Source organism: Garra rufa, chromosome 12, assembly GCF_049309525.1.
Source record: "Garra rufa chromosome 12, GarRuf1.0, whole genome shotgun sequence".
Taxonomy (NCBI): Eukaryota; Metazoa; Chordata; class Actinopteri; order Cypriniformes; family Cyprinidae; genus Garra; species Garra rufa.
The window spans coordinates 10,315,760-10,573,596 of NC_133372.1; the positions used below are offsets into that span (position 1 = coordinate 10,315,760).

General features: G+C 36.3%; 10 protein-coding genes across 29 annotated transcripts in view; 6 read left to right on the plus strand and 4 right to left on the minus strand.

Moving 5' to 3' along the window:
- Nucleotides 1-21,446: 21,446 nt before the first annotated feature.
- Nucleotides 21,447-61,473, minus strand: cdk15 (cyclin-dependent kinase 15). Of its 2 annotated transcripts, XM_073852381.1 has the most exons (14): nucleotides 61,183-61,473; nucleotides 46,760-46,791; nucleotides 42,150-42,287; nucleotides 39,251-39,345; nucleotides 37,718-37,797; nucleotides 35,061-35,155; nucleotides 34,908-34,970; nucleotides 34,701-34,824; nucleotides 34,501-34,621; nucleotides 30,221-30,314; nucleotides 30,072-30,135; nucleotides 25,001-25,049; nucleotides 24,668-24,810; nucleotides 21,447-24,441 (listed from the first exon to the last, which is right to left on the minus strand). In XM_073852381.1, exons 1-14 carry the CDS (start codon nucleotides 61,226-61,228, stop codon nucleotides 24,329-24,331), a joined length of 1,257 nt encoding a protein of 418 aa, XP_073708482.1. In that variant the 5' UTR covers nucleotides 61,229-61,473; the 3' UTR covers nucleotides 21,447-24,328. The 2 variants fall into 2 exon arrangements, with proteins under 2 accessions (XP_073708482.1, XP_073708481.1); XM_073852380.1 differs by lacking the exons at nucleotides 46,760-46,791; nucleotides 61,183-61,473 and adding an exon at nucleotides 44,484-44,696.
- A 16,099-nt stretch (nucleotides 61,474-77,572) lies between these two features.
- Nucleotides 77,573-114,650, plus strand: als2b (alsin Rho guanine nucleotide exchange factor ALS2 b). Of its 4 annotated transcripts, XM_073851511.1 has the most exons (37): nucleotides 77,573-77,752; nucleotides 78,436-78,506; nucleotides 78,620-78,768; nucleotides 81,901-82,946; nucleotides 84,582-84,758; nucleotides 84,918-85,065; nucleotides 85,614-85,664; nucleotides 88,371-88,539; nucleotides 88,727-88,823; nucleotides 88,908-88,985; nucleotides 90,785-90,979; nucleotides 91,145-91,316; nucleotides 93,385-93,574; nucleotides 95,314-95,379; nucleotides 95,566-95,728; nucleotides 97,343-97,474; nucleotides 97,664-97,792; nucleotides 97,978-98,001; nucleotides 100,730-100,800; nucleotides 100,884-100,950; nucleotides 101,028-101,233; nucleotides 101,721-101,786; nucleotides 101,880-101,978; nucleotides 102,775-102,939; nucleotides 103,082-103,193; nucleotides 105,801-105,878; nucleotides 106,369-106,502; nucleotides 106,594-106,758; nucleotides 107,730-107,847; nucleotides 107,992-108,149; nucleotides 108,231-108,338; nucleotides 109,827-110,003; nucleotides 110,101-110,146; nucleotides 110,595-110,656; nucleotides 110,746-110,895; nucleotides 111,399-111,495; nucleotides 113,035-114,650. In XM_073851511.1, exons 2-37 carry the CDS (start codon nucleotides 78,490-78,492, stop codon nucleotides 113,071-113,073), a joined length of 5,121 nt encoding a protein of 1,706 aa, XP_073707612.1. In that variant the 5' UTR covers nucleotides 77,573-77,752; nucleotides 78,436-78,489; the 3' UTR covers nucleotides 113,074-114,650. The 4 variants fall into 4 exon arrangements, with proteins under 4 accessions (XP_073707612.1, XP_073707613.1, XP_073707614.1 ...); XM_073851512.1 differs by lacking the exon at nucleotides 97,978-98,001; XM_073851513.1 differs by lacking the exon at nucleotides 85,614-85,664.
- Nucleotides 114,651-115,908: 1,258 nt separating this feature from the next.
- mpp4b (MAGUK p55 scaffold protein 4b) lies at nucleotides 115,909-140,402 on the plus strand. Its single transcript, XM_073851646.1, has 22 exons — nucleotides 115,909-116,125; nucleotides 119,174-119,299; nucleotides 120,501-120,622; nucleotides 120,698-120,775; nucleotides 122,218-122,301; nucleotides 123,436-123,567; nucleotides 125,812-125,893; nucleotides 126,014-126,099; nucleotides 127,218-127,289; nucleotides 130,307-130,503; nucleotides 130,676-130,734; nucleotides 130,834-130,851; nucleotides 131,378-131,419; nucleotides 131,515-131,535; nucleotides 131,739-131,753; nucleotides 131,898-131,939; nucleotides 137,514-137,693; nucleotides 137,811-137,891; nucleotides 137,978-138,071; nucleotides 138,163-138,271; nucleotides 139,731-139,865; nucleotides 139,974-140,402. Exons 2-22 carry the CDS (start codon nucleotides 119,242-119,244, stop codon nucleotides 140,163-140,165), a joined length of 1,899 nt encoding a protein of 632 aa, XP_073707747.1. The 5' UTR covers nucleotides 115,909-116,125; nucleotides 119,174-119,241; the 3' UTR covers nucleotides 140,166-140,402.
- Nucleotides 140,403-142,517: 2,115 nt separating this feature from the next.
- On the plus strand, nucleotides 142,518-150,932 carry tmem237b (transmembrane protein 237b). Of its 2 annotated transcripts, XM_073851691.1 has the most exons (14): nucleotides 142,518-142,642; nucleotides 142,790-142,840; nucleotides 144,777-144,808; nucleotides 144,917-144,930; nucleotides 145,109-145,180; nucleotides 146,040-146,165; nucleotides 146,251-146,344; nucleotides 146,439-146,599; nucleotides 147,553-147,679; nucleotides 149,796-149,987; nucleotides 150,081-150,154; nucleotides 150,241-150,337; nucleotides 150,417-150,538; nucleotides 150,738-150,932. In XM_073851691.1, the coding sequence occupies exons 1-14, from the start codon at nucleotides 142,625-142,627 to the stop codon at nucleotides 150,800-150,802; spliced, it is 1,245 nt and encodes a 414-aa protein (XP_073707792.1). In that variant the 5' UTR covers nucleotides 142,518-142,624; the 3' UTR covers nucleotides 150,803-150,932. The 2 variants fall into 2 exon arrangements, with proteins under 2 accessions (XP_073707792.1, XP_073707791.1); XM_073851690.1 differs by lacking the exons at nucleotides 142,518-142,642; nucleotides 142,790-142,840 and adding an exon at nucleotides 143,960-144,654.
- A 39-nt stretch (nucleotides 150,933-150,971) lies between these two features.
- On the minus strand, nucleotides 150,972-157,525 carry zp2l2 (zona pellucida glycoprotein 2, like 2). The gene is made up of 9 exons (XM_073851689.1): nucleotides 157,192-157,525; nucleotides 154,964-155,154; nucleotides 154,778-154,875; nucleotides 154,535-154,692; nucleotides 152,933-153,122; nucleotides 152,702-152,846; nucleotides 152,553-152,631; nucleotides 151,214-151,327; nucleotides 150,972-151,122 (listed from the first exon to the last, which is right to left on the minus strand). The coding sequence occupies exons 1-9, from the start codon at nucleotides 157,523-157,525 to the stop codon at nucleotides 150,998-151,000; spliced, it is 1,434 nt and encodes a 477-aa protein (XP_073707790.1). The 3' UTR covers nucleotides 150,972-150,997.
- An 850-nt stretch (nucleotides 157,526-158,375) lies between these two features.
- On the plus strand, nucleotides 158,376-169,604 carry cyp20a1 (cytochrome P450, family 20, subfamily A, polypeptide 1). The gene is made up of 13 exons (XM_073851688.1): nucleotides 158,376-158,554; nucleotides 158,845-158,894; nucleotides 158,982-159,148; nucleotides 160,045-160,190; nucleotides 161,066-161,233; nucleotides 161,326-161,404; nucleotides 161,494-161,606; nucleotides 161,689-161,743; nucleotides 162,412-162,532; nucleotides 166,373-166,484; nucleotides 166,703-166,767; nucleotides 166,853-166,942; nucleotides 169,193-169,604. Exons 1-13 carry the CDS (start codon nucleotides 158,483-158,485, stop codon nucleotides 169,341-169,343), a joined length of 1,389 nt encoding a protein of 462 aa, XP_073707789.1. The 5' UTR covers nucleotides 158,376-158,482; the 3' UTR covers nucleotides 169,344-169,604.
- Nucleotides 169,605-169,722: 118 nt separating this feature from the next.
- Nucleotides 169,723-202,610, plus strand: abi2b (abl-interactor 2b). Of its 13 annotated transcripts, XM_073851675.1 has the most exons (12): nucleotides 169,723-169,984; nucleotides 176,490-176,657; nucleotides 176,862-177,038; nucleotides 178,554-178,571; nucleotides 178,683-178,780; nucleotides 186,075-186,221; nucleotides 189,231-189,352; nucleotides 189,649-189,882; nucleotides 193,532-193,720; nucleotides 193,976-194,062; nucleotides 197,875-198,066; nucleotides 200,958-202,610. In XM_073851675.1, the coding sequence occupies exons 1-12, from the start codon at nucleotides 169,868-169,870 to the stop codon at nucleotides 201,131-201,133; spliced, it is 1,725 nt and encodes a 574-aa protein (XP_073707776.1). In that variant the 5' UTR covers nucleotides 169,723-169,867; the 3' UTR covers nucleotides 201,134-202,610. The 13 variants fall into 13 exon arrangements, with proteins under 13 accessions (XP_073707776.1, XP_073707778.1, XP_073707781.1 ...); XM_073851677.1 differs by lacking the exon at nucleotides 193,976-194,062; XM_073851680.1 differs by lacking the exon at nucleotides 189,649-189,882.
- A 3,620-nt stretch (nucleotides 202,611-206,230) lies between these two features.
- Nucleotides 206,231-225,297, minus strand: itm2ba (integral membrane protein 2Ba). Of its 2 annotated transcripts, XM_073851584.1 has the most exons (7): nucleotides 225,085-225,297; nucleotides 219,238-219,369; nucleotides 211,419-211,511; nucleotides 209,813-210,028; nucleotides 209,570-209,680; nucleotides 209,222-209,372; nucleotides 206,231-207,270 (listed from the first exon to the last, which is right to left on the minus strand). In XM_073851584.1, the coding sequence occupies exons 1-7, from the start codon at nucleotides 225,169-225,171 to the stop codon at nucleotides 207,182-207,184; spliced, it is 879 nt and encodes a 292-aa protein (XP_073707685.1). In that variant the 5' UTR covers nucleotides 225,172-225,297; the 3' UTR covers nucleotides 206,231-207,181. The 2 variants fall into 2 exon arrangements, with proteins under 2 accessions (XP_073707685.1, XP_073707686.1); XM_073851585.1 differs by lacking the exon at nucleotides 211,419-211,511 and having other exon boundaries at nucleotides 225,085-225,296.
- Nucleotides 225,298-230,718: 5,421 nt separating this feature from the next.
- On the minus strand, nucleotides 230,719-237,759 carry nudt15 (nudix (nucleoside diphosphate linked moiety X)-type motif 15). 2 transcript variants are annotated; one of them, XM_073852485.1, is made up of 4 exons: nucleotides 237,638-237,759; nucleotides 235,659-235,835; nucleotides 235,322-235,518; nucleotides 230,719-231,320 (listed from the first exon to the last, which is right to left on the minus strand). In XM_073852485.1, the coding sequence occupies exons 2-4, from the start codon at nucleotides 235,823-235,825 to the stop codon at nucleotides 231,217-231,219; spliced, it is 468 nt and encodes a 155-aa protein (XP_073708586.1). In that variant the 5' UTR covers nucleotides 235,826-235,835; nucleotides 237,638-237,759; the 3' UTR covers nucleotides 230,719-231,216. The 2 variants fall into 2 exon arrangements, with proteins under 2 accessions (XP_073708586.1, XP_073708585.1); XM_073852484.1 differs by having other exon boundaries at nucleotides 237,595-237,759.
- Nucleotides 237,760-237,855: 96 nt separating this feature from the next.
- sucla2 (succinate-CoA ligase ADP-forming subunit beta) overlaps nucleotides 237,856-257,837 on the plus strand; it is a 22,929-nt gene continuing 2,947 nt past the window's right edge. The window contains exons 1-10 of the mRNA XM_073851574.1: nucleotides 237,856-237,971; nucleotides 241,055-241,250; nucleotides 248,796-248,895; nucleotides 248,982-249,144; nucleotides 249,354-249,482; nucleotides 249,588-249,726; nucleotides 253,232-253,393; nucleotides 253,634-253,776; nucleotides 253,869-253,989; nucleotides 254,784-254,872. Of these exons, the coding sequence (XP_073707675.1) occupies nucleotides 237,888-237,971; nucleotides 241,055-241,250; nucleotides 248,796-248,895; nucleotides 248,982-249,144; nucleotides 249,354-249,482; nucleotides 249,588-249,726; nucleotides 253,232-253,393; nucleotides 253,634-253,776; nucleotides 253,869-253,989; nucleotides 254,784-254,872 (1,326 nt within the window). The 5' untranslated portion in view covers nucleotides 237,856-237,887. The remainder of the gene's footprint in view (nucleotides 237,972-241,054; nucleotides 241,251-248,795; nucleotides 248,896-248,981; nucleotides 249,145-249,353; nucleotides 249,483-249,587; nucleotides 249,727-253,231; nucleotides 253,394-253,633; nucleotides 253,777-253,868; nucleotides 253,990-254,783; nucleotides 254,873-257,837) is intronic.

Below are 257,837 nucleotides of genomic sequence, written 5' to 3' on the forward strand. Positions count from 1 at the left end.
TGTATTGGAATCTTGGGGCCCGAACTGAACGAATGTAATAACTCTCCACTCTCCAGTTCAAAGTGAATACTTTGTTGTTTATTTGTGGAGGGATACTCTTTTTTTTAAACAATGTGGGATTCTGGTGCAAGAGCTTTGGAAATAGATGTTTGTGTAGTAAAACTAATGGATTTATAACAGTGACTCCTCAGCTGAATGTGATTTCTGCCACATAGATCATAAAGCCATTTGGTGATGAAGTGGGAGTCGGACTGAGTTATTACTCTCAAACAAATATAAGAGGACATTCAACTTGTGAAAAGTTAAATCTGGTGATTTGTATTCTGGAAATGGGCAGAAAGCCCATGCATGTGCGTTTTTTCGAAAAATGAAATCTGTTTATGAGAAATCGTTGGCCAAGCTAGTGACATATTCCTGCTGTAATGGCCATATTTATGCTCAGAGTTGTGGATAAATCTCAATGGTATGTGAGTCCTGTAGATTTATACAGCTAGAGAAACATCTGATGATGAAACCAGGACAAACGCAAACTCTAAAACTGTCTTAGCCAAATGCAAGGCATATAACAGATACTGTTAAGACAGTATTATTCTAAACATTCTTTTCCAGTCGTGCTTCAAATAGTTAGATTGGTGCACCTTTAATTGAATAGCACACACATGTGCCTGTTCTTAAAAGCAAAATGAATCTGATAGCAATCAGAATGTAAATAAACCTGATCAATGAAATGTTTATCATTTTGTCTGTTCTTTTTGCTTATCCACATATCTGCCAGAAAGATATCTGGATACAATGTCTATTATACAAACATTTATCTCTCCCTTTCACATTCACCAGAATATTTTATCCATCTGTCAGCATTCCTTATCTCTTGCTTTCTCGTGAATTAATTACGCAAATACAAAGTATTTGACCAGACCTTCAATCTCACTTCAAACTGGCTCGTGGATCTTGCTAGCAGCAGTTTGGACTTACATCTAAATGAAAGTCCCTCACAAAGAAGAACAGTCTGAATGCTTCGAGTTTAAATGCTTTTCAGCAGATCATTTAATAAAAGATGATATTTGTAGAATATACTGATGTGAAGCTATCTGTTTTTGATCTTACACCAGACTATAAGAAACATATCAGTATTCTAGTTTGAAAAGACTTGCAGCTAAACCTGACACCTAATTACTGCAACGTTTATCTCCTTTCTTTCTCAATTCTTTCCTCTCACACACACTCTCTGACAACAATTTGTCGTTCCTAACACTGTATTGTGGCTTTCATGGTGCCAAAGAAGCATTTGGTTTTCTTTTGCTGTGTGAGAGAGGTGAGATACATCTGTTTAGCCTAAAATAACAACTAATGAAAATTAATGAACGGTTAAATAATTATCTTTAACAAAAGGCAAGCTTTGAAAAAATGGTTTCTCAAGCTGAGGGTAAAAGTCCTGGTCAATATTGACTAAAATGTCTGAGTTTTGCCTTTATTTTCCTATTGACATGCTCTTTCTTTAGTCCTTACTGTATGTAGGCCTATGTGTAATTGCACTGCTTTGACCGTTCTCTGTAATTCCCACCTTCTTGCACGCCATGATTGGTTGACTATGTATGATGTCTGCATGCTATGAGCCAAACTACTTTTTAGTCATTACCTTTTAGTATGAAAAACTAGGACAACAATTCAAAACCAGTTTTTTTCTGGACTTGCCTGAGAAAAAAGGGTATATGGTCACCCTAGTATCAGCTGCACACTAGAAATGCTGCTAGTGTGAAATCACATTGAGCTCATGTTGCTTACACACCGCTTAAATGCTGTTTATGTGTCCAGTGTGAAATGGGTGTAACATTAATCTAGTCTGACTCCAGATTACATCTTGTGTTCACTGTATTTCCATGGGGGCTACATTAGATAAATGTGAGAACAATGGATATTTACATTTTCTAAAGAAAGAGTTTGCTTGCCCGTGCAAAATTGGATGGGGCGTTTTAAGCTTGTTGCTAAGTGGTTGCTAGGGTGTTTGCATACTAACCCAAATCAAAAGAGATAAACCCAAGTTTCTGTGATATTCTGGTCTCTAGATATGGGGTCTTGGGTCTCATCGTTGTAAATCTGCCCTGAAATAAAATGTTTGTCATTTTTACAGAAGTTAAAAACCAGTAAAAACCTGTTTATTGGTTGACTGTAAATTATCTTACCACATACAGTGAAAAGTGGATTTCTGATGCAGTTCTGAGAAAAAAGTCAGAATTGTGAGATGTAAGCTCAAGTTTATATCTCACAATGTTGACTTTATTTCTCAGATTTGTTAAGTTTATATCTTGCAATTCTGATTCTGAAAGTCAGAATTGCGAGATGTAAACCCGCAATTCTGAGCAAGTCACAATTGTAAGTTTATATCTTGCAATTCTGACTTCATTTCTCAGAATTGCGACTTTATGTTGCGCAATTCTGTCTATAATTTGCAAGTTATATCACCAATTTCTGAGGATGAAGTCACATTCGCAAGTTTATATCAATGTAAATGTATATCTCACAATTGCAACTTTATTTCTCAGAATTGCGAAATTATGTGGTGCAATTCTGACTAAAATGCGCAATTTCCGAGTTTATATCACCAAATTCTCAGGATAAAGTCAGATTTGCGAGTTTATATCTCACAGTTATGAGAAAAAAATCAGAATTGCTAAATTGCATCACACAGTTCTTTGAAAAAAGTAATGTCATGAGATGTAAACTTGCAATTGCGAAAAAGAAAGTAAGAATTGCAAGAAAAAAAAACACAATTCTGAATTGATTTCTCAGAATTGCTAATTTATTTCTCAGAATTGCGAGTTTATGCTCAATTCTGAATATAATTCGCAATTTGTGAGTTCATACCACCAAATTCTGAGCATAAAGTCAGATTTTTGAGTTTATATCTTGCAATTCTGACGTTATAACCCGCAGTGGCGAGTTTATATCTCTCAATTCTGAGTAAAAAAAAAAGAAATTGCTAAATTGCATCATGCAGTTCTGAGAAAAAAGTAAGAATTGCGAGATGTAAATTCATAATTGCGAGAAAGGAAGTAAGAATTGCAAGATGTAAACCCGCAATTCTGAGAAAAAAGTATTCTGTTTCTCAGAATTGTGAGTTTATGCTGCGCAATTTTGACTATAATTCGCAATTTACGAGTTTATGTAACCAAATTCTTAGGCTAAAGTCAGATTTTCGAGTTTATATCTTGCAGTTCTGATATTATACCTTGCAATTGTGAGTTGATATGTCACAATTATGAAGAAAAAAAGTCTTAATTGCTGAATTGCATAACGCAGTTCTGAGAAAGAAAATCTGAATTGCGACATGTAAACTCGCAATTGTGAGAAAGTCAGAATTGCAAAATGTAAACTTGAGTTTATATCTTGGCAATTCTGACTTTATTTCTTACAGTTCTGGGAAAAAAAATCAGAATTGCAAGATGTAAACCAGCAATTGTGAGAAAGAAAGTCAGAATTGTGAGTCGGAATTACTCAGTGGTGGAAACTGGCTTCCATGATTATATTTTGTAAAAATAACTTTTTTTTCTTATTTTTGTCATCATGTGACTTTCTATTTTACCATGTGTGTTAATATCATTATTATTATGGTATTATTATATTTTAAGGTAAAAAAAAAACAACAACAGAGATTGGTAATTTAAGTAGATTGGTTTGTGTACATTTCTTAATGAAATATATGGCCATACGTTGTAAAATACACAGGCTTCCTATAATACTGTCACATTATTTTTTATGATGAATATCTGGCAACCACAGCTTCCAGGTTTTTTTTTTTTGCATCAATTTAACAGTATTTTTTACAGTGTGTGGTATTTTTTGGCTTTTTCATTTGTTAATTGTGTCCAAAAGTCAGACTGCTTGGAAAATAGGTCACAGAAAAGTCTTAAAGTCATTTAAAGATCAAATTATCACACGGTTGCCATAGTAAGACTCATTAACTTATCAACTCACCTGATCCTCAATAATCCCAGCTTTCACTGCTGCACAGCAATCCATTTGCAACCTGTGACTAAACTAACATGGGGGAAAATATTCAACAGAATAATACTTCAGTGTGTGCCTGTCTATCCATGTGACTGTCTCTCTCTCAATCTCTCTCTCTCGGATACTCACGTACTTAACAAAAGAATGTTAATAGGTGTTTCATAATGTGCAGCTGTTTCTGGGGTGCTTTTCAGTCATTGTTAAGACCTTTAATTCATTTCCTAGCTCGAGTCCGAGTGAGAACAGACCAGGAAAGTCAAACACAGCTAGCCAGGCAGCTCCATTTTAGGAAAAACCACCTCATGCAACATTGTGTCTGTGTACAGCACTGCTAATGGGTTGGTATACATTTGACTTGGTCAGCTCTCAAATGGTAATCTTCTCTCAAATGGAGGAAAAGTACATTTACACACTCCTGCTGCTGATACACTTCATCAACGGCAGGCTCTCTGCTGACCGAACGCAGGGAAGGTTCATTCTAAATGGGTGGTTGTGTTAAAAATCTGGCTCAGAGCAAAGCAGGGGCGAGCGCAAGAAGGAATGCAGGAAAGAGTAGCGCTCCAGTTGGCCTGAATCTGACCACAGATTACTTAGTGCTTAGACACAATCTAATGGATTCAGAGCAGTGTGAGATTTTTTTTATTATTATTAAGGGGTAATGTTTTCCCCCTGGATTTTTGACCCTACGCTGACATTTTTTCTTAAACACACTGAGTGTTATTCTTTTATTATGGTAAGATTTAATCAGAATTTATGAAGAATTTATTTGAAAAACTAATTAATAATTAAAATCTAACATTTGAATATAAGAAAATAAAAATAATTCAAAATGGGACAGGTATTTGCCACTATATATTTTTAATTTCAACTGTATTTGTGTGACTCTTAGTGCCATTTTCGCTCTAAATGTATTTTTCCTTTGTGGACTATGTAATACTGCTTTTTTTATATTTAAATTGCATTCCAGAATTTGTGTTGGCATTGTATTGGTACTTCTTGTTGAACTTCTTCCAGTCTTTGCAATCCAGTTACTATATGTGACCCAGGACCACAAAATAAAAATCATACAGGACAATTTGAGATTTATACATCAAGGAAAGCTGAAGGCTGAATCAATACGCTTTCCATTGATGTACAACTATTTGAAAATCTGGAATCTGAGGGTGCAGAAAAATCAAAATATTGAGAAAATCGCCTTTAAAGTTGTCCGAATTAAGTTCTTAGCAATGCATATTACTAATCAAAAAATACATTTTGATATATTTACAGTAGGAAATTTACTAAATATCTTCATGGAACATGATCTTTACTTATATTTTTGGCTGTATTTGTGTGACTTTTAGTGCCGTTTTTGCTCTGAATTATTTTTTTCCTTTGTGGAATAAATAATATGGTGCTGTTTTTTTGTATATTTATACTCAGCATATTAAATTGCATACCAGAATGTGTGTTGGCATTTTATTGGTACTTCTTGTTGAACTTCTTCCAGTCTTTGCAATCCAATTACTACATGTGACCCAGGACCACAAAACCAGTCATAAGGGTCAATTTGAGATTTATACCTCATCTGAAACCTGAATAAATAAGCTTTCCATTGATGTATGGTTTGTTAGGACAATATATGGCCAAGATACAACTATTTGAAAATCTGAGGGTACAGAAAAAAAACGAAATATTGAGAAAATCACCTTTAAAGTTGTCCAAATGAAGTTCTTAGCAATGCATTTTACTAAACAAAAATTAAGTTTTGATATATTTACGGTATATTCACAAAATATCTTCATGGAACGTGATTTTTACTTGATATCCTAATAATTTTTGACCCCATGCTGACATTTTTTCTAAAACACACTGTTTGTTATTCTTTTATTATGTTAGATTTAATCAGAATTTAGAGAGAATTTATTTAAAAAACTAATTAATAAATAAAATCTAACCATTTGAATATGAGAAAATACAAATAATTCATAATAGGACAGGAATTTGCCTCTTTATTTTTTATTTTGACTGTATTTATGTGACTCTTAGTGCCATTTTGGCTCTGAATTATTTTTTTCTTTGTGGAATAAATAATATGGTGCTGTTTTTTTTAATATTTATACTCAGCATATTAAATTGCTTACCAGAATGTGTTGGCATTGTATTGGTACTTCTTGCTGAACTTCTTCAAGTCTTTGCAATCCAATTACTACATGTGACCCAGGATGACAAAACCAGTCATATGGGACAATTTGAGATTTATACATAATCTGAAACCTGAATAAATAAGCTTTCCATTGATGTATGGTTTGTTAGGACAATATATGGCCAAGATACAACTATTTGAAAATCTGGAATCTGAGGGTGCAGAAAAATCTAAATATTAAGAAAATCACATTTAAAGTTGTCCAAATGAAGTTCTTAGCAATGCATTTTACTCGACCAAAATTACGTTTTGATATATTTAAGGTATATTCACATAAATCTTCATGGAACGTGATCTTTACTTAATATCCTAATGATTTTTGACCCCATGCTGACATTTTTTCTAAAACACACTGTTTGTTATTCTTTTATTATGGTTAGATTTTATCAGAATTTAGAGAGAATTTAGAAAACTAATTAATAAATAAAATCTAAGCATTTGAATATAAGAAAGGTATAGGTATTTGACTCTATATTTTATAGAGTATTTGTGTGACTTTTAATGCCATGTTTGCTCGGAATTTATTTTTCCTTTGTGGATTAAATAATATGGTTTTCTTTTTTAAAATATTTATACTCGCCATATTAAATTACATACCAGAATGTGTTGGCATTGTATTGGTACTTCTTGTTGAACTTCTTCCATTCTTTGCAATCCAATTACTATATGTGACCCAGGACCACAAAACCAATCAAATAAGCTTTCCATTGATGTATGGTTTGTTAGGACAATATATGGCCAAGATACAACAATTTGAAAACTTGGAATCTGAGGGTGCAGAAAAAATCTAAATATTAACAACAACAAAAAAAAATCGCCTCCAAATGAAGTTCTTAGCAATGCATATTACTAATCAAAAATTACATTTTGATATATTTCCGGTAGGAAATTTACAAAATATCTTCATGAAACATGGTCTTTACTTAATATCCTAATGATTTCTGGCATAAAAGAAAAATTGATCATTTTGACCCATACAATGTATTTTTGGCTTTTGCTACAAATGTACCCGTGCTACTAAAGACTGGTTTTGTGGTCCAGAGTCACAAATTATCTGTTACAGACGTAGAGCATATTTCAAATGTATTACCTCCTTCCTGCTATCTTTCTTTCTTTTTCTAAAATACATATTTTGACAGTCCACCTGGGACAAAACGTGCAGCTAACAAAAACCAGGCAACAGTCTTTTCCATGGGCATTTATACCTCTCCATGTCAGATTAATCTGTCCAAATCTCTCACACCAAGACCGAGACACCAAAAGTGATGTTCTGGCCTCTTGTGTCGTTCCTCTGAGCCCCGTGTCTGTGTTCTTAATATAGCAGGAAATCCTGCCTAATACCTCCAGTGCATTTGATGGCGGCAGTGGCTGGCCTGGTCCCCCATGTGCTGCCCTACTTCCATGTAATGTAAACGATAGTATATCAAACTTCACAGCCAGATGCTTGATGGGTCAGAGTCAAGGAGAACTGGAAGATGGGGCAACCCTGATGTAACACTCTGAAAGACAGAAAACATCATATGCTGATTGGTGTGTTGGGCCACTATACATATAGCTATAGTTATAGTATAAAATGTGACCCTGGACCACTACAAAAGGGTCATTTTTTAAATCTGCAAGCTAAATAAATAAGCTTTCCACTGGTGTATGGTTTGTTAGGATAGGACAATATTTTGAAAATCGGGATTCTGAGGGTGCAAAAAAATCAAAATATTGAGAAAATCGCCTTTAAAGTTGTCCAAATGAAGTTCTTAGCAATGCGTAATACTAATCAAAAATTAAGTTTTAATATATTTACAGTAGGATATTTACTAAATATTTAAATGGAACATGATCGTTATTTAATATCCTAATGATTTTTGGCATTTAGAAAAATCAATGTATTTTGGCTTTTGCTATAAATATACCCATGCTTAAGACTGGTTTTGTGGTCCAGGGTCTCAAATGTTGTCAGAGGTTTTGCAGAGTGAATAATTACTAGAAAGTAACATGTGCTCAAAACATTCTGGAAACAAAAGTTGAGACAGTTTAACAGGTATATCTTATCAACAAAACCAAAAAACCTAAGGGTTTCAATGAGCTGCCAAAAGACAATAAGCCCCTTCCCCCAGTTAAAATCCCATTATGTTAAAGGAAACCCACACTCCTCCAGCAGACCCCCCGCTGGGCCTCACTCTTTCTCTCTCTTTCTCCAAATAACTAGATAATTTGCATGCTAAGTATGGGTGGCTATTTTGTTGATAATGGTCAATGGAAGAGTGATATGCAGATTAAATGAGCAGGCAGGGGGATCTATTGTTTGAAGACTCAATCTCACATGGAGCAGGGAGGAGAGGAAGACAGGAAAGAAAGAGCAGAGAGGGATCGGGAGGAGGGTAAGAGGAAAATATTCTCAATGGGAAAAAAGCCAGTGTTTCATGAGATTCCAGATTGTTGCATAAGGTAATAAAATAGAGACTGTGTCTCTAAAAGTTCCTGCTGCTTTTGAATTGATTCAAGGCCATTTTAATGAAAGAAGAAAAAAAATCAAGACTGTTTTAATGGAAGATTCCAAACATACTTGTACTGTTTTAAGTCACTCAGTGCTCCAAAAACACAGATACGGCTATCTATCACCTTTCATGCGGCGATTAACAGCAAAAAGTTTCGTTGTGACAGCTCACACCTCCCTTGACCCACAAATCCTCACACTCCACCCCAGAATCAGTGACACCTACCTGGCTGGTGTGTGTAAATCCAGCCCCAGGCTTGTGAGGCCTGCATGGAGGTTGGGCGTAACAGCTGTCTCTTGCATGTGTTTGAGAAGCCATGAATAAACAGAGAGAGCCACAAAAGCTGTGAGAGCCTGAGACCACACACGCACAGAACCCAGAACACTCTCTCACACTTCACAGTCGCCTTCCTCAGCTACACATGCTGCCAAACAAATGCTACTGCAACCTTGAAACGTTACCCAACAGGCCACATGCCTTCCTCATGTTTATCCTCCAAGTGAAAGGCTAATGCAAAATCCTGACACATCGCATTCATGATTTAGTGCCTGTGTCATTTCATACAGTGTCATATGCCATTTGTTTTTTCCTTTCTTTATGAACAGTCACCACAGTAACATAAATCTGATAACAGTGAATTACATTCAAGCTATAATTTTTCTCTCTTTTTTGACTTTTTTACTTAAAGTAGTTCACTTTCAGAACAGGAATTTACAGATAATGTTCTCACCCCTTGTCATCCAAGATGTTCATGTCTTTCTTTCTTCAGTCGTAAAGAAATGGTGTTTTTTAAGGAAAACATTTTATGATTTCTCTTCATCTAATGGACTTCTATGGTGCCCCTGAGTTTGAACTTCCAAAATGCAGTTTAAATGCAGCTTCAAAGGGCTCTAAATCAGTGTTTCCCAAACTTTTTTTCTGGGGACCCACATTTTAAAGTCGATAAATCCTTGTGACCCATAAACATTAGGCCCATATAGTTCATATATCACGAAGAGAATTTATGCATTAACAAAATATGTATGACCATTTTTAAGGTCATGCTTCCACTTAACTATTTAAGAGATACAGATATTTGACAAAGCACATTTTTTTTATTTAAGTAAACTGCAGATTTGCAGAAAATGTTGTTTACCACAAACACAATATTTATCCGTTATTTTGATATCAAATCAAAAAGTGATTTTTCAGCATTGTGATCCTCTTTTATCACAGTACACTAATACAATAACAGACATATTCACGTTTAAACTCAATAAAAAACAACGTATTATTCAATGCACTTGACTTCTAGATTTGTATATTAAGTTGCTCAAGCAAGTTGCAACACATTTAAACACAACATAGGGAGGCTATAGCTTCCTTTTTTTAATTAAAAATTGGGCTATCAAAAAATATTTTAATTAAAACTTACCACAGACAGAAACAGTCGGCTCTCATGCTTTTCTTTCGCATTAAATCTTTATTAAAAACAATCCTTTTAAATAACTTTTCTACCTGGACAAGTGCACGTATTATGTTCCCTTTTTCTTTAAAACTGCATTTTTGCTTATTTTAAACCTAGCCAAAAAGCCACGTGTTGACTGTGAAAAAGTGGATTTCATTTATATGCATTTATGGGACATTTTCGTGTCAATCCATGTTCATTTTTACAGCGAACAATGCGCTGTCACTTTAATTCAGCGCTTGCAGCACAGCAAAAAAATAGACTGCCGAAATGATCGCAGCTCAAACGCACTGCTTCTGGGACGTACTGCAGGACAGCAACCGCGTGCAGTGTGAACGCTCCAATAACATGGGTGCGAAAAAAAATACGCAACGCATACGCAATGCAGACGGAGTATGTGTGAAACAGGCGATGCAGAGCGCGGCTAAAGAACAACAACAACAAAAAAAAGAAAGCAGAAGAAGAAGAAAACGACGAGCTCCCTCGTGCGGCTAATAGGTGAACTACACATATAAATTTTAATCAAGAGTATATAGCGCACTGAAAAAGAGTGCTCGACTTGGCGACCCATACAAAATCTCCCGCGACCCACTTGTGGGTCGGGACCCCGCCTTTGGGAATGACTGCTCTAAATGATCCCAGCCGAGGAAGAAGAGTCTTATCTAGCGAAATTATCGGTTATTTTCAAAAAACATTTACAACTTATATACTTTTTAATCTCAAATGCTTATCTTGCCGAGCTAGACAAGATGAGAATTTGAGTTTAAAAAGTATATAAATTGTTTTTATTTTTTTTTAGAAAATAACCCATCATTTTGCTAGATAAAACCCTTTTTTCCTCGGCCATCTTACAAAAGCGAAAACTTTTGTAAGATGGCCTGGTGTCAAGAAGGGAAGCAAAGAAGCCACTTCTCTCCAAAAAAAACCATCAGGGACAGATTGATCTTCTGCAAAAAGTATGGCGAATGGACTGCTGAGGAGTTTGATTGCAACACATAATCATTAATATTAGTGTTCATCATCTGGTTTTGATTACACCATTATTATTTTTTTGTACAGCTGCTTTGCAACGATTTGTATTGTGAAAAGCGCTATACAAATAAACTTGAATTGAATTGAATTGAATTGAATTGACTGGGGCAAAGTCATATTCTCCGATGAAGCCTCTTTCCGATTGTTTGGGGCATCTGGAAAAAGGCTTGTCCGGAGAAGAAAAGGTGAGCGCTACCATCAGTCCTGTGTCATGCCAACAGTAAAGCATCCTGAGACCATTCATGTGTGGGGTTGCTTCTCATCCAAGGGAGTGGGCTCACTCACAATTTTGCCCAAAAACACAGCCATGAATAAAGAATGGTACCAAAACACCCTCCAACAGCAACTTCTTCCAACAATCCAACAACAGTTTGGTGAAGAACAATGCATTTTCCAGCACGATGGAGCACCGTGCCATAAGGCAAAAGTGATAACTAAGTGGCTCGGGGAGCAAAACGTTGAAATTTTGGGTCCATGGCCTGGAAACTCCCCAGATCTTAATCCCATTGAGAACTTGTGGTCAATCCTCATGAGGTGGGTGGACAAACAAAAACCCACTAATTCTGACAAACTCCAAGAAGTGGTTATGAAAGAATGGGTTGCTATCAGTCAGGATTTGGCCCAGAAGTTGATTGAGAGCATGCCCAGTCGAATTGCAGAGGTCCTGAAAAAGAAGGGCCAACACTGCAAATACTGACTCTTTGCATAAATGTCATGTAATTGTCGATAAAAGCCTTTGAAACGTATGAAGTGCTTGTAATTATATTTCAGTACATCACAGAAACAACTGAAACAAAGATCTAAAAGCAGTTGAGCAGCAAACTTTGTGAAAACTAATATTTGTGTCATTCTCAAAACTTTTGACCACGACTGTACATTATCTGTAAATTTTTGTTCTGAAAGTGAACTACTCTTTTAATCAGAATACAAAGCTTGGTAAAAGTTGTGGCACTTACTTTGTGAACACACACATACTGAAAAAAAATCATGGAAATTATTCAAAAAGTTTAAATGAAAAAAAAAAAAGACAGTCATACTTGTGCTCCTCATGGTCAAAAATGACCACCACATTTGAAACTAATGGGAAACAAATTTCATAAAGTGGAAACGTTTGGAACTGCACCAAAAAATCTTACTGAAAGCTAATTTTTTTAAATATCAACCTCAAATTTGGAACAAAACTTGCTGAAAAACTGTTAATAGCAACTCTTTGAGCAATGTTGCAGGGCAATGTTGCGGTCAACGGGCAACCAGGTGAGACAAATCTAAAGTATCTAAAGACCGATCTAAAGAATTCAGATTAAAATGTGTTGCTGATTCTCAATGGGAAAGTGACCAAACAACATTGCTCTGCAACACTGTCAGGACTCTACAGTGTGACCATTTCAGTCGCATTTGCTTTTAATGATTATTGAGGGAGTTTGTAAATGAGATAATGATTTAATACAACAGTTAAATAAACAAGGTAATATTAAGTGACTTACATTGTCTGACTATAACACCATTGCCTGATTTTGCTCTATTTCGCCAAAAATGGTCTGAAACAAGTCACAACTGAGCCGCTGCGCATCTCCATTCAAACACAGCGTTGTTTCGTTTATGAATAAACATGCACTTTTAAATGAATCTAGTGAGTCAATGATTTAATTTCCCATTCATAAAGACAGTCACTTGCTTTATTCCTGAATGAATCAGTTGTTCGAATGAATCAAATGAATGATATGATTCAGTAAATAAATCAGTGACTTGCCGCCACCTACTGGCAGATTTAGTTTCATTTTAAAGTGTCTTTTCAGTAATTGAAATCATTTAATATTTCTGTATTTAAAATGTTATATTTAAAACATTAACCTCAACACGAATTTATGAATTTTAATGCACTCATGCCACCTCTGAGCCTCATTAAACATATGAAAATACACCTACAAGCCACTTTTGTGTTCTTCTGTGCCACATCTGTAGTACAAATAGATTTTTTAAATACTGATTTAATTTGATTGGTAAATTATTCTACTTGTTCTTATTCTGTTGTTTTAATTAGACATTTTAAAAAGTTGAAAAATATATAATTTTTTCAAAAAACTGAAAAAAAGTTGCCAAAAATGCCATTACAAAGGAAAAAATAAAATTCCCATGTAAATCACTTTAAGGAATCAAATATCACTTATCGTAATGGGAAGGCAATTGTTTGATCAGATTTTTTCAATAATTGATTAGAAGGTGCTCCCGAAATTTTGGCTGTGCTCCTAAATTTTTTAACTTGGGAGCACAAGTGCTTCAAAAAAGAACAGGAAGTGAAGAGCCCTGATTGTCCATTAATATCCATATAATATCCATAATCTGTAGTCTCCTCCCCCTTAGTGGGTGGTGTCATATAACAAAATATATTACAGTCTTTTAGAATCAAAACTTTTTATAATCTTGACAAAATACATATTGTTGGAAAGGTCTAAATTCTCAAGATTCCATATTTTGTGATATTGTAATATTGAGAAAGAAATATATACATTTATGACAGGAAAACCGATCAAAAAGGCAAATTTAAATGACACCCAGTGGCTGTTTGTGGTGAACTGACCCATGAACTGACTGTTGCTGCTCCCTCTGCTGCCTCGTTGGTAACTTCCTGTTTGGTGGCCATATAAGCAGGGCCTAAACCAAACAGGCCTTGCGAAGTATTGTTTTGCTGTGTGGACTCTACTAAGCGTTTCTCTTGTTTCATTGCCTTGTTTTTGCCACGGTTTTGTTTTCATTGTCATAGTCATAGTTATTTTGTCATTGCCATAGCTTTTGCCTTGCTTCATTGTTTTGTTTGATTTACTACTTTGGACTGCCCTTTTGGATTTTGACCCTCGCCTGTATTATTGCATTACGCTTTTGTCTTGCCCTGGATGCTCCTGTTTGCTGGTGTTTTGACCCTGCCTGTCTTGACTATGATCTGTTAAATAAAGCTAGCGTTTGAATCTTACACGCCTGAGTCCTGCGTTACGAATGCAAAAACAAAACTGCATAGGAACCAATTTTTTTTTATATTAACTTCAAATTTGGAACACATTCTATTTACACATATGGCTTTGATTTTATAGCAGTTCTGAATTAAAAACTATTTTGTAAAATATTAATTTTATATAAAATAAAATAAAAATAGTGCAGTACATTTTCTTTAAAGTAAATTGAAACTTCTAGAACACTTTTATACTTTCATTTTTTTTACTTCAATTCCGCAATAATCTGCTGATTGTCTTTAAAAAGAGACCAACCTTAGGTGTGTATTTAAAAGTGTTCATGACGTCTATGTTCAAAAAGGGGGCGAGGTTACATTGCTCAAAAAGTTGCCTCATGTATCATCAGCCTTAAAATTGATAGGGTGTTCGAAGTACACTTCGGTTTTTTCTTATGTGTACACAAGGGTCTGCGTACAGTGCATGACATGTGACACAAAAAAGAAATGTCAGTGTTTCAAACTGAAATGGGGTCTGCAGCGTTTCCAAAAATCTCTGTTTTCCAGGTTCAAAAATGAGCATTTTTATCTCGCAATTTTGACTTTATAACCTGCAACTGCAAGTTTATATCTCGCAAATGTGACTTTGCGAGTTGTTGAGTCAGAATTGTGAGATAATAAACTCACAATTCTGAGAACATATAACTCTTTTTATCCCTCAGAATTGCGAGAAAAAAAGTCAGAATTGCGAGATACAAACTAGCATTTTTATCTTACAATTTTGACTTTATAACCTGCAACTGCAAGTTTATATCATGCAAAAAAAGTTAGAATTGCAAGTTTATTTCTCCTAATTGATACAAACTCGCAATTGCGAGAAAAAAAGTCAGATTTGCGAAAAACAAACTAGCATTTTTATCTCACAATTCTGACTTTATAACCTGCAACTGCAAGTTTATATCATGCAATTTTGAGAAAAAAAGTAAGAATTGCGAGTTTATATCTCCTAACTGTGACTTTTTTCCTCAGAATTGCAAGTATATATCTCGCAAATTTGATTGCAAGTTAAGTCAGAATTGTGATAACAAACTCACAATTCTGAGAACATATCAGTCTTTTTTCCCTCAGAATTGGACTTTATAGCTCCCAATTGCGAGTTTATATCTTCTGAGAAAAGTCAGAATTGTGAGAAAAGTCAGAATTGTGATACAATCTTGACTGCGAGAAAAAAGTCAGAATTGCGAGAAACAAACTAGCATTTTTATCTCACAATTCTGATGTTATATCCCGCAACTGCAAGTTTATATCATGCAATTATGAGAAAATTGTTCGAATTTTGACTTTTTTCCCTCAGAATTGCAAGTTTATATCTTGCATATGTGACTTTGTGAGATAAGTGAGAATTGTAAGATAATAAACTCACAATTCTGAGAACATATTAGTTTTTTTCCCTCAGAATGTGACTTTATAGCCCCCAATTGCAAGTTTATATCCCACAATTCTGAGAAAAAAAGTCCAAATTGTGAGAAAAGTCAGAATTGTGATACAAACTCGAAATTGTGAGAAAAAAGTCAGAATTGCAAGATACAAACTAGCATTTTTATCTTACAATTTTGACTTTATAACCTGCGGCTGCAAGTTAATATCATGCAATTGCGAGAAAAAAGTAAGAATTGCGAGTTTATATCTCCTAATTGTGACTTTTTTTCCTCAGAATTGCAAGTTTATATCTCGCAAATGTGACTGTGAGTTGTTATGTCAGAATTGTGAGATAAAAAACTCACAATTTTGAGAACATATCAGTCTTTTTTTTTCCCTCAGATTTGGACTTTATAGCTCCCAAATGTGAGTTTATATCCCACAATTCTGAGAAAAAAAGTCCAAATTGTGAGAAAAGTCAGAATTGTGATACAAACTCGCAATTGCGAGAAAAAAAGTCAGATTTGCGAAAAACAAACTAGCATTTTTATCTCACAATTCTGACTTTATAACCTGCAACTGCAAGTTTATATCATGCAATTTTGAGAAAAAAAGTAAGAATTGCGAGTTTATATCTCCTAATTGTAACTTTTTTTCCTCAGAATTGCAAGTTTATATCTCGCAAATGTGACTGTGAGTTGTTATGTCAGAATTGTGAGATAAAAAACTCACAATTCTGAGAACATATCAGTCTTTTTTCCCTCAGAATTGGACTTTATAGCTCCCAACTGCGAGTTTATATATCATTATTCTGAGAAAAAAAGTCCAAATTGTGAGAAAAGACTAAATTTGGGCTACAAATTTGCAATTGCGAGAAAAAAGTCAGAATTGCGAGATACGAGCTAGCATTTTTATCTTACAATTTTGACTTTATAACCTGCAACTGCAAGTTTATATCATGCAATTAGGAGAAAATAAAAATCAGAATTTTGGGTTTATATCTCGTAACTGTGACTTTTTTCCTCAGAATTGCAAGTATATATCTCGCAAATTTGATTGCGAGTTAAGTCAGAATTGTGAGATAACAAACTCACAATTCTGAGAACATATCAGTCTTTTTTCCCTCAGAATTGGACTTTATAGCTCCCAATTGCGAGTTTATATCTTCTGAGAAAAGTCAGAATTGTGAAAAAAGTCAGAATTGTGATACAATCTTGACTGCGAGAAAAAAGTCAGAATTGCGAGAAACAAACTAGCATTTTTATCTCACAATTCTGATGTTATATCCCGCAACTGCAAGTTTATATCATGCAATTATGAGAAAATTGTTCGAATTTTGACTTTTTTTTCCTCAGAATTGCAAGTTTATATCTTGCATATGTGACTTTGTGAGTTAAGTGAGAATTGTGAGATAATAAACTCACAATTCTGAGAACATATCAGTTTTTTTTACCGTCAAAATTGTAATTTATTGCTCCCAATGGCGAGTTTATATCCCACAATTCTGAAAGTCCAAATTGTGAGAAAAGTCAGAATTGTGATACAAACTCGCAATTTCGAGAAAAAGTCAGAATTGCGAGATACAAACTAGCATTTTCATCTCGCAATTTTAACTTTATAACTCACAATTGTGAGTTTCTAATTCTAAGAAAGAAGTGAGAATTGCACATTTGTGTTATGCAGTTCTGAGAAAAAAAGTAAGAATTGTAAGATAAAAACTCACAAGTACCTTTTTAAAAAACTTATTCAGTGGTGGAAACTAGCTTACATACATTACTGTCCTGGTGCGTTGTTTCATAGTAGAAAATTAAACTAAAGAGACAAAACAGCAACAAAATAGCAGAGACAACAACAACAGACACTCGCATTGACAAGTGCTTATGAGACAGAGGTTATGAGATATCAACTTTAGTTTAGAAGAGTACAAAGACATTTCTATCGTTCATAACTCTTGGAGAAAAATAGAACAGACACTGGACAAAATAAAGCTTTCTAGAGCTTGTGTCGATCGCCCACGCTATTAAATGGACAAAGCTTACAAAACAAAATATACTTTGGGCTTAAGCATGCTCTGATTGGTTACTAGTGTATTACAAGTTGGTTGCTAAGGTGTTGTAAGAGGTTGTCAGACAGATCAAGAGAATAGTTAAAGGAAAAATATTTCAAGTTTCTAATTGCTCTGGAATAGTTGCATAGATGTTACTAGTGTTTTGACCACTTGGTTGTCAGTAGTCAGTTACTAAAACGTTGCTAGACTGCTCTAGATGGTTACTAGGGCATGGCTAAAGTGTTTTGAGTGGTTGAAAGATATTTGTTAGAGCATTCTGGGAATAATTAGCCTTGGAATAATTATAACTAATCACTCTGATGTTATAGGATTTCCAGTAAGGAGTGGACTGTGCACATCTACTGAGAAGTATGACTCAAGTGTTCTTTTCACTTCTTACAAATTATATTTAAGTGGAGAGGGTGTTAGAAGAAGCTAAGAGGAGATCTTAGGGTGTTAGACTGGAGATACTGTAGTTATTCCGGCTAAAAGTATCCTATAGTGGGTGGAGTGAGTGATGACAGATGAATGGTTTAATGGAATGTCCTCATGCATTCTCAGATCATCAGGATATCGGATGAGATGCCTGAACACTGCCTGAGACAGACAGATTTTCTTCTTTTGAATTTTGTTCTTTGTGCTCAGCTCTCAGGATCCTGACCTGTTTCTGTAGAAATACACTGGAACTGACTGCCCTCAAATTGCACACTCTTAAACACACTCAAACGTAAAAAGAAACAAGCATGTGCCCCATCACAGATTGCTTTAATTCTAAAGTGAGTAATGGATCGCCATCGCTATATTGTGTGCACTTTATGACTGAGTACTGGCTTGTGTGACGTTTTTGGCTTGTACGTCTGTTTATACAGGCCTTTACCATTTTATATCTGTCAGAGCTTTACCGACATCAGTGAGCACTTAATAGTTTCTACTTTACCTAACGGCAGTCTTATGACCTTGTGCTTTGACATTAATTAATATCATAAACCCATATAAAACCTTGCTGGCGCTGCAGTAACGTTAACAAGACCACATCTGAGGGACTTAAGCCTTGGAAAATACATACTGAGAGAGACCATCTGAGCTTTCAGCTTTTCATTTCATGGCCTTGAGTCACTCCGTCAAAACTCTCTCCACCCACTGACTCCCGTGACGGAAACCAACACACACATTTCACAGACTTGCTGAAATCAGCTTTAGGGAGAAGGTGTAGGACGCTAAAATGTCTGCAGAGAAGTCTGAGGCTGGCTCCTACTGTTTTTACCTAGGTGAATATTCTCATGATGGGTTATTTACCTAATAATCCTAGCAAAAAAGCGACTGAATATTTCTGTTTATATTCTAAAACATACAGTTAACTGAAAATATTAACATATTGACCTTTTCCCTGCTGAAAAAAAACAGCATATGCTGGTTAGGTTTTGGTGCTGGGATGCTGGTTTTAGCTGGTTTATGCTGGTCCTTTGCTGCATGGTTAATGCTGGTCCTTAGCTGGTCCTAGCTGCTTAGGACCAGCATAAACCAGCTAAAACCAGCATCCCAGCACCAAAACATACCTAACCAGCATATGCTGTTTTTTTCAGCAGGGTTGTGACAACATACAGTGCTAAAGGCATATTTTCACACTAAACAGAGTTTAACAATATCATTTAAAGGCTACTCAAAGCAATTTAAACATGAAAGAAATGTAGAATAGTACTGAATAAACAAAACAAATACAAAAATTATATTATATGGTGGTTATGTGCCTGAATTTATCGAGTGTGGTGTTTGGGTTCGTTTATTTACCTTTTGGAGTAGCCAATTCATTATACTTGCCGTGCTGTTATTTCTATGAGATGTTTGCAACCAACATACAAAATTAGCGTGTACAAATTTAACATTTTTAAGTCAAAACCTTAAAGTTATTAAAACTCCTGTGACAACTAGCCCCGGTCTTCTCTGTTCGAGAGTCTTGCTCTTGTCGAGTGCATTTGTGCGAAGGAGCTCGCCCTCTCATGGCTGGTACAGGAACTGCAGGAGCGAAAAATGGAAAAAGACTGGAGGAAGGAAAGAAAGACAGAGGTTTGATCTTTCCTCTTGTGTGTGTGTGTGTGTGTGTGTGTGTGTGTGTGTGTGTGTGTGTGTGTGTGTGTGTGTGTGTGTGTGTGTGTGTGTGTGTGTGTAAACCCCTTCAGGTTGAAATGAAATTCGATCTCTGAGAGCTTGTTGGTACATTGTTTCCCATTCATAGTTTCATAACATGACAGGAAGTTGTTACCCTCTGTACCGTCTTCTTATAAAACTCTAACGTTAGAAGTTATACAACTCACCTGATCCAACCCAATGAAAAGTACTCCTTATTTGTCCCAAACGTTTTTTTTCTGTATTATCTGGTCACGTGTTTTCCATCAATTTTTTTTTTTTTTTTTTTGAAGTCCCTCCATCTGGATTGTGTTTAATGGATGGTTAGCATAGTGGCTGAGGAACCGGAACATTCATTATTTGTTGTATAATCGATTTCAGATTCAGCCATAAAAACAAAAACTGTGGTTGGTCGGGCGGTATCTTGCTGTCTAAATGGGCGGTAATTGGCCAAAATAAGTGGAGCATGCTAAGTCAAAAATTTGGCTGAGACTCTAGATTGAGTGAGACGGAAATGTCCATGTAATAAGTGTGGATTTATGAGCTACATGTCAATAGAATCAGACCCAGTTACACTGTAAAAATATAAAAATATAACAAAAGAGTCAAATATATGAACATTTTTACCCTCCATTGAGTGTTCTATGAACAGTTTAAGTCAAAATGCATGTTATTTTTGATTTATTACTGACTTGAATAAGATATTTTACATAAAAGATGTGTAAATATAGTCCACAAGAGAAATATTAGTTGAATTTATAAAAATGACCTTGTTCAAGTTTGCATACACTTGATTCTTAACTACTGTGTTGTACCTGAATGATCCACAGAGTTTTTTATTGAGTGATAGTTGTTCATGAGTCACTTGTTTGTCACTGAACAGCTGTTCTTCAGAAAAATCCTTCAGATCCCACAAATTCTTTGGTTTTTCAGCATTTTGTGTATTTGAACCCTTTCCAACAATGACTATGATTTTGAGACCCATCTTTTCACACTGAGGACAACTGAGGGACTCATATGCAACTATTACAGAAGGTTCAAACGCTCACTGATGCTTCAAAAGATAAAACGATGCATTAAGAGCCGGGGAGTGAAAACTTTTTGAATTTGAATCAGGGAAAATGTAACTTATTTTGTCTTCTGGGAAACATGGAAGTATCTTCTGTAGCTTCTGAGAGGCAGTACTAAATGAAAATAATATGATACTCAGGCAAAATTTTAAAAAATGCACAAAAATCATTCCGTTCAAAAGTTCACACCCCCCGCTCTTAATGCGTTGTGTTTTCTTCTGGAGCATAAGTGAGCGTTTGAACCTTCTGTAATAGTTGCATATGAGTCCCACAGCTGTTCTCAATGTGAAAAGATGGATCTCAAAATCATACAGTCATTGTTGGAAGGAGTTCAAATACACAAACATGCAGAAAAACTAAAGAATTTGTGGGACCTGGAGGATTTTTCTGAAGAACAGCAACTGTTCAGGACAAACAAGGGACTCATGAACAACTATCACTGAAAAAAAAAAAAAATCCACAGCTGTGGATCATTCAGGTAACAATATAGTATTAAAAAAATAACATGCGTTTTGTATGATCCCTCTTATTTTGGTCAAATAATTAGCATTTTGCAGATTCTGCAAAGTGTATATAAACTTTTGACATCAACTGTACTATGAACAGAATAAAAAGTGTAGGAGTCTTTAGAAAACATTTCTATTACCACACATAATCTAAAGACACATGGTTATTTACTGGTGTTATTTTTGCAATATTTATTCAGAAGTCAAGACAGTGGGATTGTATACAATTGTATGACCACATACACAGTTATCACAGTATTGCATTGTGTTGAAGTGTGTGGATGCACTCAAGCACATCCATTTTTGACATCAGCATTGAGTGACTGGCAATGTGATTGTTTCTATTATTTGAAACTTTTTTAAATGTTTGTGACTAATATTGCTGTACATCTCTCCTTTAGTACACTGACTGAGAAGCAGCACATGTTTGAATCTCAGCATCACATACAGACATAAGCTAATATGTAAAAAATGTAAAGATACTAAAACTATTAATTATGAACTTGATACAAACACAGCTAAAAACAGTTCTGAACATGTTTCGACACAGTGGCCATCAGTGTACAGAAGAAATATGAGTATGTACTGTACAAAAACAGGTAATTTCAGGTGAGACTCTCTCCAGGTGTGTTTTATGAATGCATACAAGTCATTTTTTCACCTGCACACTACACAATAGAGCTTTGAAATATTAGTAGGTATATTCTTCCACATATTTTCATATCATATTCCCAAATCATCTCTCTCAAACATTCTATCTCTTTTCTGCAATATATACAAAAACTAAATTACATATAAAATTAATAAGTGCATTTGATTTAAACTTATTCACAATGAAAGTGTGCTGTAAACAGTCTCTGGACATCAGTTTGCAGAGAGGCAGGAAAGCAGACATATGTGATCCTCTCTTATTTTTTGTGAATATGCGAGACTTCTGATTCATTAGCTGCTCCAGGTAAATTACTAAAAGAATAAGCAGTAAATGGTAAAACTGTGCTACAAGCTGGTATGTTTATGATTATGATATAAATCAATATCAAGCAGCATAAAGAACTATCTTTGTATACAGCTAAAATGACAATAGAAGCCTCACACATTCAAGGTACAATTGGCCGCATGCGCTCTTATGTTAAAAAAATCAGGTAGATATGGATCTCAAAATTTAAAATGTACTGTTGGGTTCAAAAATTTACATACACCTTGCAGAATCTGCAAAACGTTAATTATTTTACTAACATAAGAGGGATCATACAAAATGCATGTTATTTTTTATTTAGTCCTGACCTGAATAAGATATTTCACATAAAAGATGTTTACATAAAGTCCACAAGAGAAAATAATAGTTGAGTTTATAAAAGTCACCCCATTTAAAAGTTAACATACACTTGATTCTTAATACTATGCTGTTACCTGAATGATCCACAGCTGTGTTTTTTTTACTGATAGTTGTTCATGCGTCCCTTGTTTGTCCTGAGTTAAACTGCCCACTGTTCTTCAGAAAAATTCTTTTAGGTCTCACAAATTTTTTGTTTTTCAGCATTTTTGTGTATTTAAACCCTTTTTTAACGTTCAAATGCTCACTGATGCTCCATAAGAAAACACGATGCATTAAGAGCTGAAAACTGAAGGGTGAAAACTTTTGAATTTGAAAATCAAGGTAAATTTGACTTATTTTGTTTTCTGGAAAACATGTAAGCATCTTCTGTAGCTTCTGAAGGGCAGTACAAAAAAGAAGAAAAAAATAGGATATTTAGGCAAAATTAGAAAAATCTACACATCTTCATTTTGTTCAAAAGTTTTCATCCTCTGGCTCTTAATGCATTGTTTTTTTTTTCTTCTGGAGCATCAGTGAGCATTTGAACCTTCTGTAATAGTTGCATATGAGTCCCACAGTTGTCCTCAGTGTGAAAAGATGGGTCTCAAAATCATATAGTCATGGTTGGAAAGGGTTCAAATACACAAATATGCTGAAAATCAAAGAATTTGTGGGACCTGAAAGATTTTTCTGAAGAACAGCAGTTTAACTGTTCAGGACAAACAAGGGACTCATGAATCACTATAACTAAACAAAAACAGCTGTGGATCATTCAGGTAACAACACAGTATTAAAGGAACACTCCACTTCCGCTCATTCTCCAACTCCCCCCGAGTTAATAAGTTGAGTTTTACCATTTTGAAATCCATTCAGCCGTTCTCCTGTTCTGGCGATATCACTTTTAGCATAGCTTAGCATAGATCATTGAATCCTATTAGACCAATAGCATCACGTTCAAAAATGAAACGAGTTTCGATATTTGTCCCATTTAAAACTTGACTCTTCTGTAGTGATATTGTGTACTAATACCGGCAGAAAATGTAAAGCTGCGATTTTCTAGGCCGATAAGATTAGGAACTACACTTCCATTCCGGCGTAATAGTCAAGGAAGTTTGGTCAAAAAACTCGTTGGTCATTTTTGAACTCGATGCTATTGGTCTAATAGGATTCAATGATCTATGCTAAGCTATGCTAAAAGTGATATCGCCAGAACAGGAGAACGGCTGAATGGATTTCAAAACGGTAAAACTCAACTTATTAACTCAGGGGGAGTTGGAGAATGAGCCTATTTCCAAAAAAAGTGGATTGATCCTTTAAAAATCAAGTGTATGTAAACTTTTGAACAGGGTAATTTTTATAAATTCAACTTTTTTTTTTGTGGACTGTATGTAAACATCTTTTATGTGAAATATCTTAATCAGGTCAGTATTAAATAAAAAGTAACATGCATCTCTTTTATTTTGATCAAATAATTTACATTTTGCAGATCCTGCAAGGTGTATTTAAACTTTTGACCTCAACTGTATGTATTAACTGTAAAACATTTTTAGGTAATACCGTTCCAAAATGTAAAAACATGAATCTTACGAAAGAGAATCTGATTATCTTTGATAAATATTTTTGATTCCGATCTGAATAGACAACATACAAACTGACCGTCATGCTGCAACAGTGTCACATTTACTCATGCTGGTGTATTTTTGGTTTTATAAGCACACCAACTATTTACAAAGGTGGGTCTTTCACCAGCACTTGGCCAGCGGAGCAAGAGGCGATTTTATTCGTCTGCTGGGGCTGAAGATATCCCTTGCTTCAGTCTCTAACCTGACGCCCGGCACCTTAAAGATGGACACAGCTGACAGAGAAAGAGAAGGTTAGAGAATGAGAAATGAGACAGGAGGAAAAAGACGTTTCTAAGATTGCATAATCTCTTTTCATCGAGTCGGCGTTGAAAGGGTTGCCAGTTTTGACAGTAACTAAGAGGGATTTAACTTTGATCTTTTCAGAAATGGGACCGGATTAACCTTTGAAGCTGGAATTGCGTGCATTCCGCTCGTATAGTGAAAATCTCCAGCACTTACTGTCCCTTAGATGCATTAACGGAGGTGGAAGAGTGTTGAAATATGGGTGTAGCAATGCATCCTGGGCTGAAATCCTGTCCTTTGGATTCATCATCAGCATCTGCTGGGCCAGATCCTCCGTCTTATAAGGTAACTGAGCGAGTCTGAGCCAGTGTACACACACACACACACACACACACACACACACACACACATAGAGAGAGCTATGGGTCAGACATCCATTAGAGGTGGGGGTGGTGGAAGGGAGATGAGGACCGCTATACAAAAACCCTTCTGTTCCCAAAACACACACACACATATGCACACGAGCATGCACGCATGAACTGGTCTTACCTTTTCCAGACATCTCGAAATTGCTTGGGCTTGCAGGGCAGGAACCACTCTACACAAACACAAAGAGACCTCTTTTAGTTAACAGACCACCAGAACATCCCGCTCTGATCAGGTATCTTCACTCAGAGCACGTCAAGACAACGAGCCACAAGACTATCAATGACAGCCTTCATTATCTACTATTTGTGTTGTTCCAAACTTGTATCTTCTGTGGAGCAGGAAAAGAGAAGTTTAGTAGAATGTTCACGTTGCTCTTTTGCATAACTAGGGGTTCCAAGCTTAAAAAGGAGCATTATTAAAGAATTAGTTCACTCCAGAATTAAAATTTCCTAATGATTTACGTCATTTCATCCAAGATGGCCATGTCTTTCTTTCTTCAGTCAAAAAGAAAAGAAGATTTTTGAGGAAAATATTCCAGAATTTTTTTCCATATAGTGGATTTCAATGGGGATCAACGGATTGAAGGTCCAAATTGCAGCTTCAAAGGGCTCTACATGATTCCAGCCCAGGAATAAGAGTTAACTAATCACAATACATCAGAAAGGACCTGTTTTTATTTCAATTTTAAGGGCTTTGAATGCCACTTTTATGGGGATTTTGTAATTTTTTTTCGGAGATGACAGTCCATGATCAATGTATGCTTTTGTTACATGGAAAATAGCAGCATGACCATTCTGATGAATTACGTCTTTTGTACAGTGTTGTTAATTTGAACTAAAACCTAAAAAATAGTATTATAACTTAGTTAATTGAAATAAAAATAATAATAAAATGTTGTCTTGTCAACTAACTGAAATAAAGTAAGATGAAGTACTAAAATTACTAAAACTAAAATAAAAAATTAAAGCTTAATTCATACACATATATAGTAAAGATCAAAATTAGAGAAAAATCTATAAAATGTTTAACAAAATATCCAAGGCATTTAAACAAATAACCTTTATTTTGCGTGAAACGCAGTTATCAAAATTACAAAGAGCAACCACTGTAGCATGAAAGAATTTTACAACTAAAATTTTGGAGAATTACAGCTGTCTGAAATTAGTAGGAAGTGTTGAGGCCCTTGCTTTGAATGACTTCAGCACATCTGCAGCTGCAGGACATCACTGCTTTCTCCAACTGCGTTGGTGTGATCTTGGTCCACTCTTATCCATAGTTTGGTAACTGTAGTGGGTCTCTTAGTCATAACTTCATTGCCAAAGATTTTCAGTTGGGCTTAGATCAGGACTCTGGCCCAGCCATTTCATTATTTCATTGTTCTCGGCTTCAAGGAACTGGTTTACTCGTTTTGCAGTGTGACTGGAGCATTGTCTTGGATGAAAATTGCAGGCTGATTGGAAGATGCTTGCAGGGAAGGAGGTTCTGATAAACATTTGCATTCACCCTGCCATGTAGTTGTATAAGAGGCCCGATTCCTCCTGCAGAAAACATCCCTCAAACCATAACACATCCTCCTCCACCTTTAAATGACTTCTTTACACACTTGGGCTTCAGTCTTTCCTCAGTTTGACGCCGAACAAAACTTGCTCTCAACACTAAAGTGAACTTTGGACCAGTTTTCTTCTCCATGCTCCTCAGCAAAAGTGAGCTTAGCCTTTTGATTCTTTCTGCCGATGAGAGGTTTGCTCACTGCAGAGAGTGCTTTCAGTCTGACTTCTCTAACGTCCCGAGACAAATCTTTTCAGCTTTCAAAATCCTGTTCAGCAAGCAATTCCAGCTGCAGTGTTGAACCGATTCCCCATTGAGAGTCTCTGCATTATCCTGTCTTCTTGTGCTTTTGCCTTTTGTGGATGACCAGTCTTTTTGGGGGACTTGAATGAATTGGTGTCATTGTAAACCTACACTATTTGAGAAATCACAGATTTGGAATGACCAACTTCTCTTGCAATAGCTGAAAGGGTCATCCCTTTGGCCTTCATCTGGACAACCTCCTGTTGCAGGGTCTCAGTCACCTTAGAGCGGCCCGCCATCTTGCAGTCTCAGTGAAAATGGGAGGAATGCTGCCGGTTTAATAGAGTTTGTCATATGATTAAGGAAATTAGCACCAGGTGCCAGATTAACACCAATAACTTGAAGGTATCTGTAAGCGTTCTCTAATTTTGATCACATCTCTTTTTATACTGTGCTTCAGAATACAATTAATTTATGAAAAACAGCCCTTCTACTCCTGTTAGAATAACTACTATACCGTATGTGACCCAGGACCACAAAACCAGTCATAAGGGTCCATTTAAAAACTTTTAGGACAGAACTATATTTGGGTGAGATACAGCTATTTGAAAATCTGGAATCTGAGGGTGCAAAACAATCAAAATATTGAGAAAATCACCTTTAAAGCTGTTTAAATTAAGTTTTTAGCAATGCATATTACTAATAAGAAATTAAGTTTTAATATATTTATGGTAGGAAACATACAAAATATCTTCATGGCGCATTATCTTTACTTAATATCCTAATGAATTTTGGCATAAAAGAAAAATAATAATTTTGACCAATACAATGTATTGTTGGCTATTGCTACAAATATAACCGTGCTACTTAAGACTAGTTTTGTGATCCAGGGTCACATATATGCATTTAGTTTGAGACAGTGAGGTAAGCTACCAATTTAAGAACTTTGATTAACATCCAAAGAAAAATTCTAACCACTATAAAGAACCCTATAAAAGTAAAAATGGTTCTTGCTATAAAGATCGTTTGAAAAAACTTTATTATGAGTGTCCTTCTGTCAGCGTCTGTGGTCACGGGCCACCCGGTCATTCTTGGCTGAAACCTGAGGCCACACTTACGCTTCAGCACACCTGGATATACCTGAGAGACCACAGCGTGTTCAGGTAGCTTCTTTCCAACACACAGTACACACACATACAGAGCAGCCTGGGGCTTGGGTAAACCTAAATTCATGGAGAAACACAGCAGGCAAGGCCTGCCAGCAGTTTACCTAGCACACACACCATCTCCATCAGTACCCACACACTCTAAATGAGGCATACTTCCCAAAGCCACCTCACATTGCTCATTTGTGCACCTGTGTAATGAGTCTGCACTGTATTTCCAGGACTGCAATGGAAAGACATCAACCCCCTTCCTGCAAGAGTGTGTGAAGGTGTGTGTTTGTGTCTGACTCAAAGGTGTCAAGTCAACTCATGGCCAACACAACCGCTAACAGAACACCTATACACACAAAATGATTTATACTGGAAACACAGCTTCAGCACAACGTTGTGAATTTGCTCTAGCCATTTTCTGTTTGTATGACTGCATGTTATTAAAACGACAGGCCCTTGGCAACAAGTTTACACCCACACATTGCCAAGCACACACACAGTGCATACAGATGACGGTGTCTATGTGCTGTTCTAATTTTTATTTTATGGGTACATGTGTATTTACTGGATGTTTAAAAATAACTAGATGAGCATTTGTGGTTAAAAAGTAAGTTTAAAAAAAAAATCTTTATTCTTTTCAAAAGTTTTCACCCCTTGGCTCTAAGTGCATGGTTTTTCCTTCTGGAGCTTCAGCGAGCGTTTGAACCTTCTGTAATAGTTGCATATGAGTCCCTCAGTTGTCCTCAGTGTGAAAAGATGCATCTCAAAATCATACAGTCATTGTTGGAAAGGGTTCAAATACACAAAATGCTGAAAAACCAACGAATTTGTGGGACCTGAAGGATTTTTTCTGAAAAACAGCAGGCAGTTTAACTGTTCAGGACAAACAAGGGACTCATGAACAACTATCTCTAAACAAAAAACACAGCTGTGGATCATTCAGGTAACAACACAGTATTAAGAATCAAGGGGATGTAAACTTTTGAAACTGACTATATGTAAACATTTTTTATGTGAAATATTGAACTCAGGTCAGTACTAAATAAACAATAACATGCATTACGTATGATCCCTCTTGTTTTAGTAAAATAATTGTAATTTTCAATGATTCTGAAAGGGGGATGTAAACTTTTGACCTCAACTGTACCTTTCCGGGCCTTGAACGTGGTAGTTACATTGCTGTCTGTGCAGGGTCAGAAAGCTCTCAGATTTGATCAAAAATAGTTTAATTTGTTTTCTGAAGATAAACAAATAATGTCTTACGGGTTTGTAGCAACATGAGAGTGAGTAATTAATGATTTATCAGTATTAAATATTTAATATATAAATATTTTCTAGAAAATGGCAACATTGAAGTCCACTATATGGAGAAAAATCCTGGAATGCTTTCCCTTAAAAAAAACTTAATTTCTTTTTGACTGAAGAAAGAAAGACATGAACATCTTGAAGTGAGTAAACTATTAGGAAACTGAGTGTAATTTCTAAACCTGGAAATTAAAAAACTCCATTGGCATTCATATAATTAATTTACTTTTTTTCTAGATTCAAGCTCAAATCTAAATCAAAATCCTTATCTTGTAATCATGCACAAGTGGAAAAGTCATGTGGCCTTTGAATGTTGTTGCTGTCAATGAGAGGTCTTGGATTGAGAATGTTTGAGAACCACTGCCCTAAAAAGGAACTATAATAATTCCCTGTATGATTTGTGGCTATATTTTAGAGACCATATGAGATGAGACACGCAAGAATGAATTGCTTTGATGATTTGCAAGATGCATCTGCATTTGGCAAGTCTAAATATGTGCGTGTGTGAATAAGATTTGAGAGCTATGATTTAGGGGAAGATTATCAATGAATAACAACATAATTCAAAACATATTTTGTGTTCCACACAAGGAAGTAAGTCATACAGGTTTGGAACAACATGAGAGTAAGTAAATAATGACAGAATTTAATTTCTGGGTGAACTAACCCCTTTAAGGACATATTTCTTCTTGATCCAAGCCCTAAAATTACTTTAATTGCTGTAACATAATTTAGTCAAGTTTATTCAATCATTTTAAAACATTTCTTTTCTTTGATTCAGATGTTAACACATTAAGTACATTTTTATGTAACCAACACAGACACATGCATTTAATGACTGAGAAAAATCTCTGCCGAGGCAGGAAATCACCTCTCATAGCGGACACATCTGTGAGATTATAGTACAGAGACAGATGAAAGAAGGATTTTGCACACACCTGGTTTATAGTTTGGCAGATCACTGACACCTGGCCAGCTCTCCTCAGTTGGGACCCCGAGGACCTCAGAAGGAAAGAAGAGGAGAATAAATAAATGGATAGAAGGGAAATTTCACACAAATCTAGTACATTCTCACAAACAGACTCACTGCCCAAATCTTCAGCAGCTGCTCAAAGACATCAGCTACTCCAGGAAACGCTGGTGACCCCTGTAGCATCTCGATAAAAATGCAGCCGGCTCCCCTAAACACAAGCATATATTCATATTCAATGTCCTTACTACGTCTGAAGTCAAAAGTTTACATCCCCTTTCAGAATAAATAAGACAGATCATACAAAATGCATGTTACTGTTTATTTAGTACTGACCTGAGTAAGATATTTCACATAAAATATGTTTACATATAGTCCAGAAGAGAAAATAACAGTTGAATTTATACAAATGAACCGGTTCAAAAGTTTACATACTGACAAAATAAGTTAAATTTACCCTGATCTTCAAATTCAAAAGTTTTCACCTCTGGCTCTTAATGCATCATGTTTCCTTCTGGAGCATTAATGACTGTTTGAACCTTCTGTAATAGTTGCATATGAGTCCCTCAGTTGTCCTCAGTGTGAATATATGGATCTCAAAATCAGTCATTGTTGGAAAGGGTTCAAATACACAAAAATGCTGGAAAACCAAAGAGTTTGTGGGACCTGAAGGATTTTTCTGAAGAACAGCAGGCAGTTTAACTGTTCAGGACAAACAAGGGACTCATGAACAACTATCACTAAACAAAAAAACACAGCTGTGGATCATTCAGGTAACAACACAGTATTAAGAATCAAGGGCCTGTAAACTTTAGAACGGGGTCATTTTTATAAATTCAACTATTATTTTCTCTTGTGGACTATATGTAAACATATTTTATGTGAAATATCTAATTCAGGTCAGTACTAAATAAACAATAACATGCATTTTGTATGATCCCGTGATAAAATAATTAACATTTTTAATGATTCTGAAAGGGGGGTGTAAACTTTTGACCTCAACTGTAACTTTTTGGGCCTTGAACGTGGTAGTTACATTGCTGTATATGCAGGGTCAGAAAGCTCTCAGATTTGATCAAAAATAGCTTAATTTGTGTTCTGAAGATGAACAAAGGTCTTACAGGTTTGGAACAACATGAGGGTGAGTAATTAAAGGGATAGTTCAGCCAAAAATGAAAATTTTATGTTTATCTGCTTACCCCCAGGGCATCCAAGATGTAGGTGACTTTGTTTCTTCAGTAAAACACAAACAAAGATTTTTGCAGTCTGTTAGTCATATAATGGCAGCGAATGGGCACCAAACCTTTAAAAGTAAAAAAAACAAAACATGCACAGACAAATCCAAATTACACCCTGCAGCTCGTGACGATACATTGATGTCCTAAGACACGAAACTGAACAGTATTTATATCATTTTTACCTCTGATATACAGCAATATCCAACTGTCCAGAGTGCGTGCTCAGCATCCGGTGCGTTATATGTGTACGCGCTCTGGCGTAGTATACGCAAACGCAGGAAGCCATCTGTCGCATGTATACAACACTCATTGTTTACACAGTGCACAAAGATTGTGGGTATAGCGGGTATTCAAAATGGTAATTACTTGCGTTTATCCTGATTGTTCAAACCGATTTAAAGCTAAAAAGATTACGTTTGCTTGCGCAAACTCATCCAGAACTGTTGACTGTTCACCAATTCCCAACTTCTGAGCCTGATCGCTTGAATTTATGGTTGCTTGCTCTACGGCTGGAAATTAACACACCCATACACTTAGTAAGAGTGTGCAGGGTCTGCAGCAATCATTTTTCCTGAGCACGTGCCCCGGACAGTTAGATATTGCTGTATATATGTAAATAATGATATAAATACTGTTCAGTTTCTCGCCAAAACTGATCGTTTCGTGTCTTAGGACATCAATGTATTGTCATGAGCCACAGGGTGTAATTTACTTTTATAGGTTTGGTGCCCATTCACTGCCATTATATGACTAACAGACTGCAACGGTTTGAGTTAAAAAAAAAAATCTTTGTGTTCTACTGAAAAAAACAAAGTCACCTACATCTTGGATGCCCAGGGGGTAAGCAGATAAACATCAAATTTTCATTTTTGATTGAACTATCCCTTTAATGACAAAATTTTAATTTTGGGTAAACTAACCCAGTGGTTTTCAATCCTGGTCCTGGGGACCCACTGCTCTGCACATTTTGTGTGTCTCTCTTATTTAACACACCTGATACAGACCATCAGTTCATTAGGAGAGAGATCCATGTACTTGATGTCACGGTCCGTTTGGAGAGATGAGGTGAGGACTCAAATGCAGTAAGTATAGGCTCTTTATTTAGAAAAAGAAAACAAAACAACAAAAATCACCTCAAGGGGGAATACGAACAGGCTGGCCAGGATGGGGCACAGCAAGAACAAGCTAACAGTAACAAACAAATCTACATCTACTAGCGTCAAACGTATAACAAACCAGCACAGAACAGCAAACACAGGGAGACTAAATAGGACAGGTAATGAGGGAGACACAGGTGGAAACACTGAAACAATAACAAGGTAACAAGATGGGCGGGGTCCGACAACAGACAGGAGCACATGGCAACAAACAAACACACTACAAGCCATGTGCTCAAACATAAACACAATGTCCTCTGGTGGCCATCCCTGGTACACCAGCGGAAGACTGTGACAGAACCCCCTCCCTAAGGAGCGGATTCCAGACGCGCCAGAGTCCGAGGCACAAAACAAGAGTCCAGGAGGGAGGTGGAGAGGAGGCGGAACAGGGGGAGGGATGGTGGGTCAGAGTCGAAACCAGGAAAACAGGCCAGGGTGGGTTAAGCCAGGGGGGATCGGGAGGCTCCGGAACCCTGGCAGATGACCAGGGAGGGACAGGGCAGAGTTCAGGAGCAGGCGCTGCCCCGGGGAGATCATGAGCGGGACCCGACACCTCGGGAACATGTACGAGGTACATGGACACCGGTACGAGGACATCGTGACCAGTTACTGCGGCTTCAGGAGGATTGTGAGCGGGCACCGCCACCTCGGGAACTTCGTGAGCTGTCACCGCCGCCCCGGAAACATCGTAAGCGGATGCCGCCGCCTCGGGAACATCGTGAGCGGATACCTCCACATCGGGAACATCGTGAGCTGTCACCGCCGCCCCGGAAACATCGTAAGCGGATGCCGCCGCCCCGGAAACATCGTGAGCGGATGCCGCCGCCTCGGGAACATCGTGAGCGGATGCCGCCGCCTCGGGAACATCGTGAGCGGACGCTGCAGCTCTTACCGACAAAAGTGGAGAATCCTCCACACTGCGTCTCAGCCTGGGGTGCCCAGAAAATGATCCCGAGAAACTGGCAGCGGCTGGCACAACCCGAGGAAGTTCCAGAACGGCAGCCATCCCATCGAGGGGAACAGTAGAGTCTGTCTCGTGAAGGGGCTCCCCATGAGAAAGCCCCTCTCCCTTCAGTGCTGAGTACCTCCCACTGCTGACGAGGTACTCCACAAACCTCTCAAACGACAGGTGTTCTGAGCCTAACATCCTCCAATGGCTAATGGGCTCATCAAGGGCATAATTTAACAAGTCTTTCAGAGCAGAGTCATTGTAGCCCAGCCCCTCTGCAGCACTCCTGAATTCCAGGGCAAATTCCCTTAGATCCCTTCCCCATTGATGGAGGGATCTCAAGGTTTCGAGCTGGAGCATGCGTTCGTAGAGAGGACTGTGAACATTGGAGGTGGGTGAACGATGCAAACCTTTTCTCTGCTGAGTCCTCATCTTGGCTGGTTTGTTCTGTCACGGTGCGTTTGGAGAGATGAGGTGAGGACTCAAATGCAGTAAGTATAGGCTCTTTATTTAGAAAAATAAAACAAAACAACAACAAAAATCACCTCAAAGGGGAATACGAACAGGCTGGCCAGGATGGGGCACAGCAAGAACAAGCTAACAGTAACAAACAAATCTACATCTACTAGCGTCAAACGTATAACAAACCAGCACAGAACAGCAAACACAGGGAGACTAAATAGGACAGGTAATGAGGGAGACACAGGTGGAAACACTGAAACAATAACAAGGTAACAAGATGGGCGGGGTCCGACAACAGACAGGAGCACATGGCAACAAACAAACACACTACAAGCCATGTGCTCAAACATAAACACAATGTCCTCTGGTGGCCATCCCTGGTACACCAGCGGAAGACTGTGACACTTAACTGAGTGTGTCAGATAAGGGATACATACAAAATGTGCAGAGCAGTGGGTCCCCAGGACCAGGATTGAAAACCACTGAGCTAACCCAAGTTGAAAGGGGACATTTTTAACTTGTTGCTGCGCTTTTTGCTCTTACTATTATGCATTTTTCAGTGTATGTGTTTGTGTGTGTACAAGGACTCACCAGATGTCCAGGGCTGTGGAGTAATCAGTGGAGCCCATGAGAACATCTGGCGGGCGGTACCATAAAGTCACGACCTCGGCAGAGTACGTTTGGCACGGTATAGACTTAGATCGGGCCAGACCTGAAAGAAATAACAGGCCCACCATAGTTAGACAGAGCATATTAGTAAGCATGTCAGTGTTTGCATAAGTGAAACCTACCAAAATCGGCTAATTTGAGCTCCCCCAAATAACTGATGAGCAAATTCTGAGGTTTGAGGTCTCGATGCAGAATTCTTCTGCTGTGAATGTAAGACAATCCTCGCAGCAACTGAAACATGAAGAGCTGAAGGAACAGACTGAGCGTGAGAAAGCCAGCTTATTATTTCTGACCTTGTGTATTTTTTATGCATTCACGTCTTTGTTTACCCTGATGTTGTACGAGTGAAGTCCGCCAGGATGCTGAATCATGTATTGAGCCAAATCTGTTTGCTGAGAATTAAAAAGTTGTAAAAATGATTGACAGATAGACAAAATAAACAAAGTAATTTTAGAAGGCGACTGGCAGCAACTTAAACTCACCACATACTCAAAGACAAAGGTTAGGGACTCTCGTGTGTGGATGATGTCGTGAAGCAAGACTATGTTGGCATGTTTAAGGCCCTTTAACAAGGAGGCTGGAAATAAACCGAAATAAAATGATTACATATCTAGCTTTGCCCACTGAGGCTGCATTTTCTTCATCAGAATACATTAAAAACAGTAATATTGTGAAAAACTATTTTACAAAATGTTTACATTTTACAACTGCTTTCTATTTTAATATATTTTAAAATATAATTATTTTTTAGCAGTCATTACTGCAGTTGTCAGCGTCACGTGATTCTTCAGAAATCATATGCTGATCTGATAGATTTCTTGTTATTAATAATGAGTAAAGTGATGCATGTTTTTTCAAGGTTCAAAATAACAGCATTTATTTAAAATAGAAATCTTTGTAAAATTATAAATGTTTTTTTTCTGTAATTTTTGAAAGAGTCCTTGCTAAATAAAAGTATTAATATTTAAAAAAAAAAATCAAATTACAGCAAAACAGTAAAATGTTGAAACATTTTACTATTTAAAACAAATGTTTTCTATTTGAATATATTTTAAAATGTAATTTATTTTAGTTCAAAACTGATTTTTTAGCATCATTACTCCAGTCACATGATCCTTCAGAAATCAATCTAATATTCTAATTTGCTGCTCAAAAAACATTATTATTATTATTATTATTATTATTATTATGTTGAAAACAGCTGAGAATAATCTTTTCAGGTTTTTCTGATGAATAAAAAATATATATATATCTTTTGTAACATTATAAATGTCTTTATCATCACTTTTGATCAATTTAAAGCATCCTTGCTAAATAAAAGTATTCATTTCTATAATTTCTTTCCCCAAAAAATAAAAAACTGACTCTAAGCTTTGAATGGTATAGTGTATAATGTTACAAAAGCTTTTTATTTCAGATAAATTGTGATCTTTGGATCAGCATCTTTGGATCAGCATTTATCAGTAAGATCTTTGGATCTTTCTATTTATCAAAGAATCCAAAGAATCCTGAAAAAATTTACTCAATAACAAATGTTTCTTAAACAGCAAATCAGCATATCAGAATGATTTCTGAAGGATCATGTGATACTGAAGACTGCAGTAATGATGCTAAAATTTTAGCTTTAATCACAGGAATAAATTACATTTTAAAGTATATTTAAATAGAAAACTGTTATTTTAATAGTCAAAAATATTTCACAATATTACTGCTTCTGCTGTGTTTTGGATCAAATAAATGCAAGCTCGGTGAGCAGAAGAGACTTCTTCAAAAAAAAATCTTACTGTACAAAAACTTTTGACTGGTAGTGTATATATGATGCACATATATATACTTTATTTAATATATACTGAATATATACTTGATTGAGAAAATAGGTAATCTACAGTCGTAGTTTTCACAAAGTTTGCTGCTAAACTGCTTTTAGATTTTTGTTTCAGTTGTTTCTGTGATGTACTGAAATATAATTACAAGCACTTCATACGTTTCAAAGGCTTTTATCGACAATTACATGACATTTATGCAAAGTCAGTATTTGCATTGTTGGCCCTTCTTTTTCAGGACCTCTGCAATTCGACTGGGCAAGCTCTCAATCAACTTCTGGGCCAAATCCTGACTGATAGCAACCCATTCTTTCATAATCACTTCTTGGAGTTTGTCAGAATTAGTGGGTTTTTGTTTGTCCACCCGCCTCTTGAGGATTAACCACAAGTTTGAAGATCTGGGGAGTTTCCAGGCCATGGACCCAAAATGTCACTTTTGCCTTATGGCACGGTGCTCCATCGTGCTGGAAAATGCATGGTTCTTCACCAAACTGTTGTTGGATTGTTGGAAGAAGTTGCTGTTGGAGGGTGTTTTGGTACCATTCTTTATTCATGGCTGTGTTTTTGGGCAAAATTGTGAGTGAGCCCACTCCCTTGGAACAGAAGCAACCCCACACATGAATGGTCTCAGGATGCTTTACTGTTGGCATGACACAGGACTGATGGTAGCGCTCACCTTTTCTTCTCCGGACAAGCCTTTTTCCAGATGCCCCAAACAATCGGAAAGAGGCTTCATCGGAGAATATGACTTTGCCCCAGTCCTCAGCAGTCCATTCGCCATACTTTTTGCAGAAGATCAATCTGTCCCTGATGTTTTTTTTTGGGGAGAAGTGGCTTCTTTGCTTCCCTTCTTGACACCAGGCCATCTTCCAAAAGTCTTGGCCTCACTGTGCTGCAGATGCGCTCACACCTGCCTGCTGCCATTCCTGAGCGAGCTCTGCACTGGTAGCACTCCGATCCCGCAGCTGAATCCTCTTTAGGAGACGATCCTGTCGCTTGCTGGACTTTCTTGGACGCCCTGAAGCCTTCTTAACAATGCAGTGGAAAGTTTTTTTCGGGATTAAGTTAATTTTCATGGCAAAGAAGGACTATGCAGTTCATCTGATCACTCTTCATAACATTCTGGATTATATGCAAATTGCTATTATAAAAACTTAAGCAGCAACTTTTCCAATTTCCAATATTTATGTAATTCTCAAAACTTTTGGCCACGACTGTAGATTGTGTACAATTTACACACACACTAGCACATATTTCCTTTGTGTGTGTAAACACTTTTGTTTCTTCGCTCTGTGTGTGTTGCGCAGTTGCAATACCTTCTCTAATAGCTGTGAATGGAATTCCTTCCTCAGTTTTCATGTGAATCACCTTTAAAGCCACAAGATGACCGTTTATCCTGTCAGAAACACAGAAAAACTCAGCATAATCATGCAAACAGTTTACTTGACCTCTGCTTTCTGAAAAATAACTGTAGGGCTTTTTTCTATTAGCTATAAGGTTATTTATATGTTAGTTTATTCTTAAAGGTGGTTGGTATGATTTATTAGGGTCTTCATAAAATGTCTGTAACATACTTTGGTTAAAATTCCTCAATGGTCATGCAAAACAACACCCTTTTTACCTTGTCAAAAACAGCTCTGTTCACAGCGACCCGTTTCAGTGCGTGCCTCTTTAAATGATAATGAGCTACTACTTACCCCGCCCCCTCTGTTCCATTTTTTGTGTATTACCATCAAAAACAAAACTAATCCACTGTGTCCTCAGCGGCTCTGATGTCAGGAGAAAATTACTCTTCTGTTCACTTTTACATCCAACTACAAAACACCATTATGACGTTGTGGGTGGAGCCTGAGCAATATGACATCATACTGCTTAGAAAGTCAAAACGGTTTGATAATTAAGACTGTTTTTGACTGTTTTTTTGGAGATTTAAAAAAAGAGGAGTGAATGGACTTTTATAATTGTAGGGTGGTTGTGTCCACACACTGCTAAGACACATTTTTATGCAAACACCATGTAAAAGTAAACTTTGCATCCAACGTCGCCTTTAAGATGTGTCAAATTTAACTTTTAAATACTCATTTAAAGTCTTTCTCTTCTATTTTTTTTCCCAATTAAATGTAAAGAGAATGTGTCCTAGATCTAAAAATACCCATCTATGACTAGCAAAAGCATATAGCAAATCATAGTTCCCAGCTGTAAATTAAAGCCTACTGGTTATTTAAAAATAAGGGGCGAGCCCTTTGATGTGTCCCACCTCAACTTCCTGTTTCAATAGGAAATGCTAAAACACAAAAACGAAATCTGCAATTTTATGATGTCTTGTCTGTCATTTGAATCATCTGGTGGTGTTAAGTAATGGTTCATGGTGCCATTTATGGAAACAAAATCCATATGCACAACACTGTTCCTTTAACCACATAAATAAGCAAAAATGTTGCTAAATGTAAAGCTTTCTATCCTAAAACAGCTGTGCGGAGATGTATGGGAGCTGTTTCTTATTACAAAACATTGGTTGTTGCACAACAACATCAAACTGCCTATCAGTGTAAGCTTCAGGCAGGTATCCATATGTTGCAGGATGACCTTATTAAAATGAATCCATGTAAAACAAGCTGCCATAGAAGAACTCAAGGAATGCCTACAGGGAGGCATTGAAAAGAATCATTTGCTGCCTATTATACAGAAGAACAAAGCCGCAGGGTGGTGTATCTGAATAATGTGTTTGCTAACTGAATACTGCCATAAAAGTAAAACATTCATCTTGCCCGAGTGAATAAATTTCCCCCTATTGGCAACATCTAGAGTTTTGAGTGTGTCTGTGAGAGTCTGCACATATGACTACTAACCTGCTAATTCCTTTGTACACTGTGGCATATGTGCCCTCTCCAAGTTTTTCAAGATTCAAATAAGAAGTTGCATTCCCAAACTGCAGGCCAGTTTTCTGTGAATGAAACGCACACACTGTTATTTTGCCAGCCAAGCGACTGCCATTTCGATAAATGATAGGTAGCTATTATAAACATCCTTGGTGTAGCTGCCATACTTTTAAATTAAAAACAACTAAACCAAGAAATGAGTAAATCAATGGTTCATGTGTAAATCCACTATTGCTACATTATAAATCTGGGAAAGTCACAGTCTCAGTAAAAAAATAGCAAATAATAACTCTTCCAATGTGAAGAAAAAAAGAAGTCTGCAAGCCAAACATGGTGCACAAACATAAAAACACTATTAGAATATAAAATAATGGTTTCTATTTGAATATACTTTAAAATTAGGGCTGTCAATGTTAAGGGGAGACACTGCAGGCAAAAATGCTGTTTTTTCATGCACCTGTCAAATTTGAGATTTTGGGCTTTTTGGTTTTTCATAAAGTGTTTTTTTAGACTAGTGGAAGGAAAACATCCAAAAGACACTGTTAAGTGTTTCTTTTATAGCACTTTATCTATTTGTGTCAATAGATGTCAATTACAATACATATTTTAAAGGCCATTTTCTCAAAATGAGTTTTTTCTCCTATACTGAGCCAGAAATCTCCACTTCAGTAACACTTACACCACAAAACTTTACATTTTTTTCCTATCTATATCCTGAAGGTTTTTACAGAGGGATTTGTTCAAATATAATTTTTGCTTGATTTTACACAACATTTTATTCCTCAAAAAATGGTAAAAAAATATAGTGTTTCCTCTGTTCTAAATGTAAAAATCTTTGACTCTAATATGTCAAAAAAATGTAACAAGAATTTTGAAACTGACTTCATCCAGTGTTTAGATTTTTGTTCTAGAAATGTATGCAAATAGGTGCATATTTAATTAAATAATGCCTCATTTGCATATTTAAACCTAACATTTTAGAAAACTTGTAATACAATTTTTTTTTGCAATTATCAATGTAATCAATCAACTGAAGGTAAGAAAGGTCATAACTATTAATTATTTTTTTTACCCTATTCACCTGCAGTGTCTCGCCTTAATCTGAATTTGGTGTCTAGGCAAAATTTGCGATATTAAATGTCTTCTAAAGACTTTTGAAATTGAATTAAGATTGTCTTTGCTGAAAATAACAATTTTGTGAAATTATGACAAAAATTAACATGTTGTATGCCTTAGCAGCTGGTAAATGCTGACTAGATTTAGTTTGTTAGTTTTAGTCTGTTTTAGTTTGGCAAGCAGGAAACTGAAACTGGATATAGCAATTTTGTGAAATGATGACAAAAATAAACATGTTAAAAAATAAATAGTGTATGTTTAATTTCACTATAAGTGTGTGATTAATCGCAGTTAATCACACAAAAAGGGTGCGATTAATTGTGATAAAAAATCTATTCTATTAATCTATAATCTATTGACAGCCCTATTTAAAATATAATTTATTTCTGTGACGCAAAGTTGAATTTTCATCAGCCATTACTCCAGTGTGACACAATCCTTCAGAAATCATTCTAATATGCTGATTTATTATTTTAATTATCTATGTTGGCGACATTTCAGAATTTTTTGGAACTTGTGATACTTTTTTCAGGATTCTTGGATCAATAAAAAGTTAAAAAGAACAGCATTTATTCAAAATATAAATATTTATTAACAATTTGCTATCACTTTTTATGAATTTAACACATCCTTGCTGAATAAAAGTATTAATTTCTTTAAAAAAAGGAAGAATAAAAATGTAGTGTATTGGAGGTAGTGTATATTGTTAGAAAAGATTTATATTTTTAATAAATGCTGTTCTTTTTAACTTATTATTCATCAAAGAATCATAGGTTCAAAAAAAATATTAAGCAGCATAACTGTTTCGAGCACTGATAATTATCAGCATATTAAAATGCTTTTTTAAGGATCATGTGACACTGAATACTAGAGTAATGATGCTGAAAATTCAGCTTTGATCACAGGAATAAATTTGATTTTTATGTATATGAAAATAGAAAAACTATATTTTACATTATAAAAATATTTTACAATATTACTCTTGTTTCTGTAATTTTCATCAAATAAACGCAGCCTTGATGAACATAAGAATCTTCTTTTAAAACATTAGAAATCTTACTGATCCCAAACATGTAAAAGTTTACATATGTGTTTTATATTCAAAAGTTTTATGGTTTGAGCTATAAAAGGTACAATAGTTTGATTGTGACATTTTTATGAGACAATAATGTTACAAACTGTTCTTCTGAATTTTCTAGTCATCAAAGAAACCTGAAAAAATTCTACTTTCAACAAAAAAATAAATGTTTTTGAGCAGCAAATCAGAATATTAGAATGATTTCTGAAGGATCGTGAATGGGGTAATGATGCTAAAAATTCAGCTTTACAATCACAGGAATAAATTACATTTTAAAATATATTTAAATAAAAAACAGTTATTTTGAATAGTACAAACATTTAAAAAATTGACTGTTTTTGCTGTACTTTGGATCAAATAAAGGCAGGCTTGGTGAACAGAAAAGACTAAAAAAAAAACATTAAAAATCTTACTGTTCAAAAACTTTCGACTGTTTGTGTTTACTACCACTAAAAGTTCTAGCTCAATATTTTCTTAGAAGTGACACAATTTCATATTTGATACATCAGGTTTCATCAGCTCATATGTGAGGTGGAAAAGAGTTTTATTCTGAAGCCCAAAACCTTACTTAACATTACTTTATGTACAAACAATGTGACACAATTATAGTTTATAACAAGTCATGTATTGTAACATTGTGTATTGTTGTGTGGGTTGTATTTGTGTGTTCCTCACCCACTGGAACTCTTGCTGGAAGCTCTTTCCTCCCATAGGATCGCTGTTACTGCGGCCCCTCTGAACTCTGAGCCGTCGCACCTGCAGCGTGTGAAACCAGTGCGGCTGTGGTTTCTCCACCCCGTCCAGCTCACCCAGCTGAAAGCACAGACAAAGAGAGAGAAACACACAGGGATGGTTTGATCTATATCAGATACAGCATGAGATGTTATTACACCTTGTTTCACTAATACAGCCATCCTATTTGTATCCTTCACACCTGTTTGTGTGCGGACATGTGTCCTCATTTTCATGCCTATGTAGCTTCAGGGCTTTTATTTATACCAGCTCTAAATCTTGAAGAGCAGTACATGCAGATTAAAATGATGAGCAAAATGATTTCTAAAGGATCATGTGACACTGAAGCCTGGAGTAATGATGCTGAAAATTCATGAAATCCGAGAGCTTTCTGACCCTGCATAGGTAGCAATGGAACTGACACGTTCAAGGCCCAGAAAGGAAGTAAGGACATCCATAAAATAGTATATGTGGTTCAACTGTGATGTTATGAAGCTATGAGAAAAATTCACAAGAGTACCACAACGCAAGCCAGAAAATTGTTGAATTAAGTCATTATTTTTGTTTTCTTTTCACACAAAAATATTTTCGTAGCTTCGTAACATTAAGGTTGAACCACTGATGCCACAAGGACTATTTTAATGATGTCCTTACTAGCTTTCTGGGCCTTAAAAGTGTCAGTTGTGTTGCTGTCTATGCAGGGTCAGAAAGCTCTCGGATTTCAGGATTTCATCAAAAATATCATAATTTGTGTTCTGAAGATGAACGAAGGTTTTACAAATTTGGAACAACATGAGGGTGAGTAATTAATGACAGTTTTCATTTTTGGGTGAACTATCCCTTTAAGTATAACAACAGCAAATGAAGATGAAGTTGTACAGCCAATAATGTCAGAAATGTCCTGACACAGAAGTCTCTTTTAGCTCTAATGTTCCCTATTTCTGTCTCTTTGCCTAAATTCTGTTCATTTGAGAAATTTCATCGCACACAGGGACAACTAGCACTTTCAGAATGAACTTTGGGGTTAACTGTACAGAATGTACTATAACCAGACAATTATATCTTCAGATCATTTGGAACTACTGTAAAATGGCTTCCTTTCAAGCAAATACATTACTTTCGACTCTCAGTATTTTCTTAGAAGTGACACAAGAACACTAAAATAGTTGGAAACACTACAATAATTAGATTGTGACATTTTTATGAGACAATAATGTTACAAAAGATTACCATTTCAGATAAACAATGTCCTTCTGAACTTTATATTAATCAACGAAACCTGAAAACATTCTAGAATTAAAATAATTTCTAAAGGATCTTGACTGGAGTAATGATGCTAAAAATTCAGCTTTAAAATCACAGGAAGAAATTACATTTAAAATAATATAATAATATAAAAATATTCAAATAGAAAACAGTTATTTTAAATAGTAAAAATATTTCAATTTTTTACTGTTTTTGCTGTACTTTGGATGGATTAAAAATCTTACTGTTCAAAAACGTTTGACTGGTTGTGTATACTACCATTCAAAAGTGTTTTAGCTCAATATTTTCTTAGAACTGACACAAGAACACTAAAATAGTCGGAAACACTACAATAGTTTGATTCTGACATTTTTATGCGACAATAATGTTACAAAAGATTTCTATTTGAGATAAATGCTGTTCTTCTGAACTTTCTCATTAAGGAAACCTAAAAAAATATACTCAGCTGTTTTCAACATAATAATAAATGTTTTTTTGAGGAGCAAATCAGAATATTAGATTGATTTCTGAAGGATCATGTGAAAGAAGTAATGATGCTAAACATTCAGTTTTGAAATCACAGGAATAAATTACATTTTAAAATATATTCAAATAGAAAAGAGTTATTTTAATTAGTAAAAATGTTTTTGCTGTACTTTGGATCAATAAAGGCAGGCTTGGTGAGCAGACTTTAAAAAAAAACATTAAAAATCTTACTGTTCAAAAACTTCTGACTGGTTGTGTAAACTACCATTCAAAAGTGTTTTAGCTCACTATTTTCTTAAAAGTGACACAAGAACACTACAATAGCTGGAAACGCTACAATAGTACAGTAAATCAGAATCCCACAGTATTCAAAATCAGACTCATTCTCAATGACATTACAAAGATTGTGACATTTTTACGAGACATTCTTCTATAATGTTACAAATATCGATGTTACAGTAACTCAAAAAGACATCACAATCATCATATAGCCCTGTTTGATGTTGAACATTCTCTCTAACACACACACAAACAAACCCATCTGACCTCAGCGACTGGGAGGGAGGACACACTCCAAGTTTTTGATGGTTTTTCTTCCATTTTCATTGCTTCTTTTATCTCTTCCACTCTCATCTCAAACATTTCCTCTTTTCCTTCCCTTCTGACTTCGTTTGTTTTATCTCCACAACACCAACAACATCTCCTCAAGCTCAAAGACGCCCAGACCCGCATTCTCCACAGGAAATCCTCCATCTCCAAATCTTCTCCTCTCTCACTCACTCTCACTATCTCTGATTAAGCTGTATAACTCATATGACTTGCATGGGAAAGTGTGTGTGTGTGTGTGTGTGTGTGTGTGTGTGTGTGTGTGTGTGTGTGTGTGTGTGTGTGTGTGTGTGTGTGTGTGTCTGCTGGCCTGGTCTTATGACTCCATCTCCCATCCATGAGAGCCAAACACAAACAGCCATGTTATATTTGCTAAGGGGAACAAATGCATCTATTCAACACAGGAGAGAAAAGCATGATGGGACGGACAAGGAGAAATGGTGATTGTGAGAGAGAAATAAGAGAGAATAAAGAATGTAAGTGTGAGAGAGATGCAGTTTTCAGGCTTTATAAAGAGGTTTCTTATCAGACTTGGTGAATTATTCTGTTCATCTCTGTCTAAGATGGGTTTTTCTTGACTGGCTAAAATCTTATTTTGTACCCACATTCTTATTATATGATATTACATACACTACCAGTCAAAAGTTCTTCTGCTCACCAAGCCTGTATTTATTTTATCCAAAAGCAGTAATATTGTGAAATATTTTTACTATTTAAAATAACAGCTTTCTCTTTAATTATATTTTAAAATGTAATATATTTTTGGGGCCAAAGCTAAATTTAGGAGGGTGGGAGAAAAATGATAGAAGAGAAATTATAGAAATGAATACTTTTATTTAGCAAGGATGCTTTAAATTTATTAAAAGTGATGATAAAGATATTTATAATGTTACAAAAGATTTCTATTTCAGATGAATGCTGTTCTTCTGAACCTTCTATTCATCAAAGAAACCAATTATACTAAAATTTAACATAATAATAATAATAATATTGATAGTAAATGTCTTTTGAGGAGCAAATCAGAATATTAAATGGATTTCTGAAGGATCATGACCGGAGTAATGATGCTAAATATTCAGCTTTGAAATCACAGGAATAAATGAAATTTTAAAATATATTCAAATAGAAAAAGGTTATTTTAAATAGTAGAAATATTTCAAAATTTTACTGTTTTTGCAGTACTCAAATAAATGCAGACTTAGTGAGCAGTAGCGACTTTAAAAAACATTACAAATCTTACTGTTCAAAAACTTTTGACTGGTTGTTTATACTACCATTCAAAAGTTTTAGGTTAGTAAGTAAGAGAACATAAGCACTATGTTTAACAACATTTATTTTATCAAAAAAAAATACAGTAAAATCAAAAATATTATTAAAATAAAAAAAAGTATATTTTGTAATATAAATTAAAATGTAATTTATTCCTGTGATGCAAAGCTGAATTTCTAGCAGCCATTACTCCAGTTTTAAGTGTCACGTGATCCTTCAGAAATCATTCTAATATGCTGATATAGTGCTAAGGAAAATGTTCTTCTAATGATCAATGTAGAAAACGTTATTTAAGTGTGGCTTACCTTAAATTTCTATACATTTTGTGGCCCCTGTATATGTGTGTGTTTGTGTATTCACATGCTCTGGTGAGTCTGGTCATTACTTTACAGTGTAATTGTAGAATGAGAAAGAGCATGATGGATGTTTTCTCTGTTCTTTATTGTCTTTGGCTATCTGGACTCTGTGCCTAGAAGAGACATGCTCGATTGAGCCAGGAATAAGACACCAGTTACAGACAGGAGGGCAGAATGTTTTGAGCTGCTACTGAATTCTATGCAACATATATTTTATACTGTATTGTATTAAAAAACACTATGAAAAATGTATGTGCATTGTTGTCACATGTTCATCAAAATACAAATAGTTATTGTGCACCAGTTGGGACAGCAAAGATTACATAGGTATCCTGTGTAAAGAAAATATTCTTACATTCATCCATTCCAAGAACAGTCTCTTTCTCCCAGTAGAGGGCAGTGCTGCATTTTTTCCTCAACTTGTTCTCATGTCTTTCCTATTTCTCTCTCTGTGTGTTTTTCTCCCCCATACGGGGTAGTGCTGTATTTCTCTCTAACGCCTCCAGCTGTCATCTGTCCTGTCTCTGTGGGTGGAGGGATGTTTGTTTGTTCTCATAATATGTTGTGTACTGTCATGTCAAATGTTCTTACCTCCTCGTAGCCCAGATGTCTTTGTTTTAACCCTGTAAAACATAAAAGAGCAGTTTAGATTGACCACAAACACTTTAAATGTCCAGATACACATTGTTCGCTGCAGTACACTTCACATGTGAGAAATTAGTTGACTAATTGGAAGAGGCCTGGATACAGCACACACACACACACACACACACACACACACACACACACACACACGCGCGCGCACACACACGCGCGCACACACGCGCACACACACACATATGTATGTGACTGTGGACCACAACATAGTCATAAGGGTTGGGTTTTTTTTTATTTAGATTTATACATTATCTGAAAGCTTTTTCCATTGATGAATGGTTTGTTAGGATAGGACAATATTTGAACATTTGGAATCTGAGGGTGCAAAAAAATAAAAATATTGAGAAAATCGCCTTTAAAGATGTCCAAATGAAGTTCTTAGCAATGCATATTATTAATCAAAATTTAAGTTTTGATATATTTACGGTAGGAAATTAACAAAATATCTTCATGACACATGATCTTTACTATTCTTATCAGAATGATTTTTGGCATTAAAAATAGATAATTTTGACCCATACACATATACATTTCACACACACACACACACACACACACACACACACACACACACACACACACACACATACACACATATATATATATATATATATATATATATATATATATATATATATATATATAGTCAAGCCCGAAATTATTCATACCCCGTGCAAATTCTGACTTAAAGTTACTTTTATTCAACCATTAAATGATACAGGCTTCTCCCAAAAGATAAGACGATGTACAAGAGGCATCATTGTGGAAAATCATTGTGGACCCATCACAGGGTCATTTTGTAAAAAGTTTATATAAATAAAATGAAATGTTACTTGATTTAATGTTGTATATGATTTTCTTATGGTGTGGACTAATTAAATAAATGCCACTTTATTTGTGTTTTTTGAGTGAATTTGTTTTTCACTACAAACAGTGAGGCCATTGAAATGTCAAATTCATTTTTTTAAGATAAAAAATTTTAGAATTAAATTTTTTTATTAAATTACAGACTCTCTATTGATGGTTTGCAAAAAGAGACAATTCATTATTAGGAAAACATAACATTTTTAAAATATATTTCATGTTTTACTACTCTAATGGCATACATATCGTCCGTAATGGGGTGGTACAAGAATGGTGCACTTGCCTGAAGAAAAAGGATAATATTAATAAGGAGTTTGTGCCTGAGGTGGGAAAATATGTTTTTTGGAGGGTTAACTTGTCTCTTAAGTGGTAGTCTTTTTTATAGAAAGTTTGTTCTTGATGAATTTTTTGAAAATTGCAAAGTGGAAATGGCACCCGTTTCGTAGACTCTATCTTTTAGTAGAAGCCTGTGTCATTTACTGGTTGAATAAAAGTAACTTTAAGTCAGAATTTGCCAGGAGTATGAATAATTTCGGGCTTGACTGTATATATATGCAAGTGTATTAAATAATGATTATATATGATAAATATATAATATTGAAATATAATACTTATTACCATTTTATATATAATTTGATATTTAAATATATAAATTATCCTTACATTTAATATAAATATATACATTACAAACTAATTAAATATAATCTATAATGTAAATACATTAATCAAACACAAATTTAGGTATTAAATACATTCATTATATACAAATCAAATAAAATGTATAATAATATTCTAAAATTACATAATTATACTGAATACATTAACATTCATTGCAGTACGCTTCATGTATAATAAATGCATTTTGGTGTGTTCGTAATATTAATATTTCAATCACTTTCTATAGGAGCAGCACCTGGATACAGTAAAAAAAAGCAGTCCCACTACTATTATGTCAGATGAGTGCGTGTGCTCATTAAGTCATATAATAATAAGTCAAAAGTGTAGTCATATATGTAATTGTAAAAATTAAATACAGATGTAATTACAAGCAATTTTGTATAAAATATAAATAAGTACAAATGTAAATATTGAATAACATGCTTTATTAAATGATAACCCTAGTGAAAAATAAATATACTAAAATGTATTTAAAATATATTTATTTTATGCTAAGTATACTACAAATACGTTTACATATTATGCACTTAATAAAATACCTTAATGCACTTTAATTGTTCAGAAGTAGTACTGAAGTCCAACTAAAGATATATAAATATATTTGATTGTGCTAAAGTGGAACTATTGCAAGTATACTTCAGTACACTTTAAATATTTCGCATTTAAAGACCGATTTTATTTAAAGATTATACAATATTCATCAACAGTGACATTGAATCATATTTGAGGCTTAATATTAAGAAATATGCATTGTGCACAAGTAGTACTCCAAATAAAGTTTAATTACAATTTTTATATCAGTTAGTTTCGAGCTGTCACAGAGGCGGTCTCTGTGGCCCCCTCTGACCGCCGCCAGCGGGAACCCTCACCGGACTTTTAACACTACATTTCCCATCAGCCCCGTACCTGCCGCGCTCACTTCCGGTTCCGGGTCCCCCCGGGTCACTTCCCCCGGCGGCCATTTTAAGGACTGTCGCGTCGGTGTGTTCTCCGCAAAGTTTTGTTTAGTCATGCTGACAATCCTGAGCGTTTTCTCATCGGACTGCCTTTCTGTTACCAATCGGACTGTATATCGACTTTGTGAACGGACTCTGCCTGCCATTTGTCGACCTCTGCCTGTCTCTCGGATTATTCCCTTTGATCGCCGCCTGCCTCGACCTATTGCCTGGACTCTGAACAAACTCTCTGTCTTGTCTCCGATATATCAGTCTGCTCCTGTTGACCCCTGCTTGTTTACACTGTCTGATTTAAATAAAACGTTGCAAATGGATCCCACGTCTCCGGATCAATCCATGACTGCATCACAGAAAACTTCGCCGCCAACGGATCCAGCAACGGTACATCAGATCACCACTGAACTGTCTGCTCAAGCGTCCCTTCTGTCAGCTCACCACGCCCAACTGGATAAATTAACCAAGGTAACCGAACAACTTACCCAGATGTTGCAGAACCTCCAGTTTCCCGCTCCTTCCGCTGCACCTCCAGCCGCCGCACCAGCTCCGCCTCCTCCCGCGGCCCAGTCAATCACCACCAGCCCACGCCTGCCTTCCCAGACAAGTTCGACGGTACTCCCAGTAAGTGCAAAGGTTTTCTCTTGCAATGTTCCCTCTTCGTCTCACAACAACCCCACTTGTATCCCAACGATGAGGGAAAGATCGCCTTTGTTTGTTCGCTCCTCACTGGCAGAGCGCTAGACTGGGCTACTGCGGTCTGGAGACCGGAACAGCCTTCCTTCCCTACATTTGCCGCGTTTATGCAACGTTTTAAGGAGGTGTTCCAGCCCAGCTCAGAAACTAGCGAGGCGGGGGAACAAATTGTGGCTCTACGACAGGGCAGGAGGACTGCGGCGGATTATGCCCTCACATTTAGGACCCTCGCGGCTCAGAGTGACTGGAACGATGAGCCTCTCAAGTTGCACTACCGGAAGGGACTCAATCATGATCTGCAGGTAGAGCTCGCCTGCCGGGATGAGGGTTTGTCACTGGATCGCTACATCGATCTCTCCATCCGGGTCGACAACCTCATGAGGACCCGCAAGTCTACTCGATCCCTCACCCCTGTCACCTTTCCTCCGGGCCCTACTGAACCAGCCCCAGAACCCATGCAGGTGGGAACCACCAAGATCTCTGTCGAGGAGCGGGAAAGACGGCTTAGGAGCAATCTCTGCCTCTACTGCGGCCAGGCGGGACACATTCAAGCTAACTGCCCGACAAGACCACCTCGTCCTCCCACCTCGGTGAGTAAGAGTCGTCTCCTTCTCAACAAATGTGAAATCCCTGTCAGACTTATTTATGGCAACACTAATATCACGACCACAGCTCTCGTTGACTCCGGTGCCGCCGGAAACTTCATTGACTCAGAGTTTGTGAATTCTAACCACATCCCTCTCCTCTCTTGTGTCTCCCCTGTGGCAGTGGCCGCCCTCGACGGGCGCCCACTAGGATCTGGAAGAATTGATTACACTACCGCTGACATCACCCTCTGCCTAGACCCCCCTCACCAGGAAACAATCCGGTTCTTTATCATCACATCACCTCAGTCACCCATCATTCTCGGTTACCCATGGCTTAATCGACACGAACCGGCCATTTCCTGGACAAGAGGCACCATCACTCACTGGTCACCCTACTGTCAAGAGCACTGTACACCGCCACCCTCGAGCCCACCTGACTCACCCTCGTCACCCATCTCTCAGGAGACTATTCCAGCTGAGTATCGAGATCTGCTTGAGGCCTTCAGCCGCTCCAAGGCTACCAAACTACCTCCCCATCGCTCTGGAGACTGCGCCATCGACCTCGTTCCTGGCTCTGCACCACCTCGAGGTCGTATTTTCCCACTCTCCCAACCCGAAACTGAGGCTATGAATGCTTATATCAGTGAAGAGCTGGCTAAGGGCTTCATCCGTCCGTCTACATCACCCGCCTCAGCTGGGTTCTTCTTCGTTAAAAAGAAGGATGGAGGTCTTCGACCCTGTATTGACTATAGATCCCTCAATGACATCACCATTAAGTATCGATATCCATTACCACTAGTCCCCTCAGCCCTCGAACAACTACGGACGGCCAAGCTGTTTACCAAGTTAGATCTACGCTCGGCATACAACCTCGTCCGCATCAGGGAGGGTGACGAGTGGAAGACCGCTTTCTCCACCACATCTGGCCACTACGAATATCGGGTCTTGCCCTTCGGCCTGGCTAATAGTCCCTCGTACTTCCAGGCTTTCATCAACGAGGTGTTCCGTGACATGCTTAACCGCTGGGTGATCGTTTATATTGACGACATCTTAATCTACTCCAACTCATACACCGAACATGTCCAGCACGTCCGAGCAGTCCTGCAACGGCTGATCAAGCACCAACTCTACGCTAAACAGGAGAAATGCGAATTCCATCTTCAAAAGATCGCTTTCCTAGGCTACATCATTAGCCCCGAGGGAGTGGCTATGGATGAGGGAAAGGTGAGCGCCGTCCGGAACTGGCCTAGACCAAGAACCCTCAAGGAGCTCCAGCGATTTCTAGGATTTTCAAATTTCTATCGACGATTCATCCGCAACTTCAGTTCCTTGGCGGCCCCCCTTACATCTATGGTCAAGAAGGGAGACACTCGGCTCGTCTGGTCCCAGCTCGCTATCCAGGCCTTCAATGATCTGCGCATGAGATTCACCACAGCACCCATCCTCCACCACCCAGATCCCACGAAGCCTTTCCTGGTAGAGGTCGACGCTTCTAGCACCGGCGTAGGGGCAGTACTTTCACAGCGGCAAGGGGAACCTCCTAAGACCTATCCCTGTGCATATTTCTCCCACAAGCTTTCTTCAGCAGAAAGGAACTATGATGTTGGCAACCGTGAACTTCTAGCAATCAAACTGGCCCTCGAAGAATGGCGTCACTGGCTCGAGGGGTCCCAACACCCATTCACAGTTCTTACTGACCACAGAAATTTAGAGTACCTCCGCTCCGCTAAAGTGCTCAACCATCTCCAGGCCAGGTGGGCCCTATTCTTCACACGCTTTCAATTTCAAGTCACGTACCGGCCTGGATCTCAGAACACTAAGGCAGACGCCCTCTCCCGAGTTCACGATCCCGACCTTCCTCCTACTCAGTCCGAAACCATTCTGCCGACGTCCCTCATTGTAGCCCCTGTCACTTGGGACATCCTAACTGAAATCACAGAAGCCCAGTCACAAGATCCTACACCTAGTGAATGCCCCGCCTCGCTCACGTATGTGCCTCAGTCCCTTCGTTCACGAGTCCTATCAGAGGTCCACTCTCAGCCCAGTTCCGGCCACCCGGGCATTGAGGCTACATTACAGATCCTCCAAAATCGCTTCTGGTGGCCCTCTCAACGCTCCGACACCATCACCTACATTAAGAACTGCCGTGTGTGCAACACCTCTAAGGTTCCACGTCAGCTCCCGGCCGGCCTTCTGCATCCTCTACCCGTGCCTCAACGTCCCTGGTCTCACATAGCCGTTGACTTCATCACTGATCTTCCCATCTCTATGGGCCACACCACCATCTTAACCATAATTGATCGTTTCTCAAAGGGCTGCAGACTCATTCCTCTACCCAAACTTCCCACAGCCATGGAGACAGCCGAAATCCTGTGCAACTTTGTATTCAGGTTCTACGGTCTACCAGAGGACATTGTGTCCGACCGAGGGCCCCAATTCACTTCTCGCCTGTGGACCAGCTTCTTCCAACTCCTCGGGATCAACATCAGCCTCAGCTCAGGATATCACCCGGAGTCCAACGGTCAGGCAGAGAGGCTGAACCAGGAGTTGATCCGCTTTCTACGTTCATACTGTCAAAACAACCAAGAGGACTGGAGCCGCTTCCTTTTCTGGGCCGAATACGCCCAGAACTCTCTACTCAAACCATCCACTAACCTCACTCCATTCCAATGTATCCTAGGTTTTCAGCCACCTCTGTTTCCCTGGTCTGGAGAACCCTCTAATCTCCCCTCGGTCAACTCCTGGTTCCAGCGCAGTGAGGAGGTCTGGGACCAAGCCCATGTCCATCTGCAGAGGGCAGTGCGCCGTACTGAAGCTCAGGCCAACCGCCGACGCCGGCAAAACCCCCCTTACCAACCTGGCCAATGGGTGTGGCTCTCGACCCGGGACCTCCGTCTACGTCTACCTTGCCGGAAGTTAAGCCCCAGGTACGTGGGTCCTTTCAAAATTATCAAACAAATTACTCCTGTTTCATTTCGTCTTGAACTTCCCCCCGAATACCGTATCTCACCCACCTTTCATGTCTCTCTGTTTAAGCCCGCTGGTAACCCGGAAGGAGGGGAGAACCTAGAGGAGACCGCTGCACGGGGACCCCCCCCATGATCATCGAGGGCGAGGAGGTCTATCGGGTGAATTCGCTCCTGAACTCCCGGCGCCGGAACGGTCGCCTCCAATACCTGGTCGACTGGGAGGGGTTCGGTCCTGAGGAGAGGTCTTGGATACCTGCCGAGGACATTCTCGACCCTTCCCTAACCGCCGACTTCCACGCCACCTACCCAGATCGGCCAGCTCCCCGTGGAAGAGGAAGACCTCGGCGCCGGGTCCCTCCTCGCGCCAGGAGTCGCTCGCAGGGGGGGGCTCTGTCACAGAGGCGGTCTCTGTGGCCCCCTCTGACCGCCGCCAGCGGGAACCCTCACCGGACTTTTAACACTACATTTCCCATCAGCCCCGTACCTGCCGCGCTCACTTCCGGTTCCGGGTCCCCCCGGGTCACTTCCCCCGGCGGCCATTTTAAGGACTGTCGCGTCGGTGTGTTCTCCGCGAAGTTTTGTTTAGTCATGCTGACAATCCTGAGCGTTTTCTCATCGGACTGCCTTTCTGTTACCAATCGGACTGTATATCGACTTTGTGTACGGACTCTGCCTGCCATTTGTCGACCTCTGCCTGTCTCTCGGATTATTCCCTTTGATCGCCGCCTGCCTCGACCTATTGCCTGGACTCTGAACAAACTCTCTGTCTTGTCTCCGATATATCAGTCTGCTCCTGTTGACCCCTGCTTGTTTACACTGTCTGATTTAAATAAAACGTTGCAAATGGATCCCACGTCTCCGGATCAATCCATGACTGCATCACACGAGCGATATGTCAGTAAACATGTTAATAGACTTGAACTAAATGCATTTTAAATCTATTTGTTTTTTTACTAGGGAAAGCTTTGATTTTATAGACCATAGTGGAAAAATCCATAATACTCCAGAATTTTCAGTATGTAACTGTGTGTGTGTGGTTTGATAAAGCAGGTACAAGGTGAGTCACGCACGCTGTTTAAGCTCCTGACGTGAGAGGCGAACAGGAGCAGGTGGATGTGTACAGGAGGTCTGAGATTTACCCTTCACCTTAATTTCAAATTTAGCAGCAAATACAACACAATGTGATCAGAGAGAGAGGAACAGACCAAGAGAGGAAGAGAAAGACCCTATGATCACAGTTCACAGTGCTCTGTAAAACAGCTCTCAGCTATTAAAAACATCCATTTCAGTGATGCATATTTGAAAATGGTCTCTAGTAGAGTGCATCTGCTATGTAATGCATGATTAGATATGTTCTGACAGTCAGTCACAATGAAATGAACTCTGTTTAGGCAAAAAGATACAGGGAATATAAAAATAAGCCAGTCTTGGTAGGTTTTAACTCTCAATGTGACTGCAGGAAGACAGATCTGCCCTAAAACTGTCCAGTGCCTTTTACCATGTCAAATACTATATAGAACTTCTCTGTTAAGAGGAAAGTTTTTACAAAGAACTTAGAATGACTTAAATCCCACTGGTTTTCTGAGAGACTAACACTAAAGCGGTTATTGCGATATAGAAATTATTTCAGGCTCCTGTTATAGTTGATATAACTACATCCCATTAGATTGAATCACGAAGCCCTGCAAGTTGACCCAGAAGACTGCATGTCTCTGTTGGATCGTTCCAGATCTAATTTACTAAAATCTCTTTTTGGCATTGCTGCAGGTGTCACTCTGAGGAGCTCTGCTAGTGTCGTCCTTGACAGGGAAGAAAGGTCATCATCCAGCGATGACCAGTCTTCATTAACCATAACATGCCATGAAACCCATTCTAGGAGGTTGTAGGAAGTGCATTTCACATCAGGCATCTAATCAAAAATGTATTTATTAGAAATACACTATCAATGTCAAAAGTTTTTGAACAGTAAGATTTTTAATGTTTTTTAAAGAAGTCTCTTCTCCTCACCAAGCCTGCATTTATTTCATCCAAAGTACAGCAAATCAGTGCAATTTTGAAATATTTTTACTATTTAAAATAACTGTTTTCTATTTGAATATATTTTAAATGTAATTTATTCCTGTGATTTCAAAGCTGAATCTTTAGCATCATTACTCCAGTCACATGATCCTTCAGAAATCATTTTAATATTCTGATTTGCCTCCCCAAAACATTTTTTTATTATTTTTGAAAACAGCTGAGTAGATTTTTTCAGGTTTCTTTGATGAATAGAAAGCATTTATCTAAACTAAAAATATTTTGTATCATTATAAATGTCTTTACCATCACTTTTGATCAATTTAAAGCACCACTGCTAAATAAAAGTATTAATTTCTATAATTTCTTTCCTAAAAAAATCATACTGATTCCAAGCTTTTAAATGGTATAGTGTATACTGTTATAAAAATTTAGATCTTTCTATTCATTAAATAATCCTGAAAAATGTACTCAACTGTTTAAAATATTGATAATAATAATAATAATAAATGTTCCTTGAACAGCAAATTAGCATATTAGAATGATTTCTGAATGATCATGTGACATTGAAGAGTGTGATGCTAAAAATTTAGCTTTGATCGCAGGATTAAATTCAATTTTTGCAGTTATTTCAAATAGTATTACAGCTTTTGCTGTATTTTGGATCAAATAAATGCAGGCTTGGAGAGCAGAAGAGAATTCTTTAAAAACATTAAAAATTATACTGTTCAAAAACTTTTGACTGGTAGTGTACATGCCAAGGGAAGTAATATTTCTAACACTTAAAGGAATAGTACACTCATGTACTCACCCTCGGGCCATTCAAAATGTAAATGAGTTTGTTTTTCATCAGAAAAGAGAAATAGAGCATTACATCACTTGCTCACCAGTGGATCCTCTGCAGTGAATGGGTGCCGTCAGAATGAGAGTCCAAACAGCTGATAAAAAAACTAAACAATAATCCACAAGTAATCGACACGACTCCAGTCCATCAATTAACTTCTTGTAAAGCAAAAAGTTGTGTGTTTGTGAGAAACAAATCCATCACTAAGGTATTTAAACTTAAATATGAGTTCATTATTCATAATAAAGCTTCCTCCAGTGAAAAAGTCCATACATGGTTGTCATCTCAGTTCAAAATCCTCTAACATATTGAACTATTTTGTATATTTCTCTCCTGATTCAGATGAGATTACTTTTTCACTGAAGAAAGCAATATTATGGATAGAGGACTTGTTTTTTTAGCTGGAATCAATAGTTTAATGTGAGCTTTTCACTTTATTAGAGTCATGTTGGTTACTTGTGGATTATTGTGACGTTTTTATCAGCTGTTTGGACTCTCATTCTGATGGCACCCATTCACTGCAGAGGATCCATTGGTGAGCATGTGATGTATTTGTGACAAAAACACTTATTTACATCTTGAATGGCCTGGTGGTGAGTAAATTTACAGCAAATTAAAATCTTTTGGGTGATATACATTTCTTAAGCGCAAATGTTATTGAGAAGTATGCTACAGTACAGCCAAACCAGAATTTATTCAGACACCTTCAACATTTCTCACATTATCACAGTTTATTGGCTATAGTTTAGAAAATGGTAATAAAATATGACAAGAACTCAGACTTAAACTGTGTCAGAACAAATTCATCTTGATAATGTCAGATAACTTTGATAGAACAGTATGTAATGGATTACAATCAACCAAAAATTCTGACAACTGTTAGTACGACAATATTTACACAACTATCAATACCAAGCAATGCTTCATTTTGTTCAGTCTGTGGTGTAAAAGGTCACATTAGCAATTAAAGAAAAGACACTTAAGCAAAACATGGTCAGGTCAAAGTGTCCCAAATTTGTGGTCCCAAATTTGTATTAATTACACTGGTAGTCCACTGTATGAAGAATTTTTGGGTATAATATGTCGCAACAATAGTGTTCTGCACCCACTAGTAAAAAAAAATATAAAAAATATATCTGGTGTCTGAATAATTTTTGGTTTGACTGTATATATTATAAACTGTCAATCACACAGGTTACCCAGTGAAGAGTATATTTTTGTTTGTCCTTGTGTGTCGACCAATGATCTCTGCCATCTCTGTGTGTTTTTGCTTCCCCCCCGGAGCATATTTTCCCTTCTCTCTGTCTGTCTGCACAGATATTTATGAGTCAGGGTAAGGGAGGGCTAAGAGAGCTCATAACTCATGCTCAGATGCATCACGGCTTCCCGTTCTCTGTTTTCATCCTCTCATCCATCTCTACACTCCACTCTTTCTGTCTCGGCACGAGTATCTTTTCCTATTCCATCAAGATCCTTCTCTCCTTCATCAACACTATACACCCTTTCCTTAGGGTTCTGCATTCAGTTGCCAACTCTCCATGTTCTCCCTCCTTCTCTCTCTCTCTCTTTCTCTTGTTGCTGATCTGTATTCTGTAAAGAGTGTGTACAGCAGTAAGTGCTGTTTAGTATGTTGCCAGCCACCCATCACTCATAAAACAGACAAGTGCAGTGATTGGTTGGATGAAGGCCAAGTAAAGACCTTAAAGACCCCAATAAATGTCTGTCAGCTTTGAGACCATCCATAAGCTAGTGTAATACTGTAAATTCAGAAATGTAGATTTAAATACAAAGACTTTTTTTTCAGGGATAACAGTCCAAAAACAGAGATGTAATTCACCCAGAAATGTGAAAAAGAACAATCCAGTACATTTTTTTGGTAAGCCATTCTCTGCAAGCTTGTGAAAAAATGTGACGCTCAGATTTTGTTCCTCCATGAAAGCGGATCTTACTATAAAATTACCGCCCCTTAATCTGCACATTTCCACCCACAGTGCCGCCATTTTGTTTTCGCAAGCCACAACTGTGTACCAGTTCTAACACCATGACAAAAATTTGGAGCAAAGCATGCTAACTGTTCTGTTGTTGGCTGCACAGACGAGCACAGAAATATATTTAGAGCCCCAGCCTCAGAGAGGACAAGAGAGCAGTGGATTTGTTGATTTATTTACTGTACATTATACCACTGCCACACTGATCTAATATAAAGATGTGATTTCTTTCCCAGCTGTTCACCTTCACAGACATAACCAACTGCTTTTGTTTTTAACATAAACTTGTGTGTATTTGACCGTTTAGGCGCAATAAAACATGAAAGAGAACTTAGTTTAGTACTCACATGCTGTGACAGCCGCTTTCTGTGCGCGTGCTTCGGATGTGTGCGCTCAGAAAACTGTATATCAGAAGTGTAAACTAAAATTGTTTAAAACGCATGATTTCAGCGGTGTATACATGATAATCAAAACCAAACAGATGTTTTTTAGCAGAGTATCTGAGCTACAAGTTGTAAAGGCACAGCCCTATTCTGGAAAAGGAGGCAGAGAGCAGCAGCTCATTTGCATTTAGAGAAACCCACATGAAAACAGCCTGTTTCTTCAGGGTTTCTCTCCATATAGTGGACTTCTACGGTGCCTGCGAGTTTAAACTTCCAAAATGCAGTTTAAATACAGCTTCAAAGGGCTCTAAACTATCCCAGCCAAGGAAGAATTGTCTTATCTAGCGAAACGATTGGTTATTTTACAAAAAATGTACAATTTATATACTTTTTAACCTTAAATGCTGGTCTTGTCTAGCTCTGTGTGTACACTGTGTATTCCGGTTCAAGACAGTTAGGGTATGTCGAAAAACTCCCATATCATTTTCTCCTCCAACTTCAAAATCTTCAAAACCAACTTCTTAAATTGTTTGCTAGATAAGACCCTTTTTCCTCGGCTGGGATCGTTTAGAGCCCTTTGAAGCTGCATTTAAACTGCACTTTGGAAGTTCAAACTTGGGGGCACCATGCATATCCATTTTATGGAGAGAAATCCTGAAATGTTTTCCTCAAAAAACATAATTTCTTCACGACTGAAGAAAGAAAGACTTGGACATCTTGGATGACAAGGGGCTGAGTAAATTATCTGTACATTTTTGTTCTGGAAGTGAACATCTACTTTAAAAAAGGGACAAACCTTTTGATATAACCCACCCCAACTTCCTGTTTCAACAGGAAATGCATCAACACAGGAATCCGTAAAGCCATTTCATGGAGTCTTTAACCTAGACCAAGAATATGAGTTGAATATGAAAACCATTAAAAAAAACCCACGCAGATAAACTGGTCTACAGAATTAAAGAAAAAAGAAACTGATGTCAGGTTGGTCAGCCTAAGAAATGCATATAAACAGGCAGTTCTGAGAAATATGCACACTTGCTAACTGCTCACAAGACAGTAATGGGCTCCTTTCATAGATGTATAGAAAATGTGCTTAAACACATGTCCAGAAATAGCCAGCGACAGATTTACCACTAGTGCGATATACTTAAAGTCAATGACTTTCACTAGTGCATGCTTTTTTTCCACACATAACACATGCAGTTTTCTTCGCTCCCAGGCCTCCTGCCTCTCAAGAGATGGACACAGATGCTGTTACAAGCTGTTTTCCTCTCACCTACAGGAACCTGCCCTTCCTTCCTCCATCACATCAAAATCTCACTTCTGCCATGCAGCAAACCAGGGATAAAATCTCTGCTGTGTATGTCATTCAGTTTTGTATCCACAGGTCAAGAAGGATCCTCTCTTCTGCTACAAGGATACACAGGCTATTTGTCTTCCAAAGCACATCGACAATGACATGTGCTTAGCCACAACAATCTGTTGGCTTCCTCTGCTATGGTATACATACCCTGCTGAAAAAACATCTCAAGCAGCCTTAGGAAGATAAGATGGTATATTTTTTTGTGGTTTTATCAGTGTTATGTTCTATTATAGTTTTTAAAAACTTTTTTATATAATTTGAATGAGCTTTTATTTTCATATTTTATTTTATTTTTGGCAATTTTGTTACATGCCGTCAACCTTTTATTCTTCTTATTATTTAAATATTACTGTTTAGATTTAATTCATTTTATTTCAGTTATTTAGTTACCAAGTTTGTTTTTCATCTAATATTTATATTGTATTTTATTTAAGCTTTATTTCAAATACTAAAAATGTTTTTTTATAGTTTTAGATTTAGTTAATAAATACTCTTGACATTTGTTAACTGGCCAGCCTTGGAGGCCAGATAACCCAGCTTAAACCAGCTAAGACCACCTTAGACTGGTTTAAACTGTTTTTTAAGAGAGTATTGTCTCTTTGAAAACACAATTAGATATGAGGAGCTGTTTCAGAAATTATCAAACCAACAAATATGAGACGGGTAGGTTTTTGATCTATAGGAGCTAGCATCTTCTCACATTAAATTTGCTATTAGCAACAAGGTATTATTTCTTCTACAAATTCAAATGAGCACAAATACAAATAATACAATCTGAAATAAATCAACTAATTATGCTATTTTAGACACAAACAAGAATGCAAATGAAGCCATTATATGCAGCTCAGAGTACATGAGTCAAGTTGTTTACAGTTTTAATGTGCACTTGAGATGCTGGGAATGAATGTTTTATCTGTAATTATGTACTATTTCTCTTTCCTACATGTGATGGGACATTGAATTGAAGACAGATTTTAATACTGATTGTATATTCTTAGATACAGCTGAAATGCACTTACCGAGACGCTGGAAAGCCTCAGAAGCTGCATGCCGGAGGTTCTGCATGCTGTCTGCTTCTCCTGATGGATCTTGATGTAACTAGTGTTGTTATGACAGGAGGCTCTCACTGTGACCTGGACATTTTGAATATGGTACTGGACATCATCGCTGCCCCTTATTCCAGCATGTCATTCCCTTGCTTCAGGCAGCCTGTGGCAGACAGCACCCACGCTGACACAAGTTCCCTTTTCTGTCCTCCTACGATAACTATGAGCTCTCCTCCTGTCTCTCTGTACCTCTCTCTCTCTCGTTCTGTTGCTCTCCTGCCTCCTGCAGCTGCCACTGCCGCTTGTGTGGTCACAGGCCAATCAGAATTCTTCGGCAAACCACCATCCAATTGGCTGAAAAATAAAGAGAGGCAAGGGATTGCTGGTTTGTTTTGAAAGGCTGGTGCATCTAAAAAACCCAGAGGGTGTAAGTGTGTGCGTGTCTCAGTATGAGTATGAGAGAGAGAGCTGAGAAGGACGAGTAGAGATAAAAATATTTTTGAAACAAATGTTAACCTAAAATTCCACTTATCTCTGAAAAAATAAATAAATAAAGCCACTGGTTTAAGATATAGGCTATATATATATATATACAGTCAAGCCCGAGATTATTCATACCCCTGGCAAATTCTGACTTAAAGTTACTTTTATTCAACCAGCAAGTTTTTTTTGACCCAGGCTTCTTCCAAAAGATAATAAGACGATGTACAAGAGGCGTCATTGTGGAAAAAAATATTTCTCAGCTTTTATTTACATTTGAACAAACAGTGACATGTCCAAAATTATTCATATCCTTTGCAAACTGTCACAGTCTGTGGGAAAATCCAAAGTTCTATACCATTCCAAATAGTCCAAGCTGTTCTAAAGCATCCTAATTACCCTGATTCATTGGGAACAGCTGTTTTAATCAACTCAGCAGGTGAAAAACAGAAGCTCTCTGCTGTTGGTTTGTGGACAGTCATGCACTGTAACCGATTTTTGTAATTTGAACAGTATTTTACTGTAATATCTACAGTAAGATACTGTAAAATGTATATACAGTATTTTACTGTAAACTGCAAAGGATTATGGGAAAATATATGATCACTACTGTAATTCTCCACTACTGTAAATCCGTTTACAGTAGTGAACTTGCCCGCGAAAAATTGACCAATGACAAGGGAGATTTTTTTTTCTCCTGTTGAGAGGAAGTGGCGGTAAAAAGGACAAAAGAGAAATGTTGCATCAATAACTCGACAAAAAGGTTAGTATATTATTTCTGTTTTATGAAAAACTGAACAATTTTAATTTGTTTTCACTTGTTAACAGCAAACTAACAATATTCATCGTGTTTTTCATGTCGGTAGCCTTTTTTTTCTGACTGGCGGCCGGGGCGCCGCCATAACGGTGAAAACATGGACTGGTGAGTAAATTAAGGTGACCTATATTAGTCGAAATAAACTTTATTTAAACTGAGAAACACGTTTGTATATTCGGCTGCCCTTTAATGCAAGTTAGTTCGTCTGACGAGCCCTTACTCAAGCTTAACAGCAAACTGAGGTGAAATACTGAGGTAAAGTGCGTTAAGCAACACCACTGTTTCTGTGGAGATTTTAAACTGTATTTTCAAGCCCTTCTTTTGTTTGTCATTTTCAAGTTTCTGGTCTGGATGTCGTCTGTAACGTCGGAGCGCGGAGGTGTATTTTGGATCTTCTTCTGTGAATGACTGCCATAGTATCGACGATAACATGAACTGGTAAGCTAATAATGTCAGTAAGCCGAAGTTGACAAACTTAACGTTAGTCACAGAGCAACATAATGTCTTTTAAACGCTGCCTCTTTATAGCTGGCAAGGTAATTCTCTTCAAATGATGTTTAAGTAAGAAATGTGTGTATGAATGTCGTATGTAACTTTATAGACGGTCCCTTCAGTGACAGACGTGACATAAACAGCGCGCTAACATGAAACACTGAGGTAAAACTGAACACCGCGGTTAACTGCATCTTTTGTGTTTTATTTTCAAGTTTGTGGTCTCGTGGTCATGTCGTCTGCATCGGAGGTGTATTAGAGTCTTTTCTGGTGATTGCCGTCGTCGCGGTGCAAACAACAGGTGAGCTTCCCCTTTCATCAATTTAACTAAGTTAATGTTAACGTTACTAAATTAGCCAAATTAGCCACAGGCTGCTGTTCTCCACTGACTTGCAGAACAGGTTAACTTTTTAAAGAGAGTAACGGGCTAGCAATATATTAATATAACAAGTTTTGCTAATAAATATTATAAATGTTTATTTTATTAAAAATGTAGATTTTATTACTGTACAGTAGTTGTCTTTTCTGATCTCAAACTATAGTAACACTAAAAGGGTGTTGTGACACTGTCTGTTACAGGAGATTTCTCCAAGCACTAACTGGATGCTGACCATCAGATGCAGAATCATCATACAGCCAGCTGTCCATTTTACAGACATGCAGAATCAGGTAACCCAAAACATTTTTGTTTTACATTGCATTTACATTCATGCATTTTTCAGATGCTTTTATCCTAAGCAAGTTATATTGTATTTAAAGTACACATTTGAAAGGTATTTATTTCCGGGGAATGTTTTTTATTACCATGTCTTGTCACATCAAGATTGAGTTTGCATGCACATTAAAATTATTTCTATTAAACCAGCATTTAAACAGCAAAATGCAGCTGCTTCAGGTATCTTTAACTTACTGTAACCTTTAAATTCATAATAGCAATCTTACCGTCTGTCAATTTAGATTATTGTTACTGTAAAGCAACAATTAGAGATTTTTAATCATAGTAGGCTTATTATATGCACAGACTTTCTAGGAAACACACGTTTAGAATGTTTATATGAACAGATTGGTTAGCTTTTAGCATGGTCTGTGGCAGACTTTTGAGTGTCAGGGCAACAAAATTCAATAAACAAGAATGTAATATTAAGTGATTTAAATCATGAAGAAAGTATTGTCTTTTTGCTCCATTTAGTAAAAACGGTTCTTAACAAAGCCATGTTGTGCATCTCTGCACACAGCAGTGTTTCATTACTGAATGAATTTACCTTTTTTAAACACCTAGAATCAGTGACTTACTGACCCATTCATAAAATTCTTTATAAAAAATTTCAAGAAAAAGTTTCTTCAGTTTTTTTCTTACTACTGCGTTCGTATGTAGTATATCATTTTTTTTTTAAATGCATACAGCACCAAGTTTGACAGTTGAGGCAAATTCTTTAAACACTGTTTTTCTTGCAGGTTTGTTCAGACAGTCAACCTTTGTGGCAGCAAATGCATTGACAGTCACAGATCAGATGGACTTCTGGAAAGAGGGTGCAAACAACAAGCATCAGCCTGAATCCCATTCTGCCGTTTCTCATCAGAGAGCTTGTCAACTTTGACTCAAAACTACTAAAATTTAACACAATACAAACACATTTTTACTGTACTGTATTTATTTACACTACCAGACAAAGCTTTTGAACAGTAAGATTTTAAATGTTTTTAAAGAAGGTCTTTTCTGCTCACTAAGCCTGCATTCATTTGATCCAAAGTACAGCAAACACAGTACACTTTTGAACCATTTTTATTATTTAAAATAACTGTTTTCTTTTTGAATATATTTTAAAATGTAATTTATTGCTGTGATCAAACCTTAATTTTTAGCATCATTACTGCAGTCACATGATCCTTCAGAAATCATTCTAATAATTTGATTTTCTGCTCAAAAACTATTATTATGATGTTGCTGAAATTATTATAATGCTAAAATACATTTTTTTTTTTCAGGTTTCTTTGATGAATAGAAAGTTCAGATAAACAGCATTTATCTGAAACAGAAATAGTTTGTAACATTATGAATGTCTTTATTATCACTTTTGATCAATTTAAATCATCCTTGCTAAATAATATCTTTCTATTCATCAAAGAATCCTGAAAAATCTAAAAATTAAATAATGTTTATCAGCATACTAGAATGATTTCTGAAGGATCATGTGATACTGAAGACGAGTAATGATGCTGAAAATTCAGCTTTGATCAAAGGAATAAATTAAATTTGGATCAAATTAATGCAGGCTTGGTAAGCAGAAGAGAATTCTTTAAAAAAATCTTAGTGTTCAAAAACTTATGACTGGTAGTGTACTTACTTATTTTTGCTTTTCAGTATGTGTATGTTTGCCATGATACAAAGTCTCTGTACTTTTAAAAAGAAAATGTTCAACAATTAAAAAGAATATTATCAGAACTAATGCTTATGAGTTATTGTGATTTTTATGGGGTTGGGGTGGTAAAAATCTTGAATTACAGTGCTGTAGGTTAATTGGATTGTTTTTACAGGTAAAAAATGTTTAAAATAAATGAAAATAAACTCTATAGTACTGATACTGTAATTGAAAATACAGTAAAAATACTGTAATTGAAGATACAGTAAAAACACTGTAAATTAAATTACAGTAAAAATAATGTAAATGAAATTACAGTAAAAATACTGTAAATGAAATTACAGTAAAGACCTTTTAGTACTGTAAATGCACTTACAGTATTAATACTGTAAACATTTTTACAGTAACTTACTGGCATCCAGCTGCCAGTAAGTTACTGTAAAATTTACAGCAAACTTTTTACAGTGTGGCTAAGACAAAGGAGCTCACTGAGGACCTGCGGCTGCGCATTGTGGCTGCTCACAAGTCAGGAAAGGGCTATAAGACCATATCTAAATGTTTTGAAGTTCCAGTGGCTACAGTGCAAAGTATTAATAAAAAATACAAGACACACTGTAAAAATTCTCAGAGGACGTGGTCGGAAGCCAAAAGTGACACCTGTGCTGGCCAGGAGGATATGAGAGAGGCAAAAAAGAATCCAAGTATCACCACCAAGGCCATCCTAATGAATCTGGGCTCTGCTGGTGGCAACATCTCAAGGCAGACAGTCCACTGGACACTGCACACTGCTGGGTTCCACGGATGCAGACCAAGAAGGACACCACTTCTCCAGCTAAGGCACACAAAAGCCTGCTTGGCCAAATTTGCAAATGCTCATCTGGACAAAGAAGAAGACATCTGGTTTTCTGTTTTATGGTCATCTGAAACAAAAATTTAATTGCTTGGCCACAATGATGTAGCCTTCATTTGGTGTAAAAAAGGAGAAGCCTTCAACCCTAAGAACACCATCCCCACTGTCAAACAACATCAGGCAGTCTGCAGAGAAACTTGGCCTTGGGAACCAGTGGACATTTCAGCACGACAACGACCCAAAACACACAGCAAAAGTGGTGAAGAAATGGTTAGCAGACAAAAACATTAAAAACATTTTGTAGTGGCCCAGCCAGAGTCCTGACTTAAATCCAATTGAGAATCTGTGGAGGGAGCTAAAGATCAGGGTGATGGCAAGGAGACCCTTCAACCTGAAAGAGTTGGAGCTCATCGCTAAAGATGAATGGGAAAAAATACCAGTGGAGACGTGCAAAAAGCTGGTCAGCATTTCAGAATTTGCCATGGGTATGAATAATTTCGGGCTTGACTGTATATTGTTGCACAGTGGTATTGGCGGCACTGAATGTAAACAATGCCACTGAACCAAATGAAACTTGCATATTTTGCTGATTATTGCTGCTGAAAATGGTCAATTATTGTCACGTTTAAGCTGTACTAATCGGTCAGACCTAGAAAAACATTTGGAGTATAGACTGCCAAAAGTTACATAACATAACAAATCAAGGATACAAGTGCAAAAAACTGTCTGAGGAACAAAAGGCATTTGTGGTTGGCCAAACCGAACCAGGATTTCCAGGGCAAGAATCTTGACAACATGTGTTTGTTCTTATCATTTCCGGTCAGGTAGGTAAATATTAGGTACTATTTTAATTAACTTTAGTTTGTCAAAATATTGCGCCCTTTCCTACTTACTTAGTCCTTCTCTATATGATTTAGCAGCTTTCACACGTTTTCCAAGGTTTAGACAGCATCAATAGGTTGTTTTCACATGACGTCACTGCTGTGGCGCGAAATGCAGATGGAGGGCAGGAAGTAATTTTACTCTAGGAATCAATAGCAGAAACTTAAAATGCCTATGTTTTGCGTTGTTTATAGGCGCTCAAAATCGGTCAAACCGAGAAACCACACGGAGCTTTTCTCACTACATGAAAATCTGCTGTTGGTAACGGAGAAAGGCAAGAAATTGACTGAAAATCGCAGAAAAAAAGTGGCTTGTAAACTTCCGTCTACAGTCAGGAGGAGAGCCGGATAATACTCGTGTGTGCAAATGGTTAAGAAAATGTATAATAATATGTTAAGATATTAATGAAGAAATTTATAAATAGATACAGTGTGAGACTGTGAGAATTTACTCAATGCTAAACGACCATATGTATATAGTTTGGAGAGCTTAACGGATATTGCAATAAATTTAAGTGAGTGACTGCTTTTTAGTGACTATATGAAAGCGATTCTACGCTATAATCAGTTCAGAATTTGAATAAAAGTTCCGCTTTACATGCGTGACTCAAAAAGCAGAACGGATGAGATGGATGAATGCCTGTACTGTACTGGTTTGGACGCTATCACAAGAGAAAGGTACAGAAAATCATGTTGGATGTGATCGTTATGTTATGAAGATGATTTTTTTTCAACTAAATTGAAATAGTTTATTGAATAGCCTGCCATCGATGCTGTAAATATAAGCGAAGTAAGCCTGTCAAATCTGTCACTCACTCGTGTCTACGTGTGGTATTTAGCGAATTCTCACTGTCTCACCCCGTAACTATTTATATATATCTTAATATTATTATATATTTTATTAACCATTTGCACACACAAGCATTATCCGACTCTCCTCCTGACCGCAGACGCAGGTTTACAAGACACTTTTTTAAGTCAATTTCTTGTGCTTTCCTTCTTATGAACAGCAAATTGTCATACACAATACGAAATGAAATTTCTAGGTTTGACCAGTTTCCACAAACAACTCAAAACATAGGCATTTCGAGTTCTACTAGTGATTCCTATGGAGAAAAATAACTTCCTGCCCTCCAGCTGCATTTCGCGCGTCATCAGAACCACGTGATTGCAAACAACCTATTATCAGATCGATGTATTCAGTTAGGGCTGCAACAACGAATCGATAAAATCGATAAAAATCGATTACTAAAAGCGTTGGCAACGAATTTCATAATCGATTCGTTGTGTCGCGCGACGCAGAGACATTTGGTTGTTATTATATATATTAAAAAAAATAATTGAGCGCACAGCGGAGTGGACACATTCGGTCTCTCTCCCGCTCTGATGCCAGCAGAGTTCGGCACCTCATAAGCTGTGTTTCCATCCAAAAATGCGAATTTAACTTATGCGCAAAACTGGAACATTTGAGCATAAAGCACCGTTTCTACATTATATATATAGGCCTATGCTGCCCCGATTTATATCAAACATGTTTGATAAGCCTACTTTGGCTAGCGTACTTTCACAGCAGCCAATGCTCGATCGCAAAACAGCTGGTGTACGGGTCGTTGGATAGTGGAGATGGAGAAAACTACTTCTATAGTTTTTGTAACACTGTCTGTCTGTATAATGTGTCGAAAACATACCACAACCGTAAGGAGAAAGAGGAGCTCTGCTGAGGTGAAATCGTCTCAGTTTTGAATAGGGCTGTGACGGTGGCACGTTGTTTTTTTATATATAGCCTACACTTCAGTCAGCAAACAAGCAGCCTAAAAACGCTAAAATAAATCAAAGAAATAATATATTTAATTAAGAAAGTAGCCTAAGAGTATTAAATAGGCTATTAAACAAACATTCCTTGTAAAAATGTCCGACAGCTCATCAATTTTTGGCCGACTGAATTTCCAGTCAGACTGTCTTTTTTTCTCTTTCTCTTCCTCATTACACAGCTGCTGTTTTTAATAGCAAAGTGATTACATTTATTTTCGTTCCTTTAGTTTATAAAGTTAATTTAGAGATATATTTGGAACACTTTTTGTTTGTTAAATTCAAGTTTTTGTTTTTTAAAGTTATACCTAGCAAACAGCGGCAGACAGATCTAAAGCCTGCTTAATTCATCGCGATTTAAATTAAAATCCATTGATATAAAAAACTTAAAACATATCACAATATTAGTTTAATCATTCAATCAAGATAATTCCAAAGTTTGTGCGGAGAGAAGCGCGCTTTGCAGGACATGGAGACGCCAGTGTGGAATTTCTTTTTTTGCTCATAAAGGTAAGAGTAATTTACCACCCGGGCCGGAACTGTAAAGGGTCTAGTTTGTGTGTACTAACAGTATCAACAAAATGTGCTCTTAAAGAAAACAAACAGAATACGCTTGATATCTTTGGTTTAAACAGGAGCGCTTCACAATAATTAACCGAAACCCAGGTAATTGCCTCACAAACACAATATCTATAGAAAGCTTTAAATTATTATTTTACTATAAAACGAAATAATTAAAATCGAAAACAAAACTCTTTCATTAGCTAATCCATAAAGATGCATTAGGCATTAATGAGCAGATGGCAGGATCGTCAATTTCATCTTCGCAACACTGAATCAGAAAATACTAGTTTATTAATAAGTAATTCGAATATTTTCTTAATTTTTGCCTTGACTCATTCATGGTAATTATGTTGGCTTGGAGAAGCCAACATATTGTTATGCTATTTAAACTTATTATTATGTTGGCTTGGAGAGCCAACATACTGTTATGCTATTTAAACTTATTATTATTATTATTATTCTTATGACCTACAGAAATTTCTGACAGCTACTCCTCCGAGGCCTTTGAAGCCACAAGGCCCAAACTTGGCAGAGACCTGGGCCCTTGTCCCGAAAGAGTTGCTATATCTATTTGGACTGATCAGATGTACAGTTGATTTATTATTAATTTTTGAATATGACAAATTTCCCAATGAATTACATGGGCTGAGAAAAAATGCGCCCTCTAACAGTAATACCTCTCGACTGAAGAGGCGGGACTCAACCTCTTACTTACAGTCACTCTGAAATCCGTGGAAATACAAATAAATATCGCCTTAAAAATGTCATTATTACAGCGATTTAACTCTAAATACCCATTAGAACATATCAACAGCTAAATTCAGTGGTTTGTGAGTAGTTCTTGTAAAAGAAAAGCTCGCACCCTTCAGCGCTTATAGACCATTTCAAGGATGTAAACAATAACAAGCGCGTTGGAACGTTACTGCGCATGTCCGGTCCTGAAACATTTCCGGTAGCGCTATTTCTCCGATCTGTCAATACGAACACATTCTTTTAAAATCTAGCGAAAAAGCTAGTTAAGGTAAAAAAAAAAAAGCTGCTCATTAACTAATCGATGCTGCGTGCGTATACACGGGAGATTGCTAAAAGCATATCACATGAACGGAAATATTGTGAACATTTATTCGTACAATGGATGTCATCAGTCTGAAGCAAGCAGTGCAACTTACTTCATGTTTTGTTCCCAAGATATCCGGAGGTTGTTCGTGATTAATTTACTTGCATTGCGTGGTCAGTCTGTATTTCTGTTTAAATATTTGTTTTCATTAGTACATTACTTTTCACAATACATATCGTTCCAAACAACGCTAAATGTATGCTATTAAACTAAGCGCTCGATGCTATTATTACGTGTTGAATTCATTTCAACATGTGTTCAACGTTAGTTTGGTCAAGTTTGTTGCTGTGGAACAGTGCAAGTGGAGGGTATGAATGCTCCGAATCATCATGTGATCACAAATAAACAAGATCGTCGCAATTCAATGCTGGCTAATGTGTTTTACATAAACCTGTATATCTGCAGATTAATAAATGCACACACAAACACACATAAAGCATTCATATATGTTTTTATGCACGTATTTACTGTTCACACCCACACAAATTTTATATATATATATATATATATATATATATATATATATATATATCAGTGGCGATTTCTTTAAGACTGCAAGGGAAGCTCAGCTTCCCCTATAATGTCACAAAATTAATGGTAAAATTACGTACTATTGTATTAACATTTTATTGACTAAAAATGCGTTAGAAAACGTTCATCTCAAAGACGAATTCGTTCAGAATCAGTTAGATATAGCAGGTCGGCTGACTTGATTTTCTTCTCATACATTCCCGTAGCGTCACAGTGCATTTCCCCATTGAAGCCCAGCGTCCATTGACTTCAATGGGGCTGCTTTGAACGTTTTTTTTCAGTGCTTTGAAACTAGACGGTCATTGGATAAACGCTGCGATTATGTCCCGCCCACGGACGCTCAGCGTCTCTGGGGGTGAATGAGGAGTGGGCTGGCCTGGACGCTGAGCTTCTGCGTGATGATTGGAGGGTCTGTCGAAAGATTGCATCTCCTTTTGACTGACAGCGATTTTGTCCTATAAGGAATCGCTGAAGCTATTCGTTCGCGCTCTCTGCGGCAGCTCAGTCCCATCGTGGATTTCTCAAGTTCAGTCGAAATAAAAACTGCTGCAACCTATTTCTTTATATTTGCTTGGCGAAATTGCTTGATTTTCATCATACATTTCACACAATTATACACCACATTCCTTGTTTCACTTTTACAGAGTTTAATATTTTTTTTAGATCATTCATTCATATGAAACTGCACACGAAAAGTCACTGGAAAAGACGCCTAGTTGGTACGACAGGGTCACAGACCATTTTCTTGAAAAGGAACGTAGGGCAGAATTTACTTTTAAATAAATAGACAATTTTATGATGTAGACCGAAAATGAGCTTCCCCTATTTGACAGACCAGTAGCCGCCACTGATATATATATATATATATATATATATTCATGTGAAAATGAATACTGGTGTAATGTAAAGGCTGATGCTAATTCAGCTTTGCACAACATATTTTTTTATAATAGAAATCATTTAAATAATTAATCATGTTAATAAACATAAAATACTTATTTCAAAAACATAAAAAAACTACTTTGTCCAAACTTTTGACCAGTACTGTATATAAACAAAAAGCATTCTCTCACTTTCAACTGTTTTTATTTCCAGCACATGTATTGATATGTAAATATTTGTATGAACATAAAATGCTTCAACAAATGAAACAACAACAACTGAAACAACATTTGAACTGAAATGGAGTACAAAGGGGAACAAATATCAAAAGCAGCAGTCTGTATCTGGTCTGGTCATCAGTCGCTTTAAGTACTACACTAAATTACTGAATACTACACTCAAGTTCTCAATCACATCTGGGTGTTGATATGGTCAGATGTGGTTTGTCACTGCAGGATGATCAGCTGTCCTTGGGTGTCTACAGATGATGGCTCTCCTTACACTGCCTTCTCAGATTTGGTGACCCTTCTGTATTTCTGCAACTGTTTACATCAGTTTAGAATACTTTCTAGAAAACAAAACAAAGGATATTAGCCATCATTATGAAAATGTATATAACATTTAACCAATTCTATGGGAATTACAGGGAGCTAACAAATTTCAGTATTACACTGTATTGTCAGATTTAGTGACCCTGCTGCATATTTACAACTGCTTACATCAAAATGCTTCCTAGACTAAGAAACAAATGATATTAGAAATCACCTCTATAAATTTTGTTTACATTATATAAGGATAAAAGTAGAAAAACAATTATTTAATATAATGCACAATATAAAAAAATAATGCTATTATTGCTTAATACGTCAGTACATCTTGGAATTAACATTACCAAAGCTTATGTGATGGAAAATAATATTTACCATAAACATTACGTTTTGTAAACTACTGCTCTTAACTGTTACACAATACAACATTCACGTACTTTCATGTTACTCACTGCATTTGTCAACTGACAAAATAACTAGACGACTAATATGAATTTAACCCACATAACACTTAGCAATAAAACAGAAATAAAACAGAAATAAAAAACTTGCCTTTTTTCATTAACGTTACACACGAAAGCTAGATGCATATGTAAACATTAAAACAATGACAAAATGCTACTTTAAATTATGCAGCATCATACTTGAAGAGTTAACGTAAAGATATACAAATAAACCGATTAATTAAAAACGATATTTACTTGCCTGAATCGAAATGTGCGCTGTTTATCCTAGAGTTGCTTGTTGTTATCCAGCCTTCTCCTTCACTGCCGCAACACGGGTACGTTTCGCGGAAATCTACCGTTAAACACGTCTCAGAATGTTAGTACCGCCCCAGAGGGAGCACACAACCACCGAACGACAAGGATCTAATTTTAATTTAGACATTTAAGCAGGAAGTTTGTATATATATGACCGCAATCCCACTGTTCATAAAGCGCTTCTCGCCATTGTTTTGAATGCGCTGGATCACTAACCGGAAACGTCCTGGGACCAACGACGTCACTTCCTTAAGCCGCCGAATAGCGCTTGAAATGGTCTATACAAGCCGTCAGCACTAGGCTACTCTCTCTCTACATGTGCTCACAAACAACATAAATTGCACGAATTAGAACGCCTTTAAAATAAATATATTTCAGCGATTTATTTGTAAATACCCATTAGAACACATCAACAAATCAGCCTTTTGTGATCTGTTTTATTTCAAAGTTAAAGCACTGTCTTCAGCAAATGTGTTATACAGACGAGCTTTCACGGGCCGGAGCTAACTTACCCGACTGAGAATTATGACTGCACGTCTTTTAAAAGCATTTACATAAAAACACTCCAGCGATCCAACACAATAAATATACAAGAATATTTTAAAGAACAACATTAGCTGCAAATGAGCTTTTCAATACGTTTCACTAACGACCATGTTACCGAGCTGTGACTTACTTTCACTTTGAACTCGGTGGAAAATGCATATAAATAATGCCTTTAAAATTACAATATTCCAGCCATTTAATTGTAAATACCCATTAGAACACATCAAGACCTGAATTCAGCTGTTTGAGCGAATTTATTGAAAACCCTAAGCAATTCCTTCACCATGTACAGATTGCTTTCAACGAGTATACATGGAGACGAACGACATAATTTGCACGAATTAGAACTCCTTTAAAATTACAATATTGCAGCGATTTAATTCAGTCCACCCATTAGAAAATATCAACAGCTAAATGCAGTTGTTTGTGAGCATTTTGTTTTTTCATACAGAGAGCGCTGCATTCAGCAGTGTGTTAGACATGAGCTCCGAGATGTCCGACTGAGAATTATACATGACTGCACGTCTTTTAAAGGCATTTAAATAAAAACACTCCAGCGATTCAACACAATAAATATAGAAGAATATTTTAAAGACCTGCATTGGGTGCAAATGACGTTTTTCATAGGCTTAACTAACTAACATGAGATGCACGGCTGCATTTATGTGTCTGTTAACAAAGACATCATTTGCACGTCTTTTAAAGGTATTTTAATACAAACACTCCAGCGATCCAACGCAATAATAGTTCAGTCATATAATAAAAAGTTTAAATGCTTGCTTATTTCTGCTTTTCGGCTCAACCGCACGGCAACGCGACGCGGCTTTGAAGCAGGCGCTCATCACTTATTCCAGTATGGCAAGCCGTTTTAACCTAAAATACAATTATTAATCCACTATGGTGTTCTGGGCTGGCCCTTTTGCCCGAAGGCTGCCCAATTTGGCTCTCCAAGCCAACATTTAAAGTTTGTCATCGAACTTTAGCTTCTAGTTATTATTATTATTATTAAAATTCTTCTGAGACTAAAATTCTATACGCTACTCCTCCTAGAGCTTTAAGGCTACAAGCCCCAAACTCGGCGGAGCCCTGGGCCCTGGTCACCAAAGTGTTGCTATATCTTTTTGGAATGATCAGACTTACAGTTGATTTAATATTAATTTTTTTACATGAAAAATTTCTATGGGATTTCAATGGGCTGAGAAAAAATGCGCCATCTAAAGGCGCAATACCTCTCGACTGAAGAGGCGGGATTCAAACCTCTTACTTACAGTCACTCTGAAATCGGTGGAAATACAAATAAATACCGCCTTAAAAATTCAAATATTACAGCGATTTAACTCTAAATGCCCATTAGAACATATCAACAGCTAAATTCAGTGGTTTGTGAGTAGTTCTTGTAAAAGAAAAGCTCGCACCCTTCAGCGCTTATACAAGCCGTCAGCACTAGGCTTCTCTCTCTCTCGACATGTGCTCACAAACAACATAAATTGCACGAATTAGAACGCCTTTAAAATAAATATATTTCAGCGATTTGTTTGTAAATACCCATTAGAACACATCAACAAATCAGCCTTTTGAGATCTGTTTTATTTCAAAGTTAAAGCACTGTCTTCAGCAAATGTGTTATACAGACGAGCTTTCACGGGTCGGAGCTAACCTGAATGAGAATTATACATGACTGCACGTCTTTTAAAAGCATTTAAATAAAAACACTCCAGCGATCCAACACAATAAATATACAAGAATATTTTAAAGAACTACATTAGCTGCAAATGAGCTATTCAATAGGTTTCACTAACGAACATGTTACCGAGCTGAGACTTACTTTCACTTTGATTTCGTTGGAAAATGCATATAAATAACGCCTTTAAAATTACAATATTCAGCCATTTAATAGTAAATACCCATTAGAAACCCATCAAGACCTGAATTCAGCTGTTTGAGCGAATTTATTGAAACCCCTAAGCATTTCTATCACCGCGTACAGATTGCTTTCAACGAGTTTACATGGATACGAACGACATAATTTGCACAAATTTGACCGCCTTTAAAATTACAATATTGCAGCGATCTAATTCAGTCCACCCATTAGAAAATATCAACAGCTAAATGCAGTTGTTTGTGACTATTTTTTTTTCATACAGAAAGCTCTGCATTCAGCAGTGTGTTAGACATGAGCTCCGAGATGTCCGACTGAGAATTATACATGACTGCACGTCTTTTAAAGGCATTTAAATAAAAACACTCCAGCGATTCAACACAATAAATATAGAAGAATATTTTAAAGACCTGCATTGGGTGCAAATGACGTTTTTCATAGGCTTAACTAACATGAGATGCACGGCTGCATTTATGTGTCTGTTAACAAAGAAATCATTTGCACGTCTTTTAAAGGTATTTTAATACAAACACTCCGGCGATTCAACACAATAATAGTTCAGTCATATAATAAAAAGTTTAAATGCTTGCTTATTTCTGCTTTTCGGCTCAACCGCACGGCAACGCAACGCGGCTTTGAAGCAGGCGCTCATCACTTCTTCCAGTATGGCAAGCCGTTTTAACCTAAAATACACATATTAATCCACTATGGTGTTCTGGGCTGGCCCTTTTGCCCGAAGGCTGCCCGGTTTGCTTCTCCAAGCCAACATTTAAAGTTTGTCATCGAACTTTAGCTTCTAGTTACTTTTGCTGGGGCTTTGAGGCCAGTTTTGCGTGCATTTGAATGCGGAACTCTTCCAGCTGGTCGCTGCTGATGGCAGGACACTAAACACCGCCATGGCAGAATGAATGTAGCAGAAAGTTAGTCAAGTTATCCCGTTCCAGCGTGCAAAGTCACATGACTTTTTTAATGCGCACTGAGGAATTTAATTTGAGAGGCTTCTTGATGGGAAATGCCAACCATGCAGCATGTACACCACAGCAAGCCGCTGTCTTGACGGATAGTAATTTTAGTTTATTTAGTCTATATATTTGGCAGATGTAAAGCATACATGTGTATGTTTTTTGTGTTAGTCCATTTTTATTTTATTATTATTATTATAACAGTTCAAGGAGCAACATGTTCGTGCACTTTCTAAAGATTTTAGTTCTGTTTTTGAATAAAGGGTTGTAAATCCCTTGTTTTTTTTTTATCCGATTCATCGATTAATCGAAAAAATAATCGACAGATTAATCGATTATTAAAATAATCGTTAGTTGCAGCCCTATATTCAGTAGTACATTAATCGTGCAATCAATGCTGTTGTTTACATCTGAGTATTGCCAATATGGCCGCACATGTGGGTAACTGACCAATTTTTGAGTGACTTGATTGTTTACATAAAAACTATTTGTACTAATTTATATATACATTAAATATAAAATTGTATTATACATACAGGCCTAACTACTAGAATATTCAAGAGAATAAATCCTGATAGGATTTTTAATTATCATTCTACTTGTAATTTAGCCTACAGCGCTTGCTAAGAAAAATAGTCTACATACACAATAATAGCTCCATCGACACAACAAGAGAAGTATTAGTCTATTTATTATTATTAATCTGCAACCACTTTACAGTTTCTGTCGACGAACGTTAGAAAGCTAATAAACCAGCTCAACATTTCAAGCAACCAACTCATTTCTCATCTTCTACCTGCCCGAGTAGAAAAAGCGAAAGCGTAAATACGCTATCTTGTTTGTCCCTCTTGATTCTCCGTCCGTTAAAGCGCTCACAACAGCACCATAACAACACACCCGATTATCATCATCATAATCATCATGAGCTTCGCTCTGCTGTATGTTTACTCTTGTCACCGGCTTATTTTACTTCTCTGATCAAGTGTTTTAAAAGCTGACAAGATATTTTAAGCTGGAACTCATTCGCTTCTGTCTATCTGAGATCTTTAATCTGACACATCGGGGTAAGAATGAACGAAGCGCCGTATTTATTAGCTTGAGTGATATTAGAGCAGCGAATAGAATTGCGATTAGAACTGTTTAGGTCTACTAGGTACTGTATTGTATTTTATGGCTTTACAGTGGTGTTTTTCCTTCATCAGTTATTTACCATGATCCCCACCTGTCGACGTGGATGTTTCTCTAAATTTGTTGTGCTTTGATCTCATCAGACATGTATAGTTTCACATTAGACATTATGAGATAAATAATAGTATTAATTAGAATGCTGTATATGATCCTTAGATGCATGTCATATATTTATGACCAACTAAACCGGCTTGACAGCTTGTATTTAAATGACCAAGAAAAGGTGTTCATAATATTTATTTTGGAAATGTATTTGTATCCCAGTCTGTTGTTGTATGTTTATCAGTTCAGCTGATGATTTCATAACAGCTCTGAGTCACCTTTGGCCCTGAACAGTGTGTGTACATGTGTGTTTACACTGTTAGTCTTTGCTTGACACAAATTCTGAACTCAAAAGCATTTCACTTTTTTATATTATAATTAAAAAGACATGTAGCCTCTGTGACTTTGTACCTTTTGTGACTAGTTTTATAAAACATTAGCTTAAACATACAAGTCATTGCCGAAGCCTTTGTTGTCATTCAGCATCTGAAATTATACATCATGTGTTCTCACACAGGAAGATCATCCACAGTAACAAATCTAACAGCTGTGATATGGGGAACGTTTAGAGATGGAGAAGCAGATAAGGTGAGCGTGTTCAAAGACAGACTGCCAGCAATGTTGAACAATGCAGCATTTGTACGCTTCTTATTTTTTTGTCTTATGACTTACTAAGAGTGTATTCATCTCTGTGTTTCTAGTTGTGGTGAGGAGGACGGTTCTGGGGAGAAAGGACTTCTCCACACGTGGAGGGGATATTCCTACAGCACCACACCAGAGAGGTTGCTGCTCTCCCGGCCGGTTCTCCAGGCTGCCCTTGGAGCTAGACATGGTGTTCTGCTTGTAGAGGGTAATACATTTTTTATTACCCTAACGATACACATGCAAATTTATCTGGGCAACTCTCTAGTGACCCTAGACCACTAAACAAGCCTTACGCAGTCAAAAATACATTGCATGGGTCAAAATGATCAATTTTAGATAATTTGTAAATTTCCTACCATAAATATATCAAAACTTATTTTTTGATCAGTAATATGGTTAATTTGGACAACTTTAAAAGGTGATTTTCTCAGATTACAGATTCACAAATAGTTGTATCATAACAAACCAAACATCAACGGAAAGCTTATTTATTCAGCTTTCAGATGATGAAATCTCAATTTTAAAAAATGTACCCTTATGGTTTTGTGGTCCAGGGTCACATATAAGATGAGCAAAATTGACCGTATTTACATTGTTTGCTTATTGCTTATTGGATGCAAAAAAAAAGTTTTTCTTTGTGATCTTTCATTAAAATTTAATAACACGATCTGCCTTTGAAACAAATTGCCAAGCTGACGTCATCAGCTGTGACAAGTCTTGGAAAGTAGTTCATTGTAGTTTAACAGGATTGGTCACCCCATAAATAAATATTAATCAATTACTCACTCACATGTCATTCCAAAACCTGTTTAACTTTAAATTATGTTTTGAAAAATGTCAATGCAGTTCAATTTATTGGTGTCCAGTGTTGTTTTAGACCTCATTGACTTTGTATGGGTTCTACAGAAGAAAGTCATATAACTATATACTGAGATTAAAAAATGAATAAATTGAATAAATAAGGATAAATTAAATAAATAATAAATTAAATGGAATCTTTATTGATTGGGTACATCGAGGTGTTCTCAAGGGTTAATGTGACCCGCTGCCTCCACAACATGATTAAAAAAACATTTCCTTTTATGTTGTTGAATATTTGTTTCATAAGAAAACTGCTAAAAATGTTTCTTGTTCACAGTGATTTTCACACTTTTTGCCTCTTAAGACTGCCTTCATATTGACTAAAGGCCGTTCACACCAAAAATGATAACTATATAACTAAAGTTTTAATAATTGTTCTAATTCTCTGAGATATGTAAGTCAACACACAACTACACAGAGGAATGATATTGTTGCATTGTTTCAGAAAGAATAATTTCAGTTTCAGTTCAGACAGCCAATCAGAACCCACCTGACTTTAAAACTCTCAAGCATTTAAGATGGTAGATGACAAAACTGCAGCGTATGCTCGCAATAAACAAATCCATGTGACCAACTTAAACCCAGTGACTGATTACTTTTGAAATTACTGGATTTTATCTGCAAAAATTTGCTAAATACCGTGTTTGCACCTTTAGATATTTGTGATGGTGGACCACAAAACCAGTCATAAGAGTCAATTTTTTGAAATTGAGATTTATACATCATCATCATCATCATCAACATTTGGCCGAGATACAGTTATTTGAAAATCTGGAATCTGAGGATACAAAAAAATCTAAATGTTGTGAAAATTGCCTTAAAAAGTTCTTAGCAATGCATGTTACTAATCAAAAATTAAGTTTTGATATATTTATGGTAAGAAATGTACAAAATATCTTCATGGAACATGATCTTTACCTAATATCATAATGATTTTTGGCATAAATATACCCATGCTAATGACTGGTTTTGTGGTCCAGGGTCACATTTCTACTGGAATTGTGATAAAGCAGCTTGTTTTTAAACTTTTTTTTAATAAACAGAAACCGGAAGTTTAGAAATTTTTAATTATTTTGCGATTTTAGAAGTGCAAGAATTACAATTTTAAAATTAAATGTTATATTAAATATTATAAATATTATTTCAGTATACATCTTGATTTTGTGCGTTTTTAACCTTTTAATTAAAGGGTTAGTTCACCCAAAAATACTCATCATTATGTAGTTTTAAAGCCGTAAGACATTTGTTCATCTTTCGAACCCAAATTAAGATATTTTTGATGAAATTCAAGAGCTTTCCAACCATGCATAGACAGCAACACAAGTAACGCGTTCAAGGCCCAGAAAGTGAGTAAGGACATTGTAAAATCAGTATTTCCACCATAATTTATTGAAGAATACTTTCTATGCAGGGTCAGAAAACTCTTGAAATTAATCAAAAATATCTTAATTTGTGCTCCGAAGATGAACAAAGGTCTTACGGTTTTGATATAACATGATGGTTAGTAATTAATGATGGAATTTTCATTTTTGGGTGAACTATGCCTTTAAGGCGAGACACTGCAGGTGAATAGGGTAAAAATTTTAACTAATAGTTATGACTTTACTTACCCAGTTGATTGATTACATTGATAACTGCAAACATTTTTTGTATTACAATTTTTCTAAAATGTTAGGTTTAAATATGCAAATGAGGCATTATTTAATGAAATATGCGCTAATTTGCATACATTTCTAGCACAAAAATCTAAACACTGGATGAAGTCAGTTTCAAAATTCTTGTTTAATTTTTTTTGATATATTAGAGTCAAAAGTTTTTGCAGAGGGGATTTTGGGTATCTCATTTCGTCACGACAGACAAACAGACAGGAAACACTATATTTTTTAAAAAATTTTTGAGGAATAAAATGTATAAAATCGAGCAAATTATATATGAACAAATCCCTCTGTAAAAACCTTCAGGATATAGACAGGAATATAAAAGTAAAGTTTGGTGTGTGTAAGTGCTACTGAAGTGGATTTATGGCTCAGTGTAGGAGAAAAAACTCATTTTGGGAAAACGGCCTTAAGAAATGTGTATTGTAATTGAAACCTATTGACACAAATAGATAAACTGCTATAAAAGAAACACTTAACAGTGTCTTTTGGATGTTTTCTTTCCACTAGTCTAAAAAAACACTTTATGAAAAACCAAAAAGCCCAAAATCTCAAATTTGACAAGTGCATGAAAGAGCTGTGTTTTGCCTGCAGTGTCTCCCCTTAAGTTATATTATTTTAATATAATTAATAAAAAATTTTTTAAGCCATCCCATGGCCCATTTGGAAGTTTACTAAAGTCCCCTAGCTGGCACCGGCCTCCTGGTGGAAATCCACTGCTTAAAACAGAAGGTTATGAAAAGACTATTGACTGTTGCTTCTCATACATTTTTCATTAATACTTCAATCCAGAAATGTAATAATTTATGTACTCTATTTAGGGGGTCAAGTCTACAGCTTTGGCGAGCTGCCATGGAAACAAAACCAGCCATCATCAGTAGTGACCGAACCCATTTTGGAAGCGGTTCTTAGCGAACAACGTGTTGTTTTTGTGGCTGCTGGCTTCGCCCACAGTGGAGTCGTGACAGAAGATGGAGGTGTGCACATGTGGGGAGAAAACGCTCATGGCCAGTGTGGCCTATCAGGACTCTCTTTTATCCCTAACCCCACCCCTGTTGGTGTTCTCGACCCTGAGGCCACACCCCCTCAGACGGTGAAGATCCTGGAGGTGGCGTGTGGGGATCAGCACACTTTGGCTCTTTCAGCTAAACATGAAGTCTGGGCTTGGGGAAGTGGGTGCCAGCTGGGCTTGAACACTTCAACGTTTCCTGTCTGGAAGCCCCAGAAGGTAGAACACCTGGCGGGAAGGCACGTGTTGCAGGTGGCCTGTGGAGCTGCTCACAGCCTGGCTCTGGTGCGCTGTCTCCTCCCTCCGCAGGAGCCTCGGAAACCTCAAGACAAATGTGGTCAGTGTCATCAGTTGCTGTACACTATGACAGACAAAGAAGACCACGTTATTATCTCTGATGGCCATCATTGTCCACTAGGTGTTGAGCTGGACTGCAGTGAGACCAGGTCTGCATCAGAGGGCAGCCCAGATCAGAGCTCAAGGGGGAAGCAAGGCAAGAGCTCTCCTACAGAACCAGTTACATCCATGCCTAGCCAGATCCCAAAATCACCCTCTACACCTCCTCCTGAGAGCACACCAGCCTCTGAACCCCAAAATCAGGTTCCTGCATCTAGCCAAGAACCTGTAGAACCAGCCATAGAAGACTCAGCGGAGCTTGATGGTCCGACCACAAATGGAGAGGTTTGTGTTGAAGCCGCAGAGACCAGCACCCCTGAGCTGGACAGCTGTAGAGCCACTGGAGGGAAGTCCTCCCCTTATCCCGATGAACAGGCAGTGAAAGCCTACCTTAAGAGACTTTCTGATCATGCACTGGCAGAGCACACCACTAAGACTCCCAGCACACTTCATTCTGCTCAGGTTAGTCTTAAACACAAAGTCCACCAAGCATTAAGTTGATATATGAACGCCAGTTTTGTTAGATTTATTTACATGAATTTTAACTTTCAGTATATTTAATTGAACTTTTTTCTTTATAAAATAGTGTGATCTAGTTGAAAAAAATGTGTTGGGTAGTAAACTTGTACCACTATTACATTTCTGGCTGATAATGCGTCTTTACAAAATAAAAGTAAAAAAAACTTCCCTAAATTTTGAACATTAGTATATTTACAGTTGAAGTCAAAAGTTTACATGCACTTTGCAGAATCTCCAAAATGTTAATTATTTTATCAAAATAGGAGGGGTCATACAAAATGTGTGTTATTTTTTATTTAGTACTGACCTGAATAAGATATTTCACATAAAAGACGTTTACATATAGTCCACAAGAGAAAATAATAGTAAAATTGATAAAAATCACCACGTAAAAAAAGTACATTCACTTGATTCTTTATACTGCGTTGTTACCTGAATGATCCACAGCTGTTTTTTGTTTGTTTGTTTGTTTAGTGATAGCTGTTCACGAGTCTCTTGTTTGTCCTGAACAGTTATACTGCCCGCTGCTCTTCAGAAAAATAATTTAGGTCCCACAAAGTCTTTGGTTTTTCAGGATTCAGCATTTGGTTTTCAGTTTTTCATTTGTGTATTTGAACCCCTTCCAACAATGACTCTATGAATTTGAGATCATCTTGTCACACTGAGGACAACTGAGGGACACATATGCAACTATTACTGAAGGTTCAAATGTTTATTGATGCTTCAGAAGGAAAAACAATGTATTAGGAGCAAGGGGTGTAAACTTTTGAACAGAATGAAGATGTGTACATTTTTCTTATATTGCCTAAATATTATATTTTTTCCATTTAGTACTGCCCTTCAGAAGCTACAAAAGATACTTACATGTCTCCCAGAAGAATTTCCTCTGATCAAATTCAAAAAGTTTTAAGTCTCTTAATACATTGTGTTTCCTTCTGAAGCATCAGTAAGCGTTTGAATCTTCTATCATAGTTGCATATGAGTCCCTCAGTTGTCCTCAGTGTAAGTAGATGGATCTCAAAATCATAGTCATTGTTGGTCACTTACTCATGAAAAACGATCACTAAACAAACAAACTAAAAAATCCCAACTGTGGATCATTCAGGTAACAGCACAGTATTAAGAATCAAGTGTATGTCAACTTTTGAAAGGGGTCATTTTTATAAATTCAACTATTATTTTCTGTTGTGCACTATATTTAAACGTCTTTTATGTGAAATATCTTATTAAGGTCAGTACTAAATAAAAAATAACATGCAATGTGTATGATTACTCTTATTTTGGTAAAATAATTAACATTTTGCAGATTCTACAAGGTGTACAGTATGTAAACTTTTGACATCAACTGTATTTGAATATCTGCATCCAAATTTGATATAAACAGCTAACTCTTATCAAGTTGACTTGACAGCTTTACTTTTAACAAATAGTATAGTTAAAAATATCGACAATTTTATTTTTTTAAATCACTATCCAGCTAGTTGACTATTCCAAGCCATTATGAATCATAGTGTTTAATTGCTACTAAATGCACAATTGAAGGTCTCTAATGTCCAGCTCATATCTGTCCTATGACAGCTCTCCAGTGACCATGCTGATCATTTCACCTCTGACCCCTTGATCCCGGTCGCCCAGTCTGTGACTCCAATGGGCTCCGCATTGAACAATTTGGTGGTGTCCTGTGCCTCTGCAGTGGGGGAACGTGTAGTGTCCACATATGAAGCTCTCTCTCTGAGAAAAGTGATTGGTTACTGGGTAAGTGTATTTTCCAAATTTTATACAGTATGTTTACATCTCCTTAAACATCAAACCAGTACATTTTCTATATACTTGTACAGTTTTTACCCTTAGTACTTTTATTGGAAAAGAAACTGAAAATAATAATCCAGCTATGATGTGTTTTTTGTGCTCCAGGTTCCAGGAGAAGGCCGTGAGCGAGTAGAGGAGAGGCTCCGTCTGGAGGAGCCCATGCAGGGGAAGAAAAGCTCCAGCCTGGGAGACATCCGAGAGGAGGAGGCGGAGCTCAGTCGTCGCCTGTCCCTGCCTGGTCTGCTGTCTCAGGGTACACACGCTCTCCTTCTCTTACACCCAGTGTACCGTCTCCGTAAGTCTGCATGGGCATGTGTGACTATGCTTGAGTTTTCACTAGCATGGACTAGTTGATGAGTGCCTTGCGAAGTTTTGCCTCTCTCATCCATCAGCTCATAGCTCGCTTGGTGTTTCTGCTGCAGAGGCTATGAATAACTAACAACTCCATTTCTTTTTGTGACAAATGTCATAAATATTTAACGAAAATGGTCTGCTTTTTTAATCATCTGAGTGTAGAGAGTCTGTACTGCCGTTTAGATGCATAAGAACCAGAGGAATGATTGCTATGAATGTATTCTTTGATTAGCTGAATATGTGAAATGTAATCATAATCCTGTGCAGTGTGTTAAGACTTAGTTTAGTCAGTTCAAAGTTAAAACCCTGCAAATCGCTGCCTGGCCAATTTTTGCTTACTGTAATGTGTTTGTTAATGGCATTGGTTGTATTGCCACGGCTCTTCAAATTTCTGCCAGAGGCACTTGTGGATAAGTTTCCCATATATTGCTGTTGCCATGGTTACAGACTTTGCAGAGTTTGAGGTGAAGGAGTCGGCATCCAACGCAACAATTGAAGGTATTTTTGTGTAGTTGCAGTTGTAAATAGTTTTAGATTTAGAGGTAGATTTATGGATGAATCTCACAGACACTTGTCTATATTTCAGCTCAAAAATTTTGTACCAAGCATTTTTTTTGCATTGTGATTGTTTTCATGACATTTAAGCACATTTTACACCCTAATTCTTACTGTAATGCATTCGGACGTTACTTTAGGTTTTTTATTTTACAGTTGTTTTTGTAATTCTCATTGGCAGTGGTGATTATCTATATTAAAAACATAGTAATACTTTAATACAAAAAAAAAATAAGCAGTGTTGCATTTTTCTATAATGTTATTACAGTTGAGGTCAAAAGTTTACATACACCTTGCAGAATCTGCAAAATGTTAATTATTTTACCAAAATAATAAAGATCATACAAAATGCAAGTTATTTTTTTATTTAGTACTGACCTGAATAAGATATTTCACATAAAAGATGTTCACATAAAGTCCACAAGAGAAATCATAGTTGAATTTATAAAAATGACCCTGTTCAAAAGTTTACATACACTTGATTGCATAGTGTATGTCCCTCAGTTGTCCTCTATGGGAAAATTTGGATTTAAAAAAATACAGTCATTGTTGGAAAGGGTTCTAATATACCAAAATGCTGAAAAACTAAAGAATTTGTGTGACATGAAGATTTTTTCTGAGGAGCGGTGGGCAGTTTAACTGTTCAGGACAAACAAGGGACTCATGAACAACTATCACTAAACAAAAAAAAAAAACACACAACTGTGGATCATTCAGGTGACAACACAGTATTTAGAATCAATGTAAACTTTTGAATGGGGCAGTTTTTATAAAATCAACTATTATCATTTATTATATTCTCTTGAGGACTATATGTAAACGTCTTTTATGTGAAATATCTTATTCAGGTTAGTACTAAATAAAAAAAAATAAAATGTATTTCGTATGACCCCTCTTAATTTAGTAAAATAATTCACATTTTGCAGATTCTGCAAGGTGTATGCAAACTTTTGACCTTAACTGTAAATATCTCACAATTTACACTACTAAAAGTCTTTTTTTGGTAACATCTTTACGGTATCCTTGATAGATGTAATTATTATAGTAATAACAGTAAATTATGGCCAATTACATGCAACTAAACCTAAACCAAACCCTATAGAAAATACATGTTGCTGATTAATATTACTCAGTGTTGAATTGTATAATTACACTGTAACAACAAGGGCACCTTAAATTAAAGTGTAGCCAATTTTTTTTTAAATTTAATTATTCCTGTTCTTTTTAACTTTCTGTTTATCAAAAATCCTAAAAAAAAAGTGTAGGATTCCACAAACATTTTTAAATATTGATAATATTAAGATGTATCTTGAGCACTGAAAAAAATACTAAGCAGTACAACACTGATAATAAATCAGCATTTTAGAAATATTTCTGAAGGATCATGTGACACTGAAGAGACCGGAGCAATGGCTTTGCCATCACAGTAACAAATTACATTTTAAAAATACAAATAGAAAATTTATTGTACAAAAGTTATTGTGATTTATAATAATATTTCACAATATTACTGTTGTACTGTATTTCTGAACAAATAAATTGTATGCAATGCAAGACTTTCGAAACTTTGAATGGTAGTGTAAATGTGTAAAACTAATTATTAAAATTGAAATCATTTATATATGAATTTTATTTTTTCACATGACGGTAATCATTGAATTTGGATGAACAAATAAATTGTGAGTATGCAAGACTTTTACAACTTTGAATAGTTTAAATGTTTAAAGACAACTATTTGAAAACGTATTAATAAAATTGAAATATTATATATTCATTGAATTTGGGTGAAAATGTACACAATTATCGAGTTAATTTAAAATTTCCAAAACATCTTCATTTTACTCATTCAAAATACAATTTCTTGTTTTGGGGAGAAATATGAATTCAAGTCATGTGTGGACATTTTGTGCAATTCAACTTTTGTAAAAAGTAGTCTTTCTTGTTTTAGTTGACAAACAGGTTGTAGATACATGAATATATTTCCCCCTTATGATATACGTAATCAAAACAAGTTCTAGTCTCCAGAGGTGTAAGAAACTTTCTGCTCTCTTTCTGCTTTAAATGTGCTTGAAGTAATTTACATTTAGTTTGCCTAGTTAGACACTTGTGATGTGAGGACTTTTTGAGGTCTTTCTGCTCATGAGACTCCAGGATACCACAACCTGGTGTGTTTGTCTGAGTTCATGAATCTGCTGAAGCCTGATACACAGGCTAGAGAAGACAATGGTGTCCAGCTACCTGCAACACACACACCTTTTTCATCTCCTCACCCCCACTTGTGTGACAGATGGACCCCAGTGGGGCTGGAACATAACTCAGCACGGCAGCAGTCTGTGTGTGTTTATTTGTGTGTGCATGTGTGTGTGTGTGTTTTGTAGAGAGTTGAATTGGAGTTGGCCAAGTCTGTGGGTCTGCGTCTGTGCTGTTAAATGATTCATATGAATTTTCCCTATGCTGTTTGTTTGTGTTTATATGGCAGAACTGAACTAATACATATTCAATGAGGAACAAACTGCCATGAGTTGCAGTTTCTTATGATCTGTCATTTGAGTTCTTATTTTGGACTGTGGTTTGCCTCTAGTTAGTGATGTTCTGAAATTTCTTTGAATTTTGTGTTGTTTATTCTCTTTCTCGTTGCTGCTCTTGTAGTGTCTCCACGTCTTTTGCGCCGAACGAGTCGCCCCCGTGCACGGGCCATCCCGCTCGCCGCCGGAGGCATACCTGAAGCCGATGCCCACCTGCCTTCTTTGCAGACAGAGGTGTGGAGCTGGGGATGTGGCCAGGAAGGGCAACTTGGACATGGAGACCTCCTTTCTAGGTCAGAATCCTCCCAAGGAGACTTGGAGACACTCTTCCCTAACAACTTAAGAGTTACATAAGATTCCAAGGCTTTAAAATGGAATGTGCTAAAAAGTGCTTTAAAATGTGCTCTGCTAAAATGAGGACTCATTAGATGCATCACAGAAGAATATAATGTGGTAATTTTTCTTTTTCTTTCTTTTCAGACCGCAGCCTGTCTGTGTAAAGAGTTTGAATGGTAAAGAGGTGTTGAGAGTGGCTGCAGGTGCTCATCACTCACTTGCCCTGACTGCCCAATCACAGGTGACACACTTCTCTTGCTCTTGAGCGGTGAGTCTGTATTAGTGTAAGCCTTCTAATGAGTGTCTTTGTGTATGTGTATGGCAGGTGTTCTCCTGGGGCTGCAACGCTTCTGGACAGCTGGGACACATGGAAACACCCATCACTCTTCCTCACTTAACCAAGGTATATGCATACATGGGCATAAAGCAGAAAAAAACGAAAAAATTACAATTTCAAATGGATTATTTTTAATAGTGATTTTAAAGGGATAGGTCGAAAATGTCCAAAATTAAAATTCTGTCATTAATTACTCACACTCATGTCATTCCAAACCCGTAAGACCTTTGTTTGTTTTCAGAACACAAATTAAGATGTTTTTGATGACATTCAAGGCCTAGGAAGGTAACAATGACATAGATAAAATAGTCCATGTGAAACAAGTGGCTTAAACTTAAAAGGATAGTTCACCCAAAAATGAAAATGTTATGTTTATCTGCTTACTCCCAGGGCATCCACGATGTAGGTGACTTTGTTTCTTCAGTAGAACACAAACAAAGATTTTTAACTCAAACCATTGCAGTCTGTCAGTCATATAATGGCAGTCAATGGGAAAAACATACACAGACAAAACCAATTTAAACTGTGCGGCTCGTGATGGTTAAGGTCTAAACACACGAAGCAATCTGTCTGTGCAAGAAACTGAACAGTATTTATGTAATTTTCTTTTACCTCTGATTCACCACAATGTCCAACTGTCCTGAGCATGTTCACAACAGCCGGTGCGTGATGAAGAGCAAGCAACCGTAACTTCAGTCGATCAGGCTCAAAAGTTGGGAGTCGGTGAAAAGTCAACAGTCCCAGATGAGTTCACGCAAGCAAACGTGATCTTTTAGTTTTTAATCGGTTACAACAATCAGGATAATCTTCATTTGTGTTTTACTGAAGAATCAATGTCATTTACATCTTGGATGCCCTGGGGGTAAGCAGACAAAAATCTAATTTTCATTTTTGGGTGAACTATCCCTTTAATTTATGAAGCTACAAGAATCCTTTTTGTGCGCAAAGAAAACAAAAATACTTTTATTCAACAATTTCAATTGGTACTCTCATGAAAGCACATCGAAGATTGACACGGAAGGGAAGAAATTGTGAATAAAGTCGCAATTCAATAAAGATACAGATTGTTTGCACAACGCTTCATCAATGGATATTGATATTGGCGGAATTAAATGTAAACAATGTCACTGAATCGACAAAACTCTCAAATTTTCCAGATTATTGCTGTAAAAACGGTCAATTATTGTCATGTTTTGGGCTGTACTAATCAGTTGGACTGGGAAAAACATTTGGAGTACTATAGACTGCCAAAAGTTATAACAAATCAAGGAGAAGAGTGCAAAAAACTGCATTTGTGGTCGGCCAAACCAGGGTTCAGTTCGGCCAACCACAAATGCAGTTTTTTGAACATGATAAAATTCATGTTTGTTCTTATCATTTCCAGTCAGGTAGGTGAAATATTAGGCTAATATCTTAAGTAATACTCATTGTACTTATCTTTACCACCTATTAACTTTAGTTTGTCAAAATATTGCGCTCTTTCCTGCTTACTAAGCCCTTCTCTATATGACTCAGCAGCTTCCATGTGGTTTTTTCATGGTTTAGACAGCATAAATTAGCAGAAGTAGCACACTAACCGTGCAGTTAAGTGCCAACCCTCTATTTACAATGTTACAAAAAGATTATTTCAGATCAGTTTTGTACTTTTTAACATTTTATTCATCATATAAGAATACTGTCCTTGATGTTGTTGACATATCAATGACGTTTTAATGCGCAGTCACGTAACCCTGTAACAGTAAACTGAGTCATCAGTGCTCCACTGTTTAGTGGATTAAGGCCCTTGCTAGTGGCCAAATTTGTGTTGTTGACAACATACTGATTCATGATCGGTTTGCTTTGTTTGCCCTCTTTTGTCTTTGCAGCTGTCAGATGGGATTCGTGTGTGGGATATTGGGGCGGGGCAGCAACACACTCTCTTATTGGCTGATGGAGATTGTATCCAGCCAATCCTGTACTACAGTGGGCAGCAGGTGAAAGAAGTGATGGAGCAAACTGAGGAAGAGGAGCAGACAGCAGAGTACACACAGCAACCAGTGCTGCTGCCCTTTTGTATGAATGTAAGCAAGACTTTGTCATCATCATCCTCATCATAATTTCAAGTTGCTATAGTATATAATAAACATTATTCTCAGATAATTTTGAATACTACTGTGCACTGAATCATGTACATTGCTGTATTGACATGACTCGTTATGACTCTTTTCACTGTGTGTTTGTGGTAGTTGGGCTATGTAAGCAGTGTGTGCGCAGGAGGACGGACATGTGCGGCGTTGACGGATCGTAATGTAATGGGTTTTATTGCTAGTCTGCATGAGCTGGCGGCCGCAGAGAGGAAATATTACTGCAAACTCAGCAGTATCAATGGTCTTCTGCTGCAGCCACTTCTCAAACTGGGTATGACAGTGTGTGCATGATTGTTTTGTATGATTTAGGCTTTTAATAAGCATATCTCCATTATAGCCCTGCATGAGTTGTATAAGTATGGTGTAGTTCAGTGGCAAGACTAGTGGAAGTAAAATAAGTCTTTTACACCCCCTTAATGAATGCAACAGGGTTATTATTGTTAACTGAAACTAAAACTAAAATCATAAAAAATAAAATAAAATTGAAATAAAGTAAATGTTATGTTAATTTAAATAAGATATAAAAAAACTTGCATTTCAACCAGTTGCAACATTTCTCATTTTTGTATAATTTAAAGGAGTAGTTCACTTTCAGAACAAAAATTTCCAGATAATGTACTCACCCCTTTGTCATCCAAGATGTTCATGTCTTTGTTTCTTCAGTCATAAGGAAATTATGTTTTTTGAGGAAAACATTTGAGGATTTCTCTCCATATAATGGACTTCTATGGTGCCCCCGAGTTTGAACTTTCAAAATGCAGCTTCAAAGGGCTCTAAACGATCACAGCCGAGAAAAGCAAAACGATCAGTTATTTTCTAAAAAAAAAAAATTACAATTTATATACTCTTTAACCTCAAATGCTCGTCTTGTCTAGCCTAGTGTGTACTCTGTGTATTCCGGTTTATGACAGTTAGGGTATGTCGAAAAACTCCCATCTCATTTTCTCTTCCAACTTCAAAATCATCCTACATCACTGTTTTTTTGTAAAGGGTGTTTGATCTTATTTGCACGTTCACTTTGTAAACACTGGGATGGTACTTCTGCTGTGATGTTGGATGATTTTGAAGTTGGAGGAGAAAATGAGATGGGAGTTTTTTGACATACCTGGAAAACAGTTCACACAGAGCTAGGCAAGATGAGTATTTGAGATTAAAAATATATAAATTGTAAATGTTTTTAGAAAATAACCCATCGTTTCGCTAGATAAGACACTTCTTCCTTGGCTGGGATCATTTAGAGCCCTTTGCATCTAAACTGCATTTTGGAAGTTCAAACTTGGGGGCAGTGTTGTTTTTGACAACCATCTTAGATTTAGTCTTAGTCTTAGTCTTTTGGACTAAAATGCTTCTTAGTTTTAGTCAAATTTTAGTCACTTCTACATGTGATAGTTTTAGTCCAATTTTAGTCGACGGAAAGTCAAAAAGGTTTTAGTCTAGTTTTAGTCGACGAAAAGTCAAAAAGGTTTTAGTCTAGTTTTAGTCAAAAAAAGGGAAAAAAGTATTCTTTTAACAAATTAATGTAGGTCAGTAAGTATTTTGCTGTTGGGTAGTGTCACTTATAAGTTCTGAAAATAGCAGATCTATAGTTCAACACAATGTGAGCTTCCGGATCGACTATTTTCACCAATAATTACAATAATGAAGGAATGTTTTAGAACATGAAAGACAAACAAGGATGGAATGCTAAAACGGCTTGCCATACTAGTATAGCAAAGAGTATTTAATGCTAAAACGGCTTGCCATAGCGTCAGATACTTTTTAAGTTTTAATTGGCATGCACAATAAGCGGAAATGTCATGCATTTTAAACGTCTGATGGACCACCCACTAACATTTTCGTCTATTCTCGTCTCGTCAACGAAAACTCACACACGTCTCGTCATGTTTTAGTCATCAACGAGCCATTTTTATCCTCGTTATCGTCATGAAAAAAAGTGGCGTCAACGAAATGATTTCGTCATCGTCATCGTTGACGAAAACAACACTGCTTGGGGGGACCATAGAAGTCCATTATGTGGAGAGAAATCCTGAAATGTTTTCCTCAAAAAACAATTTCTTTATGACTGAAGAAAGAAAGACATGAACATCTTGAATGACAAGGGGGTGAGTACATTATCTGTAAATTTTTGTTCTGAAAATGAACTACTCCTTTAAGATACGAAAATAACTAAAACTAAATAAAATAATATAAATAAATAAATAAAATTATAAATACTGTATAGTAAATTAAAACAAAATTATTACATTTTGAACTAAAATTAAAGAGAAAGTATAAAAATAGAATATAATTCAAAATGTGAACAACAACAATAATATATCTATTTTTTTTTTTACTTTTAGACTCCCTAAGCTCTGCACTTGGTCAGTCCTCTGCAGGGCTTTTGCAGAATCTGATTGGACGATTGGGCCGGCTGTCTCAGCTCACGGGTCAAAACTCGGCCTCTCTGACCTCCTTCCTGCAGCGTTCACGTGATATCCGAGGTCTTGTTATTCTAGATGATGCACATCTGTTCCTGGACACATATACAGAGTAAGTATTCAGCACACACAATTAAAGAATCTGAAGGCATAAAGTGGTTACTTTGGTGATGACCACAGCAGATGGAATAGCAAACGTTGGTTGTTTCTTTACTCCATGCTAATGACAGAAAACATATCATGCAAAACAGGATTTAAACTCTCATCTAAGTTTACAGTGGAGACATTCTCTAAAATTCACAATGCAAAACATTCCCTACCAGACCATCTGGGCCATTTATTGGAGCATAGCTGCAAAAATGAGTCATTTCAAAATTGTCATGGTTGTGATGTCAAAGACATCAAAGGATTAGTTAACTTTCAGAATAAAATTGTCCTATTATGTCTAATTTACTCACTCCTATGTCATCCAAGATGTTCATGTCTTTCCAAACTGTAGTTTCAATGCAGCTTCAAAGGGCTCTACACAATCCCAGTCGAGGAGTAAGGGTTTTATCTATCGAAGTGATCTGTCGTTTTCTTAAAAAAATAAAAAAAGTATAAACTTTTTAACCACAAATGCTCATCTTTAGACCAAATAGATGAACATAGTTAATCTTAAAATCAGATTATTGTAATTTATGTTCCTGAATTTCGCGCTTTTTTCAGCAAGTTATATTCTCTATAGAGCTGAACTGAATTAACTTTGAATTTAAAAGTAATATATTCTGGTATCAAATAGATTTTATACTTCTAATATGATGTATAATTGAAAATCCTCAAATGTGTTTAATCAGACGGAACCTCAGTTGGTTCTTTAAGCTCAAAATAAACGTAAGTTCAAACGCAGCCTCGAGATTTCTTTTAAGGTGTTGGCCTCATTTTTAGGAGGCAGAGACTTTGATTCAGAATCTGATATTTTTTAGGCAGTTTTCTTCTTCTTCTTCTTCTTCAGTTCTGAGTGTGTGACATACTTGGAAACCTGGAATTAGCAAGCAGATTTTATTAATTATTTTATTTTATTGAAGTAATTTAAATCAGAGCCTTAATGAGGTAGTTCACCCAAAAGTGAAATTGTGTCTTTAATTACTCATCCTCATGTTGTTTCAAACCTGTAAGACCTTCTTTTATCTTTCGAACACAAATTTAGATATTTTTGATGAAATTCGGGAGCTTTCTGACACTACTAATGCGTTCAAGGCCAAGAAAGGTAGTAGGGACATCATTAAAATAGTCCCTATGACATCAGTGGTTCAACCGTAATGTTATGAAACAACGAGAATAGTTTTTGTGCGCAAAAGAAAACTTTATTCAACAATTTCTTCTCTCCCATATCAATTACATTTGAACCACTGATGTCACATGGATTATTGTAATGATGTCCCTACTACCTTTAAACATGTCAGTTGCGTTGCTGTTTATGCAGGGTCTCTCAGATTTCATCAGAAATATCTTAATTTGTGTCCTGAAGATGAACGAAGGTCTTACGGGTTTGGAACGACATGAGGGTGAGTAATTAATGACAGAATTTTCATTTTTGGGTGAACTATCCCTTTAAAAAGTCATGAAAATCTGTGCTGTCAATGCATTAATTAATTAACAAGAAAGTTATCTTTGTGGCTGCAATCTCTATACATTCATTTATAAGATATATATATATATATATATATATATGTATGTATGTATTTGGTAATAAAGAATTATTGTAAAAGTGATGGTAATTTAATGCTCAATAATCTTGTATCATCTATCTCAAGTCAGCTCATTTTTCTAGTTGTAATAATGTCTTATTCTTCTAATTGTGTCATAAAGGTACTGTTCTGCAGTTGGTGATCTCTTAGTTATGGGAGGATTTCAAGCTCTTGTCAAACCTTGCCAGTAAGTAGTATATGTGTGTGTGTTTGACCCTGTCCCAAATACTTTTCCTAAGCCTTTGCTATCCTAGAATTCCACATGTAACACAAGGGAATTATTTGCTATTGCTCATGCATTCATCCTTACATGATTACAGATTGAATTCTATTAACATGCATATTAAGACTCTCTTTCGGACTCTGTTTGAAGTGATGTGTTTGGCAAAGGAGCCGAGGTTATTCAGAAGTTGTCTGAATGTTCTGAAGAGGGTTTGCCCTTAGCGGATGTTCTGGCACATCTCTTTTACCTGCCCATAAAACACCTGCATGAATATGGACGACTGCTGCTCAAACTGGCTACCTGCTATGAGGTGGTGAGTACTCACTTGTAACACAGTAACACCTCATGTTTTTCGGAAAACAGAAAGTACCTTTTTAAGATCAGACTACCTTTATTTTTTTAGTTATTTGTGTGTGTGTATGTATTTTTTGCTCATTTATTTATACATTTGCTAATTGCTTATGTATTTATTGCTTATTTATTAATTTCTATATCAATTAAAGTTTCTACGTAAAACTGATCACACAGACCAAACCGTAAGTCGCAGAGACTTGAAACTTGGAGGGATGGTAGCACTCACACTGCCAACAGTGTCATCAAGGCTCACCCCAGTTGGCCTGATGGGGGCGCTACAGCGATCAAAAGTATGAAATCGCTCATAACTCCTCAACCATTCGTCACAGGCTTAAGTGTCTTATGTCGTTGGAATTTTTGGCTCACCCATTTGGCAGAATGCATTTTTTGGGTAGTTTGCATTTTTTTTTTTTTGAAAAAGCTACTTTTGCCCAATTGGAACCAAACCAGTGCAGGAAGATTGTCTGGAGAGTGAATTTAAATAACTATCCGAAAAAATGTGTACTTTCGACTGACCTTCACTAAAGGGACACCTTCACTAAAATGACTATAATTTTTAAACGGAATGGGATATCTTCAAGCTGAATCTGAGGTCACGTGAAAAAAGTCATGGAGCTTGGCCACTTGGTGGGACTGTAATATTGGAAAAAACATGCCCATAACTAATAACTGTTTGTCCTATTGACGTGATAATTGGTACACACGGTCTTGGTCCAAAGTGCTTAAGGACATGTGTGTATCTCAAAAAACATGGCCACCGTATTTTTTAAGTGCGTAAATGATTGTATATTGTGTGGTTTTTCACAGATACAAATGATATTAGTATCATATATTAGACCTCCTTGTTCCGAATGACTTTGCCTCTAAGCCCACTGCTGTCAATCAAACCATTTGTTAAATCATTGAGAAGATATGAGAAATGTACTATTGCAAACTAGTCCTAGTTCTTGTGCTCAATCTGGAAAATAACACTGCAGTACAATTCTCTGGACTTTCCAGGTAAATAATTATCCAAAAAACGATGAAATTTACTCTTTGGGAAGCTATGATGGAGTCGTTTAGAAAAGGGGCCTGTCTAAATATGCCCAAAAGCCTATAAAGCCTAAATGGAAACTCAAAACTTCACAAAACTTGGTGAACACATGTGACAGGTGATTCTAAACAAGCATGCAAAGTTTTAGGGAGTTCACAGATCACAACTGCCACTATAACAGTCATAAAAGTTGAAAAACATCATATTTCTGTAGCAAATTATCTATATTTACCAAAAATGCTTTTTGAAATCATTGATTGTAGTTGGTTACAAGCTGGCTAAATAATATGTAATGTCTTTTTTTTTATATACGTGCGTAAATGCCTTAAAGAGCTTGAACCCTGGTAATCACTACTTGCAGCTATATTTCTAGATTTTTTTTTTTTTTGCTTAATTGTTTATATAGTTTGTTTTTGCTTATTCAAGTCTGTTGGGTTATTCTCTATTTGTGTATATGTGTGTGTAATAAAAAGTGTCATTGTAGTCTATCACTCAACACACCATCACTGCATAAATCTCATTTTGCTGTCTTTGTGACAGAGTTCTGTGGATTATCAGAAGCTGCAAGATGCCTGTGCAAAATATGAATCCATGGCTCTTCACCTGAAACGGAGGAGGAAGGAAGCCGAGTACACGCTCCATTTCTGGAAGAGCTTCCCCGGAAAGATGACCGTGAGTCACCCTGCTGCTGTCAGGCCCTTAGCAGCACTTTACCTGTCAAATGCCAATCAGTTTAATGCACACCAGACAGCCAGGTGCTCTTCCTGCTGAGCAAATGGTTTTATTTCAGTGCACTTGTGGAGAAGAGCTAGAACGTGGATGAAGTTGGACTGTCAGTTAAGAGTTCTCCTTTTCTTTCAGGACTCTCTTCGTAAACCGTCCCGTCGTCTGATCTGCGAGAGCAGCAACAAGGCTTTGACTCTTCAAAACGCAGGCCGTTTTTCAGTCAACTGGTTCATTCTTTTCAACGATGCGCTGGTTCACGCACAGGTTTGCTCTTCTTTTTATACTTTAATTTTAATCTCCATTTTCAGTATCATTTCTGCTTCTGTTGTTCTCATCCTTCTTTCCTTACATAGTGCTTTCACTTCAGTTTTTTATTCGTTTACAGGGCCAAACTAACAATCTGTTTCCAATGACTGATGTTTTAGTGATGTTTATCTTTGTTTTGGTAGGGCATGGTCCCCTATAAGAGTCTTGTAAGTATGGGCTGTATGAATGATGAGTTTCCTCCATAAAATACTGTCTCCTAGTGCCCAAGGATGCACCCTACAGCTGTAGTGTTTGGCAAGTGTTGTTGTAAAAGGAATATTCTGGGGTTAAATAAAACGTTTATCTAATGCTTAGGGTGTCCGATTAATCCAGAAAATAATTTTGACACATCTTACAATAAAAGATGATGAACCAAGATGAAATGTCTATGCTAAGCAGTGTATTTTAGTATAATTGAGATACTATTATAGTTTTTATGAATATTTCAATCAGTTTTTTTTAGTTTTTGGTTTTAATTTTAATTTTAGATAAAGTCTTTGTAACTTTATTTTTTGAGTTTTTGTCATTTTTAGTCATTATTATTAATACTATTATTTAGTTTTATAGTGCAATTTTAGTACAAGAAGTTAAGCTAAACTAAATTAAATCGAGAAATATTTTTGAATTTATCAAATTTTCAAATAACGTTTTTAAACGTAAGAACCCTGACTCAAGATTTGCTCCACTAAAAAGTGTTTTACTCTGAGTTACATCATGTTATTATACTGTTGCATCAGTGTGATTGTTTCATATTTTCATCTTTTAGTTGTGGTGTGCAATCTCTCCATAGACTTGCATTTAAAATGCATTACTGGACAAACTGATGGATGTGTCAAAATGATTTTCTGTGGCCACAGATGCTGCCAAGAGAATATAAGTTGTATTTAACTCTGAATATTCCTTTAAAGAATCAATTAAAATCACATAGTATTTGTAATAGCTCAGTCTGAACCTCTAGTTTTTGCCAGAAATTCTTCTAATGCTTAATTTAGACTCTACTTGTCCAAAATGTCTTGCTCCTGTGTTGTATAAAACCATAGAAAGATGACAGTACATCTGGTTGGGTACATTCCAAGGCTTCCTGCTTGCAAACCCTTTGTAAAAGATATTATGCATAATTGTACCTGATTGTAGTAAGGGGCATGTTGTGCTGAATGGTTTTTATGTTGAACAGTAGTGGTTCTGTTTAATGCTGAGTCTCGTCTTAGTGAATGTACCAGTGAGTTTTTGAGATGATAATCCATTTTTTTCCCTTTTCTTTTTCTTTGATATCTTTTACAGTGCGTGTATGTGTCTGTTTTTCCTTTCATCAGCATTATCCCTTTCCATCCTAAAAGAGCAAAAATGTGCTCTTAGGAACAAGAACCATATGTTCAGCATTTTAAGTTTTAAAATACTAGTTGACAATCTGCAACAACTATAAACCAACTGACTGTTGGTTTATGCTTGAGATGCGCTTGTGTTAAGTTTGACAATTATTTTATGGCAACAAAAATGTCACCATCATAATTAATAATTCTATGTTATTTAGTCTAAATAAATTAAAAAATAAAACATTATAAAACTAAACTCAGTCCTTTAAATGCAAAGAGTGATTCATCATAGCATACTCTGCTGTTCAGTGCTGTTCAGGTTTAAGATTTTATTTGATGAAAAATAAGTTAAATTAATGCCAGTAAAGACTATAACATTGTTTCCAAAAATATTTCTAATGCTGTAATTTTAAAACTTTCTAAAAAAAATCTATTTCACAAAAATAAGTAGCAGTAGTAGTACATTTTTATTTTATTAATATTTAGAATTTCTGAGGGATCAAGACTAGAGTAATGATGCTGAAAATTCAGCTTTATATCATATGCATATATTACATTTTTGAAGATATTAAAATAAAAAAAACTGATAGAGATATACAATGCCATTCAAAAGTTTGGGATCAGTAAGATTTTTTAATGTTTTTTAAAGAAGTCTTGTCTGCTTATCAAGGCTGTGTTTATTTGATTAAAAAAACAGAAAAAAACTGTAATATTGTGAAAAATTATTGCATTTTAAAATAGTGGTTTTCTATTTTAATATACTTTAAAATAGAATTTATTCCTGTGAATATTTCTGCAGTCTTCAGTGTTACATGATTCTTCCAAAATCATTATCATTGTTGAAACCGTTGTGTTGCTTAATATAAATATAAATATTATTTATTTATTTATTTATTTATTTTTTGGAACCTGTGATGCTGTTTTCAGGATTCATTGATGATTAAAATGTAAAAAAAAAAAACATTTATTCAAAATATAATTATTTTCTAACAATAAAAGTCTTTACTGTCACTTTTTATCCATTTAACACATCCTTGCTGAATAAAAGTATTCATTTCTTAAAGAAAGAAAGAAAGAAAAAAAATTACTGACCCCAAACTTTTGGAGTAATGATGCTGAAAATTCAGCTTTGCATCACAGAAATAAAGTATATTTTAAAGTATATTAAAATAGAAACAGTTTTTAAATTGCAATATTTCACAATATTTTATTTTTGTATTTTTGATCCAATAAATGCAGTCTTGGCGAGCATTAAAGATTTATTTTTAAAGTATTAAACATTAGTTACAATCCTAAACTTGTGATAGATTATATTTTAGCAGTGTTATAGGGCTATTTGTGTTTTTAAAGATGTGTTTTAAAGATCTGAGTGAGGTAAAGGTGATCTAAATTACATGATACAGGAGTAATGCACGCAAAATTAAATATGTATAGATCTCCTAATATCTGCTATTAACTGATATGTCACTGATATATTGTGTATCGCTTATCAGGAGTGAGCAGAACTGTGTACACTCTTAGTGCATTTATTTTCTGTATGCTCTTCTTGCATTAGTAGCATTTCTTTTTCAACCCCTCCTAGTTTTCCACTCATCACGTCTTCCCATTGGCTACATTGTGGGTGGAGCCTATTTCTGAGGAGAACACAGGCATGTGAGTGACCCAGTCATGATTATTAGCTTTATGTTATTATGAAAAGTTATAAAGAGTTATGAAGTTTGTGTGGTTCTCTGCAGATATGGTTTAAAAGTGACTTCACCTGAAGAGAGCTTCACTCTGCTGGCTTCATCCCCAGCTGAAAAGGTAGACCTGACTTGACTCAAAATGATTATTTACAGAAACTTGTATAGTTGGTTAAACACTGATGTCGTGATTCCTAGGCGAAGTGGCTGAGATCTATAAACCAAGCAGTGGAGCAGGCGCTTAGTGGATTACTGGGGCATGATGGGATACCTCCTTCTACAGGAGTGACGCAGAGAGCAGATCCGCCCATTTCACGGACGGCATCATACACGTTCTACAAAGACAGTCGACTCAAGGAGGCCACGTACGAGGGCAGATGGGTTTCAGGGAAACCCCATGGGCGGTAGGTCATTCGAGAGGGAATTGTGGGTGTGTAAGTCTTTTTAAAGAGATCGTTCACCCGAAAATGAAAATGATTAATTACTCACCCTCATGTCGTTCCAAACCCAGTAGACCTTTCGTTCATCTTCGTAACACAAATTAAGATATTTTTGATGAAATCCGAGAGCTTTGAGGAGCTTTTGAGGACATTGTTAGGAGCTCGTAGCTTCATAAAATTAAGGTTCAACCACTGATGTCACATGGACTATCTTAACAATGTCCTTACTACCTTTCTTGATCTTGAAGGTGGTAGTTGCGTTGTTGTCATTTCAGGGTCAAAAAGCTCTCGGATTTCATCAAAAATGTCTTCATTTGTGTTTTGAAGTTGAACAAAGGTCTTACAGGTTTGGAATGGCATGAGGGTGAGTAATTAATGACAGAATTAAAATTTTGGGTGTACTATCCTTTTAAAACATGGAAGATGATGATTGGCTTTTTCTGTGTTCTAGGGGTGTGGTCAAATGGCCTGATGGTCGAATGTACACAGGGACATTTAAGAACGGCTTTGAAGATGGGTTAGTTGCACCATTTAAAAAAATATATATTTTAATGCTGACATCTCCTATTTTCTATTTCTGGGAATATTTTAACTAATGTTTTCTTTGCAGTTTTGGAGATTATGTTGTGCCGAACAAAACCCTGAACAGCTGTGATCATTACCAAGGGCAATGGAAGGATGGCAAGATGCACGGCTTTGGAACATTCAGGTTTGTGGTTGTGTTTTTATTTTTCTGTAAAGTGTATGTGTATTTCTGTATTTACACCAAGGTTGCAATTATTTGCTCAAAAAGACAGTAAAAACTGTAATATGTGACCCTGGACCACAAAATTAGTCATAAGTAGCACAGGTATATTTGTAGCAATAGCCAACAATACATTGTATAGGTCAAAATTATAGATTTTTCTTTTATGCCTAAAATCATTAGGATATTAAGTATAGATCACGTCCCATTAAGATATTTTGTAAATTTCCTGCTATAAAGATATCAAAACTTAATTTTTAATTAGTAATATGCATTGCTAAGATCTTAATTTGGACAACTTTAAAGGAGATTTACCTCAATATTAAACATTTTTTGCACCCTCAAATTCCTGATTTTCAAATAGTCCAAATACTGTCATATCATTACAGATCATGCGTCAATGGAAAGCTTATGTATTCAGCTGTCAGATTATGTATTATTCTTAATTTGGACCCTTTTGACTGGTTTTGTGGTCCTGGTTCACATATTACAATTTAAAATAACTTTTTAAATTTTTTCTGTTTTAATATTTTTTTTAACCATAATACATTTGTATTAGGATTCTGTGATGAATAGAAAGTTCAAAAGGTCAGCATTTATTTAAAATAATAATGTTTTACTGTCAATTTTGATGCATCATTGCTCAATAAAAGTTTTCGTTTATTAAAAAAATCAAACTGATCCAAAACGTTTGAACGTAGTGTTTGTTGATGTGATTTGATGTCGTTAATTGACAGAGTTTGTATGTGTTTGTGTTCAGATATGCCTCTGGTGAAATATACGAGGGCTCGTTTCAAGATAACATGCGCCATGGTCATGGGATGTTGCGTAGTGGGAAGCTGAATTCCACCTCGCCCAGCGTCTTCATCGGGCAGTGGCAGTATGACAAAAAAACTGGCTATGGAGTTTTTGATGACATCACCAGGTATGCAAATAGAAAAGACAGAGTAAATTCACAAAATCGTTTGGAGAAATGTTGAAATGTTGTGAAATGTTGAAATGTGTTGAATACATTAAATGCAAGTAAGTATGCAACTGTGTACTATACTAATTGTGTTTCGTGTCAGAGGGGAGAAGTACATGGGGATGTGGCTGGATGATCTGCGTCAGGGAAACGGAGTTGTTGTTACACAGTTCGGCCTGTACTATGAAGGAGCTTTCAGCAGCAACAAAATGATGGTGAGACTGACATACACACATTTGTTTTTATTTAAAAAGTTGGTTAAACCAAAAATGAAAATTAGGCCATTATTTACTCACCCTCCAGGCATCCTAGGTGTATATGACTTCCTTCTTTCATACAAATCCAATCTGAGTTATATTAAAAATTATCCTGGTACTTCCAAGCCTTATAATGGGATGGCCTTGTGTTTCTCTTCAACAGTCCAAAACCATGGATCCATCAATTAGGGGTGGGCGATATGACCTAAAATTAATATCACGGTATTTTTCATCTTTTGAACGGTGACGGAATAATATCACGGTATTGCGCTTTTTTTGGTACATTTTGGGAGGAGTAGCCTGTCCTGTCCCTTTAGTATGTGAATAAAGTTACTATTTTTATAATATAATAAGTAAATGGTAGTTATCCTTATCAAAAGGAGACATGGAAGAGTATTATGCATTCTCAACATATTTATTTTGTAAAAAACCTAAAGATCTTACTTAACAGTGTACAACAAAACAAAAAATTTTTATTGAAATTTAATTTCTGCAATATTTAAAACCTTTAAATAACTGGGGGAAATCAACCCATAGCAACAGTTTAATAGTAGACCAATTCTGTGGGGAAAAACGCGGACTTGGCAACCCTGCATCCAAAACGAGCTGCTGGAGTTAATGTCATTGCACACATGAGTACGAAATTTTCGTCCGAGGTTTTTGCACGTTAAAAAAAAAACAGGTTATGTTAATCGAGTTTACACACTGCCTCTGAAACTTTTGTCCGTCATAAAAAAATTCGGATCGTGTTTGATTTTCTGCATTTTCGCATCCATAATAAGCATTTTGATAAGGATGGCGAATATGAGAAAACTATAAAAAAAAACGCATTCGAAAATCGGACTCACTGTACAATGACCTTTAGATTTGAATGATCACGGGTCGAAAGTAAGAGATGACAAAAATAGACTGGAGGATTTGCTGCAGTCTTGTACTGACAAATATCTATTATAAGATGTGCTGCTCCCTTTACAGAGTGTGCGTTATCGCAAAATCGAAAGTAAAAGTAAACAGCGCAAGCACTCATTTAAAAGCGATTTCTATACCCTGCATATTGAAAGTGCGAAAATTATATACAATATTAGTTCGCCTCGCGCCCGCTCAATTTGTGATCCGCTGTTTAAAGTCCCGGACGTCCCGATTGCCACTCCGCCCCTGGTACAGGCTACAGGCTCGACCTTTCTTCACGATGTTTCACCAGTCGTTTAATGGCCACTCCCCTTTTACCTACCACCTGCAAAGCTGATACGAATATGTTTTACTTTTTTATTTACAACAAGATATATAGTATAAGGACAGGTGTTCAGACCACAACTGAACGTTTGAAGAAAATGTAATGCCTTATTATTTAGAATTAGCTATTATTGATGTAAATGCAACCGTTCGAGTATTATTACGGTATTGACGGTATTAGAAAATCCATGTCGTGGCGCAATGTCACACCGGTGCTGACTATGACACCGGTGTACCGCCCACCCCTACCATCAATAATAAAAAGTGCCACACACGGCCCTGGGGGGTGAATAAAGGCCTCCTGTAGTGAATTGATGCGTTTGTGTAAAAAAAATATCCATATTTAAAACATAATAATCACTTTAATCTAGCTTGCGCCAACTGGTCGTACACAGTCCGGGTGGATGACGTAGTACGTATGCTTTGCGCATGCGCCGGTGAGTCTCGCAAAAACTGTTTGTTTACAGGAGCAAAGGAAGGAAAGTTTCCTTACTTTAGCAAAGGAAAACCAGTCTCCTCTTGGCTAATATTAAAATCCTCCAACATTTTTCTTTACAAATCCTCGTTTTGTACTTCTAATTCATGATCGTTGTTTTGTTTTGCTCTCTCCACTGTGTGTCCACGTTCGTCACTTCTGAGCGGCGCATTCGCAACGCCAACATCCTACGTCATCCGCTTGGAGCGGCTTCCGTGTATGACAGTTAGCGCAAGCTAGATCAAAGTGATTATTAAACTTTAAATATGGATATTTTTCTTACACAAACACATTGATTCGCTACAGGCAGCCTTTATTCACCCCCTGGAGCCGTGTGAGGCTCTTTTTAATATGGATGGTTGCACTTTACTGGACTTGTTTTGGACTGATGAAGAGAAACACCCACCATTCTAAAGCTTGGAAGTTCCAGGATAATTTTTAATATAACTGTGATTGCATCTGAAAGAAAAAAATCATATACATCTAGCATGTCTGGAGAGTGAGTAAATAATGGGCTAATTTTCATTTTTAAGTGAACTAACCCTTTAAGCAGTGTTAATACATGATACCATGCTATATTATAGCTATATTCACAATATATCATGGCCTGTTGTGCCTTATTGCTTTTATAAAACAGTTACTACACAATAAAAATAATTCAAATTATATTTTTTAACTTTTAACAAATGTATATTTTTTTGGTCCCTACACATTAGGTTTTACTGTATTTGAGGTGTATTTTATTCTATAAAAATGATAAAACCTGACACACATACTCAGTCTTTATTGCTTTAAAGGTATGAAGAAAGAAAATCTTCAGATTGGTTATTTTATCTTGTTATTTGTTTCTCTCCAAGGGCACCGGGGTGTTACTCTCTGAAGATGACACTACATTTGAAGGAGACTTTTCAGAAGACTGGACTCTGAATGGAAAGGTGCTACTGCTCACAAACAAACACTTTAGCGTGCACACACATCTACAATCGTGTTCAAAACTTAGTAGTCAGTAAGTTGTTTGTTTTTGGAAAAAAGTTAATACTGTTTTTTTTCAGAAAGGGCACATTAAATTCATCAGTAGTGACATTAAATACATTTAAAACCTTGCATATGATTTCTATGTCAAATAATGCTTTTTTAAACATTCTATTCGTCAAAGAGTTTTGAAAATAAGTATCAGGGTTTTCTAATATTAAAAATATTATGCAGCACAACTGTTGCCAACTTTGACAGTAAAAAATGATTTCTGAATCATGTGACTCTGAATACTGAAGTAATAAGGCTGAAAATTTAGCTTTACCATCAATTAAATAACAATGCAAGTCTTTAATATTAGAAATAACATTAAAACCAAAACTTTGCAACACCAAACTTTCAAACGGTAGTGTATGTTCACACAAACAAGCCTGTTATCTTCTCTTTCTGCAGGGTGTGTTGACCATGCCGAATGGAGACTACATTGAAGGCTCTTTTAGTGGGGTTTGGGGAACTGGACTAAAGATGTCAGGTTCCTACTACAAACCCAGCCTCTATGACTCAGACAAGGAGAAGGCTCATGCACTGTAAGAGTTTGTGTTGATCCCTGTAGCACAATTCCATTTGAAGTGACGTGATCAATGTTGATGGGGAACCAATGTGTTTGTGCGATTACAGTAAACTGGGGAGGTTGGCAGTTCACTCTGAAGAAAAGTGGAAGGCTGTGTTTTTGGAGTGCTGGAACAGGCTAGGTTGTGATTCTCCCGGACAGGGACAAACCACTACAGCATGGGACAACATTGCTGTAGCGCTCACTGCTAATAGGAGACAGCAGAGAGACAGGTACACTTAAACACACACTGTGCACAATAGTTCTGTAGTGTATGAGAAACTCCTCTGAAACTCACAGGTGATTCTAGCAGATTCTGACATTAGCATGGTGCTAAGCTAAAAAAGCAGTACTCTAATAAGCATAAAAATAATGCATTTCATACTAGGGGAGGGTGGTTTGACCAAATTTTGAAAAATTACAGTATGAGTAATGTTGTCCAACTGCTGGTACAACTGATGGTTCATATCACAAAACAAAAAAGCATTTAAATAATTAATCACAATAAGGTTTTCGATTTACTAGTGAATTGATAAATGAAGAGTACTGATTTTGATTTAGATTTTTTTTAGGTAAAAACCTATGGAAGCCTATTTCTGCCACTTTAGAGAACTGTTGAAATTTATTATGATATTGTCGCAATTTTGAGATACTAAATTATAATTATAAGAGAAGTCAAAATTGTCAACAAAAAGTCTTAATTATGATTTAAAAATGTTTCACTTTTTTGTTACAATTTAAAGATAAAATAAAAGGTCATAAGTTTGGCTCAAAAAATCAATGTGTGGTAAAATGCTTTTTTCGAATCTCTGCTTAAGAATACATATTAATATAAAAATAACAGAAATAAAATATTTCTGATGTTTGGTCTTATTATTATCACTTTTACTGTCATAATTATGATTTGCCAAGGCATTTTTTTCTTATTTGAAGGAAATGATTCCACACTAACTGAATAATTTGCAATTTCTCATCTTTTCCATCTTGGAAGAAAACCTTATTGCAGTGGATTGCCTTAGCTGTAAAGAATCTGTAACTCTACTTTTGATCTACATATTTGGATGTGCATAAAATTTTTATCTAGGAATGTATCTCACAAATTCTGGAACATTAAGTGTGTATTGTAAATGTTTAGCTGAATGTAAAGCTGAATATGTGTGTGTGTGTGTGTGTGTGTGTGTGTGTGTGTGTGTGTGTGTTTCAGTCCAGAGTTACTGAGTCGCTCTCATCACAAAACGCTGGAGAGTCTAGAGTTCATTCCTCAGCAAGTGGGCCCTGTGACGTTAGAGGTGTATCACACAATCCGTCGTTACCTTGTCAAGGTATGCATTTCCCGATGCCATCAATGAACTAACGCTGACAACCTCATTTACAAACTTTTTTTTTTTCAGTGTTTTGTCGCTTTTGCCCCTTCCAGTAGTTGAGCTTTCTGATGTTTTTGTACTATAATTTGAAACTGACCCCAGGCATGTGACACCCCGCTGCACCCTTTGGGTCGGCTGGTGGAGACATTGGTTTCGGTGTACCGTATGACGTATGTTGGTGTTGGAGCCAACCGCAGATTACTGCCTCAGGCTGTCAATGAGATCAAGTCCTATCTCTGTCGCATCTTCCAGCTTGTCAGGTAAGTGTGGTTCTTGGACTGACGACAAAGTCTGTTTTAAATGTCCTTTCTGTTAATATTTATGTATGTGTTTGTGTTTAGATTCCTCTTTCCTGATCTGCCAGAGGAAGGAGGTTCACTGGCCGACCCTCCAAAAGAGAAGGGCGGTTCAGACCCTGCTGGGAAGCAGCTGGAGTCTCCTAAACCTGGGTATGTAAGATATCTCACTTATGAGAAAAATAATACATAGCACACTAGGGGCGGGTGGTTTGACCAAACTCTGATATTACAGTATGAGTAATTTTATTTCATACAACTGTAATGGTTTATATCACAGTTTACAGGTTTTTTTTTAACTGGAATTAAACAAAAAAATTATTTATATATTAAATTACCACACAATAATGCCTATTTTTGATAATTTAGTAAATTTATAAATTACAGGAACTTACTGAATGGTGCTAAAAGACTCTTTTTAACTGAAACGTGATGGGTGCAAACTCAATGAAGCCCATTTCAACCACATAATTCTGACATAAAAATAAAATTTTGAGAATTATGATATATGCAAGTCATAATTATGAGATAAATTTAAATAATGACATATTGAGTCATAATTATGAGATAATAATAATAATAAGGTAAGTTAATATTATGAAATAATAAATCATAATTATGAGATAAAAAGTTAAAACGGACAATCAAAGTTATGAAATAAAGTCATAATTCTGAGATAGATTGAAACTGTCATACTAAGTTATAATTATGAGATAAAAAGTTTAAACTGACAAAAGATTGAGATAAAGTCAAAATAATGACGTAGTATATCATAATTTGAATTTCTCTTGTAATTGAGATAAAAAGTTTAAACTGACAAACAGTATTATAAGATAAAGTCATAATTATGGGATAAATTCAAATTATGACATACTAAGTCATAATTATGAGATAAAAAAAGTTTAAGATGACAATCAAAATGATGAGATTAAGTCATAATTATAAGATAAATTGATTCATTCTAAAATATAATTTTAAAATAAAAAGTTTAAACTGACAAAAAATTGAGATGAAGTCATGAATTCATAAATTAATTTGAAATAATCTAATTATTAATTAATAAAAGTCATAATTATGGGATAAATTGAAACTGTGACATATTAAATCATAATTATGAGAAGTTAACCTGACAAACAAAATTACGAGAAGTCATAATTGAGATGAAAGCATATAACATACTAAGTCATTATGAGATCAGGTTTAATTTTACAAAATAATGAGATACTAAACAATAATAATGAGATAAGTTGACATTATGACATACTAAATGATAATTATGACATAAAAGGTTTAAACTGATAAAATTATGAGATAAGGTCATAATTATTAAATTGAAACTAGGACGTACTAAATCAAAATTATGAGATAAAAAGTAAAAACTGACAAATAAAATTATGAAATGAAGTCAATTATGAGACAAATTAAAATTATGACATACTAAATCATAATTATGAGATGTCAGAATTATGACAAAATATAGCTAGTTAATAATAGTAATTTAATATTTTTGTCATTATGGCGTTTTATCTCATAATTTGATTTCTCATCAATTTAAACTGGTTTTGGTGTTTTTGTCAGCTGTTGTCCTTAATTTCTAATTTTTAGCAATTGTGTGATGTATTGTGTTTGTGTGTGTGGCAGGTGTGTAGTCAGCAGCTCTGCTCTCCTCCTGCCGGTGCTGTTGCCCCGTCTCTATCCTCCTCTCTTCACTCTCTATGCTCTAGAGAAAGAGAAGGAGGATGATGTGTACTGGGAGTGTGTGCTGCGACTCAACAAACAACCAGATCTGGCGCTGCTCGCTTTCCTCGGGGTGCAACAGTGAGTCCAACACACAGCTACACTGAGAAATACATAACATAGATTTGCTTATCCTCTTAATGATCCATCCTACTGCCACTAATACCTGTTTTCATAGGAAATTCTGGCCTGTGACTGTTACAGTACATGGAGAAAAACAACAGGTAGTTATATGTGACCTTTTATAAGAGAAACTTCAAGGGGCTGTTCACACAGAATGCACCTTTGTGTCTAAAAACACAGTACAGAATGTCTCTTCTGCCATGTTGCCATCAAATAAAACAGTAGCCATGACAACTTGCTACTGTAAACAAAAGCTCATAATGCTTTCCCCGCCTCCAGGGTCTTCTGATTGGTCCAGTGTTTTGGAAAAACGCAGCAATCGTACGTGAGGCAGTCGTCATACGTGTCCGTCTAGCTCATTTACATAGAAAAATGGAAAAGTAGTGCAGTGGAATAGAAAACCCGAGTTTTGTGTGAACAGCCCCTACGTTTCTTTTAAAAAGTCTCATTAATCTCTCATTGAAGGCAATATGCAGTATGATTATGTTACTTGAAATAAGACTCGAGAACATGAAGCAATATTCATGAAAGTATTTTGCGGATTTGTAGGTTCTCTCAAGCACTAAGGATTCCTGTTTTGCCTCAGCAGTTGAGACTTTACAGCAAATAAGGTTGGATATTTACAACATTTCTGGCTAATAACGTTTGTCATTTTTCTCTGGTAACTTGTTTTTAAGGTTCTTTCTCTTTATTTCGACAGCACAACTTTCACTCCCTCAGACAAGCTTCAGGTCATCCAGCTGACCTTCGAGGAGATAACCCAGGAAGTACTCGCACTTCTGAAACAGGATTTCTTGTGGTCTATGGATGACCTGTTTCCTGTCTTCCTCTTTGTTGTTCTGCGTGCACGGTAAGGATGAGATCACAAAGTTTCTAAGGCCCTGTTTTTTTTTGCAGTACATATGTACACTACCATTCAAAAGTCTGGGATTGTGAAGTTTTTTTAATGTTATTAATAGAAGTCTTTTATGCTCACCAAGGCTGCATTTATTTGATCAGTTTTCAAATTAATTTATTCCTGTGATGACAAAGCTGAATTTTCAGCAGCCATTAATCCAGTCTTCAGTGTCACATGATCCTTCAGAAATCATTCTAATATGTTGTTATGGACTCAAGTCTTAATATTATCAATATTGCAAACCATTGTGCTATTTGTTGTGGAAACCGACTAATCGTAATCAGGTCACCATTGACACTACTAGCCATAAATGTGGTCTTTCTTAGTAAGAGAGAGGATATGTTCATTTTAGACATCCCAGGGTTTTTTCTGCATATGCTTTAGCACAGAATATAACACATTGTTGTTTATTATTATAGGCATATTTTAGTTGACATAGCTGTTGTTCTCTACAGGATAAGGAATCTGGGGTCAGAGGTCAGTCTCATTGAGGACCTAATGGATCCATGTGTACAACATGGAGAGCATGGCATCATGTTCACCACACTCAAGGTACAGTGCATTAGGGTTTTTCACAAGGTTTTTTTAAACCTGCTGCAGGAACATTACATGCTGTGAAACAATGCAGTGTTAAAGAAGTTCACTTCCAGAACAAAAATTTACAGATAATTTACGCATCCCTTGTCATCCAAAATGTTCATGTCTTTGTTTCTTCAGTCATAAAGAAATAGTTTTTTGAGGAAACCATTTCAGGGTTTCTCTCGTTATAGTGGACTTCTAAGGTGTCTGTGAGATTGAACTTCAAAAATGCAGTTTAAATGCAGCTACAAAGGGCTCTAAACGATCTCAGCCGAGAAAGAGGATCTGTTATCGTCTAAGAAGAAATATAATTTATATCCTTTTTAACTTCAAATGCTGGTCTTGTCTAGCTCTGCCTGAACTCTGTGTATTCCAGTTCAAGACGGTTAAGGTTATCATTTTCTTCTCCAAATTCAAAATTGTCCTACATCACTATTTTACCTTTTTGTATAAAGGGTATCTTCTTTGCAAGTTCACTTTGTAAACACTGGGTTGCTACTTCTGCAACGATGTAGGGCGATTTTGAACTTTATGGGGAAAATGAGATGAGAGTTTTTCGACCTCCCCTAACTGTGTTGAACCAGAATACACAGAGCTAGACAAGATGAGCGTTTGAGGTTGAAAAGTTTATAAATTGTCAATTTTCTTGAGAAAATAACTGATAATTTCACTAGAAAAGACCCTTCCTCCTGGGATAGTGTAGAGCCCTTTGAAGCTGCATTTAAACTGCATTTTGGAAGTTTAAACTCAGGGGCACCATAAAAGTCCACTATATGGAGAGAAACCCTGAAAAGTTTTCCTCAAAAAACACAACTTCTTTATGACTGAAGAAAGAAAGACTTGAACATCTCAGATGACAAGGGAGTGAGCAGATTATCTGTAAATATTTGTTCTGGAAGTGAACTTCTCCTTTAAAGTACAGTCATATTAGCAAAACATCTGAGAAAGGTTGATTGTCTATTGTGAATAGTGTAGCGATACATGAAGCACAGCTCACACAGAAGACGTTTTCAAAGTAAGAAGCTTTTAGTAAATGTTTGTGACCAATTTTATGAAACCTGTGTGGGGAATTTTGTAATTTGTGAAAATTACAGATTGCATGGATCCCTATTAAAATACATGGATTTCATATACAAAAATTAGTTAAACCTTGGCAAATGTGACCACACGTTGGAATATAAAAGTTTCGTAACAGACAGCCAATCATAAAATGCCTCACTGCTGATCTTATTAAATATTAAATGCATTATTTATCAGTATTACACTTTTTCATGTACAATCTCATCAGTATCACATCAGTATTCATGTACTTTGTACAGTCGCAGCAACTATTATGTAATCTGTTTACCATTGAGAGAAATGCATTAATTGAAACAATGAAGATTTAACATTTTAACAGATGGACAAACATATTGTGTCAAACATTCAAAGTAATTAACCACATAAATATGCAAATAAGCACAGTGTGACATTACCGATTGCCGTTCTGAACTCTTCCTCCTCTTTCCTCAGGCATGCTACTATCAAATCCAGCATGAGAAGATCACGTAATAAACACATCTCCCCCAACCCATCTGGTAAGGCAGTGGAATGACTGACAAACAGACCAGCCAATCAAAGTGTTCAAGACACAGTGTGGGAGGAGCCAGTCATGCTCCGTGCCTGGATCACATGGCCGAGGAGGGGGATTCCATTGGAATCCGAGCTCTGTGCAATTCCGTTTGGTTTTGCATTTTGCTTTATTAACATTTATTCTTTACATTTTTGTGTCTTCCTCGAAAAGCCATCATCGAGGCTTTTTAACTGCTGCCATTCCATCATGTCAGAGATATTTATGTGCTCCAACTCAGTGTTCTTTTATCAAGAGCCCACGCTTTGTTGGCTCAGAATGAATGACATTTAAGAACAGTGTGTCACGATCACCTCTGATCGATTTGAAGTTTAAGAGTGTACTGTAAGCTGTTCAAAATTATGGTCATCTACCTCTGTCTTTGAAGTAAACTACGTTAATTTTCCTGATCGTATTACATCATTCAGTGCAAACAGCAAGCTGCCTTGGACCTAAATCATGAATCTGTTCACATAAATAAGCAAAATATGGACTTTAACTTTTATTGCTGACTTCTGATCCATTTGGAGCTTTCACAACCGACTGCACAAGGATGGTGGCCTGCTTCTTTATGTACAAATCTTTATACATTCAAATGTTCAGCCAAATTGAACTTAGTATTGAAACGGTTGACACTAAGCTGAGGTCAACACATATTTTAGTTTGTTCTTTCTCTATGCACTCGCACAGCAGTTTTATTTTTCTGGGAAGTGAAGTATTTTTGTGGTCAGTTTTCTGTAAATTTCAGAAAACGCTTGGGGTGGTGCCAACTTTGCTCTCTGAGTATCTGTTTGCAGTGTTTGAGTTTTTTAGTTAATGTCACTGGCACACTGGGACAAGATCTCGCTTGGCTTGGCATATGTAAGCACTGTAGCATTCAATGTTGAAAGCAGTTCTTTTTTGTGAAGTATTCTGAAAAGTGCCTCTGACAGTGTTATGGACTTGTGTCGTTACATCTCTAAACCCAGCAATAGCTTTGAGTTGAGTCTCATGTTTTAAAGCTCAACCGCCTAATACATTATTTTCTTTTATTGACATTGTTTTATTTATTTGATGGTTAGATCTGGCTACAGCACTGATAATCTGAGCGATGTAGATAATCTGCAGGGTATTTCACGTACAGAGCACCAGAAGGACGGTGAGTTAGAATAAATGTCCGAAAACCCATTTCCAAGGATCAGAGATCAGGATTTTGATGCTTGCGTTGCGTATGTTACTAAATGTAATCGTGAAGCTGTAATGACGAAAGACTGTTGATGTTTACAACCATTGACACTTGAGATGTTGCATGAATATCATGGTTCATGTTGTAATTTGCATTCAGGAAGGTACGGTTTGTACTTCCACATCAGTTTTCTTCTATGCGGAGCCAAGGTGTGCATATTAACCTGTGTTTGAATGTATGTGTGTGCAAGTATGTCTGAAGTTTCTGTGTCATTTTTGAAGAATACTGTTTGTTTCAACTGTTTACTGACTCATAATTCAGATGGATGGCAATAAAACAATGATCGGGAATTGAGATTGTCATCTTTAATATTTCACTAGGCCTTTATTACAGCAAACAAAACTCTGTTTTCCAAATCTTTAATGACTGAACAAGTCAAAAAGTTTGCATTTATAGACACATTTATATTGGTCTGTTTCCAGTTTGTTTTTAGCAACTGTTGAACCCTTTCATTGATATTTGTCTTGGCAAAAATAATTGCAACCATGCTGCTTCTATGTAATCTGTAAGTAGCTTCTAGTTACAAACTAGGACAGTGTGGCGTTCCAGAGGATGACATAGGCGTAGTGTTAGGTCCGATGAGAAGATGCTAGTCTTGTGAAAACCATCTGTTGGAACACCACTCTCTTATGAATGCGCGTACAACAGTTAGTGAAAGCTAGCGATTACGGTTTATAAAGTTTTAAATATAAATATTTTTCTTACTCAAATGCATCGATTCGCTTAAGGAGGCCTTTATTAACCCCCTGGAGCTGTGTGAAGTACTTTTTATGATGGATGGATGCACTTTATTGGACTTCAGAATCTCAACAGACATTCACTGCCATTATAAAAATTGGACGAGTCAGGGCATTTTTTTTTATATAACTGATTGTATTCATCTGAAAGAAGAAATATACACCTAGGATGGCTTTAGGGTGAGTAAATCATGCGGAAAAGTTCATTTTTGGGTGAACTATCCCTTTATTAAATTGGAGGAATAAATTATCGCTGTTCAAATCGCTTTTCAAATCAAGACTTTTAAAATAAAATACCAACTTTAATTTACTAAAACAAGCATTTATGAAATAAAAACTTTGGCACACTTTTAAAAAGTTATATTGTGAAAACAGTGTAGTGCGATGAAAATCAAAAAGTGTGAGTGTGTCATTCGCTCCACTGTTTTAATCAAGAGGATTACATCCCACGTACGTGTATGTGATGCAGAAAGTGTTCAGTGTGGGATCATCAGATGTTAAATGTGTGTGAGTGGGTCAGAGAGAGAGAGAGAGAGGTGAGAGTGTAACAGTGATTGCATGTCTTGTGTGTGAATATGTGTTATAATGAATCAATATCTAAAGCCCAAAGGAATTTTGTGACAGAATGATGAAAGTACAGGTATGTAAAAGTAGACACATTCACTCACAGACGCATCTCGACTCACTCTCCAATCCCTCCCTTCCTAATTTCCTCTCTCACGTTCCTACACTCTCTCTCTCTCTCTCTCTCTCTCTCTCTCTCTCTCTCTCTCTTTCTCTCTCTCCCCAGCTGACTCATTTGCTTGTGAGGGATTAAGCAGGATAGAGAAGGATTACACTTCTTTTTTTCCAAGAGGACTTTTCCGTGCTCTGCTATGGAATACTATTCACGTTATTCCTCTGTTTATACCAACATATCTGAGTGAGTTAAAACTGACCTTCATCATGCAAACCCTCTTCAGAAGCTCTTTAGTGTGTTAAAATCTAACCTGGGATCTAAACAGAGAAGACAAACTGAGAGGGAAGAGAGAGGTGAGTGATCAGGATTTGCTACTTAAGTCTCTGTGCCTGGATGTGGGTTTGTGGTTCTTGCTTCCCAGGCTTATCTACGAGGAAGCTCTGTGTGGGACTAATGTAGTAGGCTGTTTATTCACTGTAATTGTTAAACCCTTCCTTGTGTTTGTTCCTAATATGCTTCAGTTGGATTCAGCATTGTTATGTGTAAACTCTAGACATGTTCTGCAGTGAAAAATCTGATTTGGTTATGCAAATAGAGTCAAATGCAGAAACGCCGAGGTAAAGCTACTTTTAAAAGGACTGTAACTCTCAGAAAGAAGAACATTTCAAAATATAATATGAAGAGATTTATATCACATCCATTTTACGTCATGTTTTGTTCAAAAGATCTGCAAACTAATATCCAGTGTCACCTGCAATTATCATAAATCATGTTAAAAAATGTAATCACGCTCTTCAATCTGATTGTTATTGGTAATGTAGCATTTTTATTCAAAGCCACTTAGGGTGCAATTATTATCAGGGCAGGCCCCTTGGAGTAACCTGTACTTAAGTGTTTTGCTCAAGGTCAAAACTATGACAAGGGCATTCGTGAACCACCTCTGTTCTGGGATTTCTGGATTTAACCTAAGACCTCTGAGTTATTAGTCCTTATTCTTTAACTAATAAATTGTCTTTAAATTGAAAATGTGTCATATCATTGTTGCTTTTATCCAAAATAACATATTGGGCATTATAACAAGGACAGTGCCTATGATCCTTTTGAGTTTGGACCTACAAACTATTGGTAGTGCAGTCATCATGTCTCAGATATTTGTGACCATGGACCACAAAACCAGTCTTAAGGGTGCATTTTTAAATTAAGTTTTATGATCTGAAAGCTGATAAATAAGCTTTCCATTAATGTATGGTTTGTTAGAATAGGACTAATTGAAAATTTGGAATCTGAAGGTGCAAAAAATTTAAATATTGAGAAAATCACCTATAAGTTGTCCAAATTAAGTTCTTAGCAATGCAAGTTTTGATATTTACGGTAGATAATTTACAAAATATCTTCATGGAACATGATCTTTATTTAATATCTTAATGATTTTTGTCATGAAAGAAAAATCGATAATTTTGACCCATACAATGAGGTTTTGGCTATTGCTACAAATATAAACATACTACTTATGACTGGTTTTGTGGTCCAGGGTCACATTTGCTTAAAGGTCCCATATCGTCAAAATCAAAATTTCCTGGCTTTTTTCATGATAACTAAGGTCTAGGGGCTATCTAACTACCATATGAGTTTCAAAACAGTCAATCCACAGTAAACTGCACACAGCCTGCTTAAAGTAGCTGTTCATTTTCACGAGCCGCTGTGACTTCCGTAACGATGTGACGTCCGATCGACTCAAGTCACCGCCTTCAGTCACAAACCAACGTCCCACCCTCCTTTTGTCAAACCCCCAGACAACAACGCATCCATTCCATTGAGCAACAACAACAGGAAAACAAGTGGAGAAAACCCTGTTCAGTCGATAGATGTCAAGCTACGATCATTACACAGGCTTCAGAACAACGTTAATATAAGAGACCAGCGGCACGTCAACTTCAGCCTCTTTCACACAGCGATTCCGGTAAATACACGGATAATGTGTCCCACGATTTGTTCCGGAATTGTTTAATTTGGTTCATTCACAGTTGTTTTCCGGAATCTGCATGCTTTGCACACAAACCATAAAGACATGTGACATTTGGATGTGAGATGTAATGCGACGCGTACGTTTCACTAAACTGAAACTAACCTGAACAAACTGTGCTTCAGCGCTGATAGTGAGGAGCTGGCTCTGCCCGATGATCGCTGCTTCATTCCACTTTGCACTTAACGTTATTTTTCGTTGTGAAGAGTCGCTTGATAACGTGCATCATTACTACAACACTGCCTTTAGGTTCTGGCTTTGGTTCACACAGTTCCCGTAATTTTCCAGAATCAGCGCGCATTGTGAAAGGGGCTTTACTAAAGCAACAGTTATGTAGCCTACTGCATTCGGTGTTTGTAAAAGAAAAAACATTAATGATCATTCTAAAATTAAGGTATTTTTGATGTAATACGAGAGCTTTCTAATCTAGCATAGACAGCAACGCAATGACATCTTCAAGGCCCAGAAAGGCAGTAAGGACATTGATAAATTAGTCCATGTGACATCAGTGTTTCAACTGTATTGTTATGAAGCTACGGAAATACTTTTTGTGCTCAAAGAAAACAAGAATAATGATTTTATTCAACAATTTATTTTCAAGCATTCTCGTCAAGCAAGCACTTTCATCAAAAATATCTTTTTTTTTTTGTTCTTAAGGAGAACAAAGGTCTTACGGGTTTGCATCAACATGAGGAATTTTCATTTTTTAATGAACTATCCCTTTAATTTTTCTTTTGCTCTCAGAGGTGCTCTAAAGCAACAGTTATGTAGCCTACTGCATTCAGTGTTTGTAAAAGAAAAAACATTAATGATCATTCTAAAATATCCTGTTGAGTATCAGCTCTCTCTATTGCTCTGAGCTCGCTTACGCTTACAGCATACATGACCGTAGTTACCTGTGATTGGCCTGGTTGTGCGTCACTCAGAAAACAACAGGCCAATCAGAAGAGAGGCTCATGAATATTAATTAGATGGGCCAAAATCGACCTGTTTTTGACAGAGCTCCTAAAAAAGGAGCTGTAAAAATATATTGAGATGGATTTTGGCACTTATACCGCAAATATATATTCTTAAGGACATCAACAAATAAAATAAACCTCCAGAAATGTGTACGATATGGGACCTTTAAGTAAGACAAGCCTGGAAACATGAATTGTATTTACAACTACAAAAAGTTCAGTAATGCATTTCCTAAAGGCATCGTAAGGCTAAGTAGATCATAGAGAGCATCAGTGCCAATGGTTCAACGGTACTTAGGCTTATGGTGCTTTTGTGAAACGCAGCTCTAGTTAGAATGTCTTATTCACACCAATGAAAAGGACATAACAGCATAAACATTACATTTCTGTTAAATTGACAAAAAATCTTTTTCCTGCAGCTGTATATGAGGAAGATCAGTGCATCATTTTTTTGTTCCCTGAACCCCAAAACACTCCAGGATTGACAATGAGACCAGACTTGAAGACCGATACTGGGTCAGTTCCAATGGAGATGGGAGACAAAGGTATGATGCTGCAAGTAGCTATTCAATTTGGAAGCTGTTAGTTTAAAGGGGTGGTTTATCCAAAAATGAAAAATTCTGTCATTAATTAATCACTCTCATGTCGTTCCAAACCCGTAGGACCTTTGTTCATCCTCAGAACTCAAATTAAGGTATTTTTGATGTAATACGAGAGCTTTCTAATCTAGCATAGACAGCAACGCAATGACATCTTCAAGGCCCAGAAAGGCAGTAAGGACATTGATAAATTAGTCCATGTGACATCAGTGTTTCAACTGTATTGTTATGAAGCTACGGAAATACTTTTTGTGCTCAAAGAAAACAAGAATAATGATTTTATTCAACAATTTATTTTCAAGCATTCTCGTCAAGCAAGCACTTTCATCAAAAATATCTTTTTTTTTTGTTCTTAAGGAGAACAAAGGTCTTACGGGTTTGCATCAACATGAGGAATTTTCATTTTTTAATGAACTATCCCTTTAATTTTTCTTTTGCTCTGATAATTAACATGCTAATATTAGCACTGTTATAGCTGCTAAAGAAGTCTACAAGCATCAAATATCACTGACGTGTAACGGAGGCCAGCTAGTAGGTGCTGTGCAGGTAAACATCACTCCCCTGATCCTAAGAAATGTACTAGCAACTGACGCTAGAGGTTGCAGCCTTTAGGGTGCTCGCTGCAGAGCCATATGGGAGTAGCTGGAGCTCCAGCTCCCCCTTGCTGGAGGTAATGGGTGGAGATAGACACCTAACCACACCCTAACCCTACCCCTTACCCTATCCCTAAACAAAACTCCACCCATTTGTTTACACAGAGGTGGAGCTGGACATCCAGAGAGGGGGAGCTGGAGGCCATTTGGCTCTGCAGTGAGCAGTACTTGGCCTTTAGCCTCCTTGTTAGTGCGTCCGCCTCCCATTGTCCGAGACCCGCTCATTGCGGGTGCGAGCAGGACCCAGGTGGAGGGGTTACATTGGTGCCGTGACCTGGATGGGAGTGAGGTTTAGTGGGGTGAGTGTAACGGAGGCCAGCTAGTCGTGCAGGTAAACCTTACTCCCCTGATCTCAAGAGATGCACTAGCCACTGACGCTAAAGGTTGCAGCCTTTAGCCTCCTTGTTAGTGCGTCGCCTCCAATGCCGGGTGGAGGGGTTACACATATACCAACAAGATTTTAGTTCTGAAGGTGTTTGCGTTACATGTTCCAGGCCTGACACAGATCTTGGCACATGTGATTGCCGAAGTGAGGGGCTCTATCAATAAAGATATAAATGGAGCTGATCTATTGTACAGTCTTCTCAACGCCCCCTGGTTGCAGTCCCTACTAAAGGTAGAGTTCATCTTACATACACTTATTAACAGTGAGTTGAAGGTCAGAGTTCATCTTCTTCTTTTTTCTCTGCAGGTGTATGAATGTCTACAGAGGCACCTAAAGTGTCCAGCTAGGCCGTATCTTTCCTATTCATCTGGACTATCTCTACAGGTCAGCTTCACTCTCACTATCCTTAATTTTCAGCATAGTTTGTGCCACTCATACTTTGTAGTTTTGATTAATACTACCTTGATGGAGTACAACATATGACCTCTAAAGGATGATCTCTTAGTGCGCCTGAGGACTTGCAAACATGGAAGATTGTGCCAATAAGAGTCTTGGTCTTAAAGGATTACTCCACTTCCAGAATAAAAATGTCCTGATAATTTACTCACCCCCATGTCATCCAAGATATTCATGTCTTTTTTCTTCAGTCGCAAAGAAATGAGGTTTTTGAGGAAAACATTCCAGGATACTTCTCCATATAATGGACTTCAATGGTGCTCAATGGATTGACGGTTAAAAATGCAGTTTCAGTGCAGCTATAAAGGGCTCTCAACCATCCCAGCCGAGGAATAAGGGTCTTATCTACCATTTTATCTAATATTTATACACTTTTTTTAACCACAAATGCTCCTCTTGTCTAGCTCTGCGATGCGCATGCATAATCTGTGTATTCCGGTTCAATACAGTTAGGGTATGTCGAAAAACTTCCATCTCATTTTTACCTCCAACTTCAAAATCGTTCTACATTGCGCTTTTACCTTTTTTGTAAAGGGTGTTTGGTCTTCTTTGAACATTGTCCTTGTATTGTAAACACTGGGTCAGTACTCCTACAGCGACGTAAGACACTTTTGAAGTTGAAGGAGGAAATGAGAATTTTTAGACATACCCTAACTGTATTGAACTGGAGTGCACAGAGTACGTATATGCATCGCAGAGCTAGGCAGGATGAGCATTTGAAGTTAAAAAGTATATAAATTGTATTTTTTAAAAGAAAGAAACCAATTGTTTCACTAGATAAGACACTTCTTCCTTGGCTGGGTTTAGAACCCTTTGAAGCTGCGCTAAAACTACATTTTTAACCTTCAGTCCACTGAGCACCATTAAAGTCCACTATTTGGAGACAAATCCTGCAATGTTTTCCTCAAAAAAATTAGTTTCTTTGGACTCAAGAAAAAAAAAGACAACAACTTGGATGACATGGGGTGAGTAAATTATCAGAAAATTTTTATTTGGGAAGTGGAGAAATCCTTTAAGACCTCTTGGTACCACATGAACATGTGACATTTTTGCTCTGTGATTTGGGGTTTTGGCCTGAATGTGGGGCTAATAAGGTCTATATTTGGCCTTTGTCAGAGCCTTAGGGGGTTTGGTTTACAACAAGGTCTTAGAGCAGGGATGGGCAACTCTGGCCTTCAAAATCCACTATCTATCCAATCTAACCAAAGTCTTCAGGATTACTTGAAAATTGGAGGCAGGTGTGTTTGATTAGAGTTGGAGCTAAACTGCCTGCCCCTGTCTTAGAGGGTCTGTTAGAGCTCTTGGTCTTGACTCCAACTTTTGTACCAATACAATTTCAGTTTCTAATAAGTCATGTTTTGGTACTTTAGATTCTGTCTGACCTGCTGGCAGTCTCAAACCCCTCAAATGAAGCTCGAGAACTGTATGCCCTTCTCAGTCATCCCCACCTACAGGTGAGCATTCTTTCAATAAATACATTTTTGTTTGTTTTTTTGAGGGGCAAAGTCATTTTCTTGGCCATCACCCTCTTAAAAAAAGAACCTTTCTAAAGTCTCAGGCCAGACATTTTTGTAGTGTTTTATGGCAGACTTTATGTACAAATAGATGCTAATAAACATTGTTGTTGTGCCGTTTAAAGGATTAGTTCACTTCCAGAATAAAAATTTCCTCATAATTTCCTCACCCCCATGTCATCCAAGATCTTCATGTATTTCTTTCTTCAGTTGAAAAGAAATTAAGGGTTTTGAGGAAAACATTACCGATTTTTTCTCTATATAGTGGACTTCAATGGGGATCAACAGGTTGAAGGTCCAAATTGCAGCTTCAAAGAAGAATTAAGGGTGTTATCTAGCAAAAATTTTTAACTACAAATGCTTGTCTTGCACTAGCTCTGCGATGCACGTCTACGACTTCACGCATTATGTAATCACGATGGAAAAGTCACACCTGGTTAGTTCTTCATCTGCGTACTTTGGTTAAAAAAGGTAGGATAGGGTGAAAAACTCTCATCTCATTTTCTCCTCCAACTTCAAAATAGTCCTACATCATTGTTTTACCATTTTTGTAAAGGGTGTTTGACTTTCTTTGCACATTCCCTTTGTAAACACTTCTGTATACGTCATGTGTGACATTTCCATTGTGACTGTTGTACGTAATGTGTGAAGTCAAGCTAGTGCAAGACAAGCATTTGTGGGTAAAAAGTATATACATTTTTATATTTTTAGTAAATGGCTGTTTCACTAGATGAGACCCTTATTCCTTGGCTGGGATAGTGTTGAGCCCTTTGAAGCTGCATTGAAACTGCAATTTGGACCTTCAACCCATTGGTTCCCATTGAAGTCCACTATATGGAGAAAAATCCTGGAATGTTCTTTCTGTAAAAACCTTTCTTTTTGACTGAAGAAAGAAAGACATAAACATCTTGAATGACATGGGGTAAGTAAATAACCAGGAATTTTTATTCCGGGAAGTGAACTAATCCTTTAATTAGAATGTTTTAAAGATGGCTACTTCCTTCCAGTATTCCATTAGTTGTGTGGAATGTGTTGTCAACCATAGAAATAACCGAAACCACATGTATTTTTCAGGCTCTCCTCTCAGCCCATGACACAGTGAGTTTGAGGGACTATGAGCCAGATCTACCACCACTGCCTATAGACCTGCCTGAGGATGAGGAGGCCATGAGGATTGTTTGCTTGGTCAAAAACAATCAGCCTCTGGTGAGCATGACCAGAAAAAGGAGTGGCAGGCAAATCTATAGCTTGCTTTTACTGACCTGTGATTTATTTTGACTCTTTCAATGCACGTTATTGGAGCCTGTCCTTCAGATCAGCATAGAAACAAGATTGATAAAGAAAAGTTAAAAATCTTGCTGCTTATGAAGAGTTTCAGCCATATGAAGTTCTTTCCTCTTATATTTCTTATACAGTATATTAGATTGTTTGTAAAGGGATAGTTTACCCAATAATGAAAATTCTGTAATTAATTACTCACCCGTCAGACTTTCTTTTGTGTTTGGAATGCAAATTAAGATATTTTTGATGAAATCTGAGAGCTTTCTGACCCTGCATAGACAGCGACGCAACTGACTAGTCTTGGATATCATCATTCTAATTCATGTTCCAAAGATGAACAAAGGTATTACGGGTTTAGAACAACATGAAGGACAGTAATTAATGGCAGAATTTTTATTTTTGGTACACCATCCCTTTAATTAATTCATCTTTTTAAGCTCACTAATAGCTGACATTGTCAAGTGTTTTGGTAAAAGTGTTCCTGTTAACAATGAGCTGTGTGTTGTCATGGATAGACCGGAGCTCGTAGAGAGTTTCAAAGCCACTGGGACACTTTAAGGCAAGCAACCCACTGTGGACTCTTCTCAGCTGGGGGACGCCTGGCTGGAGGCTTAGATGCCATGTTGAATGCCTCCCAGGTGGGTGGTTCAACATCCACCAAAGCTCCAGCATCCCCAATCATTGTTGCTTCCACCGCTGCACACCATTGCAACACTTTAAGAAGTTGCAACCGGAACAGTACATTATGGAAACAGAGCCTCAGTTCCTCCACCCCTTGTGTCTGTAGCTCTGTTGTGATTGGTAAGGACCAAAACTATAGATTTGGAGGTTCTCATTATTACATTCATCAAGTTATATGCCTCTGCTGAAAGCATCTAATTAGTGTTCTTTATCTTCTTGTCTTCATTCCATTTCACCAATCATTTCTCATTCTGTTTCTGAAGACAATTTGATTGAAAATGTAGACATTGGGGATGACAATGATGGCAGATCTCTGCTCCATACATTCTCCCAACCGTCCCCATGGATTTCCTCATCATCTTGCTGCTTTCATGCTTCGACTTCTCTTCCAAAACCTTCTAGACTCTCCCCTCATGCCCAAACCGCTCCCCCAAGCCCAATGCACTGTCATCGGGTAAGGGAGACCATCACATGCTCACATACAAGGCCAGCAAAGGAGGAAGATCCAAATAAACTGCGGAATACATTGCAGCAGGCCGCCAGCAGCATGGAGCGCAGCTCTGAAACCGTCCACCTGCTTGGTGAGAGGATGGCCGCAGCTACCGAACGCATATCTGAGAGCGTGCAGGAGAATTCCCAGGCTCTGGCGATGCTAACGCATGTAGTGGAGAAGCTCCAGGAGCTAGTTTCCACAAACAACACTACTTCAAAATCCCCACATGGAACTGAAGCTGCAAGAAAAGTGGTTAACAGGATGGGTAGCAGATCGCTCAGTGTTCCCACCAGTCCAGCTATTGCCTCATCCTCTCGCTTCTCTCACTGTCCTTCCTGCTCTTCCTCATCATCATCTTCATCCTCATCTGCCATCACTTTGCTGGAGCAGTCAGTGCTAGCAAAGAGTAAGTCCTTTGATCCCAAAACAAAGTCATCTCAATCTTCTCAAAGGAGACACGTTGATGTACATCACCAGATGACCAATGGCTCCTTGACGTCCAGCCCTGCACAAAACCACAAAGAGAACACCAGCGCATTTAGATGTTTCTTTAGCCAGAAGAAAAAGAAAACCAAGAATAAGGAATGAGGCTACTTCCATGTTTCCATGGCTATGAACATCCTTTCATATTCTTGCTGTCCCAAGCATGCAGGTCTTTCGAATCTTTAATATGTGTGTTCATCCAATACGTCACCATTGGTCCTCGATGTTACCATTGTCACATGTGCTTGTCCAAACTTTTTGAGTGTTTTGTTTTAACATAATTGTTTTAACATCTCCATGATTGTCTGTTCTCATCAAATTATTTGCCTTGATTATTTTTTTAAAGGTTTTCTTTCTTTTCATGTAACATTGCAGTTCAGTTTGTCATTGAACATTGTTTCTGGCATCCCACTTCCATCAGATGAATAACGAACACATGTTTTGTACTTGATTCATGTCAAATGAAGCCTTGTAGATATTTGGATTGACATCTGTTTTCTTCTAACATATAGGGAGCAACAATCAGGAGAGATGACGTGACAGGGGAAATATACATTGCTCGGGTTATACATGGAGGACTGGCTGACCGCAGTGGTGAGGATTGCCTTTCAGTTTGTGCCTTTGATATGCCATGCTCGCATATTTTATACTCTCAATGTAACTATTACATCTCTCATGGAGTCCTGTTTCTTGTCTATGTACTTATTGTTGAAGGTCTCTTGCATGCTGGAGACAGGCTGGTGGAGGTAAACGGTCATCCCGTGTTTGGACTGGAACCAGAACAGATTATACAAATTCTGGTTAGTACACATATACTTTGCTGTTATATGTTGGTCCACAGCATGATATTCTGTTACACTTGTGTGCCTCATTCCCATCCGGGTCACGGCACCAATGTCAAGTCAAGTCTTGACACTGAAGTTGAAATTAGTTCAATTCAGCAATGTTGTTATTCAGTTTGAGTTCATTTAGTAGATTCAGTTCAGTTCAATACCAATGTTGCAATATGGGATTCAGCTCTAAAGTAGCTCTACAGAAAACACAACTGCCATCATTCATTTAAAAGAAAAGGGTCACAGACCGAGGATCTACTGTACCAAACAACAACTATTCCCATTTCATTTAAAGAAATAGTTCACTTCCAGAATAAAAATGTCCTGAAAATTTACTCAACCCCATGTCATCCAAGATGTTCATGTCTTTCTTTCTTTAGTTGAAAAAAAAATTAAGGTTTTTGAAGAAAATATTCCATATTTCTCAAAATAGTGGTTTTTAACCAAAAATGCTTGTCTTGCACTAGTTCTGCAATGTGCATCCATGACTTCATGTATTATGCAATCATGTTGGAAAGGTCAGGCATGGTTAGTTCTTCATCTGTTTACTTTAAAAAGGTAGGGTAGGGTGAAAAAACATCCAGCATGGTTGTTTAAAGGGCGATTGACTTTCTTTGCACATTCGCTTTGTAAACACTAGGTCGGTACTTCTGTCTGTGTCATGCGTGACCTTTCCAAACATGACTACGTAATGTGTGAGGTTGTGCTTGTGCAAGATGAGCATTTGTGGTCAAAAATTATGTATGTTTTTTTTTTTTCTTTTTTTTTTTTTTTTAGAAAATAACCTATTGTTTTGCTACATAAGACTTTATTCCTCAGATGGGATGGTTTAGAGCCCTTTGAAGCTGCATTGAAACTGCAATTTGGACTTTCAACCCATTTGCCACCACTGAAGTCCATTATATGCAGAAAAATCCTGGAATGTTTTCCTCAAAAACCTTAATTTCTTTGCGACTGAAGACAGACATGGACATCTTGGATGAAGGAAAATTATCAGGAAAAGTGAACTAAACCTTTAATGGGAAATTTGTGATCAACAAGAAAATTGATAAAGCAACATTTTGTGTCTTTGATTTCTACCACAGGCCCACTCCCATGGAACCATAATGTTTAAGGTGGTTCCCATCACTGACAGGCCAATCAACCACCAAACCATGGTGAGTTATCAAACGTCAACACTAGATCTATACAAATCTATATTCTATAGTCTACATCTATCACTATATCACAACTAGTCTACAGCAGGAATAGCATGGAATATCCAAATGAGCTACATGTTCTGTATTAAAATATAAAAAGGCATACTGAATAAAAAGGCTTCAGTCGTCCACATGAGGAATGTTCTGTAACTAAAAGTAGCTTAAAGGTACAATATGTAATTTTTTTTAATTAAAATATCCAAAAACCACTAGAACAGTGATATATATTTTGCTGACTTGTGTACTCAAATTATCTTAAATGTTTTGAAGAATGTTTAAATCCAGAGAAAGAACCAATTTTAAGTAGTGTAACAGACCGTGTCATTGCGTCGCCTTGCATACACCCTTGATTTTTTGACTTACATATTATGCCTTTAACATCTTCATTACTTATTTGATCAAACTAACAAAAATTTAAAACATTTTATATAAACTTAAAAACACAGAATAGCTGTTTTATTTCCAAAAGATTACACTCAGGGAATTCTTATGCATGTAATGAGGTCATGTGACATCATACTACGGTTTGACATGTTTATTAAAAGGGTCATCGGATGCCCGTTTTCCACAAGTTAATGTGATTCTTTAGGGTCTTAATGAAAAGTCTATAACATACTTTGGTCAAAATTTCTCAATGGTAGTATAAAACAACACCCTTTTTACCTTGTCAAAAACAGCTCTGTTCACAGTGACTTTTTGGTCCATGTCCCTTTAAATGCTAATGAGCCCTGGTTACCCCACCCCTCTCTTATCGAGCAGTTTTTTGAAAGACTGTAAACATTTAGCTGCTGAACTCGCTAACTAGCACATTATTAGGAAAGGTGATTTGCAAAGATTCATGAAAAAAACTTCTTTAGGTGATCTTGGATCACAAATGATTTACGCAAATCTAGACACATGTAGGTAGAACGGGGGAGCATTCCCCTCAAAAACAAAAGTAATCCTCTGCGCCTTCAGCAGCTCAGATGGTGGAAGTAAATGACGACTGCTACAGGTATGTGCCAAAAAATTGGAATATCGAGGGAAAGTCCATTTATTTCAAAAATTAGTTTCAAATAGTGAAACTTGTATGTTATATTAGTTCACTATACACAAAGTGAAATATTTCAAGCCTTTATTTGTTTCAATTTTGATTATTATGGATCAAAGACAAAACAAAAAAATCAGTATTTCATGTGACCAATAAAAAAGGATCTTAAACACATGTTGGCCTTCTGAAAAGTGTGTTAATGTACTGTATTATGTCCTCAGTACTTTGTTGGGCCTCCTTTTGCACTAATTACAGCATCAAGGCGGCATGGAGACGATCAGCCTTTGACACAGTTGAGGTGTTATGGTAGCCCAAGTTGCTTTGATATTGGCCTTCAGCTCATCTGCATTTCGGGGTCTCTGTTCTCTCATCTTCCTTTTGACAATACCCCATAGATTTTCAATGGGGTTTAAGTCAGGCGAATTTTGCCAGCCAATCAAGTACAGTTATTCCATGGCTATTAAACCAGGTACTGGTAGTTTTGGCTTTGTGGCCAGGTGCCAAATCCTGCTGGAAAATAAAATCATCATCTCCGAAAAGCTTGTCGGCAACAGGAAGCATGAACTGCTCTAAAATTTCCTGGTAGACAACTGCGTTGACAGTGGACTTGATAAAAGACAATGGACCCACACCAGCAGATGACATGGCTCCCCAAACCATCACTGACTGTGAAAACTTCACTCTGGACTTTAAGCAGCTTGATTTTTGTGCCTCTCCGGTCTTCCTCCAGACTCTGGGACCTTGATTTCCAAATGAAATGCAAAATTTGCTTTAATCTGAAAACAGGACTTGGGACCACCAGGCAACAGTACTTTTTCTCCTTAGCCCAGCACAGACGCTTCTGATGTTGTTTTCGGTTCAGGAGTGGCTTGACGCATGGAATTCTCCAGCTGTAGCCCATATCATGCAGACTTCTGTATGTGGTGGTTCTTGATGCACTGACACCAGCCTCAGTCCACTCCTTATGAAGCTCCTCCAGATTTCTGAACTGCCCTTGCTTGACAGTCCTCTCAAGGCTACAGTCATCCCTGTCACCTTTTCCGGCCACATTTTTCCCTTCCTCTTAACACTCTGTTAATATACTTCGATACTGCGCTCTGTGAGCATCCAGCTTCTTTTGCAATTGCCTTTTGAGACTTTTCCTCCTTATGGAGGGTGTCAATGATGGTCTTCTGCACAACCGTCAAGTCAGCAGTCTTTCCCATGATTCTGAAGCGTACTAAGCCAGACTGAGACAATTTAAAGGCTGAGGAAACCTTTGCAGGTGTTTTGCGTTAATTAGCTGACTAGATTGGGACACAGGGAGCCTACAATGTTGAACGTTGTCATGATATTCTAATTTAGTGAAATACTAGACTTGGGTTTTTTATCTTTAATCCCTAATCATTAAAATTGAAACAAATAAAGGCTTGACATATGTTATATTAGTTCAATGTAGTGAAACAAATTATTGAAATAAATGGACTTTCCCTCGATATTCAAATTTTTTGGCACATACCTGGATGTTCTTTATTACATCCAAAAACAGAACAACTTAATCGAGACATTCTTGTCTACTCCTGCTCTGGCACCGAAAAAATGGCAGACAGTTTACAGCTTACTCAGGGCGGGTCTGTGCTAAAACGGCTGTGTCAGTCAACAATTGTGGGAGGGGCCTATGCAGAATTGCTTCACACTGCCAAGACTCTCAGAACAGCTTTCTTCTAAGAAAGTGATAATGATTTATGGGGATTTAAAAAAAAACACTAAGTGGATTTTTATCATTATAGGGTGGATGTGTACACACTGCCAACATACATTTCAATTCAACCAACATGTAAAAGTGAATTTTGTATTCGATGACCCTTTTAATGTTGCTGACTGTTTCATTTCTTATTGCATAGATGTGTGTCTATCAACTGTGAATGTGCATGATGTTTCTAATGGCTTTGCTCTCTTCAAAAAGCTGTATGTGCGTGCCATGGTGGACTACAATCCCCACGTGGACCCTTCCATTCCCTGCGCAGATGCCGGCATGGCGTTCAGAAAGGGGGATATCCTAGAGATTGTGGATCAGTCAGACTCTCTCTGGTGGCAGGCTGTAAAACTACCCAGTACCTCTGCCTGCGCTGGCCTCATTCCTTCCACCAGCTTGCTGAAAAGGTCAGTTCTAAGTAGTCCAGGGTTAAAGGTCGGTGACACAATTACACATCTGCAGAGGCTGTGTGGTGATGTGATGAGATTTGACAGCTGACTTGAATGTGATGTGAGATTATGCTGATAATCACTGCTGGCCCCAATTTTAAAACCCAAATGTGATTGTGTGTGTTTGTAGGAAGCAGAAAGAGTTCTGGTGGTCTCAGCCTTATCATCCTCACACTTGTGTCAAAACCTGTGAGTGAACAGTATATACTGTTATTAATTGATATACCCATTTACTCAGTATGTGTTTAACTCAGCTGTTATTGGTTATCTTTCCACGCCAACCTGCAGTGAGCACAGTGGATGAAGGTGAGAATTTATTCTAGAAATATCCATGATTGTAGGTTACAGTATTCAAACTGCCCACCCAAACAGACAAGGAGTTTAGCAGAAGAATAGGTTCAGAAAATATGCTGAAAATGATTACAAACATTTTTATCATAATTGGTATGATATCGGTAAGATTTGTTTTTGGAAGAAGTAATGTTTTGTCTGTTATGCTCACCAAGACTGCATTTATTTAGAGTAAAAACAGTAATATTGTGAAATATTGTTGAAGTTGAAAATAAATGCTATATTATTAACTTACTATATTTTATTTGTGATTTATTCCCGGGATGACAAAGCTGAAATTTTAGCATCATTACTCCAGTCTTACGTGTCACATGATTCTTCAGAAGTCATCTAATATGCTGATATGCTGCTCAATAAACATTTATTATTAGTGTTGAAAAAAATAGAGCTGCTTAATATTTTTGTGCAAGTATTGCTTGTGTGTAGTGTGAAACAGACCTTAGACTTGTTAGAAATCTTTTTTCTTCTTTTTTTTCAACAGAAGATGACATGATTGCAATAGATGACAAATTTGTAGAAGCAGGTACATTTTCTTGTCTGATTTGAATGAGTATTAAAACCATATCTATATAATGCTTGTTTTACTTATACATGTGTGTTTTGTTTCTTCATGCACAGATGAGGAGGCGTTTGAATCTGGTAGGTAAGTCCTGAACATATCAGGAGAAAAATGTTTAACAGATCTTTAACAGAACTGACCGCTTAACCTTGAAACTATAGATTTATGAAGAAATTATGATATAATGGTATTAAGGATGAATGCCACGGAATTTTGAGTGAAGCGTTAAATATTTTGAAATGGATTGCCTCTAACTTTTGTTTCCTTCATGATGATTCATCAGAAGAGCTAAAGGATGGTGAGTGTATAACTTAATAATATAGAAATCATAAAGTTTAATATTAATTGCTGTTGCTGCTTTGAATTTTATTTGATTGAGTCACTGCTAATTATTCTGTGCTTGTTAATTGATGCATTAACTGTGTCTTGTGTTGTGTTTCAGAGGAGAGTGAATTCAGCACTAATGTTGAAGGGATTTACCTGAGTGAGTGTCTCTTTGATATTACACAATTTACTGGTATATATTTACTACAGCAGATTTATGCAACCCTATTTCTGCCACACAATAAAAATAAATGGAAAATGATTATGACTTTTTATCTCACAATTCAGACTTTTTTTTTTTAAAGTAAAATATAAATTCAGAATTCACTTTTCTTGCAATTCTAAGTTTATGTCTCACAATTCTGCATTAGTTTCTCACAATTCAGACTTTTTTCCTTTCTTGCAATTCCATCTTTTCCTTTATAATTGCATGTTTATATTTCACTAATGGACTTTTCCATTCAGAATTGCCAGTTTATATCTCAAAATATCCAAGTTAGAATTATAAGATAAAAGTTGCAGTTATTATGAATATAAAAAAGGGACTTTTTATCTCACAATTTTGACTTGTTTTCTCAGAATTGCGTGACACAAACTCGCAATTCTGACTTTTTTCCAGAATTGTGAGATATAAACTTAAAATTGTGAGTTATAAAGTCAGAATTGTGAGATATAAAGTTTCATTTCTCAGAACTTCAAGTTTTTATCTCGCAATTCTGACTTTTTTCTCACACTTGTACATTTATATCTCGCAATTCTGTCTTTTTTTCTCTCAATTTTTGACTTTTTTTCTCAGAATTGTGAGATAGAAACTTGCTAAAAAGTTATTATAATTGCAAGGCATAAACTCACACGTGCGAGAAATAAAGTCAGAATTGCAAGATAAAAACTCACAATTCTGACTTTTTTCCTTTTTTCTCTGAATTGCTTGTTATAAACTCAATGATGACGTTTTTTCTCGAAATTGCGAGTTTATATCACACAATTCTGACTTTATAACTCGCAATTTTAAGTTTATATCAATAAATTCTGAGAAAAAAGTCAGATTTACAAGGAAAAAGTCAGAATTGCGAGATATAAACTTGCAATTCAGAGAAAAGGTCAGAATTGTAAGTTTTTACCTTGCAATTCTGACTTTATTTCTCGCAATTGTGACTTTATAACTCACAATTGCAAGTTTATATCAAGCAATTCTGAGAAAAAAGGTCAGATTTACAAGGGAAAAGTCAAAATGGCAAGATATAAACGTGCAATTCAGAGAAAAGGTCAGAATTGTGAGTTTTTACCTTGCAATTGTGACTTTATTTCTCGCAATTGTGACTTTATAACTCGCAATTGCAAGTTTATATCAAGCATTTCTGAGAAAAATGTCAGATTTACAAGAAAAAAGTCAGAATTGCAAGTTTTATCTTTATCTTGGGATGCAAATTGTTTTCGAGAAAAAAACAGACAAGGCATTATTTGGGTACTGGGTGTATTTTATTGTGTTTCACGTTTCATGTAGATATTCTATATTCAACAGATATTCTAAACTGGTGGGCCTCCAGGATGCCGCGAAATAGCTTAAATTTCATTTAAATATTATCCTAAAATTGTTTAATTTCTTTATTAATGTTTTAAATGAAAATGATCAAAGCACGGTCTCTCTCCTGTTCTGTGATTGATTGCTTTGGACTGACACAGCAAGTTTCATCGCACTGTTAAATACAGACTGAACGGCAGCTCAAAACTTTCAACCGCTGCACAAAACTTCATTTTAGAGACCTGCAAGGGACATATTTTTTAGTCCTGCTCCCGCAAGTTTCTGTCCTGCAGAAAAATCGTCCCGCTCCCGCAGAAATATATGTTATTTTGTCCTGCTCCCGCCCGCGACATTCATGTTTTATCCCACTTCCACCCGTAAAAGTAACCTATACCCCCCGGGAGTGCAGGTCATTACTTCATCTCTTGGCTGCATGAAAGAAACCGTCGCGCTAATGTAGAGGTAAAGACGATCAGAGTTATAGTAACGAACTTGCGCGTACCTAATGTATGACATTCTTGTATAGGGTAGAGTGAGGGAAAACGCCCCTCTGGGGTAAAACGCCCCCCTACCTGTTTTTCCCAAAATAACCACTAGAGAAAATCAAGATACCCTTTCATTGTTGCTATGCACTACGTTGACAACGGGGATAAACAAATCTCCTTGAAAAAGCTGACACCAGCGACGTGTTTGAAGAGAAGAGGATTTCATGGAAAATGCTATAATTTTCAGATATTAGTAAACAAGTGTTTAAGAGAATATTGTTCTGTAGGATACCACAGTGATGTATGATAGATGAATAGTGAAGTCTGTAGTTTGAGAGGATATGTTATTTATAAGGAATATAATTGTATTTTAAAAAAAAAAAAGAAAAAAAAAAAGACTTGTAGGGTAAAACGCCCCCTACGCTGAGGGGTAAAACGCCCCCCAGAGGGCATAGTTTCTCTCTATTATAATTACTATAATAACATATTTCTGTCTATCAAATCCTTTGTTTTACACTTAAAGGAGAATTCCGGTGTGATATTGACCTAAAGTGTATTGAATCATGATACCGAGTGTGAACGTACCTTGCATATCTCATCTCGTCTTGTCCACTGCTGTCCGAAATCTGGGGTCAGTTAGCCGATGCTCACAACAGCTTGTCAATGAGAGTCAATAGGGCATCGGAATAGCCATGTAAATAAATCACTGTTTTACGCCATTTACGAGGCACAAAGTAGCTCCACACTTCATTGGTAGACTTCCAAGGGCCCTGACATTTAAAACGAGACATTGAGAACTCAGAAAAAGCACCGGTAGTTTATTTACAAGAAGCTTTATACAGACAGTAACTGCAAGACAAAATCCGGTCGCCGCCATTTTGAATTTAGGCACGATAAGTCGAGTGTCGAGCACGAAGGAAACTACAACCTGATAAGTTGATAACCTGATAAGTCCCCCCCCCCCCCCCCCCCGTCTATGCATCCCTGCCGCTGCTTAATTAACGTCCCGCAAAGCCGCTCCTATACGTCCCTATCTAAATCAAATTATTCGCGATACGCGCTTTAAAGTCGTCTGAATCAAATGATTCGCCATTCGCGCTTTGAAGTTGAACGTTCTGAATCAAATGATTCACGATCCAATTAGAGCGCTTCGAAACAGTGTGACGCAGTGGTTTACTGATTCGGAGTTTCCAAAAAGCTGGGTTGATACCTTGCTCACCTTCTCTATAAAATTTATTCGTTGTTTGAAAATAAATCATTACTATTATAGACCTAACTTACAATGTTTTTATTAAATTGTGATCACATAATACAGCTTCCGTCGTATTAAAAACATTTCATGACCTGACACTCATCTGGTTCTTGCCTAAAAAGACAGGTATATAATGCGCGTTATTAACAGATTACACTAGTTTGGTCAACCTCTGCCTATGGAGAGAGAAAAAAAAAGTTTTCTAAATCATCCCCCCATCTGGTTATTTCACAAATCGCACCCTGTGTATATATATACAGTTGCAATCAAAGTTATTCAACCCCCCAGAGACTGCAGTACTTTACAAATAAAAGCTTGTCTGAAGTTTCAGGACTTTATAAAAACTGCATCTACAACAGTGTACTGGCATATTAAAAGCGACAATGTCAATATATAATGTAATGTGTTTGAGTTCTAGGATTTTTTTAAATAACACAGCTGTCATAATAATTCAACCCCTATTCAACATTGCCGTTTTAAGTCATTTATTTTTATGGTAGGGAACAAAATTGTCCTAAAACACAATTAAGCCTTTAGAAACTATTAAAAAAACTGAATCAGCTTGAGATGTTACACATCTATACATGTATCCCATGCATGTGCTGAAGTTGAGTAGCAAATATGGTAAAGTCAACAGAGATTTCACAAAAGCCATAGAGAAGAAATTGTTTTATTGTATTAGAAAGTCTAAGGCTACGTGAAGATTTCTAAGACATTAAAAGCCTTATTCCTTAGTTTAAAGTTTGTTGTACCTGAAAACCTTTGAGGGTGTTGAACCAAAAATGCATTTCATAAAATGTTTGATCAGACCAACTGAGAAAAACCTGCAATGTACAACCAAAGACTTGTAAGATGACCCAACGAAAGGAGGAAAAACATTTCAATGGAGTGTATAAGAAGAACACTAGACAATTATGGCCTTCATGTTGGGGCATCTTGGCGAATACCATTCTTGATCAATAAGAACAAAAAGGTCAGCTTGAATATGCTAAAATTTATTTGGATAGACCTGTGGAGTGCTGGAAGAATGTTTTATGGAGTGATGTGACCAAACTAGAACTTTCTGGACGTATAGATCAGCGGTATGTCTGGTGCAAAAAAGGGAAAACTAATGAGCAGAAGAACACTATCTCCATGGTCAAACATGGAGGTGAGCTGATCCAGTTATGGGGTTGTTTTACTGTAGCATCAAGTGGAAAACATGAAGGAAACTATGGATTAATTGAAGTATCAGGCCAATTTGCCAAGAATTGTGATGCCTTTGGTGCAAAGACCGAAGATGATGATCAATGGACTTTCCTGCAGGACAATCATCCCAAAGTAAACATCCAAATCTACTTATGCTTGGTTCAGGGATCAGTCACAGAATGTTTTTAAGTGGCCTGTTCAGTCTCCAGATTTAATTCTCATTGAAAATATTTGGTCAAATATGAAGAAACCAGTGGCAAAGTGAAAACCAAAGATTATCCGTGATCTAAAAGCTTTTTCAGCCGAGGAATGGTCCAAGATTGCAGTAGAGAGGTGATCAACGCTTCTAAACTCTTTCAAACAGCGTTTATTGGTGGTTTTAAATAATAAAAGATTCTGCAATTTTAATTTTGGGGTTTGAATAATTTTGAACATGAATGTTTAGAGCCAATTCGATTTTTTTTTCATTATTTATCAATTTATATTCTCAGAATTACACAAATGTGTATTAAAATACTTTATCTAATAGTGTACTAATGCGTTTGTAGATTTGTTTTTAGAAAAACAAATTATCTGGAACAAAATGTCTTGCATGTCAAGGGGGTTGAATAATTTCGATTGCAACTATATATATATATATATATGTGTGTGTATATATATATATATTTATAAAACGGTTAGTTCCATTCCTCAATTCTGATTGGTCAGCAGCTGTGTCGTATTCATGATACGGCACTGCTATGACCGCTTCACTCAACGGTTTTGTGTATCATTGAACCTCCTTAGCAACCACCCTTAGCAACGTAAACAAAGCTTTAGCAGTTAGGGACTACTTTTCACAGCGGAAGGCAGTTAATGATTTTACTTTATGAAAACGTACAACCTAATATATATATATATATATATGTCGTGCCTAACAACGCCCTTCAGCCGTGATTTATTCACGATACAGCACGGCCTCTCGTACCTTATTGCTTAAATATATACCGGGGGGGCCTTGCAAAATTGACCGAAGCAGGAGGGGGGGCCCGGCCCCTGATTTAAATGAATAAAGGCCACAGTTTTTCATACTGACCGGCCAGGTAGAAGACAATTACAATTTTTTTTTTTTTCCGGTTTTAGTTTGGTTGTAAAATCATGATTAGATATTACATACATTGATTATACTTTATATAAAAAAATAAAAAATACAACACATCCTTCTTATTACATTTCTGTTTCTGTAGCATCATGTGATTTGTAAAACTGTGCTTTTATTCGGTATACATCATATTGTGTATATGCCAGCTGGTTTTCGACGAAGTCTGCGTCTCTGTCGCCGACGGAGAGGTCAGGCTTTTGGAACGTCCCAGTTTTGCACCCTACGCTGTCCCACGAGCTGTTACGGTTCACTGGCCAACCCATATGAGGAGGTGGTACGGTACCAGCACCATCCAGAGCACCCACACCGTCTCATAGCACTGCTGGGTGAGTGTGTCTTATGTGGCTCAAATCAGCCAGCAAAATACAACTTACTGCTGCTGCGTGCCTGCGTCTCTGCTTGCACAGTATCATGTATGTTCTGAAACAGTATTCTGCCATCAGGTCCGTCCGGTATCGGGGTAAATGAGTTACGCAGGAGGCTAATTGAGATCAATCCAAAGGTCTACCAAGGAGCCGTTCCCCGTGAGTTTCATACTACAAACATGACTTTGTGTGACTGTAAAACTGTACATATGTGTACACATGCTGATTTTGAAATTTCCACTTAGATACCACACGGCCACCCAAATGCCATGAGGAATCTGGCCGAGAATATCACTTTATCAGCCGAGAGCAGTTCGACACCATGGTCTGCAATCACAGGTGCTCTTAATATGCACAGATAATGTATACTCTTACAATTGATTTGTAACCTTAAATAAGTCAGTGACCCTTTTCTCTTGTTCTTCCTCAGGTTTATTGAGTTTGGGGAGTTGAGAGGTCATCTCTATGGCACTAGCGTGGATGCGGTTAAAGATATTCTGGCAAGTGGGAAGATCTGTGTGATTGACATCGAGCCATATGTGAGTTTAATTCTTGGGAATATATTCATCTGTTGTTATTAGTGGTGTTTGCTAAGGTTTATTGCTAATATTTCGGGTTAGAAACAAACCCTAAACTCTACATAATAAACTTAGGCAAGTAACTTGTGTTCAGATCTGTTAAAGAGAGCAGTGCTATTTTAGTATTACTGGGTTAATTAAACAATAAACAATATTTTTATTACAGTATGTTTGTTCATGTTAGTTAATAAAAATACAGTTGTATATTGTTAGTTCATGTTAGTTCGCAGTCCATTAACTAATGTTAACAAACACAACTTGTGATTTGAATAATGTGTTAGTAAATGCTGAAATTAACAATAACTACGATTAATAAATGCTGTAGACGTATTGTTCATTTTTAGTTCATGTTAACTAATGTTATTAAGTAATGATAACTAATGAACCTCATTGTGTTATCCATATTATTATGGGTCTACTGTGAGGGTTATATTTGTTAACTAAGCACTAAACTATATATTTAAAAAAGTGTTACTTGAAATAAAACTAAAATAAAAAAATATTATATGAAAAATGTAAACTAAACAAGTGAGAAGATCTGACATTGTAACTTACTGAAATAAGTTGAAACACTAAAATTACTAGAATAATAATAAAATAAATAATTAAAAACTAAAACGGGAAGAAAAAAAATGTATATATTTTTTATAAATATTTATATAAATATTAAACCTAAATAGTAATAGTATAGTAAAATATACTAGTATTATAGTTAATTATTAATAATAGTTTATTAATATAATTCATATTTTGATTTAGTTTGTTTTTATATTTTCATCATTCAGCAATTTTTGTGTGCTTTTGCCATTTTCATCATTTTTCTAATAATTACATTACATTAAATACATTAACATTAAATACATAAAAAGAAAACATCAAATATGGTTTAATTCATTTTTATTTTAGTTTTAGATTTTATTTCCAGTTAGTAATTTTGCTCATTTCAGTTAGTTGCCCAGTTCATGTCTAATTAAATTTTTTTCATCTAATATATATACTTTATTTCATTTCAGATTTATTACAATTAACAAACACTTTACAATCATTTTAGTAAATGATAACAACACTGGAAGAGAACTGTGCTATTATTATGCTTTTATAAAGCATTTATAAACAATAAATGCTGTCTCTTCTAGATTACTTGTTCTGCTGCTTTAAATTCTCAAGCTTGTTACAGCAGGATTGATTCTAATTGGCTGTTAATGTTTTTTATCATTCATTAGCTGGAAGAAAATTGTTTTGAAATTGATTCCAACAATATTGTTTCTTTGTGCCTTTATCGTGATAGCTGTAGTGTGGACTCTGTTATTCTTTTATATTGAGAAAGATTTTTAGAACGATATCTTTATCGTTATCTTTACAGTCATTGTTCTTGGTGTGAATGGGCCTTAACTTTGCTTTCTATGTTCTTGATCTCCAGGCATTAGAGTCAGTGAGGACTGCGGAGCTGAGGGCGTATGTCATCTTTATTAAGCCTCCAACTGTTGAGCAGATGAAACGTACACGAATGAACTCGCATATCATCACAAATTACTACACCAGCCGACCTTTCAAGGTGAGCTAGCATTTTTCCCTATGTCCACTCGGTTTATTTTTCACTTTTCAGTTTTTTTAAACATGCCATAATTCCATTAATCTCTATATGTTCTTTCTTTTGAGTCAGGATGAAGATTTTCAGGAAATAGAGGATGCGGGACGCAATATGGAACAGCATTACTGTCAGTTCTTCGATCATGTGATCGTAAACGATGGCCTGCAGGCTGCATGTGTGCAGCTGCTGACTGCTGTGAGGAGAGCTCAGGATGAACCGCAGTGGGTACCGACCAGATGGATCAGACCAACTGACCAGTCTTAGTATAAAGAAATGAAAGAGACAAGATGAGAAGAGCTCAGGGAATACTATATGAAAGCGGATGAGCATCATAAACTTTTTTTTTCACATTTTTTGGTGCAAGTAATGTGTTTTGTCTGTAAAAATGTCACATGTTAAGAGTCTGAATACAAATTATGTTCACATTTTTTCAGGTGTCAATCTTTTGTTTGAACATTTTGTTCGCTCTTGGGAAAAAAATAAACAAAACCTAAACATTTATTAAGCTCTCCAAATAAGATTTGGTATTTTGAGCACTCTTAATCCATTTTAAACTGTATTTGATTGTGAGGATTTTCAGGTCTGGAGTGACGAGGAGTTAATCAGAAAAACAGAACTAACGTCACTTGAGTTGACATGCTTTTATGGTACAGTGTCACATGTCCATATTCATAAAAACAGATGTTTCTATATTAAGGTAACACACCTGACATTAATTTTAGACTATTTTTTAAGTGCATTTTATATATTATGTTAATAATTTGATATTTTACTCATTTAGCTTCTATAAATTCTGCATTTTACAAAAATTCTTTATGAATTTTTCAAACCTGGAATAATGTATACATCTGCTTAAAGAAGAAATGACATGCATATTTTCATGCTCTTGAGACTTCCTTTAAAAATAATTGTAAATAAAAAGAACAAGATATAATGGGATCATATGTGACCCTGGACCACAAAACCAGTCATAAAGGTCAATTTTTAATTTGATACATCATCTAAAATCTGAATAAATAAGCTTTCCATTGATGTATGTTTGTTAGGATAGGACAACATTTGGCTGAGATACAACTATTTGAAAATCTGGAATCTGAGGGTGCAAAAAATCAAAATACTAAGAAAATTTTCTTTTAAGTTGTCCAAATAAAGTTCTTAGCAATTCATATTACTAATCAAAAATTAAGTTTTTATATATGTACGGTCTTAAATTTACAAAATATCTGCATGATTTTTGGCATAAAAGCAAAACTATCATTTTGACCCATACAATATATTGTTGGCTATTGCTACAAATATACCTGTGTATGGCAAGCCATTTTAGCCTAAAATATAATAAGCGTTACTCATCATAATTACATTCTTACTAGTAACAATTATAATTAGAGAGCTCTCTAATTAATTTTTTTTATTAGTAAGAAATACATTTAGAGGGCTCTCTAATTCAATTGTTACTAGTAAGAACTGAATTAGAGAGCTCTTTGATTCAATTACAGAGCTCTGCAATTAAACATATCTTTAATGTGTTTTTTACTAGTAAAAATTGAATTGTAGAGCTCTGTAAATGCATTTTACTAGTATTAATTAAATTACAGAGTTCTCTAATTGAAATTGTTACTAGTAAAAACTGAATTAGAGAGCTCTGTAATTGGAATTACTACTTGTAATAATAGATTTAGAGAGCGCTCTAATTTTAATTCTTACTAGTAATAATTCAATTGTAGAGCTCTGTAATTAAAAAAAGAATGGAAGTCAATGGAGATATATGACTAGTAAAAATTAATTTGTAGAGCTCCGTAATTGTGGTCCCACTTTACATTAGGTGGCCTTAACTACTGTGTACTTACATTTAAATTAATCATTTGTTACAATGTACTTATTGTGTACATACATGTTTTTACATTGTACTTATCCTTTCTTAAAAGCATATGTAATTACATTTGTAATTAATTTCTGTAATTACCACTGTTGACCCATCCCTTACACCCTAACCCACCCTTAAACCTACCCAAACCACCAAACCTGTCCCTAACCTTACCCATATCCCACCTTAATAGAAGCAAAAGTGTTTTGCAATGCAATATGACCACATTAAGTACTTTATGTAAGTACATAATAGTTAAGGCCACCTAATATAAAGTGTGACCGTAATTGTTACTAGTAATAATTGAATTAGAGAGCTCTCTAATTATAATTGTTTCTATTAGGAATTTAATAGAGCTCTCTAATGGGCATTGTTACTAGTACAAATTGTATTATAAAGCTCTCTAATTGAATTGTTACTAGTAAAAATGCAATTGCATCGAGTAACACTTAGAATATTTTAGGCTAAAACGGCTTGCCATACCCGCGCTACTTAAGACTGGTTTTGTGGTCCAGGATCACATTAGTCTGTTTCTAGAAAACAAGTATATAGTACAACATAGTCTACAAAATAAGTGAAACAGTATCTTAAAACGTAAATGTTATCTATTTTTCGTGTACATTGTAGCAAAGTCTTTGATTGTACTGTGATTTTCAGCCGTCCTTATATACGTATACTTACGTTCTCAATTTCTACGCGCCTCTTGTACGTACAGTACGTCAGAGAAGTTAGACACGCCCACTCGTCGCCAACATCAACAATAGACAACGTGCAAAACAAAATCTCAGATCACAAACGACATGAAAATACAAAGATAGTTTCCCTCAGTCGACAAAGCTCTTATATTCAACTCCAAAGAATGGATACGGAAGCAAAGGTTTGTTACGTGCTTGAATAAGAAGCTTCCTGTTCTGTACAGTTAACTTGTCTGCAAGCAGTTACTAACAGGCGTGAATTAAGCTAATGTTACTTCATCTTATAATCTATATATTATTTATATTATATTATTTGATATTATACGTAGGTTCCCAGCACAAGGAGAAGAGATCTCCCTCCAATTCCTCAAGGACAGAGAGTAAGTTTGGGATCATCATGACATTTTCTGTGTGTATGCTATTCCCTTGAGTTACTCTGTTGTTCTTAAGCATTTCCGTGCTGTTTAATTTCTCCTAATAAAAGCTTCACGTTAACAAGCACAACGGTTGTAATAAAGGTAAACTGTCTGAGAGTCATAGACTTTTGCTCCCCCTGTAGGTTTGTAAATGTGGAGGACTAGGCTTTCTGGGTTTATCCATTGCAATCTGTTTAACCCTCTTACATTACGTCTGGATTGAAGCAATACCATATTAATGCAAATAAATGCAATAATAAATCTAGTCAGTACTGAGCTGAGTACAGTTGAGGTCAAAAGTTTACATACACATTGCAGAATCTGCAATATGTTAATTATTTTACCAAAATAAGAGCGATCGTATAAAATGCATGTTATTGTTTATTTAGTACTGACCTGAATAAGATACTTTCATGTAAAATATGTTTACATACAGTCCACAAGAGAAAATAATAGAGTTGAAAATACTTACAAAGTTTACATACACTTGTTTCTTCATACTGTGTGTTTTTTTTTTTTTTGTGATAGTTGTTCATGAGTCCCTTGTTTGTCCTTAACAGTTAAACTGCTTGCTGTTCTTCAGAAAAAAATCCTTCAGGTCCCACAAATTCTGTGTTTTTCAGCATTTGTGTGCATTTAAACCCTTTCTAACAATGACTGTATGGTTTAGAGATACATCTTTTTCACATTGAGGACAACTTAGGGACTCATGTATGTACAACTATTACAGAAGGTTCAAACGCTCACTGATACTTCAGAAGAAAAAAAAAATGCTTTAAGAGACAGGGGTGTAAACTTTTGAACAGAATGAAGATGTGTACATTTTTCTTATTTTGCCTAAATATCATATTTTTTCATTTAGTACTGTCCTTCAGAAGCTACTGAAGATGTTTCTCAGAAGACAAAATAAGTTCACCCCTGGCTTTTAATGCATCGTTTTTCCTTCTGAAGCATCAGTGAGCATACACAAATATGCTGAAAAACCAAAGAATTTGTGAGACCTAAAGGATTTTTCTGAAGAACAGTGGGCAGTTTAACTGTTCAGGACAAACAAAACACCTATCACTAAACAGAAAACACAGCTGTGGATCATTCAGATAACAACACAGTATTAAGAATTAAGTGTATGTAAACTTTTGAACGGGGTCATTTTTTATAAATTCAACTATTGAATTTATTAGTATTATTTTCTCTTGTGGGCTGTATGTAAACATCTTTTATGTGAAATATCTTATTCAGGTCAGTACTAAATAAAAAATAACATGCATTTTGTATGATCCCTCTTATTTTGGTAAAACAATTAACGTTTTTCAGATTCTGAAAAGTGTATGCAAATGTTTGACCTCAACTGTACATTTAGATACACATAAAATAAATCTGAGAAGATAAATCTACTTTATTGATTGGTATGGTTGAGAAATGCCTAAATCGTAAGGAAATTAAGCCACATTTTGGGGCTATTAAGGGTTTCTTGTTGTATTCTGACATTGACACCCTAATACTCATCAAAGCTGCATTTATTTGATCAAAAATACAAGAAAAAATATAAATGGTGTGTGCTTATGTCAGAAGGTTGAGTAACAGTATTCGATGGTGATTTCTGAGTAGCTCCTCCCTTACATAATCCTGCTGCTTGGCAGATGCCCGTCTCAGATTTAGACTCAGATTAATCCTTGCTTTAAGTGCTCAGAGATGTTTGTTTGTACATGCGCAAATGTCCACATTTCTTCTCTTGTGTTCTTCCTGTACTCTTGAGTGGAATGGCGAAAAAGCCAGTGGTAAGCTTTATTAGGTACAATATATGAATGTAGAACCCTCAATATGTTCAGGTTCAGTGTCTGATGCTTGAATTTCATTGGAACTGATTATTGCTAATCTAATATTACTTTTAATATTTTAGCGGGGACCGCGAGCGCTGCCATCTATGCCAAGGTAAGATCACCTAGCAGATTAAATGTTGGTTAAATTGTACTTTCATACAGAAAAGTAATAAGCACTTATTTGCCTTCCTCTTTCTTCATTTTACCTTTAAACACACAGTCAGGACATAGCAGGTCAGTGTTTCTCTTCGAAATGTTTTTCACATTTGAGATTTCTCAGTCTAGACTTATGTATTTAAGTAAGTAATAATGTTTAATGTTTTATGATGTGTCTGTTTGATTGATTTCCCTTTATGTTTTTGGTCAGTTGATGTTAATTATATAATAAAGCTTTTTCTGTTGTCCTAAAAAGAGGAGATTCCTGCTCCAAAGAGTAGGAAAAAGAAGGCCAAGAGGGATGTGGAGAGTGTGGATGAACATGACGGTGAGTTTAGGTGATATAAGCAGAACATAGGAGATAGGAGAGAATGGGGCTAGTTGTCACAAGGGCTAAATCTCCGAAACTGTAAGGTTTTTAATCAAAAGTCCTATTACAGAAATGTAGCTTTGTATATTGGTTCAAACCAGTGTTATTTTAGTATCACTGATATATCATTGTAGTTTTTGTTTGAAATAATAATTTTACTTATAATTTGTAATTTTATTGGGGGCATTTTTATTTGCTTTTGTCATTTTAATTTATTTTAAAGTATAATGTGTTATTTTTAAATTGTAGTTCATTTAGATTTATTATTTTAGCACTTCAAATTAAACTATTTTCTGGTTTTAGTTAACTGCATTTTTTAAATTCAGTTTTCATAAATTATGATGCTTTGGTCCTACAAACCATATTTTTGTAATTTTTGCTCTAACTTTTGGGAAACAATTGAAGTAAAAAAATGTGTTTGAACAATTATTGTAATAATTTTATTTTTATCTTTTAGATTTTTGATGTTTCATTAATTGATTTGTGTTTTTGTCTTTAAACTGCTGTGTATTGGCAGGTTCCCATTTTGACATGTTTAAGTGGTTTAAAGATCAGCAAATTAGACTTGTTTTGCCATACTTTTCCAAACTGTGTTAGAATCATGTACACATTTTACAAACTACAACACAGGGCTACTTTTGAATGGCTGTGAAAAGAGAGAGAAATATGCATTTTTGGGACCAGATGTTACACTGTCAACATCTTCCACCAGAGTCTGGATACTAGACCTTACAACCAACCAAACTTGACTGGTTGGTATCACCTTTGGAAGCATTGTGTGCATGTGATGAGTTTGTTTCACCCTTGACTTTTGTAGATGGTGGAATGGAAATGGGAGGACTTGCCAGTCGCAGACAATCTGAATGTCAGGAACCTTTGACCCCAGAACCTTTGGAAAATCCTCCACAAAGGAGGAAAAAGAAGAAGAAAGCACAAGCCATTGGTAGAAACACTTTTCAATAGCATGTCTTGTTCATTTCAGCTCATTTTGTTAACATAAATTGTGCTGATTTGCTCTGATTGGTCAGATGTGGAGGGAGATCAGACAGACCTGGTGTCAAATGGAGATATGGTGGATCAGAACACCGACGAAGAGGTGACACGCAAACCAAAAAAGAGGAAGTAAGTCCTTTTTCTTATCTTAAACTGGTAAATAAAAGGTTGCAGATGTTTTATATACATGTCGCTAAAACTTTATATTTCTTTCTTTTTCCAGAGTGAAACCTAAAGTGACAGAAACACAGTCCAACAACGAGCTGGACGTAGAGGATGATGATATCATCACAGACCCCCAGGCGCCCGTCCCCCAGCATTCCTTGTTCGCTGCTCCCCAAGGGCAGAGCCAACCTGTGGGGAAGGTTTTTGTGGAGAGGAGCCGTAAGTTTTTAAGCAGAATATTGTGTATATGGTGTGTAGGTGTTTAAGACTGTTTGTTAATTCATACGCTCCCAGCCAAAAGATTTTGGACAGTGAGATTTGTAATGTTTTTTAAAGAAATTACTTCTGCTCTCCAAGCCTGCACTTATTTGACCCAAAGTGCATATATTTTTACTATTTAAAAATAACTGCTATCTATTTGAATGTATATTAAAATGTAATTTATTCCTGTGATTTCAAAGCTGAATTTTTAGCATCATTACTCCAGTCACATTATCCTTTAGAAGTCATTCAAATTTTTGGATTTGCTGCTCAAAAACAAAAACAAAACATGTATTATTTTTGTTGAAAACAGCTGATTAGAATTTTTTCAGGTTTCTTTGATGAATAGAAAGTTCAGAAGAACAGCATTTATCTGAAATAGAAATCTTTTGTACATTATACATTATAAATGTCTTTTGATCAGTTTAAAGCATCCTTGCTAAATAAAAGCGTTCATTTTTTATAGTTTCTTCCCTCCTCCAAAAAAGAGAAAATTATGTTGACTCCAAACTTTTGAATGGTATAGTGTATAATGTTACAAAAGCTTTTTATTTCAGGTAAATGCAAATCTTTGGATCTTTCTATTCGTCAAAGAATCCTAATAAAAATAAAAATACTCCTTGAACAGCAAATCAGCATATTAGAATGATTTCTGAAGGATCATGTGACACTAAAGACTGGAGTAATGATACTGAAAATTAGGCTTTGAAATCAGGAATAAATTACATTTTAAAATATATTCAAATAGAAAAGAAAGCTGTTATTTTAAAATAAAAAAAAACTTTTGACTGGTAGTGTACATTGCAATTTTGACATCAAAACATTAAAGTATTTGTAAGTTGAAGTTTGTATGTAGTTTATTCCTCACATTATGAAATAAAGGTTGAGTGACCATGTTTCTTTGGTGGCAGGACGTTTTCAAGCAGCTGAGCGAGTGGAACAGTGGAAGGCTAGTGGCCCGATGGAGCAGAGCTTTATGGACAGCCGCTCAATGTGGACCACTAGAGATGTCTCCTTGAGAGTCCACAGTGGTTTCAGGTGTGCTTTCAACTATAGTTTTAAATGACATTATTTTTCAATAAATCTGCAAAACTACTTTTGACTTTTTAACTTAAAGGGATAGTTCACTAAAAAATGTAAATTCTATCATTAATTACTCACCCTCAAGTCGTTCTAAACCTGTAAGACCTTTGTTCATCTTCAGAACACAAATGAAGATATTGTTGATAAAATCCAAGAGCTTTCTAACCCTGCATAGACAGCAATGCAACTGACACGTTTAAGGCCTAGAAAGGTAGTAAGGACATTGCAAAGACTTTATTTATAATGACTTTATTTAACAATTTCTTCTCTTCCGTGTCAGTCTTTGATGCACATTCACAACTGTTCCCCTTATGGCATGGCATGACATGAGGGCGAGTAATTAATGACAGAATTTTCATTTTTGGGTGAACTATCCGTTTTATGCATAAGGTGCCTTTAAGACTGGGAAAAGATCTGATTTTTTACATCAATATGAATGAGAATAATGGTATCGGAATGTGGCAGAACAGGGTGGGAACAATATCAAGGTTTCTTAAAAAATTTAATTACTTTATTTCCTTAATATACATCTTTTCCAGGTTGGAAAAAATAACTATACATAATAGGGTTCAAATTCACAAAAATGTTGAGAAACCGGAGAATTAGATTGTGGATCATTGAGGTAACAACACAGTATTAAGAATCATGTGTATGTAAACTTTTGAACAGGGCCATTTTTATAAATTCTACTATAATTTTCTTTTGTGGACTAATATGTAAACATATAGTTATGTAAAATTATCTTATTCAGGTCAGTACTAAATAAAAAACAACATGCATTTTGTCTGATCCCTTTTATCAGGGATGTGATTTTTTACCGGATTAATCCGGAATTCCGGATTTTTCGACCTGAAAATGTGACCTCTATGTCACGTATTTGCGACCGTTCGCAAATGGCAGATGGCGAAGTATGATTCCGGACCGCAAGATGCGTCCATGCGGACCGTGAAAGCTTTTGACATAATAAAAAAAAAAAAATGCCAAACGCTATTTCTAATAAATACATTTATATCAAGCACACTAGGGTCAGCGTTTGGGTGCAATCTTCCGTGCTGTGAGGAGAGCAGAGATCGGCAGACAGATGTAGCTTTCAGTGAGTGAAAAACGTTGATGGGAAATGCATTATTTTGGGGTTACGTCGCAAAATATTGTAAATATATCTTTTTATACTGTATTTTTATACATATTTATATTTTAAACCACGACGGTGTGCTGCAGATACCCTGGTCTCGCAAAAAACAAACAAAAAAAAAACAAGTTTTTTATATATAATTGTCCGGAGCTCGGGTGGTGCGCAGGGTTCATTACCGGACCTCAAGCCGTTTTAGTTGAAGACCCCGGGATTAGATGATCGATTTTGAGTGATTTTCCACTATGGCAGGATGTTTAAGCTGCATTAACATTAACTTACTTGTATTTGCTAGCTATTAGGGATGCTCATTTCGGTTAATTTTCCCAACCGACAACCGCAAATCATTATATGGGGGGGGGGGGGGATGGGGGGGTTGTCTTAGTATATTTTCCTGCTTTTTTGTCCTTTGTTTTATTTTGGTAAAAAAGAAAAAATTACATTTTGCAGATTCTGCAAGGCGTATGTAAACTTTTGACCCCAACTGTATATACCAATTAACACAAGAGATTATGTGTTGGTGTAAATATATCACCGTTCAAAAGTCTTTTATGCTCACCAAGGCTGCATTTATTTCATGTGCTGCATAAAAGTACAGCACAAGTACATTCTTACAATTTAAAAGAACAGTTTTATATTATATCTTTTTATAATGGCAAAGCCGAATATGTAGCAGCCATTACTCTAGCCAGTGTCACATGATCCCTCAGAAATCATTCTAATATGCTGATTTGGTGCTTAGGTAATATTATCAATATTGATAAGTTTTTAATGGAAACTGTGTTCCTTTTTTTCAACATTCTAAATGTCTTCACCTTTGATCAATTTCACACATCCTTGCTTTATTTATTCATTTAATTTATTTTCTCACTGACCCCCAAAAGCTAGTGTACATTTGTGCAAAGAGTTTTTTTTTAAACCTTGTCTGTTGTTACTGCACAGGGTGATTGGCCTATTTTCTCATGGCTTCCTGGCTGGTTACACAGTGTGGAATATCATTGTGGTGTATGTTTTGGCTGGGGAACAGATGAGCACTCTTTCCAACCTACTCCAGCAATATCATACTCTGGCCTACCCTGCACAGTCCCTGCTCTACCTGTTGCTGGCCCTCAGCACGGTCTCTGCCTTCGACAGGTGAAGCCCCAAAATCACAAACACTCCAGTAAACAGTATTTATAAATGTCTGAGCCCTTGAGATTAAACAGATGTTTATTCTCTCTCTAACAGGTTAAATCTTGCCAAAGCCACTACAGCCATGAAGAGTTTACGGACTCTCAGTCCTGTGGCGCTTGCCTCCTTCTGTGAGTTTATCACATAAAAAAAAAAAAAAAAATGGATTTATGTACTCATGCAAAAGCAATATGTAATGTACACCTTTACTTTTCAGTGTACTTTTGTGCCCTCGTTTTATCATTAAGCCAGCAGATGACGAGCGATCGCGTCAATCTCTATAATCAGTACTCCAGCTATAATGTCACACTCTGGTAAGAGCCTCTCATTAGAGCATGCTGGGTAAATGCTGTACAGTAATAAGAGACGAGCGGTTGTTGTGTCTCCTCTCAGGCAACCAGGCTCAGAGCGCAGCTTTCTTTACCCCTGGATCATAGTAAACCTGGTGGTCACTTTGCTGGTTGGGCTGGCCTGGGTTCTGATGTCAATGCGTCCAGATATCGACCACACAGAAGGTAAATGCTACAGGATTTTAAAATTCACTGCTCACTTGTAAACATGTTACCCAATGGTTTAAACGGTGGTGTACTGTATATATTGCACCTTAGTAGGTACATAACAAACCAGTATTCTTTCTGAACATTTATTGGTGTTCAAAACTGAATAATTAAATCTGCATGAATATTACATGCATGTTGTGTTCTTCCCCTGTAGAGTTTTTAATGTCGATGGAAATGGAATATCCAAAAGCAGAAGAGAAGGGAAATGTCACTGCATAACGCACTGGAAGGCATTTTTGTATAGACTATGTTTTGATATATTGGTTGTAGATTTGTTCTTGTATATATTAGAAATGTCAAACACTGGTCTATTGTTAAGTCTCAGCAATAAATGTTCTTAAATAAACCATTCTTAGTCTGATCGATACAAGTGTTGCACAGGAGGTCACTTTTTTTATGGTAGTTTTATTAATGTTACACTGGAGCGGGCTGAGGCCGAGGTTTGGCCTGATGAATTACAACAGCCACCAGAAGCCCACAGACACCGAGCATCGTGAGAGCTCCTGCTGCCCATAAACCGTAATCCAAAATCTGCGGGACTAGAAGAGGCAAAAGTTTCCAGGTCGAAGCTAGTTTGCATGGTTTGTTCACTGAAATGTTAAATAAAATGTTAATAAGTCGCTTTCATACCTTCCTCATCCGCTAAATTTTCAGAAATTGGCAAATGGGATAGAAGTATGACCTCCCCACTCGAAACGATGACCTTTCCCTCAGAATTGTTCAAGTTGTCTGAAACGGACCTTTCTAAAGGACAGGAAAATTAAAAAAAGTAAATAAATAAATAAATAAATTAGTTTAAGCGGCATTAATAATACAAATTATTAGTATTATTATACTTCTATTAAATGTTACATTATGGTTTCAAATAGTAATTTAACAGTTAATATTTTTGTTGTTGATCATTTTTAATATTTATTAAATGTTAATTTTTTGTAATTAAATCATGCCCGGTGTTAATACATAATATTATATTGATAATGAATAACAAGACAAAAATAAAAACAAAATATTACTACTACAAATTTATATTTGTTCTTCATAATAAATAATAATAATAATAAATTATTATTATTATTGTAGTAATTTAATGGGTTTATTAAATGATTTAATAATAATAATATAATAAAGCATCTGCTTAATAAACGTAAATAATAATAATATTAATTATTGAAAATGTTAATGTAATAATATTTATTGTAATTATAATTTAGAAGCTAAATGACTAAATATAAATGTAAATATGAATAATTATTATTCTTGTAAAATGTATTACTTGTATTATTACTCTTTAAATTATTGTAAATATTTAAAGTGTTTAAATATTAATAATGATAAAATTATAATCATATAAAAGCTAAACTACTAAATGTAAATATTTTAAGGAATATAATAATATAATAATGCCATCAATTATTAAATTAACTTTATTTTTAAAAATTTATAATAATTATTAATAATTCTTGTTTCCTTAAGGGCAACAATAATAATAATAATAATAATAATAATAATAATAAAGCTAAATGACTAAATGTTAATAATAAAAGCTAAATGACAATGTAAATAATAATAAATAGATTATACAATTAATGTAATATTATTCATAAATATTAAGAAATCAAAATTTAACAACAATAACAATAAATATTATTATTATATTCCTTTAATAATAAATATATTATACAACTAATGTATTATATTATTTATAAATATTAAAAATATTTTATAAATAAATAAAAAATAATTATCATAATAATAACAACAATTATTATTTCATTTAAATAATAATAATACATTATACAACTATGTATTATCATAAATAATAATAATAGTAATAAGTTGATATAATTGTTATTAATAGCAATATGAATTATTATTATTCATATTATTATTATTATTATTATTATTATTATGGTCATCATCATCATAAATCATTCACCACAACATCTAGAATATTCTATAATGCACTCACCTGTCCTGCTGCCACAGCTGGGCTCACATGACTCAGTGATGGAGGGATGGCAAACAGACGCAGTGCAGTGAATAAAAATCTGGTAAAGATGTGGCAGAATTAAAAAAGTGACAGCTAAGAAGAAATGTGGTGGCCAAGACAATACATACCTTTTCCTGCAGAGGCACAAGTGAGGACTGATCTACAAAGGTGAACATCTTCATAACGAAGCGTTTGTAATGAGACGGGTACTGCAGTCCTGAGTGTCCAACAGGAAGCACTGTGGTCAGGTAATGGTCATCCTTATATGGACAGCTATAAAGAGTAATAAGAAACCAGTGATTTGCATAATTAGAGGCATTTTCATTCCCTTAAACTTATTTAGATAAGTTTCGGTTTACCCATTTATCACAAGGTCCCACTGAGGCAGGCTCAGGGGTTCAGCATTGGAAGTGGACCAGCAGTGGTTCAGGACAAGGACCAGGTTTGGATCAGTCCTCTCCAGAATCCGCACCTCCACATACACAGGTTCTCTCAACACTTTAGTAACAGGGTAGTCCGCCTCAGAGTAGTACGAGGTGTACATATCCTCTTAAATACATGAGGAGAATATTCAATGAATTAACTGCATCACATTGTACAATATTAGTCTTTGACCTGGTAATGAATGAATTCCATTTTAGTGGTATTCAAGGTAGTTTTACAGTACACTTATTTCAACATTAGTAATAATAAGAAATGCATCTTGAGCAACAAATAAGCATATTAGAATGACTTCTGAAGGATCATGTGACACTGAATACTGGAGTAAGGATGCTAAAATTTCAGCTTTGCATCATAGGAATAAATTACACTGCCATTCAAAAGTCTGGGATCAGTAAAACTTAATTTTTTTCCCCTCTTATGCTCATCAAAGTTCCATTTATTTGATCAAAAAAAAAAAAAAAAAAACCAGAAAAAAAATACATAATATTTTAATGTCACATGATCTTTCAGAAATCATTCTAATATGCTTATTCGTTATAAATGTTGGAAACAGTTGTGCTGCTTAATATTTTTTTAAACCTGTGATGCTTTTTTCAGGATTCTTGAATAAATGAAAAGGTTTTTAAAAAGAACACTTTATTCAAAATACAAATCTTTTACAATAAGTCTTTACTATCATTTTTTATCCATTTAACACACCCTTGCTGAAAAAAAAAAAAAGAAAAGATTACTGATCCCAAACTTTGAACGATAGTGTATATGGTTACAAAAGTGTATTTTATATAAATGCTGTTCTTTTTAATGATTTTATTCAAAGAATCCAGAAAAATTGTCACAAGAAAAAAAAAAAAAAAAAAAAAGGAATTACTAAGCAGATCAACCGTAATCAGCATATTAGAATGATTTCTGAAGGATTATTAATGATGCTGAAAATTCATCCTTGTGTCATAAATTGTCAAAATAAATTCTGTTTGGAAGTATATTAAAATAGAAAACCACTATTTTAAATTGCAATAACATTTCACAATATTGTGTTTTTCTGCATTTTAATCAATTAAACACAACCTTGATGAGCAGATTAGTCTTTTTAAAAACATTACAAATCTTACTGATTACAGAGGGGTATATTTAATAAATTAAAACAAGAAAAGTTATTTTAAAGTGTTTTGGTATTTTACAATATTACGGTTTTACTGTATTTTTTATTTAAATGAATGCAGCCTTGGTGTGCATTACAAACTTATTTAAAAAAAAAAAAATCTTACCAACCTCATTTGTTTGAATGACAGTGTAGAAATTACTGTTACTTTTGTACTGTGTCTTTAAATTGACTAATCTCTGAAACATTTCTGGTCCTGGAGAACTTCTATTCGGGACCTTGTACTTGTTTGACCAGGAACATTTCAGGATGATTTGGCTAAATAAGTGCTTAAATGATAAAACTCATACAGTTTACTGGGTAAGCCACATTTTAACAAAATGACTTGAATTGGTTATGCTGTCAAATTTAAATCTACCATCAGAGCATCCTTTAGTGGCGCACTGTCCATTGGCGAGCCTGAGCTCCACTCTGAGCGGGCCTTGCTGAGAGACAGGGGGAGGCGGAGGAACCGTATTCACCTCTACCACCAGAGCCTCAACTGCGGATCCCGAATACCTGCACTGGAACTTCAGCCTTTAAGACACAGATGGGAAATATTGGGCTCCTTCCACTGATTGTTACCAAAAACTTTAACATAAAAACAGACAGGCCTCCTCACTCATAAGAACTGTCTCTCATAATTGATCCACGAGATCCAAGGCCCACTTCATACGCAGATGACACAATGTTCTCATAAATAACGAATCCGCTTTCTTCCTGAATTATATAATGGAGAACAAATAATAGTGACCAAAATGATGCAACAATTTTCATGTTAAAAGGCTGTCCCACCATTCATACCCACCTTTATTCTGGTGCCACAGGAGCTGACAGTAAACTGATAGATGGCAAAGCTGGCAGTGCTGCCGACAGGAGCGCAGTGGTCACTCGGGTCATTCTCCAGCATGTGGATGGAATCTAAACTGATGCGTGGCATGGTGGCATCTCGTGCAACCACCAAAACAAACTGTCCATCTGTCGTGCACTGCAGAGTAACTAGAACAAACAGGAAGAAAAAGAACTTCAATGTAATGTTTTGCATACAGTAACGGAGGCATTTCACAGTTACACTGCCTTATATATATACACACACACACACACACACACACACACACACACACACATATATATACAGTCAAGCCTGAAATTATTCATACCCCTGGCAAATTCTGACAAAGTTACTTTTATTCAATCAGGAAATGACACAGGCTTCTCCCAAAAGATAATAAGACAATGTACAAGAGGCATCATTGTGGGAAAAAAAATAGCCAGCGAACCTAATCACATTTAACGGCACCATGAAAAAGGAGCAATACATCAATTCTCAACAACATCAGGCAGTCTGCAGAGAAACTTGGCCTTGGGCACAAGTGGACATTTCAGCACGACAACGACCCAAAACACACAGCAAAAGTGGTGAAGAAATGGTTAGCAGACAAAAACATTAACGTTTTGCAGTGGCCCAGCCAGAGTCCTGACTTAAATCCAACTGAGAATCTGTGGAGGGAGCTAAAGATCAGGGTGATGGCAACCTCCAACCTGAAAGAGTTGGAGCTCATCGCTAAAGATGAATGGGCAAAAATACCAGTGGAGACATGCAAAAAGCTGTTTTTAGGAATTTCTAGGAATTTTAGGAAGCGTTTGATTGCTCTAATAGCCAATAAAGGTTTTTCTATTGATTATTGAGAAGGGTATGAATAATTTTGGACATGCCACTTTTTGTTCAAATGTAAATAAAAGAGGAGTAATCATTTTTTCCACAATGATGCCTCTTGTACATCATCTTATTATCTTCTGGGAGACATCTGTGTCATTTCTAATAAAAAAAAAAAATAAAAATAAAAACTTGCTGGTTGAATAAAAGTAACTTTAAGTCAGAATTTGCCAGGGGTATGAATAATTTCGGGCTTGACTGTATATAAGCAGTGTAACTGTACAATTAATTATATATATTTTTTATTTACTAGTAATCAAAGTTTTACTGTGATATTTTGGGTAAACCTGTAGTATCACTCCACTGATGACAACTCATAACAGTGATTTATTCAATGTAGATGGTTTCTATAAAATAAAATTATATTTTAAATTATATTTTTGTTTCCACACAACACAGCACAGAACCAAATCAGAATAATAGAATGATTTCTGAATGATCATGCCGTACTGAAGACAAAATACAGCAAAATATTTGTGATTTTTTTTTTACCAATTTAAAATGATCACTTTCTATTTGAATACATTTTAAAATGTTAATGTTCCTGTGATCAAAGATAATTTTTAGCATCATTACTCCAATCTGTCACATGATCCTTTAGAAATCATTCTAATTTGCTGATTTTCTGTTCAAGAACATTATTATTATTAGTATTATTATTATTATTATTATTATCATCATCATCATTATAATCATCAATATTTATAACAGCTGACGTTTTTTCAGGATCCTTTGATAAATAGAAAAATCCAAAGATCAGCATTTATCTGAAATAAAAAGCTTTTGTAACATTATACATTATACTATACCATTTAAAAGAGAGTCAGTACAATTATAGGAAGTAATACTTTTATTTAGCAAGATTACTTTAAATTGATCAAAAGTGATAAAGACATTTAAAATGTTACAAAAGACTTCTATTTCAGATAAACGCTGTTCTTCTGAACTTTCTATTCATCAAAGAAACCTGAAAAAAAAAATACTCAGCTGTTTTCAACATTATTATCATAATAATAATGTTTTTTGAGCAGCAAATCAGAATCATTTCTGAGGGATCATGTGACTGGAGTAATGATGCTAAAAAGTCAGTTTTGAATTCACAGAAATGAATTACATTTTTAAATATGTTCAAATAGAAAACAGTTGTAAAATAGTAAAACTATTTCAAAATTGTACAGTTTTGCTGTACATTGGATCAAATAAATGCAGGCTTGGTGAGCAGAAGAGACTTATTAAAAACATTCAATAAGGGAGAAATAAAAGTACAAAAAAATGACACTAAAAAGCATAATCAATTATTTTCACGCTGACATACTCACCTGCTTTGGCATAGTAACAGCCCTGCACATCATAACAGCAGCTGATATCCTCACATTCAGCTGAAGTAATGTCAGGTTCTCCACACTCAATGCGTTCATACTGCTCCACCACACATCGCTGAGAGTTAGAGAAAGAGGAGCTCATCTCACTCAGCTCCGGTGAAAAGCCCTGCTGGAGCTGAAATATCTCTTGCTGGGGAAATTCTTTCAGAACCGGCGAGTATGATAAACCACCGGCCTGATATTGGGGCATCTGCCAGGGAAACTGTGGATCCTGAGCATTGCTCAAAAATACACTAAGCGTAAACGCAATTAACGCTGCAATTACCAACATTTTTGCGGCTTACTTTCGCTAAGTAGCTACTTTTTCCTGTGTGTCACATTTAAAGATTTCAAGACGAGCCTAATTATCATTAGCCCCGCCCCTTTAATTATAAACAAACTCATATTGTAAAAAAAAAAAAAAAAAAGTTAATACTATAGCTTAGTCATACATTTACAAAACGACTATTTAGAATTAAAATAAACAAATTATTACAAAAAAAGATTTTATAAAGAAAGTTTATGATATGATTTATTTATTTATATTAACCTGCTTAGGTATATGTGGGTAATAAATAAATAAATAAATAAATCATCAATTTTGATGTGTTGGTTTAAAAAAAATCCAGGCTGTGCTACGGACTTCTAAACCAGTGGTTCTCAACTGGTTTGGTGATGGGACCCACGTTTTTCCATGGTCATCAAGCCGCGACCCAAATTTTAGGAACTATAATATAATTTTTGGAATTATAATTAATTAGTATTTATTTGTTAACATACACACGTAGTGACAGATAAATCATAAGAAAATCACCAAGACTTACAAATAAACAATATTTTATTGCTGTCATTTAACATAAGATTTGCTTGCGCTTCGACTTTCTCATGTCAAACGTTACGGTTGTCGCGGGCGCATTTCAAAATAAAAGTCCGGTATTGTCGCGCGCATTTCAAAATAAAAGTCCGGTATAAGCAAAATAAGTTAAAATTTAAACTGGGTCCGCGACCCACTGAAAATGTTCCCGCGACCCACTTTTGGGTCGCGACCCACCAGTTGAGAAACACTGTTCTAAACAACAACTATCTGCGATTGATTTGTTTAGCCTTGTTGACAGGACGTGTAGTTGAGTACCGATCTACAGGGGCGCAGGTTTCTGATGGTCACTGTAGACGTGGATTGTTAGCGACTAGTTCAGTGAACAGTTGAATGAAATTTATGACAGTCCTTAGACATTTCTGAAAAGCAAATATGCTGGATTTTGCTATATTTGCAGTGACATTTGTCATTATCCTGATCGGTGCCGTCCTGTATTTGTATCCGGTGAAAAATATAAATATTATCTGATCTGTTTTGCAAACTGTTTTGTAATTGTTGTGATCGTGTTTTATATGAAGTATATGCTTGAATCGCTATTAAATATGTTTGGTGTAATTCTGACCTGCTGCAGTTGCTACTCTTGAGTTTCTTATTTTTGAGAGAATATGCATTTTCTGTTTCGATGAAAAGTTGGATATGTGCAAGAAAAACAGTTATTAAAACTGCTATAATTTGCTGTCAAGAGACTTCAAATATGTGTATAATAACTAGACGTTTTCTTATTTTAATGTCAGTCATCTAGAAGTGCCTCTGGTGTGCCTGGACTAAACCCTACAGAGGAGAAGTAAGAATTTAAGATACTGCCCTCTCTGTCCTTTTCCTTTCGATCTTTAGTCAATTTGTCCAACAAACCTCTTTATTACATTTCCAGAGATGGGAATCTGCAAGATATAGCGAACAAAGGAAGCCTGCATGAGTTCCTGGTGGGTCTTCATGATGAGTTTGGGTCTGTGGCATCTTTCTGGTTCGGTGGGAGACCAGTGGTCAGCCTGGGCGCTGTGGACCAACTACGACAACACATCAACCCCAACTGGACCAGTGAGTATCCTGCAGCGAAGGAGAGAATAATTGTTTTTAAAAAAGCTCCTTTAAATACATTTTTTGTATTTGTGACCCTGAACCACAAATCCAGCCATAAGGGTCGTTTTTTTAGAATTGGGATCTGAAAGATTAATGAATATGCTTTCTATTGGTGCATGATTTGTTAGGATAGGAAAATATTGGGTCTGAGGGTGCAAAAAAAAAAAAAAAAATCGAAATATTGAGAAAATCGCCTTTAAAGTTGTCCAAATAAAGTTCTTAGCAATGCATATTATTAATCAAAAAATAAGTTTTGATATATTTACAGTAGGAAATGTACAAAATATCTTTATGGAACATTAATCTTAATTTACTAGTGATTTTTAGCATAAAAGAAAAATCGATAATTTTGACACATACAATGAATTATTGGCTACTGGTTTTGGGGTCCAGGGTCATGTTTTATCCAAAATGTATTTAACATATGATTTATGTTATTTAATTGATTCATCATATATGTCTTTCTCACCCAAGCTGCATTTATTTGCTCAACAATACAGTAAAAAAGTAATATTGTGAAATATTATTTCAATTTTAAATAACTGTTTTCTGTTTCAATATATTTTAAAATGTAATTTATTCCTGTGGTGGCAAAGCTAAATTTTCAGCAGCCATTTACTTCAGTCTTCAGTTTCACATGATCTTCAGAAATCATTCTAATATGTTTATTTTGTGCTCAGGAACATTTCATTTTAATCTGCTTAAAACACTACATAATATTTTTGTGGAAACAGAAGTCTTTAATTAGTCATTATAGAAACAATAATTAGAAACAAGAAAGATACAAATCCCTTTTTACGCATACTGTTATGCATGCTATTTTTTTAACACATATGTTTGTGCCTTTTCCTCAGCTGATTCCTTTGAGACAATGCTCAAGTCGTTGCTAGGTTACCAGTCCGGTTCAGGAGTGGGAGTGACGGAGCCGATGATACGAAAAAAGGTGTATGAGGGAGCTATCAATAAAACCCTGGAGAACAACTTCCCTATATTGCTTCAGGTCTGTTCACAATTGTTTATACAGTTGAAGTCAAAAGATTATATACACCTTGCAGAATGTTCAAAATGTTAATTGTTTGACCAAAACAACAGGGATGCATACAAAATGCATGTTATTTTTTTATTTAGTATTGATCTGAATAAGATATTTCACATTGAAGATGTATACATATAGTCCACAAGAAAATAATAGTTGAATTTATGAAAATGACCCCGTTCAAAAGATTACATACACTTGATTCTTAATACTGTGTTTTTACCTGAATGTCTCACAGCTTAGTTTTTTTTTTGTTTAGCGATAGTTCATAGTTTATGAGTCCCTTATTTGTCCTGAACAGTTAAACTGCCTTCTGTTCTTCAAAAATAATCTTTCAGGTCCCACAGTTTCTTTGGTTTTTCAGCATTTTTGTGTATTTGAACTCTTTCCAACAGTGACTATGATTTTGAGATCCATCTTTTCACACTGAGGACAACTGAAGGACTCATATGCAACTATTACAGAAGGTTCAAATGCTCACTGATGCTTCTGAAGGGAAAATTATGCATTAAGAGCTGGGGGTGAAAACTTTTGAAGATTACAAGAGTACATTTTTCTTATTTTGCCTAAATATCATATATTTTTTATTTAGTTCTGCCCTTCAGAAGCTATAAAATATACTTACATGTTTCCCAGAAGACAAAATAAGTTAAATTTACCCTGATCTTCAAGTTGCATTGTGAAATCCTCAGTGTGAAAAGATGGATCTCAAAATCATACAGTCATTGTTGCAAGAGTTCAAATACACACAAAAGCTAACAAAACAAAGAATTTGCAGGACCTGAAGGATTTTTCTGAAGAACAGTGACCTGTTTTTAAACATATTATCCCTCTCTTAGCTGGTGGAGGAGCTGGTTGATAAGTGGGCATCTTATCCTAAATCACAGCACACACCTCTGTGTGCTCATCTGCTTGGATTGTCTATGAAGGCTGTCACTCAGCTTGCCATGGGGAGTCGCTTTCAGGATGATGCTGAGGTTATCCGGTTCCGCAAGAACCATGAAGCGGTGAGCATTACTCACCAGTCATATTTAGTGTCATGCTTATCAAATAGTTATTTCGTATAGATATAAATGTATATATTTCTGAATTTGAATAGATCTGGTCGGAGATCGGTAAAGGTTATCTGGATGGATCCCTAGAGAAGAGTTCTAGCAGAAAGGCACATTACGAGAGTGGTAAGAGAGCAGCTGTGCAACGTTGGAAAGTGTTGAAGTTATTTTTGATTATTGAATGTCAATTGATCATGTGGTTTTGTTATTTTCAGCTCTGGCTGAGATGGAGTCTGTGTTGAAGTCTGTGGCAAAGCAGAGGAGTGGACAAGGATCCAGTCATTCTTTTGTTAACTACTTACTACAGGCCAATCTGACAGAGCGACAGGTAACATCATCTTAACACAGAATGATTCATTTTCAATTTGAGATACTAATATTTAAATATGTATTGTTTATTTTGTCCACAGGTGATGGAAGATGGAATGGTTTTTACTCTAGCTGGCTGTGTCATCACTGCTAACTGTAAGTTTCAGTTTCTCCTTACTAGTTGATTAGTGTAGATTTATACATCATCTGAAAGCTGAATAAATAAGATTTCCATTGATGCATGGTTTGTTACAACTATTTGAAAATCTGGAATCTAATGGTGCAAAAAATCCAAATATTGAGAAAATCGCTTTTAAAGTTGTCCAAATGAAGTTCTTAGCAATGCATTTTACTAATCAAAAATTAAGTTTTGATATATTTACAGTAGGAAATGTACAAAATATCTTTATGGAACATGATCTTTACTTAATATTCTAATGATTTTGGCATGAAAAAGAAAAATTGATCATTTTAACCCATACAATGTATTTTTGGCTATTGCTACAAATATACCTGTGCTACTTAAGACAGGGTAACATAGTATTATAGTTTTTAATTAACATTTTAACAAAGTTTTCTTTTCTTTTTGTAATATTTAGTATTTTTAGTATGTGGTTTTTGTTAGCTTTGGTTAATCTTTTCTAAATTTAGTTTAGTTTACATTTTTCATCTAACATTTTATTTCAATTAACAAAAAGATTGTTAATAGTTTTAGTTTTAGTTCATGTAAATAACTGTGTCGCTTTTCTTTTTTACCTTCATGTCTGTATTTCTGTTAATCATATGCATAATGTATGCCTGTTCTCATCTGTATTGTTTCCCAGTGTGCATCTGGGCAGTTCACTTCCTATCAGTCTCAGAAGAAGTGCAGGAACGGCTCTATCATGAGCTTGTTGAAGTCCTCGGAGAGGAGCCTGTTACCTTGGAGAAGATTCCACAACTTAGGTGAGCCCCAGTCATAGCTTCTGATATTATTCTGGTAATATTATTCACATGGTATTTACAGTCAAACCAAAAAATAATTAGACACCAGCTAAACTTTTTGATATTTTTTTACACAGAGATAATGTGACATAATTTGACATAAATTGTGTAAATATTGTCATACTAACAGCTGTCAGAATTTTTGGCTGATTGTAATTCATTACCAGACATTTTCAATATGAATTTGTTCTGACAGTTTAACTCTGAGTTCTTGTCATATTTTATTACCATTTTCTAAACCATAGCGAATAAACTGTGATAATGTGAAAAATGTTGAAGGTGTCTGAATTAGAGGTCGACCGATGTATCGGTTTTGCCGATTAATCGGCACCGATAGTTGATTGGCTGAACTATCGGTTATCGGCAAAAATCCATGCCGATAGTTTTTCCAGATTGCGTTCTTTGCTGAAGCGCCTCACGCTCCGCTCCGCTGTCATAGAGTATGAGAGGTTAAGTCAGACACCAATGTTAAATGTCAGGATTGTTACCATATATTTGCATTGATTTATATCCAGTTGGTCATATTCGTAGCCAGCAAAATTGCAGATTTAAAGACTTGATGTGAGAAAGCAAACCGTGTTCATTCAGCCTACAGAATCCTGCTGCGACAAAGCGCGCCATTCACAGTTTTACATTACATATCTGTCCCAAATTGTTGTTAATGTTTATAAAGGCTTGACCCTGCTGGAAGATTGTGCATTTAAGTGATAAATTCGTATTTCTGCAGCTCTAATAAAGTCTGTATGCTTCATATAGAGCTATAATTTATGTTTTAGACTTTTCTTCAGGCCGCGGAAGCATGGTAGGTTTGCATACGCACTTTATTTCACAATGCAATTTTCCTTGTTCTTACTTGATTTTAATAACTGATCAACAAAAATATGTATTCAAAATGAAGATAAAAATTATACAAAACGAAATTCGTTTAAAAAGGGATTTTCCACAAATAAAAAGGTGGAAGTGGTCAACAATTGTGTCTGACCCTCTCCAATTCTCCCGGCGTATTGCCGTCCAATTCATACCACGTCCTTTATGACATTTACAAATTACACACACTTCTTTCGTAATTAACAGATTAAACTGAAACAAAACACAAACAAATAATATTTAAACATAAATGTAAAACAGATAACACATTTTCTTAAATGGCTACAACAATATAGATTGTACTTTCTCTTTCCGTTTGATCTGTTGTTTAAACTAATCTTTGCCGCTTTTTTGATCATTCTTGAAGTAAACATTTGCCCATTTGGTGATTAAATAAACTGTTTTAGATTTCTGCTTGAACTACACGACGCATCCTGTGTGTGTTAGATACCTGCGAGTTGTCCGCGCAACGCAGCGCTGCATCCAATGCATCGCAACCCTCTCTTCATTGAGCTTGTGTTTTTCCTCGCATATGGCACGCGTGAGCGCCTGAAACGCGGCTGGCTTCATTGCACAGAATTTGCACTGTGAGACTCGTGTGCATTGCTTGACAGTGCGTGCTTCCACCCGCAATTTTTTACTTTACATGTGCCTTCATTTCTGCCGTTTGTAATGCAGTATATTAGATGCACAAAACTCGCGCACTGACAAGACTTTCACTTGCAATTTGTGTTTGTTCGTCCTAAAAAGCTGGATTGCAGATGCGGTTAAATGCACTTGCCATTTCGAATACTTTTATACGAAACTGATGTACACACAGTCAGTTATGTTTTCAGAGCAGGGCATCTGATATATCGAAATAGATCTGTGCATTCGTTTGAATGCAGCCTGTTAAAGCAGCCACTGTCAATGATCTCATCAGTAATAATCAAACGAAAGGAAAAAATAACTATTGTCTGTTAACTTTTGGATACTTAAAGAACACTTATTTTAAATAAGTAATTGGTTTAAAAGTAGCCTGCTTATATAATAAAAAAATAAAGTAAATTTTGCTCAAAATAAATTATATAAAATGTATGAAAATGTAGCCATGTGCAGTAATATTGAAAACTGAGAATGTGATGCATGGTTATATTTAGTTGTTATTGAAAATCGTAATTAAATTGATTCTTAATTTTAATAAGGCAGTACTAACATACAGAGATTCCAAATATAAACAAAAAGCATAGAAACTGCAATTTTACATATTGTTAAAATGTAAAGATTCCCACCCCTACTGTTAATATGAAATAACACTTTACAATGAGCCCATTTGTAACATCAACTAAGATTGATAAAAGCTGTAGAATAGAAGTGTCGTTCCTTGTTAGGGTGTTATTTTGTTAACGAACTATGAAATAACTTTAATGATCAATATATAATTAAAATTCATATTTTTATTAATTTACAAAGTATGGTTTATTACTTTTTTAAAACTAGCAGAGCAGTATTTTAGTTGCCGTTCAGTATCTATTTTCAAAAACTATCGGTTAATTAATCGGTATCGGCCAGTGTGGTCCAACCTAGCTATCGGTATCGGTAAAAACCAATATCGGTCGACCTCTAGTCTGAATAAATTTTGGTTTGACTGTACATTTATTGATTTAGCAGATGCTAAACAAAAAGAGTTGTTTTTATTTTTCAAGAGAGATGGGTTTTCAGCATGTATATGCCTAAGGATTTCCAATATGCTCAAGTTTCTAACATGTATATTAGTGATGCGCGGGTCGTCTCATAACCCGCGGGCCCCGCGGGTAACCCGCGGGTCGGGTTGGGGCGGGTAAAGAAACTGTCACTTTATTTGCGGGGCGGGTTGGGGCGGGTCATTAAATACAAAATAAAATAAAAAAAACAATGTATGTTGCGTGCAATTCCCTATAGCCTATATTACATATTTGGGAATATCTATTTTCATATTTTATTAAGTTCTTTAATAAGGTTATCAACACGTCACGTCACGAAAGCGCCAAGCAGCTCCCGCTGCCAGCCACAAGCGCATCAAGCGAACGCTCATTCGGCTCTGCAGGCCTGGTGCTATGCGTATTTAAATCTCCTCTGATGCGCATTATCCTGCATTAGCCAAAATCATGACAGTCAACCACATCCAGTCATATGTGAATGAATGTAAATATTCGCTAAAAACACACAATAAAGACAGCAATGATGTAGTCAGGACTGTGGCGCCGGCTTGCTTTGAAATGTATTTGGTGATTGCGCCCGCTGCGTTTCCTGCACCCTAGTCATTTTAAACAGTACATAATAACGAAAACAATATCTTACAAATAAAAAGAAGCAGATTTTCATGATCAGAACTTCCTTAAACCAGTGAACCTTTAAACCTTTCAGTCTAGGGATCCAGTAAACGAATGCGTTCAAACAGAAAGTTCAAAACGATATTCATAAATGAAGCATATATACCCACATTTCTTCCGGCACCACTAACGTTACACCACTGATTATCTTGTTATTAATATGATTTGATTTATGGTTCATATTCATAATCGTACAGTATTGTTGCCAGTTTAAAGGGCGAAAAGCACTTTCGGTTTTCATTTGCATTACAGTGCATAGTATGTCTATTTAATTGTCGCGGGTGCGGGGCGGGGCGGGTTGTAAAAATAGACACAGCACTGCGGGGCGGGCTGGGGCGGGCCAAATAATTTCATAATTGCGGGACCCGCGGGTTGAAAAAAACCCCGACCCGCGCATCACTAATGTATATGCTCCTGGGTTTTCATGTGTAGTGCTTTTTCTTTTCTTTCCACATTTTGGCCACCAGGGGGCATGTGTGTGGCAATTCTGTGATTTCAATAAATACCTTTTGAGTTAAACTTTATTCCACATGGCCATCACTTTATCTGGAAATCATGATTTCTTATTCTCGTTTCCCCCCAGATACTGCCAGCAGGTACTGAATGAAACCGTCCGCACAGCTAAACTGACGCCCATGGCTGCCAGATTACAGGAGGTGGAGGGAAAAGTGGACCAACACGTCATTCCTAAAGAAGTAAGAATCAGTCTTTTTCATTACTAGGCCCACACAAACGCTTTAGAAGCTCTGCAGGTTTCATTTAGTCATTTACAAACTTCTACAATCCCCTACATGTTTGTTTATTGTTTTTGCAAATTATGCTTTCAGATACTGCTAATCAAATCTAGTTAAGTCAATATAGAGTGTGTTGTGACTTGTCTATAATGTTAAAAATAATACTGGTTTGTTTGCAGACATTGGTTATCTATGCCCTTGGCGTTGTCCTTCAAGATGCAGATACCTGGTCACTTCCATACAGGTGTGTTTGTGTATGTTCATTTTATATAAGGTTGTGTAAGGTTCATAGTTTGCTGATATTCTCACTGGTTTGTCTTCTTTGACAGGTTTAATCCTGACAGATTTGCTGATGAGTCAGTAATGAAGAGCTTCTCGCTGCTTGGGTTTTCAGGGAGCCAGGCCTGCCCTGAACTAAGGTACATGGAGAGAAATTCAGATATTAAATAAATGTGACCCTGGACCACAAAATCTTAAGTAGCATGGGTAAATTTCCTATGATAAATATATCGAAATGTAATTTTTGATTGGTAATATGCATTGCTAAAAACTTAATTTGTGAAAAGCTTAATTATTCAGCTTTGTGATGTATAAATCTTAGTTTTAGGAAATTGACCCTTATGACTGGTTTTGTGGTCTAGGTTTCACAAATAACCATGACACAAATCGCAGAAAATGTACAGTTTTAAAGCACCCTTGTGTCTTTCCAAACCTGTATGAATTTCTTTTTCTAGAATACAAAAGGAGAGGTTTAGCAGAATATTCAGGCTGCTCTACTTCATATAGCAAATGTGAATAGGAAAAGGGTCAAAAAGCAGTCCATATGAGTCCGATCAGAGATCTTCAGCCCTTTTAATTTCAAGACCATCATGGTCTCATACTAAGGTGGTTCATTCATATTACAATGAATGAGAGAAAATGTAATGTGCATTACGGTGAAATAAGTCTTGCTTTGTAAATAACGCTTGAAACAACTTGCGTTAGAAAGATGCATCATTTATGGGACAGTTCATGTCAGATTTTTCCCCATTCAAGTACAGTAGAAAAGAGTTGGTCTTGGATGCCCAAAATAACTGGCCGGAGGTGTTGCAAATATGTCTTTGACAATATTTATAGGCCCCTATATAAGTAAAGATATTTCTGGTACTTCTGCTGTAATGACAAAGCTACTTGTTTTCAAAGTATTTATTTGCATAAACTGGGATTATCTGTATATTAAAATAGTGAAATAATTCTAAATAAATACAATTAAAATAATTACATTTCCATAATTCTAGTAGCTCAAGAACGGAATGCTATTGAAGGATCACACTCTTAATGAGCAATTAATTTAAATGCTTTTTCAGTCATTCATGATTAAGAAATAGTTTTTTTTTACCCAAAAATTGCATTTTTTTTTATCAATTTCTATGTGATCAAATATTTTAGACCTCGACACAACTAGAAAAACGTATAATCAGCATAAAAATTTCAATAACTTAAAAAAATCTTAACTTAGAAAAATCACACTTTTATTCCCTCATATATCCAGGTTATATAATATATTAGCTTGATTATCTCTGTTTTGGCTTATTTTAAACCTGGTTTTGCCTTAATTTAAAGGAACACTCCACTTTTTTTGGAAATAGGCTCATTCTCCAACTCCCCCCGAGTTAATAAGTTGATTTTTACCGTTTTGAAATCCATTCAGCCGTTATCCTGTTCTGGCGATATCACTTTTAGCATAGCTTAGCATAGACCATTGAATCCTATTAGACCAATAGCATCGCGTTCAAAAATGACCAACGAGTTTCCATATTTGTTGTATTTAAAACTTGACTCTTCTGTAGTTATATCGTGTACTAAGACCGGTGGAAATGCAAAGCTGCGAGTTTCTAGGCTGATAAGATTAGGAACTACACTTCCATTCCGGCGTAATAATCAAGGAAGTTTGCTGCCGTAATATGGCCGAAGCAGGTGGAGTATTATCAGAAATGAGTTCATGTTTGCACATGTGCTGCGTGGTATTACTGCTCCTGCTTCAGCCTTATTACGGCAGCAAACTTCCTTGACTATTACGCCGGAATGGGAGTGTAGTTCCTAATCTTATCGGCCTAGAAACTCGCAACTTTGCATTTCCACCGGTCTTAGTACACGATATAACTACAGAAGAGTCAAGTTTTAAATAGAACAAATATCGAAACTCGTTGGTCATTTTTGAACGCGATGCTATTGGTCTAATAGGATTCAATGATCTATGCTAAGCTATGCTAAAAGTGATATCGCCAGAACAGGAGAACGGCTGAATGGATTTCAAAACGGTAAAAATCAACTTATTAACTCGGGGGGAGTTGGAAAATGAGCCTATTTCCAAAAAAAAGTGGAGTGTTCCTTAATTTAAACCATTTTAAGCCATCTTGCTGCCCCCCTTTGAAGTGTGCTGAGGCCCCCTAGTGGACTCTGGCCCCTGGTTGAGAACCACTGCTATAAACACATAGAAATACCATTTATTTATTATTGATTTATCACCATCAGGGGGAGTAAATAATGATTAGATTTTTCATCACTGGGTAAACTATTTACTTTTTATTGACTTTTATTGACTATTTATTGACTATTTATTTTATGACACATTCCATGTCTCATAGTTTACAAATGTCCTCACCCCATGCTTCTCGTCCTCTCTTTAGATTTGCATATACCGTGGCCGCAGTGCTGCTCAGCACGCTGGTGCGCAGGTTGAGACTGCACAAAGTGGAAGGGCAGGTGGTTGAGGCCAGGTATGAGCTGGTGACTACACCCAAAGATGACACCTGGATCACAGTCAGCAAGAGGAACTGAAGGACTCATAGCTCACATCTCTGAAATAGCCTCTTGGGAAATGTGAATTATGCATAGCCAGTGTGCTCTATATTGTGTAGTGCAGCATTTGAAAGGATCAACGCAATGTCCAGTCCAGGTTATTAAAAACTATATGGCACACCTTTTAGATCTTCATTCCCTCCGAATGGCGAAGAAGACATTCCATAAACAATGATCAATGTTTAATAGCAATCCTTTAACTGCAATCTTTCTATACTAATAAAAAAGTGTGATAAATAATTGTGCATCAATCTATGCATCCATCCATTTTGGCCAAATAATGAAACCACTCTGTTGTATGCAGCATTATAGGGATACAGCAAAACAGAAAAGGAGACAGAAAGAGTGACAAATAGAAACAGGGGAGGAGGAAGGAGAATTGTGAATGTGAGAAAGAGAGAGAGGGGGTAATGTGATGGTGTTTTCCTCCTGTGTGCATCAGTGAGGGAGAGGGGAGTGTGATGGTGGTGTTTTCCTCCTGCATGCATCAGTAAGATGTGAAGATGGCGGAGCTGCAGATGCTGTTGGAAGAGGAGATTCCTGCTGGTCGAGGAGCTCTGCTGGACAGCTACGCCAACCTAGAAAGAGTCGCGGAGTATTGCGAGAGCAACTACATACAGGTGACATTACAAAACCTTTGAAACATCCGAGGCACGTCCAGATACGTGATAAGAAATGACACGAAAGATAAATGATCTGACTGCCTGTGTTGTCGAGTGACAATGCAGTCGAACGGGCTGAATTCACCGCATATTATCATTGTTTGTAATCCGTATTGATATATAATACACTAATTAAACACTTGACACACTTTACAGGCATTTTGTTGTTTATTTTAGGTGTTTTTGCACAGAAATGGGCCTCAAACGCTGAGCTAGTATGCTAACGCGCTAGCCGGAGCGATACCAATGTGTAACGTAAACCTCAATTGTATCACAGCGAAAGAGTTTATGTTTTCCTTTTTACATCTAGTATGCATTTATTAGTTTTTACATGCTTTATTAAAACAGAGTGATATGATTCACAGTGGTGTAATAGTGAGTGATAGCGTTTGTGAAGATCTTTTAATCAAAGCAGCGCAGTGTTTTTGAAGTTAGCAAGCTGCTAAATGTTGGAGGCTTGTGGACTTTTTATTTGATCAATTTCCTTTTTTGTGTATTTATCAATTAATGTTAATGTTTTTACTAGTTTGTTATTATTAGGGTGTCGTTTGTGTTAGTTTATGGTCTAGAAGAGAGAATGTGCAAGAGTGCTAGTTTTCTCTTTTAGTATTTTGGCACTATCGCGATTAATCATTTGCGTTTTCGAAAACGAAAATGGTTTAAATGATTAACTGTAGTATCTGCTTAAGTTTTATGACAAAATATGGTCGTTATAGTTTTTCTAGTCTGCTTTTTGCCAACAAACACCGTTTGTTAGTTTGTTGGACTAGCCATGGTAATGCAGTGCTTGCTTACTATAATACACAAATACCATAGTTAAACTGAAGCAACTATGCTATAACTATAAGTGCATTTTTTCACCCTGCTAGCATGGGTTTGATGATTCACTCTGGAATCTGTGAAGTGCTTCTGGAACGAAAAAATGAATGACTAAATTCATGTTATTTTCAGCATTCCTGGGGGATCCACAGAAGTGGGTGTGTGAGGATCTGCACTTCTCAGTTTAGTGTTTGTCATCCCTCAGAAATAGAGAATCAGAAATCAAACTCTTGACATTTATTGCGCCAAAAATACAGAGCGTGTCACATGCACCCTGGCAGATCAGTGACTGGATGTCACTGGATATGAGTTTGTTCTCTGTGGATGCTGATTCCAGTACTTTTGAGTCGTGATGTGTTCCTGATAAATATTGCATACTTGACTAGCGTTTGCCGGTCTGTTAATGCGCAAAACCGTAGGGTTAGAGTTTAAGAGTGAGGGCTCACAGATGTTAAACAGGTTTTGCTTTGTGATTGGACTTAGGGGGGTCTCTGTTCATGTTGTACCTGATTCAGGCCCTCAGGAATCATGCAGAGCGCACGGTGAATGTGTTATCTGTAAAGAAAGTCTGTTGGTTTTAAGCGATTATTGTATTTTTCTCATTTCATAGCTTTGTCACAGCAGGTTCAGAAATACCATAAATAGCTTCATGTGACCGAGCTTAGATTTCTTTCCATGGCAGCATGTAGCTCGGGTTGATATGAGTCTTGCTTGCATGTGGTCTGTGGTCTGGTTTTAGTTTAGTATGTAACCCAAGATTTCCCACTTCCTCAATTCGTGCATATTGCATACAGATACGTTAGTAAATTCAAAGAGGTTTTCATTCCTGTCATGGTTTCATGATGTTTTGCACAAATGTGAGCCTGGAACACAAAACCAGTCACAAGCTGCGCAGTATATTTGTAGCAGTAGCCAACAATACATTGTATGGGTCAAAATGATCGATTTTGCTTTTTGGTAAAAGATCATGTTTCATGAAGATATTTTGTAAATTTTCTACTGTAAATATATCAAAATGTAATTTTTGATTAGTAAGATGCATTGCTAAGAACTTAATTTGGGCAACTTTAAAGGTGATTTCTTCAATATTTTTGCACCCTCAGATTCTAATTTTCAGAAAAATTGATCGTTGTGTGGTTTTATGGTTCAGAGTCACAAATAAGCGTGATTACATTTTTTGTGTTGGGAATGCCATATTATAGATAATTGTTGAATTATTTTTCATGTGTCATGGTATAAAAAAAGCTGCATTTGATAAAACATCAGTGCATTTTGAATCTCGTGTTTTATTGAATGAAACAGGTTTTCCTCTAGTGGTTTCCTCAAAGCATTAAGGTTTTTTTCTCGAGCAGTGCAATGACTGTTCTCCCTTAGTATATTAAAGAAAATTAAGGTATCATGAAAGTAGTACCAGGACTTGTGAGCAATTCCAAAATTGAAAGCCATACAACAGATTTGCATGAAGAACAAACCAAAATTTAAACAGTTATTCCCTGAAAATCTGAGCTGGAGCTCACAAATCTTATTTGCTCTTGTTAGATTAAAGTTAATGTACCTTTCATGACAAATATGACATTATTCTTGACTTCAAAGCACCGTTTGTTCTTGCATGTGTTGTGTTGTAGTCACATGACTAATAAAACCATGGCTGTAGATTAGATTTAAGAGGTACTGCATATTCGTTATCAGTATGTAAGCAATTGAGGCCATTCCTTACATAATGCTGTTGTTGAAGACTTGAAATTTAGTGCACAAACCAAATGTAATACAATTATGATGCTTTTTTAAAGCTTGGCACTGGCAGAATAAATCACCATCCACTGTTGAATGAAAAAAAGCTGCTTGGACATTCTGCTTAATGGTCTTTTTGTATTTTACCGGACAAAAAACAGAATAATATGCATTGGCGCAACATGGGGTGACCTAGTGGTGACCTAATGGTCAGTTCAGGTACTGTATGTTGACTCAGACTGCTGATATTTTGGGAAATTGCTTTTTTAGTTGGTTTTGGTATGAATTAGCTTTGGCTTTCCATTTGTTTTGAATGCTATCAGGCGTGTTTCTCTCACACTTTCAGTTCCACACACTATTCTCCTCCCCCACTATACTCACTCACCGTACCGTTCATCACTGGGCCTTCCCATATATTTGACAGCATCGCTATGGATACGCCAGGAGGGAATGAATGATGTTGTAGGCAGCCAATGAGGCGGTGACTCAAGGCGGCCTTTTTCCGTTTCAGTGCTTGTTCATATATGGGAAATTAATCATGCATAGTAGTATGGTTGTGCGATTTTGGCAAAGGAATTATTATTTTGTTTTGTCTATTTTTTTTGTATTTTGTGTTGGTGCTTTGGCTGTTTTTTTAGTGAGTTTAGAATTTTTTTTATTTCATAATTTTTTTAAATGAAAGAGTTTTAAATATAAAATAAAATATAAAAAATCATATTTTAACCCCTCACTTTAAATATAAAACCAGAAGTAGGTGATGGAAAGTCACTGTCTTAACTCATGACTCAATGACTCGCTTATTTAACAGATTTGTTCAAATGACTGGTTCATTTATTCTGGAACAAAGTCAGGTGACAGGATTTATGAATTGGTTATTGAATCATTGAGTCACTCGATTCATTTAAAAATAGTTTCGTTTAAAGCAATTTTTTATTGATGAAATAAAGCAAAAACAGACAATATGGGCTATCACCACCTAATAGGGGGAAAAAAAAAAAACAATTACAAAACAACAATTTAAAAATATTTACTTAACACTGAACATGTTTAACATTCTAGTAGACATTGTAGCCTACCAACAAAGCACAGTTTAACTTAAAATTTATAAGTTAGTGAAATAATATTCTTTGGCCATTTTTAAGACCCCCTTCATGAATCAGTCATGTGTTTTTTGATGTACAAATAAATGCAGCCTTGCTGAACAATGGAGAATGTTATAATTAGTGGTGGGCATAGATTAATTTTTTTAATCTAGATTAAATCTTGAAATTAATCTAGATTAATCTAGATTAAAATGGCTAATTTGAATTCTTCTGAAAGCATTCAGAATATGTGTGCGACCCAAATAATGACTAAAAGTAAGTCTTTGAGAACGGGTTTCTCAAGCCAGGTGGCGCATTAGACCAGGCGCTCATCTCCTGTTTCCAAAATGCATTACAAACTGCTTGACAATTGCATTTAAAACACAATTAACTATACAAACTTGTGTAACCAAGTACTTCTGCGCAAAAGGCTGTACGACGTGCGCGTTCCAGTAAAATATACAGGCGCGCGGGTATGGATAGCCTATCTGCGTGCATCTTACAATAAACTGCGTTGCTTTTAGAAGCGTCAATTCAGTTGTTGCATATAGTATAATGTCTTTATTTCGGGATTATCAAAGTAAATTATAACTCAAACTTGAGATTTTACTGGGGCACAGCAGATTTTCACTGAGGCACGTGCCCCAGTAAAAAGGGTCTAGCAACGCACACACCTGCCCTGAAGCGGCTTCATAACTGCATCCATGTCTGCGCGTCTCATTTGATGTGGTAATTTCACAGAAGTTGAAGACTCGTTCTCGCCCCCTACATTGCAATTCAACTAGATATACGTCATCTGCGCTAAAATATCAAGGTTAAAGTCATCATATCTTGCGTAGTTTAGACCCAGCTCCCAACCCAACTTTGAGAATAGATTAACGGCGATATTTTTTTTATCGCGCGATATGAGTCTCACGTTAACGCAGCACGTTAACGCCGATAACGGCCCACCACTAGTTATAATAAATGTATTAATAGAGCTGTTGTAATTTTATTACTATCATGATTTGTCTTTTTTTATTTTATTTTACAGAACAACACTATAATTACAATGCTAACCTTTATTAATGTTGACTTTGGCGGAAACCCACAAGAAGACCTAAGTACTACTTTTTGCTGACAGCAGCGGATTTATGAATGATTTCCTCATGCTTTTGACTTTGAACCCTCATGCAGCGCTGTCAGAATACATACAATTCGTGCATGTTAGAAAACATAACATTCTGTAGTTTATTTACTAATGGTTTAAGGCCATTTTGAGATTTCAGTCATCATACAGTAACCAGCTACAACCACAACAACGATTTTTGCGTCTTTCTCAGACAGTTTTAAATATTTCCACATTACCGACATGTTTGCTGCATTAGTGCGCACCTCTATTTGATCGCGTCATTGTTCAGAATAATTTATTCTGCCTTTTCGCTTATTTCGATAATTTTGGTTGCCAAACATTCAGTGCATTCCTATAACCTAATATCAACTTATTTAGAGCTGTCAATAACAATTATTTTGGTAATCAGGCGATTATTCTGATGATTAATCGAGTAATCAGATCATTATTTTTTGTGGTAATAAAAAGGCGAAACAGCTTTTAAATGACTTAAAATACATATATAATAGCAATAGTTGATATATGAGGCAGTAATAATTAGTTCAAATAAAGTATCAAAAGCAAGTAAGTAGTTAGTAGTTATTGAACAAAACTTTTAAAATACATAATGTATTATAAAAACATTATGTACATTATGCATTACAGCAAATGACTGCAGAGGATGCCAATGGCCGGGCGATTGTTTTTACACTTAACAGTGTGATCCAATTCTTGTTTTATGTGGCTAAACAACATTTTTTTTACAAACAAACACAAATTTAATATTGGGCTATTTCTTTAAGACAGAAATGCTGCAGCCACTGTATTATCTTAAATATGTGAAGATTGAATATTGTCAAAACATGTGAGGGTTTGAGCTTTGATTTTGAAATTTTGATGAACAGTAAGCATATTGAAAAAGATATTGATGTATTCTCCTATGTTTGCATAGGGTTCATAGGTTCCCAGATGAACGTTCCCGTAAACCAAACTCACAACAAAATGCAGAGATGGAGTTTGAGATGCTCCACACATATAAATGATTGTGTGGAGGAGCATTTACTGTTAATGGAGCATCTTTGACACACATGTACATAATTAAAGCACATGTACTAAACCTGCATCACATATATCTATTTAATTGAATCATAGCATTTATGAAGTAACAATAGCATTATGCTTATGAGTTTTAAATGGGTTTATTATATCATGCAGCCTTGGAAAATGGTTTAATAATGCATTTCATGGATTCTTTTCCGTAGAATCTGCCACTTTTTTGCTGGTTACTCGACACAGGCTTAGTACTCAAATTGAATCGAGGAATCGTGACAGCCCTAAAGTTTTTTTTATTCAGCTGTTGGATTAAATTGGTCACATTTGCACTGATGCTGATATTGAGGAAAACAGCAGTCTTGCATGTGATATTGCTTAACTATATCATATAATGTTAAAAGACAAAAACTCACACTCGTACATCACACTCAAACTCGAAGGCATTCTAATAGGTTACATAACAAAATGAAAGCATGCACTCTCAAGACACACTCAATAATGTCAGCTCGCACATTGTTAAAACAAGTGTAATATTATAGTAGATGATTCATATCGCACACTCCTAAAGGGGAGTTTAAAAGAGGGAGCAGAAATTAGGCCACGAGTCAATATCATGTTCTCTTTCACCTCTATTCATCCTTCTGTGCTGAGATTAACACTCTCTCCTCTTCTTTTTCTCTCCATCTAGTCTCCAGATAAGCACAGAGCTCTAGAAGAAACCAAAAGCTACACTACACAGTCTTTGGCCAGCGTAGCGTATTTGATCAACACTCTCGCCAACAATGTGCTCCAGATGCTGGATATACAGGCGTCTCAGCTACGCCGCATGGAGTCGTCCATCAACCACATCTCACAGGTGCTTTTCACTGCTATATAACATCTAGGTGATACGTTGTACATTGCAAGCATCACTATTAATATTGCTCTTACCTAAAGTAAAAGGTTTAATCAAATGTTTTACTTTTAGGCTGTTGTTGATTTTAAAATGGTTTTGATTTCATACTCAGATTCTGTGTACATTTCTGCATACATCGAATCACATTTCATCTTTCCTCCACAGACGGTGGACATCCATAAAGAGAAGGTGGCCAGGCGAGAAATTGGCATCCTCACTACCAATAAGAACACTTCCCGCACACACAAGATCATTGCACCAGCCAATCCTGAGAGGCCTGTACGCTACATCCGCAAGCCCGTTGACTACAGTTTGCTGGATGACGTAGGCCATGGCGTAAAGGTAGGGATGAAGCCAGTCTATATGTGTGTGTGACCAACTTAAACCTGCATGGAAAAGTCGTTTGCCCTCTGTTGAAATTGAGTCATTTCAATAGAAATTTGGAAATTTTGTCTGAAAATTTGCCAGAAAAAAAGTACCTTCAGAGGCTTGTGTATTTTACACACAACAATTACAATTGTTGATTTAATAAAATATGTTTGTAAAATGTAAACTAAAGTAAATTTATATGAGATCTTCCTTTACATAAAGGGTTACAGCATTGCATTTTAAGATTACATGATAATTACAGTTGAATACTACTCACTTTATTTCTTTCATTTCTATGTTATTAGACATTTTGCCTTGTTAAATAAAGTAATTGTGGCTGACTGTGGATAGCTTTAGCGCATTCTACTTTCACACCGCTAGTAATCTGCTATATCACCTTGCAAATCATAAATAAAAAAATTATTGTGCATGTGTTTTTCAAGGCTGCATGATATATTAAACCCATTCAAAAATCATAATAAAGCATAAGGTGAATTCACAAACGATACGATTCAATTAAATAAATATATGCGATGCAGGTTTAATATATGCACTTTAATTATTTACATGCGTCTCAGAGTAGTAAATGCTGCTCCACACAAACTGCTATCATTTAAATGTGTGGAGCGTTTCAGACTGCATCTCTGCATATTATAATGTTCATCTGGGAATGCAGTGTTCACCATTTCATCGCATTTTTAAGGTAAATATTTATAAACCTATACTAACAGGAGAATACCTCAATAGCTTTCTCAATATGCTAAGTGTTCATCACAATTTCAAAATACAAGCTCAACAATACAAACCCTCATTATGAGTTTACATTTTTGATGTCCACATATTCAAGAAATTACAATGGTTGTAACATTTTGAATGGACAAGATTAAGTGGACATTTTAATTAAATTAAATTAATTAATGAAATAATTAGATCGCGCAGTAATGTGTAAAAACAATCGTCAGGCCGTTGGCATCCTCTACAGGCATTTGATATAATAATGTGCATTAGTTTTGTTGTTTATAGCTAATATATAATGTATTTTCACGCTTTTGTTCAATAAAACTATACGGTTACTTGCTTTGATACTATATTTTAACCTATTATTGTCTCATTGCTATTATATATGTATTTTAAGTAATTTTTAGGTCTTTAGGTCTGCGTAGGTCTGTTTTTATTACATTTAAAAAAAATTATAAGTATCCGATTACTCGATTAATCGTCAGAATAATCGACCGATTACTTGATTACCAAAATAATCGTTAGTGACAGCCCTACTTTTAATAATAGTACTATTGCCAAATAGCAATTTACTGTGCATCACTAGTTAATATGAAAGCTTTTTGCTTTATATCATATGGACTGCGCTGCCTAACTATCTGCTGTGTGTGTGTTTGCATGCATGTGTGTAAGTTTCTCTTTACTCTTCACACTAACAGTTTGCATCTTTTCTCTCCTCACCTCTCTTATTGCCTACATTTCTGAGTGTAGTGGTTACTAAGGTTTAAGGTAAGGATTCAGTCGGGCTTCGGTTGATGTATGTTTGTGTATGTGGTCGAATGTCAGTGTTTTTACATTCCTTCTGACTCGGAAAATTGATATTTAACACTTGGCCCACAGGTCAATGCCCAGAATATGAAAGCGGGTACAACTCCACGCACAGCTGCCCCGACCCAGAAACCACCCAGCCCTCCCGGACCAGGCAAAGGAACACTGGGGTAAGTTAGTGCGTGTTTGCACAGGCTGTTTTTTTTATTTCATCTTGATGGCATTTATAAAATGAAAGTAATAGTTTGTTAGGAAATGCCAGTAATATATTTTTGAGATATTTCCTGAGACTTTAACTTGAATAAGTAGATTTAGTTTAATTGAATGGAAATAGAAATATTGTCAGATTGCCATCTGGACTGGAGGTGAAACAAGATGTGGTACATTAATATAAAAAAAAAATCTTATATATTTGTCAAACTGTTTTTCTGTACAAGATGTTTGTTTGGTCTTGATTTTTATAAAAAGAACACAGGCAGTCCTTAAAAGGGGTCATATCATGATGAATAAAACTTTCCTTGATCTTTCCTCAATTAAAAGAGCGCATTGTGCTATGAAAACATGGTTCTCAGAACTCAAAACTTAGGGCACATTCCACAAAGATCATTTTTTGAAACGAACACAGTGTTCTAACCAGGCATGGTACATTATGATTTCAGTGACAATAGACATTATTGTTTCTAAACACCTGTAAAACTATGAGTGAATACCTTGTGCTGTTCGGTTTTATTAAATGTGCCACTCAGTCATTTTTTTCCCTTATTAAAAAGAAATCGGTAACACTTTACAATAAGGTTCATTAGTTAAACATTAGTTAATGTATTAACTAACATGAATTAACCATGAGCAATACATTTGTTACTGTATTTACTAATCTTTATTAACATTAGTTAACGGAAATACAGTTGTTCATTGTTTGTTCATGTTAGTTCACACTGCATTAACTAATGTTAACAAAATTTTAATAATGTATTAGTAAATGTTGAAATTAACATTAACACAGATTAATAAATGCTGTATAAGTGCAGTTCATTATTAGTTCATGTTAACTAATGTGGTTAACTAATGTTAACTAATGAACCTTATTGTAAAGTGTTACCAAGAAATCATATAAAATAAATGGTACTATCAGTGACCTAATAAAAACATTGTGTTTTTAAACAAGAAGTGGGTTTCCTAATTGGACCAGTTGAAATGCTACTCAGTTTATCTTGGTAACTTTCACGGTAGAAGTGAATCGTGACTAACTATAAATATCACATCACACAAAAAAACGCATTTCAGCCTTCAGGTCTCAGAGCATTTCAGCCCTGTTTTTGCATCATATTTCAGTGCAAAAATCTTATAAATGGACAAAATAGTGTCCCAAATGCATGATATGACCTCTTTAAATTTAGAGATTCTGTTGTGCACTTGTGTTGATATAGTGTTTAAGAAAGGAAATTCTCTCTCAGTTGCTTCTCTCCATCTTTTATTCCTGACAGCCACACTTGCACACATCTACAACTGTGTGTGTTGTAGTTAACAGTTTTGGCTTGTTCTCTGTTCAGGGACTGACACACTAAAGCGTGGATCTGTGTGTTTCAGTCTTTGTGCCTTTTTCTGCCACTGCAGGTCACTGTGGAGAGCAAACTGTTATGTTGTGTTTGTGATGTGTTGTTATTATTTTATGTCATTGAGTTTTTACAGCTGATGTTTGTTACTGTTAAACCTCAACTGTGTTCCTCCCGCTCATACCCATGTCCACGGCCCCAACCCCTCACTGTCACCATGGCAACACAATGGCCGACCATAAGCAATTCAAACAACCTTCTGTAATAGAACACAACAGGCTCCTTTAAATATCTACCCGACACATGACAGATTGCTGCTAGGGAAAGGCGGTATGGCAATATAAACAGTAAGACCGTTTCGCTGGTAGTGTGTTCCTGTACTGTATTGCATTAACTTGCATTATTTATCCATGAGACTGAGAGCAATGAAGAAACATAATGTAGAAGTGGGATGTGTCTCAAACAAAAGGATTTTTGCTAAGTACAATTGATAGTTGTTTACAGTACATGTGCTGAGCTGCATCGCAGCGTTATTATACAGTTGTGTGCTTACACAGGTGTGTTTATATCGGCTATTTAACAACAGTGTGAATGTGACAACTCACAAGAGTTTAGAATCCATTTAAAAATCTATCTAATTCTTTTAATATTTTCTTTTTTTAGTTAAAAAAAACCTCACTTTAGATCAAACTGACATTTGTTATGAGTAATCATATCTTTCAGTATGCATCCATTTAAATAATAAAGAGAAAATCAAATTAGATGAAGATGAAGATGAAAATGAAAATTCTGTCATTAATTACTCACCCTCATGTCGTTCCAAACCTGTAAGATTCATCTTTGGAACACAAATTAAGATATTTTTAATGAAATCCGAGAGATTTCTGATCCTGAAAGGTAGTAAGGGCATTGTCAAAATTAGGGTTGTCACTAATATATATATTTTTTTGAGTTAGTCAAGTAATCTGTCGATTATTCTGATGATTAATCGAGTAATCGGATGAGTATAATACATTTTTTGTAATAAAAATAGACCTAAGTGACCTTTTTAGACATATTGCTGGTTACTCGACGTGGCTAAAATGTAATTGAAGATTTTTTTTTAATCGAGTTGAATCTAGGAATCATGATAGCCCTAGTTAAAATGGTCAAAAGTATTCTTGTAGCTTCATAAAATATGGTTGAATGACTGATGTCACATGGACTATTTTATCGATGTCCTTACTACCATTCTGGGGCTTGAACGTGTCAGATGCATTGCTGTCTATGTAGGGTCAGATTTCATCAAAGCTCTTGGATTTCATCAAAAATATCTTAATTTATGTTCTTAAGATGAGCGAAGGTCTTACTGGTTTGGAAAGACATGAGGGTGCATAATTAATGACATTAAAAGAGTAGTTCACTTCCAAAACAAAAATGTACAGATAATGTACTCACCCCGTTGTCATCCAAGATGTTCATATCTTTCTTTCTTCAGTCTTAAAGAAATTATGTTTTTGAGGAAAACATTATTAGGAATTATCTCCATATAGTGGGCTTCAGTGGTGCCAGCGAGTTTGAATGTTGAAATGCAGCCTCAAAGGGCTCTAAACAATCCCAGTCAAGGAATAGGGTTCTTATCTAGCAAAACGAACATCATTTTCTAAAAAAATAAAAATGTATATACTTTTTAACCTCAGATGCTCGTCTTTTATAGCTCTGTGTGAAATCTGTGCATTCCAGGTAAATAGGGTGTAACGATATTACAAACCGAACCGAAATATCGCGATACAACAACCACGATACGTATTGCGAAACTCTCATGGCGTACCGCGGTACTCTCACGCCCCCTGCTGCCTATTGTTGGGGTTGACCTCACTTAATTGTCTCTAACTAATTTAACCAATTTAAACACATCTTTATTTTATCACATTTGATTAAATTGTATTAGTAATGATGAGCTTTTGTTCTAAATATTATATTCTAAAGTTAGTATTTTCCAAGTGCATGTCATGTCATGTGACTTGAGTGAGCGATCACACTCGGTTACTACTCAGGGCTCGACATTAACGCTTGTCCGGGACAAGTGGATTTTGTGAAAGTGGATTTTACTTGCCCGACCGGACAAGTAACCTGATTAAAACATCAATTACAAACAATAACTAGCGCAGCAACGAAACTTTGGTGAGGATAATTCTGATTTTATTACTTAAGATGACTGAAAACGGACAGTATCAAGTATCAAGCTCGTGCAGGCTATCTGACTCACGGAAAATCAACACTAATAGGCTCAACAGCATGAACAAACATACTGCGGTAGGAAAGCACCATTACGATTGCAAACATGAGTGACATTGATTTTATACAACAGTAGTTCAATAAACTAGTAGTTAATATTAACTGACTTACATTTTAGACACATCATTAACCATTTTTGCAAACGAAAATAGTTCTAAGCAACAGCAGAACCTCCGTGAATCTCCGAGCAGCACAGCGGTGTTTCAGTAATGAATGATTTAGCATTTTTTTAAATGAATCGAGTCAGTGAACGAACTGGTTGAATCCATCTATGGTTGAATCCGTGACTCGCTCATTAAGACAGTGAGTACGTTTACATGGACAACAATACTCCGATTTTAACGCGATTAAGACAATACTCTGATTAAGAAGCAACCATGTAAACTGATATTTTTGATTAATTTAATCCGACTAAAGTCATAATCGGAGTAAACACAAATCGAATTAAGACAGGTGGAGTATTCCTATTTTAGTCGCATTATGGAAGACATGTACACACCTTAATCACACTATTCCCCTTGCGTAGGACTTTTCACCAGAGGATACACACTAATGCTGCGTTCCAGATAGGTTTTTGAGCTCGTAAATCACGTCTTCAAACCACGACTCAGGACTTTGTAGCACTTTCACGGGTAGAAGTTTGGAAAAACACGGGTTTCCTGGAACGCGGCATAACGCTCTCAGTTGGTCGCACGTGCATATGCTTTGGTTTCATTTTTATTTATTAATTTTTTTGCTACAACATGGGATTAATCAATGCTCATTGCTGATAAATAGTTTGTCTGTTATCATAATTTATAGTTTTATGGAAACGTATTTAACATTCAACCCGTTCTTTTTCATTAGTAGGCTATTATTTGTGATTTTAATTTTGTGAACGGGATTTCCGCTATTGGAACGTCTTAGGATGCTTTTCACTTTTACTTTTACGAATTCATGATCTTTTGCTTACATATAGGCTACACCTATCAATTTTAAGATTAAAACAAATTCTTAAAAGATGGATTTGTTATTTTTAATTAAACAGCATAACAACAATCAAATAAAACTAGCTTATATAGCATTTATTAACAAAAACTAATAAGACGAGGCATGGACTCCATCACATGCTGTGTTATATGCCGACTAAACCATTTATTACAGGGCGCGCAATCAAATTAATTAATAAAAAATAAATAAATAAAAGAAAGCCTCCAAGGCGTAATGTGACGTAAACGGCAAAGATAACAGGGTTTTCAAAATGAAAACAAACAAAAAAAGTCAAACTAAACTGGCTTTCGGTGACTGTGCTTGCGTGTGATTTTTTTCCTAAAAACTGTCTGGCTCTGAAACGCTCGCTGTATGGAGCAGACGCTTTGAAACAGCACAGCATGCACAAAAATGTGTTGCATATGTCCAGAGCCACTTCAAGCTTTTGTCAAATTAAAACCGAAACATCCAAAAGTCTATAACGAAGATGAACTGATAGCGTCGCGTGTTAATGATGCGTGTCATTAACCGATCTATGTACTATAACATGTAAAACGGCAACATGAAAGGAATATTCTAAAAGCAACTTATGTAAACAGCTTAATCATATTATTGTCTTATTCAGAATAAGGTCATTTATTAGATTACTGGTGTCCATGTAAACGTAGTCAGTGACTACTGCCACCTATTGGTGGTTCGATTTTATATTTAAAGGTATTGCATTTTCCCAATATTTTTGTATAACATTAATCTTACTACATTATTTATGTATTTGCAATTTTACTGTGTAAATGCTTTTTTTGGAACCTCTTATCTTCATTAAACAGTCTAAGTAAATACAGTTAAATGTCAATTTCATTGCAGGCCCGGTTTTTCCTGTGCAATGGAAATATGGAGTTTGTTGATACTGATTTAATTTGTGCAACCATACAGAGTCTAATTATTCTAATTTGATGTATTGATAAAATTTAACAATTTGGTGTGAATGATGACACATACAGTTAGTAAGGTTAGGAAAATAAAATTAAAAAGTGTCCTAGAAATCAATTTAAGGCAAATATCACAAATATTCAGATTAAAGTAAGACCTTATAGAGTAGTGATGAGACTATTGCTTCAGAATGGATTAATTTACAGCAAAAAAGGAATTGTTTTGCCCCGGACAAGTAAATTTTTAACTCGGACAAGTGAATGTCTAATTTTCACTAACTTACTCAAGTATCCTGACTGTACTAAAATGGGTTGGCAAAGTTAATAAAGAAAAAGTTTAGTTGTTCTTGTTATTAAGTGAATATATTGTTCCTTAGCATTGCTGTTAAGATGACATCAACCCTAACCCCACAGCAAGCAGAAACCGAACCGAACCGAACCGTGGCCCCAAAACCGTGAACCGAACCGAACCGAATCGAATCGTGCCTTTGGTGTATCGTTACACCCCTAAATGCAGTTAGGGAATGTTGAAAAAATCCCATCTTATTTTCTCCTCCAACTTCAAAATCGTCCTACATCACTGCAGAAGTATCGACCCAGTGTTTACAAATTGAACATGCAAAGGTGGTCAAACGCCCTTTACAAAAAAGAGGTAAATCAGCAGTGTAGGACAATTTTAAATGTTGGAGGAGAAAATCAGATGGGAGTTTTTTGACCTACACTCTTAAAAATAAAGGTGCTTCACGATGCCATAGAAGAACCTTTTTTATTTAAATTGTTCCATAAAGAACCTTTAACATCTGAAGAACATTTCTGTTTTACAAAAGGTTCTGTGTGGTGAAAGGAGGTTCTTCAGATTATAAAAAAGAAAGAGATGGTTCTTCAAAGAACCTTTGACTGAATGGCTCTTTGTGGAACCAAAAATGGTTCTTCTGTGGCATCGCTGTGAAGAACCTTTTAAAGCACCTTTATTTTTAAGAGTACCCTAACTGTATTGACCCGAATTACACAGAGTTAGACAAGATGAGCATTTGAGGTTATAAAAAGTATGTACTTTTTTTTTTTTTTGACCGATTGTTTCGCTAGATAAGACCCTTATTCCTCAGCTGGAATCGTTTAGAGCCCTTTAAAGCTGCATTGAAACTGCAATTTGGATGTTCAAACTTGCGGGCACCACTGAAGTCCACTATATGGAGATAATTCCTGAAATCTTTTCCTCAAAAAGCATAATTTCTTTACGACTAAAGAAAGAAAGGCATGATCATCTTGGATGACATTTGGGTGAGTACACTGTAAATGTTTGTTCTGGAAGTGAGCTACTCCTTTAATGATTTTTCATAAATGATTTTTGTATGAACTAGCCCTTTATGGAATTGTCAGGTGACTATAATTAAACCTTTTACTTTTTTTTTTTTTTTTGCTGATTTTAAAGCAAAAATAACTGTATTGTCACACATTCTGTACAAATATTCATATAATTTGTCACATAAAATTACTTATACCTTGATCTGTTTTGGTCATACCACCCACCCTAATTGTTTCAAAGATCTACAAATAACTATAAATTAGACATGACTCGTGAAGGTTTGCTTTACAGTACTGTTGTGATGGTCTAAATGGATTTTTACTCTACAAGATGTGGCATAAGATCTCCCAATTATTGGGGTCTGTCATCAATGATGTTTGACTCCACCCCTTAGTGGATATTAAATATTTTAACCCCGCCCCCTCGGCAGGCGCCACTCCCCTTACCGGACGCTTGAGCCTGTGCGTCCACCTGTCGTCCCTAACGACTATGTGCCGAGTCCAACACGAAACACCGCACCACCCCTGCAGAGCCCGGCTAGAACTGCATCTGTAAATCAGAGGACCCGCACCTACAGGTACTCACACACACTCACACATGCTTACTCCACAAACGCAGCATTATCCCCTGGACAGGCTTAAAAAAATAAACTTTGAAAAAAAAAAAAAATCCCTCACATTTTCTCACCCTGTTTTTCCGTATCCTCTTTCCTTTCCCGTCTGTCCTTCCTGTCGCTGTTGTTCTGTTTTTAAGCTGTCTTTGTTTGGTGTCTGTTGCAGTGTGACTCTCGGCCAAAGTAACAGTCACTCACTAACTTTCTCTTTTCTTCTCCTTTGCTTTCTCTCTCTCTTGCTTGGATCTTTTTGGGTTCAAACAGCCATAGCCTACTTACAGAAGAGCTCTTTCCTGCTCTTTCACTCACGTCTTTTTCTATTTCAGTCTTTCTTACCCGTATCTCTTCATCTCTTTGCCGTTTGCATTCTCAGCGCTCTGATTTTGAGAGTCTCAGGGGACAGAGAGCACATAATCACATTCTTCCTCTTCTCAGATTCTTACCCACAATTCCTCAGTTCATGACCATGCGAGATGTGTATGAAGAGATCTTTCTTTGTAGATTCTATACATTAATACAATACTGTTACTTTTTTTTCCGTTTGAAAGAAATTAAGACTTGTATTTAGCAAGGATGCGTTACATTGATCAAAAGTGACTGTAAAGACATTTAAAAGATAAACTTTTGAACTTTGTTTATCAAAGAATCCTGGCTAAAGTTTCCACAGAAATATTGAGCAGCTCAACTTTTGAACAGTAGTGTATATTTAATCAGGAATCAGACTTTGATCATCATGGGAGAGTGATTGGGACATTTTGAAAACTATATTTAGTTTAGATTTTGACCACTGGTTATGGAAGGCCGTTTCTGCCACTGAATTAAAAAAAAAAGTTATTGCGACTTATCTCACAATTCTGACTTTTTTTCTCAGAATTGCGTGATACAAACTCACAATTCTAACTTTTTTTCAACTGTGAGTTATAAACTCCTGATATAAACTCCCAATTGTGAGTTACAAAGTCAGAATTGCATGATGTAAACTTGCAATTGCGAGTTATAAAGTTAGAATTCTGAGATATAAACTCACAATTTTGAGAAATGAAGTCAGAATTGTGAGATTTAAACTCGCAATTCTGTTAACATAGTCTTTTTTCTCCTCAGAACTGGACTTTATAACTTGCAATTGTACGTTTATATCTTACAGTTCTGAGAAAAAAAGTCAGAATTGCGAGTTTATATGATGCGAGTATATAAAAAGTCAGAATTGTGAGATAAAAAGTCTTAATTACCTTTTTTTTTATTCAGTGGCAGAAACTGGCTTCTATAAATGGCAAGCACATTTATTGAAATTAAATCAGCACTTGATTTATGCAATATTTAGTCGAAAGTCAAAATGTTTAAATACAGAATTTCTATTGACAAGTTTGTTGGTAGATTGAAAACTAACTAAAGAAAGAAATAGTTATGTTATTTGGTTAAGTGACATGATTGGTGGCTGATGCTGATAATCTGGTCATTAAATAAGTCTGCTTCTTGCTATTAATTAATAATCTGGTAATTGCCAAATATTGTCAAAATATTGGCCAGGCTTTTGAATCAGTCTGCTACTAGTATCATCAACCGATAATCAGAAAATGGTCAAATATGTTTGTCTTTTTCTTTCAGGCCATTTTATCCCTCTACCACTAGTTATCAACCAATAAACTCAGAAAATAACCAAATATTGACCAGGCTGATTAAATCATTTCACCCCAAATACCATCTTAAAGGGACAGTTCACCCAAAAATATAAATTACCCTGTGATTTACTCACCCTTAAAGGTGCCATGGAAAGGGAAAACTGTATTTACTTTGACATAGTTGAATAATAACAGTTCTGTACATGGACATGACTTACAGTGAGTCTTAAACACCATCGTTTCCATTCAATTTTTTTGGGGGGAAAGAAATTATAGAAATTAATACTTTTATTTAGCAAGGATGCTTTAAATCAACATTGATTATAAAGACATTTATAATATCACAAAAGATTTCTATTTCAGATAAATGTTTTCTGAACTTTCTATTCATCAAAGAAACATGAATAAAATCTACTTGGTTTTGCATAATAACATAATAATAATAATAATAATAATTTTTTTTTTATCACAGGAATAAATTACATTTTAAAATATTTTCAAATAGAATACAGTTATTTTTAATAGTTAAAATATTTCGATTTTACTGTTTTTGCTGTACTTTGGATCAAATAAATGCAGGCTTGGTGAGCAGGAGAGACTTAAAAACATTACAAATCTTACAGTTCAAAAACTTTTGACTGCTAGTGTCTTTCAGAGAAATACAATAGGAGTTATATTAAAAAAATATAAAATTTCAACAGCCATTCACTGCCATTATAAAGCTTGGAAGAGCCAGGATATTTTTTAATATAACTCTGATTGTCTTCACCTGAAAGAAGAAAATCACATACACCTAGGAGGGCTTGAGGGTGAGTATATCATAAGGTAATTTTCATTTTTGGGTGAACTATCCCTTTAAAATATGCCAGGCTGATTGAATTATTTAACCTGTAGTTATCAGCCAACAATCTGAAAATAGCCAAATATTGACTGATTAATGAAATTTTGCCAGTTCTGTGAAATATGATGAAATTATATTTCACTTTTTGGTAAGGAACATTGAGCAGGATTGAGTGTTTTACAGCTAATTACTTACTTAATGCATTCTTTACTGTGAATGTTTGTCTTTGCAATTTTTAAACAGAATGTAATAATGTGCTCTTCTTTTAAAATGACTGTTCTGCTCTGGCTACCTGGTCTGTTGAATAATATTAACCAAACAGTTACATTTAGTCTGACTTCTTATCTGGTATTTTGAGGATCTAATCAATTTTCAAAAGACAAACATTAAGTCCCACTCTACATTTTTTTTCCTAGTTCCTTATGCTGTTTCTCTTGGAAATACATCAAGTTATGGATCAACCAGCACATGCTAATTAACCTTAACTTGCATGATGTGTCTTGTGTGTTTCAGTAGTGGCAGCAGCGGTGGCAGTCATCCCAGCAGTCGCAGTAGCAGCAGAGAAAACAGTGGGAGTGGAAGCGTGGGCGTGCCCATCGCCGTGCCAACCCCTGCCCCACCCACTGCCTTTCCTGGTGAGATTCCCGTTCTTTGTGTAATTAAGTATTAGTAAATGAATCTGAGAACTGTCCAAGGTTCTGAAGGAAGTATCATTGTTACTGTATTAAAATCTATCTCCTGTCCCACTATTAGCAATGATAACTTTTCTTTCTTTTCACTGCCTCTTTATTTCCTCTTTTTGGACTCACTGTACCTATTCTTCCTCCCTGTGGTCCTGTTTCTCCTTTCGACCATTCTTCCCTCTGTTCTGTCACTCTTGTGTCCCTTCTCCCCTGGGCTTCCTCTCTCTGTATGGTGCACGGGGTTACAGGTACAGCACCTGCCCCTCCTAACCCTCCCAAACCCCCTCCAAGCCTTACTATCCCAGCCCCTCCCGTACCTCCACCACCCCCCACCCCAGAGCCAGTGCCCCCCGCCCCTGCCCCGACCCCTGCTCTGCCAGCAGAGGGCCCTCCCGAGATACCTCCACCCCCACAGCTGCCCCCCAACCCCCCTGTTAGCACCAACACCAACCCTGCTGCTGCAACTAGCACCCCCGCTCAAGGTGAGTTCCCTCTCCCCCTCCTCAAATCCATCTCCACACTCGTCCATCTTTGAGTGACAACCTGCACTTGATCATACGTGATTTATTCAACATTACCCAGGATTCATCCCTCCTCCACCTCACCTCAGGCTTCACCTGCATGGGCTTGGTTTGTCTTGGCTCACTATGCATCCGTGCTCCAGTTCTTGGTTGGATTACATTCCCAGTGGCGTTCGTCCTCCATCACATCATTTGATCCATGTCTATTTTCTATTCGTGCTTCTTAGGAACTATTTTGAGGTCTTTTGTGAGGAATTTATCACAGGCCAATATTTTTACATGGACAGATTGATTTGAAGGTCATGTTCCAAAACTAGTGAGCTGCCGACCTAGACAGTATTTAAAGACTGGGTATATGTTGCCTTTTAGGATGCATCTTTTAGACAGCAATGCATGCATTCTTCATGGTGAAGGTAATCCCATAATGCACTCTGACATAATGCACACAATATTTAATGGTATTGGCCAACATTGAAGGGTTTTTTTATATTAAAGGGATAGTTCACCCCAAAATGAAAATGATGTCATTAATTATTCACCCCCATAGGGTTTGTACAAGGTGCTCAAAGTAAAAAGCGAAATTCCTGAAGAGGTACTTAAAAAGTGCTTGAAGTACTGAAAGACAATGTGTCTATGAAGTAAGTGTTTAATGTTTTTAGTAAGCAAACATCTTCTCATGCAAAATATCTTTTTATACCTTTTTCACTTATTTCTGTAAATGTCAGAAAACTAGCAAGCTAAGCCAGTGGTTGTACTGACAGTGACAATGATGTGTTAACATGGCTGAAGACGCTAAAATCAGAATAGATAAACCGAATCAGTTGAGAGAGTCATTAAACTCATGATTGATTTAAACTTATTTCAAGCAATTCACTAGCACAGGTCAAATTAAAAGAGCCATTTATTATCGATTTTCAACATAGCTTGTAATGATTTTAAAATGGGTGATGGGTGAAACAGAGCTTTTTGAATCTCAGAATCAGTTAAACCATTGCGTTGCCAAACGGTTCACTGTTTTGAAGCTTGCTCGGATTGTGTTGTGAATCATTTGATTTAGATCGGGACTTCTGATGTAAAGCAAATGATTCACAATACGCAATCCGAGTGTGCTTCGAAGTGAATCATTTTGCAATGCAATGGTTTCACCCATCAATGCATGCTTTTTAAAATCATTACAAGCCATGTTGAAATTCAAAAATAAATGGCTTGCAGATTGCGTATTTAGTTGAGAACTTCAGAGTGGGTTTGCAAATCATTTGACTTGGATCGGGACTTCAAATCGCATATCACGAATCAGTTGATTTAGATTGGAACTATGCGTATCGTGAATTATTTGATTGAAGTGTTCAAATCAAATGATTCACGATTTGCGATTTGTAATCCCAATCTAAGCCAAAAGATTTGTGAACTTGCTCTGAAGTTTCGATCTAAATCAAATTATTTGCGATACGCAATTTGAAGTCCCGCTATGAAACAAATGATTTGCGTTACGGAGCGAACTTTGGAGTGTGTATGGTGAATCATTTGTTTCACATCAGGATTTCGGAGTGATTTCATGAATCTTTTTCCTGATTTCTTTTTTCTTAAACAGTAGAAAACATCAAACCATTAAGGCAGTACAGTTATAAAAACAAAACAGAAAAAAGTTTTCACAAATACAAATCCTTTAAGAAAAGTAACAGTGGCTTTACTATAGTAAAAGTGTAGTGTACTTTGTATTAATTTAGTAGTAATACTTTGCATGTGCTTCACTTTAGTTTTGCAATTTTCTATTAGTATATTTTTATTTATCCATTTATCTTTTTTCTTTGGAGTTTGAAAGATAACTGTTTAACACTGTTTGATAAGTGAGAAGTGATACTGAACTTGAAAATAAAAAAACAGGGCTTTATCTGTATGAACCTTGTATATGAACCTCATTCGTAAGCCTTTGTTCATCTTCGGAACACAAATTGAGATATTTTCATTGAATTCCAAGAGCTTTTTGACCCTGCATAGACAGCAGTGCAATTGTGACGTTCAAGCGGCCCAGAAATGTAGTTAGGACATTGATAAAACACATGCACGTGTCGTGGTACTGTAGTGAGTGTTTGTCATTACACACAAGTCATTATTTTTGTTTTCTTTGTGCACAAAAAGTATTCTCATAGTTTTATAAAATTAAGGTTGAACCACTGATGTCACATGGACTATTTTAACAATGTCCTTACTATGTTTCTGGGTCTTGGTAGTAGAAAGCTCTCAGATTTCATCAAAAATATCTTAATTTGTGTTTCGAAGATGAACAACGCCCTTACAGGTTTGGAACAACATAAGGGTGAGTAAATAATTACAGAATTTTAATTTTTGGGTAACTCTGAGCTAGGGATGGCTCGATACCACAATTTTGACTTTGGTACGATACTAGGATCTAATACCTTGGTATCGATACCATAGGTATAAAAAAAAAAAAAAGGAAACAGGCAAATGTAGGTGTATTGAAAACCAAATGAACATCTGTGCAAAGAAATTGTTACAAAAAAAAAAAAAAAAAACCTACAATTTTGATTTTAGAAGAAACAAAACTGAAGAGATCTGATTAAAATAAAGTAATCTCTTAATATATGTGACCCTGGACCACAAAACCAGTCTTAAGTCGCTGGGGTATATTTGTAGCAATAGCCAAAAATACATTGTATGGTTCAAAATTATTGATATTTTTTTAATGCCAAAAATCGTTAGGAAATTAAAGATCATGTTCCATGAAGTTTTTTTGTAAAATTCCTAATATAAATATATTAAAAATGTATATTTTATTAGTAATATGCATTGTTAAGAACTTAATTTGGAGAACTTTAAAGGTGATTTTCTCAGCATTTAGATTTTTTTGCACCCTCAGATTCCAGTTTTTCAAATAGTTATATCTCGGCCAAATATTGTCCTAAAAATTAACCTTATGGCTGGTTTTGTGGTCCAGGGTCACATATTTTCAGTCTTTATCACAAAGAAAATGTGAATGCAACCAGAATGCAACAACAACAAAAAACCCAACAGAGTAGAGGATACAGGTTGGATTGTGATTTGGGACTGAATAAAATGGGTTCACATAAACATATCTTTTCAGTCTTTATTTTTTGCTAGCTCCTTTGACCACTGCAGATCGCGTCTCATCTGTGTGATCCATTGGCGTTTGTCTGTTATCACGCTTGCCGGTTTTACGCCAGTTTGCGGAACACTGCCGCATAGTGGTGAAAATCGGAACAGCGGATGAAATACCGAACTGAGCAAACTTTTGATATTGTACCGTTTAAAAATAAATAAATACCGGTATTTTCATAGTACCGTTATACCGCACATCCCTACTCTGAGCACTAGCTGTGTCTCTTGTCTATTTATCATAAGTGCTACTTTTGCAGATCTGCTGTCTATGTGGTGTGATCCACCTGGCAAGATGCCTGGAAAGGTAGCTGTGTTAGCAGAGAGTGAGGCAGCTCACTAGAGTTTGGTCAGAGCTTGTGTCTTCAGTTCATTCCATATATCATTCAATGTGGTCAGCCTATTGTGTGTCCCGTACTGTGACCCAAAAAAAACTGAATTAGTTTTATTTAACAATTTTCTTTTTGCCTCCCAGGCAACGGTCCTCACTTTTACAGTATGAACCGACCAATGACGCGGCACACCACGCCCTCAGTGGGAGGTTCCCTGCCCTACCGCCGGCCGTCATCAGTTACTGGACAGCCCAACAACATGCCTCAGAACACAAATCCAAACATGATCCAAAACCAGCTCAATGGAGGGCCACACTACAACCAAAACCAAGGTAGACACACTAGACATGCTCAAGTGTCCATATAATGGTTGAATGTAAATACAGTAACTATAAAAGGAGGTTGTTTGTCATTTAAATCAATGGGTTCAGTCTTACTGGCTTTATCTGATTGCTCTTTCTTCTTGAACTTAAAATCTCTGTTTTCTTATCAACTTCCTCTCTTTTCTTTCCTTTTGTTTCACCCACACTTTTTGTTTTCTCACTTCCCTTTTTTTCCTTTCTGAACTAAATTGTTGGGGTGGGTAGCCCCTATGGCCCCTCCACCCCCCTCTATTCTCCAGATCACCCCCCAGCTACCGCTCATGGGCTTTGTGGCTCGGGTTCAGGAGACCAGTAAGTTATCGGGTTGGGAAAATACTCCTAAATGTATGGAAGCCTGTTTCCATTGCAGAATAAAAAGATCAAAAAGGTTTGTTTCACAATTTTGGCTTTGGTCTTTTTTTATCAGCTCAAAATTCCAAGGAAGCTTGTAGTTGACGAGAAGAGGCTTGGTTAACCAAAATTGTGTTAGTTGCAGAATTTAAAGAAAAAAATCCACAGGAAGTGGCAAAGTCATGCAGTCCGTGATGGACAGACTGTTATCAGCTGCTCTATGTGGTAATATAGTACATCGGGCAGGACATCTAAATGCTCGTCTGTCATTCATCAACTTCAAATGTGCTAATTATTTATTTTATAATTATTTATTGTGCTAATTATAAAATGCTCTGTTATTGCCTTATTTGGAAGGTCCGTGAATATTAAATGAGGAGCTCTGCTCTGATTGGCTGTCTCACAGTGCAGCTTGCTCTCACACAGCTGTAAGGAAACACATGGAGAAAATATATATTTAATTACGGAGCTCGAGCCGCTATTAATATGGGGGGCATTGAAACTGCTGCTTTGAATCGCTGATAACTTTTTAGTTTCACTTTTGAGATTGGTGATTGCATGTGCTCTGTGTAACGTTATACTACAGGCTATGTACAGAACTGTTATTATTCAACTATGCCAAGGTAAATACAGATTTCCATTCTATGGCACCTTTAAAATACTCATTCATGATCATACAGATAAGAGTAATACATCTTTGGAATCTGTAAAGACTCTGTATATTTATGTGCACTCACAATTGCAGCAAAACATTGCACTTTTGTAAAATAACGAAAGCAAACAAGATGCACTTTCTGCTGTCTCCGTTTCTGTAAACTTGAGCGTGTCAAAAATAACTGCGTACTTGCCTTACAGACTTATAAATATATCTATAGAGAGCGAAATGTCTACTTTCAAATGAACCAATTTAAATGGAAAACAATTATTCTCAGATTATGTAATTTGTATGAAACATACATACATACAGGCACATCACAGCAAATTCATCTCCTAAACCGAAAACAAAGAAAGCACTAGATTATCAGTAAATAATCAAAAAAGTGAAAATTTAATTATAATATTAGAAGTCACAATTACCTTTTTTATTCTCTATTTAATGGTGGAAACAAATAAAACAGAATTGTGAGAATTCAGAGTTAAGAGACAGAATTGCAGGATGTAAACTTGAAATTACAAGAAAAAATCCTGAATTGTAAGAGTCCAAATTACCTTTTTTATTTTTTTATTTTATGATGGAAACGGGCATCCATGTGCATGTGTCTGTGGTAGAGTAATGAATGTTTTTAGTTTTTAACAGGTTTTGCATGCTCTTTAAACATGCATGTTTGTTTATACATTAAAATATATCTCAATTTGTCTCTCAGATCTGTTGCATGTTTTTTTCAAATCTGATTTTATCCATCAATAATCTGCTAGAGCATAGTGTAATAGGAGTTTCTTATTATAATGACTCATAACCAACTCATAACCAGAAGCAATGTGATAAGATACCAGCCACAAGTCATTTGTCTGTCCAATCCAGATGTGACATTGATCACAAATCACAGCTAATCAGAAGAACGTGTGGGCAGCCTCACATTGAAACATGTTTATGATCAAATGTACAAAAATAAAAATCTATATTAACATTATTCAGTATACATACTTGGTGACTGTCTTGGAATACATTTGTTTGTTCAGAGGTTATAGTGAGAATGTTCTTGATTTGAGCTAAATTATCCATTGTTGCTTTCATTGTAGTTATTGAAGTCACACGCATTGATATTCAAAATAAAATTAAACCCTTTTTAGATTATACAAAGCACATAAGTAGCACATAAGAGATTGTCATTGGAGGTATAGTTTGTATGTTCTTGTTCCTAGGCGTCGCAGAAATGGCTGGTTAAGACAAACACAAACACTCTGATTAATATGGAAAAGATACCTTTTTTTGTTTGTGTGTTGAGGTGTCATTGGAGGAGAGTTAGGCAACGTACACTGATTTATTTTTTTTTCTGAAAAAGTGAAACTGGAATTTATTTTAAGCTTTTTAACAACCTACATTCCGTATATGAACCACTTCTTGGTTCATTTCAAGTCAGATATGACTCAAGTTTAAGTTACTGTTGTTATTTTTTTTTTATAATTCCATAGAACTAGCACATAAGTGTCAGACTAATTATTTGTTTTTCATCTCGAAACAATTCAGAATAGGGCTGTCACGATTCCTTGATTCAATTTGAGTACTCGATTTAAAAAAACAACAACAAGTAACCGTCAAAATACCGGAAGTTTCACGGATGACAATTCATGAAACGCATTATTACACTGATTTCCAAGGCTTCATGATATATTAAACCTAAAAAATCTAAAAATTAGGGGTGGGCATAGATTAATCTTTTTAATCTAGATTAATCTAGATTAAATCTTGGAATTAATCTAGATTAATCTAGATTAAAATTGCTAATTTGAATTCTGCTGAAGGCATTCAGAATATGTGTGCTACCCAAATAATGACTAAAAGTAAGTCTTCGAGAACGGGCCAGGTAGCGCATTAGATCAGGCGCTCATCTCCTGTTTCCAAAATGCATCACAAACTGCTTGACAATTGCATTTACAACATAATTACCTATACAAACTTGTGTAACCAAGTACTTCTGCGCAAAAGGCTGCACGACGTGCACGTTGCCGTTAAATACACAGAGACGCACGGGAAAGAATAGCCTATCTGCGTGCATAGTCTTCGATTAAACTGCGTTGCTTTTAGAAGCGTCAATTCAGTTGTTGCATATAGTTTAATGTCTTTATTTCGGGATTATCAAAGTAAATTATAACTCAAACTTGAGATTTTACTGGGGCACAGCAGATTTTCACTGGGGCGCGTGCCCCAGTAAAAAGGGTCTAAGAACGCACCTGCCCTGAAGCGGCTTCATAACTGCATCCATGTTTGCAGACTTTGCACGTCTCATTTGATGTGGTAATTTCACAGAAGTTGAAGACTTGTTCTCGCCCCCTACAGTGCAATTCGACTAGGTATACGTCATCCGCGCTAAAATATCAAGGTTAAAGTCATCCTATCTTGCGTATTTTAGACCCAGCTCCCAACCCAACTTTGAGAATAGATTAACGGCGATATTTTTTTTATCGCCCGATAAGAGTCTCACGTTAACGCAGCAATTTTTTTATTTAAACCTAAAAAAATAATCATAATAGTAAATGCTGCTCCACACAAACAGTAAACATTGTTTACATGTGTGGAGCATCTCAAACTTCATATCTGCATATTGCTATAAGTTTGGGTTTATAATGTTCATCTGGGAACGCGCTGATCAGATTTGGGAGGTTAATCAATTATAAACCTATGCAAAAGCACAGGACAATACATCAATATCTCTCTCAATATGCTAACTGTTCTTTACGATTCCAAAATAAAAGCTCAAACCCTCATTCTGAGTTTACACGTTTTGATGTCCAAGACATGACAGTGGCTGTAGCATTTCTGTAATAAAGAAATGCAGTGGTGGAGAAAACACTACTTTCAACCTTGTTTATCTGCAGTGTGTGCATGGCCTTAGTGAAGTTCCCTTTTCAAAGAAATTGCTTATTACTGCTGTTTCGTGGTTAGTGGTTATTCTAACCTCTCTAAATATAATACTCCCAAATTTCTGTATTAACACATTTTCCTCCTTAACTTCCCCGTCCAGCATGAGTCGTTTGTCTCACATCAGCAAACAGAAGTTACCAAATTCCCCCACAAATAGCTTGTGTCTGAGATTATTTGTTTATTCCTTTAGTCTCAGATGCTCCTCCACCGCCGCCTCCTGCAGAAGAGGTGGAGTTTGAGGAAGCAACCCCGCCCCCGCCTCCTCCAGAGGACTATGAGGATGAGGAGGGTGATGATGAGGAAGAGTCAGCGGTGGTGGAGTACAGCGACCCCTACGCTGAAGAAGACCCACCATGGGCCCCTCGCAGTTACCTAGAGAAAGGTACATTACTGTTTCTATTAGCTGTTTCTCAGTGAACAATTGTTTGGCCATTGTTTGCTCCATCTTTTTGGGTCAGTGGTTAGAGATTTGGACTTATAACCCAAAGGTCACGGGTTTAAGTCTCAGTACCGGGCAGGAGTTGTAGGTAAGGGGGAATGAATGACCAGCACTCTCTTTCACCCTCAATACTGAAACCCCAATTGCTGCCCACTGGTGTGTGTTCACGGTATGTGTGAGTATGCACTTGGTTGGGTTAAATACAGAACACAAATTCCGAGTACTGGGCCATACCATACTTGGCAAATGTCATGACTTTCACTTTCACGTTTTTAGGAAAGCACAGCTCCACCGATTTTAAATGAAGAAGAACCAAAATCTGCAATACTGTTCAACGAGCAGTGATATGTGACATTATCATAAATGTTGCTTGTTTTGCTCTAATTACAATAAAAACTACATAATCTTGCTCTTATTTTTGACAGTTTATACATTTTTATGAAAATCTATGGTAGCCCATTTTTGCTACACAAGAAAAAGAAAATAAATCATAATCATGAGAAAAAAGTTGAAATTGACAAGATTGACAAATCATGATTTGTGAGATTTGTGAGACTCTACATTTTCGGTACGTTTTCGGTTATTGTGATCTGATGACTTATGTCATAATTGTGATTTTATTTACCAATTTATTTTATTTGTATTTTATTTTTATTTTTGTGGAAAACTGTAGGGTTTTACAGTTTAATTCAATTTGTAGGGTATTAAAAATCTGTCCTATGTAGAATAGTTTTATATTATGGCTAATGATTTACAAACCAGTCACTTAAATTACACGTAACTAATAAATATATAATTAAAATAAACTATGTAAAAATATGCCAGTGTAGATTATTTTTATATTAGGGTGACCCATACATATTTAATAAAAACTATATATATATATATATATATATATATATTTATATATATTTTTTTTTTTTTTTTTTATCCCACTAAGAACTCAAATCAGTCATATATTACTCATATTACATTGAATAATGATTAAATATATAACTGAAATAAAGACTACATAAAAAAAACTAAGCCAAAAATTGTTTTAAATAATAAAAGTGAATTTAGGCATCACTGTATTGAACAGTGTGAAAAATGGATACAGTAAACATTATTTATAATGAACGTGAAATAAAATAAATATTGATGTAAATAATTTTATTTCTTTATTTTATTTTAATTCAATTTCTAGGGTATTAAAAATCTGGCCAGTGTAGATTATTTTTATATTAGAGTCAATGACCCATAAATAATAAATAAATACAATTTTTAAAAAAAATGAAATAATATAATAAAAACTATTTATTTATATATTTTTAAAAGTCCCACTAAGAACTCAAATCAGTCACATATTACTCTTGAATAATGAATAAATATGTAATTGAAAAAAAAATTACATAATAAAAATTGTTTTTAATATTAGAAGTGAATTTAGGCATCACTGTAATGAGCAGTATGAAAAATGAAAACAGTAAACATTATTTATAATAAACTTGAAATAAAATAAATATTGACTGAAATAATTGTATTAATTTATTTTATTTTAATTCAGTTTGTAGGATATTAAAAATCTTTTTTTTAAATAAAAGCCAATGAACCAAAAATAATAAATGAACACAAAAATATACAAGTAAAATAATATAATAAAAACTATTTGTTTAGACATTTTTAAAAACCCACTCAATACTTTTGAATAATAAATATATATATAATTAAAATAAAAACACAAAATCAAAAAATCATTTTAAATATTAGAAGTGAATTTAGGCATCACAGTAATGTGCAGTATGAAAAATGGATACAGTAAACATGATTTGAAATAAACTTGAAATAAAATAAATATTGACTGAAATGATTTTATTTATTTTATTTTAATTCAGTTTGTAGGGTATTCAAAATCTGGCTAATGTAGATAATGTTTACATTAGGGCCAACGACCCATAAATAATAAATAAATGAAATAATATAATAAAAACTACATATATAAAAAACACTAAGAACTAAAATCTGTCACATATTGCTTTAAATAATAAATAAAAATATAATCAAAATAAAAACTACATATAAAAAATTGTTTTAAATATAAAACGTGAATTTAGACATCAGAGTAATGTACAGTGTAAAAATGATATAGTAAACTTAATATAAAATAAATATTGACTGACATAATTCTATTTTTTATTTCAAATCAGTAATTTGTCAAGGCAACATGTTTAATTTTAATTTAGTTTAACTGAAATTAAAAATGAATAAAAACAGCAAAATTACTAGAACTTACTGAAAAACTAACAAATAAAACTGATTCAAAATTTAATAGTGGCATTAGTGCTGTTACAATATCAGATATTATGACCATATTCACAATAACAATAAATTGTAATATATACAAAAATCTGGAATAAAAAATATTAAACCTTTGTCTTTATTTTTTTTATTTTTTGACCAATGAATTGCACCATTTTATGCAAAAAGAAGTCACACTAAACCAAAGAGACTAAAATTCTAGCACTTTATAGTTTACTACAGCATCAAAAAACAACATATTTTTACTCCAAACGAGTGTTTTAAATAACTTCCTTCTGTTAACTGATTCTCATCACGAATGAGGTAGAAATTATATTATTTTATAGCATTTCTAATGTATTAACCATTTTTTAAATAGCAGTAAGATATGAAACTTGTTCTATTGAGTATAGTCACAGTTAAGCAATTGTTTCTAACAACAGGCTCTCAATATACAATACTTACAGTGTAGCACAATCTGTTGTGCTGCTAATTATTACAATAAAAACATAACCAGACACCGTTTTTCTTTCTTTCTATCACACTATTTCCCTCAGTGGTGGCGATTTACGACTACACGCGGGACAAAGAAGACGAGCTGTCCTTCCAAGAGGGGGCGATCATTTACGTCATCAAGAAGAACGACGACGGCTGGTACGAGGGCGTGATGAGCGGCACCACGGGCCTCTTCCCCGGGAACTACGTGGAGTCCATCATGCACTACGCTGACTGAGCCACCGGGTGACGCCACTGCTCCTCTGTCCGTCATCTTCCTCATTCTCATTCTTTTGAGTGCGCACATACATACACACACAAACAAACACACACAATGAATTCAGCTACACTACGTCATGCATAGGCTTGATGCAGACAAACAGACTGAGAACGTGGTCGGAGAGCTGCGGCGGCCAAGATTTTAAAGGGGGAAAAAACTGTTCAAATGTGTAAGATAAATACATTAGGAACATTTATTCATCTCTTAATTTCAATAGAAACATGTATCAGAAAAAGTGTTGGTTTGCTTGACTTGTGTTGATAGTGATCGCTTTGCTTTCGCTCCTATCCGTCTCTACTCTGGAGGAATGGGTCGGACTAGTTGGAAGACGGCCATCCTTTTACGTCACCTCTTAACCGTGTGCTGTCCGCTGACCAGCAAACTGACAGAAAAGCAGAAAAGCCAAGAATGACAGGACAGGGATTTGATGCATAATCGCTGCGCCAGGTAACAGAGAGACGGTGGGCTGCTTTTCTTGTTTTTCATTGCGTTGGGAGTTGAATTTCGTTTAAAGCATTACCTTTTGAGTGCAGTTTGATTATCTTTAGCAAGGAGGATATACCAAAGGATTTCAGTGGCGTTTGGGATCACGAACGGGACCGACTACAACCTTAAAATACTTCTTCTTCACCATTCCTTTCCATTCATTTCTTTCCAACGAGATTTTATTGCTTGAAATATTTGCAAGTATGTGTATTCTTTGTATGTATGATAAAAAGAAAAAAAAAAAAACACTATTAAATTGTTCAGGAAGTTCGTGCCATAAAGAAATGTTCGTAGGCGGTCATGTTGAGAGGTTGGATGTGGTGTTCTTCAGGAAGAACATGTGTATTGTGATCTTTAACCTCCGACTCATCCCTTTGACCAACTGTGGACTTAAAGATACATTACAAAGACTATTCTATATGTATGTTATATATTGATTTATATTATAGAAATACTATTGTGTTGGTGTATGACTGGTGTAGAGACAAGAGAACCCCATTTATCTGCAATAACAAAGGCACAGTTAGAAAGCCCTCCGTCGACGAGTTCTAGAGATTTTTAAAGCACAAGAGATAAACCTGATCTTATGAAATGTGAAGAACTGATTTTTGGATGAAGAGATATTAAAAAAAAAAAACAGAAACCAGCCCGTTTTCAAACATCCTCGTACCCACATGCAGATAATGTGGAACCAACTGTACTAATGCACAAAGACTTTTTCTATCGAGTACTTTGATGTCTATATGTAAGTGTGTGTGTGTGAGTGCGTATGTGAGCGTGAAACTGATCGATTTCACTGTTTCTGGATCATTGGTGACTGACTTGCTTGTCTGTGTGCAAATCTTTATTTTCAATGAACGGTCTGTGGCGAGGGTGTGTGAATTGAGAATTGCATGTTGATCATTTCTGTGATTTTCCTGCTGATGGAGAATAAACTGGATATATCTGGTCTGCTTGTTCACGCTTCATCTACAGCAGTTCTTACACTGCTGCCGTCCTCTAAGGTCCCTCTAACCCTCATGTCATTTAAGATGTTCGTGTCTTTCTTTCTGCAGTCGAAAAGAAGGTTTTGGAAGAAAACATTCCAGGATTTTTCTCCATATAGTTGACTTCAATATAGGGGTGGGTAACACGGCAAATATCATATCACGATTTTATCACAATTCTTTGTCCTGTTGCTTTGACTATTTTACAAGTTGTCTGAGCACTGTGAGCAGTACAACCAAACTAATTTCCCTACTTTAAAACCAAAACTTCAAGGTAACAAAATCTAAAATAATAAGTATGGCAGATATTTAGGCCAAAGTGGGTGAACATAAAAATATTTGCCATTATTTGATCTTAGTTATCAAGAAATAAGAACAAAGATAGGCTACATGTTACAAATACACAAAATGTACAAACAGTGCTTTAATTTTCAGGTACAGCAGGTGTATTTATCAGTAGCGTTCAAGAAATTGAATTGGCAAACATAAAAATAAAACACTCTATACATAAATTATACATTGACTATTATTAAAGCAACTGTATTAAAGTTATTCAGTCATGAGCAGTGAGTGATTTTTCTTTGTGTTTTGTTTGTGTACCATCACCAAAATGACGATTCTGTCATTTACTCACTCTCAAGGTTTTTATTAAAGCATAAAACATGAACATAAAACTTTATTTTGAATAATGTGGGTGACCAAACTGTTGCTGGTCCTCAGTTACTTTCATAGTATTTTACTTTTCCCACTATCAAAGGGCTTCTGCTATCCACATTCTTCAAAATATTTTTTTTGTGTTCAGCACAAGAAAAAAATCGATAAGAGATTTGGGAACAACATGTGAGTGACTAAATTTTTGGGTGAATAACGATTGGTTATTTTCTAAAAACATTTACAATTTATATACGTTTTAATCTCTACACAGAATACACACAGAGCTAGACAAGACGAGCATTTGAGGTTAAAAAGTATATAAATTGTAATTACTTTTAGAAAATAGCCAATCGTTTCGCTAGATAAGACCCTTCTTTCCTCGGCTGTGATCGTTTAGAGCCATTTAAAGCTGCATTTTGGAAGTTCAAACTCGGGGCCCCATAGAAGTCCATTATATGGAGAGAAATCCTGAAATGTTTTCCTCAAAAAACATCATTTCTTTACAACTGAAGAAAGAAAGACAGGGACATCCTGTTTTTTACATTAAATTTTTGTTCTGATAGTGAACTACTCTTTTAAGAGCTGCACACATCTAACGTCTACGGGCGCGCATCAGTTTTTCTCTCAACTGTTTACTTTCACTTTAGACATAACCAACTGTGTTTATATGTAATCCTTGCGTGTTTTTGACAGTATTAGCAAATCAGACGCGAAAGATAGCTTAGTCCGGTAATCAGGCACTGTTTGACTTTTACCGCACACGCTTCAAGTTTACGCGCTCTTGAAGCGCATGCCAGAACAGCGCGCAGACGAAATAACGTTATTTTACTGGCAAGGCTTTGAAGCACATGCGAATACGAATAAGTGCAGTGTCTCGTGAGTGAATGTATGAGTATGTCGTGTTGTACAGTATTGAGAAGAAGGCACACTGTGGTACGATACTATGATATTTATTCAAAAGAAGATCGTGGAGACATTTTAATCGTCCACGATCAAAAATCGTCATATCGCACACCCCTAACGTTACTTAAATGGGGATCAATGGGTTGAAGGTCCACGCTGCAGTTTCAATGCAGCTTCAAAGGGCTCTACACGATCTCAACCGAGGAATAAGGGTCTTGTCTAGTAAAACGATCTGTCATTTTCTAAAAAAATATATATATTTTCTATACTTTTTTTTTTTTTACCACAAATGCTCATCTTGCAACAGCCCAACCTCACGCATTACATAATCATGTTGGAAAGCTTTACAAAGTGAATGTGCAAAGAAAGTCAAACACCCTTTACAAAAAAAAGGTAAAACAACGTAGTCTGACATTTTGAAGTTGGAGGAGAAAATGAGATAGGGCTTTTCACCCTACTATAGGGTGACCAGATGAGATTGGTTGAAATTCGGGACGGGGAGGGGGGGGGGGGGGGGGGGGGCATATCTTAATGCGCGCCTACGGTATATCTATAAAAAAAAAAAACAATAAAAAAAAAACAAAACAAGATTGCCAGGCTGCAGGATGACTCAACCTCGCTCCACAGACAGTTTTTTACATTTCATCAGACAATAACTATTTAAGATTTTGCTTCAGTATAATTTTCGGGACAGCAGCTTAGATTTCGGGACTGTCCCGAATTTTTCGGGACGTCTGGTCACCCTACCCTACTAACTTTGAACTGAAGTACACAGATCAAGAGCTAACCGTGCATGATGATGTTTCCAACGTGATTATGTAATGTGTCAGAGCTAGTCAAAGATGAGCGTTTGTAGTTAAAAAGTATAGAAATTTGTTTTATTTTTTTAAATGGCCAAAAAAAGGTAAATGCATATCAGATCAAAAACCCAAGCCCTGAGGTAAAAAAAAAAAACTGCCTGTAGAGCTTAGAAACAGAATTGGATCAAGCCACACATCTGGGGATGAGTTCAGAAAAAAATTCTGCTGCATTGAAGGTTCACAGAAGCATGTAGTCTCCATTACCCTTAATGGAAGTAGTTCAAAACAACCAGGACTCTTTCTAGAGCTGGCCTCTTGGCCAAACTGAGCAATTCATGGTGAAGAGCTTAGGTTAGAGTGGTGACCAAGATCCTGATGCTCACTCTAGTTGAGCTCCATGATCATATGTGGAGATTGGACCTACAGAAGGACAAACATCACTGCAACACTCCACCGATCTGGGCTCTATGGTGGTGTAGCCAAACTCAATCCTCTCCTCAGTGAAGACATGAAAACACACTTGGAATTTGCAATAAAGGACCCTCAGACTGTGAGAAACAAGATTCTGTGGTTTGATGAGTCTCAATTCCAAGCATCATGTTTGAAGGAAACTAGACCTTAGTGTGCTGTGAGTCTGTTTTTCAGTGGCAGGGATTGAGGGACTCGTCAGAGTAGAAGAAAAGTTCAATTCAACAAAATATTGAGACGGCCTTAATGAAAACCCAGTCCAGAGCATTCAGAAACTCATACTGGGCAGAGCCTAGGCCTGAACCCAATCAAATATTTCTGGAGAAACCTGAAAATGTGCATCTACCCCCCTCCAACCTGACAGAGCTTGTGAGGTAAGGAGAAGAATGGCAGATAATTGCCAAATGCTGATGAGCAAATCTTGTTGCATCATACTCAAAAAGACTTGAGGCTGTAAAGGTGCTTCAGCTAAGTTATTACTTATGCAGTGTGCTTATTTCAGTTCTTTTATTTTGAATACATTTACAAAGTTGTGACAATTCTGTGTTTGTGTTGTCATTATGGTGTATGGAGCGTAGATTGATGTGTGAAAAGTAATTTAAAGCAATGTAACAAGACCGCAACATAAGCCGTGAAAAAGAACCCCGAAGGGGTATGAATACTTTTGCAAGGCACTGTGGGGCAAGTAAATTATAAGTTATACAAGCATATAAAGATTTTCTTCCTAACAATAAGCAAAAATGAAGACAAGCAAACTGTTTGAGTGGTCAAATTTTTATTAGTATTAATATGTTTAACATTAAAACCTTTTGGGTTATGTGCAAAGTATAAATCATTCCAACTCAGACATTTTAGTAAATTGAAACAATCTTTACATAATTCATCCATCAGTTTACTCCCAATACCTCTGCAGTCCCTAAATGACATACAAGTTACATGTTATTAGTCTGCACTTTGACATTTGATTTGAATTCTTTTGGATATTTTTTTAAGATTTAAAAAAAATGTTTTGCATCCTCTAGATGTAATCCTAGATTTTATTATCTCTACTATAGGATGTTTTAGCAGTGTATTAACTTACAGCAGAGCAAAATCTGTCTAAAATAAAAATCTAGACTAAAGTGTAACTAGTACAAAAATCAATTCTATGTGTACTTCTTACATGTAATAATTGGCCATATATCACAAATCTCTAGTCAAATATATTTCCCAGTATATAATCTGGTATCTGTGACATTTCACAGTTTTAAACGAACACTAAACATTTAGTGCATCTTTTATAGATTTCATTGTACAATTATCCTCTGCGAGTCCTTCCCTCTCCCACGGTCAGCTTGCTACTAGTTATTTTTATACATTATATCCCACACACCCTGTTGGAGACTTTGAGCTCCCCGCTTAACAGAAACCCAGACACAGAAAAATGTTTACTAAGAGAGAGAAACTGGTCCAAATGTTTGCCTACACACAAATGTTTCTACACATTATATTGCTCTTGGCGTTCAGTCTCATTCTCTCTCTGTAATATTGATTGTTGCTATACAGAGAAACAAATCTGAGAGCAGCACACACTCCCGCACACACACACACACACACACGCACACACAAACGGGGGAAACAGGAAGAGGTTTAATGGAAGGAGAGGAAGGGTCAGAGTGGAATTTGTCAAAAGTGGTTTTATCTTGTTACCCAGCTGTCTTCACCCCCTCTTACGGCTCACAGATAAGCGTCTCCACCACAAACTTGCTCTCAAAGTGGAGGATCTTGTGGCAGTTGAGTGCCTCGCGCTTCTGGATACCTGTGAAAAGAGACCAATGGTATGGTGAATGTATGTGACTTGCTTCCAAGCTCAACAACTCTGACTTTTTTCTCAGAATTATAAAATGTAAACTGGCAGTTCCTCGCAAATTCTGACTTCATTCCTCGCAAATTCTGATTTTATTCCTCGCAATTCTGACTTTATTATTTACAATTGCGAGTTTATATCCCACAATTCTAACTATATATCATGCAATTATGAGATAAAAAGTCAGAATTTTGATATGTACACTCGCAGTTGCGAAAAAAGTAATATTACGATTTTATATCCTGCAATTCTAACTTTATTCCTCGCAAATTCTGACTTTATTCCTCGCAATTCTGACTTTATTATTTACAATTGCGAGTTTATATCCCACAATTCTAACTGTATATCATGCAATTCTGAGAAAAAAAAGTCAGAATTGAGATGTAAACTTGCAGTTGCGTAAAAATTAAGAGTTTATATCCTGCAATTCTGACTTTATTTCTAGCAAATCTGACTATATCTCTTGCAATTCTAACTTTATTATTCACAATTGCGAGTTTACATCCCACAATTCTAACTGTATATCACGCAATTCTGAGAAAAAAGTCAGAATTTTGAGTAATCTCGCAGTTGCGAAAAAAGTAAAAATTACGAGTTTATATCCTGCAATTCTGACTTTTTCTCGCAAATCTGACTTTATTTCTTGCAATTCTGACTTTATTTACAATTGCGAGTTTATATTCCACAATTCTATCTTTATATCACGCAATTCTAAGAAAAAAAAATTGAGATGTAAACTCGCAGTTGCAAAAAACTTCAAAATCACAACTGTATATCCCGCAATTCTGACTTTATTTCTCGCAAATCTAATTTTATTTCTCGCAATTGCAAGTTTATATCCCACAATTCTAACTTTATATCATGCAAATCTGAGAAAAAAAGAATAATTTTGAGATGTAAACTCGGAAAAAGTCAAAATTACAAGTTTATATTCCACAAATCTGACTTCATTTCTCGCAATTCTGAGTTTATATCCCGCAATTCTGACTTTATTTTTTGCAATTGCGAGCTTATATCCTGCAATTCTGACTTTGTATCACGCAATTCTGAGGGAAAAAAATCTGAATTTTGAGGCGTAAACTAGCAGCTGCAAAAAAGGTAAAATTACGAGTTCAATTTCCGCAATTCTGACTTTATTTCTCACAATTCTGAGTTTATATCTTGCAATTCTGACTTTATTTCTCGCAGTTGCAAATTTATATACCGTAATACTGAGAAAAGCGGCAGAATTACAAGTTTATATCCTGCAATTCTGACTTTATTACTCGCAAATGCAAGTTTATATCATGCAATTCTGACTTTGTATCACGCAATTCTGAGGAAAAAAAAATCTGAATTTTGAGGCGTAAACTAGCAGCTGCAAAAAAAGGTAAAATTACGAGTTCAATTGAAAAGCGGCAGAATTAAAAGTTTATATCCTGCAATTCTGACTTTATTACTCGCAAGTGCAAGTTTATATCATGCAATTCTGAGAAAAATTGCAGGATATAACCTCGCAATTGCAAGAAATAGTCAGAATTTTAATTTGACTAAAAATACACAGTATTTGTTTTCTATTTTAATGTAATTATTCCCATGAGGATAAAGCTAAATCTTTAGCATCATTACACCAGTCACCAATGTCACATGATTCTTCAGAAAGCATTCTAAAATGCTGATTTGGTGATCAAAACATTTCTTAATATTATCAACGCAAAAAACTGTTGCACTGCTTTACATTTTTGTTGAAACCATGATACCTTCTACATCAGGATTCTTTGATGTATAGAACATTATTTATTTGAAACAGAAATATGTAAATAGTAAAATAATTACATAATTAAAGTAGTAAATATTGTCTGCAAAGGTTAATGTGTAATCAGTGGGAAGCTCGCAAAAAGTATAGATGGATGCATGCGTTTACCAAAAACGGCCTCTCTGCGCTCCAGTTTGTAAGTGTCTCTCCCTCTGCAGAGGCCGTAGATGAAGTAACCCAGCTGATCCACATGCTCCAACTTCCCAGTCACTATCATCTGCTCACGCACCAGGTAGGACTGTGGCAGGTATGTTCCAGCCTGCAAACACGCAATCAAAATTACACTGTCACATGCTTGAACACCACACCTGAACTATATGTTGCAATAGTTGACAACCTAGACTTCATTTCTGGGCATTATTAAAGTGTCCAAGTAGGCGGTTCAGGAGGTTTTGAGGCAGACTAAATGATGGGTATTTTAGCTCAAATATAAGACAGCAGTGTTGCTGCAGTTACCTTGATGTTGACAAGAAGCTCCAGGAAGTCTTTGGGTGGCATCACAACAGAGGTGTTAAGAGGAATGACGTAGCATTTGTTCAGACGCAGATCCAGATAGGCTGTCAGTCTCTAAAAGCAAAAAAGGAAAACCAGCATGTTACTATTTTGGTACAAGAAGTTTATTTTTGGGAATCTGATGAAATTGTGTATGTGACAAAATGAATTTATGGCATTGTGAGGGAGATAAATGTTGACTCTTACCCTGTTAAAGTCATGAACGATGTCAGCAGGGTCACTGTCACTAAACTTGGGCACTGGGATGTTAATGAGCTCCACTCCCTCGTCCTCCAGAACTCTGACTCTCTCCTCAATCCTCTTGGATGCAGCTGGCAAATCCATGTCGGGCTCGTCCTGGCTGTCCTGCATCTTGTAATTTTCCTCACGGTAGTTCACCCCACAGAAATACATCCTCTCCTCCTGAAGACCAGCATTATGAATAGACACATTCTTTCACCATGATCAACTAGACACACATCATTCTGTTAGACGTTTCAGCAGGTGTAAGAAAATGGAATTTAATACATTAATGCTTTTTAAAGTTGGCACAGGTTTTTTTTTGGACAAAATTTAATTTTTTTTTTACAAAAATGATAATAATAATAAAAAAAAATTAATAGCTAGCTCAACTATATGAACAATGTGGGTATCAATTAACACATTTTTTGCATTTTGATGGAATTAGATATGCTGATTTAGAAAAGATTGTTGAAAGATGGTGATCTTATTTCTAAATGATAACAATTCATCTGTCTATTAAACCTTTGACAAAGTCATATTGGAACATTCAAATCTGTGTTCGCCCTGCTGCTGACACAGAAAGCAGTTATAATGTTAAGTATGAAACAGCTTCACAAAGTCTTTTCAACCAATCAGTATATTTTCTGCCTTACAATCATTCATATTATTAGAGAAGTACTGGTATAAAAGTTTATAGTTTGGACATAAACAATGTCTATGGTAGCAATCAAAATAGAGCAAATCATCTTTTGAAAGTAAGTTTGCTTCAAATTGGTACTTCAAATAAAGTTCTATTTATTACAATTTTAATTATATTGATTAGCCAGTAGGTGGTAAAGAAGCCCGTTTCCGCTACTAAAAAAATTCTGACTTTTCTTCTTAGAATTGTAAATATAAACTTGTAATTCTTCAAAATGAAGTCAGAATTGCAGGACTCACAATTCTGACTTTTTTCATAGAATTGTGACATGAACTTGCAATAACTCGGAATGGTCAAAATTCAGACATTTCTCGCAAATGTGAGTTTATATCTCACAATTCTGAGAAAAAAGTCAGAATTGCGAGATATAAACTCGCAACTGAGTTATAAAGTCAGAATTGTGAGATAAAAACTCAAAGATTATTCCCGGTTTCACGGACAAGGCTTAAAGGGTCACAAAACCCTAAAACACATTTTTTGAGTTGTTTACATATATATATACACATGTTGTGCATTGCTTAAAACAGTAATATATGTCACTTAAAATGTTACAAAGTGGAAATTGGTCATTTTTGCGCTTTTTGTGACCATTTCGTGCATCCGGTTTTAAATGTTACGTTTGAGCCCGTGACGTAGATGCAGTTTTTTTTAGCGCTCATTGGCTGTGTGCCTTGTACATTACCTGTTTACGTCATCGGCTTGATGGCCCCGTTTAAGCAATATTAATGAGCAGTGTAACATTATACATGACAAAGGACTCGTCTAATCCAATCTCTGCACCGTGCTTTGCATGAGCTATTGCGCGCGCTGCTGGGTTGTGCAGTCCTACGAAAACACACAGCAAATTTGTCTGTAAGGAACTTTTCGTACCATTTTTTTGAATTGGGGACTTGTGGAATCCAGATTCGCGGATCGTCTTCTTTTGAACAAAGATGCCAGCCCAGTTTCTTTCGGTTCTGCTATCTGCACAAATATGGTACATGTTTGATTTGCACATCTTATTTGAATGTATATTATATGATGTTATCTTGAACAACATCCCTTAAGTTTAATGATCGGGCATGATCAAAGTTTTTCGTTAAAGTATTTTAAATAATGTGCGTGTAGTACTTTGTGTCTTTTTGCACTACGTGGTACCGTGTTGTTGCTAAATGTTTGTAAAACAATTGCAGTTGTCTTCTGGACGTATGTTGGGTCGCGATGTGGGGACTCAGACAGAAGTGCTCACAAAAGATGCATCATGCCAAACACTTGATGATTCACCGGTCAAGCAGCATGTATCAACACAGCACGCTAGAAGCCAGAACGAAGAGCTAGCTGATGTTCACAAAAATGCAGAATCCTTGCTATTTAAGTAAAGTTTGTTTTTATTTATTTGTAGATTATTTTATTATATTCATCTCAACCGTATATTTATATATAGTTATAAACACTATTTAAAATAAACATTTGTAATGGCTATTAAAATTGAAGAATGCTGAATGTTTTACCATTTGGATACTTTTAACAATGTGACCTTTAACATGTCAATTTACATGTCTATTATACTAGCCATTTAGCAAATGTGTCCTCTGCTTTGTTTCTTTGAGTGCTATTATCAAATGATAGTCTACCAGTCTACTACTTGCAAAGTACCGCATCATTTGTTCTGTTTACACATTTCATCAGGACTGTAAATGCTAATGTTATGTTATATTTTACTTATCATCCAAATGTCATTAAATCAATAAAGGTAAAATATTTTGTATCATGTGTGTCTTCATGAAACCCCAATATGTCTTTTTTTTTATTTTATTTTTTTAAATTATTATTATTATTATTATTATTATTATTATTATTATTATTATATGCAAGGTGTACATAAACTGGGATCACAAACAGGGAAAACAAATAAACAAACAAACAGACAAGACAGGCAAAACAAAACCAATATATATATATATATATATATATGCAAATAATCATACATACATAAACATGTATAAATCAGTATAAGAAAACAAATAACAGATATAAATAAAACAAATGTAAAGAAATCAATCAGTGGTAAGGAGTGACTACTAATACTACTACAACATCTACTACTACAATAACTGCTACAACTACAACCACAACTACTACTACAATCTCTACTACTACGATAACTGCTACTACTACTACATCAGCAACTTGAATAATGACAATGGTATAAATACTTGATAATGATGATAGGATAACAGAAGGACAAATCAGAACAGTAATAATAGTAATGATAACAAAAGTATAAGTAATGATAGTAATGAAGAGGTGAGGGGAGGTTGGGAAATCAGGAAGAGGACAAATAATAATAATAATAGTAGTAATAAGAGGAAAAAGGAAAGAGCAGCCAAAAAAAAAAAATCAAACAAACAAAAAACAAATAGAAAAAAAGGAACAAACAGTAGAAAAAGAAGTAGAAGAGGAGGAAGGGGAAAAACCATAGAGATAAGACGCTAAAGGAAAATAATATTAATAATAATAAAAATAAAAAAAAAGAATGGAAAAAAATATTAAAATAATAATAATAATAGTGGTAATAATAAGATTGAAAGAGGTAAATAGTGATAATTATAATATACTCATATTGATAATAATAATAATAATAAAACAACATTAATAATTATATGAGGAGGTGGAAGTTATATGATCAGCATTGAAGTGCATAGTGTGTGTCAGTTGCTTTGTGATGCATTAAAAAGGTATGACTTTCAGCATGGATCAGTCCAGTGCAATGCCCAGGCTGCCGTGCCCACGTCACCCTTACCCTGTGAATGAAGTTTTTTTTTTTCCCTTCTCCCCTCCCTCCCCTCTCCCTTCCCTTGGATATTTAATTTGATTAAGTATTAGACACCGTTTCTATCTCTTCCTAACCCCCTCTCCCCCCCACCTCTTGTTTAAGTACTGATGAAGGTGTTGTTGGGGAATGACTCCAGACAAAGAGGATCTTCAATAGAGATGTATTCTGTTAATACGTTTTTCCAGGATGAAATATAAATGGTATTTCTTGATTTCCAGTTCATGAGGATAGTTTTCTTGGCGATAGTTAGGAACACCAACAGCAGTTGACCATTTGAATTATTTATATCTATTGTGGATATGTCACCTAGTATGCAGAGGGAGGGAGACAGTGGGATGTGACATCCCATAAGGTTGGAGAGTGAGTCGGTAACCTTTTCCCAAAATGTTTTAATTGAAGTGCAATGCCATAAGGCGTGAAGATAAGTGTCAGGGGTGTTTTGCGTGCAATGTGAACATGTCTCTGAGGTGAAACCCATTTTAAATAATTTCTGCCCAGTTAGATGAGTTCTGTGAAGTACTTTATACTGTATGAGTTGTAAGTTAGCATTTTTAGTCATGGAGTATATGTTTTTGCAAATTTGAGTCCAAAAATCAGCATTGGGAGTAATGGATAGGTCTGATTCCCATTTGGTGGTTGGTAAAACTAATGCGTTGTCTGATTTTGATATCATTTTGTATATTTTGGAGAGTAATTTTTTGGAGGAAGATATATTAATAAACTCTGAGATTTGAGGGGAAAGGTCTAGATTGATTGGTTGGTTAAGTAATTTTGATTTAATTGACGATTTGATTTGTAAATATTCTAAGAAGCAATTACTCCCAATGCTGTATGTCTGGGCTATATGGGAAAATGGTGCCAGGTTGTTGTTATTAATAATATGCTGTAGTTGTGTGATTCCCTTATCTGCCCATGTGCGGAAGTTAAGTGGCTTCTTGTTAGCTAAAAAAATCAGGGTTATTCCAAATTGGGGTGTATTTACATGGTATGAGTGGGGAATTTGTGATCTGATGGAACTTCCACCAGGCTGTCAGAGTTGCTTCTATTGTTGGCATTTTAAAACAGTGATGTTTTTTGATTGTTTGACTGTGAAAAGGTAATTCTGAGATGCTAATGTCTTTGCAGATGGATTGTTCAATATCTTGCCATGTGTATTCTGATGAATTAGGTTGAATCCATTTGTATATGTTTTGGAGTGGATTTGCCAGAAAATAATTATAAAAATGTGGTGCTTCTAATCCACCTTGTGATTTTGGTTTCTGTAGGGTTGTTAATTTAATTCTTGGGGTCTTGTTTTTCCAGTAGAATTTTGTAATAATTGAATCTAAAGATTTGAACCAGATACGAGTGGGCTGTGTTGGAATCATTGAAAATAAGTAGTTTATTTTTGGGAGTATAGACATTTTTATTACTGATATTCTGCCCATGATTGATAATGGTAATTTCATCCAACGTTGAAGATCGTCATCTATTCTTTTTAGTAATGGGGTATAGTTGAGTGCAAACAACTCTGGCAGCTTTGCGGAAACATTGATACCCAAATATGTGATGTAATTGGTGCACAAAGGGATTTGTGATGTTTGGGATGTCACATCCACACTGGTGGAATTTAATGGAAGTATAGCCGATTTATTCCAGTTAATTGAGTATTCAGAAATGTTTGAAAAGTTATCAATGAGTTTTATTGTTTCTTGTAATGATTTTTGGGGGTTTTGTAAGTATAATAATATATCATCAGCGTAAAGACTTATTTTATGGTGTATGTTTAATGTTTGAATTCCTTCGATGTAGTTGTTTTGACGGATAGCTGCTGCAAGCGGTTCGATGAATATGGTGAATAGAGATGGAGAGAGTGGGCATCCTTGTCTAGTTCCCCGGTGTAGAGTGAAGCTGCGTGATGTTAGTCCGTTAGTAATGACAGTGGCTGTGGGTGATGTGTAGAGAATTTTAATGTGGAAAACAGGAATTTCCAGTTTACTTTATCAAATGCTTTTTCCGCATCAAGAGTGATTATGACAGATTTGTTTTTGTTTATTGATGAGTGGTGAATTAGGTTTATGAGTCTGCGGGTATTGTTTGATGCTTGTTTACCTTTAATGAAACCGGTTTGGTCTGGATGGATTATAGTTGGCATGATTCTTTCTATTCTATGGGAAAGAGCTTTAGCAATTATTTTAGTGTCTACGTTAATTAGTGAGATTGGGCGATAGCTTGACGGTAATGTTGGATCTTTATTGGGCTTGAGGAGGAGTGCAATTGTGGCTGTGTTCATGGTGTCTGGAAGTTTTGATTTTTGTTTTGATTCGCATATCAACCGGATGAAAAGTGGTGATAAGATAGACCAAAAGTGTTTGTAGAACTCAGCAGGGAAGCCATCAGGACTAGGGGTGGGACGATACAGGTAACTCACGATTCAATTCTGTGGCGATATGTGGCCCACGATATCGATAATATCGCGATTCACGATATCTACGATATTCAATATATTGGAAGAAATTTCATCAACGATATATCACAATATATGTGACTGAAAAAGAAAAAAATACCCATAATAAGGAAATCTTATGCATTTATTAATGCCAACATTTCCAACACTGTGCAAAGAAATATGCATTTGCATAATAACTCACTGCCTCCTGGTCTTAAATGTAAACACTGTACAGCTAGACAGATAAAAGTGCCTGAACATTAAAAAACAACATGAACATTAACTAACATGTGTAAACCATGATACTGAAACGTCAGTAGTAAGTTACTGTAAAGTGCTTTATGTTAACCTGGACAGTGGTCTCATCAAGGCATATTCTTCTTGAGGAACACTAACGCCTGTTTCACACACACTCCGTCTGCAGTGCGTATGCAGTCCGTGTGTGTTACGTATGCGATGCAGAAGCAGCACGGACTCGTTTTGCTTTCACACAGAACACGTTTGCAGTCCGTTCCTGATCCGCGGATGTTTACCACAAACACACCATTTATCCGTTATTTTGATTTCAAATACAAACGTGCTTTTTCAGCATTGTGATACTCTTTTATCATAGTACACTAATACAATTCTAGATATATTCACGTTTAAACTCAACGTATAATAAACAACGTATTATTCAATGCACTTGCACAGCAACCGCGTGCAGTGTGAACGCTCTAATCCGTTAACATGGGTGCGGAAAAAAATACTCAACGCATAAGCACTGCAGACGGAGTATGTGTGAAACAGGCGTAACTGATCAGCATGCTCAACTAGCGGGTGCGTCTTTGATTTGTTTTTCGTTATCTTCCGCCATTCTTCTCACTTCTCTTTTTTTCTGCGCTTCTTCTCTGATGTTGTAAGTAAGATAACTTGTGTTCTTCACTGGCCGCTGCTTCCGCCACTTTACGCCTATTTACTCGAACAGTGCCCCCCGCAAACAGAATGGTAGATATTGAGTAGTGACAGTGACACTGACGACGGGTAAATTAATCATTTGTGTTGTAAGAAAATATCGATATTGGCCGTTAGTGTATCGATTATTTATTGCGACAGAGAGCACAACAATATATTGCAATATTGATTTTTTTTCCCACCCCTAATCAGGACCTGGTGATTTATTGTTGGGCATGTGTTTAAGAGCATTAGAAAGTTCTTGTTCTGATAAAGGCGATTCTAGAGTATCTATTTGCTGTTTGTTAAGTTGGGGTAAGTTAATATTGCTAAGAAACAGATTTATGTCATCCTGGGATGGATTCTTCTCAGGGGAATATAGTTTACTGTAAAATTTTTGACAGATTTGATTTATTTCTTCTGGTGAGTTGGTGGGTGTCCCTGCTGAGTCCTTAATGACTGATATAGTTGTTTTTTCTTTGTTGTGTTTGATTTGATTAGCCAGGTATTTACCAGATTTATTACTATGATGGAAGTGTTCTTGTCGTAGTCTGTGAATAAGGAATTGAGTATGCGTATTAATTAGTTTATTTAATTGTGATTTATATTTTCTTAGCATATCCTGTGTTTCTTCTGTTGGGTTATTTATGTTGATGTCTTCTAGTTCTTTAATTTTCTGTTCTAGTTCGTCTTGTTGTTCTTTCGCTTTCTTTTTTTTGTAAGTGGAATATGAAATTATTTTGCCTCTTAATACTGCCTTTCCTGTTTCCCACAGAAGAGATGGGGATATTTCCAGGGGGGTCATTCATCTCTAATATGTCTGTTTTAAGTTTATCGTGATTATATGACAGCAAATTAATGTATTTAGGTTTATGTACAAGTTTAGGAAGCAGAGAAACTACCATTCGTTGCAAATACATAATTTTATTTATTGTGGGGATTCTGGTGGGGAGAAGTCCTCCACTTCCACACTGCTCTCAGAACCGTTGTAGCTGCTGCTCTTGGCATTGCTGTCCATCTTGCCAACGTGTGTGTGTTTACATTGTCGGTGTGCAAATTAGCAGAATGTATTCCCTTATTGTCACTCCTCCTTTAATGCAGTCTCCGCCTCCTCTCCACATTCTACCCCCACCCATTACCCCCAGTGAACAACGCCCCTTTTCAGAAAGTTTTTCAAACCAGAGGTGTGTCTGTGAAACCAGGCCTTTATGTCGCAATTCTCAAGTTATAAAGTCCAATTCTGAAGGGAACAAAAAGACTGCTGTTTTCTCAGAATTACAAGTTTATATCTCACAAATCTGACTTAACTCACAACTGCATGTTGAGATAAACTCTGAGAAAATTCTGAGAAAAAGTCTGAACTGTGAGTTTATATCTCACAGTTCTGACTTTATTTCTCAAAATATCAGCTGTCTTGCAATTGCGAGTTTATATCACACAATTCTGACCTCATTTCTCAGAACTGCGAGTTTATATCTCACAATTCTGAGAAAGGAGTCAGAACTGCATGTTTATCATGCAATTCTGAGAAAAAAAAGTCCAAATTGTGAGATGTAAAGACAACAAAAAATTGTGAGATTAAAAGTCACACCTTTTTTTTTTTTTATTCAGTGGCAGAAACGGGCTTCCACAACGTGACAACAAGTATTTGTCTTGAATCATTCATTCAAGAGATTCATTAAAAAAACGCTCATTCAGTAATGGAAAAAGTGAAGTATTTAAATTAATTTAAAAAAATTGGAATAGAATGAAGCAATTAATATTTTGTCATAGCCTCTAGTAAATGACATGTTATTTTGCTTAGTTCAGAATTGTGGGAGAAAAGTGATCTCAATTGATCCAGAATTGCACAGCTCTAATCTCTAACTGAGATAATATTTTTTCTAGTGGAACCATAATTTGGACCAAATAGCAATTGTAGATACAATTGAACATTGTAGTAACATTTAAACATTTAAATTCACTGCTGACAAAACAGGATTTTGTTAAAATGAAAAAAAATCTAAATCGTTGCTACAGCATGACTAGAGGAAACAGAAAATTTTCATTAGCCAAAAACTTCAACACCCATAATGAACTTTTGATTTTGGCACTGCCCCTCTGTCTAACAACTTGAAAAAAATACTACTAACAATGTAAGAATATGAAGCTGGTTTAAAAAAAAAATGCAACTAAAAAAAAAATAAAACTTTAGTTAATGCATGTTTTTCCACCTATTTTTTCATGGAAGAATTTTAATCATACGGACTATCACTGAAATCACTGAATCTACAGTAGTCAAAATTTGAAGTGGATCAAAACCTTTCATCAAAGTTTCCTAAAACCAAAACAATAATCGTTCTTAGGACAACTTTGATGAACTTTTTTGATCCATTTCAAATGTTGACTACTGTATGTGCATCTACTTTTATTTTTTGACATTTTAAAGTAAACATTTTACTTAAGGATCTAAAACATTTTCATTCTTATTCGGAGTTCTCATGAGGTGCAACTGATGGAAATGGTTCTCTCACCTCTATGAAGTAATACCTGTACAGGTAAGCTCCGCCCACAACCACACCAGACAGAATGAGGGCCAGACCCAAGCACATGCACCAGCACCAGGCCCTGGACTGCTGCCTGATGCGCAGACCATCTTCCACATCCTGTTTGCACACACAGATTCAGGAAGAAAGTGTGAATTATGTGCAATTAGCAAAAAGCAATTAGTGACTTTATAGACATAAAACCTAAATTTCTATGTAATATATGGTCTCACTTCATGACTACTGCCAGGAACTGTTTTTGTTTCCAAATGCTCAGCTTTCTCTCCGAAATCCCCACAGATCCCTCTCACTAGTGCACCTGCATGTGTTTATTTGTGTTAAAGGAGAGAGTTTTCCTCTAGTTTATATGTGAGTGCATTTAGTCTGGGTGTGGCTTTGTACAAAACAATTGCATTGTGTGCAACAGATACTGGGAAATTTCCAACCTCCCTCCAGAGACCAACAGGAACAAACACACTGCATGATGCAAATGAACAAAACATCAGCTGACACAGTAACTGATGAACAAGGACGAAAGTGAAAACAAATCAGACTGAATATGACGATAATTTGGCACCGAATCATTTTGGCCCTTGTTTGTTTTTGTCATAACATAATGAGAGCAAAGATAAAGTAGCCAAGCTTTCCTGTGTTTACAACAGCCATCATATTGTAGCCTCCAGGGAAATCATGAGCAACAAAAACGAGTACATTTTAGCTGGAAACATCTATAATATTCGTAAAGGTTTGTTTACAGGTGTGTCTAAGGGATGCAGTCGGTGCTAAATTTCCCATGACAATGCTGCAATTTAAATGAGTCTAGTCATCATTATCTTCCTGTAGTTCAGTAAACACCAACCTCATGATCTCGCACAGGCATATTTCATAGCTGAGATTGTGTCAGTTTGAAAATCATTAGGGCTGACAAACACTGATCAATATTGAAAACAGTCAACCAGCACATTTTAACATCGATTAGTCTGTTCTGAGTACTCTGAACCTCCATCAGCTGACATTCTTCATAAAGCAAGTGGTCACATCAAAAAGAGAAAGTTACACATGGAAATAGTTATTTTGATAATGTATTACTATTATGATTATTTTGACCCTGGACTACAAAACCAGTCACTTTTTTAAATTGAGATTTATACATCATCTGAATAAATAAGTTTTCCACTGACGTATGGTTAGTTAGGATAGGGAAATATTTGGAGAGGACAATATTTGAGGGTGCAAAAAAATTAAATAAAATAAAAATCAACATATTGAGAAAATAGCCTTTAAATTTGTTTAAATTAAGTTCTTATCAATGCATATTATTAAAATTAAGTTTTGATATGTTTACAGTAGTAAATTTACAAAATATCTTCATGAAACATGATCTTTACTTAATAATATCCTAATGATTTTTGGCAAAAAAGAAAAATTGATCATTTTGACCCATATAATGTATTTTTGGCTATTGCTACAAATTTACCCATGCTACTTAAAGGAGTAGTTCGCTTTCAGAACAAAAATGTACAGATAATGTACTCACCCTCTTGTCATCCAAGATATTCATGTCTTTCTTTCTTCAGTCGTAAAGAAATTATGTTTTTTGAAGAAATCGTTTCAGGATTTCTCTCCATATAACGGACTTCTATGGTGCCCCCGAGTTTGAACTTCCAAAATGCAGTTTAAATGCAGCTTCAAAAGGGTCTAAATGATCCCAACCGAGGAAGAAGGGTCTTATCTAGCGAAACAATCGGTTATTTTTCGAAAAACATTTTCAATTTATATATTTTTATCTAATCTTTACACAGAGTACACACAGAGCTAGACAAGACAAGCATTTGAGGTTAAAGGGATGGTTCGGAGTAGAATTGACTTCATTGCTATACACTCCGAAGCCCATGTAAATACCCCATCCGAAGTTTTTTTTACCTTAGTCAAACATTTATGGAGATATTAGAGTTTTTCGAATTGCTTGTTACAGGAGTGAATGGTACATGTGATGTATCTCGTAAATTGCACCACTAAACGTGCAAGTAATCTTACCAAACTTGTACAGTAGTGTAAATAGGTTATGTACTCACAAAACGCTGCATCGGAACATTTGTAAGTCCACCATGAGTGTTTTAAAAACACGTTTTAGCCGATCCCTACTAGTCTCAAAAACTACAAATGGCGACACGTCAACGTCACTTCCCTGGTTTGAAAAAAGCACGTAAAAGTCCTCCTACAAGTTGACATGCACACAGATGTAGTAGGAGGACTTTTACGTGCTTTTTTCAAACCAGGGAAGTGACGTCGACTTGTAGTTTTTGAGACTAGTAGTTCTCGGGTAAAACGTGTTTTTAAAACACTCATGGTGGACTTACAAATGTTCTGTTGCAGCGTTTTGTGAGTACATAACCTATTTACACTACTGTAGAAGTTTGGTAAGATTACTTGCACGTTTAGTGGTGCAATTTACGAGATACATCACATGTACCATTCACTCCTGTAACAAGCAATTCGAAAAACTCTAATATCTCCATATATGTTCGACTAAGGTAAAAAAAACTTCGGATGGGGTATTTAGATGGGCTTCGGAGTGCATAGCAATGAAGTCAATTCTACTCCGAACCATCCCTTTAAAAAGTATATATATTGTAATTTTTTTTAGAAAATAGATAAGACCCTTCTTTCCTCGGCTGTGATCGGTTAGAGCCCTTTGAAGCTGCATTTTGGAAGTTCAAACTCGGGGGCACCATAGAAGTCCATTATATGGAGAGAAATCCTGAAATGTTTTCCTCAAAAAACAATTTCCTTACGACTGAAGAAAGAAAGACATGAACATCTTGGATGATAAGGGGGTGAGTACATTATCTGCACATTTTTGTTCTGAAAGTGAACTACTCCTTTAAGAATGGTTCTGTGGTCCAGAGTCACATTTCTTCTAGGGATGCAGTGAAATGAAAATTCTTGGCCGAAGCTAAACAAAATTAAACACTGGGCCGAAGGCCAATTAGCGTTTTTTTGTGTTTTTTTCCTCATGTATTTTGCCAACTTTTTTTTTTTTTTTACCATTGCATAAATTAAATTGCCAAAATGTGCTTTTTACAGTTTTGTCTTTCTTTTAGGGCTGGACGATAAATCGAACGATATTGTGAGGCACGTTTAGTCAATGAAGCCGGTACTTTGATTAGTAGTAAATCTCCATCACACGCGTTCCGCTCAGGTTCCTCTGGAGCGGCAATTAATACACAGAGACGTAAATCTCTGACAAGCTACGCCATATCGCGCTCAAAATCGAATGCGAATCGAATGCGATTTTGAGCGCGATTTGGCGTAGCTTGTCAGAGATTTACGTAAAAGCACAATTTAACTTAAAATTAATAAGTTAGTAAAATAATATTCTTTGGAAATTTTTTAATGTACAAATAAATGCAGCCTTGCTGAGCAAAAGAGAGTGTTATAATAAATGTATTAATAGAGCGGTTGTAGTGATTGTTATTATTTTATTATTTTATTTTACAGAATAACAGAAAACATAACCTTCTGTAGTTCTACTAATGCTTTAAGGCCTTTTCGTGATCTCAGTCATCATACAGTAACCAGCAACAGCCACTCCTTTGATACGTGTTGTGGTTCTAAACAGTCTCTCGCTGTCGGTGCTTGTAATGGTTTTTGAGTCTTTCTCAGACAGTTTTAAATGCTTCCACATTGCCAACATGCTTGCTGCATTAGTGCGCACCTCTATTTGATCCCGTCACATCATTGTTCAGTATAATTTTTCGGCCTTTTCATTTACCAAACACCGAAAGACCTTTTTTTTTTTTTGCTATTTTCGGTCGAATAATTTCAATGCATCCCTAATTTCTTCAATTAAATTAAATAAAAATGACTTTTTTCATTATTAAACTACTAAAAACTTCTGTTGCTTAATAGTATTTGTTGTGTAGTAATTTATATAATCAACAGACTAGGATTTACAGAAACATGGTTTCATATGATTGATCAATTATCAAAATATGTGTTACAAATATTTGCACCGATCAAAAATCTAAAAAATTAAATGCAAAATACACTCACACACACACATACTGATTATAAATCCTGATTAAGCAAATATTTGAAGCTGCATATTCAAAAGATCAAATTGCTACTAGACTTTAAAGTTTTACTAGACTTTTTTTGCAGCCATAATTTAGGATGCCAATCCATGTTTTAATTATCTGTGAAGACACAGCATCAGCAAAACACATTTAAAATCACTCTGATGCAATACTGGGCTAAGTCTGTTGACATTTTCCACCATTTAGAGTTTCTCTTTTGATCTGTTCAACCATGCACATGCAACAATTTCTTACGGTCATGTGATGTTATGGTTGCATGAATGCACTTCCTGTTGTGGAGTCTAAAAATGAGTCTAAAGCAAAAGGCTTTAAAGATTCACTTGCACGTTTACACACAAACACACCTGTTTCAAATACACACAGTCTCACCCTCGCACACACAGACACACACTACAGATTACGGCTTAGCTAACAGAGACAGTCTTTGTTTAAATAACCAGAGCCTTCAGGAGTTTTTCCAAGGAACAAAGATGGCTGTTTTTGGTAGTCGGCTCCAGCCGCAAGTTCAGTGAGGCTTTGATCACCTGTGTGACAGAGGATTTCAGACCACACAGGATGATTTTTGCAGCTTATCTCATGACGAATTGATACATTTTAACCGATTTAGATAAGTCTCTGATTGCTGGAAATGTCTAAAGGTTAGGAGCATTGCTCCATGCATGAAACCTTCCGAATCAATTTCTGCTTCTTTCCCAATCAGACATATGCCTGCCGGAACAAATGCTCCTTGCTGAAACATTGCCAGTGAGATCAGGCTGCACCATTGATCTGATCGCAGTGGCAGTGTTTCAGCAGACACAACAGTGTCTTATGAATGATTCACGACCTCTTCTTCTTCATTATCAACCCTATTCGCACACTAGGCGCTGACTCATCCTCAGTGGCAGCTGATGATCGTATTTGAGGAACAGAAGCAGCCAGACGGTACATGCATCTGAGTGGGAGCTGGTCTCGCACTTATGAAAGTCTCCCACGATAAGCTGGCTAATGTCTTTCCTCTTCCTGATTTTACTATGTTTACGACTGCAGCCTATTCAGGGAATGCAAGAGATCAATTTATACATGCACAAACCTCACTGTAAATCAACTTGTGTTTCGTTTTAAATATTGCAATGATTCCTCAGACATGCATTGGGATATTAGAACAAGCATTTAAAAGTGCAATGCATGATTTTATATATATATACATCTTTGAACATGCATTTCTTTGAATGCAATTTTTCATGTGCATGCATTAGAAACCTTGCTGGAAAACATCTTAAAACTGCACTGCAATAAGATTTGTGTGTATATATTCTGGTGTTTGTGTTGGACTGTCGGCCATTTTCCTGTAAGCTCAAAGCTGTCTGACACTCACACACATACACACTCTGAAACAAAGCAGGAGATGGCTTCCCTCTACACACAAAAACAAAACTATCAGACTAAAGAAAAAATAAGGTTATACTCATCAAAGCCCAAATAAACAATGCCTATGTGTTTCGGCCACACTGATGTAAATAACATCTACATTTCAGTCAAACATCAACTATGTTTTTACTCACTTTGAATGTTTATTTTTGTAAAAATCGTTTGTTTTGTTTTCTTGATGTTTTCGTTTAATGTTGTCGTATGTTTATCTATACCCTCTTACCGACTACAATTACAACAAACAAACACGTTACGGATTTAATAGCTAAAGCAAGGTTGTTTTTAATCTCAATAGCCGGCTAGCGTTTGTGCTAACAAAACTCACCAGATCTTGAGGGATCAAAGCTTCATCCTTCTCCTCCTTTTTTAAATCCTTCTGTCCGAGAGCGGAGTTGAAAGCGAGTTTCACCATGTTGTGTAACTGGAATTTGTTTTGTCTATGCCTTTTTTTTCACCGAACTATAGTAAAAGCTTGGCAAAGCCGACGACCTCTCTGTACACTGTGCTGCTTCTCAACTTGCTGTGGCGCATTTAGCTCGAACCGACCGGATTCAGACTGTATATTCGACAATGAACGGAAAGGGGGCGCTGTTTCCATCAAATAAAAATCGTGGTTACCAGCAGTAGTTATATTTCAATGTCATAACGTGTAATTAGCTGAATAGTAACTGATTACGTTTAATCTGGATTACGTAATCAGATTCCAAAAGTTAAAGGAGTAGTTCACTTTCAGAACAAAAATTTACACCTAATTAGATTAGATTAGATTCAACTTTATTGTCATTACACATGTAGCCTACACGTACAAGGCAACGAAATGCTGTTTAGGTTTAACCAGGAGTGCAATAAGCAGCAAGTGCAGGATATAGGTATAATTTATAAGTTATAAGTGCACTTATAGGAGATATGTGCAGGGAGAAGCTATGGAAAATATTTAAAGATGAAAGTACTGTGGGCGCACAATATACAGGATTTATTAACAATTACAATGTACCAATAGTGGAACATAATATACAGGTTGCTATTAGCTATAATCAGGAATTGCAGATAGGTATGAACAGATTAGGTTTACTAAAGCAGGAATTTACAAATAGACGTGTAGATATATTTACCAAAAATTTACAAAATGTATATGTGCAATGGGAATGTGCATTTACAAATGAGTATGTACAGTGTAGTACAATTAATTAAATAGTGCAATGGTAATAGGGAGAGTGTGGGGTGTGTGGGGGTGGGGGCCAAGTGTCAATGGGGGGCAGATTTCAATAAGGAGACAGCTCTGGGAAAGAAGCTGTTCCTTAGTCTGCTGGTTCTTGTCCTGGGGCATCTGAAGCGCCTACCAGAAGGCAGAAGAGAAAACAGTTTGTGGGCGGGGTGAGAGGGATCCTTAAAAATACTGTGTGCTTGACGCAGACAGTGCTTCTTCTGTCTGTCCTTAATGGTTGGAAGTGGAGTCCCTTTCTGTGCGCTCTGATTCGATGTCTGAACAGCCAATCAGAGCGCTCTCTTTCCCAGACAGCCCCGACAAGCCCGACGCCGATTCAACATGTCGAATCGGGCAAACTTTGGCCGACGCGAGCCCGACGAGGCCAGACGGCTGATCGTCGGCTTGGTGTGTCCCAGCCTTATGATGCGTTGGGCAGTTTTCACCACCCGCTGCAGTGCCATACGCTCCGCAACAGAGCAGCTTCCGTACCAGACTGTGACACAGTTCATAAGGATGCTTTCTGTCGTGCAGCGATAGAAGTTCACCAGGATAGCTGAGGACAGCTGGTTCTTCTTAAGCATTCTCAAGAAGAAAAGGCGCTGGTGAGCCTTCTTGACCAGGCTGGAGGTGTTGGTGGTCCAGGATAGATCCTCTGAAATGAGGGTCCCCAGGAACTTGAAGGATGAGACAGGCTCAACAGCCATCCCGTTGATGTGTATGAGATCATGTGAGCCTCTTCTTTCCTTCCTGAAGTCCGCAATGAGCTCCTTGGTTTTGATGGTGTTAAGGAGCAGATTATTGTCTGTGCACCACGTGGCCAGGTGCTGAATCTCCTCCCTGTAGGCAGTCTCATCGCTGTTGCTGATGAGATCGATCACCGTAGTGTCGTCTGCAAACTTGATGATGGTGTTAGATCCATACAGAGGCCTGCAGTCGTGGGTGAAGAGGCAGTGGAGGAAGCGGCTCAGCACACAGCTCTGTTTTACACCAGTGTTGAGTGTGACAATAGTGGAGCAGATGTGGCCTGACCTAACATGCTGAGGTCTGTTAGTCAGAAAATCCATAACCCAGTTGCAGAATGAGATGTTAACGTCCAGGTCTCTAAGTTTGGAAGTTTGAGCTGAAATCAACAAACAGCATTCGTGCATAAGTTTTTGTATTGTCCAGGTGTGCGAGTACAGAGTGCAGTGCTATGGAGACTGCATCATCTGTGCTCCTATTTCCACGGTAGGCAAACTGGTGTGGGTTCAGTGTGGATTGGAGAGAGTTCTTGAGATGTGAGAGGACCTGCCGCTCAAAGCACTTCATAATGATGGGTGTGAGTGCTACAGGGCAGTAGTCATTCAAACACGTTGGGTTGGAGTGTTTTGGGACTGGCACAATGAAGGTGGATTTTAAACATGCTGGTACAGCTGCTTGGGCAAGGGACTTGTTAAAAATGTCTGTGAATACCCCAGCGAGCTGCTCCGCACATGCCCTCAGTATGCGTCCAGGAATACCATCTGGTCCAGCAGCCTTGCAAGCGTTGTTCTGGCTCAGTGCGGTGTGTACGTCTGAAGAGTCAAGTGTGATGGCTGAGTGGTCGGTTGAGGGAACGATCTTGGTGGCAGTGTCTGTATTGTCTCTCTCAAAGCGAGCATAAAAGTCATTAAGCTCGTTCAGGAAGAAGACATCGGTGGCTGTGGGGGTGGAATGGCGGGTTTATAGTCTGTGATGGCCTGAATGCCCTGCCACATGCGTTGAGGGTCAGAGTTAGCAAAGTGCTCCTCAAGTTTTAGTTTGAAGCAGTGCTTGGCCTTTTTGATGCCCCTCTTCAGATTTGCCCTGGAAGTGCTGTAGGCCTGTGCATCACCTGATCTGAAGGCAGTGTTGCGTGCTTTCAGCAGGAGACGCACCTCCTTGTTCATCCATGGCTTCTGATTTGGGTATGTTGTGATCTGTTTCTGGGATGTAACACTGTCTATGGTGGTGTTGATATAATTCAGAACAGAGGAAGTGTAGCTGTCAATGTCTGTGTGAGAGCCACAGGTGGCCTGAGAAGCAAACATACTCCAGTCCGTGTGTAGAAACCTGTCCTGGAGTGTGAAGTCTGCCCCCGCTGGCCACACTTTGATGGTCTTCACTGATGGCTTCACACGGTTGATGCGGGGTGAGTGTTTGGGGGTCAGGAACAAAGAAAGGTGGTCTGATTGTCCCAAGTGGGGGAGGGGGGTCACAGTATAGGCTTCAGCCATGTTTGTGTATTCATTGTCTAAAGTTTTGTTTCCTCTAATGTACTCACCCCCTTGTCATCCAAGATGATCTTTCTTTCTGTAGTCGTAAAGAAATGATTTTTTTTGCTGAAAACATTTCAGGATTTCTCTCCATATAATGGACTTCTATGGTGCCCCTGAGTTTGAACTTCTAAAATGCAGCTTCAGATGCAGCTTCCAAGGGCTCTAAACGATCCCAGCCGAGGAAGAAGGGTCTTATCAAGTGACATGATCGGTTATTTTCTAAAAACATTTATAACTTATATACTTTTTAATCTCAAATGCTTGTCTTGCCTAGCTCTGTGTGAACTCTGTGTATTCCAGTTCATGACAGTTAGGGTATGTCAAAAAAGTCCTGTCATTTTCTCCTCCAACTTTAAAATCATCCTACATCACTGCAGATGTACCGACCCAGTGTTTACAAAGTGAACATGCAAATAAGATCAAACACCCTTTAAAAAAAAGGTAAAACAGCGATGTAGGATGATTTTGAAGTTGGAGGAGAAAATGAGATGGGAGTTTTTTGACATACCCTAACTGTCATGAACCGGAATACACAGAGTACACACAGAGCTGGACAAGACGATCATTTGAGGTAAAAACAAACAAAAAAAGTATATAAATTATATATTTTTTATAAAATAACTGATCATTTTGCTAGATAAGACCCTTCTTTCCTCGGCTGTGATCATTTAGACCTTTTCGAAGCTGCATTTTGGAAGTTCAAACTCAGGGGCACCATAGAAGTCCATTATATGGAGAGAAATCCTGAAATGTTTTCCTTAGAAAACATAATTTCCTTACGACTGAAGAAAGAAATACATGAACATCTTGGATGACAAGGGGTGAGTACATTATCTGTAAATTTATGTTCTGAAAGTGAACTACTCCTTTAAGGACTTGCAATTAGAGTAAGATACATTTTAAAATACTAGTAATCAGACAACAGTTACCAGTATTGATGATTACAGTAGCAATACATTATTCATCACTTACTGATTCTCTCTAATTCCTATTTTATAAAAAATAAATAAATAAAATAAAAAATAGTCTACCGTTTATAAACACTCAGAAAGTCCAGTTTTGTGGACATTACTAGTCATTAGTCAGGTGGCGACACAGCATTTGACCAATGGATTTACAAAAATCATTTTAGGTTTAAGAAGTGTTTCAGCATCAACTACTGAGGAAAAACATTCATTTTTATTTGAATTGTCACTCAGTAGGTAATTTAACCATGTATTGTTATGTATTATTGAAAGGCTTTTGTCTTTCAAACTCATTGAAAAGCACAAATTCTCATTATTTCTTATTTGCAGACATTCTTAAACGTTTTATCTAAACCTCTTTCATCTAATATATTTACTTTAAGGGGGTGGTCAATCAGCAATTCTGTAAAAGACAATATCTCCCTTTGCATTGAACTTTGAGCATCATAACTTTGCAGATGTTTGTTTATCAATGACCCCTGAGATTTTAAAATAAATATTTTAATTATTAAGTATCAAATTGGATTCTGACATTGGTTAATGGTCATATAGCGTGCAGGTAAACACAAAATTTGAATTATTTTGATTGTTGAAAAAATGAATTATTTTGATTGTTATTTTTAAATGATTTATTTTAATTTTACATTTTAATGATTTAATTACTTTGTTAGCCTTTCATTTAAACTCACAAACCTGCTGCAGTTCCTTTACAAACCCCCGTTTGGGAAGCCTTGATGTAATATAATGTTTAATGCACTTCATGTTGTTAATATAATATAATATACCAGTCAAAAGTTTTTGAACAGTAAGATTTATGTTTTCTAAAGAAGTCTCATCTGCCCACCAAGCCTGCATTTATTTGATCCAAAGTACAGCGAAAACAGTTCAATTTGAAATATCTTTCACCGATATTTATTTGAATATATTTTCAAATGTAATTTATTCCTGTGATTCCAAAGCTGAATTTTTAGCAGTCACATGATCCTTCAGAAAATGTAGTTTGATCACAGGAATAAACTGCATTGTAAAATATATTTAAATAGAAAAACGTTATTTCAAATAGTAAAAATATTTCACAATTTCTATGTTTTTGCTGTACTTTAAATCAAATAAATGATGGCTTGGTGAGCAGAAGAGACTTCTTTAAAAAACATTAAAAATCTTACTGTTCAAAAACTAAAATATAATATAATATAATATAATATAATATAATATAATATAATATAATATAATATAATATAATATAATATAATATAATATAATATAATATAATATAATACAATATAATCAGTTCATAGATAGGCGGCATGGTTTCTAAAAAATAGAAACTGTCCAACCTACCAGGTTGGAAAAAAACAGGTTGTGTTTATTAGAGTGCAGGTAAGGTTTATGTGGAAAATAATATGTTACGAAATCCTTGCAGTAGTGTTACAAAAGCAAAAGGTGTTGTCTGGTGGGAGCGGTTAGAGTAATTTATGCCTGAGGAAGTAATGATGAAATCTTGTTAGCACTTTACCATAAGTTTCAATTTATTATTAATATGATTATGTTGATTTATAACTTGAAATGTTCAAATGTATATGTAGAAATTAGCATTAAGCAAAATGAAATGCTGTAAAAGTAATGTTAACAAATTTGACTATTGTAGACTGTTACCAAAATATTTTAACATAACATTACCTATAACATGCTGTATGCAGACTTTACTGGCATGTACAAAATAAATACATGACTGATAAGACTTAATAGCTTAATTGCCTTAGACATAATGTAATACATGTGTGTGTTCAACAAAATCATGTTACTGAGATCCTAGAATAACATTTAGTAATTAATTATCCATTACATTCAATCTAAAAGAACAGCATGTCAATCTCACAACTAAATGTCAGGGCGTGTGTCCTTTCGACAGTTCAATGCAAGGCCTAAGGTGAGTTCAGTTCACCTGATCCTGAATAAGGATACGTCAGGGAGTGATAAGGTTGATTTCTTAATAACAGAAAATCCCTTTAACTCTTTCTGAATGGCTGGAAGTCGTGCTGCCTCAGATTGGCTAAAGGCAAGAATAGCTGCTCTTCAGGGGGAAAATCCTCCCACCGCCTCCATGTCCAACCTAAGAAAGAAAGAACTAATGAATCTGAATCTTACAGTAAAATACTGCAGCAATGCAGCTGCTTGGCATTTGGGCAGATACAGTAATATAAATAATTAAAAATGAATCACTTTACAGTATTAGCTACACTTATATAACAAACTGATGTTTAATACTGAATAAACAAATTAATACTTGGTCACTACTTACTCACAGAAATTATACAACATCCAAACATCCAAAGCATGTGATTTGGTTTTATAAAGTGCATGACTGGAAATAATAAGTAAATCTACAGTTACTTTCGCTGCCATACTTTTGTTTTGACTATCAACATATTTCATGGCCAAAAGCACCCATTTAGATATTTAAAGTTTGCCTAACCAACATATAACATGATCAGTCATTGTTTGATTTAAAGTTAATACAGTGGTGTGAAAAAGTGTTGGCCCCCTTCCTGATTTTTATTTTTTTTGCATGTTTGTCACACTTTAATGTTTCAGATCATCAAACAAATGTAAATTTTAATCAAAGATTAACACATCATGCAGTTTTTGAATGATTTTTTTTATTATGAAGGGAAAACAAAATCCAAACCCACATGGCCCTGTGTGAAAAAGTATTTGCCCCCTAAACTTAATAACTGGTTGGGCCACCCTTAGCAGCAACAACTGCAATCAAGCGTTTGTGAAAACTTGCAATGAGTCTGTTACAGCGCTGTGCAGGAATTTTGGCCCACTCATCTTGGCAGAATTGTTGTAATTCAGCCACATTGAAGGGTTTTCGAGCATGAACTGCCTTTTTAAGGTCATGCCACAGCATCTCAATAGGATTCAGGTCAGGACTTTAACTAGGCCACTCCAAAGTCTTCATTTTGTTTTTCTTCAGCCATTCAGAGGTGGATTTGCTGGTGTGTTTTGAATCATTGTCCTGCTGCAAAACCCAAGTTCGCTTCAGCTTGAGGTCACGAAGAGATGGCTGGACATTGTCCTTTAGGATTTTTTGGTAGACAGCAGAATTCATGGTTCCATTTATCACAGAAAGTCTTCCAGTTCTAGAAGCAGCAAAACAGCCCCAGACCATCACTGTCACGTGCGAGTAGGGAGGAGATCTGGGTCCAAATGCAGGTAAGTAGTGATTTTTAATAATAACACAAATAAACATTAACAAAAAGGCCAACACGGCAAACTAAACATAAACTGAAACATAAACTGAACAAAACATGAAACAAGATCTAAGGTCAAGGTCAGGAACACAAAAGTACATGCAAAGACAAAAGACAATGCAGCCAGAAAGAGTAGTGGGAAATGAGAGTTCTTATAGACAAGATAATTGTGAGCAGGAGTGAGTGTAATCAGTGCTAATGACAAGACATGAGTGAATACTTAGGAAAGTGTAGTGCAGGGAAGGGAAAACAGCGACCTCAGGTGGCTGAGGGAAGCCCCACAGCCCAGATCATGACAGTACCCCCTCTCAAGGGAACGGCTTCCAGACGTTCCCAAAACAAAAACAAAAAATCTGGAGGGAGGAGGAACGGTGGAAGGTGTCTCAGTGGGAGGGATGGCGGGCCAGGCCCGTGCAGCGGAGGAACGTGGGTGGACACTGCCGCCAGAGGAACGTGAGCTGACCTCGCCGCCAGTGGAACGTCCGCGGGCCCCGCAGCCAGAGGAATGCGAGCTGGCCCTGCAGCCAGGGGAACAGGAACAGAGAGCGCGGTCACCGGCGCGTCCGGAACAGAGAGCGCGGTCACCGGCGCGTCCGGAACAGAGAGAGCGGTCACCGGCGCGTCCGAAACAGAGAGAGCGGTCACCGCCGCGTCCGGAACAGAGAGAGCGGTCACCGCCGCGTCCGAAACAGAGAGAGCGGTCACCGGCGCGTCCGAAACAGAGAGAGCGGTCACCGCCGCGTCCGGAACAGAGAGAGCGGTCACCGTCGCGTCCGGAACAGAGAGCGCGGTCACCGGCGCGTCCGAAACAGAGAGAGCGGTCACCGCCGCGTCCGGAACAGAGAGAGCGGTCACCGGCGCGTCCGAAACAGAGAGAGCGGTCACCGCCGCGTCCGGAACAGAGAGAGCGGTCACCGTCGCGTCCGGAACAGAGAGCGCGGTCACCGGCGCGTCCGGAACAGAGAGCGCGGTCACCGGCGCGTCCGGAACAGAGAGAGCGGTCACCGCCGCGTCCGGAACAGAGAGAGCGGTCACCGCCGCGTCCGGAACAGAGAGAGCGGTCACCGCCGCGTCCGAAACAGAGAGAGCGGTCACCGTCGCGTCCGGAACAGAGAGAGCGGTCAGCGCCACGTCCGGAACAGAGAGAGCGGTCACCGCCGCGTCAGGAACAGAGAGAGCGGTCAGCGCCACGTCCGGAACAGAGAGAGCGGTCACCGCCGCGTCCGGAACAGAGAGAGCGGTCACCGCCGCGTCCGGAACAGAGAGAGCGGTCACCGTCGCGTCCGGAACAGAGAGAGCGGTCAGCGCCACGTCCGGAACAGAGAGAGCGGTCACCGCCGCGTCAGGAACAGCGAGCGTGGACACTTCCGCCTTCCCACGGAAGAGCCACTCCACCCCCACTGCAAAGCGAGAACGCCGTCGCGCCGACTCGGCCCTACAGGCCTCCATCCTGGCCAGTTGGAGGTAAATGACCTCCTCGAACCGAGCGGCTGACGCCGCCTCAAAAGACGCCGCCTCCTCAGAAAGAGAAAAAAAAATATTACTCCCCGCTGGACCCATCGATGCTGGCTGCATTCTGTCACGGTGAGATAGAGGAGGAGATCTGGGTCCAAATGCAGGTAAGTAGTGATTTTTAATAATAACACAAATAAACATTAACAAAAAGGCCAACACGGCAAACTAAACATAAACTGAAACATAAACTGAACAAAACATGAAACAAGATCTAAGGTCAAGGTCAGGAACACAAAAGTACATGCAAAGACAAAAGACAATGCAGCCAGAAAGAGTAGTGGGAAATGAGAGTTCTTATAGACAAGATAAATGTGAGCAGGAGTGAGTGTAATCAGTGCTAATGACAAGACATGAGTGAATACTTAGGAAAGTGTAGTGCAGGGAAGGGAAAACAGCGACCTCAGGTGGCTGAGGGAAGCCCCACAGCCCAGATCATGACAATCACACTACCACAACCATATTTTACTGTTGGTATGATGTTCTTTTTCTGAAATGCTGTGTTACTTTTACGCCAGATGTAATGGGACACACACCTTCCAAAAAGTTCAACTTCTGTCTTGTCAGTCCCAAAAGTCTTGGGGATCATCAAGACGTGTTCTGGCAAAACTGAGATGAGCCTTTATGTTCTTTTTGCTCAGCAGCGGTTTTCATCTTGGAACTCTGCCATGCAGGCCATTTTTGCCGAGTCTCTTTCTTATGGTGGAGTCGTGAACACTGACTGTCATGAACACAAACACTTTTTCACACAGGGCCATGTGGGTTTAGATTTTGTTTTCCCTTCATAAAAAAACCTTCATTTAAAAACTGCATGTTGTGTTTACGTGTTATCTTTGATTAATATTTACATTTGTTTGATGATCTGAAACATTTAAGTGTGACAAAACATGCAAAAAAATAAAAAGTCAGGAAGGGGCCCAACACTTTTTCACACCACTGTATATGAATATCACTCCGACTGATTATGTCAAAATGTATGATTGTAATTGATGAATATAATTAAGAAGGTCAACACTTTGACAGTGTGTATCTCTACTTTTAATTCTATGTCATTTTAATTAAGTTAATAGTACATATCTGTTGATTTTAACTACAAAAAACATGGGATTTAAACCTTTAGTGCTTTATAAAAAGCCATGTCATTATTATCTCATACTGTGTTCAAAAAACATTTGAATATTTGCTCAAAACTACTAAAATCTGTTGTAATGGTGGCTGCCAAGTTGGCGTGAGACAGGCAATAGTCTCACATGACAGATTTTTATCACTATCATGAATGATCTGTGGGTGGGCCATCTGTGCCTGAGACTACACAGGCAATAAAACATTCAAAGAAATGGTTTACCTTCATTCTTCTCTGGCTCCAAATTAACTGGTTCAGCGGGGAAAGACCTGTCCAGTTCTCCCTGCATGAAGATTGTGATATAATGGTAGTTTTCCTCCAGTCTAATGGAGTTGATGACGGATGCAAAGCGTATGTTCTTCAGTCGGATGCCAGCTTCCTCCATCACCTCTCTCTGGGCACATTCCTCCCAAGTTTCTCTGATAATTGAAATTAATTTACACGCAACCCATGTGTATAAATGCACTAGCTCACTAAAAAATGTCTTTCTAATTTGATACTATGAGGGTTAACATTAGTAAAAGGTCACATTAATGCACTTTTGTGACAGTAAACTCACCCGAATTCAATGTGACCTCCTGGTAACTGGTAGGTGCCTTTCCCAACTTCGGTTTTTCTTTTTCCTAACAGGACACATCCTGGATTGGACGAGTCTGTCACAAGAACCCCAAGTCCCACTCCAGGACGTTTAAGGACGGGTTGTCCATTTTGAACGGCCTCAGACATTGTATTTAAACTGTGTTTAAACAGACAAACAGTTATATACAGTTAAAGTCAAAAGTTTACATACACCTTGCAGAATCTGTAAAATGTTAATTATTATACCAAAATAAGAGAGATCATACAAAATGCATGTTATTTTTTATTTAGTATTGACCTAATTAAGACTTTTCACATAAAAGATGTTTATAATAGTTGAATTAATAAAAATAACCCTCTTCAAAAGTTTACATTCACTTGATTCTTAATACAGTGTTGTTACCTGAATGGTTCACAGCTGTGTTTTTTGTTTGTTTGTTTGTTTGTTTAGTGATATTTGTTCATGAGTCCCTTGTTTGTCCTGAACAGTTAAACTGCCTGCAGTTCTTTAGAAACATCCTTCAGGTCCCACAGATACTTTGGTTTTTCAGCATTTTGTGTATTTGAACTCTTTCCAACAATGAATGTATGATTTTGAGATCCATCTTTTCACACTGAGGACAACTGAGGGATTCATATGCGACTATTACTGAAGTTTTAAATGCTCACTGATGCTCCAGAAGGAAAAACCATGCATTAAGAGCCAAGGGTGTAAACTTTTGAGCAGTATTTTAATATTAATATCATTTTTTTTTTTATTTAGTGCTGCCCTTCAGAAGCTACAGAAGATATTACTTCCCAAGAAGACAAAATATCTTTAATAAAAAAATGTACCCTGATCTTTTAATTCTATTATGTAAGCATTTGAACTTCTGTAATAGTTGCATATGAGTCCCTCAGTTGTCCTCAGTGTGAAAAGATGTATCTCAAAACCATACAGTTATTGTTTGGAAAGGGTTCAAATACACAAAAATGCTGAAAAACCAAAGTATCTGTGGGACCTAAAGGATTTTTCGGAAGAACAGTGGGCAGTTTAACTGTTTAGGATAAACGAGGATCTCATAAACAATTATCACTAAACAAAAGAATATCATTCAGGTAACAAAACAGTATTAAGAACCAAGAGTACATAAATTTTAAACAGGGAAATGTTTTATAAATTCAACTATTATTTTCTCTTGTGGACTATATGTGAACGTTTTTATGTGAAATATCTTATTTAGGGCATCACTAAATTAAAAAATAATATGCATTTTGTATGATTAACTAATTAATTAACATTCTGTAAGGTGTATGTAAACATTTTACTGTATGTATTGACTTACATTATTTACTTGGAGTACAATAGTTCTAAACCAAGCTGTAACATTTTAATAAAATTAATAATAAACAAAATCACTATTTTCTAGCATTGTACAGAGTAAAATGGTGCCTTTGTATGGTCTTAAATTTAGACATTGAGATATCTTGATAAAAAGTGGAAGAATTATTATTGTGTAACAATGACTGATGACCATGCACAATTAAAATGATGTACACTGTAGAAACTCTTATTTCCACTAGTATAGTCTTTTTGTTAAAGCCTGTCAAGAATCAAACATTACATCTTCTTAATTGTCATTTGTGGGTAAAACAGTTATTTGAATGAATATATTTTTAAATGATAAGTACATGATACAATAACGTGTCACATCGCATAAAAAGACACTCACATGCTGCCATCTACTGGCGTAAGCAATGTAAAGAGTCATGAAATAAATCTTTTTGATGAGCCGATTTAAAAGATCCGAGTCATTGGAATGAATCAAAACCCCCTTCACTGGTGACAGGGAAGTACATATGCAATGCTGGGGATCCGCATGAGCATAATTAAGCAACACTGCTTTAGTGGAAACCCCATCATAGTCTAAACTTACCTATATCTGACTTGGTAGATGAATCTTCTAACAAAAAGCATACCTTTCACGATCTGGTTGAAGCTTGTGCACAATTAGATGTACAAATGGTAGTAAATCATCTTTGTTCCCAACATAAAGCAAATATTTATTGCAGTAAACACGTGAACTGATTTGAACAGTAATCTTTGCTTCATGGGTAAGGAAATAGCCAGCTGCGATTCTCGATGCGCAGTTGCGCAGTTGACGTACGTCCTGACGCAGGCGCGTCCAGTCATTTGTTTTTGTGCTGCGCTGCTTGTGCACAGAGCAACATGGCGACGTCCCTGATCTGTGGCCGGTTGTCCGCTGGACTGAGGAATTCCGGCTCCAGGACGACTTTAAGCTCGGCAGCTAAGGTCAGTTTTGCGTACACACATCAGATAACTTTATCAGACTTTCATTTGTAAAGTGGCTTGCTTTTTTGATCAGTTTTAGTGACACCAAGTGGGCGATTCTCCTTTGACATTAGCCTTCAGGCTAACTGCCTGTCAGCACTAGTAGTGATACTTGGGTTATCTACTGAGCGGATGCTCTTTTGCAGTTAGGCAGATTCGTGTTAAAATATATCTGGGAGTTTAATGTGTTTATTTCTTTATATGTTTTTTTTTTGTTTATATGATATCATACACACTGTACATGTCATCTGGGTTTCCGAGTTAACTTTGACCTACATTAACAGAGGGGCAGTCTGTTTTGTTTCACTTCAGTGTTTCTGTTCAACTGTGGTGCCAGCTGGTTAATAAAGTTCACTCTTTAAACACTCAGAACTGCAGATATGCCTGTTGCAATGAACAAAATTATACTGTTAACCATACTGAATCATACATTTCATATTCATAAATGTCTTATGTTTGGACATAGAAGGTAGTACCCTTGAGTAAGGTTGCTCCATAAAGGACTATTCCTATATTGAGTGTACTGTATATCACTTTGGATTACAGCAGATTATAATTAGTCAGTTAATCATCTCTATTTTTTTGTGTAGACAGTTTCAGTAGTTATGATACAACATTTTCTGATATCCCACATACAAGTTTTTGACTAGTAGTCTATAAAAGATTTTTAAAGTCTTTTCTGTTCACCAAGCCTGCATTTATTTGATCCAAAGTACAGCAAAAAATAGTAACATTTTTCTATTTGAATATATTTTAAATGTAATTTATTCCTGAAGTTTTTAGCATCATTACTTCAGTCACTTGATCCTTCAGAAATCATTTTGATTTCAGGTTTCTCTGATGAATAGAAATAGCTATGCATGCATTCTTGCAAAAGAAAAGTATTAAAAGTTGTAATTTCTGTCATTTCTTTCCACCCCCAAAAATTATACTGACTCTAAGCGTTTAATGGCATAGTGTATAAGTACAAAAGCTTTTTATTTAAGATAAATGCTGATCTTTGGATCTTTCTATTCGTCAAACAATCCTAAAAATGTACTCTAGCGTTTTAATCAGCATATTAGAATTATTTCTAAAGGATCATGTGACACTGAAGTAATGATGCTGAAATTCAGCTTTGATCACAGGATAAAAAAATAACATTTTAAAATATGTTAAACCAGAAAGCAGTTATTTTAAATAGTAAAAATATTTCTCAGTATTACTGCTTTTGCAGTATTTGGATCAAATAAATGCAGGCTTGGTAAGCAGAAGAGACTTCTTATAAAAAATAAAAATAAAAATCTTACTGTTCAAAAACTTTTGACTGGGAGTGTTTTACTGAAAACACTCTTGACTTTGCTCGGTGTCTACTAAATTCAGTTAACTGTTGAGCAACTGTGAAAGGGAATATCCTTTACCTTGTAAAGCTGAGACTTTGCTTGTTCTTGTTTCCATTTGTGGATTTCATTTAGCAATCCACAAAAGTTTGTGTTTGCAGTGTAAATATAACCATCAGTGATGCGCGGGTTGATCCGAAATGAGTGGGTGCCCGTGGTTACGAGTCATCCAAAAATATTTTTAATGATATTCGGGTCGCGGTCGGTCGGGTCGTTTGAAATAAAGATGCCAATTAAACCTTTGTAATTTATATAGTACTAGAGTAGACACAATTTTCTATGAAATACATAGACCTACACTTTATTGGCTGAATAATATTTACCTTTTGAATGTTGAGCGTTATTAACTGTTGAATAAATGCTGACGTGGGACAAAATGCCCGATTTCCCAACACGTTGAACTGAGCAATGCCATCGTACCATTTTAATAGGTTACTTTTAAACGCATATAGCTCAGTAATGTCAGTTTTATGTATTTTCTGAGAGGGGTGGGATTTTTGTTGGGAAAGTCGGGGGAGAGACGCACACTTTGATTAGACTGGATAAACACTCGCAGCATCTTAATTGTTAAGAAAATGGTATTCCTAATAAATGTCTCGAATATTTTGATTATGTCCAACGCTTCTCTTTCTTTTTGGAATTATTAGACACATTTCACTATGTCTTTTCAAATGCCTAGGTCTGTTTAATTTCCTTAATTATAAAATTTCTAGCTCTATTTTTAAAAGTTTATTCAAGCAATAATATATCAATTATCTCTTGTATATGCTTGTTTAAAACCAGGGATTAAAAACGAATTCCGAGTAAAAACAGTATTTTTTCTTTTCATTTCCAGAGAGTGAAACGAACGAAATTAAACATTACTTTATAAATTCAAAGCACTATAATTTCCTTATTCATTTGATACAACTATTATAGCTATACAAATATAAAATAATATTATTTTGTCGTATTCGTGATTCCTGAATTTATATATGAAAACTTCATTTTGAAGTGCATTCATTATGTTTGTATAAGAAAATTTGTTAACCTAGCCTATTAAGTTGATTTAATATTCTTGATCATTTTTAGAAGACGTTAAAAGTTAGGAAAAAATGAATTGGCTTGTAGTCTATATATATTTAGGGCTATAGGCTAATCTTTTTCTTAACTCTTATTACACTGTAGATCGAAATAAAATAATTCTTGATCATATTTAACATCGGAGAATCACAGACATAATTTAGAGCACTTCAAATACGAAACTATTTAAATCTGTATAAAGGAAAGACAAAATAAATCACAACAAGAACCATCTGTATTTTTCTTGTAATCAAGAACGTGTCTTTTGACAAAACTAGCCTACCTAATGCCGAATGATGTTTGACAGTGAACGCACCTCCACCGCAGCCGCATATAATCGCTGGTTTCAGTCGCAAATATTAAACATGCGGGTCAGGAAGCGGGTCGGGTACAATATTTACTTTTTTTTTTTTTTGTGGTCCGAGTTGCGGGCGGGTTAGTTGAAAATGACGGTCGGGTTCGGGTTGTTTATACATTGACCCACACATCACTGATGACCATGGCTTTATAGCAGCAATATCCCTTGTTCAGTCTCGTTTGCCAGGGTCAACAGAACTTGTGTTGGATTTAATTTGTATGTTCTCTCTTACTTTCAATTACCAGGTGCTTGGTGGGACATCGGGTCTATTTGGTAACCATGGCAACCAGCCGTCTCCAATGCTGTCAGTGCAGCAGCAGAGAAACCTCTCCCTGCATGAATACATGAGTATCGGGCTGCTGAAGGACGCGGGCATTTCAGTGCCCGAGGGTTTGGTGGCCAGCACGCCTGACGAGGCTTATGCTGTTGCCAAACAGATCGGTAAGAACATGTGAACATATGCCGCGCACTAATTAAGGAAAGTCGTCAATATTTATCCTCAAAGGGATGCTGGCTGCATAACTTTTCCATAACATATGCACAATGACTCATTTGTGTTTTCCACAGTTTATATATTGTACGCATTGGAATGATGTTGAGTAGTATTTCAACACAGCGTATATACATTTAGGGAATACCATTACCAGTTTTACACAGGTCAGATTACAGTTTTTTTTTAAACAGGACAGCTAGATTACCCTATTTTAGGGTCTTGAATTTACTGTGTTTGTGTTTCAGCTGTTGTGCTGTTCTCACACAGGCTGCAGTCTAAACATAGATTTGCACCACCTCTGGAGAATGTGGCTGGCCTAACCTTTAATCTGACTGTCAGCATATAGGCAGCACCTGCACAGAGCTGTGATGGACAGGCAGTGCTGTTAGCTGGAATAAAGGAGGGTAGGGTGTTACAACCATGCTTTAGCTTTAGACTGAGAAACATAAATAAACAATAGAGAATGGGTTTATGTGACTCATTACTTTAAAATCTTGGTGTGTCTCAGATCAGCATAAGATTGGACTTTACTCCTCAAAGGGATAGATCACACAAATATGAAAATTACTCCATGATTTACTCACCCTCAAGCCATCCTAGGTGTATATGACTTTCTTATTCAGATGAATACAGTTGGAGTTATTTAAACAGATAATAACATTAACATATAATAAAAACAGTGGCTCTTCCAAGCTTTACAATGACAGTGAATGGCTGCTAAGATTTTAAAGTCCAATAAAGTGCATATATTCATCATAAAAAGTACACACTTTCTGAAGTGAATCAGTGAGTTTTGTAAGAAAAAAATCCATATTTAAAAAGTTTTAAACCGTAATCTCTAGCTTTTACTAACTGTAGTGTTCCAGTGGATAATGTAGGTGTAAGCTCCAGTAAGAAAATGCTAGTCTTGCGAGGACCAAATTTTGTTTACAGTAAGGGAAAACCAGTCTCCTTTTGGCTTATATTCAAATCCTCTGACATTTTTCTTTACAAATCCTCATGACTAACGTTTTGTTTTGCTCTGTCCACTGCGCTTAAACATTTGTGCGTACACTAGTTAGCAGAAGCTAGAGAGTATGATTTATAAAGTTTTGAATATTAATATTTTTCTTACACAAACAGAATGATTCACTTCAGAAGCCCTTTATTAACCCCCTGGAGCCATGTGGAGTACTTTTTATAATGGATGGATGTAGAGCTGGGCGGTATGACCAAAAATTTATATCACGGTATTTTTCAAAAATATACGGTATCACGGTATATGACGGTATTTTTTTTTTTCATGCATGACTAGGTGTTAACCACATTTCCTAATAAATTAGAGAATAATTACTGCAGTATATTGGCTTACATTGACCGGACTAGTATTAACCCAGGTTTGATTGGTCTCAAAAAATGCTGCTGTTCACAAAGAAGTGACAGTGGCACTCATAATTGTAATGAGGTGAAGAAATCAGAATTCATGATTTGCAGTCAAAATACACAACACTTTATTGTGCATTCTTCACAAGTTCACATTTACAAGTCTACGTGTTTCTCTTCCAGCAGGAGGCGCTGTCAGAATGGTAGTATACAAAGTAGCGCAACAAACGTGCAGCGCTCATATTTATTCAATGGATAGCCTTTTGAAGTTTCATCGCAATTCTTGTCTTTCAGTCCCCACATTTTAGACCACCTGAAATCATAATTATGACTTTCATAACCCCCTAATAACACTGCAGTCATCAATGAAAATTAAGAGCTTTATTTAAGACTTTCAAAAACAAACCTTACACAAAATACGTTTCTTTTTTATTTATTTTTCCCACCATGTTCGGGGCACAAGAAAAATATTAAGGGACTAAATTAATATCAGCATATGAAGTATAATCGTCTCTCATTGTCTGAAAGAATGCACATCAGATGCTGAAAGTCAGTTTTTACTTTCACTTTAACATATTGATCAGTTTCCACGTTGCTTGTGTGATATCCATTGGCTTTAAAGCATAAATATTAATAAAAATACAGTATATAGAAAAGACATATCTTTGAAATATTGCGACGTAACACCAACGTAAAGCCATTGTTTTTCTCTCACTGAAAGCTACATCTGTCTGCGCACAATGCGCAGATCTCTGCTCTCATCTCTGCAGACACACCCCCTCTTGAAATTTCGGCATTACAAGTTTTGCAAATCGCTAACCCTGGGTCTTTCTCAGATATACTGAAATACGTCCACACCTCAGATGTGTTGCTTCAGACAAGCACGTGCAAGCTGCGGTTTCTGTTTGCGTCAACATACGTGTTCCCAGCGCTTTGTACGCACACACTCACCGGTATTGGGGTATATGAAAAATGAATATCATTTTAAAAAAAAACACCGGTATTCGGTATGAAAAGGTATACCGCCCAGCCCTAGATGGATGCACTTTATTTTGCTTCAAAATCTCAACACCCATTCACTGCCATTATAAAGCTTTAAAAAGCCAGGATGTTTTTTAATATAATTTCGATTGTATTCGTCTGAAAGAAAAAAGTCATGTACAACTAGGATAGCTTGAGGGTAAATAAATCATGGGGTGATTTTCATTTTTTGGTGAACTACCCCTTTAACTTTAATAATCATTTGCTGTGCATTAAATTTCTGGTAAAGGCACCAAACTATAACATTCAGGGTTGCAAAAAGTGGGAGTGCTTTATTTGCGAAATTGCAACATGGACAAAGTTGGAAATATACATAATTTCACAATGGCATTCTGTGGGGCACTTCCCTTTTTCAGTGCTCCAACATGGTATAACTATACAAGGTTTTGTTCGCTCAAAGTTGAAATTCATTTTAGTATTTATTAATACTCTTTTTGTCAGATCCCCTATAAATGATGTTCTTTTTTTTGGAACACAAAAAGGCGTTTATCAGAATGTTAATGCCACTTTTTAACATACATTGAAAGCAAGCATGAAAAAGGACTGAACAATTCCAGAAAAAGAGATAAAAACAGTAATATTGTGAAATATTTGTGCAAATTAATAGCTTTTCTGTTTAAATTTTTTTTTTCTTTGATGGAAAAACTGATTTTACTCAGCTATTACAGCCTTCGGTGTTTCATGATGCTTCAGTAATCATTCTAATATGATGATTGGATGTTCAAAAATAATGTTTTATTATTACCTATGTTGAAAACCATATTGCTTAATATTTTTGAGGCAACCGTGATGCATATTTTTAGGATTTGCTGATGAATGAAGCTCAGCTCAGAAAAAGAACAGCATTTAACTCAAATAGAAAGTGTTTAATATTATAAATGTCTTTACTGTCACATTCAATAAAATTAATGCTTTCATACTGAATAAACATTGTTAATTTATTTAAAAAAAACTGCCCCAGACTTTAATAGTAGTGTAGGGAGGAACCGTCAAATTCAAGTAATTAAAACAGTTCAGCCAAAAATGAAAAGTCTGTCATTAATTACTCACCATCATGTCATTTCAAACATGTAAGACCTTCATTCATCTTGGGAACACAAATTAACCTATTTTTGAAGAAATCTTGAGAGCTTTCTGACCTTGCATAGACAACGCTCACTACCACATTCAAGGCCCAAAAAGTAGTAAGGACATTGTTAAAATAGTCCATTTGACATCAGTGAATCAACCATAATCATGGGCGACATTTGACTCTTGAGTCAGGGGGGGGGCAAGAAAAAAAAATCAGATGTAAGCATTAAAACAGTGCCCTACGGTATTGCAGCACATCAAAGCAGTCAATTAAAGCGCTGCACTTCAGCCCGGGCCGATGGGCCCTGACTTTTTTTTACACCCCAGGGCTACGGCTTCGGGCCAATTTTCACGTCATAGTTCAGACCCGGGCCGGCATCGGGCCTGTTTTAGGCTTCTCCTTATTTTCATAATTTAGACATCCATCAATTATGGTGAAGAAAAAAATGCCGCGCTGGTGGAAACAACACGAAACTTCACTTTCGCTTTCACTTTTGAGACCGACTCAGACACCGTTTAGTTTGCTTTAGCGCAGCTGAATCCGCGTTCAAGCGCACACAATAGGCTAAAACTCGCCCCAAGCACCGACAAAAATAAATAACAATGAATGTGTCGAGGAAAGAGTAAGGACATAAATGAATTATTTATTAATTAATTTGTGTATTCTGAGTCAGTGTCGCAAAGATCCTGACTCGCAATCTCCTTTTTGGACGCGCCTTTAGAGAGAAATTCATCTTTACGGATTACATGAAAGAGTTTGTGCTTTTGATTTGTTTTATTTCGTTAAGTAATAATTTAAAGCTTTCTATTAGAGGTGGGCCGTTATCGGCGTTAACGTGCTGTGTTAACGTGAGACTCTTATCGGGCGATAAAAAATATATAGCCGTTAATCTATTCTCAAAGTTGGGTTGGGAGCTGGGTCTAAACTACGCAAGCTGCATATTTTAGCGTGGATGTCTACCTAGCCGAATTGAGTGTATGATGATCCGTGATCCGTACGGACCAAACCGGCTCGGCACGCATGTGATTCGCGGATTAACTGTTAAGTTTAACCATCATAGAGTAAAAGTTTATAATTGGCACATGTTTTGTCTTGCCAATTTACCAATTCAAACAATTTAAAAAGGGAATACGCACGCCGACGCACACACCTGAAGAGAGCACGCGCACAGAGAGAGAGAGAGAGAGAGGCGCGATTCAAACAGATTGATTCCTCTATCTTATTTTTGAACGGAAACGTACATACAAAGTCATGTCTTAATACCCGTTTTGGTATTCTGGTAAACACAGTCGGTTATGTCTTCAGTGAACCGAAACAGCTGAAAAAGAGATGCGTGCCAGTATTAGATACGTGCATTAGGCCTTAAAGAGACAGCAGCCAATAAATACCTGCAGTGAGAAGCACTGGTTATTTTACAATTAATTATTAAATTTCCGCACCTGAATTCTAGGGTTATTGATTTTATAAGTAACTTTATGTTGTATTCATTTACACTTGATATTTGTGTAATTGTTCTTGTTTTGTTACTGACTTTATTGGTTCAGCTAGTAGTGTTTGCTGTGGATTAGAAGTACTTGTAAGCATTCAGTAATTAGTAAAAAACAAACTTTTTTGTTTTTTTTGTTTTTTGCTGATCCGAAAAATGATCCGATCTGTGACTCCAAATCCATGATGTGATCCGAACCGTGAGTTTTGTGATCCGTTGCACCACTAATATCCATGACCGTGCGCATCTGTGTATTAATCTGCAACGAGCACCTCGCGCAGCCTTTTACTCAGAAGTACATGCAGTGTGGGAATAGTTGGTTACACAAGTTTGTATAGTTAATTGTGTTGTAAATGCAATTGTCAAGCAGTTTAAGATGCATTTTGGAAACAGGAGATGAGCCCCTGGTCTAATGCACCACCTGGCTTGAGAAACCCGATCTCAAAGACTTACTTTTAGTCATTATTTGGGTAGCACACATATTCTGAATGCCTTCAGCAGAATTCAAATTAGCCATTTTAATCTAGATTAATCTAGATTAATTCCAAAATTAATCTAGATTAATCTAGATTAAAAAAATTAATCTATGCCCACCCCTACTTTCTATAAATGTATTTATTATGTCTGTGAGGCATGCATTTCGCTTCATTTTGTTAAGCACTCCTGTTCAAGAACCAGACGGCAGAAAGCACATCATTTTTGTTTTCTTTATTTTATAAAAATGCTGTAACGTTTTTTTCGATGTATTAATCGTACTTTGTGAGCAAAAATGACGGATAATTTTAAATTGCTTCCAATGAAAAAAATGCAAGTGATCGCGCTGGTGCCTCGATGTCCTGCAAGCTTTAGCTTCCACTTTCTGCACAAACTATGCGCATATAGCGCACATCTATCTGTAACGTTTAAACTACCATTGTTTTGTACTTGAACTGTTTTATATCTATAGATTTCATTTTAAGCAAGTTGTGATGATTTGAGAAGGCAAACTGATCAAACAGGCTATGATCAGTCTTCCGCTGGGCGCTGTTCGGTAAATATATATATATATATCTAACGAATAAAAAATGCTCCAAGCGTTTTTTCTAAATTAGCTAAATAAAAAACGAAACAAAATATAAACATTTTGCCATTACATACAAAACTGAACTATTTTATAGCTGAAACAGTAAGTTGTTTTGGGAGAAGGGGAAAATATGTTTTTATCCCGTCTATTGCTTCACCGTTATTTCGAGAATAAACCCAGCGTAAATATGCAAATGTCACTCCCAAAACATATCAGCTTGCATGTGCCGAAAAACGAAAGTTTCAAATTCTAAACGGATTATAGCCTGGAAAGTGCAAAGCACGCTCCCCTTATTATCACTAAAAGTTCATAGAGATCTCACAAAATTCCGTTATAATTAATAAAGCTCTCTAAACTACACAATTAATATTTTATTTACATTGCGTCTACACTCATAAGATGATTCACGAGCGCACAAAACGGCACTTAATAAAAACCGATCAGGCGCTTTCAGCAGTGAGTGAATTCTGACAAGTGTTTCTAATTGTTCGGAAACAACAGATATGTCTGTGATTGGCTACATTGCTCAACGCTGCAAAAACACATTGGATAGTTTGCCAGATCTTCAGTTGCTTTGCTTTCGTTTGAGGCTTATATAGCACCGTCTAGTTCCCAAGTACAACCGAGCCTAAGCTTGGCTAAAGCAGTTGCAGCGGGGCTGTCGAGGATTCCATGACTAACCACAGGGGGGGCAACTGCCCCCCCTTGCCCCCCCCTAATGTCGCCCATGACCATAATGTTATGTTTTTGCATAAAGAAAACAAAAATAACAATTTAGAGTACCACAATGTATGCGAGTGGTGCTGCTGACACAGGATTCAGCGTTAAGTAATTAATGACAGAATTTAAATTTTTTAAGCAGGAAAAGAGCAACATGAACATTTTGCCTATATATCTTGTTGTTAAGATGGGTATTATGGGTTTGGAACAAAATGAGGGTGGGAAAATAACAAGATTATTTTTAATCCTTATACTAAAAAAAGATATTTCTGTCTATATTGTAATGAGATTGTAAAGTTACAACTCCCAGTACAAATTGTAAAAAACTCCACCTTATTGTTTTAACTAAACTGAGTTTATGACGCTGTGCCTTCTTAAATCATTCTAACTGGCGTCACATGTCTGCTGTTTTCATGGTTATGCAGTTTAAATCCTAGTGTTTAATCCTTCCCGGTTTGTTACGAGGCATTGCATTTATCATAACACTCAGGTGCAGCCTTTCATAAGCCTGTTCTGTATGTCTGTACAGCAGGTCTGTGCAGGTTTAGAGACTGTAACTAATTACACTGTGACTCACTGGTTGAGGATGCAGCAGTTCTGTAGTGAATTTTTCTTCTCTGGCAGGTCAATTTAAGTGGTGTTTGTTTGTTTGCTAATGAGCATGCCTTTGAGCATGGCAGTTTTGTGTATTTCTGTCTGTTTAGTTGGCATTATTCAAAGTTTTTGTTTATTCTTTCTCTTTTTCTCAGGCTCTAAAGACCTGGTGGTGAAAGCCCAAGTGTTGGCGGGTGGTCGAGGCAAAGGCACTTTTGAGGGAGGATTGAAAGGCGGAGTCAGAATCGTTTACTCGTGAGTGTTTGTGCCTACTTTATTGTTGATTACTTTATTACTTTTCCAATTTCCTCTTTGTGTTCTCACTCGCTTTGTGTCTGCAGGCCAGAGGAAGCGAGAGATATCTCCTCTAAGATGATTGGCAAGAAGCTGTTCACTAAGCAGACAGGAGAGGCAGGGCGGCTCTGTAACCAGGTGTTTATCTGCGAGCGCAGATACCCACGCAGAGAGTATTACTTTGCCATAACCATGGAGAGGTCCTACCAGGTGAGAGGTCGTCTGTGAAACAGCTCTGCATATGTGTGCAAAGTCTTTTTACAAGCATTCCAAAATGACATCATCATTTTGCATGCTGCAGTAAGCAGAACGACCAGTAGAGGGCAACTTTTACTGTGTCATGACCTGAAATGTCAGCACTTTTACTAGTTTCACCTGCCCTTAAAATGATGACATGGGTTCTACTCCACCCCCTACAGGGCCCTGTGCTGATTGGCAGTTCTCAAGGGGGTGTGAACATTGAGGATGTGGCTGCAGAGAATCCTGATGCTATTGTGAAAGAGCCTATTGATATCATGCAGGGAATAAAGATGGATCAGGCTATTAAGGTGAGGTGCAGAGTATAATATAGCTCTGCAAGACATTTCCCAAACTGACCCCTGCATGAAAAATGTTTTTATTCTTTTTTCTCTCTCTCTCTCTCTCTCTCTCAGGTGGCAGAGAAGATGGGTTTCCCTCCTGCATTGATCAACGAAGCTGCAGAAAATATGTTGAAACTCTATGATGTGTTCATAAAGTATGATGCATCTATGTTGGAGATCAACCCAATGGTGGAGGATTCATCTGGCATTGGTACCCAAAGCAGACACCTTGCACTTTAGATCATTATGCACACATTAAACAACCCAATCTTCAGGCTGCACGACATAAAATTAATTTTGGATAAGGCATTTTAATCATATAATCAGTAGCGCTGTGATTTTAGATTTTGTTTGCAGCTCATGATCCGGTATTTGTTTTTAGTATATCTGAGTGACTTGGCTCAGTTGTTCTGAATTGAGCTGCTTAAACACTGAGTCTGAAATACAGACTATATTTGCTGGCAAACTGCAAAAATAAAAGCTTAAAAGGTCATACAACCTTTTAAGTTCTCACCACAGTTTAAAAAAAAAAGTGGGCCTGGTGAGCTGCGGAGTAGAGGGGGAAGAGGGAAGACAGACAATACGGGCAACTTCGGTTGCAAACAGTTTGATTTCTCTCCCATTGAGTTAACAACACAAATAAATGCAGAATGTGCTGTTGCACCTCTAATAACTTTTAAGGCTTATTTTGCAGCGTTTATATAAGCTTTTTGATGGGTTGTGTCAAAGAGCTGTAAAAACCGGTTATACTTACTATATGAATGAATCGTGTTTGTGCCAAACTCCTAAAAAGCGAAAACAAACGCTCTCCTTTGATTCATGAGCTTTTTTCTCAGTTAATGTATGCAATATCACAGTCTGAAGCGTCTTTCACACATGAATAATTAAGTGAATCATCTTCACATTGGTTAAGAACATGCAGTCTCATGAATAATCATTAGACACTGATGTGACATCGAAGTACTATAGTCCCGGAAGACGGAAGACGAAAATAGTGCAAAAAGCTCAAAATTAACTAAAATAACTTCTGCTAAAATCTCAGAAAAAGTGGTCTAGGGTTTCATGACCCTTTATTTATCTTGAAAATTAAGACTGAAATATTATTAGTGATTGAACAGTTAAGATTTAAACATAATCTGAAAGCTGAGTAAATAAGATTTGTGTATAGTTTGTTAGGATAGGACAATATTTGGATGCAAAAAAATCTAAATATTGAGAAAATCACTGTTAAAGTTGTCCAAATGAGGTTCTTAGCAGTGTATATTACTTATCAAAAATTAAGTTTTAATATATTTATGGTAGGATATTTACCAAATATCTTCATGGAACATGATCTTTAGTTAATATTTGAATGATTTTGGCATAAAAGAAAAATTGATCATTTTGACCCATACAGTGTATTGTTGGCGATTGCTAGAAATATACCCATGATACTTATGACTGGTTTTGTGGTCCAGGGTCACAAATAAGAATGATAAACTACAAGCAGTAGGACAAAAAAGAAAAACTACAGTAGAACAAATCTTTAAGAAATGCAACATGCATTGTAAGCAAAATGTAAAAGTAAGCAAATGTAAAAAAAAAAAACTCTACATATTCTTCACTGTGTAAATTAAATATACATTTCTTCTTAATAAAATTACAAAAGTGATTTAGTCAAGAGCAGAGAAAGATTTTCTCTTTTGTTGTTTGTTTGACGTAACATGAATGACAGACAGGGGCAATAGACTGCTATCACTTTAAGAGCTACCCGGATCCAATAAACTGTTACGCATGTGTTTTCTTTTTCAGATTTTTGCTTTAACCATCCAAGGCCTGTAAAGTGTTCAATTAGGGCTGCCTTTTTTGTCAAAAAATCATAATCACGATTATTTTGGTCAATATTGTAATCGCGCTTATTTAACACGATTATGACTGAGTACAAAACTTTATATTAGTGATTAATTTAAAGATAGCAATACAGCAGAAAAAAAGATACAAATAAAAAAAGTGTTTAAAAAAATACTGAATACTAAAATAGTCTAACAATACTACAGAAATTGAATGTAATTGTTTGAATGTAAAATAAAACTTAATTTTTAAAAATGTTTTATTAATATTAAGCACAGAGACGGCAGAAGGAATATTATTTGTTGCCGCTTAAGTGCCACATGGATCCAATATACTGTTACACACGTATTTTCATTCTCAACCATTTATCATTTAAGACATAACTGACAAGGATTTACATGAATAATCACCAAGCACCTCATTTGGAAATATTTTTGTGTGTATTTGACCGTTTAGACGTGCACCTTGAGGTAAAAGATAACTTTACATGTCCGTGTTCTGCTCCATCTCTGAGCGCATACACAGAACAGCGCAAATTTTCTTACGCGCTGTTAAAAACACAACATCAAAGAAACATTAATAAATCAAGCATGTCCAGTTTTATGAAAGTCAAGTTACATGATTTTGCTGATTTCGATTTGCATGTGAAATTATGCTTTTATGGAGGAGCGAAATCGCACGGGGCGGAATGGGGTGCAAAAATCATTTCATTTCGATTACTGCATTTTCATGATTGTTTGAAGCAGAAATCACAAACCGAATTTCAATAAATTGCACAGCCCTCAATAGTTCAATACTTCCACGCTCTATGAGCACTGTCTTCATTTGCACATGGTTATAGTCTGTCTATCATGTCATGAACCTGTCTTTCATGCCGGCAGCCATATCACCCTGTAGCCCACGACTGGTCGCCCACTGAAGCTAAGCAGGGTTGAGCCTTGTCAGGTCCTGGATGGGAGAGACCTCCTGGAAAAACTAGGTTGCTTCTGAAAGAGGTGAAAGTGAGGCCAGCAGGGGGTGCTCACCCTGTGGTCTGTGTGGGTCCTAGCACCCCAGTATAGTGACGGGGACACTACACTGTCAATAAAGACATTAAACCGAGGTCCTGACTCTCTGTGGTCATTAAAAATGACCTCGGCATCCTGGCCAAATTTGCCCATTGGCCTCTGACCATCATGACCTCCTAATCATCCCCATATCTACTGATTGGCTTCATCACTCTGTCTCCTCTCTACCAGTAAGCTGGAGTGTGGTGGGCGTTCTGGTGCACTATGGCTGCCGTCGCATCATCCAGGTGGATGCTTCACACTGGTGTTGGATGAGGAGATGCCCCTAAGAGTGTAAAGCGCTTTGAGTGTCTAGAAAAGCGCTATATAAATGTAATGAATTATTATTATTATATAGTGAAATTTGTTCTTTTTCACTGCTGACCCTATGTCAATGGCTTAAAATCACTTTTTCTTTTTAAACCGCAATGTGTAAAACGCTTGCAAACAAGAAGTTTTAGTGAGCATGTAGTCAAATCTCTTTTGACAAATTTCTACCGGTTAATTATGTCTAATGGTATATCGCCCACCCATACTGTTCACTTTATGGTTAGTTCTTGTAAAATGAGTAAATGTGAATAAGCAAAAAACTAAAATATTTTACCTTTTCCCACAAATTGTTGAGCCCTAGGATAATCCATGCTAAATAAAGCAATTGTTCAGCTGATACACTCCCCAACAGGCTGCAAATACAGCTATTCAAGTCATGTGTTGGAAATTCCTGTATTTTTTCATTTTGCAATATCTATTCTATCTATTCTATTCTACCCAACATTATAATACTGTGCAACAGGCCCATAGATTCATGCATTGATAAATGTTTTCTTTTGTGCTTTGCAGTAATGTGTATGGACGCTAAGATCAATTTTGACTCGAACGCTGCCTATAGACAGAAGAAAGTGTTCGACATGCGAGACTGGACCCAGGAGGACGCCAGAGACAGACAGGCAGCCAAAGCAGATCTCAACTACATCGGTCTAGACGGGACTATTGGCTGTCTGGGTCAGTACAAAAACCCACAAACATCCATTAGATGATCATTATCACAGCATTGTGTGGAGGATTTAAAAACCCAAACCCACTTATCATCATTTGTCATATTTTGACATTTATATATAAAGAATTAGAGCTGAAGATCTTTATATATTACATTTTGAACGGTGTAGATGCAATTTGTACCATTTTGACTAGTTTGAATATGTGTATGTGTAAATCTATACATGTGATGCCACCTGTGTTTAGTCAATGGGGCTGGACTTGCTATGGCAACTATGGACATCATTAAACTACATGGTGGAACACCTGCTAACTTCCTGGATGTTGGAGGTGGAGCCACTGCACAGCAGGTGACGGAGGCCTTCAAGCTTATCACCTCTGATAAAAAGGTAATGTCAAGGTCAAAGGAATTACATTGGCTTTTGTTTTTATTGAACCTTGCATGTCAGAAGTAGTTCAAAGTTTGTTTTCTCTGTAACAGGTCCAAGCTATTTTGGTGAACATCTTTGGTGGCATCATGCGGTGTGACATAATTGCACAGGGCATTATCATGGCTGTCACTGACTTAGAACTGAGAATCCCCATCGTAGTGCGGTTACAAGGTGAGAGAGACCAAACTTAATGCTATGATTGTGATTGATGGCGCGGGTAACTTTGATTAATGGAGAGGTGAAGAGATGGTTTTTACCCATTAAAAATATTTTCAGTTCCTATACTTTATTCAAAAGGGTGCTGATCTGAAAATTTGAATCATATTATCAGTTTTACCCATAAGAACAAGGAAGTATAAGTTGGTTTGATTGGAATGTCACATGAACAGGAAACACAGCAGTGCACAGTGGTCATGGAAAACTTGGACATATTAGGGGAAGGTTTTAAAAGCCTGGAAAAAAGGAGAAATAGCAATTAAAAATTACTTTAGTGAATATTGATTTTTTTTATTTTTTATAATGATTTAAAAATGTTTCATGTATAAAGTAAATCTTGCTTGCAAGCCATTACGATATCCAGATTGTTTCAGTTTCTTCTTTTCAAAGAACGAACCAGAAGAACCAGTTCACCCATCGGTCAAACTTCTTCATAGAATACTTTCGAGAAATCTGAATTATTAAAAATCCTTATCCAGTAACTGCGGATGACTAGAAAGGTCATGGAAAAGTCCTGGAAATTCATTAGTCAAAAACTGTGGGAACATTGTACTGTCTACATCAATAAAAGATCCCTCAAAAAGACACAAAACACATATCTCCCATGAAGACCTGGAATGTCAGGAAGAGAAGAAACATTGACAGAAGTGTGACACAAAGGAAAAAGGTGTCTGGAAAGGGATATTTGTGCAGGTGGCTCATGTTTTCTGTCCTTCATCTCACTCTCATCATGCTTGTCTGATCTCCAGGAACAAGAGTGGACGATGCCAAGGCTCTGATCGCTGCCAGCCCTCTGAAGATCCTGGCCTGTGATGATCTGGACGAGGCAGCCAAAATGGTGCGTTGCTCTTATTTATGCATGCGTATGGGCAAATCGAAACTGACATAGGGTGGAATTGCTCAGAAGAATCTGCCCATCATGGTTCAGGAATCAAATTGGTAGTCCAAAGAAATATGAGGTTTTAAAAAATGAAACAAAAATGAAAAATCTGTCATCGTTTAGTCACCCCTGAATTGTTCAAAGCTCATATCACTTTCTTGAGAGACAGGGCAAAACGTCCAACTATTTACCTGCCTTAATGTTTAAAATGTATGGAAACCCATACTTGCAACTTTTTATCTCTGAATTCTAAGAGATTTTTTTCTTGCAATTGCGAGTTTACATCTTGATTTGTGAGATATAAACTCACAATTGAGAATTATACAGTTAGAAACATTGCGTGATACAAACTAGAATTCTGACCTTTTCCTCAGAATTGTGAAATAATATTAACTCTCTATTGCGAGCTATAGTCAAAATAAAAAAAAAGTGAGAATTGTTAGTATCACACAATTCTGAGAAAAAAGTGAAAATTCTTTGTATCAATTCTGAGAAAAAAAGTTAAAATTGCGAGTTTGTAAAAAAAGTTTGAAAAAAAAAAAAGTGAGAATTGCTAGCTTGTATCACAATTCTGTGAAAAAGTGAGACTTGGGAGTTAGTATTCATACGATTCTAAGAAAAATGAGAATTCTTAGTCTATCAATTCTGAGAAAAAGTGAGAATTGCGAGTTTGTATCACAATTCTGAGAGAAAAGACAGAATTGTGAATTAGTATCACAATTCTTTGAAAAAAAAAAGTGAGAATTGTGAGTTTGTATCACAATTCTGAGAAAAAAAGTTAAAATTGCAAGTTTGTAAAAAAAGTTTGAAAAAAAAGTGAGAATTGCTAGCTTGTATCACAATTCTGTGAAAAAGTGAGACTTGGGAGTTAGTATTCATACGATTCTAAGAAAAAAGCGAGAATTGCGAGTTTGTATCACAATTCTGAGAGAAATGTCAGAATTGCGAGTTAGTATCACGATTCTAAGAAAAAAGTGAGAATTCTTAGTCTGTATCAATTCTGAGAAAAAGTGAGAATTGCGAGTTTGTATCAATTCTGAGAGAAAAGACAGAATTGTGAATTAGTATCACAATTCTGAGAAAAAAAGAGAGAATTGCGAGTTTATATCACACAATTCTGAGAAAAAAAATGAGAATTTTGAGCTAGTATCACAATTCTGAGAGAAAAGTGAGAATTGCGAGTTAGTAACACAATCCTAAAAAAAAAAGAGAATTGTGAGTTTGTATCAATTCTGAGAAATAAAAGTCCAAGTTGTTTTTTTACACTTAACATTTACACTTAACTTTTTTTTTTTTTTTTAGAGAATAAACACATGCATTAGAAATAATGGGTTTTACAACACTTTACAACAAGGTTCATTTTATTAATAGTAGTTAAATCATTAGGTTTCATGAACTAACAATGAAACATTTGATAATATTATTTTTTCTACATATATTATTTTATTATTTTAAGTTAAAAATAAAAATAAATACATAATTACGGTGACGCATTGCTGCCGCACACTTAATTTTTTTCCCACTCAGCTATGTCGTTATAACGAGATCTTTTCTCGTAAAAACGACATCTTTTCTCGTTAAAACGACATCTTTTCTCGTAAAAACGAGATCTTTTCTCGTTAAAACGAGATCTTTTCTCGTTAAAACGACATAATTTTCTCGTTAAAACGACATAATTTTCTCGTTAAAACGACATATTTTTCTCGCAATAACGACATATTATGTCATACCATCTGATGTTCCTGTTATAGACATGTGAGGGAGCTAAGCGTTTGTCCGCGCTGCCTTCGCCAGTCCTGACCTAAAGGAGGATGCATGCTGCTGGAGTTATATAGAAATACACTGTTTAAATAACTTTAAAGTAATTGTTTAAATTGTAGCAGCATGTTCATTAGGATTAATCTCCATTCTAATCTGCCCTCAGACCCAGAGGATTTAAGATGATCAGATCAAAACTGTTATTTCTGACTCTGAGCTTGGAATATTATTTGGATGAAAGTTTGATTTTACAGAAAATTTAAATAGTATCAGAAATAAATAAAAGAAAAATGACACACGGTTTGATCGTGTTATGGTGATGATGATTTCGTTCTGTTTAAAAAAATGAAAATAAATAAATAAAGCCAGATTTTATTTAATGAAAAGAGTGCTTATGCTTTAATATTTGTGCGTGAGCGGCCCGGAAAAGTCACTTTTCAACTCAGCCTGTCTTTACGGTCTGTCCCATCATGCAGAATAAATGTTCGTCTGATGTACCGCTCTGCAAATTAGTCACAACAACGTTTCTTTGCAAGTCTCATTTATAAAGCGCAACACGGCACTTCTCGGGTCGGCGTCAGCGCGATCCCTTACTTTGTGATTACAGAGGAAAGAAATATAAATGTCTGCTTTATTTTATGAACTTCCACGATAACAACAAAACGTTACAAATTGCCTTTGTAAAAATACAGGGTGCGCTCTCGCAATTTATGTCTCTCTATGCAGCTTGAAAGGTCTACTTCAATAAAAGAATCGGAAACAAAATTGTGTTTACTTAATTCGTAATAAATCCAACAAGAGGTAATGTACAGTCTTTCCCGTGTGAGTTCATTATCTGTAACCTACCATTGTGCTTACACTCAGAGACTGCGCAGCATATTTCCACAGTAGCCTATAATCCAGATGAAAAACCGAATTCGTGGCTTGATTCAGCTAAAGATAAAATTTAATAATACATAATAAATAATGTGTAATTTGTATATAATCATACTAAGTATCAAGGCCGCACAGGCATGTTAAATTAATATTCAAGCAATAAGCTCATGTTTTACCCACGAACAAAAATACAAAATGAAATAATAATAACAATAGGCTACTCAAATTGTTATTATGCTTATTATTATTATTATTACAAAATCTTATTTAAGATAATCAAAACTATTAA

Bases quoted from the DNA above. Each gene is read 5' to 3' on its own strand.
- cdk15 (XM_073852380.1), bottom strand. From the start codon at position 44,690: ATGGAGGATTTCCTGTGGAGAATGCGGGTCTGGGCGTCTTTGAGCTTG. The intron at 35,156-37,717 runs GTATTGCAACTG...GTTTATTTCCAG, and splicing joins ATTCACAGCTATTAGAGAAG to CCTCCTTGTTAAAGGGCCTT. The intron at 25,050-30,071 runs GTGTGTGCAAAA...GTGTTTGTGTAG, and splicing joins TCTGCCAAACTATAAACCAG to AGTGGTTCCTGCCCTGCAAG.
- als2b (XM_073851511.1), top strand. The intron at 106,503-106,593 runs GTAAGAGTTTGT...GTGCGATTACAG, and splicing joins AAGGAGAAGGCTCATGCACT to TAAACTGGGGAGGTTGGCAG. The intron at 110,657-110,745 runs GTTGGATATTTA...TTATTTCGACAG, and splicing joins GAGACTTTACAGCAAATAAG to CACAACTTTCACTCCCTCAG.
- mpp4b (XM_073851646.1), top strand. From the start codon at position 119,242: ATGAGACCAGACTTGAAGACCGATACTGGGTCAGTTCCAATGGAGATG. The intron at 120,776-122,217 runs GTCAGCTTCACT...TTGGTACTTTAG, and splicing joins CATCTGGACTATCTCTACAG to ATTCTGTCTGACCTGCTGGC. The intron at 126,100-127,217 runs GTTAGTACACAT...TTTCTACCACAG, and splicing joins AACAGATTATACAAATTCTG to GCCCACTCCCATGGAACCAT.
- tmem237b (XM_073851690.1), top strand. From the start codon at position 144,583: ATGCGCAAATGTCCACATTTCTTCTCTTGTGTTCTTCCTGTACTCTTG. The intron at 145,181-146,039 runs GTGAGTTTAGGT...TGACTTTTGTAG, and splicing joins GAGTGTGGATGAACATGACG to ATGGTGGAATGGAAATGGGA. The intron at 149,988-150,080 runs GTGAAGCCCCAA...TCTCTCTAACAG, and splicing joins ACGGTCTCTGCCTTCGACAG to GTTAAATCTTGCCAAAGCCA.
- zp2l2 (XM_073851689.1), bottom strand. From the start codon at position 157,525: ATGTTGGTAATTGCAGCGTTAATTGCGTTTACGCTTAGTGTATTTTTG. The intron at 152,632-152,701 runs GTATGTATTGTC...CATCTTTACCAG, and splicing joins TTGTGCCTCTGCAGGAAAAG to ATTTTTATTCACTGCACTGC. The intron at 151,328-152,552 runs GTGAGTGCATTA...CCTGTCCTTTAG, and splicing joins CAGCTGTGGCAGCAGGACAG to AAAGGTCCGTTTCAGACAAC.
- cyp20a1 (XM_073851688.1), top strand. From the start codon at position 158,483: ATGCTGGATTTTGCTATATTTGCAGTGACATTTGTCATTATCCTGATC. The intron at 160,191-161,065 runs GTCTGTTCACAA...TCCCTCTCTTAG, and splicing joins ACTTCCCTATATTGCTTCAG to CTGGTGGAGGAGCTGGTTGA. The intron at 161,405-161,493 runs GTAAGAGAGCAG...TGTTATTTTCAG, and splicing joins AAAGGCACATTACGAGAGTG to CTCTGGCTGAGATGGAGTCT.
- abi2b (XM_073851675.1), top strand. From the start codon at position 169,868: ATGGCGGAGCTGCAGATGCTGTTGGAAGAGGAGATTCCTGCTGGTCGA. The intron at 189,883-193,531 runs GTGAGTTCCCTC...TTTGCCTCCCAG, and splicing joins AACTAGCACCCCCGCTCAAG to GCAACGGTCCTCACTTTTAC. The intron at 198,067-200,957 runs GTACATTACTGT...TATTTCCCTCAG, and splicing joins TCGCAGTTACCTAGAGAAAG to TGGTGGCGATTTACGACTAC.
- itm2ba (XM_073851584.1), bottom strand. From the start codon at position 225,171: ATGGTGAAACTCGCTTTCAACTCCGCTCTCGGACAGAAGGATTTAAAA. The intron at 219,370-225,084 runs GTGAGTTTTGTT...GTGTGCAAACAG, and splicing joins CTTTGATCCCTCAAGATCTG to GATGTGGAAGATGGTCTGCG. The intron at 209,681-209,812 runs GTAAGAGTCAAC...TTTTGCTTTTAG, and splicing joins TCGTTCATGACTTTAACAGG to AGACTGACAGCCTATCTGGA.
- nudt15 (XM_073852484.1), bottom strand. From the start codon at position 237,635: ATGCTTTTTGTTAGAAGATTCATCTACCAAGTCAGATATAG. The intron at 235,836-237,594 runs GTAAGTTTAGAC...GTTTAAACACAG, and splicing joins ATCTACCAAGTCAGATATAG to TTTAAATACAATGTCTGAGG. The intron at 231,321-235,321 runs GTAAACCATTTC...TTTCTTTCTTAG, and splicing joins GGAGCCAGAGAAGAATGAAG to GTTGGACATGGAGGCGGTGG.